The sequence below is a fragment of the Acartia tonsa genome, chromosome 2 (assembly GCF_053477335.1).
Source record: "Acartia tonsa isolate MP-2025a chromosome 2, ASM5347733v1, whole genome shotgun sequence".
NCBI lineage: Eukaryota > Metazoa > Arthropoda > Copepoda > Calanoida > Acartiidae > Acartia > Acartia tonsa.
Genome location: NC_137261.1, coordinates 55,490,694 through 55,779,051, shown reverse-complemented (window position 1 = coordinate 55,779,051; position 288,358 = coordinate 55,490,694). Strand labels below are relative to the sequence as shown.

Genomic DNA, 288,358 nt, shown 5'->3' with positions numbered 1-288,358 from the left:
TGGCCGCCACTATTTTTGGTACCATTTTTGAGCTCAGCACCCATTAAAACCTACCCCTAGACACATCATAAGCCCTATCTACTCATTCTACTCTTGGCCTCTCACAGCTGAGCTGCGGCCGTTACCCAGCTGCCATACGGATGGACCGCCACTATTTTTGGTAGCATTTTTGAGCTGAGCACCCATAAAAACCTACCCCTAGACACGTCATAAGCCCCATCTACTCATTCTACTCTTGACCGCTTGCATCTGAGCAGCAGCTGTTACCCAGCTGCCATATGTATTGGCCGCCACTATTTTTGGTACCATTTTTGAGCTCAGCACCCATAAAAACCTACCCCTAGACACGTCACAAGCCCTATCTACTTATTCTACTCTTGGCCGCTCGCAGCTGAGCAGCAGCTATTACTCAACTGCCACATGGATTGGCCATCACTATTTTTGGTATTATTTTTAAGCTCAGCACCCATAAAAACCTAACCCTGGACATGTCACATGACCTATGTACTCATTCTACTCTTGGCCTCTCTCAGCTGAGCTGCCGCCGTTACCCAGCTGCCACATGGATGGGCCGCCACTATTTTTGGTAGCATTTTTGAGCTCAGCACCCATAAAAACCTACCTTTAGATACCTCACAAGCCCTATCTACTCATTCTACTCTTGGCCGCTTGCAGCTGATCTGCAGCTGTTACCCAGCTGCCATATGGATTGGCCGTCACTATTTTTAGTAGTATTTTTGAGCTCAGTTCCCATAAAAACCTACCCCTAGACATGTCACAAGCCCTATCTACTTTTCATACTCTTGGCCGCTCCCAGCCGTTTTTAGCCGGTTCTAGCCGTTTAGCAGCTATTACTAGAAATTTAAAAAATGGTTATTGCTATCATTTAATATGAATTAAACCAAAACTATGTTTTAAAAAGTTAATTCCTACGTAAATAATGCTGAATTTGCCCTAAAAATAGGCCAAAAACGGCTAAACGGCTGAGCTGCAACCGCCAGCCGTTACTTTTCCAACTTTTTGTTCGATTTAGGGAAAATAGACCTACCAAGGATTACCCATGCAAAATTTCAGCTCAAAATTCGAATTCTAAGTGCCATTTGCTCACTGATTACGAGATGGTTGCATTAAACGCCCCCCCCCCCTTAGGCTTTATTTTTAAAAATGTATTGGGCATTTTATGAAAAAGGTGTTTTCTGAGATGGGCGTTTTTTGAGATAGGCGTTGAGATAGGCGTTGCTAATATGGACCTCATTTATTGGCCAGTGCATTCATCCAGTAGTGGATGGGTTAAAGGGGTTACATGGAGGGTATCGTTATTTTTGGCTAGCTTCGAGCATCACTTTATCAGAGTACGCGAAATCTGGTGCAACTTCGTATTAATTAGATATCAATTATTGCAATGAATGATGACGAATAAAGATATTATTTGAATGCAAACCAAATTAAACCTTTATTTTACCTTCTTACCTTTATTATTCTGCAATTCATTTGTCCTAATCTATTTAGTAAACAAGGATGAAATGAGAAGAGCTATAAAAGTGAAGCATACAAATTATCGATTATCGTACTATCGTACCCCTCGGGGCTAACAAAACTGATTTTAATCTTATAGTTTTTTATTTTAATATCAGCGGAAAGCTGTCTATAATACGATGCGATAAATAACTAATATCTGTCGGTCCTTCTGACTTATTAACCACTCTTTTTGCTCTTAGTAACTACAGGTCATAGGATATGATTTAAAGCTATTTTTCTTGAAGAAGGCTTTCACAAATGTTGATTTATTTTAAGTCGTTGCTTTACAAATACTGCGTGTAAAGAACCACCCTCAACATCACAAAAAATGGTTTTACATATTATGGCTCCCATGGGGCCTATACGAAATATTGAAGACCACTTTATCAAACAATTTGGGGTCGGAGATTCCGAATCTGGTGTCCATTTTGGTCTAGCTGACATCCTTCATGACGAAAAAAGGCGCCAAAGTTGACTGCCCTTTGAAAAATCCGCGAACAGCAATTTTTGCATCAAAAAAATTCATGTATATACTAGTGTAAATTTATTTACTAATATGAATTACTGCAAATAAATGCAATACCGGAAAATACGTATATAATAGAAATAATTATATAGTTATAAAAGTACACATTTATAAAAGAGTAGTAGTTTACTTCTATGCTCTTATAATAAATATTATATATGTATTCTTAACAATTTCAAACTTAACAGGGCGATTCTTATAAGGATAAGGTACAATTTAGGAAAGTAGCATCTCTATGAGGATTCTCAGAAATTCTATAGATAATTACATGACAAAGAAAAAAGTAAATACCCTAGCAGTTTGAGAGAGCACATGTCTGTAGAGAAGAGAGAGGGAGAATTACATGAAAAAGTACAAAGTACATACCTGAGCAGTTTGAGAGAGTTCATGTCTGTAGAAAAGAGAGAGGGAGAAGTACATGACAAAGTACAAAGTACATACCACAGCAGTTTGAGATAGTACATGAATGTAGAGAAGAGAGAGGGAGAAGTACATGCCAAAGTACAAAGTACATACCTTAGCAGTTTTAGAGAGTACATGTCTGTAGAGAAGAGATAGGGAGAAGTACATGATAATACAAAGTACATACCTTAGCAGTTTGAGAGGGTACATGTGACATGTCTGTAGAGAAGAGAGAGAGAGAGAGAGAGAAAAGTACATGACAAAGAACAAAGAGCCTACCTTAGCAGTTTGAGAGAGTACATGTCTGTAGAGAAGAGAGAGGGAGAAGTACATGACAAAGTACAAAATCAGGTTCGGGAACACAAGCTGAAACATAAACAAAATTAAATTTAAAGATAAGATGTAAAATAGCAGGGATCCTAGGGGATAAGATCGTGGCCGATGAATGGATACATAATGATGATAAACAAAATTACCTCTTCAGTAGATTTAAGTCATTGGTTGAGAATTTTGGCCACTTCTAGTTTGGAACAAACGAATGAAAATTATAAAAGATACAAAAAAGATACTGTGTAATAAAACTTTGGATATTAGTTTAATTTACAGTCCTATGTTCCCTGGAATTCTAAGCAGTCTTTCTTAACCCTATTCCAGGAGGGGGGTAGGGGGACGTACTTTAAATAATCTATTCCTATTAATTGTAAAAACTGGTCGGATTAATTGTTTTTTCAATTACCTTGTAAATACTTCCTTTCCATCTCATAAGAAGTTTCCAGAAAACTCCAAAGCCACCACTTGTTGCTACCTGAATTTAACAAGAAACAATTTTGACAATATCCATGAAAGCAAAGCTCTGAAGTGGTAGGTCAAACGAACATTAACACTTATAGAGTGTCAGAACTGAAAAAGAAGTATATAAGTATAAGTCTAAACAAAATTTAAAATAAAACAACTTAAATATTATTTAAGGATATGCCTAATTTTTTTGGACTTGATCATAAAGATGCTTCGCTTATAGTATTGTACAATTTTGTAATAGGATTCAGTAATCCAAAAATCAGATTTATAGGATAAAAAATTGTTGTTAAGAAGGTTTAAAAGTGACATGTTATAAATGGACCGATGGGCTTTCTGATAACGATTATAGAGTTACTATGCCGTTTAAATTGTAACTAACTGTTAAAGGAATCATCATGCCAATTTTGAAATTGATAGAACAATTTTAACATTTCTAAATTAATAAAAAACAAGGATGACAACATCCATAAGTAGCGAAGCATGAAAAGCATTGTATATGGGAATACGTACAAGTAGATTTAAAGTGTATTTATTAAAATCAAGAATATAGAAAGACAGGAAATTTAATTTTGATATCGATAACTGAAAATTTTTTGAAAATCGGACTATAAAAACTGAAGATATGGAGAAAATGTGAAAAATATAAAAATAGCCTAAAACCTGTTAAAAAGGCAGTCTGGTCTTCATGGCTGTTTTCTTTAAAAGACGGGAAATTTAATTTCGACATCTATAACTGAAAAAATTTTGAAAATCGGACCATAAACACTGAAGATATGGAGAAAAATGTGAAAAAATATAGAAATAGCCTAAAACCTGCTATAAAGGCAGTCTGGCCTTCATGGTTGTTTTCTTTAAACGACGGAAAATTTATTTCGATATCTGTAACTGAAAAAATTTTGAAAATCGGACCATAAACACTGAAGATATGGAGAAAAATGTAAAAATATAAAAATAGCCTAAAACCTGCTAAAAAGCGGTCCGACCGCCAAAGATGTGTTATGGTTAATTATGCTCCTTGATGATGGGAATGTTGTCAAAAAATTTCAGCATTCTATCTTTTATAGGAGCTGAGTAAATCCCATTTCCCATAGCGTTACGGACGGACTGACGGACGGACGGACGGACGGACAAAGTGAATTATAGAGTATCTTCGCTACTAAAAAGCTAACTGTGACAAAGATATGGAATAATTTTATATGGAATATTTTGTTACAAGAATAATTTCAATTATTTCATTTTAATTTTATTAATTTTCCAAACATAATTTTGTTTCAGGAATAATATAAATTATATTCGTTTTAATTTAAAATCTTCATTATAATTTTACAAATTTTCCTACTAAAATATATTTCAAGATAATTTGAAATGTTTATTTATTGTTAATTTGCTTATAAATGTTTTAAAAATCTCAACTAATTCAAAATCCATAGCTGCCTCCAACACAGGACAACCTCCCACCCCTTATCCCCCCCCCCTTACCTTAATTTGAAATAAATTAAGAATGAGGGAGGGTCAGTCTTTTGTTTGTTTGTTACATTAGGTTAGGTTAGGTCATATAACGGTCTACTGGGTGATGTGTAACTCCTAAGGGTTAGGTCACTGCAGGTATATGCCTCTCAGGGTCAAAGCACCTTATATGGATTAGACAAAAGGAAAAAAGTACTCGATTGGTACTTTGAGGATTAGAGTAAAACAATAGAGTGGGAAGGAGTTAAATAACTTTATGTCCCCACCCCGAATACCTGGTGTCGACTATCAATTGGGTCTTTGAAAATCAACCAATAGCGTCGAGAATATTAACACAGCCAAGCCGCTACAAAAGAGCAGAAAGTAATTTGATAGCAGACAAAAGAGGTCCCCAACAAAGGGATCTAGGTAGTTGTCTGGTTTTATATCTTTATTTATAGATTTATTGTTTGAGGGAAAGCACCACAATTTTGTTTCTTCGTTACCATGGCTTAAATTTTTTAAAAAAGAAGGATGACAACATCCATAAAAGCGAAGCACTAAAAAGGTAGGACAAACGGACACTAACACTTGTATATTGTCAGAACTGAATAATCAGAATATAAATGTATAAATGTCGAAGCAAAATTGTAAGTAAAATTGTTGAAAAACTGCTTGATACAGAATAATGTTTATGGACATACTTACATTTTTAGGACTTGATTATAGAGTTGCTTCGCTTATAATATTGTACTTTGTTGTCCCAGGAATCAGTATACCAAAAATCAGATAAATCGGATTATTAGATAACATAAAAATTTGTTGTTAAAAAAGTAAAAAAATAAACATGTTTAAAATGGACGTACGGACATTCTGGTAATGATTATAGAGTTCCTACGCTTTCTAAGTTGTACCTAACTACTACAGGAATCACCATGCAAAGTTTGAAATCAATAGGACAATTCTAACATGCCTAAATTAGCGAGAAAAAAAATATCCGTTACGGACGGACGGATGTACGGACGGACCGACCCTAATTATAGAAAAGCTTCGCTTTTAAAAATTGAATGTTACGTAAAGGTATGTTGATTCAATAAACACATGTGAGTTAAATAAACATTTGAAAAGTTGAAATAACCTAGAACTGATTTGATTTCTAGATAAAAATAATAATGGATATCAATATATATGGATAAATTGTTTTTAGAAAAAAATCATGTTTTATAATTATTTAGACTTGCAGTTATATGTTCATAAGGAAAAATGATAAAAAGATCTAAGTAATGCTAGAGTTTTGAAGAAAAAAAATAAAAATAAACAAAAAAAAAACATTTTTGACAGGGAAGAATGGGACATTGGACTGTAAATTACATTGATACCCAAGGTTTTATCATTGTGTTATCTTATTCTTTGTCCCAAAAACTTTGTAAACTTTGTGAAATGTACATAAATATGTCTTCCATTGTCCTATCCCTTAAAATCCCTGCATTTTAAAGGATTACTTTGCTAGCAAAATTATTGTTTCATCAAAACTAATTTTCCAGGAAACGAAGTATTTACAAGTATATAAGAACAAATATTAGTGAAAAACTAGTGTTGGGCCGGATACTTTTTTGGCCAGATACCGGATATCCGGATAGTTTCAATATCCTGTATTCGGATAGTTTCAATATCCGGTATCAGGCCGGATACTGAAAATGGCCGGTTATCCGGCCAAACTGGATAACCGGCCCAACCCTAATAAAAACAAGAATCACAACATCCCTAAATAGCTAAGCACAAACAATTATTGATAGACAAACAACACAATATATATCTAGAAAAAAACACAAAACAATTTAAATAAAATATGTATTTATCCTTTGTGTCATGACGATAAATCAAAATTTTGATGGTCATTGAATCAGAGAATCTACACAAAAAAACATCCATTTATCTTAAACAGCAGCCATGAAATTAACGTTCCCTTATTCAATGTCTTACAGACGGAATGACATTTTGAATGATAGGGTAGCTTTGCTACTCAAAACTAAGAAATATCAAAATATTAGATTTTCTAATAACATCTCCATCAAATATACATTATTTAATAACTTTCTCATAATTGATATAATATTACATGGATCTTACAATTATCATACACTGTTAAAAATAATTTTTTTATTTAGTATCAATTGATACTCTGGAGAGTATTGGAACTGTAAGTACGCTACAACTATATAATTAATTATAACACTATGTAATACTATATAACACAATAATTATTACTATACAGAACCCATACATTTTTTTAGTATCGATTGATACGCTCTAGAATACTGGAAAATACAGTACAGAAATGTTTATTAAAATAGTACTATTTGATAGACTCTAGTGTACTGGAAAATACGCTGTAGAAATGTTTTTTAATTTAGTACTATTTCATACACTGTGGCGTATCAGACAATACGCAAGATAATGGTTTATTAAAATAGTAATTATTCATACATTCTAGGGTACGAATCCGTACTGTAAAGAATAATTGAAACAGACACCATTGGTGCATACCTCTCATGGAAGTGTTTCTGCTTGGTCGTTTTAGACAAAGATGAAATGTTACTATTTATGCTCAGATTTATATTTTTGATTTTTGTAATTATGACTGACCATAGTTTTTATTTTTAAGGATCATGTTTAGTCCTAAACATCTTTAAAGTCATTTTTTTTTACTAAATTTACATTTAAATTAATGTTTTATTGCTCTGCTTGGTATGTTTGTTGATATAACAAAATGTATATGTACATATAATAATCATATATTATAAACTGATCTTTCATCCAAAGTAAAACAGTTTCATACGCTACAGAGTATCAAAAATTATGAGAGAGGGTATCAAAAATTGCAAAGGAGAGTATTAAAAACTTACTTCTACCGTATTGAATATTATTCCAAAGAGCGTATTGGATAATACTATACAGACAAATACATTATTTAGTACTACATGTTACTCCATAGAACACTAAGTATTGCTCAATACAGTATTGGAATCTTCCTTGTATTGTAATAAGGTTTTTTTCCTAGAACCTACGGATTGATACTATACATTAATGTGAAGAATATATAGTATTATCTGATGCTAAAAAAAAAAATATTTTTAACAGTGTATACTCTAATAAATTGAACTTGTAGCTGGCTAAAATAACGATACCACCCTTACCCACATACATAACCGTCCATGTTAGCAACCTGAGGTGAATTCTTTAAAAAAAACTATTTGGCTCACTGCCTCAATCGCAGTGAGGCAAAATTAACCACACATTATTTTTAGCGAGCCTCACTGATTTTTGTGAGGCAGTGAGCCAAAAAGATTTTTAAGAATTCACCTCTTAACGAAACTTTTTCCCCTGTCATAATATCCACGTATATTTTATATCCATTTTTGTCATAAATCAAGACAGACAAGAAATGTTGGGGGATTTGAGAAATGCATTAAAAATAAAAATATAACAAAGTAAAAGTACGCACGAGCCTCACACAATTCATCAAGCTGGTCAGGTATCTAAAGGGATAAGACAATGGCCCATAAATTTATGCACATCCCCAATGATGATAAACAAAATTATGTCTTCTTTATGTTTGTACACTATTCTTAATGAATTGTCTAATCAAAATTTATAGTTCCCAAAGTTGTTAAGCCAAAACATGATTATACAACTTTGGGGACTCGTGTAATAAACAGCATAATGTCCTCCTCCTCCCTGTAAGCTGGTACAGCTAAGCAAAGGAGTTGTTTCATGAAAAGTTTAAAGGTTTTCTTGCCATGTTTTTCTGGTATACTACAGGATACATTTATGTATGTCCGCTCCGGGTTCTCAGGAATAAGTCAATGGCCGATAAGTTAATGTGCATCTCCAATGATACAAAATTACTCCTCTATAGATTACAATCAGTGATTTAAACGTTTGGACACTTAACTTAATTAACCAACCAATTAAAATTTGATTGTTAAACCAACTATTTTGTTTAGGAACTAGTGTAATAAACCGCCCTATGTTCCCTCCCTTTCTTAAGTCCGCTACTACAAATATGTTGTTTCTGGGCAGGTTGTAAACTATTTGCATTGATGGGGAGGGGGCTGGCTTGGTTACGTCACCCCTTGCGAGATGTTTATGGATGTAAATTTGTCAGAATTTTTTTAACCAGTTAAGCTAAAACATATAGACAGACAGATAGACATCTTGTTACTTTTATATAAAGAACAAACGGCTTCGCCCCTAGCCTCTAGGGCTTTTTACCCCAAGAGGGTTGATCAAACCAATTTTTCGTATTTTAGATTTAAAAGAAAATGGAAGAAAAAAATTTCTTTTTTGGGGGGGTATTGTTCTTATTTGGTGGGGGTAGTGTCCCACCCCCCAAGAAAATAGTTATAAACCTTCCCGGGACCTATGAGAAGCTACCCTGTAAAGGAGGACCCGATCGGTTTAGCGGTTAGCGAGATCCTTCGCTACAAACAAACAGACAGACAGACAAACAAACATCGTTCTACTTTGTATTATAGATAGTAAGGAATTTGTAGAGGTTGTCACATAAATCAAAGGAAACCAAATTAACACAATTGATTCGGAAGGTGGATTTGATAGAAATGCAGAAAAATTGCAGTTATTAGAAACGAAGCTACTCTTTATCTTGGTTATGTCAGTCCATATGTCACTTAAAAAAAGTACTTGATTGATTTTAGACAACCAGCAGCTGAATCAGCCAGTCATAACGGCTAGTTCTTCTAAATTAATCGGAAAATTAAGAATCTGCAGTTAAACTGAGAAAAAAAATCTCTGAAAAAAAATTAAATGCAAATTCTCAATTTTGTTGTTTTGGTGTACTATAAATGTTGTAATGTACTATGAGTAATAAGAAGAATATTTAAACTGTATAGTTAAGTGTATCTTCAATATTGAATTGTCAAAAAAACTTTAAGAATTAAAATTAGAGGGAATTTTTCAAACTTTTTTTTAAATATTTTCCTTAGAGATCGAAATTTAAATTATGGATCATGTTAGAAATTAACAAAAACACCCCCAAATCGAGCCCCCTTTTTAAAAGTTATTTCAAAATAGGATGGGGGGGGGTGTGTTGCTGTGCTCGACTAGGTACTTTATGGAAAACCGCCGCTACACAACTAATGGTATATATATAATAAGAAGTTCTAATGTAGCGGAAGGACCTGTTGTAAGAATGGCTGCGCTCTCTCTAATAATAATAGCATTTAACCCAACCTAATTTTGTAATATTAATTTTGGTATTTTTAAAACTTTGTGTCAATAAATTTCTGAATATAATATCTGTGTTATTGGGAATAGAAGTGAAGCTTCTCTACAGAAAGAAACTAAGTAACGTCCGTCCATCGTGTTCGCAGCTAGCGCCTGTTACACCAGACTTGCCCAGAGATAAAATAAATGTTAAAACCCGCCGCCTGCTATAAATTAAGTTTATTGATACTAAAACTAACTCAGCGAGTTAGCGGGAATGATGCGCTAGTACCCAAAGTCAGTCAGAACCTGCTAAATTCATGCACATTCCCTTTAAGCCAGTACCCTTTATGTCTGAGACTCCTAAAAATTGAATATTTGATCCATTGTCCCCTCCCGTACTCCCCTAGACTTACCTCACTTGTGTATGTAACTGTCATTACACTGGTTAACTATATAGGTCACATTACATCAACAACGACATCTTTAAAACCTTCCATCTATCCGCGTCATTTTATTTTTGACTGTTTAAACTCTGCAAAATAATGATTAGAGTAAAACACTAGAGGGAGAAAGGGTTAAATAACTGTATCTCCCCATCACATCAACCTTGTGCAATCTTCTATTGGGTCATTAAAAATCAGGCAATGGTGTCGCTTAAATCAACACAGCCAAGTAGCAGGATATAATTTTGAAGCAGACGAAAATGGTCATTGAAAAATGAAGGGAGGTAGTTGTCTGTATATACATCAATACTATAGATCTTTTAAATAATCATTGGCCATCAGGAAAGTAGGGAACATTGGACTGTATCCAAAAGTTTATAAACTTGTTTATCAAAAACTTTTGTTTGTTTGGTTCAAACTAGAAAGCAGTGTCTAAACTTTTTAGCCAATTGTTTTATTTACAGAAGGTGTTATTTTCCTTAATATCGTTGGGGATAAAAAATAAATTTTTCTTCCATTGTTTTATCCCTTAATATCCTGATATGATAGCTGTAATCCCGATCAACTGATTATTAATTACCCATTTGTTCCCTAATTTTCGAAGTTGTACAACAGATAACCCAACTTTTGCTAAAGCTATTTTTAGTTACTCCGGTCAAAAATAAAGGCTTTTTATATTTACAAGGCGATTTATACATTATACATTCAAAATTTTAATTTTTTTTTAGGCTTGGTCTAACAAAACTGGTATAAATTTTAAGATTTTATTCAATGTTCGTGGAAAATTGTCTGTAATAAAATACAACACATGATTTTTTCAGTATGGCTGAGAGCCGGTTCTAATCCAGCGGAAATTAGTCGGTTTTGAAACCATACTGGAAAGAATATTCTCCAATTTTGATATCGACATTATTAAAGGACTAATTGAACTGCGTTCCATCACATACAAATTCTTCTCTGCATCTCTCTTTCTCTCTCTCTCTCTCTCTCTCTCTCTCTCTCTCTCTCTCTCTCTCTCTCTCTCTCTCTCTCTCTCTCTCTCTCATTTTTTTATTATCTAGGGTTACTTGGTTAGTTCTAAATACAACCAAAATTTTAAGTAAGAAGATATCATTTTAATGGTCAAGATATCTGGCATACAAAACAACATATAGAGAAGTACGGTTTTTTTGTCTGAAGCTTGATAATTCAATAACTTCCTATTTTATTTTATTTTTAGATTTAAGCCTTGTGGTGGTTTTCAACAATTTTTTTGCCCCTTATTACCTCTTAGAATACTAACACCTTAGATAGTATTAGTGCAGCCGCTAGATGACCAATTGTTCCAAAACTAAAATTCTATCATATATAAAAGGTTTGCCAAAAAAGGTTTTATTTTATTAATCAACATAAAAATACGGAATTTCTGGTACTTTTTATGGAGTTACTATCGTCTTACCTAACTGATTCACCTTGCTAAATTTGAAATCAATAGGACAATTCTGACATACCTAAATTAAATAATCATAGCTATCTATTACAGACATACGGACGGACTGATTCTAATCGTACAAAAAGATTCGATTTAAAAATAAATATCAATAGCAGAGGGCTTATTAATTTAAAATGGAACATTTAATTTTTAGTTAATACGCTAAAACACCGATTCTCCGAAAGTGTGGGAGGTTTAGCTCGCTCTGATGGGAGCATTGAGAGGTCATTCACTGATCAGCGTATCTATGTACATCCCACGTATATTGGAATGTTGAGGCCTTTGCACAACCCCTTGCAGTTCAAATTGCATTAATAATTAGCCTTTTATTATTCGTATATACGTTGTAATTAAAAAACGACAAACACATATGCACTTTTTAGAAGAAATTCTTATTTTTTATGCGTATTGAATGTTAGGTTAAGTTAATTAAAGGTAAAACGAGCCCAGCTTGTAAAGGACCCAGCATAGTTAGTTAGGCTAGAAATATTTTTTCTCTCTAAAATTAACAAGGATCAGGTGGGTACTTAAATACCAACCAAAAGCGTCGAAAATATAAACAAAGCCAAAAGAGCAGTAAACAATTTTCTAGCAGACGAAAAAGTTCCACACAACTTGGGCCAGGTAGTTGAGTGATACATCTATACATTTATTACGGAAATAAAAATTTAATTATTAGTATCAAATATATTACAACTGTATAATATAACTCTTTAGAATAGTGGAAAAATCCCCAATTCATCATATACTGACCTATAAAAAATATTCATAGTGACGTCAAAATAAATAAATTAATTTATTGGCGATATTCCTAAAGAGTTCCTAGTGATCACAAAAAAAACACCCCTTTATTTTTAGGTCGTTTTTTCGTAAAAGTTATCGTTTTAGTCTCTTACAATTATTTTATTATTTAGGTTATGTTGGGAAAACGGTATGGGGGGGGGAGGGGGGCAGGGGTTAAAAAAATTCAGAGAAAGCGAACACAGTAATAGTGTCTGACTGATTATGACGTAACAAAAAAAATTGCCAATGAGAGGCCACTATAAATTTTACAATTGGTCAATAAAGGCCTCTCATTGGCTATTTTTTTGTTACGTCATAATCAGTCAGACACTATTACTGTGTTCAGAGAAAGCACCAACTCATCAATTTATTTCATACAGTAATTTGAAGAAATACAGATTAAGCTCTTTCCCCTTAAATAAACTGAGTTATTACAAATCTAATATAGGAAACAAAAAAAATTAAATAAAAATAAAACAAATGTTAAAAATTTATTTTGAAAGACAAAATACATTATTATTTCATCATGATCGTATTTTGATTTCATGATCGTATTTTGATTTAAGTACAACTTCATTATAAACTAAATTTAATAATAAAAATAAATATATAATCTAATTTTATCATGATATGCTTTTTTAACATTATAGTCATAAATATAATAAATTTTAAATGGCAATTTTTTTCGAGTATTTTAAAATTTTTTAATTGTTTGTTATTTGAGGCTTTTAAACATTTTACAAAGTTAGAAATAAGTACATATTTAAATTTTGTGTCTAACCCTCTTATTTTTTTTTTTTTCCAAATAACAATCCTTAACAAATAGTTCACCTATATGTATAATATGTTAACCAAATACTTTTACTTGAAAAAAATAGTAATTAAATGAGGAGAATTGATAACCATAATGTTTTTTTTTGTTTACAAATTCTAAACATTTAAAGAATATTTTAGGAATTATTTTAGGTTTAATTGAAAAAGAAATATAAATGAAAATCTTTTAAGTCAAATCCTAGGTACATTGTTTTTAATATTAATGGTATTTTCCTCAAAGGCCTTGTTAAGCACAAATTCTTTACCCATCCCCCATTATTTAAACAGTTTTTGTTTGTTATGTCATTAATTTAGTGCAGGTAAGGTTAGGTTTTAAAAGTTGCTTGGAATTCTCGCAGGGTTAGGTCCCCCGCGCTGTAACCCCCCCCCCCCTTATTTAATACGTTTAAAACAATTTGAAAAGTGGGTGAGGGAAAGGGTGGTTTTAGTGCTGGACAGGAACTTTGAAGGAAAACACCATTTTATTTTTTAAATGATTTTTTCTCATGATAAATCTGATCCCGGCCTGGCAAAGTCAGACTGGCGGATAAAGTACAGGACAGTGTCCAGAGGAGCAAGGGAGTTGTTGAGCCACTGTCCTCCCTCGAAGAAGGTGCCATCAGACCCTCGCTTCCATACTCCTGGCCCTGCGGAGATAAAGGTTAGTTAAAGAGTAGCTACGAAATACAATAGATCATAAATTGATATGCATCCCCAATGATGATACACAAATTACTCCTTCTGTAGATTACAATTAGTTGAAACGTTTGGACACTCGACTTAATAATCAACCAATTAAAATCAATAAAAGTACCCAAAGTTGGTAAGCCAACGGTTAAGAAAACTTTATCATAAAACTTTGGGGACTAGTTTAATAAACATCCCAATATTCTCTAGTCCTTTTAGTTTTATAAAAATGTTCTTTCATCGTTGGCTTAAAAAATAGGGTTTTGCTATTCAATCTTGATTGAGTTGTACAAATCAGCAGTGTCCAAACTTTTCACCAATAATTTCAACATTGTTTATCATAATTGTGGGTGTACATTGATGTATCTTAAAACGTCTTATCCTTTGACATCCCATTACATACAATACAAAAAAAATGTCTTTTCTGAGATGGATCTTTAAAAGTACTGAATAAATAGGGCTATAATTTTGTAGGAACTTTGTCTTGGTCCTTACTTATCCTTTATTCTCTAATTTGATTTTTTAATGGGTATCCTTATACTAAAGTAAGAGGATGTCTGTGTGTTTGTGTGTTTGTACCGAAGGATATCGCTAACCGCTAAACCGATCGGGTTCTCCTTAACAGGATAGCTTCTCATAGGTCCCGGGAAGGTTTATAACTATTTTCTTGGGGGGTGGGACACCCCCAACCCCCCAAGAAATAAAAATCACCCCCCCCCCCCCCCCCCGATATATCTCTAGAATATGTATGTTAAACAATCCAAAAATCTTGAATGATAAAAGTTTAAAAATACCTTTTTTACTATGGGGTAGATAGACGTTTCTAGTAGTAGCGCCTTGTTCCAAAACTGGAGCCACCAAGATCTTGTCTCCGATCAAGAATTCGTCGCTGATCGTCTAAATTAATGCAATGTTTAGATTCTGGATTTTAGTAGCTGACATCAAACAATAGACAATGTTATCTTCATAGGTCCCATCCCTGCGGGTTTATTAAAAAGCCTTAATCTAACCTAATCTAAACTGAAACCCACTTCTCCACCCTTATTTATAGTTTTGAAGAATAAACCAAACTCATTTGTAGCCCATATCTCTACGGGCTATCAATTAATTGAACAAAAAGGAACACAGTGTAGGACCTAATTATTGGTTATAAAATGTACATATTTTAGTACGAAAAGACTGCTTTAAATAGTTGAATTAATCTATTATATGAATCTAACATATAATTCATTAATTTTTATATTACTTAACTTTCTCAGTGCGTTGTAGCTATAAAAATAATAAATAAATGTTTTATATATTTCTTTTTATCTTTTAAGAAAATATATCTTATTTTTCCTATAAAATATTTTTTAAACTTTAGCATAGCAATAGTTTTTAGTTTGTTTAAAATAATAATAAAACTCAAATCGTTTTTGCTATAAAAAAAAACAGATTAAAGTACGCCTTTTAAAGTAGAAAAAATGCATTTTAGTGAAAAAAAGACCTAAAAGGCCTATAGAATGACGGAAAGTAGATCATTATGGCTGACAAAAAGATTCAATCTCTGATTAAAAACTGCCAAGATACGTAACTCTATATAACTTAAGACACACAATGAGAAACTAAGGAAAACAATTTTAAGATAATCGTTTAAGAGCTCCTTTGGACCATACAAATGATGTAATGCACCATTAAATAAAACTTGTATAGGTGGAAAGGGATGAAAACATCCAAAAGTAGTGAATCACAAAAAAAAATTGGTTGTATATACGGACTAAGTAATTGGGCGTGATTCAGCAAATTAATTCAATTTGAAATTGCAGAAAGTTTGAGTGTTTATGTGGCGTAATGTTGGTGTAAAACTTGTTTTATACTGTAACTAAAGGGAAGTTGGGAAGGAGGGGGGGGGGGGGAGGGAGTAAGAAGTTGGTTGAGGGGAAATTTTTCTTAGAATTGATTGTCAGAACCCTGGTCACTTGTCCCTGAGTTTTAAAAGTGGCAATATTTAAATGTTTGTTGCATGACTAGAAGACCGACGGAACAAGTAAATCAGAGAATCAGTATAAGATATATTCACACAAAAAAAACAGCCTTATATTTTAATTAACAGTCGAGAAAATCACAGTTTAAAAATATGACCACGTACTAAATACTATGATTTTATAATTTTGTACAATTTAACAAAATTGCTGAATTGCATAAAACTCAATATTTTTTTTGTTAAAAAAATGCATTCTTAATAAATTTCACTTGAAAGAAAAAAACTTGTAAATAGAACATAAAAGATTTAATTTAATGTTCCTACTAAGATATTTCTAGATTTCAAATTTTTGTTTAAAAAGTACAAAAAAAAAGTTTGATAATATTTTATTTTTCCTTTTTATTAGAAGGATGAAATCAGAGGCATGCAGAAGGGGGGTGTATCCACCCCTTGGCAAAATCAAGTATGATGGATAAATCCCCTAGGTGACCCCCCCCTCCCCCAACACTCCTTTGACAAGAGACTACAACCCCTAAATACGGCAAAGAGGGTGTCAAGGTAAAAAAATGATACATATGTAAATTTATTGGGAGGTGTTATAAAAATACACCCTTCTCGCTGTCTGTAATTCACTCCCCTAAACCCCACTCGATTTTTGTTCAAGAGAGATGTCAAAATATTCGGGTGCACCCAAAATTACCCTGTGCACGCCAATGGAAGAAATAATCTTATAATAATCTTTTACGGGGGAGCGCATCTAGAAACCTGCTGAGATTCTCACAAATTTTTATTCTAATTTAATTCCAATTTAACTCCTATTTTTAATCAAAATTCTTTTTAATCAAAATTCTTTTTTCGCAATTTCTTTCTTTCCAAGTTTTCTTTGTTTTCACTTTTTTACTATAATAGTCACACGAAATGTCTATATGTCATGATTAGGTTCATGTTCCCATATCGGGCGCAGAATTTATCTATCTGTCTAATCGCTAGCCGGTCAACTCGTTGACCGGTCACGTACTAACATTGCTGTAAAGGTTGACATATGGAGGTTATGGAGAAGGAGTTGCAGGCAAAGCTGATGTGAAGGCGAGCTCGCAGATGGTAAAGCGGTGGAACCACGAGCGGATAACTTTCTGATCCGCATTTATTTGGCGGTTACCGGCCGGCGAAAGTGGTACCGACACCAACCACAGTCCAGCCCGAAGTAGGCTCAGCCACACCTGGGCCGCCAAGAGAAATCACCTAGTTTACCAAAATCCGCAATTATGTTTACCAGTAATAATAAAAACATATAATTATTATCGATATATTATGAAATATTAACATGTAATTTCAATATAATAATTAATTGTCTATGTGATTTACTCATAACAGGATTGAAGAGTTATTGAATAAAAGTTCTATTATTATTATTATTTATTATTATTATTATTATATAATGATCTTTAAGGACGTCTAATAAGGGGGTAAAGGCGTGATATTTACCCCTCCCCCCCCCCCCCCCAGAAAAAATAAAAAGCTTGGACGTCCTTGCCTACATGATATAAAGATTAACCCCCCCCCCCCCAAATGAAGACGCTTGGACGCCCTTGATGACCTTTCCACAAATAAAAGAAATTCAATTTCATAGTACGTACCATGTATATAAAACCTTCAGAATTTTATTTATCATTTTTAAAGAAAAGTCTCAGGAAATTTAGTTATTTAAAATGATATTTGTTGTTGAACCACAATCTTTGGGGGGGGCGGGGGGGGGGGGGTGGTAAGATTGCGCATTACCAGGAATAACAGGGATAACAATGGATCTAAAATTTATTTCTCGGCTGTCTTTGACTTTGGCTACTAGAACTGATGAAACTTTTCTTAATTTTGCAACTTTGGAAACTATGAAAATGATTTATTTTCAAAAATATCTCATCTCATAGATAGAGAAAACTCTAATGTGATATTTCTGTAACAAACAATCTATACATAAATCATCATATTTTAAATGGCTGTTATTTTTGGTTGGCATGACATGGGGTGTTTAATTCTAAGGGCAAAATAAACAACTCCCTTGTGATCTGTAATAAACCCTCTGGAAAAACCCAGTTCACGCCACTGATTTATCCTTCGAAAAAAATATAATAATTTTGTACCTGGGCAACTTCATCCTCTGGATCCAACATCCAGAGTGGCCGGATGACTGGAGCTGAGTTTTCCATAGCAACCTGGCTGAACATTATCAATTCAGGGTTCACAACTTCTTCCTAATAATTAAAATAATAATAACATAAATATCCAATATTTCTATGGCAACCCTAAATATTTAAACTCAGAGTTCCCAACTTCATCCTAATAATTACAATAATATAAACACAGAATATTTCCATGGCAACCCTGCTAAACATTATCAACTCAGGGTTCACAACTTTTTCTTAATAATATAATAATGTAAACACAGAATATTTATATGGCAACCATGCTAAATATTATAAATTTCACAATTTCAGGTTTCCCAACTTCTTCCTAAATATCATAATAATATAAACATAGAATATTTCCATGGCAACCCTGCTAATATTATAAACTCAGGCTTTCCAACTATTTTCTAATAATCATAACAATAAAAATATCCAACATCTTGGCAACCATGCCAAATATTGTAAACTCTGGGTTCACAACTTCTTCCTAATAAGTATAATAATAATAAAAACATATAATATTTCTATGGCAACTAAGCTAAACATTATTTATTATTTATACTTATTTTAACAAGGATGACAACATCCATAAAAGCGAAGCACTGAAACGGTAGCACAAACGGATATTAACACTTGTATAGTGTCAGAACTAAATAATCATAATATAAATGTATAAGAGTCAAAGCAAAATTGTAAGTAAATTTGTTGAAAAACTGCTATATTCAGGATAATGTTTATGGACATACTTACATTTTTTGGACTTGATTATAGAGTTGCTTCGCTTATTACATTACACTTTGTTGTCCCAGGAATCAATATACCAAAAATCAGATCAATCGGATGATTAGATCACATAAAAATTTGTTGTTAAAAAAGTAAAAAAATCAACATGTTTAAAATGGACGTACTGACATTTTGGTGATGATCATAGATTTGCTACACTTTCTAAATCGTACCTAAATATTAACGGAATCACAATGCAAAATTTGAAATCGATAGGACAATTCTAACATGCCTAAATTAACAAAAAAAGCTTTCCGTTACGTACGGACGGACCGACCCTAATTATAGAAAAGCTTCGCTTTGAAAAAGAATCTAAAAAGATGTTACCTTAATATATTTAAGATTTTGGGTGACTGTATGAATATGTTTGTTTCTGTATTGTGTTGGAGGGGTGGTGAAGTGAACCTAAAATTAAAAGAAATTTACATTTTTGTGATGATTACAAAAAGTAGTACTTTTACCCTCCCCCTTTGTACATTGGTATATATTTCTGTTTTAAGATTTAACCTAGTTTGCATATAAACCAACGACTACAAGCAAAATTTTACAATTGATTCTGGTTTATTTTCAAATGGAAAAGGATCTCTCTGTACAATGAACCGATTTGGTTCTCCTTCACAGGAAAGCTTTTTATAGGTCCTGGGAAGGTTTACACCTATTTTGGGGGTCGCTACCACCACCCTCAAAAGAGAAGTCACCCCTAGAAAAAAAAAAATTTCTCCCGAAAAACTAATAGATTGGACCAATAAGAACTCATTGTAGAAATTTTTCATCCATATTATTGGTCAGAACATGTACACAAAAGCTTTCACAAAATTATATCGTAACAAATGTATTGCATGTGATGCTTAATGAAACAAAAACCAGCGTCTGCTAGAAATTTCCCTTAAATTTTTTGACAGCTCATCTAGGGTAAAAAATCCATTAATCCTTACCTGGGGCATGAATGTTGCTAGCTGCCACCAACGGATAAATAATTCAGGATCCGGCACTTCTTCATTGCTGGAAGTTCTAAAACAAGGACGATGAAGTAAAATAGTAGTAAGCGCAAATTATTGCCAGGGATACAATCAATAACGGGAAGGATGACATAGATTTAACACAAATTGACAGAAAAGAAAAGTAACAGGATGTCTATAGATTAAGATCCCACAGTAAAGCTACTTAAAGGTCCCGAATTATTTTTTGGGGGAGGGTACATCCACCATCCCAAGAGAAATCACCTTTTGGATCGTCTTACCATTCCCCCCAATTCCCTAAAGTGCTTCTAGAAGCATCTAGAAGCGGAGCCGCGATTGATAGAAAAAACTATAATGTAAAAATAGAAAAGGAAAATCATCCTTAAGATTTTTTCTTTGATAAAAGCTGACATACGTCAAATATAAAAAAAACATTCAATGAGAAAACTATTTATGAACAACATTTATGTGGATCATGTACTTTGAAATATTAAACAAGATAAGTTTTCAGGAAAGCTGAGGCTTTTTGAAGTTAAAAAAAAAAGATATTTGTCCTTTTATTAACATATAGAAACCTCATAATATAAAACTTATTTTTCTAGATATTGAAAATCTGAAAAAAGAAGGCGAATTGACTAGAGATAGAAAAAAATCAGACTAAAAAAGCCAGATTAACCCAAGCATTAAAAAAATACCCACATAACAAACTTTTTGGAAATCCATTACTTGGAGGTCCCCAGGGCCATGCTAATGACGATAAAGCATTTTTTAATAAAAGGCATAGTTATCTATCTCATCTTATAGACAGCTTTACGCAGATATTGAAACGAAAAACTAAAAGATTAAAATCAATTTAATTGGCACTGAGGGGCCGAAAGTCCAGGCTAACAAAACTTGTGCAAATTTTTTTCTTTTTCTTTTATTTTTCATGGATACCTATCTATATTATGATTATCTTCATGATTTTTCAGTATGGCTGAGAACCGGTTCTAATACAGCGGATATTTATCGGTTTCGAAGCCATACTGAAAAAAAAAATTTTTATTTTTTTCTCCTTGCCAGATTTGATAGTACCTGGAAGTTTGAATGGTTCCATTCTTGGTAAAATCTCCTCCAACGGGACCAGCGCTCACAAATGGATAGCCAATAACTCCAAGATTAAGGATGTTTGGAATTATTGTCCTAAACAAGGTGACATTATTATTGTATCGATCTTTCAATCAAAGTATTTAAGACATTAGGAATCATTCAAGACAACAAATTTAATATTAGCTGACAAAGCCCAAAATGACTCAAAAATCAGCCATATGACGGCATAAAAATGAGGGAGATGAGAGGAGAAGAGGGAAAGATAACTCCTAAAAAAAAGATGGATAATCTCTTATTTTTATGACGTCATATTGTTGATTTTTGAGTCATTTTGGGCTTTGTCTATTAGCTTCATAAGATCGAGCAAGTTCTAGCAAATCTAATTTAATTATTTTTCTGTTTTTAACGCATAAACACATCCATTGATTGGTTGATTTTTTTCTCATTAAATACAACTAAGGTGCATTGTTTAGGGACCAAAATCTACGAAACGGCTACAGTTTTCATATTAGATTATAAATGACCAAGAAGAGACTATCGACTATTTAGCAACGAGATGCAATTTCCCCCTTAAAAACTAGCTCCATCAAAAATATTTTTAAAACTAAACAAATCAAATGGAGAATCCCACCACATCTTGGCAGGGATAAGGGATAGGAAACCTGGCCATTAATTAGGTCCCGGCCTAGATTCTGAAGGGATATTGCAACTATTACAAATTACTATCAAACTGGCGGACGCTCCCAAGTAGCTATAGCTCTAAACCAATAAGAATCGGCCTGTTTTTAACAACCAATCACCAATTGGCGAAAATTTTAAAAGCAGACAATTCTAGAAAAAATAATGATTTTGTCTGCTACTAAAAAATAAATATAAATGGTGTTAGATCACATTAGCTTAATTATTAAATCTGCTTAGAGTTAAACATTAAAAAAGGGCCATATAGAAAAAACAAAAATAACGGGATTATTTTTTGGAAAGGAGGTAGCTATGAATTTTCATTTGGTAGTTTATAAATTAGATGTTGTATTTTGAATTTTAAAAATCTAATACGGAATTGATACAACACTTTAACCCTAATATATGTACAATACACAATACAACACAGTACAAATATATCACTACTTAATAGTATCCAAAGAATACTTGATAGAATGTTACCCAAGTGCATATTAATTTATTTATTTTGAATTTTAATTAGCAATGAAATTTTCAAATAAAATTTTTACTCATTAATAAAAATGCAAATAATACAAACTAAAATCTGTCTGAGGGAAACCCAACGATAGCTTTCTGACAGTTCAAATTACCAAAGTAAAAGAGAAAAAAATTTTGGGAGAGAAAAAACTTCATTTTAACAAAAGCCATTAATATATAGGTTTATAAAAAGTTATGTTTTTTACTTTAAACTAGCTACCTGAATTTGATTCTATACTTTATCTACACACACACACACAGCTTTTTTATTAGCGTTTTATACGAAGCACTGCGCCATCCCAAAACTGGTTTATTAGGCTAGAAATAGGCCTAGGCTTGAAATAGGCCTGAAATAATATTTTCCTACGTTTCCCATCCCTTATCCCTGCATCTTGGGGCGAATTAAATAATTGTTATTTATCGTATTATAGACAGATTCCCCCGGATATTGAAATTAAACTTAATAAGATTAAAACCATTTTACCTGAGACTGTCCCAGTTGCTGGCGAGAGGAGTGAGATGTACAAAAGCTGGAGCCTTGGGACGCCTGGCAGATGCTCCGCTAACACCAACCACCTTGATTTCTACCATAACAACAGTTTTATAGCATACAGCATTTCAAAAACTGAAAACTTTATCCAAAGGAAGTCTAAGCTTTTTAATTCAGGCGTGGAATATAAAATCTAAATTGCGGAGTGCTGAAAATCTTTTAACACTTCCCAAATAGGAAATGTTATCCTATGGGTATTCAAAAAACAAGGATGACAACATCCATAAAAGCGAAGCACTAAAACGGTAGAACAAACGGACATTAACACTTGTCTAGTGTCTGAACTGTATAATCAGAATATAAAAGTATCGAAAGAGTCGAATCAAAATTGTAAGTAAATTTGTTGAAAAACTGCTTGATACAGGATAAAGTTTTGGACATACTTACATTTTTAGGACTTGATTATAGAGTTGCCTCGCTTATAGTATTGTTCTTTGATGTCCCAGGAATCAATATACCAAAATTGAGATAAAACGGATAATTAAATCACATAAAAACTTGTTGTTAAAAAAGAAAAATCAACATGATAAAAATAGACATACGGACATTCTGGTAATGATTATAAAGTTGCTACGCTTTCTAAATCGTACCTATTTACTACAGGAATCATCATGCAAAGTTTGAAATCGATAGGACAATTCTAACATGTCTAAATTAACGAATAAAAGCTATCTATCTCAGACGGACGGACGGACGGACCGACCCTAATTTACCTGATTGGTAAGTAAAAAGTGGTTTTAAACCATCGTTATTATGTTGCTGTATATATAAAAATAGAACCTGTCATAGCTACAGAAATAAGCAAATCTTTGTACAGATCAGGGTTGTATAAATCCGTCTACAAACAAAGAATAATAATGTTAAAATTGTTATTTATCGAATCATATGATAAAGAGCTTTCCCCGGATAGTAAAATAAAAAAAATAATGAGATTAATTCTAGTTTTGTTAGGCCCGGGGTAATAAAACTGGTATCAATATTAATTTTTTTATTTTATTATTCGTAGAAAATTGTTTATAATACGATACGATGCATGAATTTTCAGTATCGCTTGAAACCTGTTCTAATCCAGCGGATATTAATCAGTTTTGAAGCTTTACTGTAAATTAAATACTTTATTATATACTAACGGCTACGCCCCTAGAGGCCTCTAGGGGCACTTAAGGAGGATATTTTTTATGGGGAGGTAGGTCCCTACTTATTTTTAATTTTGGTTAAAAAAATTTTGGGGGGGAGATTTTTTATTTTTTGGGGGGTTGGGGGTATTCCACCCCCCCCCTACCCCCAAGAAAATAGTTATAAACCTTCCCGGGACCTATGAGAAGCTACCCTGTTAAGGAGAACCCGATCTGTTCAGCGGTTATCGAGATCCTTCGGTACAGACACACAAACACACACATAGACATCCTGTTACTTTAGTATAAGGATGTGATGATACGTTTTTAAATATGAAATTTTAATTTAAACACAGGCTATTTAATTTAATTGAATAAGGTAAATACAAAATATTCTACAAACACTTAAAATGTAAAAATATCAAATATGCAAATTTAAAATTTAGATTATTTGAAGGAAAATAAGATGTTAAAATTTTTTGGAAAATAAATACAAAAAATAAAAAATTTAAGCATAAAAAAGCAATATATAAATGCTTATCATAATAGACAATATATGTAAAAAGCAAAACTCAAAAATTCAAAGAGGATGCACAAACAACATTAAAAAACTATCCATAATTAACTCTTTGATTGCATGTTTTGACTAGAATTTTAAACTGTGTATGTTATTGAGTTGCGCATGTTTAAAGGCCAAGACATTCCCTTAGTTGTTGATATTAGTACCAGGTACTATTTTTAACGTCTCTAATATGACTCCAAATGGCCCAGACGAGAACATGGCACCCGCCGTTAGTAATTTAGACAATTTACCAATAATCTTGCAAGTTCTTTTGTAGATAAACTTATTGGTTTAAATGTTAGAACACTTCTAAGTTGGAACCAAACAAATAAGTTTAAGTTTTGGATACCAGTTTAATTTGCAGTCCAACTTCCAATCCCTCCCTTCCTGAAACACAGCATACCTGGAATTCAAAATAATGGGGGGTATGGAAGGCATTCCCAGTCTCGACAAAGAAGACCACGCTGGGCATCGCCTTCACCACCTCTCTCAGCTTGCCCTTCAGCCAGGACTTGGTGTTGTTGTTCGTGATGTCCAACAAAGCTGCAGCAGGTACATTCTAAATATATAGGATCTACTAAGAGATCTAAAGGGATAAGACAATGGCCAATAAACTAATTTACATCATCATTGATGATGCACAAAATTACCCCTTTTGTAGATCAAAATTAGTAGTTGAAATATTTAGACTTAACCAATCAAAATTCAATAACAGTCCCCAAAGTTATTGAGCCAACGAATAAAAAACTGTTATCATAAGATTTTGGGGACTAGTGTGATAAACAACCCAATGTCCTCTCCCGATTTACTATTTTTAATAAAAAAAATAGTATTTTGGGTATGTTTTTAACGCGTTTTATTATCATTGGAATAAAAACCAATAGTTAAATGACCTAATTTTTTTCTGATTTGATTTAGTTTTAACTGGGTTATAAAACAATAGTCCGTTTTATGTTCAAATAATATTTGAATATAAATTGAATTCAAAAAATCTTAAAAGAAATATACGTTTGCTGTTATGAAATATTTAGGGTTATTGGCATATTATAAAGAGGTCAATAGAACAAATGTAAAATAAAGAGAAAAAATATAAAGTTGGCTAAACATGTCCAAAGTAGCAAAAAAAGATGAAATATGAATTTATTGAATAGTTTGATAATATTTATAATTATTCCTACTAAATTCAAAACCTTTGGTAGAAGGCAATGGACGATAAATTAGCCTTGGAATCAATTTCAAATTGTGTTTTTATAGATGACAAATATATATCCTTTTATTTAAGAATCACATGATGTCTGTATGTCTGTCTTTAGCTTAATATCTCGATGATCGTTGGACCGAGATGATTCCCCTTTACAGTTAAGCCTCTTACCTGTCCTGTAACTATTAAGTGGAAAAAATCACCAATTCAAAAAAAAATAATATAAACTTTTTTTACTTTTACTTTTCAAAAACTAAAATAAATTGAAAGGGGAGGGTCGACTTACAGCCCCCTTTTCTTAGACGTAGCCCCTTAAACATTACTAGCGGCTACGCCGCTAGAGGCCTCCAACCATACCTCCCCCTAAAAAAATTAAAATTATGTTTAGGAGGGTAATTTTTTTCTAGGGGCGATTTCTCTTGGGAGGGTGGTGGTACCCTCTCCCCCAAAACCTTCACAGGACCCTCAAAAAGCGATCTGTAAAGAAGAACTATATCGTTTCAGCGGTAAGTTAGATCCTTCGGTACAAACAATTAAACAGACAGACAATAATCCCATCATTGTCCTTTCTGATAGAGAATCTTAACTCCAATGTTAATAAAAAACGTCTCGCGGTATGCATTTCTTTTCATTTCACATTAGAAAAGAATAAGTGAGCGTGATTAATTTATATTAAACTAGCGGCTTCGCCCCTAGCCTCTAGGGGCTTTGCCCCAAGAGGTGATAAAAAAAATTATTGCGAAAATCGTAAAGGACCATGGAAATCTCCTTCCAAAAAAAAAAAAAAAAAAAAAAAAATGGGGGGGGGGATTTTTTGGTTTTTGGGGGGGTTGGGGGTGTCCCACCCCCCGACAAAATAGCTTAAAACCACCACAGGACCAATAGGTAGATACCCTGAAGAGTAGAATCCGATCGGTTCAGTGGTTACCGAGATCTTAAGGGACAGACAGACAGACGGACAGACGGTCAGACGGACAGACGGTCAGACGGACAGACGGACAGACAATCAGACGGACAGACGGACAGACAGACATCGTTCTACTTTGTATTATAGACAAGAACAAGTATTCCATATGAAGCGCAACATCAAATTTTAAGAACAAAAACTTTAAATAAGAGAATTTCTGTATTACACAATCCTATCATCATCTATTATACAAAGTAGCTTGATGTCTGTCTGTCCGTCTGAAGCTTAAGATCTCGGTAACCACTGAACCGATCGGATTCTACTCTTCAGGGAATATACCTACTGGTCCTGTGGTGGTTTTAGGCTATTTTCTTGGGGGGTGGGACACCCCCTACCCCCCCAAAAAAAAAAATCCCCCCCCCATTCTTTTTTTTTAAGAATTTTGCGAATTCGTTATTTAATCGCAAAAATTTTTTCCTGCTGGGTAGGTGCGAAAATTTGCGATCCGTTCTGCTGGGTAAGTAATAGAAGATGTAATTATACCTCTTGTGGCAAAGCCCCTAGAGGCTAGGGGCGAAGCCGCTAGTATTATATAAAGTAGTAAGCGTTTTTTGTCTGTCCCGAAGGATCTCGCTAACCGCTGAACCGATATTGTTCTCCTTTACAGTGAAGCTCCTTATAGGTCCTGGTAAGGTTTTAAGCTATTTTTGTACTCTTTTGAAACTCAAATTTAAAAAGGGACGAGGTCGACTTTTCCCCCCTCCTACCTTAAGTGCACCTAGAGGCTTCTAGGTGCGTAGCCGCTAGTATTATACAAAGTAGTAAGCTTTTTTTGTCTGTAGCAAAGGAACTTTCTAACCGTTGAACCGATATGGTTCTCTTTTACATTGAAGCTTCTTATATGTCCAGGAAAGGTTTTTAATTATTTGGGGGAAGAGAGTCTCCTCCCAAAAATAAAAAGAACCTCACCCCCAAAATTTACTTCTTTTCATAAATTACTCCTTCCCCTACCTTAAATGTCCCTATAGGCTTCCAGTAGCCGCTAGTATTTTTAAAAGCGAAGCTTTTCTATAATTAGGGTCGGTCCGTCCGTCCGTCCGAGATAGATAGCTTTTATTCGTTAATTTAGGCATGTTAGAATTATCCTATCGATATCAAACTTTGCATGATGATTCCTGTAGTAGTTAGGTACGATTTAGAAAGCGTAGCAACTCTATAATAATTACCAGAATGCCCGTATGTCCATTTTAAACATGTTGATTTTTCTACTTTTTTAACAACAAATTTTTATGTGATTTAATTATCCGTTTGGTCTGATTTTTGGTATATTGATTCCTGGGACAACAAAAAACAATATTATAAGAGAAGCAACTCTATAATCAAGTCCTAAAAATGTAAGTATGTCCATAAACATTATCCTGTATCAAGCAGTTTTTCAACAAATTTACTTACTGTTTTGCTTCGACTCTTATACTTTAATATTCTGATTATTTAGTTTAGACACTATACAAATGTTAATGTCCGTTTGTCCTACTGTTTCAGTGCTTCGCTTTTATGGATGTTGTCATCCTTGTTTAAGATAACGATCGTAATGTACACTATTTAAATATTTGCTACATACAGACGGACTTATAGACGAACTTTAATCGTAGAGTAACTGCGGAACTAATAACATGATTATTTGGAAATAGAAAATTGACAATGCTGTTTCTGAGAAGCTTGATACTTTCTCCAGTCTTCATTGTTTTGGTTAGTTACCCATTCCAAACTTTTGTACTTGGGTCATCTTATAATAAAATAACAGAATCTCTTAGTGTAACCGCTGAACCGATATGGTTCTACTTTACAGTGTAGCTTCCTGGAAAGATTTATAACTATTTCGGGGGGGATATCTTAACCCTCCCAAATGAAATCACCCCTAGAAAAAGAATTGCCTTGGTGGAAATATACTTTTTGTTTTGTATTCAGTTAGGTCAGGAAGGTTAAGGCACTGCAGTATATGCCCCGCAGGGGCTAGTCACAGGGAAAAAAAAGTCAAATTAAAAATACCTACCTTATACCAAGTAAGAGCAGGTATATCTCTGGTAATATTCAGTTTTCTCTCCATCACAAACAATCCCTTCTCCACCCCCTCGTTGAAGCTGATGGAGTCTGTGCTGACGAAGGGTGTCAGGGTCAACACGAGGGTCAGCCCGTACCCGGACACAGTCTTCTCCAGATCTCTACAAAAGAAAAAGCAAAAATCAAGAAAGATAAATTAGCGAATTAATTGACTAATTTAAGTGAATTATTGTATTTTATATTTTTTATCACTCAACTACTAGTTATTTCTTTTAAACAAATAGAATTTTAAATATTATTTTTTATAATGTTTAGGTATTTGAGGCAAAAAAAACTTTTTAACATCTGTACCGATCTTTTATGTACTCTATCACAAGTATAAAACACTTCTTACATGTTAGAGTGGGCCCATTCAGCTCTGCTTTAATTTTTTGTTTCAAAAAGAAATGTTTACAAAATTAAAAATAAATCGGGGCGATTTCTCTAAGGAAGGTAGTGGTACCTTCCCCAGATATGGTTATTAACCTTTTTAGGACCTATGAGAAGATACACTGTAAAGGAGAAACATATCAGTTCAGCGGTTAGCGAGATCCTTTGATACTCACAGACAAATAGATATCCTGCTCCTTTTATATAAGAATACAATTTTAATTGAAGGTTTTAATAGTGCCTATTAAAATGTATACTGGCCTCCCATTTGTTATTTATAGTCTGTGTTTTAGCCTATCATTAGTCATTTGTATTGTAATGACGTCATTTTTGATAGGCACTATAAAGAGCTTCAATCAAAATCATATCCTTATATAAATGTAATAGGATCTCTGTCTGTCTGTGTGTACCGAAGGATCTCACTAACCGCTGAACTGAACAGAGTAACTTGTCATAATTTTAATTTACCTGAGTCTGTCAGAAAGCACCAGGTCTCCCATATTTTGTTGCCAGGAGGAGTCAATAAGAAGATAACCTCTGGGTTCCCCGCGGGACACCGGGGCTGATCTTCCTAAATTACAAATAAATGACAATTAATTGTGACATCGCCCCTCCAGGTGAGGGGGAAATTACCTCCCTTTTTGTTTTGTTTGTTTCAAAGAAATATTTTTTGGCCGGAGCATTTTTTTAGGAGGAGGGGGATGTCCAACTCCCCCTGGAAAATAGCATAAAACCACCACATAGGTATATTCCCTGCATGTATTGGTATGTTTGTAAAATAAAAACTTTTCCGTGCAAAAACTTACATATATTATACATATGTATATGAAATGTGCAATATTTTACTATGATATCAATTTACGAAATTTTAATGCTGTATTGTTTAAAAGTGAAAGTTTTAAGTGTTTTTTTTAAACTTTCTATGTTTTCATTTATTGCCTTCAATGACAAAATAAAACAACACATTTTTTTAGGAATCTAAAGAATTTCCCTTCCAGATTTTGGAAGGGAAATTATAAAACTGCAGTTTTCTATATAATTACCTATTGGTGATGTATATCTATTTATCTTATCAGGCTTATCCCTTAAGATCTCTGAAAAAAAACACAAAAATCTTATAAAACTTTACCTACAATCATTTTGATATAATTGGACACGTGTTCACTGTTTAATGGTTCTCCATTTTGAGGGGCAGGCAGCTGCCACAGAGGGAGTTTTAGTAATCTGTTCAGCTCCTAAAACAAAAATGCATGTTTGTAGATTTTATAACAACTTGAGGCTACGCCCCTTGCATTTAGGGGCTCTGTATTCAAAGGTGCAGGAAAATAAAATAGCTTAAAACTATCCCAAGATTGAAATATGAAAATAAAATAGCATAAAACCAAAACAAGACCTATGTGAAGCTTAACTAAAATAAACCAAACGGTTCAGTGGGTTATTAGATCTTAAGCTTTAGACCAAAAAAAACTTACTACTTTATATGATAGGCTATAAACTGCAATTTGTCATTACTTAGCATCATGAAACTATCTGTATATTATAATGAAAGTTATGTAAATATTTATGAAGATGAAGTCAGAAATACAGAACTCGAGTAAGGAAGATCTTTCACCTTTTTTGGGCCTTTACACTCGTTGCCTGTATCTTATGCAATATCTGGAGCTATTTGAAATGATATGTATTTATGGCGTTGCCAACTGTTAAACTACCTTCAAATCTGACTCCTTATGTCCATCCCAGAAAGATCTTGTTAACTGCTTCTCATACAAAGTCAACAAGTTTTCATTGGAGCATACTGTATAATTCAACTGTGGGTATCCTTCCCTAGATAATTATAAATATATGTTTATATAGTCACAACAAGTTTTCATAAGAGCATACTGTATAATTCAACTGTGGATATCCTTCCCTAGATAATTAAAAATATATTTTCATATAGTCACAACAAGTTTTCATTAGAGCATACTGTATAATTCAACTGTGGGTATCCTTCCCTAGATAATTATAAATATATTTATATAGTCACAACAAGTTTTCATTAGAGCATACTGTATAATTCAACTGTGGGTATTCTTCCCTAGATAATTATAAATATATTTTCATATAGACACAAGTTTTCATTAGAGCATAGTGTATAATTCAACTGTGGGTATTCTTCCCTAGATAATTATAAATATATTTTCATATAGACACAAGTTTTCATTAGAGCATACTGTATAATTCAACTGTGGGTATTCTTCCCTAGATAATTATAAATATATTTTCATATAGACACAAGTTTTCATTAGAGCATACTCTATAATTCAACTGTGGGTATCCTTCCCTAGATAATTATAAATATATTTTCATATAGACACAAGTTTTCATTAGAGCATACTGTATAATTCAACTGTGGGTATTCTTCCCTAGATAATTATAAATATATTTTCATATAGACACAAGTTTTCATTAGAGCATAGTGTATAATTCAACTGTGGGTATTCTTCCCTAGATAATTATAAATATATTTTCATATAGACACAAGTTTTCATTAGAGCATACTGTATAATTCAACTGTGGGTATCCTTCCCTAGATAATTATAAATATATTTTCATATAGATACAAGTTTTCATTAGAGCATACTGTATAATTCAACTGTGGGTATCCTTCCCTAGATAATTATAAATATATTTTCATATAGACACAAGTTTTCATTAGAGCATAGTGTATAATTCAACTGTGGGTATTCTTCCCTAGATAATTATAAATATATTTTCATATAGACACAAGTTTTCATTAGAGCATACTGTATAATTCAACTGTGGGTATTCTTCCCTAGATAATTATAAATATATTTTCATATAGACACAAGTTTTCATTAGAGCATAGTGTATAATTCAACTGTGGGTATCCTTCCCTAGATAATTATAAATATATTTTCATATAGACACAAGTTTTCATTAGAGCATACTGTATAATTCAACTGTGGGTATTCTTCCCTAGATAATTATAAATATATTTTCATATAGACACAAGTTTTCATTAGAGCATACTGTATAATTCAACTGTGGGTATTCTTCCCTAGATAATTATAAATATATTTTCATATAGACACAAGTTTTCATTAGAGCATAGTGTATAATTCAACTGTGGGTATTCTTCCCTAGATAATTATAAATATATTTTCATATAGACACAAGTTTTCATTAGAGCATAGTGTATAATTCAACTGTGGGTATTCTTCCCTAGATAATTATAAATATATTTTCATATAGACACAAGTTTTCATTAGAGCATACTGTATAATTCAACTGTGGGTATTCTTCCCTAGATAATTATAAATATATTTTCATATAGACACAAGTTTTCATTAGAGCATACTGTATAATTCAACTGTGGGTATCCTTCCCTAGATAATTATAAATATATTTTCATATAGACACAAGTTTTCATTAGAGCATAGTGTATAATTCAACTGTGGGTATTCTTCCCTAGATAATTATAAATATATTTTCATATAGACACAAGTTTTCATTAGAGCATACTGTATAATTCAACTGTGGGTATTCTTCCCTAGATAATTATAAATATATTTTCATATAGACACAAGTTTTCATTAGAGCATAGTGTATAATTCAACTGTGGGTATCCTTCCCTAGATAATTATAAATATATTTTCATATAGACACAAGTTTTCATTAGAGCATACTGTATAATTCAACTGTGGGTATCCTTCCCTAGATAATTATAAATATATTTTCATATAGACACAAGTTTTCATTAGAGCATAGTGTATAATTCAACTGTGGGTATCCTTCCCTAGATAATTATAAATATATTTTCATATAGACACAAGTTTTCATTAGAGCATAGTGTATAATTCAACTGTGGGTATTCTTCCCTAGATAATTATAAATATATTTTCATATAGACACAAGTTTTCATTAGAGCATACTGTATAATTCAACTGTGGGTATTCTTCCCTAGATAATTATAAATATATTTTCATATAGACACAAGTTTTCATTAGAGCATACTCTATAATTCAACTGTGGGTATCCTTCCCTAGATAATTATAAATATATTTTCATATAGACACAAGTTTTCATTAGAGCATACTGTATAATTCAACTGTGGGTATTCTTCCCTAGATAATTATAAATATATTTTCATATAGACACAAGTTTTCATTAGAGCATAGTGTATAATTCAACTGTGGGTATTCTTCCCTAGATAATTATAAATATATTTTCATATAGACACAAGTTTTCATTAGAGCATACTGTATAATTCAACTGTGGGTATCCTTCCCTAGATAATTATAAATATATTTTCATATAGATACAAGTTTTCATTAGAGCATACTGTATAATTCAACTGTGGGTATCCTTCCCTAGATAATTATAAATATATTTTCATATAGACACAAGTTTTCATTAGAGCATAGTGTATAATTCAACTGTGGGTATTCTTCCCTAGATAATTATAAATATATTTTCATATAGACACAAGTTTTCATTAGAGCATACTGTATAATTCAACTGTGGGTATTCTTCCCTAGATAATTATAAATATATTTTCATATAGACACAAGTTTTCATTAGAGCATAGTGTATAATTCAACTGTGGGTATCCTTCCCTAGATAATTATAAATATATTTTCATATAGACACAAGTTTTCATTAGAGCATACTGTATAATTCAACTGTGGGTATTCTTCCCTAGATAATTATAAATATATTTTCATATAGACACAAGTTTTCATTAGAGCATACTGTATAATTCAACTGTGGGTATTCTTCCCTAGATAATTATAAATATATTTTCATATAGACACAAGTTTTCATTAGAGCATAGTGTATAATTCAACTGTGGGTATTCTTCCCTAGATAATTATAAATATATTTTCATATAGACACAAGTTTTCATTAGAGCATAGTGTATAATTCAACTGTGGGTATTCTTCCCTAGATAATTATAAATATATTTTCATATAGACACAAGTTTTCATTAGAGCATACTGTATAATTCAACTGTGGGTATTCTTCCCTAGATAATTATAAATATATTTTCATATAGACACAAGTTTTCATTAGAGCATACTGTATAATTCAACTGTGGGTATCCTTCCCTAGATAATTATAAATATATTTTCATATAGACACAAGTTTTCATTAGAGCATAGTGTATAATTCAACTGTGGGTATTCTTCCCTAGATAATTATAAATATATTTTCATATAGACACAAGTTTTCATTAGAGCATACTGTATAATTCAACTGTGGGTATTCTTCCCTAGATAATTATAAATATATTTTCATATAGACACAAGTTTTCATTAGAGCATAGTGTATAATTCAACTGTGGGTATCCTTCCCTAGATAATTATAAATATATTTTCATATAGACACAAGTTTTCATTAGAGCATAGTGTATAATTCAACTGTGGGTATTCTTCCCTAGATAATTATAAATATATTTTCATATAGACACAAGTTTTCATTAGAGCATAGTGTATAATTCAACTGTGGGTATTCTTCCCTAGATAATTATAAATATATTTTCATATAGACACAAGTTTTCATTAGAGCATACTGTATAATTCAACTGTGGGTATTCTTCCCTAGATAATTATAAATATATTTTCATATAGACACAAGTTTTCATTAGAGCATACTGTATAATTCAACTGTGGGTATCCTTCCCTAGATAATTATAAATATATTTTCATATAGACACAAGTTTTCATTAGAGCATAGTGTATAATTCAACTGTGGGTATTCTTCCCTAGATAATTATAAATATATTTTCATATAGACACAAGTTTTCATTAGAGCATACTCTATAATTCAACTGTGGGTATCCTTCCCTAGATAATTATAAATATATTTTCATATAGACACAAGTTTTCATTAGAGCATACTGTATAATTCAACTGTGGGTATTCTTCCCTAGATAATTATAAATATATTTTCATATAGACACAAGTTTTCATTAGAGCATAGTGTATAATTCAACTGTGGGTATTCTTCCCTAGATAATTATAAATATATTTTCATATAGACACAAGTTTTCATTAGAGCATACTGTATAATTCAACTGTGGGTATCCTTCCCTAGATAATTATAAATATATTTTCATATAGACACAAGTTTTCATTAGAGCATACTGTATAATTCAACTGTGGGTATCCTTCCCTAGATAATTATAAATATATTTTCATATAGACACAAGTTTTCATTAGAGCATAGTGTATAATTCAACTGTGGGTATTCTTCCCTAGATAATTATAAATATATTTTCATATAGACACAAGTTTTCATTAGAGCATACTGTATAATTCAACTGTGGGTATTCTTCCCTAGATAATTATAAATATATTTTCATATAGACACAAGTTTTCATTAGAGCATAGTGTATAATTCAACTGTGGGTATCCTTCCCTAGATAATTATAAATATATTTATATAGTCACAACAAGTTTTCATTAGAGCATACTGTATAATTCAACTGTGGGTATTCTTCCCTAGATAATTATAAATATATTTTCATATAGACACAAGTTTTCATTAGAGCATAGTGTATAATTCAACTGTGGGTATTCTTCCCTAGATAATTATAAATATATTTTCATATAGACACAAGTTTTCATTAGAGCATACTGTATAATTCAACTGTGGGTATTCTTCCCTAGATAATTATAAATATATTTTCATATAGACACAAGTTTTCATTAGAGCATACTGTATAATTCAACTGTGGGTATCCTTCCCTAGATAATTATAAATATATTTTCATATAGACACAAGTTTTCATTAGAGCATAGTGTATAATTCAACTGTGGGTATTCTTCCCTAGATAATTATAAATATATTTTCATATAGACACAAGTTTTCATTAGAGCATACTCTATAATTCAACTGTGGGTATCCTTCCCTAGATAATTATAAATATATTTTCATATAGACACAAGTTTTCATTAGAGCATACTGTATAATTCAACTGTGGGTATTCTTCCCTAGATAATTATAAATATATTTTCATATAGACACAAGTTTTCATTAGAGCATAGTGTATAATTCAACTGTGGGTATTCTTCCCTAGATAATTATAAATATATTTTCATATAGACACAAGTTTTCATTAGAGCATACTGTATAATTCAACTGTGGGTATCCTTCCCTAGATAATTATAAATATATTTTCATATAGACACAAGTTTTCATTAGAGCATACTGTATAATTCAACTGTGGGTATCCTTCCCTAGATAATTATAAATATATTTTCATATAGACACAAGTTTTCATTAGAGCATAGTGTATAATTCAACTGTGGGTATTCTTCCCTAGATAATTATAAATATATTTTCATATAGACACAAGTTTTCATTAGAGCATACTGTATAATTCAACTGTGGGTATCCTTCCCTAGATAATTATAAATATATTTTCATATAGACACAAGTTTTCATTAGAGCATAGTGTATAATTCAACTGTGGGTATTCTTCCCTAGATAATTATAAATATATTTTCATATAGACACAAGTTTTCATTAGAGCATACTGTATAATTCAACTGTGGGTATTCTTCCCTAGATAATTATAAATATATTTTCATATAGACACAAGTTTTCATTAGAGCATACTGTATAATTCAACTGTGGGTATTCTTCCCTAGATTATTATAAATATATTTTCATATAGACACAAGTTTTCATTAGAGCATAGTGTATAATTCAACTGTGGGTATTCTTCCCTAGATAATTATAAATATATTTTCATATAGACACAAGTTTTCATTAGAGCATACTGTATAATTCAACTGTGGGTATTCTTCCCTAGATAATTATAAATATATTTTCATATAGACACAAGTTTTCATTAGAGCATAGTGTATAATTCAACTGTGGGTATTCTTCCCTAGATAATTATAAATATATTTTCATATAGACACAAGTTTTCATTAGAGCATACTGTATAATTCAACTGTGGGTATTCTTCCCTAGATAATTATAAATATATTTTCATATAGACACAAGTTTTCATTAGAGCATACTGTATAATTCAACTGTGGGTATTCTTCCCTAGATAATTATAAATATATTTTCATATAGACACAAGTTTTCATTAGAGCATACTGTATAATTCAACTGTGGGTATCCTTCCCTAGATAATTATAAATATATTTTCATATAGACACAAGTTTTCATTAGAGCATAGTGTATAATTCAACTGTGGGTATTCTTCCCTAGATAATTATAAATATATTTTCATATAGACACAAGTTTTCATTAGAGCATACTGTATAATTCAACTGTGGGTATTCTTCCCTAGATAATTATAAATATATTTTCATATAGACACAAGTTTTCATTAGAGCATAGTGTATAATTCAACTGTGGGTATTCTTCCCTAGATAATTATAAATATATTTTCATATAGACACAAGTTTTCATTAGAGCATACTGTATAATTCAACTGTGGGTATCCTTCCCTAGATAATTATAAATATATTTTCATATAGACACAAGTTTTCATTAGAGCATACTGTATAATTCAACTGTGGGTATCCTTCCCTAGATAATTATAAATATATTTTCATATAGACACAAGTTTTCATTAGAGCATAGTGTATAATTCAACTGTGGGTATTCTTCCCTAGATAATTATAAATATATTTTCATATAGACACAAGTTTTCATTAGAGCATACTGTATAATTCAACTGTGGGTATCCTTCCCTAGATAATTATAAATATATTTTCATATAGACACAAGTTTTCATTAGAGCATACTGTATAATTCAACTGTGGGTATCCTTCCCTAGATAATTATAAATATATTTTCATATAGACACAAGTTTTCATTAGAGCATAGTGTATAATTCAACTGTGGGTATTCTTCCCTAGATAATTATAAATATATTTTCATATAGACACAAGTTTTCATTAGAGCATACTGTATAATTCAACTGTGGGTATTCTTCCCTAGATAATTATGAATATATTTTCATATAGACACAAGTTTTCATTAGAGCATACTGTATAATTCAACTGTGGGTATTCTTCCCTAGATTATTATAAATATATTTTCATATAGACACAAGTTTTCATTAGAGCATAGTGTATAATTCAACTGTGGGTATTCTTCCCTAGATAATTATAAATATATTTTCATATAGACACAAGTTTTCATTAGAGCATACTGTATAATTCAACTGTGGGTATTCTTCCCTAGATAATTATAAATATATTTTCATATAGACACAAGTTTTCATTAGAGCATAGTGTATAATTCAACTGTGGGTATTCTTCCCTAGATAATTATAAATATATTTTCATATAGACACAAGTTTTCATTAGAGCATACTGTATAATTCAACTGTGGGTATCCTTCCCTAGATAATTATAAATATATTTTCATATAGACACAAGTTTTCATTAGAGCATACTGTATAATTCAACTGTGGGTATCCTTCCCTAGATAATTATAAATATATTTTCATATAGACACAAGTTTTCATTAGAGCATAGTGTATAATTCAACTGTGGGTATTCTTCCCTAGATAATTATAAATATATTTTCATATAGACACAAGTTTTCATTAGAGCATACTGTATAATTCAACTGTGGGTATCCTTCCCTAGATAATTATAAATATATTTTCATATAGACACAAGTTTTCATTAGAGCATACTGTATAATTCAACTGTGGGTATCCTTCCCTAGATAATTATAAATATATTTTCATATAGACACAAGTTTTCATTAGAGCATAGTGTATAATTCAACTGTGGGTATTCTTCCCTAGATAATTATAAATATATTTTCATATAGACACAAGTTTTCATTAGAGCATACTGTATAATTCAACTGTGGGTATTCTTCCCTAGATAATTATAAATATATTTTCATATAGACACAAGTTTTCATTAGAGCATACTGTATAATTCAACTGTGGGTATTCTTCCCTAGATTATTATAAATATATTTTCATATAGACACAAGTTTTCATTAGAGCATAGTGTATGATTCAACTGTGGGTATTCTTCCCTAGATAATTATAAATATATTTTCATATAGACACAAGTTTTCATTAGAGCATACTGTATAATTCAACTGTGGGTATTCTTCCCTAGATAATTATAAATATATTTTCATATAGACACAAGTTTTCATTAGAGCATAGTGTATAATTCAACTGTGGGTATTCTTCCCTAGATAATTATAAATATATTTTCATATAGACACAAGTTTTCATTAGAGCATACTGTATAATTCAACTGTGGGTATTCTTCCCTAGATAATTATAAATATATTTTCATATAGACACAAGTTTTCATTAGAGCATAGTGTATAATTCAACTGTGGGTATTCTTCCCTAGATAATTATAAATATATTTTCATATAGACACAAGTTTTCATTAGAGCATACTGTATAATTCAACTGTGGGTATTCTTCCCTAGATAATTATAAATATATTTTCATATAGACACAAGTTTTCATTAGAGCATAGTGTATAATTCAACTGTGGGTATTCTTCCCTAGATAATTATAAATATATTTTCATATAGACACAAGTTTTCATTAGAGCATACTGTATAATTCAACTGTGGGTATTCTTCCCTAGATAATTATAAATATATTTTCATATAGACACAAGTTTTCATTAGAGCATACTGTATAATTCAACTGTGGGTATCCTTCCCTAGATTATTATAAATATAAATATTATAAGGGATATGACAAGGAATACGTTATTTATCGCATCGTATTATAAACAGCTTTCCGCAGATGTAAAATGTACAAGTTTTTTCAGCCCCGAGATGTCGAAGGCACAGGGTTTTGTTGTCCTAGGAATCAGTATTCAAAAAATAATTTCAATCAAATAATTATATCACATAAACATTTGCTGTTAAAAACATTAAAAATCAATATATTTAAAATGGACGTATGTACATTCTTTAAACGATTATAGAGTTGTTTATAATACCCCACTACATCAGGAATCACCATGTAAAGTTTGAAATCGATAGGACTATTCTAACATGCCCAAAATAACGAAAAGAGCTTACCGTTACGGACGGACGGAATGACCCTAATTATAGAAAAGCTTTGCTTTCAAAAAGTCTTACTTGTGATAATAGTATGGAAACTCATCATAATGCGCTTTCAAACACAATCCAGACTCAGCACTCATGGAGACAGACAGGGGGGTCTCATCTGATACTTTTATAGATACACCCTATAATATATTTACTATTTAACAAGTTCAAACACCAAAAACCACTTTTACACAAAAAATGGAGGTGGTTTCCCTCCAAGTGCCCAGTGGAACAGAGAACATAACAGGATGGGGGGTGGGGGGAGTGAAGGGTTAATTTCATGTATGTTTCTTTATTGCTCTAGGTTAGGTATTTTTAGACATCTATAATACAACCGCAAAGACGGGGAAAGTCGCTTAAAAAAAATTCTGACGTAATAAAAATGGGGGATGAGGAGAGGAGGAGTGGGAAAGAAAACCCCCTAAAAAAGAGATGGATAATCCCTTATTTTTATGAAGTAACATTGAGCGACTTTCATCGTCTTCTCGTTGGATAAGCAATTAAAGAAGGGGTAAATCTGTGTATCATAATTGGGGATGTATATACATTGTGCATTAATTTATCGGCCATTGTCTTATCCTTAAAAATCCCTGATATTACCTGGCTGTTGATGAAGTATCTCTTGATGACATTGCCCCATTCTGTCTGATCTTCGTCTCCAGTTACAAATGGAGACAGCTCAACAGTAGACTTAACACGGTAATAATAGTGAGAATAACTGTTGGTTTGGGACTCCTGCGTTTGTCCTAGGACTGGTTTACCTTTTCCTATCCTTCCCTCCCCCCTTTAGAGGTTGGTTCTGTGCACCCTAGGCACTTTGAAGTTAGGCACTAAAAAAATCTTTGGTCAGCTTGTTTTTTTTCTTATTATTTTTATAAAGAACGTGTCCTAACTTTTTTGTAATAGCTAGTCGGTGCCTTTAGTAAGTAGTAGATGTAAAATGATCCATGGAATTTAGATCTGCAATGTGTTTTTTTTGTAGACCTTTTATCTTTGAAGTAATTTAGGTTTTTTTTAAATTAAGTTGGTTTTAAGGTTTTTTGGTAGGCAACAAAAAAAACAAATGCCATTATGAACAAAATTTGACACCTTACTTTTTTTTAATTCTGTTGAGTAATTATTGAAAAAATGTATTTTGTTGAACCCAGGAGAATCAAAACTTAATTACGAATGGGTTAAACAAAAATAACAAAAGTTAAGACACGTTCTTTTCTATTTAAGAGTAGCACAGCTAATCCATAAATAAATATAGTCCGTCTTAAGTCGGACTTATTAATAGAATTCCTAAAATAAACTATTCTTTTTTTTTGTTTGTTTTTCCTTTTTACAGTTGGGGAGTTGAATCCATTTTTATAGAAGCAGAAATACATTTCAATAATCGTATCGGCATCGATGATATCATCACCAAGAGAGGCAAAATTGGAATGGTAGATTACAAAAATCATATCGGCGTTAGTGATATCAATACCAACAAAGGGGTAAGTGGAATGGTAGATTACGTTTTTTAGAGAGTCAAAACCGTAATCATAGATCATATTTCTGCTTCTATAAAAATGGATTCAACTCCCCAACTGTTTTATTTGAAAATTTATTATTAACCTTTTCAAGTGGCCAGCTTTGATGAAGCCTTTCTCCACCCCCATACCAGTTACCCTCCAGGTCAGGGGCCCAACAATCCTGTGCAGTTGGAATGTTTATATAAAACAATTTTTTTTTGAAACGTCAACATAAAAAGTCGACACAATAAAAACTGTCCCGAATTTGTATTAATTTTGAGGAACACGACTCCTCCAGTGACGTCATATTTTTCTTTCCCGAAAAAGGGAAGGGGGGAAGAAAATCTCTTCAAAAGAGATGGGGAAAACCCCCTTTTCTCCCATCTCTTTTTTCTTCCCCCCTTCCCTTTTTTTTCTTTCCCCCTTCCCTTTTTCGGGAAAGAAAAATATGACGTAACTGGAGTCGTGTTCCTCAAAATTAATACAAATTCGGGACAGTTTTTAGTGTGTCTAAAAAGTCTAATCTCTGCATTGGAAAAAAAGATCTAATGAAGTTCACGGTAAAATATTCCTGGTGACGAAAATCTCCAAAAATCTATAAATTTCAAAGGCTCTAGCTGTCATACGGCTAAACGTACATGTACTGCCCACACATCGTGTTATCGGCATAAGAAGGCCAATAAATAATCTGGAATAGCCAAGTTCCAATCATGCACAGGGAAAGCTTCACTGAAGAAAAATGCGTAAAATAAGTCCTTATTTTCGCTTATTTATGTGCACTGCGAGAAAACTGTGCATTTTTTTTATTAATTGCTATACTATATTATTTGTAGGCCTTCTTTTGTCGATAAAAATTCTTTGCGAGCAGAATCTATTGGTTTGGAGATTTCTTCTGCATTCTGATTGGTTGATTCATTAAGTTGAGTGTCCAAACGTTCGCCACTAATTGTAATTTACAAAGGGGGGTAATTTTGTGTATCAACATTGGGGATGTACACCATTATGTATATGTTTACCCTTTTATATCCCTGAATATTCATTTAGAGTTTTATAAAAACATTCCTGTGGTGATATTTTATCATTGAGAGCTTGCCAGTGTAAGCTATAGCAGGTCAGGTCCTCCACTTCTTTACTCTCAAATCTATCACCAATTTTTCTTACATGATAATAAAAAAAAGTTTTCTCGTATTCATTCGAATCCGTTGGTTAAGAACTGGTTCTCATTCATACGAAAAAAAACTATGTCTAGCATCGTATTATATCCAGCTTTCTATATCCGCGGAAAGCTGTTTATAATACGATGCGAGAAATAACTATTAAGCATTTAAAGAAAGATCAAGGATGACAACATCAATAAGTAGCTAACACTCAAAAAAAATCATGGCTGGACAAATGGACAAATTGAATTATAGATGATGTTCAGTTGATATAAAAAAAAATGAAAAATTATTAGTTAAAACCCACTTTTGTTAGCACCAAGGGGCCAAAGGCCCGGACTAACACAACAGGTATTTTATTTTATGATCTTTATTTTATTATTCGTAAAAAAATTGCCTATAATACGATGGCATAGACGATATTTCAGTATAGCTGAGAACCTGTTGTAATCCAGCAGCTATTTAAAGCCAAACTGGAAATCTGATTATAACTTTAAAAATGTATATCTTATTGTAATAATAACTATGTAAATAATACACTAAAAGTGTACAAATTTTTGCAAAAAGTAAAAAAAGTAAAATGTTCTTATATTTGTATGTAATGTATGTAAGAAAAAGTGTTCCTCTTGATAATCAGTCTTGCTTTACCCTTCCATTCTGCACATCTCTCATTCTCCGTCTTAAATTAAATCATCATCATCACTACATTTAGTTTTTAAGGTTTTTACTTTTTATATTTATTTTTGCCAGTTTTAAAAGCAAAGTTTTCTATAATTAGGGTCGGTACGTCCGGAACGGATAGCTCTTTTCGTTAATTTAGGCATGTTAGAATTGTCCTATCGATTTCAAACTTTACATGGTGATTCCTGTAGTAGTTAGGTACAATTTAGAAAGCGTAGCAACTCTATGATCAATACCAGAATTTCCGTAAGTCCATTTTAAACATGTCGATTTTTAACTTTTTTAACAACAAATTTGTATGTGACATTATTATCCGATTGATCTGATTTTTAGAATACTGATTCCTAGGACAACAAAGTACAATGTTAGAAGCGAAGGATCTCTATAATCAAGTCCTAAAAATGTCAGTATGTGCTTTAACATTATCCTGTATTTCAGAGATTCGCTTTTATGGATGTTGTCATCCTTGTTTTCCTAAAGATTTTACCTTTTATATTTATTTTTTTCTATTTTTTGTGAAAATTTATATTACATTATTAACATATTTTTGTAGAACTTAGAACTAGAATCAGGGACAGGTAATCTTATTCGGTGGATAAAAAACTTTGGGTACTTTTGAATTTTTATTAGCTCCTAATTCAATTAGTGTCTAATATTTTCAACCAATATTTTTAATCTACTGTTAGGATAATTTTGTTTTTCATCATTTGAGATTTTTATCAATTTATCGCCCATTGTCTTGTTCCACAAGATCCTAGGCTTTCTCGGTGTAAATTATTATTGTGATTTAAAATGCTGGTCCGTCCGTCTGTCCCTAGTTACCTCGTTATGATGAACGCCAGGCAGACAATCATACGGGTGCAGATGGTAGGGAATATTGACCCCCAGATCTGTCCCTAGTTACCTCGTTATGATGAACGCCAGGCAGACAATCATATGGGTGCAGATGGTAGGGAATATTAACTCCCAGATCTGTCCCTAGTTACCTCATTATGATGAACGCCAGGCAGACAATCATACAGGTGCAGATGGTAGGGAATATTAACTCCAAGATCTGTCTCTAGTTACCTCATTATGATGAACGCCAGGCAGACAATCATACGGGTGCAGATGGTAGGGAATATTAACTCCCAGATCTGTCCCTAGTTACCTCATTATGATGAACGCCAGGCAGACAATCATACGGGTGCAGATGGTAGGGAATATTGACTCTCAGATCTGTCCCTAGTTACCTCGTTATGATGAACGCCAGGCAGACAATCATACGGGTGCAGATGGTAGGGAATATTGACTCTCAAATCTGTCCCTAGTTACCTCGTTATGATGAACGCCAGGCAGACAATCATACGGGTGTAGATGGTAGGGAATATTGACTCTCAGATCTGTCCCTAGTTACCTCGTTATGATGAACGCCAGGCAGACAATCATACGGGTGCAGATGGTAGGGAATATTAACTCCAAGATCTGTCTCTAGTTACCTCATTATGATGAACGCCAGGCAGACACTCATACGGGTGCAGATGGTAAGGAATATTGACCCCCAGATCTGTCTCTAGTTACCTCGTTATGATGAACGCCAGGCAGACAATCATACGGGTGCAGATGGTAGGGAATATTGACCCCCAGATCTGTCCCTAGTTACCTCGTTATGATGAACGCCAGGCAGACAATCATACGGGTGCAGATGGTAGGGAATATTGACTCCTAGATCAGCTGCAAGCCCTGAGTTGCCAGGTATATCAATAACTATGCGTCGCTCCTCCTCCAATAGCTTCATGTTGGAAAATAATTGCACCTGAAAAATAATATTTGTTTTGTTTTTGCCCAATTCAAAATTAGCCCACAAAATTTAAGTTAAGAAGAACTCCCAAAAAAACTTTAGATTTTTTGTCGTTTCTTCTTTCAATGGTTCAACGCGGCGCACTTAATTTTGAAAAACTGTTGATTTTTTGACATTTTGTACACAAAGATGTAATTAAGCTTTACTCCCACCAAAAAAATCAAGAGGGCTAAATACACCTTTCCCATCAAAATTTTAGAGAAGCTTCGTTACTTATAAATGTATTGATACTTGTTTGAATATAATTACCCCCCCCCCCTTTCCCGATCTTTTTAATATATTTTCCATAGACATATCCCTCTATCCATGAAAACATATCATATTTGGAACTAGAATTCAGATGAATAAAGATAATATCTATTCAAGAAATTAATAAGCAAAACTCGCATTTACAAGTTATAGCCAATTAAAGCAAAATAAAAGTTTTAAATATATTTTTTTTTTAATTTGACCTATAAATATCATCTACACGTGCATTAACCTATTTCTTAACTAATTGTTTTAATGAAAAAGTTTAATATATTCTTAATAGATTTAAAAAGGACTTTAATAATTATGTGTAAAGAGCAAACGTTTTTTTAGCAGGCTAAAAAATTAATTTTAAAAAAAGAACAGATAAACAGGTTGAGAAAGCGAACATTATCACAACCAATCAGTAATTTTGAGAAACTTAATATTCTAAATTCTGCGAGGGGCTCTAACCCTGCAGGTTCAAATCTCTACAGGTTAATAAACTTGCGGTATTGTAAAAAAGTAATCTAGGGAAAATGATGTAAACTTGATCAAATGTTAGGGACCTTTTTTGTCTGCTAGTTTATTGCTTTCAGATCTTTTGTAGCTACTATTAATATTTCCAACGTTGTTGGCTGATATTCAAAGACCCAATTGAAAGTCGGCACAGGGTCCACGGGGTGAGGATATAAATCTATTCAACCCCTTCCCTCTCCATTGTTTTACTTTAACCTACCAACTAGGGTTGGACCGAATACTTTTTTGTGCCGGATACCGGATATTGAAAATGGTCGGATATCAGGTATCCGGATGGTTTTAATATCCGGTACCCAGCTGGATATTGAGAATGGCCAGATATTCGGTCCAACCCTACTACTGACCTCTCCGACTTGTTGGCTGTATAGAATATGAGAAGTGACCACTATTCCAAAACAAATGGAGAAAAATATTAGCACAGCAATCTTGAGTCTTGTGTTGGCATCTGCTTTACCCTTCGCCATATCTCCAGCTAGAGTACCCTGCAAAAATATAAATCCTTATAATAAAGTAACAGGGTGTATATAGTATGTCTGTTTGTTTGTACCGAAGGATCTCACTAACCACTGAACCGATATGGTTCTCCTTTACAGGGTAGCTTTTCATAGGTCCTGGGAATGTTTATATCTGTTTAAGGAGAGGGTGACACCACCCTCCAAAAAGAAATCCCCCCTAGAAAAAAAATAATTATTTTTTCTTTTTAAATCTAAAAAAATTGTGTTATCGATTTTAAAAAAAACCTCCTAAGGTGCCCGAAATTATTTAGAAAAGTTATAAAATTCAGGTAAATCTATAATGTCTGTCTGTACGTCTCTCTATCCGTATTGACGCAGTTAGTTAACCGCAAGCCCAATAAGATTCTGCTGTTCTGGAAATATACCTATTGGTCATACCAAGGAATTACGTCGTTTTATTGGGTAATTGTAATACAATCATAGCTGATATTTATAGTAGCTTCGCTGCTATATTTATTAACTTATCTAACTTAAATGTGTGATAAAATTACAATGATTTTTAAAAGATAATTTACAATTAAATGTTAAATAATTTTTTTTTCTATGAATGTTTCTAACTCAAATAAATAAAGAAATAACTTTTTAAAAATTTTTTGCAGTAATTGTCCAAAACCTTTTAATAACAAGTGAGAAGCTACAACAGCAAAAAAAGAAAATTTTTATGATGACAAGAAATGTAAGGATTACCTTAATTTGATCTTTGAAATTTGCTACAGCTGAGGCAATTGAGGACCTAATAAAAAGTTTATAAATAATAATTTACAACAAAAAAAGTAGTAGGATGTCTCTTTGTATGTTTGTGTATACTAAATGATCTGGCTAACCACTAAAAAAATATAAAAGCGCTAGCTTGCAATTATTTTTGGTGAACAGCTTGTCTTAACATAGATTGAAAAGAAAACATTTTACGTGCCCCTTAAGGCCTCTAGGGGCGTAGCCAAAAGTCTTTGTATAAAAATAACATGATGTTTGTCTGTGTGTTCCAAAGGATCTTGCTAAACCGTGAAACCGATATGGTTTTCCTTTACAAAGAAGCTTCTCATAGGTCCAGAAGAGGTATATAACTATTTTGGGGAAGGATAGCACCTCCCTTCTTAAAGAAATTGCTCCTAGAAAAAAATAACAACCCCTTAAGAAAGATTTACAATTTAAACATAAATACAGACGTACAGTAAGATATATAAGTTTTCCGGAATTTTAATGTTAGGGGGAGATTTGAAATCTGCATCAAATTTTAAGGATTTTTTTATAAAATTCGTTTTTTGTATAATTCTTTATCTAAAAGCGGAAATGCATTTTAAGTTAATTAATTTTGACCAATAGGATAGGTGGATTTTAAACAACCTGCGCTCTAATTGGTTGAATGATGTACGCCATCCAATCAGAGCACAGATTTTTTAAATCCACCAATCACAGGTGCCAAAATTAATTAACTTAAATTGCATTTCCGCTTTTAGATAAAGAATTATAGAAAAAACAAATTTTATAAAAAATCCTCAAAATTTGATGCTGATGGAAAACTTATATATCTTAACGTACAGGTTAGCTTCTAGAGTGACTTTTCTTTTTATTAATTTTTATATACCTTGAGTATGTTCGTCTGAGCGAGGCAAATTTCTCATCCTCTCTAAAAAAAACATAAATTTTAAGCTTTTTAAAGTGCCTATAAAAAAATGACGCCATACTGGCCTACCATTAGTAAATTAAAGTGTAAACTGGTCTACACTTGGTATTTTAGTGTGTGTATTTGCTATCATTAGACATTTACAATGTATGACGTCCTTTTTTAAAAACACTATGAAGAGTTCCCATAAAATTAGATGAAGATATAGCCTATTTTCTTAAAAGTGTCTACACAAGCACATTTATTCAATTTTTAAAATAAACTGAAAATAAGGAGGGTTAGGTAGTCTTTTTTGTGTTACTGTTTTATCTTATGCCAAGGCCCAAGTTGTATTTGGTGCAAGGTGGCCCTGCATGGGTTAAGCATAAAGAAACAACCACCCCCCATCTGTTATGTATAATTTATCTTAAAAATAAGGGGTCTTCAAATACTTATGTCAAAAATACATCTCTGACACTGGCATTTACACATCCTTACTTTTTCATTTATATGTCATAAATACATCCAACACTGGCATTTATACATCCATAGAAATTTAACACAACATAATAAGAAAACAACACCTTTAAATATATTATTTGAGTTATAATATATTTGTCAGGTTAAAATAAAAAGCATTATAAAGATTTAAATTAAAATATTTGGAAAAAGTTATTTCCACATCCGGATTTACATTTAAATCAAAACATGAAATTTGAGTATCAAGTAATGGAGCTTCTACATTTGACAGCACTGTCACATAATCAGCCACTAGAAATTTGTGCGTTTTTTCCCTAGTTGTTTTTGTTGTCACAAAACTCGCCTCTGGCTCTGCCATAATAAAACAATAAACTAACAATTATCTAAATTATTTACTAAGTATATTTGCGATTACTTTTATTTAATGAAATCTTCCAATTTTTAACATGTACAAAACGGCCTGCTTAATTGCTTCAAGATCCATGTCAGATCTATATAGGAAATAAATGTCTATAAACGAGCTCAAGTTTTCCAAGGAATATTTGTTTAAAACTCATAGTGCTCCAATAATCCATAATAAACTCTCATTGCCAGAACGATAAGACCCATTATTTTACTTTATTAAAAATAAATTCCTTTTTTTAATTTCATGTTGCTATTTACCTTATATTAATGTATTTAATTTCTAATCATAAAAAAGAAAATTTAAATTTATAATATAATAAATTTAAGAAAACTCTGTTTTAAAAGAATTCGATTGTGGCGACACTTTGTGTGTTCAAATATTAAACTAAAATTGTAATCATCATCATTAACCCTTTGGTGATGGTAATGTAAAAAAAAATATAATTTAAAAAATCTTTTTAAAATCATTTAGATTATTAGATATTTACTTTCTTTTAGATAGTAATGCCGGGTGAGGAAAATAGATTTATTGAGAAATAGATATGCATATAGAAAACTAGCCAATAGGGAGATAATTATATCGAGCCAACTCTAGTAATATTATATACCAATAATTTGACCACCAACGCAAATGTATTGATGTTTTGTAGGGAGCATCTTGAGAAAAAGGGAAGTAAATAGGGGGAGAGTAACTGAAATAGGGTAATAGTTATTTCTCGTATCGTATTATAAACGGCTTTCCGCGGATCCTCCGGCACCTCGGGGCTAAAAAAACTAGTTTCAATCTTATGATTGTACATTTCTATATTCGAAGAAAGCTGGATATAATACGATACTAGACATGGTTTTTTCGTATGGATGAGAACCGGTTCCTATCCACCGGATTCGAATGAATACGAGAAAACGTTTTAAACCTATACATACTGTACAAAATCTAATTAAAGGGAGTGTGAACGTAAAAATTTCTCATCTGATTATCAAATCTTAACATTTTCTAAGCACCTTTCACTACACTGATCAACCAAAAACGTCCTATCAACCAAAATATCCAGGATTAATGCCTTGATTTTATGGTATTTTGGGAGGGAAAAAGGAAAAAACATGGAAAATCTCAACGTTTTTGTTTCTTATAGTGTTTGTAGGGATATTTAACTTGTCCCATATAGTTGAAACAATTTACTTACAATTAAGGATTTATTTTATGATATGAAATTGCCAAGTGTTTTAATAACGTAGTAATTAGGTAATAAAGATCTATTTTAAATTCGTATTATTGACAAAAAAGGTTGAATCTCAGAGGTTATTTAAATTAATAATATCCTTTTTTATTGTGTTGGACAATAAATAACCCACTTAGAAGAATTAGTTTACACTTTTATTAGACTGTTTATAAAGAAATATTGCACCTCTATTATTTTCATATTTGTAATTAAAGGTGGGCGAGAGATGGGCCAACTGAAGTTACTTGGATAATAATAAAAATACCTTATTCTAGCTTTGTAATTGTTTTGATATTAAATAAAAAATATTGCTTGGTTTAAAGCAAGGATTATGTTTAAAGTCAGCTTAACCGTTAGAAAAAAAGTGAGAACTACATCAAAAAGTTTTGTTTTAGCTATAGAAGGGAAAAAAGTCAATTAATAAATATTTATATAATAAATCTAGATGTATATTTGCCAGTGTTGGATGTATTTATGACATATAATTCAAAAAGTATGGATGTGTAAATGCCAGTGTTGGATGTATGGTATTATCCTCTTAGAAATTTTTTTTATCAATATTGAAAATTTGAGTACCCCCCCGGGCCCCCCCCCCCCTCCCGACAGCGAACTATGAACTCTGGCCGCAGCGCTCGGCTCCCTAGCCTGCCTAGCCGCAGCGCTCGGCTCTCTAGCCTGCCTAGCCGCAGCGCTTGGTCCCCTTGCCTAAAACCTAACCTAACCTAAAATAGTTGTTCGTCGGTAGTAGGGGGGGTACAAAATTGAAAAAAAATGAAAAAAAAATTTCTAAGAGGATAACGCCGAATGTATTTATGGCTGAGAAAATGGAAGGAAACTTTTTGCCAAAAATACATCAACTGTAAATTTGCTTGATGTGTAAGTGCTATAGCCCCGTGGGTTTCTGTGTACACTACAAACTTGGAGGGAAATAATTTTTTTTCTTTATAAACAATATAAATTAACGTGTTCATTATAAATAAAAATATTTTATTTATAACATTTGCATTCCGGAAAAATTTTACCCTTTTAATACAAGAATTATTTTTATTCATAGAATAAAAGTGAAGATGTGCTGATTGAATCAATGGATATATGATATACGTGGATATTATCATAGGGAACATTGTCGTTGATTAAGGTTGCTAATATAGACCTAATTCTTTGGTCAGATCGCTTATCTAGTAGGAGGGTAGGATTTAGAGTTAAGGGGATGAATAATTGGTATCGTTATTTTAGCAAGCTGCGAGCATCACTTTATCTGAGTACATTAAAATCTGGTGCAACATCCAAGTGATATTACATCGAATATAAAATCTAAGAATATGATTATTCTTTTCCTTTAATTTTTAAAAGTACATAAAATGATCATATTCATAATTTTAGTTTTAAATCAGATTATATTTAATTTTACTTTTTAAAAAAAGAGCGCAGGGGGAGGGGACATTGGACTGTAAATTATACAGGTACCCTAAGTTGTCACCTTACAAACTTTTCAATCAATAATTTTAAACTACAGAAGGGGTAATTTAGAATGTACATATATGAATTTATCGTTTACTGCCTTATCCCTTAAGATCAATGAGGAAAAAAATGTAATAATTTTGTAGATTTAGAGTTTTACGTTCCATGTGAAACAAAAATCTTAGGTTAAAGATTTAAAGGTTTCTATTAGTTTACAAATAATTAAAATGACTGAATTGTTCCAGTAAGGCTTCGAATCAAATGAATTTCCGTTGGATTAGAACCGGTTCTGAGCCACAAACTCCTATATCATATTGTGTTTTTCAGAGAAATTTCCACGAAAAATATAATTAATCTCTGCTTAATTGGTGGGGGCAAACACAACTTAAATTCTTAAACTATCTTATGTTACTTTCAGCGGAAAACTGTTTATAAAATATTACCTGTCGATCTCAAAATCCACTTCCGAACCAGCCTTGATGCTTCCTCCGGGACTTTCATCATGTGGATACCCTTTTATATCTGACAAAAACAATTATTTCAGTGAACATTGTATAAGGGAGGGATGGGACATTGGGCTGTTTATTACGCTAGTCTCCAAAGTTTTATAATAACGTTTTCTGGTACTTGCTTACATGTGGTAGACTGGAGCACCGAAAACCCCCCCCCCCCCCGCTTAGTTTTGACAAAAATCAAAAATAAGGGGGGGGTAGTTTTTTAATGTCTGGAAAACGGCAAGGAGGCAAAAAGCACCGCAAGGCAAAGAATTACCCCCCCCCCCTTAATTTTGAAGAAAATCAAAAATAAGGGGGGGGTAGTTTTTTCACTGTACAACACGCCAGAAAGTTGAGTGAGGTAAATCCAGTATACCAGAGGGGAAACCTTATTACGAGATATTCATGTTTTGGGGCGTAATTTCCTTATTTATTGACTTTGGCCAGTAAAAGGTTTTAATTTTGCGCAAAATTAAAACCTTTTACTGGCCAAAGTCAATAAATAAGGAAATTATGCCCCAAAACATGAATATCCCTGTAATAAGGTTTCCCCTCTGGTATACTGGATTTTCTTGATTTACCTCACTCAACTTTCTGGCGTGAAAAAACTACCCCCCCCTTATTTTTGATTTTCTTCAAAATTAAGGGGGGGGTTAATTCTTTGCCTTGCGGTGCTTTTTTCCTCCTTGCCGTTTTCCAGACATTAAAAAACTACCCCCCCCTTATTTTTGATTTTTGTCAAAACTAAGCGGGGGGGGGGTTTTCGGTGCTCCGGTCTTCACATGTAAGCAAGCACCCGTTTTCTTATTAAACTTTGGGGACTTTAAGTAAATTTTGATTGGTTGGTTCATTAATTCATTCAACTAACACTTGTAATCTACAGAAGGAGTAGTTTTGTGTATTATCATTGGATGATTTCCTTATTCCTGTAGATCACTGAAATTCTATGCTTTCTCTCAATATTCCTAGCAAGCACTGAATGAATACCCTGTCCCACACCTTTCTAAATACATTAAAAAAAGAAATTGCCTTGGAATCTACTTTTAAAGGGTTGGTCTTTCTAAAACACATTCTCTCGGTGTCCTAACCTATCCACTCATAATTTAAGCAACAGAAAGAGTAATTTTGTTTATCATAAATGAGCATATACATCGTTAATTTATCATTCATTGTCTTATCCCTGAAGAACTCTGGTAATAGTTATTAATGGCATCGTATTATAGACAGCTTTACGCAGGAATTAAAAGTAAAACTTAAAGAATTAAAACCAGTTTCGTTAGACCTGAGAGGCCGAAGGCGCGGGGAAACAAAACTGGTATTAAATCTATTGATTTGATTTTATTTTTCATGGAAAATTGTCGTCAATACGATACTGTTCGGTATGGCAGAGAACCAGTTCTAATCCAGCGGATATAAATCGGTTTCGAAGCCGTACTGGAAATAATTATTCTTCTACCTGGACTATCAACACTGAGATGATTAAGGTCAAGGTTATTCCTACCATCCTCATAACTTTCAACCTAAGAAAAAATATGTATATAGGTTACATAAAAGTAAGAGGGAAGGGGCGATTCGTCGTATTTTTAAAAGCGAAGCTTTTCTATAATTAGGGTCGGTCCGTCCGAACGTCCGTACGTCCGTAACGGATAGCTTTTTTCGTTAATTTAGGCATGTTAGAATTGTCCTATCGATTTCAAATTTTGCATGGTGATTCCTTTAGTAGTTAGGTACGATTTAGAAAGCGTAGCAACTCTATAATCATCACCAAAATGTCCGTACGTCCATTTTAAACATGTTGATTTTTTTGATTTTTTTAGCAAAACATTTTTATGTGATCTAATCATCCGATTGATCTGATTTTTGGTAAATTGATTCCTGGGACAACAAAGTATAATGTAATAAGTGAAGCAACTCTATAATCAAGTCCTAAAAATGTAAGTATGTCCATATCCTGAATCAAGCTGTTTTTCAACAAATTTACTTACAATTTTGCTTTGACTCTTACACATTTATATTCTGATTATTCAGTTCTGACACTATACAAGCATTAATGTCCGTTTGTCCTACCGTTTCTGTGCTTCGCTTTTATGGATGTTGTCATCCTTGTTAATATGGCTTTTGATAGGTTATTTTAGGTTAGGTTATATTGGGTTAAGTGATTGACCCACAGGGTTAGGCAATTGGCCCAGCAGGGTTAGAGCCCCCCGCAGGAGCTAGAAAATCTGAGAAAAGCTAATGTGAAAAAAACAAAGAATCGCCCTTTAAGGACCGTTGCAACGAAAGGGACTATACCCAAGTAAGAGTATGTCTCTCTGTAGCTTAGGAACTCGCTAACCACTGAACCGATTGTTCTCCTTTGCAGTGTAACTTAGTATAGGTCTAAGGAAGGATAATAACTATATAATTTTAACAAAATTTGAGGGGGTATAATATAATTTTTATATAGAATAATGAATCGCAATTACATGTAACTTGTTTGTAAACTTATCTGTAAAGTTTAATAATCCTAAAAGTTCTCAATATTTTAATTGCTATATAACTGTCTAAAAACTATTATAAACCTTAAAGATAATGGGGCAATGAATATTCTTATTTGATTTTAAAAATAGAGAGCAAAATATCCCTTTAAATATATAAATAAAATTATGTAATTAAAATCCATTTGTACAGTTGAAGAAAATCAATTATAAAGAAATGGTGAATAAATTAAAAATCCCAAAATGTACTAAATTAGAATTTATGAAGAATAATAATGGTTTTTAAGGAATGGCGGCCAATTTGAAGCTTTTAGCGGCGATTAGCTGCCATGTTGGCGGCTAAGGTTCAGAAAAGTGAATCCCAGCTACAACTGGAGCTTCTGACAGCTGCGAATTTGTTATACAGCTGAATTTGCGGCTTTCTAATGTATGTTTACTCGATGGCAGAACCCTGATTTAATTCAACTAATCAATACCACATTATAAATCATCTAATCAAAAGATTTTAAAATCATAAATTTTATTTTCAATAGAAATAATGTCAATGGTAATTAATACACCTTAAATTTTGAATTTTTTCTTTTATCTTTTTCACATTCAATTCTAACTTTGCTGAACCTATTGCCACCAGTAGTGGCTGCTTTAGTGATGACAGGCACAGAGATATAGGTATCAGTAATATCATTATACTGCAATGATTCCTGTCTATTATACACTAGAGATTCAGACAGGGGGATAAGTTTATCTTCCTCTGAGGCGGGAATGTCACCATTCTGAATGACACTTGCAGCTTCAACCACTGCGGCAGCAGCAGCAGTAGTGGTGGTGTCATTCTGATTCTCATTCTTTTCATTCTCGTTTTCATCACTTTTCACTTCATCTAGCGGAGGTCCTTTCTCAAACAGAGCAATTAGGTCCAAAGACATTCTTTAACAAACAAATTCAAGTATTAAAATTGGTGTTAAACCGCCTATAACTGGAGTAAATAATGAGTAACTAACTAACTATTGTATATGAAGTGCAACCAGAATATGATTATAAAAAAAACAAAAACTTGTTATTGCTTTAGCTTATCATGTTTGGGCAAATACTTTGGGAAAACTAAATGTATATATGTGTGTGTGTGTGTGTGTGTGTGTGTGTGTGTGTGTGTATGTGTGTGCTTGTAGAGGGAAGGAAGATAGAAAACTGGCGAGTGTCTCTACAAAACACAAAATACCCAAACTTATTTTAGCAAAATATTTTGTAACTTTACATTAAAATTTTAAAGTGTGGTTTTTTAAACTTTCTTTAAGAATTAAATGTTAATCAGCAAATGTTTAGCTAAAAGTTTAAATGGTTTTCTCGCAGTTTTGAATGATATACTAAAAACTAGCGTGCGCCGGAATGTACTCTGACCTAAGAATGGACCAAACCCATCTTTTTTCTATTATTTCAATGGCTGGCTAATTACAAAAAAAAGCCACAAATACTAAAAAATGACACCCTTACAAGTTTTTATCATATAAAGAATAAATATTTGTATAAAAACACAATTGTCAGCATTGATAAATAATTAAATGAATGACAATTGTTACCTAATTTACATAGTACAACTACAAAAAGTAAAAAATAAACTTGAAATATTACTAACACATAATATATATTAAACATACAAACACTATATGCATTAATTATCTATAAACTTGATTATAGGGTAACTACTCGGGGAAGGGGGGGGACATTGGGCTGTTTATTACACTAGTCCCCAAAGTTTTAAAATAACGTTTTCTTATTCGTTGGATTAATAATTTTAGGGACTTATTTTGAATTTTGATTGGATGTTTCATTAAGTTGTTTGTCTAAACGTTTCAAGCAATACAGAAGGGTTAACTTTGTATATCATAAATGGGGATATTACATCAATTTACCGACCATTGTCTTATCCCTTAAGATTCCTGGTAAGGACTGGATAGAAAAAAAATGTTAGTGTTTTATATTTTTTACAAATAACATTTTGTTTAGATGTTGACAGAATATTAAAACTTGGCGGTTTCCTTTATGATGCAAATGGGCCACTTTTTGTAGAAAAGTAATTCCATCATGAAGCATCATCGTATCGTATTATATCCAGTTTTCTACGAAATAAAAAATTTACATTCATAATATCATAAGATCTTTTTTAAATTGAAAGTTAGGGTTTGGGGGTTAATCTATAGATATCAGTTAAAGCACATCATTTTTTTAAAGAAAAACTATTCTACAATGTAATTTGCTGTAATAAACAAACATAAACAAAACTTTACAAAGTGCTTGATTTCCACATCTATCCCTTTAATAAACATTTTCACTCTCTCATCTCCCCACTTTACCGCCGTCGTCCCACCATCTATAATTATGACAGGGATCTTAAGGGATAAGACAATGGACGATAATTTGATGTACATTTCTAATTATGTTTAACAAAATTACACCTTTGGTAGATTAAAATTGTTGGTTGAAAAGTTTGGACACTACTAGTTTGGAACCAATCAATTAAAACTCAAGAAACCCAAAGTTTTTACCCAACGAATAAGATAAAACTTTGGGTACCAGTGTTATTTACAGTCCAATGTCCCCTTCCTTCCTGATAATTATACACACTTAGTTGCTATTCACTTTTTTCTATCAACTGAAAATTGATTGCCTATTTCTTCCCTAATTTCCGAAGTTGTACAGCAAATAACCCAAAAATGGCAAAACCTATTTTCAGCTACTCCGGTCAAAGGGAAAAGATATAATGATAAACGAGTTTAAAGCTTTTTTAGCTAGTAGCAAATATTGAGATGAATGAGGAAACTATGTACACAATCGGAAACTCGAATTCAGCTGACCCTATTTTCTATCTAAAGTACATTTTTAAAAGCGAAGCTTTGTACATTTAAGGTAGGTCCTACCGTTAGTATCATTAATTTGATTGGACATGTAAGAATCGTTCTATTGATTTTAAACTCTCTTATCAAATAAACAACATAGTATTTAATTTTAATATGATGCTTTGATTTTTTGCTACAATGTTCTAATGATTCCATACAACTAATTTTGGAATTTTGACTCCTAGAATGCTTAGTTAGAAAATTGTTACAAGAATAATTATTTCTCGCATCGTATTATAAACAGCTATCCTCCGCGGATATAAAATGTACGATTATAAGCTTAAAATCAGTTTTTAAACCCGAGATGCCGAAGACACGGGCTAAAAAACTGGCTTTAATCTTATGATTGTATGTTTTTATATTCGTAGAAAACTGGATATAATATGATGTTAATTATAGTTTTTTCTTATGGATGAGAACCGGTTCTTATCCAACGGATATTAATTGGTTTCGAATGAATACGAGAAAAGCATTTCTAGTATTCATTCGAATCCGGTGGATAGGAAACGGTTCTTATCCATACGAAAAAACTATGTCTAGCATCGTATTATAAACGGCTTTCTACGAATATAGAAATGTACAATCATAAGATTAAAACCAGTTTTTTTAGCCCGTGCCTTCGGCACCTCAGGGTTTTAATCTTATAATTGTACTTTCTATATCCGCGGAAAGCCGTTTATAATACGATACGAGAAATAACTATTCTTATATTAAAATCTAAAATAAATTCATATCAAGCATACTGATTTTTTTCTGAATTAATTTTGTTACAGACTTGGTAAGACTTATAAAATTGTAAAATATCTGTCACCATTTTTGTTAATGTTTTTTTTCTGAGGTTATGAATTGCTGAGCTTCATTTTTATGTAAGTTGTCATCCTTGTTAAAATCAAGCTGGTTACTTTGGCAAGAAACTTTCCTAATCATAGATATAAATACCACAAAACTGGTTGATATAGTACTTTTTAGTCGTGCAGCTACTCAATTAATTCAAATCTTTTACTCAAGTCTGTCCGTAAGATGTGTTAAAGGGGAAGTGATATTTTCTCGTCTACTATTACAGATATGAACTTTACATGGTCTATGATTATCCGCTCTATAACGTTCTTCTCTTTAGGGAATATAATTACTGGTCTTTAGTTGGTTTTAAGCTATTTTGTTGATGGTTGGGACACCCCACACCTCCCCAAAACAAAAGAAAAATTACTTTTTTTAAAAATGCATTGAAAGAATAGAAAATTTAAAAAGTGATAAAAAAAAATTGGATCATGGAAAGAAAACGAAGTTGTGGGTTTTCATCGTATTTTCACAGTAGCTTTTGATAGGTTATTTTAGGATAGATTAGGTTAAGTAAATGTTAATGAGTGCCCCGCAGGATTAGAAAATATCCCCCGCAAGGCTAGAGCACCCCACAGGGGCTAAAAAGAGGAGAAAAGATACTGTGAAAATACGATGAAACCCGCAACTTCGTTTTCTTTCCATGATCCGAAATATTTATTTTTTTAAAGTCAAATAAAATGAAAAAATGTATGGAATCTCCCCTGCATCTGTAGTGAAAAAAGCCACTAGAGGGTAGGAGCTAAGCCAACAGAATATAAAAACACTTAAACGTTCTTATATTGTATTATTCACAAAACGAGCCAACATTTCTTATATAATTAAATACAAAAATGCATTTTACACACAGCAAAACAAAAACTTGTAAATATTATAAACATAGAATTATCTTTGTGAGTATTTCCTCAGGGAGGGAGGGGACATCACATTAATAGTTATTTCTCGTATCGTATTATAAACGGCTTTCCGCGGATATAGAATGTACAATTATAAGATTAAAACTAGTTTTTTAAGCCCCGTGGTGCCGAATGCACCGGCTAAAAAAACTAATTTTAATCTTGTAATTGTACATTTCTATATTCGTAGAAAACTGAATATAATACGATGCTAGACATAGTTTTTTCGTATGGATGAGAACCGGTTCCTATCCACCGGATTCGAATGAATACGAGAAAAAAAATTATAATAACTTCTCATACAAATATTGACTTAAAACATTATTAATTTTTATTAAATAATGATTGGTTTATTCTAACTAGCATTGTTCTAACTTTTCAGTCAATAATTTAAACTATAAAATGTTGTATTTGTTCATTAGTGATGTATATCAATTTATCGTTCATTGTCTTATCCCTGACGATTCCTGTGGTTTCCTTAAGGCCTTTGAATGAAACTCTGAAGATATCATGTTTCTACACTTACATATAGATATATTTTCTTAAACCAATAGATTTATAACCCTAGGTGGTTAATCAGTTATCATCCAGAATAATCCGTCAAATTTTTAGCAGACAAGTTCTTTATTTGATTTTGGTCACATAAGATTCAACGAAATTATTTAACAAATAAATTCCCAAAACAAAGCTAACTTATTATACGGGTTAAATAAAAAGTAATGTTTATTTCAAACTAAATGTGTACACTTTTTTAACCATTAATGTAATCGGATTGTTCCCAAAATGTGTTTCTAGAGGATTGGAGATCTATACTCTTTATCGATTTTTATTTTAAAATCAAAGCTTTACTACATTTATACAAGAATGTTTGTTTGTGCAAATTTTAAAATTATATAATTACGTCCATAAAGTTAGTACGTCTATGTTGTAAATTCTTATTTTAAGCAATTTTAGCCAGGGATCTAAAGGGATAAGGCAATGGCCAGTAAATTAGTATACATCTCCAATAAGGATAACAAAATTGCCCCTTATGTAGATTATAATTAGTGCTTGAAACGTTTGGACACTCAACTTAATGATCCAACCAATCAAAGTCAATGAAGGCATCCAAAGTTGTTAAGTCATTTTGGGGACTATTGTGATAAACAGCCAAATGTCCCTCCCTCCCAGAATTATAACACAGATTTTGTACAATTTCTGAATGATACTCCAATTTATAAGATACAAACAGAACTGTCACTTATATGGATATTACCATCATTGTTGTAATACTTATTATATATCTTTTTTGATAAAATAAATATAATTACGGAAAAAATAATCTGTTATTAAAAGATGAAAAAATAAAAACAATACACATATTTTTAATTTGGATTTTTTAAATTTTAGGTTTTCCCTATTTCTAGGTATATGGACAGGAATATTAGGTAGATTGATACCTGATACACCTAGTTAAAGTACAAACAGCATAAGGATGATAATTATATTTCCAAAAACTAGAGCTCAGAGCAGTTCTAACGGTATACGTGTTTTTTTTCTCAATTCGTGTTTTATAGAAGAAGGCATTTTTTGCACATCCTTTAGGTACTCCATTTTGAAGATAGGTATACCTTCGTATTCCTAACATGACAGGACATGTAAAACATTTCAAACCTTAATTGGAAGCGGGTGGACGAAATTTGGTACAGTTGTAAAAGGGTCAGGGGTCCTAAGTTTTACCAATGTATTTTTAATTTTACTAATAAAAGCGAAGCATAATAAAATCATGGATGTATAAACGGAAAAGGTGATTGTTCAATGTTCAATGATCATGAAAAAGAGAGAAAAAAGAATAAAACAATTAGTAAAAAATCACAAAAGCTTTGTAATAACTAAATTATTCTCATGTAGAGTAAGCGACAAACCAACGGACACACAAAGTGAATTATAGAGTAGCTTTACTAAGGATTAGACTGATCATCTGAATTAATCCAAAATAATGGATAAATTATATATTATTACTTGGCTCTTACACTTGATTTTCATGTTCTCTAATAAAGTGAAACTTGCAGCGGGCTAAAATAACTATATCTCACTTCCACTTCCTTTACCTATTCCTTCTGACCAAATAAACAAGCTCAATGTTAGCGAGCAAAATTGGCGACATTTTTTTCCCTGTCATAATACCCAAGAATATTCTACATCCATTTTTTAGTAGCGAAGCTACTCTATAATTCGCTTTGTCCGTCCGTCAGTCCGTCAGTCCGTCAGTCCGTCAGTCCGTAACGCTATGGGGGAAATGGGATTTACTCAGCTCCTATACAAGATAGAATGCTGAAATTTTTTGACAACATTCCCACCATTAAGGAGCACAATTAACTATAAAACATCATTGGCGGCCGGACCGATTTTTAGCAGGTTTTAGGCTATTTTTATATTTTTCACATTTTTCTCCATATCTCCAGTGTTTATGGTCCGATTTTCAAAATTTTTTCAGTTAAAGATATCAAAATTAAATTTCCCGTCTTTTAAAGACACAACTAAAAAGGCCAGACTGCCTTTTTAGCAGGTTTTAGGCTATTTTTATATTTTTCACATTTTTCTCCATATCTTCAGTGTTTATGGTCCGATTTTCAAAATTTTTTCAGTTATAGATATCAAAATTAAATTTCCCGTCTTTTAGGAAAACAACCATGATGGCCGGACTGCCTTTTTAGCAGGTTTTAGGCTGTTTTTTTTTGTATTTTTAACATTTTTCTCCATATCTTCAGTGTTTATAGTCCGATTTTCAAAAATTTTTCAGTTATGGATATCAAAATTAAATTTCCTGTCTTTTAAAGAAAATAACCATGACGGCCAAACTGCCTTTTTGGCAGGTTTTAGGCTATTTTTTATATATTTTACACTTTTTTCCATATCTTCAGTATATATGGTCCGATTTTCCCAATTTTTTAAGTTAAGGATTTAAAAAATAATTTTTTGTCGTTTTAAGTAAACAACCATGGTGGCCAGACTGCCTTTTATCAGGTTTTTGGCTATTTTTATATGTTTTACATATTTCCCCATATCTTTGTCTATTTTGATCCAATTTTCAAACTTTTATGGGATATCAGTATCAAAATAATTTTTCCCATTGTTATGAGCATCTTTAATATAATTTACTTTGACCATCATCATCATACAAAATAAAACAAGGTTTCATGTTTATTTTATCCAATAAATCTATTCTTGATTTTAGTAAAAACCTTTTAAATCTACCTGTACGTATTCCCATCTACGATTTTTTGTGCTTCGCTACTTATGGATGTTGTCATCCTTGTTTTTTAATTAAATATATTGATCAAAAACAAGAATGAAAACAACCATCGCATTGGTAACAATGCTAAGAGATTATGACGAACGTTTTAATTACCCCAAAAAAAGCAGTATAAACAAAGTAAAAAAAAGGGATAATCTTTACAAGTAATTAAATATATTTACCCAATATATTTACTTACAGACAGACGGACAAAGTAAGTTAAAGAGTAACTTTTATGGTTATAAGTAGGGCTTGGCAGCCTCGCGTTATCCGCATGTAAGCCTCAGAGAAATAAACTTTTTACTATTTTAAAACAGACTAGAAGTCACAAAAGTCCAAAATATGGCAATCCCTCTTTTCAAAAAAAATTAAGCATTCAAATTTGAGGCTTAGTCGCGGCTTATGCTCGCCGAGTCCTGGAGAAAATATCTTTTATTTGCTGAATATTGGCAAAAGGACCCCTCCTTGTTCTATCTTCAATGTTGGACACATCCCCCCAGGATATTTGCCTACTAGTGCCACGACTTGACAGGCTACTTCTGGTAATATTGTTTCATTAAATTTCTTGTAATTTAGGATTTTATCTGTGAAAAACGACGTAATTAAATCTTATGGGTCAAATAGACAAATCAACAAAAATAGAACAGTCTTTTATTTGACTTTAATTATGATAGTTCTAATTTTGCATAAACAATAAAAAAAATCTTTTTAATTGGTATAGTTAAGATTTACATTGAATTCATCTAATTGTGATTTTTGGTGATTTCCATTAAAGTGCATGTCGAGCACTTAACTCCCTCCCCATTAATTTTAGAAATTAATTGATTGGAGAGGTTAGTTCTTTTACCTCTTGAGGCTCTTACTCTACAGGACCTATACCTGCGGTGCCCTTACCTTGTACACAATATAACCTAACCTAATCACCTTTACTAAAATACAAACACACACAAAAACAACCTCTCCCCACTTCTCCTTACTTTTAATTTATCAAAATAAGGGGTGGGGTACTATGTGTGACAAGGCACTTTCAAGGAAACCGCCTTTTCATTGTTCAGTGTGCTGTACAGTGTACAACTCAATAAAAATTCAGGAAAACTTGACCTATTAATACCTTTACAGAAAGAATATCTTGTTCAGGCGTTTTCTCTCCAAGTGCCTAATAGAACACGTCCTCCCTTCCCCCCTTTATTTTAAAATAAATTGAAAAAGGGAAGGTTTTTTTGTTTGTCATTTAAAAAAAACATTTTCCACTTAATTACAATTTATTTCAAAATATAAGGAGGGGAGGGGGTTCAGTGCTCGATATGCACTTTGGGGGAAAGCATCTATTTACATAAAACAGAGATTTTCAATTGAATTTAAAAATAAAGAAAACAATTTCCTTGAGTGCGCCAGAGGTGACAGAGAATCCATCTCTCCCCTTAACGGAGTCCTGACCCCGTCCTGGCGGTTTGGGGTCACCTCGCGCGGGATAAATCCATTTTTCTTGGTGGCCCGGGGCGGGTGATGGCTTCTCGCCCATTCGCGTTCTTTCGAAATTTCGTTTATTATCAAATTTTCGTCGTCTTTCGGGCTGTCAAAAGTATCGTTTGACCGCTGCTGTGTTAGCTGCGTGTCTGTCAGATTTTCAGGATCTGCAGACATACTTTACAAGCCACAACAAAGCAAAGTTCACATACTAATTAAGACAGAAGCGTGTGCTCCTGTTTACAATGTTTTGTTGTAACTAACTCAACTTTATTCATTAACCCTCACAAAAAAATGCGTCTTGCATATATTCGTTAAGTAAATAAAAATTATACAAATTTTCTATACTTTTTTGTTGTGTAAATTAATATCTAAACTCCTGCTTAACAAAGCATATAGATAAAACTTTTTTAAAAATAAAGTTAAAATATATGTTTAGCTAACGGTCACCCTGAAAGATTTTTTGGCAAAAGAAATGTAAGCATAATGACTTTCCGTATAGTTGTGTGTATGTATTGTTTTAGAGCAAGGAGGAAGGGAACAATGAGTTGTTTATTACACTAGCCCCCAAAGTTTTAAAATAGCGTTTTATTATTATTAGTTGACTTTAAAAGTTTGAGTATTTTAATGGAATTTTGATTAGGTGGTTCATTTAGTTCAGTGTCAACCACTACTTATAATCTACATAAGGGGTAATTTTTGTGTATTATCATAGGGGCTGTACATCAATTCATCGGGCATTGTCTTATCCCTTTAGATCCCTGGTTTTAGAGGCAGTAGCGAGACAAAACACAGCTTTTCTACACAATAACATTTTTTAAAGCGACGCCTTTTTAAAATTAGGGTAGGTCCGTCCGTCCGGATAGCTTTTATTGTTAACTTGGGAATTATCGATTTCGAATATGGCATGAACATTTCTGTAACATACGTGTCCAATTTAGAAAGCGAAGTAACTCTATAAATATTACCACAAAGTATGTCCATTTAAACAAATGCATTTTTAAGAACAATTTTTTATATTATATTATTATCCTTTTTTCATGATTTTTGGAATACTTATTCCTAGAACAATTAGGTACAATTTTTATAAACAAAGTATTTCTATAATAAAGTCTTGAAATGTGAAGCATAATGAATTTATTTTGTGATAGTTTTTTTACGGAATTTTTGTAAAATATTAATTGCGTTGTCAATGTTTGTATGTCTAATCGTCTGATTAGTTTAGCTTCGCTTTTATGTATGTTGTAATCCTTGTTTTACATATTTTTTCTTTAGGGAAAAAAATATTTAGATTGTGCACAATAAATATTGCATCATGTCTTTACCTTTATTTGGATTACATGATTCTAGTTTTGTTGTTCTACTATATTTTGTTAACTAGCGGCTTCGTTCCTAGCCTCTAGAGGCTTTGCCTCACGAGGTTTAATAAAGAGGTGTTATTTAGCTTTAAAAAGAAAAAGTAAAAAAAATTTGGGGGTAAGGAAATTTTTTTTGGGGAGGGGATATTTTTCATTTTTTGGAGGGGTTAGGGGTGTCCCATCCCCCAAGAAAATAACTTAAAATCATCCCAGGACCAGTAGGTATATTCCCTAAAGAGTAGAGCCCAATCGGTTCAGTGGTTACTGAGATCTTAAGCTTCAGACTGACAGACAGACATCGTACTACTTTGTTTTACAGATTATAAAATTATCTACACTACATTTTAATGCATCTGTCTGTATGTATGCATGTCAAATTTTAAAGTAAAAGAATAGAGGGGACACGAGTTATATGCAACTCTTTCAACATTGTGGGGACCCTGTCCCGATTTTGTATTGGGTCTTTGGAATCAGCTAATAGCGGCACAAAAAAAAACAGAGCAAGATTCATACTAAATAACAGAAAGCAATTTGGAGACTTAAATGGTCTCCACAACTTGGGCCAGGTAGTTATTCATGGAAGTTAAGTTTTGGGCATATTTAAGGCAAGAAGAAATAATCAAAAATAATTACATCATTGAATAATAGTCCTAGATACTCTTGTCTGTCTGCACAAATAGATTTAGTTTACTGCTGGACCAATACGACTCTCCTTCACAGGAAAGGTTTTATCAATTGGAGGAAATATGCCTCCACCCTTTATAGAGAAATAGCCCGTAAAAATGTTTACACCTCCATAAACTTTTTTACTTTTTCTTTTTAAATATAAATTTAAGATCCTGTTCTTACCTCCCTACCCACCCCCCCCCCTCTCTCAATTTAGTATTCCGAGGCCTCTAGAGGCGTATCCACTTGTAACCAATAAGAAAAATAATAAATAATGATATTTGTCAAATTCTTAAAAATCATTGAATTTCATAAATCTAACCTAGTTTCATCTTTTGACGGATTCTTTTATCTATTTTCTATAAATGAATAGGTATTATTTAGAGTTTCAATCATTAATTAGACAACGACTTCTGAGTTACTTATAATCCCTACAGCGATTGACTTTGTCTCTTTAATCTAATTCTTTGTCAATTAGAAAATTGTAGTTTTAGCATCGTTTTAGTAGTAATTTTAAAATCTTGAGAGAATATCTGATGCTTTCCCTAAGAGTGCACATCGAGTATTAAAATCCCACTCCCTTAATTTTTTTTGTAAAAACTTACTTTTCCCTATGCATAGGCTCTGTCTCTGCTGGGCTCTACATTACCCAATATAATCTAACCTAATCAGACTCAAAATAATATACAAACTAACGAAAAACTAAACTCCCAACCTTTTGTTTTAATAAGGGAGGAAAGGGGGATTCGAACACACTGGCACATTTAAATTAGGTTCCTCAAAAATTCTTCAACAAAATAAGTTCTAAATTACTACTATCAAAAATCTCTTTCATGAATAAATCACGTGAAATCATTATAGATTTGTGGAATAAGAGAAAAAGTTGAATAAGTTGCCTAATTAATTTAATTAGTAAGTAGAACTATAGTCTATTCAGAATTGTATTTTGATAGGAATAGTAATAAATGTAAAAAGTCTAGATCCACAATCTCTTTAATTGGCCAAAAGGAAAACAGAGAAGTTTAAAACCGACCAAATTATTGATTATAAAGTGTAAACATTTTTGAGAGAAAGAGCAAAAAATTTCATCGCTCATGTGACCAAATATAAACAAAAGTCTTTAAAAGCAAGGAATTCTATCTTAGAATTGAAAGTAAATGTGCGTGACTAATCATCTAGGGTAATAAATCTATTGGAATAATAAACATCTAGAGAAATAAATCTATTACAATAATTATCTAGGGTAACAAATATATTACAATAACTATCTAGGGTAATAAACCTATCTGAATTATAATCATCTGAGGTAATAAACCTTTAGGAATTATAATTATCTAGGGTAATAAATATATTACAATAACTATCTAGGGTAATAAACCTATTGGAATTAAAAAAATATCTGGGGGAATAAATCTATTGGAATATAAATAATCTAGGGTAATAAATATATTAAATTAAACATCTAGGGTAATATATATATTAGAATAATAATCATCTAGGGTAATAAATATATTAAATTAAACATCTAGGGTAATAAATCTATTGGAATAATAATCATCATGAGTAATAAATATATCAAATTAAACAATAGGGTAAAAATTCTATTATAATAATCATCTAGGGTAATAAATCTATTGGAATAATAATTATCTAGGGTAATAAGTCTATTGATGTAAGAATCATTTGCCATCCAGATTAAAATTGGATCTAACTAGTCTTAAGTCTTAGGGGATAAGACAATCCCTATACTAAAGTAACAGGATGTTTGTCTGTGTGTCTGTGTGTTTGTACCAAAGGATCTCGCTAATCGCTGAACCAATCGGGTTCTCCTTAACAGGGTAGCTTCTCATAAGTCCCGGGAAGGTTTATAACTATTTTCTTGGGGGGTGGGACAACCCGGGGTCAACCCCCCCAAAAATTAAAAATATCCCCCCCCCAAAAAAAAAAAATTTCCACCCCCAAAATATTTTTTAAATTTTCTTTTAAAATCTAAAACAAGAAATTGGGTTATCAAATTCGACTCCCCCCTCCTCAAGTGCCCCTAGAGGCCTCTAGGGGCGTAGCCGCTAGTGAAAGATAAATCAATTACTATCCACAACTTAAAGTGGTTGTAAAATTTTGTAAAGAGCATCCAGTATACAACTTACTTAGTCAGTTGGTCTATCGATCATGCTAGAAAAGACATATATTTTTTTTTATTTTAAAGTTTCGTGATTTTCTATGTTTATTCTTTCCCTTTCTTTTCTTATTCTTAACCTTCATGCTTTTGCTCCATAACACACTTTATCTGTTTGTCCGTCCATCCATAATTTTTGTGCTGCTTATTGATGTTGTCTTTTTTTCGTCTTAATTTCTATCTTTTATCGATTTTCTTTCGACTTTCTTACTTTTAGATAAAATACATACATATATTTATTTAACATATTTTATATAAATCGATGTATTATTACTTGGAGGTAGCACCAGATTTTCATGTACTCTAGTAGGCTGATAATCACAGCTGGCTAAAATAACGATACCCCCCATTATACCCAGTCCCCTCCTTCTACTACTGGATGAACGAAATTACCAATAAATTAGGTTCATATTTTTGAAAGCTAAATTGAGGACAAATTTCCCCTCTGTCAATATATCCACGTATTCTTTATCCATTATTATATAAAATACTTATATGTAAATATAAAACTTTTTATATTAATTATGAATCTTTGGTATTGACATATTTCCTTAATGATAATATTAATAATAATTAACATACATTTACAATAATAAATTAAACATCAGAAATAAGATTTTATGAATAATTATTAAGATTGAATAAAAAAAAACAAGGATATCAACATTAAAAAGCGAAGATGGGCAATGAATATTAACATATATTAGGTAGCTTTTCCATCGGTTTGGAAGCCATACTGGTTATTTATCGCATCGTTTTATTGACAGCTTTATGCAGATATTAAAAAAGATAACAGAAAATATAAGAATAAAACCATTTTGTTAGCCCTAAGGAGCCAAAGTCCTAGGCTAATAAATCTGGTAAATTGTCTGTAATGCGATGCTCTATATATGATTTTCCAGTTTTCCTGAGAACTGGTTCTAATCCAGCGGATATTAACCGGTTTGGAAGCCATACTGGAAATATAAGTTAAAGACTTACCTTGACAACATTAAATCTATTTTTCTTTTTTGGTTTAGCTCCGGGTATATCTAAATATATTTTCTCTTTCTCAGTAACTTTGTCAGCAATTATTTTTGGAGGAGAGGTCGTCTTTGTCTCTTTGTGAGTTTCCTTCTTCTCGTTTTGGCACACATAATCAGTCTAAATCATTTATACAATTAATTAGGAAATCAAAACTTTTTAATGAAAATCAATTAACTTTAAAGGGATAAGACAATGGCCAATAAATTTATCTTGGGTCGAGATGGATCAATAGCTTTTAAAACAATAAATTTATGTACGTCCCCAATGATGATACACAAAACTACCCAATCTGTATATTACAACAAGTGGTTCAAATGTTTGGACACTCAAATTAATGAACCAACCAATCAAAATTGTTAAGCGAACGAATAAGAAAACGTTATTACATAACTTTGGGGACTGGTGTAATAAACAGCCCATTGTCCATTCTCTCTCTGCAATGATCTACTAAATGTATATTTAACTTATACATTTTTATGTTTGAAAATATTTGAAATCTGTCAATTCAAAATAAGATGGGGTAAATTTTTATTTTTTTAAAGCGAAGCTTTTCTATAATTAGGGTCGGTCCGTCCGAATTTTTGATAAATCAGTGGACAACGAACATACCCCATTTTTGGAGAGGCTGTACTACAGCCAAAGAGAGAGGGGACAATGGGCTGTTTATTACACTGGTCCCTAGAGGCTTCATTAATAGTTTTCTTATTCGTTGGCTTAAAAACTTTGGGGACTATAGTGAATTTTGATAGATTATTTTAATAAGTTGAGGGTTCAAACGTTTCAACCACTAATTTTTTTACGTTGCAACCAATAATTGTAATCTACAGGAGGGGTAATTTTGTGTATCATCATTGAGGATACATATCAATTTATCGGCCATTGTCTTATCCCTTTAGATCCCTGTGACACAGCATTCATAGACCATGACAACTAGGTGGGAATATACACAAAAATATAACATCTATTCTATAAGACAACTGAGAAATTTTAAATTTGTGAAGTCACTAAGATGGACCGGACAGAAAGACAGACTTCAAGGCATATATCTTATCGCTTGTAAAAAGTCAATGCTATTGTACTTACTTGATTATTATTTGAAGCTTCAATATCTTGATTCTCCTCCTCAGGTGGACTTATTTCAATTTTGATGGCTTCGGCCAGCTTCTTTAAACCTGGACTGGCCTGCTTGTTGCCAGCAACAGCCATGTACGGCCGCTGTACTTTCTGTGTCTGATCCGGCAGGGTAAGAAACATTTTAGTAGATTTATTCACTTGGAATCGTCTATTTTGAACAGGAGTCTTCATTTTTATAGATTCTGACAATTGTATGCTTCTTTCTATAGATTTACCAGTAGAAGAAGATAATGAATTGGATTTATGGGATATAAAGCTTGGGCTGGATTTAGGACTGCTCGAGTCTTCTGAGCTGCTGTTGTCAATTAAGCTGGATGTTGAACTGTGGCTGCCAGAGCTGTTGGAGCTGGCTCCAGAGGAGCTTCGTGCCTCCGAGTCCACCTTGTAGCTGATGGATTTCAGTGGAAGGCTGTTGTCATTGTCGTCCGAGATCATGTTTATATCACTACAAAACATGATTAGAAATTTTACATGCATAAACTTTTCTTGGTAAAATGAAAATATTTAAAAGGGGTTTATTTTCGTAGATTTATTGTTGGTTTCAATTAAAAGGGTTTTAGTCAAGCAAAAAAAAAACATCCCTACCCATCAAATTATTTTAAAATTAATTGTAGTAGTAAAAGGGATGGTACAGGAAGTTTTTTGCTCTAGGTTAGGTTAGAATCTGTTATTTAATCTATTTCAAAATATAGGGGGGTGGTGGTTCTGTGCTCGAATACAATATCGTACATTTTATATCCGCGGAAAGCTGTTTATAACGATGCGAGAAATAACTATTATTACATTCCTATTAGTATACAGTTTTAATAATTTCAAATTATATTCCTTGTCGAATGGCTATACTTTCTAACAACTTCACAAATAGTCACTCTACGTCCGCCACCCGGCGACGAGGCTCTACTGTTTGCCCTGCTGATGCCCGGACTCGCTAGCCTGCTACCGGCCTGACTGACCGACCGCTCGTTAATCACCCGACAATCACTTGGATAGTTTCCATTGGTAGATACATTAAGGTCACTGGCATGCTTGCGCATGGGAAAGTTTTCTTGACTGGTTATCGCCGAACCTGGCTGCAACAATTGTACACCGTTGCGTCGGAACTTCATTTTTCACTTTTATTTTATCACTTTAGTAAAACAATTTAGAACATTTTATTCTATCATTCAATAACAACAATAACTAATAATAACTAGTAAGAACAAACAAAAGTTATAATGTATAACATTAACAAAGATTGTATAACTGAGATTAAATTTAAGGGGTTTGAGGGATAAGAACTAGTTAGAAACCCAATTATTCTTGTTCATTGAATAACAATTTACGTGTAGATAGTTTTCAATAACTTTAGCAGGGTGTCCGAAAATATTTATCCACAATTATTGATTAATAAGACAAATAAAGGTATAAAATACTGATATAATTATGATACAATAATTTTTTTTTTTAAAGACTAATTCATTAACAGTTTTGTATTTTTGTACATGTAACATAGGATTTTTCTTGAGTTATACAATTTTTCTTTTAAGTTTATGTACTAAAATGTATAAAAGTGAAAAAGATATTTTTTTTAAACAATATTTATTAAACATTTAGAATTAATGCCTGTATTTCAGAAGATATTTAAAATTTATGTATGATTTCGGTCAAATAAGTCTCTGTAATCTATTTTTCAAGTAAATTTTTGGTACACCCTGCACAGTGAGGAATAATTGTTTAATAGTTAACGGGAAGGGAGAGGACATTGGAACGTAAATAACAATGCTGACCCGCACCAAAGTTTTTTAATTTAAAAACTTTGGGTACTTTTATTAAATCTCGATTGGGTTGTACATAATATCGTTTCCATCAATAAATTTTCGTTGCATAAAGGGGTAACTTTATTTATCATAATTTATCTTTCATTGTCTTATCCCTTAAGATCCGTGATAATAAATGATTTAACCACGCGCGCGTTCAGTGAATCTTCATGTAAAGATATCAATTACTTAGAATGATAACTGTATAATGAAGGGTTTAGATTGTCAATGTACATTATTACGTTTCTGTTTAGTATCGCAGTTACTCTATAATTAAAAGATGTCGTAGTTCATGTACCATGGCATTAATATATTGAGTTAATTGCTAAAAATATTAATATTTATAAATAAAATACAAACAAATACAATTGAAATCTTTATTAAGTGTACAGTTGAAAATACGTTAAGCAGTCTAGCTACAACTCTAGTATTTGTATTATATTATACACTTTTTAATTGTACTGAACATTTTCATTTCGTATTTTTTAAAGATTTTTTTAAAAATTTTCCTAATTGATTGATACATGAAATAAAAACTAGAAAATTTTACTTTTGTACTATCGACATTATATTAGATGTAGTAATTATGGATGTATATATATGGATAATATATAAGGCAATGGACGATAATGCAACACCAAAAATTATAATAAACAAAATAACTCCTTTTGTAGACCAAAAGTATTGTTGGAAATTTTTTTACACCGTAGGTTTGCAGAACCCAATTAAGATTTAATATAAATATTTAAAGCTTTTAAACCAAAAATGAAAGGAATATGTTTATAAAACTTTGGGTACTAGTAATATGCACAGTCCGATGCCCCCTCCCTCCCTGGGTATAAGCAAATAGTTGATAAATTGATTTAAATGTATATGGGATTGGTTTAAAACCATTTGCCTTAAGCTATTTTTAATAACTATGGCAAGCCTTAAACAATACGAATAAGGTATAACCAACAAGCGAAATAAATCTAAAATAATAACTGGGGGGCAAATGGAGATTTCGTCAATTTTACGATGTGTCGCCCCCAAACGACAGCTGAAAAATACGTATAGGTTCCGTGATTTTTTTAGAATTAATTTCGTTATTGGTATAAGTTGTTTGAACAATATTTAATTTTGATGTATCTAAATGGTTAACTCTTAAACTAAATATGAATTTTACATATTTATTCAGACATTACAAACTGTTTCAATTGCATGTTTGCTCTCTTCAGATGTCAAAGTAAAACTAAAGTTAAAAATAAAATTTAAAGGATTTTTATAAATATTTTGAAAGATTTTTTTCAACATGATAACTTTTTAATTTAATATTATAAGGCTATTTGTAGGGTGACTTCACTCAAAGCACCTTGTTGAGCACTGATTACAACCCCCCCCCCCCCCTCCCCCAGTGAGTAATGGTTTAATGCTAGGAAGGGAGGGGACATTAGACATTGTACCGTCCCCCAAAATAGCTACAAACCTTCCCAGGACCTATGAGAAGCTACACTGTAAAGGAAAACCATATCGGTTTAGTGGTTAGTGAGATCCTTCAGTACAGACAGACAGACAGACATCCTGTTACTTTTAATTAAGGATACACTTTTTATCTATTTTGCAATTTTTAAAATGTTATTGATACCAAAGTAAAAACTAAACTAATGTTTAAAAGACATTGACTTTATGTATTTTGAGGGGTGCATTTGTCAACTTTTGAGGGGTAGGAAAGGAAAGTAATAAAGTATATGATTTTCGGGCATTTTCCCTTAAATTGCCCAGTTGAGAACAAATATCCCCCATAGAGACAATGGGCTGTTTATTAGACTAGTTCCCAAAGTTGTATAATAATGTTTTCTTAATCGTTGGTTAACTTTGTAATCTTAGTGAATTTTGATTGGTTGATTTATTATGTTGAGTGTTGAAACTTTTTAACTACTAATTTTAATATACAGAAGGAGTAATTTTGTGTATAATTATTGGGGATTTACATCAATTTATCGACCATTGTCTTATCCCTTTAGATCCTTGGATATTTCAGAGTTCAGGTTAGGTTATATAGGGTACTTGGTAGCCCTGCGGGGTTAGGTTACTGCAGGGGTTAGTCATAGGGGGAAAAATCTACCACTCCCACTTATTATTTTTTTAAGGTGAAGGGGGATTCAGTGCTCGACAGTCTCTTTGATGGAAAGCACTAATATTTGCATACAATAAGATATTTCAGTGCATTGTGTAAAGGACATGGAAAGCCGTAATATATAATTACTAGCGCGGCTACTATATGACTAGGGTATGGCCGACCGTCCGTACGTCCGGGCAGACCAACATACGCCCATGTTATTATGTTTGTGTTGTTATCATATCAATATCCTATTACATAAAAATGTAAGATTTTTTTGTCTATCGCGTAAGATTTCGATAACTACTACCGAACCGATTGAGTTCTCCCCTTCAGGGAACATTCACTTAGATCCCTGGATGGATTTAGAATGTTTTACCTTTAGATTATTCTTAGTATGGTTTAAGGCTATTTTTTGTCCTTAGCTTTTTCTCAAAATACAAAGCCCCTAGATGCTAAGGGTGTAGCCCCTAGTATGCTATACAGTCGTCATAAAAAAAAAGGCAAAAAAGTTTCTTTAAAACAGCATGTCGAATATATTTCTGACGATATTAAACAGTATATTGTCATGAATGTAGAAAAAGTGTGGCTTTTTATTTTGTAAAATGATTTTAGCTTCACATTAATGCACTACAAATGGACATGATCATCCTAGTTATAAGTTGTATATTAAGTAGGGTAGACTTGGTAATCCCTGTTTTTAATGGGGGGGGGGGGGTGAGTTTTGAGTTTTTTTTATCGTGCAGTGTGTTCTATGAAGCTTTGGTTAACTCCCTCTGTAGTGACAGACACTCTGTAGTCTGAGATTGTACGCAAGTTTCGAAAGTACAAGGGCAAATATCCACTCTAATACTGCTTTAAAAAATTGGATAAAATTTTGTTTTAAAAATCTCTTTGTTTTGTACATTTTATAAAACATACCTTTTACAAAACTCGAGAAAAACCACTGTGTACAGAATATTTACTGTACAAAATTAGACCCTGAATTTGCCTGTAATCCACTCTGTCTGTTTGTATTTAAGTAAGTAATATTTTATGGATGGAATTTTAATACTAGAAAACTTATTTTCTCTGTTACAGATTTTTGCGCTTTCCACTAAACTGCCTAGTTCAGCACATAAATACCCCCCCCGCCCCCCATTATTCTTTAAAAATTGAAAATTAGTAATTAGTATCTAACCCCTGAGAAGAGCCAAAACACTGCGGTGCCTATACCGACAGGGCTAAACATACACAATAACCTAACCCAACAATAAACAAATAAATGAAACACTATAACCAATATTTTAAAGTAAGGGTCTAGGAGTTTTTGTGCACAGCTAAGCACTTTGAGGAAAATTACCCAGATTTCTTTACCGTTTACTGTAAAATGTCAATTTTTGTTTTGATGGAATTTTTTCAAAACTATTTTGAACCACTTTACCCTTTTGCATCATAAATGACTAATTCCATCAAAATAAAATTCTACATTGTCTTGTCAATCATTAAATTATGCCTGCTTATGTAAGTGTATGGCTAAAAATGATGACATCATCCATAAAGGCGAAGCTCTCTAACGGTAGGACAAACGAACGTTAACACTTGTAGAGTATTAGAACTTAATAGTATAAATGTATAAGTCTAAAATAAATTGTAAATAAGTTTGTTGCAAAACTGCTTTAATACAGGATACTGTATAAGGACATACTTACATTTTCAGGACTTGATTATAGAGAAGCTTTGCTTTTAACATTGTACTTGTTGTAATAAGAATTAGTATTCCAAAAATCAGATTATAGAATATATCATATCACATTTTTGTTAAGAAGGTTAAAAAGCAACATGTTTTAAATGGTAACGATTATAGAGTTGCTACGCTTCCTAAAACGTACCTGAATGAATAGGATAATTATATTAGATTTTTGTTAAAAAGGTTAAAAAGCAACGTATTTTAAATTGTAACGATTATAGTGTTGCTACGCTTCCTAAACAGTGCCTAACTGTTTTAGGAATCATCATGCAAAGTTTAAAATCGATAGAACAATTATAACATGTCTAAATTGACGAAAAGAGCTAACCGTTCGGGTCGTAAGAAAGGACCGACCCTAATTACAGAAAAGCTTCGCTTTAAAAAAACTTAATATATACAAAATGAGATATTTTGATTACAATATCTATAAGGGTGCATAAATTCATTATTTAGGTTTTTTATAAGTTTAGTAGGTCAAGTACAAGCCTAGGCAGTGTATTTTTTAACTAGTAAACTTAAGTTGTGTGTTACAAAATAATGAAGCTCTCTATAGTGCCTATAAAATGGGATCTTGGACAAAGTAGCTTCGGACAAAGTAGCTTCAGACAAAGTAGCTTCGGACAAAGTAGCTTCAGGACAAAGTAGCTTCAGGACAAAGTAGCTTCAGGATAAAGTAGCTTCCGGACAAAGTAGCTTCCTAAGGAAAGTAGCCTCCACTGTTAATAAAGATCATGGCCGCAGCGCTCGGCCCCCTGGCCTGCCTAGCCGCGGGCGCTCGGCCCCCTATCCTATAACCTTAGCCTAACCTAACCAAAAATTGTAAAAACATTATTAAAAATTGTAAAAACAGTATTAAAAATTGTAAAAATCTATCAACCACTTTTTGCAAAATCCTCGAAATTCTAAACCAACTATGTATTATCAGTTGATGATATTTTTCTTAAATAAATGTTCTGAGGCTAACATAGGTTAGGTTAGGTTATAGTCTAGGAATCCGAGCGCCCGCGGCTAGGCAGGCCAGGGGGCCGAGCGCTGCAGCCATATTGGAGACTATTTTTCTTAGGAAGCTACTTTTCTTAAGTAAATGTCCTGAAGCTACTTTGTCCTAAAGCTACTTTGTCCTGAAGCTACTTTGTCCCAAGCTACTTTGTCTGAAGCTACTTTGTCCAAGATCCATAAAATGACGTTATAAAATAAAAGCAATGTAGGCCATTACGGCGACATTTTTATAGACACTAAAAATCTTTCTTAAATCAGACCTTTTGTAGGGTTAGATCAATTGTAAATTAGACCCTTTTTTAGAAACGCCTCCAAATTAATATCTTTAACTTCTTTATTTACTTGTGGATGCGTCCTTAGCCTCTAGGGGCTTTACTCGTAACTACAGCATTATTTTATCAATAAAAAAGTAAATATTTTTGTTGGGGAATTTTTTTCTTAAAATAATTTCTTAGAGGGTGACATAAACCACCTATAAATAATTTAAATTTGCCCTGAACCAATACTACTCTATCCTTAAAATTATGTAACCATCAGCTAAGCTGTTCTCAAGATTTTAACTATCAAACATACTTACAAACAGACAAATACTTTTACAAATACATTTTAGGAATCCAAATGCTTTATAACCAACGTCAATTTATGTTTATTTCAAATTAAACTTTAATTTTTACTTACCATATATATCAAGGAATTTTATTTTAAACGAACAATATACATCTATATGATTAAAGTAGTGAAAATTCTAGGGATAAGAATATTGATGGTAAATTTCTTTTCACTTCACCCCAAATAATAGTAGAAAAAATTAACTTTTTTATAAATTAAAATCATTAATTTAAAAGTTCATACCAACCTTCAAGATTTAATGAATTCTCAAAAGCTTGAAGCGCAGGAAGTGTCAAGTGTGACGTCATAAAAATAGTCTATTATCCATGTCTTTTTTGGGGTTTCCTTTCCCACCTTTCCTCTCATCCCTCCTTTTAAGACATGTTTTTTTTATGATGTAACGCATGACACTTTATATTGCTTATAAAAGCTTTTTATTCAGCGAATGAGATAACGTCTTAATAAAACTTTGGAGACCATTCACATATCAGTGTACCTTTCCTCCGGGGAAAATCATGAATGCCACTAACCTTTTCTTCAAAGTTGATTCCTGTATTTAGTTCTGGCAAGGAGCTAGATCTGCGTCTGAAATAGAAAAAATATCTTAGGGAGTGAGGGGATATTGTTATAGTACCTTAAGTTTTATACACATTTCATATCATTAGTTGACTTGAAATCATTGCATACTTTTTTATTATTTTCAAAGTCCAGAATTAAAGGGATAAAAATTACGTCGTGGATTTCAAAGAAAGTAAAACAAATTTTTAATGATTTTTGTGCTTATAATTTTTAGAGAGTCTATATTTTGAGAGATACATAAGTTTTGGAAGAAAGCTTACTATATACCTTAGTATCATTACTAAAAGCTGCTAAAAGTCTAAATTCACCCTCAAATAGAGAACTCAAATGGTTCAGTGGTTAACAAACAAAATAAACCTTTAGTAATTATTAAAATAGGACAGGGAAAACAGATACAATAATACAAGTGGACAAAAATACCCCTTTTCAACCTTTTATTGTGCATATTTCTAGTAGTGTTGTACTGTCAATTGAAGTGCTATTGTCCAATTTATTTCATTAATTGCTCTAAATATGCAAATAATAATATAAGGTTATTTTCTAAATTGCCTAAAAAAATTACGTACATCATTTACATAAGAAGTTTTATGCGTATTTAATTCATCATTTTACTAAATTAATTTACGATTTACAATAATGACAAAGACTACCAATAAAATTGTAAATGCGAAATATCAAATAGGGATAAATATTTTGAGTCTTATCTATTGCAATGCCAAATACCTATCAGTATCAAGATTTCTTAGTCAAAATTATTTTAAAAAATTAAAAATCAAATTATCTCAAATGTAGTGGTAGCTTTCTAGACATACCTTGTCATATTAAAAATCTTCAAATCTGATTAATTAAAATGAATATTATGACTATTATGCTTAAATCAACAATTATTGCTATTCCATTTGGCACACAAAACAGGGATAAGAAGCTGACATTCCCCATGTTTGGAAAATCTGTTAAAAATTTAAATAACCTGTTAAAGAAATTGTTGTACATTTGAGGACCATCCACAACATCAAAATTAAAAGAGGTTGGAAATCTAATAAATAAATGAGAATTAATTAGATTTGTTTAATGAATATTGTATTAAGTTAAAAAAGAAAATTTATAAAAGATGTTTAAAAATTGTGCATTTGCTTTTTTAAATGAGAGTTAAATTCAATGGGTTTTTATTTCACATTAGGATTCTTTTTAAAAGATCAGGGAGAAAGGAAATATTGGACTTTCAAATATACTTGTCACCCCACTCCCCCTACATAAACAAATTTAGAAGTATCCCAAAATTTTTGAGATTATAGTGATTTTTATCCTTCCTATCCATATTTTTTAATCACCCATCCCCCCTAAAAAAAGCTTTGTAGATTTAGCTGGACCCAAAAGGTTCTATCATTTGGTTTGCTTAAAAACTTTTTTTATACAATCATCAACCAGTGTCTTATCCCTTAAGATCCCTGTGTAAAAATAGTTATTAATTCTAACCTGAGTGCGTGTTGTATAGGCATATTAGTCCTCACACACACCCCTTGTTTTCTCAGCGCTCTACAAAATAAACATTACAATCATTTTAATGTTATTTACTTATCCATATAGCCCTGAGTTTTGAGAAAGTTAGTTATGGGCAGGGGGAATTTTAGCAATGGCGTTTTCCAGGGAGGGATTGGATTGTAAATTGTACTATTTTTCACAATCTAGATTTCTCAGCGCTCTACAAAATAAACATAACAAATATTTCATCGTTATTTACTTATCCATAATGCCCTGAGTTATAAGAGGTTGAGCAAAGTATATACAGGGAGAATTTTCGCAATTGTGTTTTTAAGGGAGCGTGGAGATATTGGCTTGAAAATTGTGCTATTTTTCACAAAATTGTTTTCTTAAAACTCTACAAAATAAACATAATTTTATTGTTATTTACTTATTTATATATTCCTGAGTTATAAGAGGTTGAGCAAAGTATATACAGGTACAATTTTAGCAAGGGCTTTTTCGGGGAGGTATGAGATATTGGACTGTTATTTAAAGTTTTACAACATGTTCTCTGAACCGTTGGGTTAAAACTTGATTAATAAAAACAAACTATACATGTCAATAATTTTAAATTATAAGGTAATTTTGTTTTTAATCAATAATTTAGAGTGTAGAGCTAAAATATGTGTATTGTCTTATTTTTTAAAATCCCTCATAAAACCATATACTAATTGTACATGAGAGAAAGTTTTAGTGCTGTTAAAATAATTTGCGGTTCAAAAAAATAATTCAAATTCATTTCAGTGGCGTGCATAGCAATTAATAAAGTTAGTGTTGAACCTTGAGGGGTCGTTTAATAGGAAGGCAGTTTTTTTAAAATTCCGCTACAGGTGGGGGGGGGGGGGTGGATTGACACTCCCCTTCCGCACGGCATTGATTCTTCAGCTTACCTGTTTGGGGATTTGGGACTTTTATCTTGAATAAGTTTAGTTTGAGCAGTGGTGTCCCTTCCAGTTTCTTCTTCACTCTCAGAACTATCATACGAGTGTCGGATTTCAACACTTCTTTATAAAATAATAATCATTTAAAATTGTAATTAATATTTAAATATTTAATATTTCCAGTATGGCTTCGAAACCGATTAACGTCCGCTGGATTACAAAACGGTTCTCAGCCATACTAAAAAATCTTGTATAGCATCGTATTACAGATAATTTTCTACAAGTATTAAAAATATCATAAAATTTACACCAGTTTTGTTAGCCAGGGACTTCTGCCCCTGGGGTATAACAAAACTGATTTTAATCTTATATATTTTTGCATTTTAATATCTGCATATAAATAGCTGTCTATAATACGATCCGATAAATAACTATTATTGCATCATATTATAGACAATTACAGGATCAATTACTGTTTGATTGATTCGAGAGGCCAAAAGGTCAGGCCATTGAAACTGGAATTATATCTGTATTATTAACAAATTGTCTGTAATACGATACGATACATGTTTTTTTTTCAATATAGCTTAAACCCAATTCAAATCCAGCAGTAATTAATCAAATAAGAACAATACTGGTTTTACATTTGTTCAAAGTAAGGGTTTTCTTTGCTTGACAAGTCATTTTCTGAGAAACCCCAAAAAATGAAAATCTTACCTATGACCATTGTTAGGATGACCGCTAGACCTATCCAGTTTCAATAAACTTTTACTGCTTGATCCATGCGTCTCCGATACTTGAAAATGAAGAGAAAAAAAAATTTTATGAAAATTAACTTAATTAAAATTTGCATAAATCTCCGGAATAAAACAATGGACAATAAATTAATATACATCCCCAATGATGATACACAAAATTATATCTTCTGTAGATAAAAATTAGTGGTTGAAACGTTTGAACACTCAACTTAATAAACCAACCAGTCAAAATTCATTGAAGTCAAGTTGTTGAGCAACGAATAGGAAAGCGTTATTATAAAACTTTGGGGATTAGTATAATAAAAAGCTAAATGTCCACTCTATCTCTCTCTCTCTCTGATAAACCTCCATTAAATAGATTAAAATTGAAACAATGATACCATTACTAGATAAAGCAACGCTTAGATTTAGAGGGTACCCCTTTACTCCACCCACCTTTGGGACATCTCTTAAAATTTCAGAAATTATTAGAAAATTATTAATTGTCTAAAAATACAATAAATAAAATTACCAAAATTAAGTTGAGATCTGCTAGGAACCTCAACCACAATATCTCTGTCAGCAAACGATATTGATCTGTACAGCCCACCCCCCTTCTCTGAGGACCTAGAATACAGATTATAAAACATGGATATTGATCTGTACAGACCACCCCCTTTCTCTGAGGACCTGGAATACAGATAATAAAATATGGATATTGACCTGTACAGACCACCCTTTTTCTCTGAGGACCTATAATACATATAATAAAACATGGATATTGAACTGTACAGACCACTGCATTCTCTGAGGACCTATAATCCATATAATAAAATATGGATATTTACCTGTACAGACCACTGCATTCTCTGAGGACCTGGAATACATATAATAAAACATGGATATTGAACTGTACAGACCACCCCCTTCTCTGAGGACCTAGAATACAGATAATAAAACATGGATATTGAACTGTACAGACCACTTCATTCTCTGAGGACCTGGAATTCATATAATAAAACATGGATATTGAACTGTACAGACCACTTCATTCTCTGAAACCTGGAATACATATAATAAAACATGGATATTGAACTGTACAGACCACTGCATTCTCTGAGGACCTATAATTCATATAATAAAACATGGATATTGAACTGTACAGACCATCCCCTTCTCTGAGGACCTAGAATTCATACAACCCTTGTAACAGAGGAAAGTATGGGAAATTCTTCTGATCCAATGACTGAGGCTGTTGGCAACAACAATATGACGTCTGGCTGGCAAACTGCTAGCAGACCAGGTAGACCGAGGCTCCTCAACTCTAGTAGATCAACCAAAATTTGCACATGGAACGTACAAACAATGTACAAGGCAGGAAGAGTAGAAAACATTATTAGAGAAATGACGAAGTACAAGATTGATGTTCTAGGCATCACTGAATCACGATGGACTGGAAGTGGTGACTTCAAACATCTCTCAGGCATGAGAATACTATATTCTGGCCAACAAGATGAGGCACTAGGTCACCACCAGGGAGTAGCACTTATCCTAACAGCTGATGCCTCCAAGGCTCTGATAAGTTGGCTACCACATGGCCCAAGAATAATGGAAGCTTATTTTAAAACCTCTAACAAGAGGATAAATCTGCGGCTAATATTAGTCTATGCCCCAACTAAGGATAAAGATGATGATGTCAAGAACAACTTCTATGACCAACTTGACAAAGTTTACAGGGATGGTCAAAAAGAGAAGGACATTACCATGCTCATCGGTGATCTCAATGCCAAAGTTGGTGATAACAATGAAAACATGGAGGAAGTAATGGGTAGACATTGACTTGGTTCCATGAATGATAATGGAGACAGACTTGTAAGTTTTTGTACAGAGCATAAGTTGGTGATAGGTGGAACCCTTTTCCCTCACAAGAACATTCATACAGTCACGTGGAAATTACCAGATCAAGCTACTTTAAACCAGATTGATCATATATGCATCTCCAAGAAGTTCAGAAGATCCCTTCTTGATGTAAAAGTACAAAGAGGTGCAGATGTAAGCTCGGATCATTTTCTACTCTCTTCCACTGTTAAGCTAAAACTTAAAAGGCAACAATCAGCCCAAAACCCAAGGATTAAATACAACATAAGTGCTCTTCAAGATCAAGACAAGCTAAATACCTTTAAGCTTAACCTTCATAATCGTTTCGAGGCCTTAACACCCACTGAAGATAATACTGTTGAAGAATCTTGGGAAGAAATTAAAACTGTCTATAATGAAGTCAGTAAAGAATATCTAGGTTTCAAGAAAAATGAAAAGCAACCATGGATTTCTCAAAATACCATCAACCTTATGAATGAAAGGCAAGAGTTGAGAAAGAAAGTCCTTGATACAGAAAATGAGACTGACAAAGCTTCTTACAATAGACTTAGCAAGGCCATAAAAAAGAGCGCTCAAAGAGATAAAAGATCCTACACTGAAGAACTTGCAACAAAAGCTGAGAATGCTGCAAGACAAAATAGGATGAAAGAGGTCTATGATATCACCAGAAAACTGACTGGTAAATTCAACAAATCTAGTTCACACATCAGAGACAAACAAGGTAATCTGTTAAAAACTGATGAAGATAATCTGAACAGATGGGCTGAACATTTCAATGATATCCTAAATGTACCCTCTTCTGAAGAAGAAGTTGACATCCCACCTTCTGAAGATACACTTGATATTCTTACTGAGCCCCCTAGCCTGCAAGAAATCAAGGAAGCGTTAAAGACTCTCAAGAATAACAAAGCTGCTGGTTCTGACAATATTCCTGCTGAAGTATTAAAAGCTGACATAGAACTCTCAGCCAAGTCCTTTTTACCCCTCATACACAAAATCTGGAATAATGAGATTTGTCCCGAGGACTGGAAAAATGGTCACATCACCATTTTACCCAAAAAAGGAGATTTGACTCAGTGTGGAAATCATAGAGGAATCATGCTTTTATCAGTTCCAGGCAAAATTCTAAGCAGAATTATTCTAAGCAGGATCAAAACTAAAGTTGATGAAAAGCTTAGACCAAATCAAGCTGGTTTTAGATCAAATAGATCAACAATTGATCAAATTACAACACTTAGAATAATAATAGAACAATCTAAGGAATGGAACTCTCAGCTTTTTGTAAACTTTATAGATTACAAAAAAGCATTTGACTTGCTGGACAGAACATCACTTTGGAAGATCTTGAGACACTATGGCATCCCAATCAAGATCATCAACATTATCAAATCTATGTACGAAGATGGTGGTGGTAAAGTGATGTTCAAGGGGAAACTGTCTGATCTGTTTGTTATTAAAACTGGGGTCAGACAAGGATGTCTCCTTTCCCCTTTTCTCTTTCTCCTTGCTATAGACTGGATCATGAGACAGTGTGAAGCAAGAGATGGTATTCAGTGGACTGTTACTGATCATCTTAATGATCTGGACTATGCAGATGATATTGGTTTACTCTCTACAACCAGACATCAAATGCAGAGAAAGACGAATAGGATTGCAGAAACTTCTAAGAAAATTGGATTAAATATAAATGTTCCCAAAACTAAAATCCTTAGAATAAATGCCACATCTCAAGAACCCATAAAGATTGGCGACATTAATTTGGAAGATGTTAGCACATTTGAATACTTAGGCAGTAAAATTGATGAATATGGTGGAACAAATGCAGATGTTAAGGCTAGAATATGTAAAGCTAGATCAGCTTTTGCTTGCCTAAACAATATCTGGAACTCAAGAACCATCCCTGTTCGCACAAAGTTAAGACTTTTTAACTCCAATGTCATGTCTGTTCTGCTTTATGGAGCTGAAACATGGTTTCTAAATAAAACCCATGAGACTAAGCTCCAGACTTTCATCAACAAATGCCTGAGAAGGATTCATAAAATCTTCTGGCCTAACATCATATCAAATAAAGATTTGCTTTTGAGAAGTGACATGAAAGATATAAGATCAGTGATAAAGCAAAGAAAATGGAGATGGTTAGGACATACCCAAAAAAAAAGTCCCGAAGATATTACTAGGCAGGCCTTACACTTTAATCCCCACCAGGGGAAAAGGAAACCAGGGAGGCCAAGGAACACCTGGAGGAGAGAGTTGGAGAAAGAGATGCTTGATTTGAAGATGAAATGGAGTGATGCTGTAGACTTAGCTAAGGAAAAGAAGAATTGGAGAGACCTTGACGTAGCCTATGCCCATCATAGGGCTACCCAAGGCATAAGAATAAGAATTGATCTGTACAGACCACCCCCTTCTCTGAGGACCTAGAATTCAGATAATAAAACATGGATATTGAACTGTACAGACCACCCCCTTCTCTGAGGACCAGGAATACAGATAATAAAACATGGATATTGAACTGTACAGACCACCCCCTTCTCTGAGGACCTAGAATTCAGATAATAAAACATGGATATTGAACTGTACAGACCACCCCCCTTCATTGAGGACCTAGAATACAGATAATAAAACATGGATATTGATCTGTACAGACCACCCTCTTTCTTAGAGGACCTGCAAAGATCAAAAAAGAACAATAAAGATATTTATATTTAGCGAAAAGAATGAGTATAGAGCAATTGGTTATGATAAAATTAGTTATACATCAACTCCCTCCCCCCCCCCCCATCAACTCATCCTATCCTGTTTATAGAAATTTTCCTAGGTCCCTAGCCTTCTGACAAGGTAAACTAATCCAAAGGAAATTGGAGTGGATGACACCGAACTTGCTTTACCAGGATGTAAGGTATCCAAAACTATCCAATTTGGTTTTGATATCTCTCATGGTTTTTGAGATGGTTAAGGATGGGATCATATACCCCCCCAAAACCCCTCTATCAAGGTTAAATAAATCTTCCTGATCCCCCTCGCAACAAGATAAACTAATAGAGAAAAAAATGCTTACTTTGATCCAAAGGCATTTGGAGTGGATGGCACCGAAGTTGATTTGCCAGGATGTAAGGTATCAAGAGATCAAGGCATTTGGAGTGGAAAGTACCAAATTTGATTTGCCAGGATGTGAGGTATCCAAAATTATCTCTTATGGTATCTTGGTTAGCAGTGAGTCACATACCCCCCATCCCCAAAACCCCCCTTTCAGGGTTAAAGAAATCTTTCTGATCCCCCTCGCAACAAGATTAACTAATAGAGAAAAAAATTATTGCTTACTTTGATCCAAAGGCATTTGGAGTGGATGGCACCGAACTTGGTTTACCAGGATGTAAGGTATCCAAAACTATCCAATTTGGTTTTGATATCTCTCATGTTTTTTTTTAAATAGTTACGGATGGGATCATATACCCCCCCAAACCCCCCTATCAAGGTTAAATAAATCTTCCTGATCCACCTCGCAACAACATTAACTAATAGAGAGAAAAATGATTGCTTACTTTGATCCAAAGGCATTTGGAGTGGATGGCACTGAAGTTGATTTGCCAGGATGTAAGGTATCTAGAGATCCCTGACCAATTGTGGCCCCATTCAACAATATTCTGTTATGCTTTAGACTCTAAAAAATTTTAATTTGATTATTCTAGAAACCATTTCATATACAATCCATATTTTTGTAAAAGAAACAAACAGAGTGTCTGTCTATCCTTTATTGCATTAGATCTTGCGACTGGACCGACATGGAACTCATACCCCCCCCCCCCCATTTTCTAATTTTATATAACTTGTTCTTTTTAAAACTAAAATTAAATATTGAGGTTCGACTCCGAACACAGTAAAAGTGTCTGACTGATTATGACGTAACAAAAAAAATTAGCCACTGCGAATTTTACCATTGGTCAATAATGGCCTCTCATTGGCTAATTTTTTTTGTTACGTCATAATCAGTCAGACACTTTTACTGTGTTCTTCGACTCCCCTTCCCCATAATCCTCCCTCAAATGCCCCTAGAGGCCTCTAGGTGGTGTAGCCATTAGCAATTAATGTCACAAATTCATAAATCTATCACAAATTGTCAAAATATTTACTTTTATCTGGTAAAAAAATTAGATATTCACCCCATTTTTTATTATGCTACTTTCAGTTGAAGACGTGGTAAAATGGTTCTTCAGAGCTGGTTTTCTTGTCAGCTGCAGCTGTTGCTCTGAATTGCTCAGCTGTTTTGATACTTCCTGTAATAAATTTAGTATATCTAGATCCCTAATATGGCCATATCATTAGATTGTACTCTTTCTGATAGCTTTTTACTGTGCCTCTAAAAAGAGTCGTCATACTGGTCTACCATTGGTCAATAAAAATATATACTGGCCTGCAATTGGTTATTTAGTCTGTGTATTGTCCTATCATTGGCCTATTGTATGACGTCTTTTTTATATCATAAAGAGCTTCAGTTAGACAGATTAATGTTTCTGACAGGGAATCTAGGGTAATAAATCTATTGTTCCTGTTCTTGTATATCCTCTTCCTCCTCGCTGAAGTCCCATTCCATAGAACTTGTCTCATCTCTCTCCTTTCTAAAAGATTTGTTTATTTTAGTAGCTAACCTTCTCTATAAACTACTTTGTCCATCTGTCCGACAGTCTATCCGTCGGTCTGTCTGTTGAGATGAACAAGTCCCATTCCATATAACTTGTCTCATCCCTCTCCTTTCTAAATGTAAGTTTTTTTTCATTTTTTGATCTATCAAATTCATGATTTTAGTAGCAAACCTTCTCTATAATCTTCTTTGTCCATCTGTCCGACAGTCTATTAGCCAGTCTGTCCGTAGAACTTGTCTCATCTCTTTTTTTTTCATTTTTGATCCATCAAGTTTATTACTTTATTAGCAAACCTTCTCTATAATCTTCTTTGCCCATCTGTCCGACAGTCTATCCGTCGGTCTGTCCGTTGAGATGAACAAGTCCCATTCAATGGAAGTTGTCTCAGCTTTCTCCATTCTAAATCTAAGCTTCTTTATTACATGAAATTAACAAAACTACTCTATGATTCACTTTATCTGTACATCTGTTAGACCCTCCCTCCCCCCCCCCCCCCCCCACGATTTTAGTTAAGGGGGTGTCAAAAATTGTCAGAGGGCTGGCAAAATCATCTGCACGCCACTATTCAACGTAATAAACCAACCAACCAAAAAAATTAATTAAAGTCCCCAAAGTTGTTAAGCAAATTTATAAGAAAACATTATCATAAAACTTTGGGGACTATTGGTATAACAGCCCAATCCCCCCCCCCCCTGGAAAAGGATATTAACAAAAATAAAACACACTAGAAAAAACAGAACATTATTATTTATGGAAATTATCAGGTAGGAAGGGAATTAAATTAGGAAACATAACATATGTTGTCTTTTGAAGCATAAACGATATAAAACGGACTGAGAAAGTAGTATACTGTATTCTCTTGTAAAAAGAGGATCTTCAAAAATAATAAGAAGTCTAACAGAAATAGCAGCCAAAAAAAGCAAATTTCCCGCAAAGCATTACAGACAGACGGACAGGCAAAGTAAAGTATACAGTAGCTTCGCTTACAAGTAAACATATGTCACTCTCAGGGATCTAAAGGGATAAGACAATTTGCTGCACACAATTTTATAATACACAAATTTACCCATTCAGAAGATTATAATTGGTGGTTGAAAGTTTTGGTCACTAAACTTAATGAAACAACCAATTATAATTCAATAACAGTTTTCAAACTTTGGGGACTAGTGTAATAAACAGCCCATTGGCCCCTCCTTTTCTGTTTCACTCTGGTGAAGCTAGCTGGCTACCTTCTACGCCGGTCAGATAATTCTGAATTAAACTTGATTTTTCTTTGTTTTCTGTTTGAATGACTGTTGGCTTGGCGCGCCATGTCAACAAATGCGCGAGACTGATTAATTGAAACAGCAAAATTTGATACAATGTATATAAAACTCTAGATTCTCAAGCAAATCATTAACCCAATAGGAAAAAAGTGAAAGAACAATCAAACTATATTTTTGGTTTTGGAATGAACACATTTTTTAAAGAAAATGCGGTTTTTTTCATTTCATCCTTATATAAGTCAGCAGTAATTAATTTGACAGTTAGAAATTTCTTTTAATTTTAGACAGATTATTGTGTGTGACTGAGTATCTAGTGTAATACATCTATTAATGATAACCTTATCACAAAGTTTGGACAGATAATTAAAAGGAAAAAAATGTCATCAGCAAATATAGTTTTTAGTAGCGAAGCTACTCCATAATTCACTTTGTGTGTCTGTCCGTCAGTCCTTGATGCTCTACTGGAAATGATATTTTCTAAGCTGCTTAATAAGATAAACTGCTATGCTGATATCTCATATAAAGACCATCTTTTTCAAAGTGCATTCAGTTTACAATTTACTTAGATCTTCAGTCTGTTGGTCATTTCTTTTAAAGGTATCTCATCCTATTGTTGCATTTGCTCTATAGCTTCTTTGTCCGTTTGTCATTCTATATTTTTTGTGCTTTTTCACTAATAAATGTTTCGTCCTTGTTTTTTTTATAAGGTAATAATGTTTTTATCTCTTTGATATTTCTTAATTTCTTTATGATTTTTGCATGGGCGATGAATAAAAAAAATGTTTATGCACATAATTATAATAATATTTTTACTTTTTACTTTCTTTTTTTAAATAGAAAAGAAAAGGGATACCAACCTGAAGCTTCCAAATAAATCAACGGCTAGAGATTTAAATGGAGGGGGGGAGGGTATTTCTTAAGGATGGAAGAAACGCTCCCCCTCCCTTTATTTTGGATGTATACACTAATTTAAAATTATTTTCTTTTTAGCGAGCTACTCTATCACTAACTTTGTTTGTTCGTCAGTCCGTATCGTCACGGCGAAATGTTTGAGGTTTCGTGATTTCTATAATATTATTCATGATATATGACCACTCTGTTCATATGCTTTTAAAATCAATTTGTCCGAATTCATATCAATGATTTTTCTCTGCTTCGGTACTATGTCACGCTTGTTTATAATAAAAACTTAAAAATTATTATCCTATTAATTAACACTAGCGGCTTCGCCCCTAGCCTCTAGGGGCATTGACCCAAGAGGTGATCAAAAAATTTTTTTGGCGAAATTCGTAAAAGTACCATAAAATCTTCAGCAAAAAAAAGAAATAAAAATGGGTGTGTCCCAACCCCCATGAAAATACCCTAAAACCACCACAAGACCAGTAGGTATATTCCCTGAAGAGTAGAATCCAATCGGTTCAGTGGTTACCGAGATCTTAAGGGACGGACAGACAGACGGACTGACAGAAATCATTCTACTTTGTATTATAGATAGAAAGGTTTCTCATTTAGCTGTTGAACGAATACAGGTACCGTAGATCCTTAGGAAATATTTTTCCAGTAATGCTTTGAAACCGATTGCTATCTGCTGTACTAGAACCGGTTCTCAGTCATACTAAAAAATCATGAATAACAAAGTATTGTAGACAGTTTTCCACGAATATCAAAATTAAAGTCATAAAATTAATACCAGTTTTTCTCGGGTCTAACAAAACTGATTTAAATCTTAACATTTTCATTTTAATATCCACGGAAAGCTGTCTATAATACGATATGATAATAACTATAGCAAAAACTATTAACATAACGCAAACCCAGGTTTATCAATACACAGAAGAATTTCATATTTGAGTTGAAGAGAGGATTCAAAATTCAATCTTTACCAACAATAGTTTAAATTTCATTTCTTACATAAAACTTATTTTTCATTGCGAACTACATGAAAATTTGGACTCTATATTTGTTGAAGATGATTTTTTTAAACCGATGCTTTTCTATAATTAGAGTCGGACCTTCCGTCAGTGAAGGAAAGCTCTTATCGTTAATTTAGGCATGTTAAAATTGTCCTACCGATTTCAAACTTTGTATACTTATTCCTTTAATAGCAGTTATAAAACTCTTTCATCGATATCAGAAATTTCATAAGTTTATTTTAAACAGGCAGATTTTTTTACTTTTTATAAAAAATAATTTTGAATATCATAATTGTCCTATTCTTCCTATATTTGGAATACTGATTCCATGAGCAAGTAGGTAAAATATTCTAAGCAAATCATCTCTAAAATCAAGGCTTAAAATTGTAAGTATGTCATTAAACAATATCCTGTATTATTAGGAATTTTGCAACAAATTTCAAAACAAGAAAGGCCTTTTATTTACTTTTTTTCTTTGTCCATTATTAATTTTGTGCTCTGCAACTTAAGGATATTACCATCCTTGTCATTAACCATATAATTGAGGATGTACATCAATTTATCGGCCATTGTCTTATCCCTTTAGTCATGTAAGAACTTTTCAAAGTCTGCTTGATGATTTCTGAAATATAATGATTCTATAAAAAGCTTCATTGTAAAGTAGGACTTTAATATGAAAATTTTCTACACACAGACAGACAGACCTGTTACTTATATATAATGATGAATTCAACTTACTGAAGTTTCTTTAAAGAATTGAACAGAGTCTGTTTTCTCAGATCAGTCATTTTTACATTTTACACATAAAAATCTTAATTTTGTCAAAAATTAAAATTTTTTAAAGCATATATTTTCATGGTGCTTTCCCTCAAATTGTTTTTTTTAAACAACTTAGCCTCACCCTTTATGCCTATATTTTGGTGCAATTCTGGACCAAATCTTGCCTAATTGCTATGCATGATTATATGACTAAACAACCACCCCTTTTGATTGCACGACTCTTGTCTGGAAGTTAAAACTGTGCATTGTAATGAGTTCCACCTGTTTTAGCCAGGCATTCCCTCTAATCTTCTTAGTTGTTTTGTGCACCTGAAATAGCAGCAGTAGGAACTAATTTTGACGTCTTTGGTTATGAAGTAGGGTTTGACGTGGTGGTTCGAACCTATCACAACGAGCGGTTGCGCTACAGTCGCGGGTTAAGTTATTTAACATTAAATGTTTTGTTTATGTCTAACATCACATATTAATATTTATTTTCTTCATTTACATAACAGATTAAATCATGCACTAATTCTTTTTTAAAAGATTTCCTTTTTATAACAATGATTTATTTCAATGATAAATTTTAATCTATGACTGTCAAGCTTAATTAATTTTAAAAATCTAGTGTCAAATTTCAGTTGGAATTGCATAGAATAAGAAATATTGCATGTAGCGAAGTTTACTTCTTTTATTTTTGTAACTTTTACATAATGAACTAACTCTTAAATAATGGACTAGCGGCTGCGTCTTTGTTTTGATAGAGGAGAGAGGGTTAAAACAATATCCTAAATCAACACTAAGACCTTAATTTAAAGATTTAAAGGCATAAACTATGAGGGGCATCTTTAATTGGTTTATTTTTGCACTTTACTACTTATGGATGTTGCCATCATTGTTTACTATAAACTGTATATACAATATACAACACCAGCGGATTCGCCCCTAGCCTCTAGGGGCTTTGGCCCAAGTGGTAATTTAAAAAAAAAATATAAATAAGTATATCTGGTGCTGCTATTTATTTGGAAATAGTTTTTACAAGAAAAAATTTTTTTTAGGGAGGAGGGAATTTTCATTTTTTGGAGGGTTAGGGGTGTCCCCCCCCCCCCCCCAAGAAAATATCTTAAAACCACCAAAGGACCAATATGTATAAACCCTGAAGATTAGAATCCGATCGGTTCAGTAGTTACCGAGATCTTAAGGGACAGGCGGACAGACATCATTCTACTTTGTATTATACTAGCGGCTTTGACCAAAGAGGTGATCAAAAATAAAATTTTGCGAAATTCGTAAAAGGACCAAGGAAATCTTCAGCAAAAAAAAATGAGAGGGATTTTTTTGTTTTTGGGGGGGTTAAGGGTGTCCCACCCCCCCCCCCCCCCAAGAAAATAGCCTAAAACCACCACAGGACCAGTAGGTATATTCCCTAAAGAGTAGAATCCAATCGGTTCAGTGGTTACCGAGATCTTAACGGACAGACGGACAGACATCATTCTACTTTGTATTATAAATGTATGGAATATAGTTCAAGCTAATGGTGTCCCTTTTCTTACATACAAAAGAAAATAAAACGACATAAAAATGTTAAAAGAATATAAAAGTATGTCAAATGATGACAGGCAAATTTATTGTCCGATTTTGTACATATTAAATTATGTACATTTTTGTTATCCTTACATTTCACATATAAATTAAACAGTCTTATTTACTAAAATGTACAAATCAACGTGATTTTATAAGATCAAACTTTTAAAAGCAGAATTTTGGTGGCTATTTTCTTTGTACTTTAAAACTTGCGTACAATTGCCGACTTCTGTATATTTGTCACCGTGTCAATTGATGAAATAAATTCTCCGCACTTTGTTTTCTTTTCCTGGGTAATTGGATATTTTATAACATAAATTATTTCATAGATAATGGATTTATTATTACTTGGATCTTACACCAAATTTTTATGTTCTAAAATAAAGTAAACTCTTTAACGGGATAAAATAACGATCTCCCCCATCCCTCCTCCATTACCACAACCCCAACCCTCCCAAAGGATAAACAGCCCAACCAAAAAAGGGAGGGGAAATTGCAAACTAAATTGACGAAAAATTTTTCTTGTCATAATATCCACGTATATTCTACATCCATTTTTATAGATAATGTAAAAATAGTTATTTCTCGCATCGTATTATAAACGGCTTTCCGCGGATATAGAATGTACAATTATAAGATTAAAACCAGTTTTTTAGCCCCTAGGTGCCGTAGGCACGGGCTAAAAAAACTGGTTTTAATCTTATGATTGTACATTTTTATATTCGTAGAAAGCTGGATATAATACGATGCTAGACATAGTTTTTTCGTATGGATGAGAACCGGTTCCTATCCACCGGATTCGAATGAATACGAGAAAAGAATTTCCTAGAAGTTTCTTTATTCAAAATTGAAAGGGGATTAGATATATTTTATTATAGTTATAAAGAATTTACAGAGAAATAAAGTCAATAAGTTACATATAGTACTTTTTTATTTTACATAGAGAAAGCACAAAAACTATGGATAATCGGACAAAGTTAGTTATGGGTCAGATATTCAGATATGTTTAAAAAGAGAAAATATTTGAGAAATCATCGTTAAAAAAACGAAACCTTTATAAGTTATGAGAATCTAAGTCTTTTGAAGTATTACTTATAGACCGACGTACCAAGTAAAGTGTATACTGGATGGTCACTAGAATAGAAAATTAGCACCAAATTTCAGCTAACTGTCTAAAACGGCATTTCAAATAGAGTTACGGACAGACCGACGGATAGATGGACAAAATTATTCGCTGGTAAAAAAAAAGGGGAATGGAAGGCTTGCCCAATATATTTTAATTTTTTATTGAAAAAAAGACATATATTAGAAATTATTGTTTTCCTTTGTTTTAAGTTTGATAAAATGGAAGGTATTGGTGTTTTGCAAAAAAAAAGAATTTTCCAAAATGCCTTCGAATCCAATTAATTTCTGTTGGACTCAAGCCTGTTCTATTTCCTACTGAAAATTCATATATCCCATTGTGTTAAAGAAAGTTTTTAAATTATAGAATTAGTTTCTGTTTTATTGCCCCAGCCTTCGGCGCCTCAGAGAATAAAATAGAAAATTATACAATATTTTTATTTTACTATCAACGGGAAAATGTCTATAACACGATGCAAAAAAAATCTAACTATGAATGAATAACTGTGGAGTATCACTTCCAAACTAGAGCACTTGATTGGAAATACAAACAATTTGACAGCAAAGTATCATAAGAACAAGTATGTCAACATCCAAAAAAGTGAATCATAAAATAGCATGCATTAAAAAACGACACTAACATATAAAGTATCAATGCTTTCACTATTATAGAAACTTATGGCTTCGCCCATAGCATCTCGGGTTCTGAAAACCCCTTAATGCTCAGATTTAGAAAAAAAATAGCTTCAAACAATCCTAGGTCCAATGTGATGCTTCCCTAAAATGAAAAACTTACTCCTTTCAGTGGGTAGATATTTACGGTCAAAAAAAACCTTACTACTTTATAAAGGATACGTTTTTGTTTAAACTTTAAAACCAACAAAACCTATGTTTATTTCTTGTAAAGAAACATACACCATTTAACCAATCGATTTTTAAAAATTAAATGACAATTTCAACATGCAGTCAATAATTTACCGAAAGAAATATCCATCCAGCCATACAGACAGACTTACAGGCTGACCATAAATAAAGAGAAGCTTTGCTTATAAAAACTATCTTGTCTTATCTTTCAAATAATTAATTAGGCGCTACTTAATTTTTTATTGAATGAAAACAATTATTATGACTTATGCAGTTATGTGCATTTCAACACTTAGTTTTTTTTATCTTTTTACTAGCAGGTACGCCCCTATTATCTAAGGGCTCTTTATTTAGAGGGACAGAGAGGGGACGGAAAAATAGCTTAAAACCATCCCAAGACTTGAATCTGAAAATAAAATAGCTTAAAACCATTACAGTACGTTAGGTGAAAATTACCTAAAATAAATAATCCAATCACTACAGTAGATATTTTAAGATTCGGACTAAAGTCCTTCACTACTTTACATAATAAGATATATGCTTGCTTTATAGAAGCTTCGCCCCTACCTTAACTTTTAGTTTTTAAGCAAAGAATCAGATTACAAATGAATGCCTTTTGGGGGGAAAATAAAATTGTTGTTTTTGAGGACAACGGAAAGTGTCATGTGTGACGTTATAAAGATACGTCTACTATCCATTTTTTTAAGGGTATCCTTTCCCACTTATCCTGTCATCTAATCCAAATAACTGCCTGTTTCCAGAGTTGGGGATCTTTTTTGTCTGCTAGTGTATTGCTTTTGTAACGACTTAACTGTGTTAATAATTCTCACGCTATTGACTGATATTCGCAGACCCAATTGAAAGTCGACAGGGGGTTCACGCGGTGAGGACATACAGTTATTTAAACCCTTGCCATCTCTTTTTTTACTTTGATTTTTAATGTTCAAAAGTTGCGAGAATTATGCTTAACATGAATAACATCTCCATTAATTAGACATTCAAGTTAATTTTGTAATACATAATTTTTCTAAATTTATTACCCTACATTTTCATTCAGCTTTGAAATACTATGATGATTTGGTATAATATTAAAAATGAAAATTCTCTATAATCAAGTCTTAAATGTAACTATGTCCAAAGTAAGCATTTTTATTTCATTTTGAAAGAAAGGTAATAAGACAATAGAGGTAGTGTCTGATTGAGCCAATAGGAGAATCCCATCGGAACCTACATTAAATCTCATTGGTTGAAATTGTGTACACATTTCATTACGAACGCATGTTTTTTTTATTTCATACATAGATAAAAGTCAGCTGTAAACAATATCATTTCTTAGTACAAAGCTTTACTTAATCAAACTTAAATGCTCAAAAATTTCGTCATAAATGAGAAAGCTTCAAACAGAGGTGGATTCTTAAAACAAAAATTAGGCTCGCTACTCGCTGGTGAGGCAAAATTATTTTTGTGAAAAATTCTCAAAAATCGCATAAAAAATCTACAAAAATTAAATAAAATCATAAAAGTTTTATTAACATATGATTTTGTTTTTTTTTATAGATTTTTAATACTTTTGGATGATTTTTCACATAAAAAATTTTGCCTCACCATCAAATAGCGAGTCTATCTTTTTAAAGAATCCACCTCAGCTTGAGTCAAAAGTAAACAATACTATCGTCTGCTAATACTGTTCCTTTTAAGATTTGACGAAAAATCGGGTCAGAAGCGTAATCTAGATATAGTATGTCTATTCATTTTGAATACATTTATACGGAATTTCTGTTCATATTTCTAAACTAGAGTTGGCTCGATATAATTATCTCCCTATTGGCTAGTTTTCTATATGCATATCTATTTCTCAATAAATCTATTTTCCTCACCCGGCATTACTATCTAAAAGAAAGTAAATATTTAATAATTTAAATGATTAAGATTTTTTAAATTATATTTTTTTCTTTACATTACCATCACCAAAGGGTTAATGATGATAATTACAATTTTAGTTTAATATTTGAACACACAAAATGTCGCCACAATCAAATTCTTTTAAAACAGAGTTTTCTTAAATTTATTATATGATAAATTTAAATTTTCTTTTTTATGATTAGAAATTAAATACATCAATATAAGGTAAATAGCAACATGAAATGAAAAAAATGAATTTATTTTTAATAAAGTAAAATAATGGGTCTTATCGTTCTGATCAATGAGAGTTTATTATGGATTATTGGAGCACTATGAGTTTTAAACATATATTCCTTGGAAAACTTGAGCTCGTTTATAGACATTTATTTCCTATATAGATCTGACATGGATCTTGAAACAATTAAGCAGGCCGTTTTGTACATGTTAAAAATTGGAAGATTTCATTAAATAAAAGTTATCGCAAATATACTTAGTAAATAATGCAATGTTGAAAAGTAAATGTGTTGTTACTCTAAATTTGTTAGTATTCGCATGTCTGTCTGTCTGATTTGTTGAACTTTGCTTTAAGACTGTTTTTATCCTTGGTTTATTAGACAATTTAGATCTAAAACAAAGTTAAAAATTAGTAAATATATTTTCAACAATTTATACATATTACATAATACACATTTGACATATATGTAAATATAATAATAACATTTTCTCAAGTTTTTATTCATAAACAATTAAACATCAAATATAAAATTGGTAAAAAAAATAACACACGAAATTACTATCATATAATATAAGGTTATTTTTTTTGTTTTGTTTTGTTAGATTATCCAAAGTTTAGAAATACAATATGTGGAATACAACAAAATTTTAGTTTTAACCACTTAGCACTGTTCAAGAGCGGTCAGAACGTTGATGGGGGTTGCAGGTGTCAAAAGATTCACAGTTCCACTCTTGCCCTTGGCTTTCTTAGCTGCCACCAGCGCGTCCTTGATAGCAAAGAATACAGTCTGGCCAGAGAAGAAAGGAGGCTCTCCAATACCCTTGGAGGAGTACAGGACACCATCCAGCTCCTTGTTTCCTCGCAGCAGAGTCACATCAAATTCTGGGGGACAGTCAGCAATGCTTGGGATAGCATACTCGTCCAGACCACGTGTTACAAGCCTGCCCTGGCTGTCAAATACTGTGTCCTCCATGGTGAGATACCCATAGCCCTGGATAAACGCTGCCTCAATCTGGGCACAGTCAATAGCTTTGTTCAGAGACTCTCCAATGTCATAGACAATGTTTGCCTTGAGAAGGGAATGCTGACCAGTCAAAAGATCCACCTCTACCATAGCAAATGAAGCACCGCAAGTGTAATACCACCATCTTCTTCCCTTTCCAGTGCTGGGATCAAAAGTGTACCTGTCCGCAGGCAGCTGGAAGTGTCCGGTTGTGAACAGATTTGTACCTGTGACAAATGCCATGCCAACCAACATTTCCCAGGGAGCCTCAGGTTGAGCTTTCTTGTACGGTGCCAGCTTTTCCATCATTTGAAAACAAGCATCATTGACAGCGTTACCTGCCAGATCAGCACCTGTACTGCCACCTGTAGGAATAGGGTTGGGCAACACACGATTCTGGTTGCCATCAACCTTGATCCTTGACACGTCAATGCCCAGGATATGGGCAGCAATTTGCGCACACTTTGTGTGCAGACCTTGACCCATCTCAATACCATTTACATGGAGAAGAACAGATCCATCCATGTAGATGTTGAGGAGTGCAGCACCTTTGCCAAACATACCAGGGAATCCAATGCCATACTTGTTGGGGATGAGAGCAATACCCCTCTTCTTGACAGTGTTCTTGTTGTTAAAATCTTCAACCTCTTGCTTCACCTTGTAGTAATCAATTTGCTGGAGAACCTCTTCTAAGCAAAGGTCCATGGTGACATCACTCGGTTCCATGGTATGCTCATAATGGGAGACATAACCTTCCTTTTGGAGATTGTTCTTTCTGAACTCCATCTGATCATATCCTAGCTCAGCACAAGCATCGAAGATCATGTTTTCAGTGATAGTAACAGCAGGAGGAGCTCCATATGCCCTGAAAGCTGTATTACTTGGAGTGTTGGTCTTGTATGCCTCTCCAGATACTTTGAAATTGGGGAAGTCATATCCACTGTCCATGTGGGCAAGTGCTGTTGATGTAATATCAGGAGAAGCATCAGAATTCCACCCAGCATTCTTCTGAACATCAACAACGGCAGCCTGGATCTTCCCATCAGTGATACCAAGCTTGTAGGTTGATCCAAACTCACCTCTCTGTCCCATAATACGGATGTCTTCATCTCTTGTCATCTTGCTTCTGACAGGTTTGCCCAACTTTTTGGCAGCTACTGCAACAGCTGCAACATAGGGAATGAGTCTGCCATACTTGCCACCATAGCTGCAACCAACTCTGCGAGTGTGGCACATAACCTTGTGGAAAGAAAGTCCAAGAACCTGAGCAACGGAATGTTGGGCCATCAATTGTGCTGGTGATGGAAGGTAAACTTCAATTTCATCATGTTCACCGGTTGGCACAACCATAGCAGATGAACTTTCCTCATAGAAATGCTCTTGGCGAGTTGTCTTGATAGTTCCAGTGATGACATGCTGACAAGTTCTAAGAGCAGCTTCAGCATCTCCTTTCTCAAAACATTTAACTTGTCCTTCACCTGTCATAATTGTTTGTGCAGCAACACCTTCCTCCAAAGTGACAATAGGTTTCAATTCTTCACACTCAACCTTGACAAGGGCAGCTGCCTTACGAGCAACATGCTCATTAACTGCAACAACACCACCAATCAGTTGACCCTCATGTTCAATAAGCTTCTCAACAAAAACAATTTCATCCTCAAGGCCATTGATTTTAAATTGATTGCCTCCCTGTCTGACATCCTTGAATGAAACAAAATCAACAACACCATCAACTTTCAGGGCAGACTCGGCATCAATGCTGACAAGGTTTCCATGAGCAATAGTGCTGGTGACAGGAGCAAAGAATAACTCATTTGCATATGCAGGAAGATCTTCAGTAAAGATAGCTTGTCCGGTAGTACACTGATATCCCTGAAGAGTTGGAATAGGTCTGCCAAGTGGTGTGGGTGTCTCAATCTTTTCTGAAACATGCTCCCTATATTGGGTAGATTCAGCAAACCTCCTGGTGCCAATTCTTGCTTTGATACAATCCAATTTATCATCCTCACTTAGACCAGCCATGCCTGCAATGTTATGGCAAAGTTTTGCAATAAGACCAGCTTGAAGTTTGTCAGTTGTTAGCTCCTTGAGTTTATCAGCCAGACCAGCATTGTCAAGCTCAGATCCTTTGACAAGTCCTGAGGCTGTATGAAGCACCTTAACTTTGCCTGAGTTACCAGCACACAGTTCCATAGAGTCAATAACCTTTCCATCACATTGCAACAAAACAGAAGCAAAGTTAAGGTTGGTGCCATTAGCTTGACGGTCACCGACAGTCTCATGCAGGAAGACTTCACCATTCTTAACATTGGGAATGCTTACACACTTGATGGAGGAATATCTAATATCACCTTCTCCAAGAACTTTCTTGAGAGGAACAGTGACATCTGAGCCAAACAACTTTTTAAGCTTACATTGTGCACTCTCTTGGATGCTGACTGTGGCATCTAGAGCAGCCATGATTGATTTGACCTCATTGCAGTCAGTAAGAGCATCACCAATAGCTCTTGCATTTCTGTACTGCAGAGTTTTGACTCCTGCAAGAGCCCTGCAAACCTCAGTCATAACCAGAACATTAGAGTTATCAGTGTTCTGATGAAGCTTCTTGATCAAAGCAGTAATGGTTGTATTAGCAGGGAAGTCAATACTACCCTTCATCTGCTTCTTAGAGTTTTCAGCTCTTGAAAGATCAAACACATATGTGCAGTCATTGAGTTCTGTGGTAGTAGGAATACCATACACCAGAATTCCATTTGGTTCCCTCATTTGCATTGGCTTCAACCATGAGAAGGAGGGCAGGATGGACCACTTGCAGCTGGGGGACACAAAGGTTACAGGTTCAAGGACATCCTGTTTAAGATCAGGCAGACCAGCTTCAAATTTCTCTCTCTCATCGGAAGGCCTCTCAGTGTACTGCTTGAACGCCTGGAAGATGGCTCTGTAACCGTTGCACCTGCTCAGGTTGCCGATCAAGCTGACCTCGATATCTTTCATGGTGGGCTGAGGGTTGTTCAGCAGCAAGCCCAGCATGGAAACAACAAAACCTAAGATTAAAGTAAAATTCAGTAGTATTGGAATTTTGGAAGGTAAGAATTTAAAAAGGATAATCATCAATATATTAAATCAATGTACTTATATTTTCAAAATCATAAAAAATTATATTATTGGTAGAAAATATTAAAACTTTTACCTGGCGAATCATAACCGCATTGAACAGCATGAGTATCAACCATAAGCTTCTGAATAGGATGCATGTTATCAGTGTTGCCTAAAAATAACAGCATTAGTTCTAATGAAAACTGTTGCCTGTCTGAATTAACTGCAATATGCACAAAATTTTATATAGATAGACAGACACACATATATCCTACTAGCCTTATAATTATAACAATAGAAAGATTGCCATTCTACTCTATAACTTACAAAGCTTTGCATTTTTATTTAAATTATTATTGGGGCCAAAAACAAGTGCATCCCATTACCTTTCACAGTCAGGACATTCAGACAAAGCTCTTGCAGACAAAGGTTGGTTGTTAGTTGGGATTTTACCATAAGAAGTTGTACCTTCTTTATTATAAACCTAACCTAAGGGGAATTAATCAGATAAACTAATTAATGGCATATTTACCACAAGAAGAGAGGGGACAATGGACAGTTTATTACACTAGTCCCCAAAGCTTTATAATAACGTTTACATATTTGTTGGATTAACAACTAAGGGGACCTTTACTGAATTATGATTGGTTGGTTTATTAAGTTGAGTGTCCAAACGTTTCAACCACTAACTTTAATCTCTCAAAGTGATAATTTTGTGAGTCATCATTGGTGATGTACATCAATTTATCGGCCATTGTCTTATCCCTTTAGATCACTGCATATTTACCTATCCCCTCAACAGTGGTAACATTTCTGTAGTGGCAGGATGCCAGGGGCGTGGTACAGGATGACACAGTCCTGTGGGAGTACACCTGCCCCTCCCGGTCCCACTCAGTCAGGATCACTGTGCACGCACCAGAACAACCATACTCGCAGCTTCGTTTTGTTCCCTACAACATAAATATTATTTTCAAGACTGCTTTTTAAGATTAGGGATCTGAAGTGATAAGATAATGTCTGAGAAATTTATTTTCATCCCCTATGTTAATACGCAAAATTACCCATTCTTTAGATAAAAAATTAGTGGTTGAAATGTTTGGACACTCAATTTAATGAACCTACCAATCCAAATTCACGAAAAGTCCCCAAAGTTGTTAAGCCAACAAATAAGAAAATGTTATCATAAAACTTTAGAGACTAGTGAAATTAACAACCCATTTGCCTTTCTCTTTCTCTCTTTCTCTGATTTAAGATAGATTGCTGTTCTTTATTATTTGCCAATGATCATCCAGTATACAACTTGCTTACTCCGTCAATCTGTCTTTCGGTCATGCTACAAAGAAATTTATATATTTGGATGTAAAGGTTTTGTGATTTTCTGTATTTATCATTATCTTTTTTTTCTTTTCCTATTCCTCTTTTATCGAGCAATAAACATCTGATCTATGGCCTAATTTGTCGCTTCGTTTCTAATATGTTGTCATGAACAAAGTAGAACGATGTTTGTTTGTCTGTCTGTTTGTTTGTAGCGAAGGATCTCGCTAACCGCTGAACCGATCGGGTTCTTCTTTACAGGGTAGCTTCTCATTGGTCCTGGGAAGGTTTTTAACTATTTTCTAGTGGGTTGGGACACCCCTTACCCCCCCCCCAAAAAAAAAAATATCCCCCCAAAAACATTTTTTTTCTTTTTAAAACTAAATTTGTGGGGTCGACTAACCCCCCACCCACAAAAAAAAAATCCCCTCCCTAAATTTTAATTTTCTTTAAAATCTAAAACACAAAAAAATTGTTTGATCAAACCACTTTGGGCAAAGCCCCTAGAGGCTAGGGGCGAAGCCGCTAGTTGTACAAACTTTAATATAATGCCTACTTAAAAATCATAACTTGTTTTCAAAGAAATAATTACTTTGATTTTTTATAATTAATGACTTTTTTTCACAGAAAATCTTGTTACATAATACATTAAAATGCTAATTCAGACTAAAAATTAAAAGTTATTAGAATTACGTTTTACAATTCTAATTAATCTATAATTCATTTCAAAATGACAAAAATTGAGTTATAAAAACATATAAAAAGTGTTTTTATTCTAATGAAAGGATTAGAAAATTATACTTTATAGATATTTTAAAAATATCTTTGAACAAGGATAATAACATTCTTAAGTAGCAAAGCACAAAAAATAAATTAATATAGAAGAGGACAAAGTAAATTATAGAGCAAATTATCAGTGGTCATAAAAAGAAAAAAAAAGAAAAAAGCGATATAAGAATAATATAAAATCACGAAACCTTCTTCGAATATGAATATTTATTATTATATGTCTTTTGTAGCATGAACAACAGAACAAGCCCTTTTAACTCCACAGGCAGAGCATAGGCCGCTGACAATTTGTCAGTGTTTCTGTAACAATGTGGCTTTTTTATGGATATGGGATAGGGTTGTCAGCCCTAAGCCCTATTATTGTGGTGTAAAGCGTCCATTTGCCCATCAGACAACCAACCCTTTGATTGCACGACCTTTGTCTGAGAAGTCCTAACTGTGCTCGGTAGTGAGTTGCGCCTGTTTTGGGCCAAGGCATTCCCCCTACTCTAACTATTTATGTCGCGCACCTGACATAGCAGCAGTAGGAACCATTTTTAACGTCTTTAGTTATGACGCGGTGTCGGACCTAGATTCGAAACTATCACCTTCCCGACGACGAGCGGATGCGCTACATGTTGAGCCACGGTCGCGGGTAGCATGGCCGGCGGACTAAATATGTTGTATACTAGATACTCTTGAAAAGAGTAATCTTCAGAAGAAAAAAAATCACCAATCTTACTTAAATAACAGCCTAAAAATCACTTTATTCCAAAGCTTTACGGATTGACGGATGAACGAACATACAAAGTTAATTATTGACTAGCTTCGCTACTAAAATAAAAAAAATGGTGTATTTCTATTTGTGCTACTTAAAAAAACATAATTTAGAATTTTTCTAAAACAAACATTTCTATTTATGCTACTTAAAACACCATAATTTAGAATTTTTCTTAAATAAACATTTTTAAAGAAGAAATATTTTGTCAACTCATGAAAACCAAATGCACCACATCACGCCTCAGGGCCGGATTAAGGAATCAGTAAAATTAGGTTTTTAAAACTGTATTGATATGCCAAAGAAGTGCATTCACGTGTAACTGGCGAGGTTTCAATAGCATCATAACCTAGGACGATAAAATTTATATGTATATGTACTGCTGCCATTTTATGCATAGTTACGACTTTCAGACAAAGGTCGTTTAATCAAAATTTGGTTATGTGTAAAAATTTAGTTGTGACTTGTTCCAGGCCGAGATTTTAACCCACAACCTACCCAACGACAAGCAGATACACAAAAAAATTGTTTAGTGTATTTTAAAATTTCTTTTATTATACAAAATAGTATTTTGTCTAATGCTTAAGATAAAAACTTCTGACTAAATTAAGTTCTCCTTTTTGGAGGAAACTTCACATAGGTTGCAGACTGCTTTAAGGTTATTTTTCTACCATTTTGAATAAAGGGCACCTTAATGATTTGCTTCTGTTTGTTAAATATAATATTAATTTTTTTAAGCCCATATTATTGTTCCTATATTCTTAAGCAAGTAAACAGATCAACTAAAAATTGATTTCCCATTTGTTCCCTAATTTCCGAAGTTGTACGACCGATATCCTGTGGTAGACGGCATCATACGGACAAGCCTTTCCTAGAGTATACCACGCTCTGGGATTCCCGGCAAATGCAGATGTTAAAACTCCACCCATCAACTTTAGATATGCTATCAACAGATGGTCATTTTGATAAGCGGTCACCCAACCCATTGTTATGGAATACAATGGCCACCTGGGCATGGGGAGGGGATTACCCCCCTCCCCCTTTCCGCAGCCGGACCTGCCCTTTTCTCTGCCATCACCTGCCTACCCCAATGAGGCAGCCTTCCCTCCTACCTTTGCGCCTGTGGACACAGCCCCAGCTCAAAGGAACCCCTCACCAGCTACCCCTCATAATCTATTATTATACTTCTATTTGCTATATAAACTTGTATATCTATTGTAATGAATCAGTTCAAAATATATCCTTTAATCAGTAACTCCTTGTAGTTATTTATTGGTGGAATCTTTAAGGCTAGGGGCTCGTTTGAATCGAACTCGCTCAGTAGGGTTGAACTGCTTCACCCCTACCACAATCCCAACTATTGCAAAAGCTATTTTCAGCAACTTCGGTCAACGGGAAAGGCGAAGTTTGGGAAAGCGATTTATGCATTCAAAATTTAAAATTTTTCTAATTTTTTTTTTTGGAAGTTTGGAAGTTTGAAGCAAAATCGGAAACTAAGATTCAGCTGACCAATAAACAATACAACTGAAGTACCAACAAGCCTAAGCACTTCACAAGTTCAGCTTAAAGACAAACATAATAACTATATAACTCCAAATTTATATATATAATAATTTAATATCATTATATTTCAATAACAACAAAAAAAGTTATTTTATGTTTGTGCATCTCTAGGAAGGCTCTTAGACATCCTGTTATTTTATAAAGGGTGTGCCAAAAAAATGCGGACATTTTTAAAATTGAAATTGCGCGGCTTGTGTTAATAGTAGAAAATTCTTATGCATATCGTTAGAACCGTTATGAACTCTAGTTTTTGGAAATATAAGAACGGATCCTGTGCTACGTATAGTTAGGGAGCTACGTGGTGAAATGTTCCTATTGCCTTAATACTTGAATTGCGAGTAAACCAGAAAATTAAAAAAAATATTGAAACAAAAATAAACCTATTTTTAAAGCTTTTTAAATATTTGTATTTATTTGTCATACAAATCTTCTAATTGAATATGAAAAAATCTACGAATATTTGTACTGAAATCATTCTTTTACAATGGATCCTTCAACAAGGTATCAAATAAAAGTTGAGATTGAAACTTTTATGAATAAGTACCCTGGAGCAAGCATAAGAGAGGTTAGACAATTTTTGAAAAGTGGATCTGCATCCCAGGTATGGAATAATCTTACAAGACAAACAAGATCTTCATTCCTGGTGAGAAATTACACTAAATGCCAAGAAACAGGTTCGTCGTTAAAGCATAGAGGATTTAATGGGCGGAAGAAAACACCAGAGAGTGTACAGAAAAGAGTGAAAAAAATGTTATTGAATAAAAAAACACCTGGATTAAGAAAAGTTGTTGCCACTACAGGTGTTTGTGTTTCTACTGCTAGAAATATTCTAAAATCATCAAAGGCTAAACCGTACCACAAATATAGAACACAAAAAATAAATGATGCCCAAAAAAGAACAGAGGGTTAAGTTTTCTAAATATTTACTTCAACGTTTTGGTTTTTGTCCCAGAATTGGAGGGAGGTGGCACCGCTTAATTTACTCGCAAGTTAAGTTTTAAGGCAATAGGAACATTTCACAACGTAGCTCCCTAACTATACGTAGCACAGGATTCGTTCTTATATTTTCAAAAACTAGAGTTCATAACGGTTCTAACGATATGCATAAGAATTTTCTACTATTAACACAAGCCGCGCAATTTCAATTTTAAAAATTCCGCATTTTTTTGCACACCCTTTATAATGGAAGAAAAATAAAAATCTGTCATTTTGTAAAGCATTTTTTGTGCTTTTTTATTTTTCATTATTCATTATGTTTTGCCCATTAGATGCTATAATTACTCCATGACTGGATGATTTACTTTAATGACAGATAAATTATGGGTACAACAAAATGATAAGTACCATAAATACTTTGGGTACCAGAACTTACAGTCCAAGTCCAATGTAAGTGTACCCGGAAAAACCAATATTTTTTCCAATTGGAACGTAAAAAGTCTCATATTTTGTCCAATCCTTTCAGAAAAGTAACAGATTGTCTGTTTGTAAATTTGTTTGTATGTACCAAAAGATAACGCTCACCGCTGGACCGATATGACTCATTTAATAGTAAAGCTTCTTATCTTCATCAACAATTAATCAACACCTTTGAAGCTTTTTATGGTGACTATGTACTGGCCTACTAGTGGTCAATTAATATATATTGGCCTGCCATTGGTAATTTAGTGTGTATTGGCCTATCATTGGTCATTTGTATTGCATGACGTCATTTTTAAAGGCACTATAAAGGGCATCAGCACCTTTTAAACAAGAATGAAAATATTAAAAACATACCTTTAGTGTGGCCACATTTCTGATAAAATCCACCAAAGGATAGGTTGGCCCACATCCCTCTGTTCCAACCTTCTTCCCTATATACAAAGATTAAAAGTTAATGTTTTTTCGTAGGTTACAAGGTTTTTAGTAAGTTTATTTTATTCTGCTACATTTCCAAAGGAAATTAATTACAATTGAAATTGCTGAAAATTTGGATATTTAAGTGGCATAATTTTGACGTAAAACTGGTTTTGTTCTGTAACTTAATGGAAGTGGAAAGGAAAAGGGGAAAAGAAGGAAGTGAGGTTTGGGAAAATTTTCTTAGAATTGTTTGTCAGAATCCTGGTCCCGTGTCCCTGAATTTTAGAAACATACTTTTTTCCAATTCCAATGCTAACTTCAATGCTGCGATTCTTATTCACATAATTACCCTTTTTTTATATTGGGTCATTTAGAAAAAAAAACCTAGGAAGAAATATCCAAAGAAACCCCGCGACCGTGGCTCAACATGCAGCGCATCCGCTCGTCGTCGGGAATCTAGGTCCGACACCGCGTCATAACTAAAAACGTTAAAAATTGTTCCCACTGCTACTATGTCAGATGCGCGACGTAAATAGTTAGAGTGGGGGGAATGCCTTGGCCCAAAACAGGCGCAACTCGTTACCATGCACAGTTGGGATTTCTCAGACAAAGGTAGTGCATCTCAGAGAGTTGCATAGAGAAAATAATAAAAGAGAGAAATCGAGGTATTTGAAGGACTAAAATAGGCAGTGGGCCTAGAGGCCTATATTGAGCAATTGCCGCGCTGAATTTTTAATGTTATTCCACCACTTTTCAAAATGGGAATATCTTAAAATTAAATATAATTTCAAGACAATTATAGTTGCTGTTTGAAGCATAAATCTAATTTTTAAGGGATGATATAGAAATATTTTGAATTATCATCCATTCTGATGAAACCTAATGAAAGAATATAAAATTATCACTATTAATTTTTCATGACTTTGCTACTGACTTTAATCATAACACTCATTATCAGCTTATAAGATTTATATTGCAGTCTATCTAACTTATATTTTTTGATAAATAAACGTTTTTACAAATTTAATATGAACATTTGATTGTAAATTATAATAATCAGTTTTTCAGTGCCATCTAGCTTTGGATATAGAACTAGAATATCAAAGCGTTCATCAATTTTTATTTTGCCTGTATTTTTCTTGTTTTGGATTTTTGTCACTAAAGGGCCAAACCCTGAGGGGTAAATAACATCACTTGAAAATGTTAAAAATATTCAGTTATGAAATTTTTTATTTAATATTTAGCCTTAGTTTTAATGTATGTCTTTGAAGTAGACAACTAGTGAACCTGGTGGCTGAGAGCTAAACTATTAATTTTTTATTAGTAAACATTTAAAAGTTTTATCATGTTAATTAGATTTAAATATTACATTTAGGCTAATTTGAAAAAAAATAAATTTTTGATCATAAAAGGTGAACCCTCCTATTTTTAAACTAGGCGAAACATACTTTTCTGCTGCACTGCAGACCGTCCGCGGCTGTTTGTTTTTTAAGATTCTAAATCAAATTGTATTTTAAATATTTTCTTTAATTTTTTTAAAAACATAATAAATTACAGAAAAATAATAATAAATAATAAGATAAAATTTTTTTTATTTTTTTTTACGTATATAGAATAGGTTATAATTAAGATGCAAAAAGCCGCGGACGGTTTAGATAAATAGCAGACAAATTATTTTAGTATGGGGGAAGTAATATTTTACAATGAAATTGGGGTGAGTATTCATCCTCTTATCCTTTTTCCTTATGGAGAGTTGGTTGTCTGATGGGTGAATGGACGCTTTACACTGCAATCATAAGCAGAGTATGTTTCAAGGTGCGTTGAGAAGAGGTCTAGTACCCGAAGCGACACCTAGCCCCCTAGAGTCTTATCTCTTAAATATCTAAAGAAAGAAAAAGACAGCCATTACATGCAACAATAACAGCAAAACGGGTGTCAAATGGCGGCTTATTGTCACTGATATAGAATGAATTAATTATGATCAAGGTTAACAATAATAGTAATATAATATTATAGAAGCCAAAAAAAAACATAGCTATTTTGTTATTAAAAAAGTATTTATTTTTAATTGAAAATAACATAATACTTTAACTTTAAAAGGTGTAACTTCTAGTTCTTTAAGACTTTGATAGGTATAATCAATAAAAAGCAGATTTATACTGAAATTTATTTAGAATTTTAAATAAGTTAAATATTAAATACGTTGCTACTCTATATTTGTTAATATTTGTTTGTCTAATCGTCTGATATGTTGAGATTCGAGTTTCTGGATGTTGCCATCCTTGTTAACTTATCGTGTAAGCTCTCTTCTTGTAAAACAAAGATGACAACATCCATGACAGCGAAGCTTTGAAACGATAGGACAAACTAACTTGAACTCTTGTAGAGTGTCAGAACTGAATAAGCCGAATATAAATAACATATAGGTCGAAACAAAATTGTAAGTAAATTTATTGCAAAATTGCAAAATTACAGGATACTGTTTAAGGACATACTTACATTTTTTGGACTTGATTAAAGAGATGCTTTGCTAGTAACATTGTAAATGGTAAATGGTAGCTCCGCAGAGTTGGGGACAATCGTAATGGTTAAGCATAATGGAAAAAATTTTCCCCCTCTACCCCATTTATTTTCAATTTATTTTAAAATAATGGGGGTAGGGATAATAGTCGACAAGTAATTTAACAGAAAGCACAAATTATTTTCTTTCTTGAAAATAATGGAATCTTGTTTTTCTTAAGATGAACTATCCCTTGCCCCTGAGAATGTTTTCAAGTTTGCGGTGCAGACTGTCTAAATAAATGATAACAAATTTCTAAAAATGGATATAAAAATATACTAGATATTATGACAGGGGGAAAAATTGTCATCAATTTAGGTTGCTAACATGGAACTCTTTTATTGGTCAATTCGTTCATCCAGCAGGAGTGGAGGGGACGAGAGTTATCGTTGTTTTAGCCCACTGCAAACATTTATTAGCAAATATGAAAATCTGGTGTAACATCCAAGTAATAATATATCCATTATAGCTCAGTAGGTTCACACAAAGTGCCGGTTCAAAACTTATATCCCAACCTTTCTTACTTTTCTATTAAATTAAAAATGAGGGGAGGTAGTTTTTTCCTCTTTCCACCCCGCAAAGGGCCCTAATCCTGCGGGGCTAAATATAAGCAAATGTAACCTAACCTAACCTGACCCTCTATCCTCTCACCTCCCCTCTCCAATTATATTCAAATATTTTTTTAATAAGAGGGGTTACCAGTGCTCACCAGGGCACTTTGAGTGAAAGTACTTATTGTACTCTGAAAAAACATTAATTATCAATAATTTTTATCATTGTACTATGATAAAAATAAATCTATTTGTAACTTATTATTGTAAAGTATAGTTATGTAAGATTTAATTATAGTTATGTTTTTTATTTTAGCAGCTACGCCTTTTAGAAGTTTCTAGTGAAACAAAAACAGTAGACCTTCCATTTAAATTTAGTTTTTCCAAAGAAATAAAATATCTTGAGGGGAATAATTTTTTTATTGGGGTAATTTCTGGTGTGTGGGTGTTAGGTAATCTCCCCCAAAATTGCTATAAAAAAAAACAACTCTGGGATGTATAGGGAGCAGTTATCGAGATTTAATTAAACAGACAGACTTTGTTCTACTTTGTATTAAAAATGTAACGCTAATCAAATAGTGATAAGATGAATGTGTTGACATAACAACATCACAAAAGTTTAACAGGCAATGATCAGGGATCTAAAGGTATAAGACAATGGCCGATAAATAAATGTACATCCTCTATGATGATACACAAAATTACCCCTTCTGTAGATTACAATAAGTGGTTGAAACGTTTGGACACTCATTTTAATGAACCAACCAATCAAAATTCAATGAAAGTCCCCAAAGTTGTAACTCAAACGAATAAAAAAACGTTATTATACATAAAACTTTGGGTACTAGTGTATTAAGCAGCTCAATGTCCCCTCCCTCCCTAGGCAAGGATAGAACAAACAGAATATTGACATTTCAAATATTTGCTATCTATAGATTTATTGGCATAGATGGTCAATCAGACAAAAAAATACATCCAATTAAAAAGATGTTGGTTTATATTAGATCCTAATATAATTGAACTAGCAGCTGCGCCCCTGCCATCTAGGGCAGAAAATAGCCTAAAACCATCCAAATACTGAGATCTAAAATTAAAAAAAAAAACTAGCCTGCCCCATCCCGGGACCTACAAGAAGCTTTCATAAAATGGATAACTCAATCGGATCAGTCGAAATCTTAAGCTATAGACAAAAAAAACTTACTACTTTATATTTCAGGATATATAATTGAATCGCAAAATTTTCCAAAGGCAAAGATTTATCCTAAGAAATTAAACTATTCAAAGACTAATTTTTATGTAAATGAAATAAAAAAAACTGCCATTTTGTAACTAAATGTGTACACTTTCTAATCAATAATGTGACCAAATTGTACCTACACTGTTTCCCTATTGGTACACAGAAATGAGTTGGAATTTAGACATCTTACATTGATTTTGCTATCTTTAAACTAAAGAATTTAAAATTATTATACATATATTCAAAAGTACAAAGTCATAAATTCATAAAATTAATAGTTATTTAATTAAATACAACATTTCATAATTATGATTTTATTGCGTCGTATCAAAGACAGTTTTCCGCGGATAGTAAGATAAACAAAATATTGTATTGTTCTTGGCAAGGTTTTTCGGCCCTTCAGGGCCAACAAAACCTGGATCAATTTCATAATCATCATTTCTTTTTCTTATACTACGATACGATACATGATAATTTAGTATGGCTCAGAACCGGTTTTAATCCAGCGGAAATGAATCGTAATAAAAGCTCCATAAAGACACATTGAAAAACTTATTAAAACAGTTTAACAACAATATATCATTTACAATAGCTTAGCTTTCAAACTAAAAAAACAAGAATGACAACATTCATAAAAGCAAATTGATGTACTTCCGCAATGATAATACACTAATTGCCCTGTATTTAGATTACACTTAGTGGTTGAAATGTTTGGACAATTGAACCAAACAATAAAAATGCAATAAAAGTCCTCACGTTTGTGAAGCTATCGAATAAGAAAACGTTATTGTAAGACTGTAAGAACTAGTGTAATAAACAGCCCAATGTACCCTCCCTCCCTGACAAAAATTAGAGGAAACCTAATATGGACATACTCACAATTTAAGACTTGATAACAGATAGGTTTTGCTTATACCAATGTGCCTTTTCGTCCTAGAAATCAATGTTCTAAAAATCAAGTTTTTAATGAATCTTAAAATTATCTGGTAATGTGTATAAAGCTACAACACTTCTTAAATTGGATTAAAGAAACCAATAAAGTTTGAAATCAACAGAACAATTCTAACAAGTCTAAATAAATTATGGGTGGAAGGACTAACCCTTTGAAGAATACCTACAAACAGATAAGGTAGAAAGAAAAGAATGGGAGAAAACTAACAGATTCACACACACACATACACACACACACGCACACACACACTAGCACACACACACAAACAAACACACACAATTTATCTTCCTATTTTCTATTCTTGGATTTCCTTGCTTGGCTCAATAAGTTAAGCCAAAGTAGCGGTAAAATAGCACAATTATATCAGTGATCTAAAGGAATAAGACAATGGCGGGTAAATTGATATGCATCCCAAATGATAATACACAAATTTACCCCTTCTGTAGATTACAATTAGTGGTTAAAACGTTAGGACACTCAACTAAATGAACCAACCAACCAAAATCCAATAAAAGTACCCAAAGTTGTTGAGCCAACGAATAAAATAGCGTTCTTGTAAAACTTTGGGAACTAGCGTAATAAACAGCCCAATGTCCCCTCCCTCCCTATAATTATATTGTACTTCTAGTTCAAGCCCATTAAACCTTTCTTTTCACAAAACACTTCAATTTCTAAGCAATTATAATATCAGTAGTTTTTCAAAGCGAAGCTTTTCTAAAATTAGGGTCGGTCCGTCCGTACGTCCTCCGTAACGGATAGCTTTTTTCGTTGATTTAGGCATGTTAGAATTGTCCTATCGATTTCAAATTTTGCATGGTGATTCCTGCAGTAGTTAGGTACGATTTAGAAATCGTAGCAACTCTATAACCATTACCAGAATGCCCGTACGTCCATTTTAAACATGTTGATTTTTCTACTTTTTTAACAACTAATTTTTTGTGATCTAATTATCCGTTTGATCTGATTTTTGGTATATAGCAACTCTATAATTATTACCAAAATGTCCGTACGTCCATTTTAAACATGTTGATTTTTTTACTTTTTTAACAACTAATTTTTATGTAATCTAATTATCCATCTATTGATTAACGACAAACAAAAATAGATTATTTATTGAAAAAATTAAATTACCATTAATAAAGATGACAATCTGCGCGGGGTTTGTCAACGCCATTCTCTTCTAAATTCCACAACTCTATATATCAATAAATAAGAAATATATTTGTAAGGTGTTAATACTAGCACGATACTTAACTAACTGAGATACTAAGTATAGTAATAATTGTGTGTACTCTGTAGTATTGTATAGTAGTGGCATGTTATTGTATACTCATATAGAGAAAACATTGCAAGGTGTCCATTCCAAACTGCGAATTTTTGGAAGGTAAACAAATTAACCTATTGGGGGCTAGGTGACGCTTAGGGTACACCATGGGGTTCTCTCCGCGCCACTTTGAACATACTCAGCGTGTGAATTGCAATGTAACGCGCTTAATCGCCTAAGGTATTAAGTAAAGTAACACCCAATAGACAACTATTTATTTGATTGCATGACCTTTGCCTGGAAGTCCTAACTGTGCATGGTAATAAGTTGCGCCTGTTTTAGGTCAAGGCATTCCCCATACTTAAACTATCAATATCGCTAAAATTCCCTTTTTTTATCCCTTTTTTAGCCAAAACGAAGCCAAATTTATTAACCATCTCTTTGATTGCACGACCTTTGTCTGGAAGTCCTAACTGTGCATGGTAATAAGTTGCGCCTGTTCTAGGTCAAGGCATTCCCCATACTTAAACTATCAATATCGCTAAAAATTCCCTTTTTTTATCCCTTTTTTAGCCAAAACGAAGCCAAATTTATTAACCATCTCTTTGATTGCACGACCTTTGTCTGGAAGTCCTAACTGTGCATGGTAATGATTTGCACCTGTTTTGGGCTAAGGCATTTCCTCTACTCTTACTATTATTATCGCTAAAATTCCCTATTTTTATCCCTCTTTAAATGGTTAAACTAAATTTATATTTTTAAATTGCATATATTACAAAAAGACTATTTTCAAGTCTTGATATTTTTAAAAATACGTGGTAGAAAATTGAATTTATTTTAAATATTTGCTATATAAATGTAGTTTGACCCATTAACTAGGTAAAAATATGCGGTTCACTAAGTTAAGTTTAAATGCATTTCGTGAAACTACCCCTTTGGCAAACAATATATGAAATTAGATTGTAAGGGTGAAGAAGATATCTATAGATAAAAGCTGTACACAATAATGGATAAATTATTAATTGGATGTTACACCAGATTTTCTTGTTCTCTAACAAAATGCAACTCGCAGCAACTAAAATAATGATACCCTCTATCATCAACCCCTTTTACTAAATCCCCTGAATTAACGAACTGACCACTAAATGACTTACAGGTTAACACAACCTAAATGGACGACAATTTTTCTGCTGTCATAATATCCACTTATGTTCTATATCCATTTAAACAATATGGCAATTTTAGATAAGTAAGTAAATATAACCTCATGTTTTAGAATGATAAATTTTATTTTAAAACAAAATAAATTAAAACATTTTTTTTGTCGGTTTAATTGAACATTACATTACAATACTTTACTTTTCTAAAACTTTTCTAAAAAAAATATTGTACCGACATGTAAATGGCAATAGTCTAGTTGTCATCAATGGTTTTTATAGAATCAAAACTAAAACTTAGAAATATTCAGTCAAAAGGCAAAAAAATCACATTCTCAGATGTTTGCTATAGTAACACTTAAAGTAAAATAGGGGTCCAAAAATATTAGGAATGTTTTCGTTACTTACCCCTTAAGTGCCTATCCAGCAATGATGACCCCCCCCCCCCCCCTTATTTGAAAATATATTTAGAATAAGGTGGGGGATGTGTTATTATTTCCTAAACAAAAAACCTTCCTCTCCCCCTTACCTTTAAATTTTTTTAAAAAAATAACGAGGGGGTGGGAGTTCAGTGCTTGACAAGGTACTTTCAGGGAAAAGAAAATTGTGATGTTTTCTAAATATGTGTATAAGGTTAAGTCATTCCGTGTGAGTTCAAAATATACGAGTAAACAAAGTTTTCATCCAAAATTTCATCATTTTAATTGACTAATGTCGAATTTTGATTTATAGTTTGGATTATACGCTTAAAGCCTTTTTTTAGAAGCTACTCTTTAATTTGAAGTGTCCGTCTGCATGTCTTTCTAATTTACTTTAGATAGACGGCTGAATTTTGTTATAAGATTCTCTATACTCAGTTTAAATTTTCGTTTGTGATTTTATTATTATTTTTCCTCTCCTTTTCTTTTGTGGGACAAGTGAATATCCGCATTCTAATGTACTTTGTCCGTTTGGCCATCCATATTTTTTTTGGTGGCTTGCAGTTTTAGCAGCTCATTATCATTATCATTATTTATTACTTTAGTCCCCAAAGTTATAATAATGTTTTCTTATTCGTTGACTTAACAATTTTGGGTATTTTTACTGAAATTTGATTGGTTGTTTATTAAATTGAGTTTTCAAACGTTTCAACCACTAATTTTAACCTATATAAGTGGTAATTTTGTATGTCCTTATGTAATCTATTGATCGGCAATTGTTTTATCTCTTTAGATCCCTGCGTGTTATTGCAGTTGAAGTTTCAGCCACGTAAGTAATATGATTTGATTCGTTCTTAATATCCTTATACTAAAGTAGCAGGATGTTTGTCTGTTTATTTGTCTGTGTGTCTGTACCGAAGAATCTCGCTAACCACTGAACCTATTGGGTTCTCCTTAACAGGGTAGATTCTCATAAGTCCCAGGAAGGTTTATAACTATTTTGGGGGAGGGTACCACCACCCAAAACGAAATTTTTTTACATACTCGATTTTAGAAAGAGAGTTTAACGCCAACATAAACGTCAAACGCAAGATAGACATTTTTTAAATATAAAAAAAAACATTAAAAGTGCCACTAGAGGCCTCTAGGGGCGTAGCCGCTAGTCAAATAATAATATTTCTGCTTTAGTTGTTTCAAATGAACTGGGTTAAGGCCTCCCAATCACTGCACTGCACTTGTTTGAAAAGCGCGCAAAAAGAAAAATTAATTATCTTGTCCCATTTATTGATCTACAGGGATGAAGGAATATGGTAAAATAATCTGGAACAATTTTCTTAGAAATACATTTATCAGCTACCTTATACAGATGTGGTGGGATCATTCCATTACTTCCTTACCTCGTAAGAGCAGAGGTGGGTTCTTAAAAAACCTTACCCCACTGAACTTTGGAACACTCAATTGCTCCCTTGTTTTCCCATTTTTTTGGAACATCAAATGGGGGAAATGCAAATGTCATTCTTAAAAAAAAATTTTATTGAAAAAAATAGTGGGCCAAAATAATGTTCCAAAAGACCGAGTGGGGTAGTCACAATTAAATTTGGAATATTTTTTTTTTTATTTCAGAGATTTTTCAAAGAAGTTGTATCAACTTTTTTGCTTTTTATTTAAGATAGCTAGCCGGTTCTTTCAGTAAGTAGTAGATGTAAAATTTTTCATAGAATTCAGATATGCAATCGTTTTTTTTGTAGACCTCTTATTTTTTAAGTAATTTAAGTTTTTTAAAAAAATAATTAAGTCAGTTTTAAGGTATTACAACGCAACAAAATAAAAGAAGAAAATGGCCAGTATGAACAAAAATAGTAAGATCTTTAATTTGACACCTTACTTTTAAAATTCTGTTGAGTAATTATTGAAAAAATCTATTTTTTTAACCTCGGTTTAATGAAAACTTTAGACCTAAATATTTTCTCAAACAGACATAAAAAACATGGGTTCATATATACTTTTAGAATCAGAAAAATATTACGAATCTATTCTAAGCAAAATTGAAAAAGTTTTATAAAACTATTATAAAAAAAATAAGTTTATTTTAAGAATCATAATTTTCGGCTTTAAAGGGTTAGCTTGAACCAAACCTGAACTAAACCTAAACAAAAGACAATGCAATGTAGCAGATATTTTTTAAACACAAGAAACAATAATGTATTTTTAACTGCATTGTTTTGAAGTTCATAAACAGACTGATGCATATTTGTTCATAATTTTTCATTCTTTACATGTTCTTTAATATCACTATATTTATTGTATTATCTATTGTATATATTGTATGAACGTTCTCCTTTTTTTCTGGCAATTCTATAGGTTAATTTTATAGATTAAGCTTCCCGATTCATCAATTTTTGCGATTTGTGATTGGCTAGTTTAGTAGTTACAATTCTTAAAATAAACTTTTTATTTTTTCTATTTTTTATTACAATTTTTTAAAACTTTTTCAATTTCGCTTAGAATGGATTCATATTATTTTTCTCATTCTAATGGTATATATGAACCCATATTTTTTATGTCTGTATGAGAAAATATTTAGGTTTAATGTTTTAATTAAACCGAGGTTAAAAAAATAGATTTTTTCAACAATTACTCAACAGAATTTTAAAAGTAAGGTGTCAAATTAAAGATCTTACTATTTTTGTTCATACTGGCTATTTTCTTCTTTTATTTTGTTGCGTTTTAGTACCTTAAAACCGACTTAATTATTTTTTTTAAAAACTTAAATTACTTAAAAAATAAGAGGTCTACAAAAAAACCGATTGCATATCTGAATTCTATGAAAAATTTTACATCTACTACTTACTGAAAGAACCGGCTAGCTATCTTAAATAAAAAGCAAAAAAGTTGATACAACTTCTTTTCAAATATTTAAATTAAGCATAAATTAACCTAAAAAATCTTCCAAATTTCAAAATAGTGTTCTAATGGGGATATTTTATCCCCACTCAAAAAATCATTTTTGAACATTATAATCAGTGGGGTAAAAGTTTTTTAAGAATCAATATTACCAAATTTTTTTATTTTTCCCACTGATTATAATGTTCCAAAGTGATTTTAGTGGGGTAAAATTTTTTTAAGAACCCACCTCAGGATTCTCCTTCGGTTTTTAAATGGTCATCTAGAGAATTCAGAGCACCATCCACTTTTAATGAAATGCGATACTCTAACACCCAAGGACATTAGGTTAATCCAACTGACAACCAACCCTTTGATTACACGACCTTTTTCTAAGAAGTTCTAACTTTGCGCCTGTTTATGGGCCAAGTAATTTTCCCTACTCTTACTATTTATATCGTGCACCTTACATAGCAGCAGTAGGAACAATTTTACCGTCTTTAGTTACGACACAGTGTCGTCCCAAGATTCGAACCTATCACCTACCCGACTATGAGCGGATGCTCTACTTGTTGAGCCATGGTCGCGGGTCAAAGTTATTTTCCATTGCCCTATGTCTTTATTCCTGTATCTACTAATCTCTAATTTTTTTAACTTCCTTCTTTGAACCTATAAAAATCCCACTTTGAAAATGGTGTTTATCATAAATTACAGAAAAACAAAGATAGCAAAATTATGATTTTTGATGTTATTTTATAATGTAATTACCTAGCGGCTACGCCCCCGAGATGCCTCTAGGGGCACTTGAGGAGGTGGGAATTGAAATGGATAACCAAATAAGCCAAATAATAAGAAACTGTTATTGTAAACAGCCCATTGACCCCTCTCCCCCTCGCTGAAAATAATGCTTATTTTACATAAATATTTGTTGTTTTTAAGGAAACCTTACACCTAGATATTTTCAATTTGATTTTTAAAAGTGAAGCTTTTCTATAATTAGGCATGTTAGAACTGTCCTATCGATTTCAAACTTTGCATGGTGATTCCTCTAGTAGTTAGTTACGATTTAAAAAGCGTAGCAACTCTATAATCACCACCAAAATGACCGTACGTCCATTTTAAACATAATTATTTTTTTACTTTTTTTAACAACTAATTTTTATGTGATCTAATTATCCGATTTATCTGATTTTTAGTATACTGATTTCTGGTACAATAAAGTACAATATTTTAAGCGAAGCAACTCTATAATTAAGTCCTAAAAATGTAAGTATGTCCAAGTCCATAAACATTATTCTGTATCATGCAGTTTTTCAACAAATTTTTTTGCATCGACTCTTATACATTCATATTCTGGGCACCATCCCAGTTGAGGAGTGAGATTCTACCCCATACGAAAAAATAAACCCCCCCCCCCCCGCCATCTGTCAAAATAAACCCCCCCCCCCCGGCATCATTTGATTTTGTACCCCATCTTAAATTTTGGTCCCTGTAATTTTCAATGTTTAAAACAAAGCTTGGTGGTAATAAACTATGAGTTATAGGGGTAAAATATTACATATGGGGTAAGTATATAAAATATGGGGAACAAAAATCACACATGGAGGTCCAAAAATTAATATGGGGTCATTTTTTCATGATGGGGTAGCTTCAAGTGCTTATATCTTGAGAACCGTAAGAGATAGAGGCCTAGTTGCTTGACTGTGGTAACTCAGATTTACATAAGAAAGCCATTTATGCACATGGGGTGTCAAAATTTGAGATGGGGTATTTTTTTCATGATGGGGTGTCAAAATTTGATATGGGGTAATTTTTTCATGATGGGGTAGGTTTGAGTGCTTATATCTGGTGAACCGTAAGAGATAGAGGCCTAGTTGCTTGACTGTGATAACTCAGATTTAAATAAGGAAGCCATTTATGCACATGGGGGACCAAAATATGATATGGGGTATTTTTTTCATGATGGGGGTAGTTTCAAGTGCTTATATCTTGAGAACCGTAAGAGATAGAGGCCTAGTTGCTTGACCGTGGTAACTCAGATTTACACAAGGAAGCCATTTATGCACATGGGGGACCAAAACATGATATGGGGTATTTTTTTCATGATGGGGGTAGTTTCAAGTGCTTATATCTTGAGAACCGTAAGAGATAGAGGCCTAGTTGCTTGACTGTGGTAACTCAGATTTACATAAGGAAGCCATTTGTGCACATGGGGGACCAAAACATGATATGGGGTATTTTTTTCATGATGGGGGTAGTTTCAAGTGCTTATATCTGGAGAACCGTAAGAGATAGAGGCCTAGTTGCTTGACTGTGGTAACTCAGATTTACATAAAAAAGCCATTTATGCACATGGGGGACCAAAATATGATATGGGGTATTTTTTTCATGATGGGGGTAGTTTCAAGTGCTTATATCTGGAGAACTGTAAGAGATAGAGGCCTAGTTGCTTGACTGTGGTAACTTAGATTTACATAAGGAAGCCATTTATTCACATGGGGGACCAAAATATGATATGGGGTATTTTTTTCATGATGGGGGTAGTTTCAAGTGCTTATATCTTGAGAACCGTAAGAGATAGAGGCCTAGTTGCTTGACTGTGGTAACTCAGATTTACATAAGGAAGCCATTTATGCACATGGGTGACCAAAATTTGATATGGGGTATTTTTTTCATGATGGGGGTACTTACAAGTGCTTATATCTGGAGAACCGTAAGAGATAGAGGCCTAGTTGCTTGACTGTGGTAACTCAGATTAAAGTAAGGAAGCCATTTATGCACATGGGGGTACATAAATTAATATGGGGGTCATTTTTCTATGATGGTGGGTAAAAATTGAATATAGGGGCCAATTTTTTATGATGGGGTTGGGGGTTGAAATTAGGTTAGGTTAGGTGAAGTTAGGTTAGGTTAGGTTAGGTTAGGTTAATATGGGTTAGGTTAGGTTAAGATGGGTTAGGTTAGGTTAAAATGGGTTAGGTTAGGTTAAGTTTGTTAGGTTAGGTTAAGATGGGTTAGGTTAGATTAAAATGGGTTAGATTAGGTTTAGTTGGTTCATGTTAGTTTAAAATTGGTTAAGTTAGGTTAGTTTAAGATTGAGTAGCCCTGCAGAGTTAGGGTCTCCTGCATAGGTTAGGTAATATTGAGGAGCCCTGCAAGGTTAGGGCCCCCGGGGGGGCCTAACCTTGCAGGGCTCCTCAATATTACCTAACCTAACTTAACCTAATTCCCTCTCCACCATAACAAATGGCCCCTATATTCAATTTTTACCCACCATCATGAAAAAAAACAACCCTATCAAATTTTGGTACCCTATGTTCATGAAGGGATTAGGAAATATTGAGTAGCCTTGCAGAGTTAGGGTCTCCTGCACAGGTTAGGTAATATTGAGGAGCCCTGCAAGGTTAGGGCCCCCAGGGGGCCCTAACCTTGCAGGGCTCCTCAATATTACCTAACCTAACTTAACCTAATTCCCTCTCCACCATAACAAATGGCCCCTATTTTCAATTTTTACCCACCATCATGAAAAAAGAAACCCCCAACAAATTTTAGTACCCTATGTTCATTAATGGCTTCCTTATGTAAATCTGAGTTACCACAGTCAAGCAACTAGGCCTCTATCTCTTACCGTTCTCCAGATATAAGCACTTGAAACTACACCCATCATGAAAAAATACCCCATATCAAATTTTGGTCCCCCATGTACATAAATGGCTTCCTTAAGTAAATCTGAGTTACCACAGTCAAGCAACTAGGCCTCTATCTCTTACGGTTCTCCAGATATAAGCACTTGAAATTACCCCCATCATGAAAAAAATACCCCATATGATATTTTGGTCCCCCATGTTCATAAATGGCTTCCTTATGTAAATCTGAGTTACCACAGTCAAGCAACTAGGCCTCTATCTCTTACGGTTCTCCAGATATAAGCACTTGAAACTACCCCCATCATGAAAAAAATACCCCATATCATATTTTGGTCCCCCATGTGCACAAATGGTTTCCTTATGTAAATCTGAGTTACCACAGTCAAGCAACTAGGCCTCTATCTCTTATGGTTCTCCAGATATAAGCACTTGAAACTACCCCCATCATGAAAAAAATACCCCATATCATATTTTGGTCCCCCATGTGCATAAATGGCTTCCTTAAGTAAATCTGAGTTACCACAGTCAAGCAACTAGGCCTCTATCTCTTACGGTTCTCCAGATATAAGCACTTGAAACTACCCCCATCATGAAAAAAATACCCCATATCATATTTTGGTCCCCCATGTGCATAAATGGCTTCCTTATGTATATCTGAGTTACCACAGTCAAGCAACTAGGCCTCTATCTCTTACGGTTCTCCAGATATAAGCACTTGAAACTACCCCCATCATGAAAAAAATACCCCATATCATGTTTTGGTCCCCCATGTGCATAAATGGCTTCCTTATGTAAATCTGAGTTACCACAGTCAAGCAACTAGGCCTCTATCTCTTACAGTTCTCCAGATATAAGCACTTGAAACTACCCCCATCATGAAAAAATGACCCCATATTAATTTTTTGATCACCATGTGTGAGTTTTAACCCCTTGCTTCAATTTTAATATCATATCATTGGTTGCTACCCCATCTGTATTTTTCAACCAATCATCATGTTTGTTGACATCCAGAAAAATCTATATTATGTAGTTCAATAATCTGCCACTAGATGTTCCTATTTCAAACAAGCTATTGTTTTTTTTCTTCAATGGAGCCAAATTTTTATCTTAAAATATTAGGTAAAGTAAAGTATTAGAATATGTTGGTGATTTAGTATAAAAAAAGTCTTAAAAGAGAAATAAAAAAAATAAATAGAGGCATTTTCAAATTTTATTCAAAATATAGGAAAATATAGAAGAGTGAAAGGCATAGCTTCACTACAGTGGAGTATGGTAGCTTATGCTACCCTAATATAAATTCTTTCGCGCGAGGCTCACCTCGCAAACCCCTCCAGACTCTCCCCTCCCCCCTACCCAGATTTTATTTCCCCTTCTGCCAATCATTCCCCCATCTGTCAAATCAGACCCCACCTTACAATCCTGGCCCCATGTTCCTATTTAGACCCCATCCTTCATTTTTGTCCCCTGTTCAATAATTTATCCCTTCTCTGACATTATTTTGTTTCTCTTGGAGAGGTACAAAATATGAAGATGGGGATAAATTAACATGATGGGGACAAAATCATAAGATGGGGTAAAAAGTTCATGATGCCGGGGGGGGGGGTTTAATTTGATAGATGGCGGGGGGGGGGGGTTTATTTTTTCAGATGGGGTAGAATCTCACTCCTCAACTGGGAACTTGCCCATATTCTGATTATTCAGTTCTGACACTATACAAGTGTTAAGGTCTGTTTGTTCTACCGTTTCAGCGCTTCGCTTTTCTGGATGTTGTCATCCTTGTTTCACAAAAAAATTCTATAGTAGCTTTAGTTTTGATAATTTTTCAGATTAGATGTGCAATTTGTAAAAGCGAAGCTTTTCTATAATTAGGATCGGTCCGTCCGTCCGCGCGTTTCGGTTAGCTCTTGTCGTTGATTTAAACAGGTTAGAATTATCATATCGATTTCAAAAATTGCATGATTATTCCCAAAACAGTTAGGAACGAATTAGAAAGCGCAGCAACTCTATAATTGTTACCAGATCAATTTAAAACATGCTGATTTTTTATTTTTTTATGTAAACAAATTTTTGTATGTTAAAATTATCCGATCCATCTGATTTTTGGTATACAGATTCCTATTACAACAAGATACAACAATGTTATAAGAGAAGCATCTCTATAATAAAGTCTTAAAAATGTTTGTATGTTGTATTTAAGCAGTATGTTGTATTTAAGCAGTTTTGCAATAAATTTACTTACAATTTGTTTAGATTTATGCATTAATATTATACTTATTCAGTTATGACACTTTTTATGGGTGTTGTCATCCTTATTAGAAAGTAATCTTTTTGGTAAACAATTTACTTCCTTTATCTTTATACTATAGAATTTATAAAAAGGAAATTAAAGGTTAATTTTTATTATATGTATATAGTAATTCATAAAAAAAAGATAAAATTAATTCATAATTTAAACATTTTGAACTTTATGAGCAGAACATGAATTATGAATTAAAACATATGTATTAAGCAGACATTACCCTAAATATAGAAAATCTTCCCTTTTTCACAAGTTTAAAATCGATATGACAATTCTAACAATTAACAATAAGATCTTACTTCTATCTTGCTTCTACAAAGGGATTATATAATAAATTGTTATTTTATGGTAGAAGTTATTTATCGCGCATCGTATTATAGACAGCATTCCGCGGATTATACCAGTTTTGTTAGCCCTTGAGGGACCGAAGGCGCGGGCTAACAAAATTGGTTTTATTTCTATGATTTTATTTTCAATATTCGTTGAAAATTTATGTAATACCATACAACACATAATTTTTCAGTTAGGCTGAGAACCGGTTCTAATCCAAGTGGATATTTATCGGTTTCGAAGCCATACTGGAAACTACTATTCTTTGCTTGATTACTCTATGGTTGTGTGTGAGTGTTTTCTCCGTGAAAAGTGGAATGTTTCTGGGAGGGAGGGGACATTGGGCTGTTTATTGCACTAGTACCCAAAGTTTTATAATAAAGTTTTCTTATTCGTTGACTTAACAACTTTGGGAACTTTTATAGAATTTTGATTGGTTGATTCATATTGTTGAGTGTTCAATATCTTTAATTGCTAATTGAATCTACAGAAGTCGTAAATTTGTGTATCATCATTAGGGATGTACATAAATTTATCGGCTATTGTCTTATCCCTTTAGATTCCTGGGAATGTTTCCTAATTTATCATTCTTTGCTTCGGAAAACATTGTACTGAGATCAGTTTTTAATTTTGATGGTTTTTTTGGATAGTACATATTAAGGCGTATTTTTTTGAGCATAGCGTTTTTTTGATTAGGAAATAGTCCTGTAGCAAAGGATCTTGCTTACTACTGAACCGATATGGTTCTTTTTTACCACGAAGCTTTGTATAGGTCCTTAGATTGTTTTATGGTATTTTATTTTTATAAATAAGTCTAGGTATCGTTCTAGGCTATTTTCTGTCCTTCCTTATCCCTTCGAATAAAGAGCCCCTAAAGGCTTCTAGGGGGCGAAGCCGCTAGGAATTTTCATTGAGAATTCTTATATAATGTTTTATATCAAATTATCTATATCTTAATTTAGCTGTTCCTTTAGCACAACTTTTATTTAAAAACTGTTGTACTCTGTACACGATGAACTTGCAGCTCTATGAAAGGATTATCCTGCGTAATTTTTATATAAAAACTAATTTTGAAGTAATTTTCTATATCCAGGCAATATATTATATATTCCAGGGATAAGACAATGGGCGATTAATTGAGGTGCATCCCCAATGGTTGTACACAAAATTATCCCTTCTGTAGATTACAATTAGTGGTTAAAACGTTTGGAGAATCAACTAAATGTATCTACTAATAAAATTTAATAAAATCCCCCAAAGTTGTTAAGCCAACAAATAAGAAAACGTTACTATCAAACTTAAGGGACTAGTGTAAAAAACAGCCCAATGTCCCATCCCTCCCTACAAAAATATCTTCTGTAGATTAGGATTAATGACAGAAAAGTTTGGATAATGCTAGTATGTACTAAACCAAACAAGACTAATTAAAAGTACCCGACGTTTTTAAACCTACGAATTAAAGAACATGCTAAAACTTAAAGTACCAGTATTATTTACAGTCCAATTTACCTTCTCTCCTTGACTAAACCCATATAAACAGTTTTCTCGTTTTTATTCGAATCCGGTGGATAGGAACCGGTTCTTATCCATACGAAAAAACTATGTCTAGCATCGTATTATATCCAGCTTTCTACGAATATAAAAATGTACAATCATAAGATTAAAACCAGTTTTTTAGGGCTAAAAAAAACTAGTTTTAATCTTATAATTGTGCATTCTATATCCGCGGAAAGCCGTTTATAATACGATGCGAGAAATAACTATTAACTTGAAAAAAGATCATAGAAAAAGGAAATTTAAGTCAGTAGTCAGACATATTGGACAGACAGACAGGCATACATACACCAAAACACTTTTTTTTCTTTTGATATAAAACGTAGCTTTGTCATCAAAATACATTCATTAAAACTTTCAGTGATTGTTTTAATCTGTAATGGTACCCAAAGTTTTATAAACACGTTATTATATTCGTTAGCATAAAACTTTGGGTACCTTGATTAAATTAGTACAAACTTACAGTGTAAAAATTTTGGACCAAAATTATTAAACTTCAGAAGGGGCAATTTTTGTCAATCATCATTTTGGGATGTATATTAATTTAAAGACCATTGTCTTATCCCTTAAATTTTGTAAATGCAGTGTCAAGCTGCCTTAACATGACTCAGCTTTTTTGCCACCACAATCATGACAACCCTGAAATAAAAGTTTTATGTGCGGGTCGACGCTATTTGCGGAGATCTAAAAGGGATAAGACAATAGCCGATAAATAGATGTACATCCCCAACGACGAAATACAAAATTACCCTTTCTGGAGATTACAATTTGTGGTTGGAAAGTTTAGACACTGAACTAAATAAATCAACCAAATAATATTCAATACAAGTCCCCAAAGTTGTAAAGCCAACTAATATGGAAACGTTATAATAACACTTTGGGGACTAGTGTAATAAACAGCCCATTTTCTTCTCCCTCCCTGGAATATTTGGAATATACTAAAGTAATAAGATATCTTTCTGTCTGTATCTTTGTTTTTATGTCCACTAATATCTCGTAAACTGCTTAACCAAGCGTTACATAATTACTAATTTAGTTTGGTACCCATAATGACTTTAAGACATAACTCAAAACAAATCCCCCCTACCGCACATGTGATTTATTGAGTGGCGTTTTTGACACCCCCCCCCCCCCCTCCATAACCTCCAGATCTTTTATAATTAACCTGGGTGTTAAAAATTTAAAAATGAAATTACCCTCAAAGATTGAAAATGTAAAATTATATTTGTGAAAAGAACATGATTGCAAATTATGCCAATTTATTCAAATTACCTACAATGTGAATGTGAAGTTGAAGGAAAATTACAATTTACTAAAGTGAAAAATAAGGGTTAGTATGAAATATCTAATTTAATTTGTTTGTCACACTGCACTGTATATGTATATGTCTAAAATCCTATAGTGCAGTTTAACCCATAAATGATGAACCCCTTTCCGCACCTTCATTGGGGCGTTAAACGCCCTCCCCCATCTTTCAGCAAGCCACAGCAGCCGCATAATTTAAAACTTTTCGCATCAGCTGCTATTTGGTCTACAAGCTGTAAAATCATTACGACAAAATATAGGCGTTACATACATACAGACAGCCAGACATAATGACAGTTCCTGAGCTTAAATAATGCATATATCATAAATAGTTTAATTGTTTGTTTAGAAGTATCTTGAAAAGATTATGTAAAATCATTGATGCTTTCCCAAAATGTGCCTAGCGAGCAGAGTAAACCCCTCCTTTCCTTTTTTGTTAAACAGGTTGAAGATGAGAAAGGTTTTTCACACTAAATCCTGTGGGAGGGGAGGGGACTATACCTAACCCTCTAGAGCTACCATCCCAATATAACCTAACCTACAATATAGGGAAAATACCTCTTATCTTCCCAGCAGTGCTAACAAAAGACTGTACACAGACATAATATTAAGTTCAATTTACAAGATTTAATTTTGAATTTATTTTCTTTTAAACATTCTAAAATAATTTTCATTTCAATGTTTACTCCCTCTGTGCAGATCATCATTCATATTTCATATTAACAGAAGCACAAAAATCATGGATGGACAAACGGCCAAAATTAGTTATAAAGCATAAGTTCAGTTAGTAAAAAAGAAGAAGTTGCATAATAGAAAATCAAGAAACCTTAACTTATTAATCAAGTAAGTTGCATACTCTGAGCTGGATCTTTAAATCATTTCAATGGTGCGCCGAATTTCAGCCAATCACAGCGCGGCATTTCATAATATTCTGTGCTCTCATTGGTGGAAAGTTGTCAGCAGTCTATCTGAAATAGCAGCCCATAATTCACTTGTCCCCCATACATTGAAGGCTAGTCGGATTAATTTATAGAGTAGTTTCGTTACTTAAATGGCTTGCAAGAACGAAGTGAGGTTAAAAACTGAAAAGACAGTCCTTATAATTCAGCGTTACCAGAAAAGGTACGTACTTTTTGTCTTACAATAGAATTGCACAATTGTTTTCTACATTATACTTGATCGAATATTCATTTGAGCGAGAGATATCCTTAAAAAAGCTAAAAATTAATATTGCTTTATAAAAAATGAGCATGATAGAATAGCCAAAAGAAATTAAAACTATTTAATTAGAACATGGATAAGTTTTAAATTATCTAAAACGATTATGCATTCATTACTGTAGTAAAATACTAGTGGTAACGCCCCCTAGAGGCCTCTAGGAGCACTCAGAATGTTTTTTTCAATCTATGTTAAGAACAACTGTTTCCCAAAAAAAATATTTTTTTGGCCACTAGTAAACCTTCCCAGGACCTATGAAAGGCTGCCCTGTAAAGGAGAACCATATCGGTTCAGCAGTTAGCGAGATCCTTTGGTACACACAGACAGAGATCCTGTTACTTTTATATATGGATTATACTGTAATATAATACATTTTCATTAAAAATATTTTAATTTAAAATTAAAGATTATGGATCGCAATTTTGTAATCCTATTATATAAAGTAATAAGCGTTTTTTGTCTGTCCTGAAGGATCTCGCTAACCGCTGAACCAATATTGTTCTCCTTTACAGTTGAGCTTCTTATAGGTCCTGGGAAGGTTTTAAACTATTTTTGGAGACAGGGTGTCTTCACCCTCCCCCCCCCCCCCGAAAAATATTTGTTAACTCCCTTGAAACACAAATTTATAATGTAATGAGGTCGACTTTCCCCCCTCCTCTCCAGTGCCCCTAGAGGCTTCTAGGGGCGTAGCCGCTAGTATTGCACATAAGAGAATAGATTTCCAAATTATTCTGTCAATATAGTGATAATAGGGCAAAATTTATAATTTCTTCCTTCTTCGCCCACTAAAGAGAAATTTCAAGATTTGGAATATATATTCCCGTATCGCTTCGAAACCGACTAATGTCTGGTGGATTAGAACCGGTTCTCAGCCATACTAAAAAACTATGTCTAGCATCGTTTCATATCCAGTTTTCTACAAATATAAAAAATGAGATTTTAAAAAAATTTTATATACGCGGAAAGCTTATGTAAGCAATGCGAGAAATAGCTATTCCAGCATGATCAATATTACGTAAATAAGATAAATAACTATTCTTGAATTAGTTGAAATAAACTAAGATTAATTGATTAACTTAATTTTGAATATATACTCTAATAAATAAGAATAAATAACATTTTCTTTTTTAAAGGAAAGATTTTATACATTTTGGGTAAGTAGGTCCGTCCATTTTTAACCATAGATTTTATCATTAATTCAGGCATGTTATAATTGTCTTCTTGATTTTAAACTTTGTCATGATGACTTCTGTAACAAGGTAAATTTAGAAATCGTAACAACTCTATAATCAAAACCTGAAATATCGTATGGCCATACACCCAGGGATCTAAAGGGGTAACACTAATGCTGATAAATTGATGTACATCCCCAATAATGATACACAAAATTACCTCTTCTGTAGATTAAAATTAGTGGTTGAAACGTTTTAACGCTAATCTAACAAACCAACCAATCAATAGTCCAAAAAGTTGTTAATCCAACGAATATGAAAGCGTTATTTTAAAACTTTGGTGACTAGTACAACAAACAGCCCATTGTCTCCCCTCTTTTTCCGCCATAAAAAAAAATTTTTGTGTACATATCTATAATACAAAATAGAACGATGTCTGTCTGTCCGTCCGTCTGTCTGTCCGTCCGTCCGTCCCTTAAGATCTCGGTAACCACTGAACCGATCGGATTCTACTCTTCAGGGAATATACCTACTGGTCCTGTGGTGGTTTTAGGCTATTTTCTTGGGGGTTGGGACACCCCCACCCCCCCCTATATTTTTTCTTTCTTTTTATTTTTTTTTTGGAGGGGATTTCCTTGGTACTTTACGTATTTCGTCCAAATTTTTTTTATCACCTCTTGGGGCAAAGCCACTAGAGGCTAGGGGCGAAGCTGCTAGTATCCTATAATATAAAGTAGTAAGATATTATTATCTGAATCTTAAGATCTTCGAATTGCTGGTGTGAATGGGCTGTACTCTTCAGGAAAGCTTTATAAATGTCTCAGGATGGTTTAAGGCTATTTTCCTGAACTCTCAAACCCCACCGATGGAGACTAGGGGCGATAAAACTAGTGTACACATTTATGTAACTTTATTTGGTCTAAAAATTATGTTTTTGATTTGTAGTATGAATAATTATATGAATATATATCATAATTAGTGTTTATACCTATCAAAAACACTTTTCTGGTGTTACTAAAGTTTTGAGTTATGGTAGAAAAAACTATAAATTGATAAATAATGTAAAAAAATCAAGATACTCTAAGTTATAAGATAATTGACGATAAATTTATGTACATCTTAAATGATGCTGAACAAAATTAAAATTAGCCTTACTTTAGAATAAAATTATTGGTTTATAGGGTTGGGCCGGATATCCGGTCATTTTCAATATCCGGCCGGATATCCGGCAATATAATCTTTTATATTTTACAACAAAAATCTCTGTTTTTTTAAATTTTAAATGGCTGTAATTTTCTTATTATTGAAGATAGAAGAACAATTTTTTCTGAATATGTTTATCTTTATGTAAATTTTATATTAGAAATCTCAAAACATAAATTTTGGCGGTGGCAGCAGTACTTGGCAGCTGCCAGCCGCAAACCGACGGTTTGCAGGTAAACGGCAACGGATTTTATGAAATTGTAATATGTCATGAAGATATATAAAAAAGCCTAAGTTTAAAATTTGAAATCTTCAAGTAAAAATTTGCGGTCACAGGAACCGTTTAAAGATTTCTGGAGACCTGGAGGTTCAGGACTTGCAGGATTATACCTGGAACCTGATATCAACTTGAACACCTATATTACATATGAGGATGTACGACTATAGGATATTTTAGTATTAGATAACATGAAATGCTTTGTTTAAGTAAAAAAATATTTTTACTTTTTACCTGAATGACCTTACCAGATTTGCTGGCATCCTGTGCCCGCCAGGAAGGAGGTATTAAAAAAATTTCAACTCTCAGTTATGTGTCATACCCATATTTCGAAAGTCACTTAGTTATAGCCCTCTACCTTTTATACACAGAAAATGGGATAGAAAAAAACAGAGTGGGGGGGGGGCAGACATTCAACGCCACATCCCCGCCCATCCTCCAACCGTTAGGGGTTGATATTACAGATTGAGGGAAGTAATAGTTCATTAGATTTATTTGCTAAGAAGAAAGATCATTTAATACTTACTTAATTTTTAAGTTTTAATCTTAATTTTATCCTATTATACAAAGTAGTAAGCTTTTTTTGTCTGTAGCGAAGGATCTCGCTAACCGCTGAACTGATATGTTCTCCTTTAGAGTGAAGCTTCTTATAGGTCCCAGGGTGGTTTTAGGCTGTTTCATTTTTATAAAAAAAAGTCGTTGTAAGGTTTTTAATTATTTTTCTGCGCTTTCATGTCCCTTCTAATATCCCTAGATACTAGGGACGCAGCCGCTAGTATAATGTAAAACACGAGTTTATGAAGAAATTTTTTTTGTGGGTATAGTCCTCTTTGTGGCCCTTAAGGAGCGATTATTCGTATTTTCACAGTAGCTTTCCTCCTATTTCTAGCCCCTTGCGGGGGACTCTAACCTTGCGGGGCCAATTGCATAACCCTGCGGGGCAATCACCTAACCAAATATAACCTAACCTAACCTAAAATAACCTATTAAAAGCAATTTTAAAAATACAACGAATCGCCCCTTAAGGTGCGTTGCCACAAAAGGGACTATATCCTTTTTGGATACTTTAATATGTAGTAATTTGGCCGTTTATCCGGCCGGATATCCGGTAATTTGGCCGGATAACCGGATATCCGGCGTTTGCCGGATATCCGGCCGGTTACCGGATATCCGGCATTTGAAATCAGCCGGATATCCGGTATCCGGCCAAAAAAATATCCGGCCCAACCAACTTTAAAAGTTTGGACACAACTAGCATTGTTATAAAAACTGATTAAGATTTAATTATAGTAAAGAAGTTTTTAGCCAACGAATGCAGGGAGGAAGTGGACATTGGACTGTTTATTACACTAGTCCCCAAAGTCCATAATAACGTTTTCTTGTTCGTTAGCTTAACAACCTTGCGGATTTTTATTGAATTTTGATTGTTCATGTAGTTGATTGTCCAAATGTTTCAAACACTAATTGTTATATACAGAAGGGGTAATTTTGTGTGTATCATGATAGGGGATGTACATCAAACTATCGGTCATTGTCTTATCCCTGCAACAAATGGGTGAACGTTTTTATAAAACATTGGATACTAGGTTCAACAAATAAATTTGAGAAAAGAATAATATTTATTTACAAAATATATATATGAAAATTTTCAAGTACAATATATCATAAATTTTAATCGCGCAGTCTTCTGAGTGCAATGCAATATGTAGTTGTTTTTAGTTCCCTGGGAAAATAGGGATAGATGTCACAGCTTTTGGCCTACCTATTGACATCATAGTAAAGGGAAGAAAAAAAGAAAGGGGAAAGAAAACTCTTTAAAAATGGGATATAGAGTGTTTCCTGACGTCAATAGAATAGGTACGCCAAAAGCAGTGACATCTATCCCCATTTGCTAGGGCACTATAGACAGATACATGCACAATTACAAGGGTTGATACCCCTGTCTTCTGGTGACAATAGTGTTTCTGATGGTGGCCAGGGTGTAGAGGAATATGGAGACGACCACGAGACACCCGCACACAAACATCGACATACTGGGGTCGTTGTAGTAGTCAACCACGATGCCCGCCGATGGAGGACCTTAATAATTTATTTTCTCGTATTCATTCTAATCCGGTGGATAGGAACCGGTTCTCATCCATACGAAAAAACTATGTCTAGCATTCTACATATCCAGCTTTCTACGAATATAGAAATGTACAATCATAAGATTAAAACCAGTTTTTTTAGCCGGTGCCTCCGGCTCCTCGGGGCTAAAAAAACTAGTTTTAATCTTATAATTGTACATTCTATATCCGCGGAAAGCCGTTTATAATACGGTGCGAGAAATAACTATTCCAGTATCGCTTTGAAACCGATTAATATCAGGTGGATTAAAAACCGGTGTGGGCCATACTGAAAAATTATGTATATCCTTGTATTACAAGCAATTTTCCACGAATATTAAATAAAAGCATCAAAATTAATTCCAGTTTTGTTAGCCCGGGCCTTTGGACCCTCGGGGCTTTAATCTTAAAATTTTCCATTTTATATTTGTGGAAAGCTGTCAATAATACGATGCGATAAATAAGTATTACAATCCAAAGTAGCGCAGTTATAAAAAAGATGCTTAAGACTTCAATTTTATTCCGAAAGTGCTCTAAATTTTCTGGCGGTTTCCTTAAAGCAAAATCGAGCAAAATCCCCTCCTCCCCTTATTTTGATGATAAGGGTGACGGGTGTAGTTTTTTCTTTGTTTGTTTATTACTTTAGCTTAGGTTAAGTTAGGTTTTGTACTGAGATAGTTCGCAAGGTCTAGATATAGAGAGGAAAAAAATTAACCCTCCCCTCCCCCTCTTATTTTAAAAATAAGGAGGAGCGGAGGGGCTGTGCTGGAAATGCACTTTGAGGGAAAAACTGGTCCCCAAAGTTTTGTAATAACCTTTCTTCTTCATTGGCTTAACAACTTTGATTCATTAAGTTGAGTGTTCAAACGTTTGAACCACTAATTTAAACATACAGGAAGTGTAATTTTGTGTATTGTCATTGGGGATGTACATCAATTTATCGATCATTGTCTTATCCCCTTAGATCCCTGATTAACATTACCTAAAAGAACAGCTAGACCTCTGGCGGCTGATAGGAACCCAAAAGTCTGGTTAAAAGCTTTTACACCCAACAATCTGTAATAATTAGTATTAGTAGCAAGGCTACTCTTTAATTAGGATATGTCTGGTCATACGTCCTTTCGTATGCCACTCTTATTAAGGGTAAGGTTTCGTGATTGATGTATTTAAATTTAATTCTCTTATTTTTTTCTCTTATTCATTGGAAACCGATTAATATCCGGTGGATAAGAACTTGTTCTCATTCATATGAAAAAAAAACTTAGTCTAGCATCGTATTATATCTAGTTTTCTACGAATATAAAAATGTACAATCATAAGATTAAAACTTATTCAATCTTATAATTGTACATTTTATATCCGCAGATAGCTGTTTATAACATGTTTATAAGATGCTAGAAAAAAAAAACTATTCTTAATTTAACCAACTTCCTGCTTATTTAAAATAACAATTTACTGTTCTATTTTTATTCATGTTATTGATAAATTTGAATGCAATGCTGCGCTACCTTTGGACATAATTAAATATATGGTTTTTAAAAACAAGGACAATTATTTTCAATAGTAGATAAGCTGTTTAAAATATACAGATGAATAATGGAAAGAAAAACTGTGAAAAGAGAGAAAAAGGGATACAAAATACATCTGTCTAAAAAATTTAATAAATATACATTTACCGAAGAGAGTGCGCCTTTTTTTAGGACTACATTCTTATATCTTTTATTGAAGGGTCAGTACCCTAGTTAAAACCCTGGCATTACCGACAGACAAACTGACAGATGGACAGATAAACAGACACGAGCACTTGATAGAGTAGGCTCTATACTAAAAGTGGCACTAAAAAAATGACGCCATACGATGAAATAACCAATGAGAGGCGAGTATCAATTTTACCATTGCATAGGTCAATTGCAATGTGTACTGGCCTCCCATTGGACAACTTTATTTTATGGCGTCATTTTTTTTGGTGCCATTTTGCGCTGTCTCGTAGGTTCTATACTAAAAAAATTACCTGACAAGAAGGGGTCCTATGGATCCAACTACACAACCTAAACATCGCATTTATCTATTAAGCATCGTATTATAGACAGCTTTCCGTGGATATCATATGAAAAATTTTAGGATCAAAACCAGTTTTGGCCCGAGCAATCAAAACTGGTATTATTTTTATGGTTTTTATTAAGGAAAATTGTCTGTAATAAGTTGTTATACATGGTTTTTTAGTATGGATAAGAACCGGTTTTAAATCTAGCGGATATACATCGGTTCCTAAGCCATTCTGGAAAAAGCAAACCTAAACACATTTTTTAACATTTTCAGACTCGGTTATATAGATGCTTATATAGATTGTCTCTAAATGTCCTAGGAAACAACATTCCAAAAATCAATTGAACAGAATACGATATTAACACAGAGATATTGCTAGTTCAAAACTAATATAATATTTGAAGACGTTGGACTCAAATTTCACACATGGTCAATTATTTCTAGATTTCCGTATATTTTGAGACGGGGGCAATTGTTCTATAGAAAGGGGTTAAGGATAATAAACTTTAACTGTATTATTACTGGATATTAACCTATCGTTCTGATATATTAAATCCCTACATTATATTTCAAGCCTAGCGTTCCATTTTATTGTGACCCAAAAAAAAAAAGAATAAATAATAATTTGATGGAATACCTTTACTTCTTGATAAATCACGAAACCTTATACAATCTTTTTTATTTTCAAAATTTTTTTTTAGTTACTAGCGGCTGCGTGCACCCCAAGCATCTAGGGGCTATATATATTCAAAGGCATATGGAAGGGCAAAAATAGCCTAAAACCACCTCAGGACCTTTAAGAAGCGTCACTGTAAAGGAGAACCATATCAGTTCAGTAGTTAGCGAGATCCTTCGCTACAGATAGAAAAAAGCTTACTACTTTATATAAAACTAGTGGCTACGCCCCCTAGAAGCCTCTAGGGGCACTGGCACTGGTAGGAGGAGGAAAAGTCGACCTCATCCCATTTTAGATTTGAGTTTCAAAAGAGTTAAACAAATACTTTTTTGGGGTTCAAAAATAGTTTAAAACCTTCCCAGGACCTTTAAGAAGCTTCACTGTAAAGGAGAACATTATCGGTTCAGCGGTTAGCGAGATCCACACACCCCACCCACCCCACAACCCTCACTTTCCAAAAGAGAGCAATAGAGATTTGTTGTTTCAGCATATCTTCTCTATAATTCATATGTCTGCCTCAGATCTGGTCTGCCTTAATAATTCAAAATAATTTAAAGAAGTGGACCTTTGTCTGTAGGCCTTAGTACTTTAATAAAAAAATTTCTCGTCTAGCATCGTATTATATTTAGTTTTCTACGAAAATATCCGCATAAAGCCGTTAATAATACGATGAAAGAAAAAACTATTATAAGAATTTATCTTAGGAGTGGACATGTTTGTCCTTTTTCTGTAAGATCTCATGTTACATGAATGATAAGTTGACCCTTCCCCTACCCATGAGTACAAACAACAAATGGAACAAGGTTGACTAGATCCAAAATCGTTGATATAGAAATACATTCAACAAAAATATTTGTATATAGTTATACTGTATTGTAGTTTGAGTTATTTAATCTAGAAGGTAATTTTGTGTATCATACAACATCCATAAAAGTGAGCACTAGAAACGGTAGGACAAACGGATATTAATTAACACTTAAATAGTGTCAGAAGAGTCGAAGCAAAATTGTAAGTAAATTTGTTGAAAAACATGCCTAAATTACCAAAAAAAGCTATCCGTTTTTGTCGGACGGACGGACTGACCCTAATGTATTTAAAATGTATTATCAATTATGGCCCAGGATATAATCCCCCTCCCCCCCCCCAAAAAAAAAAACCCAATGGAAGGGCATCGTGTTATATTACATGTAAAACTTGAAAGAGATTTAACTAGATTTCTTAAACACAGAAAAAAACAAACTCACTATATATTTTTCCACGGATATTAAAATAAAAATCCAATGACTGTTTTCTACAAATATAGAAATGTACATACAATCATAAGATTTAAAAATAATAAAAATAACCTTACGATGCTATATATAATTTAACATGCGATTTTTGGACAGCTTTCCACAGATTTTTAAAGCAATTTAATAACAAACCGGAAAGAAAATCTAAGTATGTTACATAATAATCATTAAGAATCCGAACAATTTTTTTGATGGACTATTGATGCATCCTTGCATAAAAGATGTTCCGGTTTGTTATTAGCTTAAATTTCTTTTTAAAAAGTATTGAAAACAAAACAAAAAACAAAATTATAAGTGAATATTATAGAGTTGCTATGCTTTCTAAATTGTACAATAGAACAATACTAACATGCCTAAATTCTAAAAAATCTATCTGTTCCAGATGTACAGACGGACGGACGTGCAACCAATTCCAATTATAGAAAAGAAAATTATGATAAGAGATATCAGTAAAGGACGGAGCGGCCTTGATTATAGAAAAGCTTCGCTTTTAAAAATTGGTCCTTAGAAACACATTCTTACAAAGGTATATCTAACATTGTCTCACATAAAAGTTAATTTTAAAAGCAAAGCTTTTCTATAATTAGGGTCCGTCCGTCCATACGTCCGTCCGTCCGTCCGTAACGGATACCTTTTTTCGTTAATTTAGGCATGTTAGAATTGTCCTATCGATTTCAAACTTTGCATGGTGATTCCTGCAGTAATTAGGTAAGATTTAGAAAGCGTAGCAACTCTATAATCAATTTTGCATCGACTCTTATACATTTAAAATCTGATTATTCAATTTTGACACTATACAAGTGTTAATGTCCGTTTGTCCTACCAGTTCAGCGCTTCGCTTTTATGGATGTTGTCATCCTTGTTGTTTCTATAAATGCTCATATTTAAACTTCCTATTGTATAGGATTATGGGGGGTGGGGTGTGTTCCCCCCATATTCAATTGAATATGATTTACTTTACAAGGCATAGGAAAAAAAACAAGCCGTTCTTATTTTCTCTGCTCCCTTCCTGAACTACAAATGAATTCTTAAGAGCAACTTTTTTTATGGGGGGGGGGGGAGGGAGATTAGAATATATAATTAGTTTTCTTCGGCACCTCGGGGCTTAAAAACTGGTTTTAATCTTATAATTGTACATTCTATATCCGCGGAAAGCCGTTTATAATACAATGAAAGAAATAACAATTATTGTCCATGTTTTACCTTTTACCTTTATTTTGTCAGAAAATAGTAGTAAATCATATTTAATTGGATATGGGGGGGGGGGCAACTCTGTTTAACTTTAGCCAAATAAAGGAAATCGGAGGGTTTATCAACAAGGATGACAACATCCATAAAAGCGAATCAGTAGTACAAACAAACAGTAACACTTGTAGATTGTCAGAACTGAATAATCAGAATATAAATGTATAAGTATAAACAGAATTATAAGTTAATATTATAAAGTTGTTCCACTTTCTTAATCTATCGGTTCTAGATGTACAGACGGACGGACGTGAAACCAACCCCAATTATAGAAAAGCTTTGTTTTTTACAGCAGTAGATATAATTAACACCCCTTCCCATAAATCTTTACAATAGGAACTTGATGTTTAAATATGAGCAGTTTTAAAAGTTAAAAGAAACAAAATTTAACTTTCACTTTTAATTAAGAAGCTTTATGAAATATACATGGATATATTGAGAAAGAAAATTTGTAGTTAATTTAGCTTGCTAACATAGAACTCGTTTATTGTTCATTAGTTCATCTAGTAGAAGGGGAGTGGGTAGATTGGGGGGTGGGGGGTATGGTTATTTTAGCCAGCTATGAGTTTCACTTTATCAGAATACATGAAAATATGATGCAGCATCCAAGTAATAATATTTCCGTTGTAGTAGCGCCTCTAAAATGGAATGGACACACACAAATAATCTATGATTCATACCCAGGAATCTGAGGGGATTAGAAAATGGACTTTGCATTGATGTACATCACCAAAAATTATAAATAAAAATCTATACAATATAAAACATTGGTTGAAAAGATTGGGCACTACAAGTTCGGACCCTACCAATCACAATTCAATTTTTTTAACCCACGAGTAAAAAAACTTTTAAATAAAACTTTGAGTACTTGTGTCATTAATTATCAAATGTCCTTAACAGTGCAGTGGTCCTTTTTTGGGATAGTATCGACTTTAAAATGGATTTATAATTACTTGGACATTACATCAGATTTTCATGTTACAGATTCGGATAATTCTTAAAGACTTTATTTTGTTTAGAAATACAGGACAGAATGACAAAGTGAGTTATAATGTAGTTGCTTGTAAGTCAAAATTCTTCGCAAGAAATAAAGGAATCCTATCACCTAGGGACTGATGAAAGGACGATGGTCAAAGAGAGTTATAGAATAGCTTTGCTATTACAATCTAAACTAAACTTTTCAGAAAATTTTACATATTACAAAAAAAATAGTTTGTATCATTTATATTTAATACTACAACTCCCTGTCTAAGTTATGATCAAAATGTTGAGGGTTGGTCAGGGATCTTAAGGGATAAGACAATGAACAATAAATAATATCCCAAGGACGTCCAAGGGGGGGGGGGTAAAAGGTTGATTACCCCCCCCCCTCAAAAAAATAACCTCCCATTAAAAAAAATTTACCCCCCCCCCAAAAAAAAAATAAGCTTGGATGCCCCTGGTACATCCCCAGTAATGATAAACAAAATTACCCCATATGTAGATTAGGATTATTGGTTGAAAAGTGTGGACACTGATAGTCTTAAACCAACCAATGAAAATACAATAAAAGTACCCAAAGTTTTGCGCCAACCAATAAAATAAAGTAATTCTAAAACTTCTAATCATCTGATTGATCTGATTTTTGGTATTTTGATTCCTGATTTTGATTAATGAAAAAAGCTATCCATCTCAGACGTACGGACGGTCGGACGTACGGTCCAACCCTAATTATAGAAAAGCTTCGCTTTTAAAAATTTAAACTTATAAAATCATTAGATTAATTTAATATCCCTCCCATATTTCTTTACTAATACAACAACAGGAAGTTGAGGTTTTGATATGAGCAAGGGGTCCAACCTTACTTTTTATAAAGCAGGGCTTTTCTATAATTAGGGTCGGTAGGTCTGTCCTGTTAACATTATTCTGTATTTAACAGTTTTACAAAAAAATAACGTATAATTTTGTCAAAAATAATCCAAAAATATTATGCTTAATTTGTTCTGACACTCTACAAAAGTTAATATCAGTCATTCCATTTTAGAGCTTCGCTTTTATGGATGTTGTTATCCTTGTAATTTTCTCAAAGTAGATAGTGTAAAAAGTAATGATAAATTGTAGGGGGGGGGGGGGGGGGGAGCAGTATTTTTAATTATCCTATTATATAAAGTAGTAAGCGTTTTTGTCTGTTCCGAAGGATCTCGCTAACCGCTGAACCGGTATTGTTCTCTTTTACAGTAAAGCTTCTTACAGGTCCTGGGAAGGTTTTAAACTTCCCCCCCCAAAATATTCTTTTTTTAATCTTTCAAAACTTAATATTAAAATGGGATGAGGTCGACTTTTCCCCCTCCTACCTTAAGTACCCCTAGAGGCTTCTAGGGGCGTAACCGCTAGTATATACAACCGCATGTAAAACTACAAAAACATGTGTTAGGTGTGATTGGGAGAAGGTTGGAACTTGCCCTGATTAGTTCTGCTAACAAAATATCACGTAGGTTTTTGGGGTTGTTGATGATGTCCCCCCCCCCCCCCCCCCACACAAGAAAATAGCCTATAACCACCACAGGACCAGTAGGTATATTCCCTGAAGAGTAGAATCCAGCAGTTACAAAGATCTTAAGGGACAGACAGACATACATCATTCTACTTTGTATTGTAGATTGTGGGGGAGGAAAACTTTTACTTTTATTTATTATCCCTTCATTCTTCTGGGTTAGACTTAGGAGTTGACTTTCCAAACTTTCGAAGCTACTCTATATTTTGAAATGTCCTTCTGTCTTTCTATTTTTGGTGTTTATGGTCGGAATATCAAAATAAGCATAATTTAAATGTACAAGTGTACATCTAAATCACATTAAATGACCCGTGTATGCATGTCATTCCCCCCCCCCCCCCAAATAGACGTCATATTGTGATGACAGTAGTTCGAAATCTCGGATTTTTTAAAACTTGTTTTGTTCCCCCCCCTTATTTTTGTGCATTAACTGGTGTTTATACAAATGCGCCAATTTCAAATCCCCTACCTAAAATTTTTGTATAATATTTTTTATTAAAACTCAAATTAAAAAGTAGAAAGGCAGTTGACTTATCCCCCTCCCACTTTAATAATACCTAAAGGCTTCTAGGGGGCGTTGCCCCTAGTCTATCTTAAAATAAAAGCTATATCTTGCATTATTTTTTTCAATTAGGTGTTTGAACACGAATTGCATATAGTAAAAATATTTTTCTTTTTTAATTGTTATCCTAATAAGATAAAAGTTATACTTAAAAATTGTTTTAATAGTTATCATTATATTTTGCATTTTTAAAAAAACACTAAAATTGACCAAAATATGCGTATATATTTTGTACTCACTTGCGTAATTTATATTTCAGATTTTATTTACCCGTCATCCATATTGTAATTTGATAATTATAACATGACCTCCCCTCCCCTCCCCCATCCTTTCATGCAACAATGGAACAAGGTTGACTAGATCCAAAATCATTGATATAAATACATACAACAAGAATATTTGTGTATTGTAGTTTAAGTTATTTAATCTAGAGAGTGACATATTCATAGAAGGTAATTTTGTGTATCATTGTTGAGGATGTACATCAATTTATTGGCCATTGTCTTATCTCTTAAGAACCCTGATTTTTCTTAATGTTGATTGCAAGATATTTTGACTTTTAGACTGACCTAACCTAGTTATAGAGTAGCTGTGCCACTAAAAAAGGGGAAAACAATTAGTGAGCAAAACTTAAAAGGATTTTGTTTTTTGTAACTAAAATTTGTTCCACAATTCTATAATGTATAACTCCTAACATTCGTCTATAAAAAGGTTACTATTAAAGATTTATGTCGGATTTTTTTACGAAGATTTTCATCAAATATACTTTTCAAAGTTCAAAGAGATAGGGGACAATGGGATGTTTATTACACTAATCCCAAAAGTTTTATAATATTTTCTTATTTGATGGCTTAACAACTTTGGGGACTTTAATGGTTTGTTCATTAAGTTGAGCATCAAAATATTTCAACCACTATCAATCTTTGGGGATGTAAATAAATTTATCGCTCATTGTCTTATCCCTTATGGTTTGCCTTAAACTATACGGGGACCTATATGAAGCTTACCTAAGATGGATAACTTAATTTTAAGGAAGCTGTTTAATAATTAACTGGCTAAACCTAATTATAGAGGAGCTTCGCTTCTATGAACTATATAAATGTATCATTTTAGATTTTATTGGCCTTGTTTTACCTTTTTTATTATTTTTTCAGAGAATGGTAGTAAACTGTAAAGTAAATCATATTCAATCGAATATGGGGGGGGGGGGGGGGGTAAAATCCCTGTGAACACCGCACCCCTTATAATCCTTTACAATAGGAAGTTTAAATATGAGCATTTAATAAAATAGGTTCTTTCATTATTTTAACTTTTTAAGTGTTAAAACCTAAAAGTCTAATTAGATATATTTTGCAAATTGTATACCTAAATACAAAGTACTAAGCTTTTTTTGTTTGTAGCGAAGGATCTCGCTAGCCACTGAATCGATATGGTTCTCCTTAGCCTTAGCATGGATTTAGGCTATTTTGTTTTTACAAATAAGTCTAATTATGGTTTTAAGCTATTATTATTTTTTACCCTTCCATTTCCCTTCGAATGAAATGCCCCTAGATGCTAGGGGCGCAGCCGCTAGTTTACTAAAAAGCTCAACAGTTAGCAAGATCCCGAACAGACAAAAAACTCTTACTACTTTATATAAATAAACGGCAATTATTATTTGCTAAATCAAATTCCGGAAAACTAAAACAGAAAAATAGGTTGCGTGAATATTTTAAACAATATTTATGAGAACGTTCCCAATTAAATTTTCAAAATTTTATTATTTTTCTACGGCCAGCGAACGTTGAGTTATATTCCCTTTTTCAATTATATTAAACGTCCGAATTTAATTGAACGGCTAGATATCGGTCAGAAATAACATATTAGGCTTAAATTTCAACTTCCTGTGCGAAGGGTTATATTAACCCTTTCATTTTTGAATTTTACGGATTTTCTCAAGACGATTCTGGGGTGCATAGGGGAATATTAATCTTGAATATATATTTATTCAACTAGCGATGTCTCTGTATTAACACCATTAGTTTACTTGTTTCTAAAAAGTCATCATGCTTAAATGAACATTCTGACTTTTAGTACTGCTTATTAGGCTATAAAAGTTTTCCGGAATTTTAATAAATATAATAGATTTGAAATCTGCATAAAATTTTAAGGAATTTTTATAAAATTCGTTTTTTGTATAATTCTTTATCTATAAGCGCAAATACAAATTAAGTTAAATAATTTTGACATCTGTGATTGGTGGATTGAAAACTATCTGCGCTCTGATTGGAGAAGCTTAAGTGACGTACATCATTCAACCAATTAGAGCGCAGGTAGTTTCCAATCCACCTATCCTATTGGTCAAAATTTATTAACTAAAATTGGATTTGCGCTTTTAAATAATGAATTATATAAAAAACGAATTTTATAAAAAATCCTTAAAATTTTATGCAGATTTCAAATCTATTATATTTATTAAAATTCCGGAAAACTTTTATAGCCTACTGCTTATATAGTTTCTATGCTTTCTAAGTTGTACAGCATAGGCGTCCAAGGGGGGGGGGGGGGGTAATGGGCCATTTGGCACCCCCAAACGATTTTGGGGGGGGTATTTACCCCCCCCAAACCATTTTGGGGGGGGTAATTACTGATTACTAATTTACTGATAGTTTATTTTAGGATAGGTTATATTGGTTTAGGTAATTGCCCCACATGGTTAAGCAATTGGCCCCCCGCAGGGGCTAGAAATAGGAGAGAAGCTTGTGTGAAAAAAACGAAGAAACGCCCCTTAAAGAGCATTGCCACAAAAGGGACTATACCCCAATATAGTCCAACCAGTTTAAACAGTTCTTAACCATGATAACAAAAAATTTAATAGTTTGATCATGTTTTATTTGCTTGGGCCTTTATAAGGGCTAAAACCATCCCGGGGATCTATGATGTAATTGTAAAGCACTGAAGATTCCATAAAATAGATACCTAACTAAATTAAATATTTCATTAAATAATGAAAAAGAATTTCTATAGGCGATTTCTTTTGGGAGGATGTCATGGTGTCTCAAAACTAGTTATAAAACTTACCAGGACCTATAAGACGCTTCACTTTAAAGTATAATCATATTGGTTCATTGGTTAGTGAGTTAATTATTGTATTTTTATGTTCTAAAGAATGAGATACTACTATATATTTGAATAGTAGTGGCGCCCTTAGCATCTACGAACTCGTGTTTTCTAAAGGGTAAAAAGGGAGGAGAAAAATAACCTAAAACCACTCAAAGGATTGACCTATAATAGTGTGGAACCATCATGGGATCTATGTGAAGCTTTCCTAAAAAGGAGAACTCAGTATTAAAAGTAATGAAATCTGAAGCTATAATCAAATAAACCTTACTTACTACTTTATGTTATAGGATAGTACTTATTAACTTAATAGATTAGGTAGGTGCTTTTTTTACATAATTAAATTACCCCCCCCAAAAATTTTACCCCCGGGGTAAATTAGTTTGGGGGGGGTAATTACCCCCCCCCCAACAGATTTGGGGGGAGTATTTACCCCCCCCCAACAGACTTTAGGGGGGGTAATTACCCCCCCCAATCAAATTTTACCCGAATTTTTAAAAAATTTCGGCGCGCTTCGCGCGCCATTTTATCCCCCCCCCTAAAATTTTTTACCCCCACCTAAAAAAAAAGCTTGGACGCCCCTGTTGTACAGGGATAAGTTTTAAATCAATAGGATAATTCTAACATGCCCAATGGACCTCAATTATAGAAAAGCTTTGCTGTGAAGTGCTTTTACCTGTACAGATACCATAGAAGAAAAAGGTTGACAACATGTAACTGTATTTTGTCACCCTTAAAAATAAGACATAATTAGAATTCAGAGATCTAAAGGGATAAGACAATGGCCGATAAATTTATGTAAATCCTCAATGATTATACACAAATTACCCCTTCTGTAGATTACAATTAGTGTATTTGTCTGTGTGTATGTCTGTACCGAAAGTACTTACTAACCCCAGGACAGGTTGCCAAAATCTTACCATGTAAGCATGAAAGCTGGAGGATATGACATAGTTATGGCTACTAGGACAATACTTAGAGGATGTAGAGTGTCTAAATCTTACCATGTAAGCATGAAAGCTGGAGGATATGACATAGTTATGGCTACTAGGACAATACTTAGAGGATGCAGAGTGTCAAAATCTTACCATGTAAGCATGAAAGCTGGAGGACATGACTTAGTTATGGCTACTAGGACAATACTTAGAGGATGTAGAGTGTCAAAATCTTACCATGTAAGCATGAAAGCTGGAGGACATGACATAGTTATGGCTACTAGGACAATACTTAGAGGATGCAAGTTGTCAAAATCACACATCCAGCCACCTGAAAGAAAATTCAATATTTTTTTCTTATTTTCATTGTTTGAGCATTAAATAAATTAACCAAAATAAAAAAGTTAACCAAAATTGTAGTGATTATAATGAAATTTGTGAGGGATTGTTTTTTTTATCACCCTTAATACTATCTATCTATCTATCTGTATACCTGCTAATCGACCAAGCATATTGCCATTTCCAACCCCAGAAATAAGAAAGGATATCTATCTATCTATCTATCTATATATCTATCTATCTGTCTATCTGTCTATCTGTCTATCTATCTATTTATCTGTGTACCTGCTAATCGACCAAGCATATTGCAAATTCCAACCCCAGAAATAAGAAAGGCTATCTATTTATTTATCTATCTATCTATCTATCTGTATACCTGCTAAACGACCAAGCATATTGCTAATTCCACCCCCAGAAATAAGAAAGGCGGCATCTGATGAAGAAATGTTATTCGACTAAAAAATAAAATCTGTTAGATATTTTTTTAATTTTATTCAATTAGATGTCCACAAAGCATTTGATAGATATTTTGAAGAAAACTAATTTTTCATCACCTCGAAAGAGTTCTTACACACAAATTTAGTAAGTTAATATTATATGCTTTTTTGTGTCATAATATATGAAGATAAAATCAATTTTTGTAACTTCAAAATTTGAAGAAAAACTTCCAACTATAGGTATTAAAATGACATATAAAATTTCCTAATTCAAAAAAACTGAAGAAGCAAAAAAATAAATTACTAAGTTTTGCAAAAGATTTGATAAAATTGTTACAATCTAATGCCATCCTGCTGATTAAATCAAAAATGCATCAAAAATTTTCTAAATTTCCTAATCATAGAAAAATAAAATAATTCTTTAGGAAAAAATTATTTGAAATTATAAAAAGGCAATAAACTTTTTTTCCAGTTTAAATACTTTATTTTTTATTCCAAAATCCATAAAAATCTTAAAAAATCACTCAGATAATACAGACAAACAAACATTATCAAATTTGAAGTAACAACTCATGTTGTGTTAGAAAAAAGCCCAAAATCATCATTATAGAGTTGTTATATACATTGTACCTAACAATTAAAGGAATCATCATATCATATCAAGTTTAAAATCGATAGGACAATTCTAGCATAACCAAATTAAGTTTTTTTTTTTTTAAATGTAAAGAAGCTTTTATAGCCCCTATAAAAGAATTTAAAAAATGACCAATGATAGGCTATTGCTGCACAGACTAAATTACCAATGGCAGGCCAGTTAACATTTTAATTGACTAGTGGTAGGCCAGTATGACGTCATTTTTAAAGGCTTCAATTGTAAACCACAGATTTAGGTGTTGGTACAATTAACAGAAATGTAGGAAAGTTTCTATATTGTACCTAACTCTTACAGGAATCATCATATTAAAGGAACCCTGCAAGAAATACCCCGCCCTAACTGCTGAAAGCCTGCCACGAGTAGACCAAATATCCAAAATTTGAAGCATTCAGCTTCAATAACAAAAAAGTTACAGACATTTCAAAATGATTATTTTAGTACAATGAAAATTTTGAAAGATTTTGAATGCTTATGATTGAAAATTCAATATTAAATTATGTCGCCTGGAAGCGAAATTAATAGCTTATCTTTGTCAGAAATTTAGACTGCCAGTAACTGATTACATTTTTTCAATAAAAACACCCTTTTTTATAGTCAAAATATCTTTTAAAAATTCGGTTTAAATTGCGTTTGAAAGCGTAAAATCATAGTGGGAAAAAATTTAACTAATGTAAGTAATACAGATGCTCAGCTGTCATTAATTGTTCAGTGGACTTAGCGCGAACTCAGACTTCTGATTGGCTGGAAATCCTAAAGGGTGGCATTCTCATGCTACAGTACTCTCAATACAACGCAATTAAACTGAATTTATTTTAATGATTTTGATTATAAAGAAGAGTGTTTTTATAGTAAAAATGTTATCAGTTACTGGCATCCTAAGTTTCTGCAAAGAATAAGCTTATAATTTTCTTTCTAGGCGACGTATTTTAATAATGAAAATTCTATTATTAGCAAAATATGATTTTGAAATGTCTATAACTTTTTTTGTTTTTGAAGCTGGAGGCTTCAAATTTTGGGTATTGGGTCTACTCGTGGCAGTATTTCAGCAGTTAAAGCGGTATATTTCTTGCATGGTTCCTTTAACCTGAGCTAGAGGTGGTAGGTATGAGAAAGGAATGTATATGCTGAGAAATGCAAATACATTGTACCTAACTATTACAGGAATCATCATATTAACCTGAGCTAGAGGTGGTAGGTATGAGAAAGGAATGTATATGCTGAGAAATGCAAATACATTGTACCTAACTATTACAGGAATCATCATATTAACCTGAGCTAGAGGTGGTAGGTATGAGAAAGGAATGTATATGCTGAGAAATGCAAATATATTGTACCTAACTACCACAGGAATCATCATATTAACCTGAGCTAGAGGTGGTAGTTATGAGAAAGGAATGTATATGCTGAGAAATGCAAGGAAATCCGCCAATTCAACTAACAGAAATGATGAAAAGTTTATATATTGTACCTAACTATTGCAGGAATCATCATATTAACCTGAGCTAGAGGTGGTAGGTATGAGAAAGGAATGTATATGCTGAGAAATGCAAAGAAATCCGCCAATACAACCAACATAAATGTTGGGAAGTTTCGGTGCTCCATCAGAATTGGATTTATGAATCTGTATCTGGCTCTCAACTAAAAATATAGGTTTAATTATTTATCGCATAGTATTATAGTCAGCCTTCTGCGGATATTAAAAAGAAAAAAATAAGGATTTAAACCAGTTTTGCTAGCCTCGAGGTGCTGAAGGCACGGGCCAACAAAATTGGTATAAATTTTATATTTTTTATCTTATTATTCGTTCAAAATTGTCTGTAATACGATGCTATACATGATTTTTCAATATGGCCGAGAACCAGTTCAAATCCTGCGGATAATAATCAGTTTCAAAGCCATAATGGAAAAAAATGTTAGTTTTTCTGGAGGAAATAAAATCATTTAGAAAATTTGTAATCATTATATAATTTAGCAAATGGATCTGCGTCTGTCAGTTTACGAAGGATCTCGTTAACCACTGACCCGATATGGTTCTCCTTTTTAGTGTAGCTTCTCACGGTTTGTAGTTATATTGTGTGAGAGTATTACAACTCCCCCGCCCCCTCAAGTGCCACTAGATGCCTCTTAGCGGGCACTAGATTTGAATTACCCCTAATCACGTGGTTCACAAATGTATGATTTTTTTCCATAAGATGAATAAATCATTTAAACATTAAAATTGAAAGCATCATAAATTGTAACTAACCTTTTCTCCAGTTGTCTCCTCCCTAACTCTAATAGTTTTCACTTTATTTTCCTGAAAATAAAATATAATAGTTATTTCTTTCATCGTATTATAAACGGCTTTCCGCGGATATAGAATGTACAATTATAAGATTAAAACCAGTTTTTTAGCCCCGAGGTGCCGAAGGGACGGACTAAAAAAACTGGTTTTAATCTTATGATTGTACATTTTTATATTCGTAGAAAGCCGTTTATAATACGATGCTAGACATAGTTTTTTCGTATGGATGAGAACCGGTTCCTATCCACCGGATTCGAATGAATACGAGAAATTAAATTCTGGCCTTCGCAGATTTTCATTTTTTGGAGCAGCTGCAAGTTTGTCTAAATAACTATTTTACGGCAGCGAAATTTTAAAATGCTGGCAGCTAGTTTGCTTCTATTTAACTTTAGGAATTCAGCTGCCCGTTCAATAAATTTTATATGGCTGTAAATTATAGCGGCTAGCAGAAGATTTGTTTCGCAAAAAAAAGGCTGCTGCTGAACCCCGATTAAACGAGATTTATGTGCAGTTGTATTCGTTAAAACATCAATTGACCTCTAGATTTACCTCTGTCAGCGAGATTTCATCTACAGACAGACAAACACACATCTTTTTACTTTTATACAAAATAAATATCTACTTACGTTGTTCAATAAATTTTTCTTTTGCGCGTTTATTAGATTAATTTCTCAACAAAAAAGGGAAAAGTGATTATAAAATATTTTTAAAAGCAAAGCAAAGTTCGTTGTTCGTTTCACCGTCCGTCCGTAGCTGATTGTCCTATTTATTTTCAAACTTTGCTTTCGATGATTTCTGTAGCAGTTCAGTCAATTTAGAAAGCGTAGCAGCTATATATAATCACTAGCAACTACGCCCCTAGAGGCCTTTAGCGGCACTTGAGGAGGGGGTAGTCGATTTTAATATGCCAATTTCTTATTTTTTTTTTGGGGGGGGGAGGCAGGTGCCTGCCCCCCCCCCCCATCATTTTAAATTTTAGTTTTAAAAAATTAAAAAAATTTGGAGGGGGGTATTTTTCATTTTTTTTGGGGGTTGGGGGTGTCCCACCCCCCAAGAAAATAGTTATAAACCTTCCCGGGACCTATGAGAAGCTACCCTGTTAAGGAGAACCCGTTTGGTTCAGCGGTTAGCGAGATCCTTTGGTACAGACACACAGCCACACAGACAAACAAACAAACATCCTGTTACTTTAGGATAAGGATTACTAATAAGAGTATCCTATCTATTTTTTGGAAAGGGGATTACTAGGACTACAAAACATAAAATTATAGTCAATGCATTTCTGTACTCAAGGCCAAAATATATGTAAGGCTATGTAGATTATCCTGTATTTATCATATTCTAATTGGATGTACGTACAATGTACATTAATCTATCCGAAATTGTCTTATCCCTTAAGATCCCGATTCCCTATATCACTCTAGTTTTGTTATTAGAGTAAAAAACTAGAGGGAGAAAGGGTTAAATAACTGTATCCCTCCATTGCAACCACTTTGCGCAACCTTTCTATTGGGTCATTGAAAATCAACCAATGGTGTTGCTTATATTAACACAGCCAAGTAGCAGAAACTAATTTACAAGCAGACAAAAAAGGTCTTTGAAAAATAAAGGGAGGTAGTTGTCTGTATATACATCTATACTATAGATCTGTTGTTATTGTTAATGTTCGTTTGTGAGATTTTTCATTTTGCTTTTAAGGATGTTGTCATCCTTATAAGAACTGGAAATTTTCCATTCTTATAAATAGACCTGTAATTGATTTATCTATTTTCATTCTGTATTTAATCAAAACCTAGAGATGTTACACATAAAAGTAGTTCAATTTTTATGCATTTCTTTAATGCTATCTTTTCTAATAATCCTTATACTAAATTAACAGGATGTCTGTGAGTTTGTGTGTCTGTGTGTTTGTACCGAAGGATCTCGCTAACCGCTTAACCTTAACAGGGTAGCTTTTCGTAGGTCCCGGGAAGGTATATAACTATTTACTTGGGGGATATGACACCCAAAACCCCCCAAAAAAAATGGAAAATCCCCCCCCAAATTTTTTTTTACTTTTTCTTTTAAAATCTAAAATAAGAAATTGGATTATTAAACTTGACTCTTTCCGTGAGTCCCAAAGGATCTCGCTAACCGCTGAACCGATACGGTTCTCCCCGGTACAGTGTAGCTTCTAATAGGTCCTGAGAAGGTTTATAACTATTTTGGGGGAGAGTACCACCAAACTCCCAAGAGAAAAATATATATAATCGGTCTTTTAGATATTTTTTGGTAAACGTTGATCCTAAAATAGATTGAAACGAAAACATTTTACGTTCCGCTAGAGGCCTCTAGGGGCGTAGCCGTTAATCAAATTTTAATGTAATAAAGATGTATATTTGTATTAAAACGGTATAAATTTGTTATTATAGTCAAAATGACATCAGGTATTACAGGTTCTAAACTACTGAAGAAATAAGTACAATTTTATGTATTTTGATTTATAGACTTACCAGAAACAAAGATGACGTCATCAATAAAGAGCGAAGCACAGAATTAAACCTCAGTTCATAATCAATGCAATGCCAGAGGTATTTAGTCTCACAAAAAATATAGTCGTTTATCTTCTATAGGAGCGGAGCAAATAACATTTCGCCTGTGACGGACATACAAATTTTAGAATAGTTACTTATTGATCATAAGGATAAGCTCAAAAAAAGCAGGCTTTTAATTGACGTACAGACAGACAAAGTGACTTAAAGAATAGCTTCGCTACTATAATAAAAAGAGTACAAAAAGTATATTAACTAGTATAACAACATCCACAAAAGCGAAGCTCTGAAACGGTAGGACAAACGAACATTATTACATCTAGAGTGTAAGAACTAAATAATCAGAATATAAATGTATAACATTCGAAACAAAATTGTAAGTAAATTTGTATAAAAACTGCTTAAATACAGGATAATGTTAAAGGACATACTTATATGTTTAGTACTTTAATATATTGCTCCGCTTATAGCATTGTACTTTGTTGTCATAGGAATCAGTATTCCAAAAATCAGAACAGATCATAATATCACATAAATATTTGTTGTTAAAAAAGTTAAAAATCAACATGTTTAAAATGTACGTACGAACATTCTGGCAAAGATTATAGAGCTGCGCTTTCTAAATCGTACCTAACTACTACAGGAATCACCATGTAAAGTTTACTATTGATAGGACAATTCTAACATGCATAAATTAACGAAAAAAAATATATCCATTCCAGGCGGACGGACGGACGGACGGATCGACCCTAATTATAGAAAAGCTTCGCTTTTAAAATTGGGGGAAATTTTTTAGACAAAAAAATCAATTATAGAAAGGAATGTGTGTGAATAGAATCATAGCAGGCACAACAATTTTAAAAGGGGGTGCGCGAAGCGCGCAAATATTTGGGTTATTTCACTCATATTGCATATTTTATACAAGACATATTTTGATGCTTATTTAAGGTTAGGTTAGGCAAAGTTATATAGTTAGAAGAGCCCTGCAGGGTTGGAGTAATACACTTTGAATAAAAATAAGTTTTTTTCTTTTAAAACCAAATTAGGTTTGACTCGATAAGTACAAAATTAAGGGGGTTTCGGGCATATTGTATTAGCAATTTATTTTTTTATTTTTAAGATGATAGCGTTAACTAGGGTAGGGGGTTGTAACTAATGACATGTTTCTGAAATAGTAAGGTAGTAATCTAGTCCCTCTAGGGTATTTTGTCCAGAGTTATATCTACACTACCCCCCATCCGTACGCCCATAAATGGAATAGATTTGCAATTATTGATTGGAAGATTTTGTGTGTGATTGGTAGCAGGGAGGGAGAGGACATTGGGCTGTCTATTACATTAGTCTCCAAAGTTTTATAATATCTATTTCTTAACAACTTTGGGGACATATATCAAATTTTGATTGGTTAGTTGGTTCATTAAGTTGAGTGTCAGAACGTTTCAAACACTATTTGTAATCTACAGAAGGGGTAACTTTGTGTTTCATAATTGTGGATGTAAATCAATTTATCGGCTATTGCCCTATCCCTTTAGATCCCTGGATTAGTAAAGATGGGGTTATTCACCTTTATTAAAGTACACATTTATTTTATATTATGGAAAAATATACAACTTTTTTTTTGTAAATAGACAAATAATATAAATAAAGTCCAATTAATAGCTGTTTTTTTCCTAAGACAGAAAATGGCCTCCAAATATCTTGCCTGGGTAGAGCTAGGGCTAGAAAACCTACATAATCCACAAAATATTCACATATACTTGATACATATCTTACCTGGGTAGATCTAGGGATAGGAAACATACATAATCCACAAAATATTCACATAAAGCATAAACTTGATACAAATCATACCTGGGTAGATCTAGGGCTAGGAAACATACATAATCCACAAAATATACACATAAAGTATAAACTTGATACAAATCATACCTGAGTAGATCTAGGGCTAGGAAACCTACATAATCCACAAAATATACACATAAAGTATAAACTTGATACAAATCTTACCTGGGTAGATCTAGGGCTAGAAAACATACATAATCCACAGAATATACACATAAAGTATAAACTTGATACAAATCATACCTGGGTAGATCTAGGGCAAGGAAACCTACATAATCCACAAAATATTTACATATACTTGATACAAATCTTACCTGGGTAGATCTAGGGCTAGGAAACATACATAATCCACAGAATATACACATAAAGTATAAAATTGATACATATCTTACCTGGGTAGATCTAGGGCTAGGAAACATACATAATCCATAGAATATTTTTAAAAAGTATAAACTTGATATAAATCTTACTTGGGTAGATCTAGGGCTTCAAAACATACATAATCCACAGAATATACACATAAAACATAAACTTGATACAAATCTTACCTGGGTAGATCTAGGGCTAGGAATCATACATAATCCACAGAATATACACATAAAGCATAAACTTGATACAAATCTTACATGGGTAGATCTAGGGCTAGGAAATATACAAAATACACAAACAATATCCATAAAGCAAAAACTTTATACAAATCTTACCTGGGTATAACTAGGGCTAGAAAAAATCCATAATCCACAAAATATACTATTAAAGTATAAACTTGATACAAATCTTACCTGGGTAGATCTAGGGCTAGGAAACATACATAATCCACAGAATATACACATAAAACATAAACTTGACAGGAATCTCATCACCCATCTCCATCCATGACTAAAATATTTTTAAAATCATTAAAGTCAAAAGATTTTAACTTTTCATTCATTTAATTTTGTAAAATTATTACCTATTTCATTTTATGAATTTCTCATAACTTTATTTGTTTTTTAATAATAATTCTAAAAGTACTGGTATATTTTAATATCCTATGTCATTTCTGGGTGCTTTCCCTCAAAGTGCCCAAAAAGCACAGGAACCCATCTCTTTTCCCTAGTATTTAAATAAGGGTGGTTTTTTTATTATGTCAAACCCTTTTTTTTTGGGGGGGGGGACCTTTCTCAAACCTAACATAATCTGACTCAAAGTAAAATACAAGTCTCCAACAAAACCACACCACTTCCTACCACTTATTCTAAATTTATTTAGAAATATATGGAGTGGGGAGGGGATCAATGTTTGGCAAAAGAAATTGAGGGAATCTGACCATTAATTATTACATTTACTCATTTACTACATTTGCTTTTCATAATTAAAGGAAACCTGTCTAGAATTTCTTCTGTGATGGGTGCCATCAAAAATGTTCCTACTCCACTTCCACACAAACAGATAGCTAAAATAACATCAATATGATTATTTCTAAAATAATCCATGGACAAAACTCATGTCTTGCATTTGACTTAAGACAGTTGTTATAAGGTTATCTAATTATACATAGTAAGATTTTCATTAAAGCAGAAACTATTGCGTTCTTTTTTAAAAAAAAACATCAATTAGATCCCAGTATGGTTTTAGTCTATATTATTTTTATATATAAAAGTTGATAGTGGGAAGGGGGGGAGGGGGGGTGGTGGCGAACCAGCCAATAAGCACAGAAGAATTTAAGCATTTCATTTCCTTAGTTTATTTCTGAGGGGTTTTAACAAAATACTAGTGGGAAATCATAATTTAAAATACCTTTATATATCTTTCTTTAATTTTCCTAATTATTACTAATTAAATTTTTTTTGCACTGACAGACACACATAACAACATTTATACTTTTTAAAAACATAACAATTACCCATAGCCAATGATCTTCGTTTGCTGAAGAATGGTGCAGAGCCAGTAACACTTGGTAGATACATCATTCCAAACCCAGCACCAGAAATCACACTGTACCCAACCAGTACTGACCCCAAACTAGAAAATTGATAGGATAGAATTTTCCAAAGTTTATGAGGCTAGTCTTACATAGAAATACAGGAAAAAATAAGACTTAGGAAACCCTAAAAATATTTCTTATCATGAAAATGCATCAAGATCATATTAATATTATAAAAAAAGTTATTAAGGAAAATATAATGTCCATAATCTAGTTCCAAATCTAGCTCAAAGCATACCTATTTCAGATAGTTAGACTCCTATGATACAAACTATAGATTAACTAGTTCCAAAGCTGGCTCCAAGCATACCTATTCCAGATAGTAAGGCTCCTCTGATACAAACTATAGATTACCTAGTTCCAAATCTAGCTCCAAACATATCTATTCCAGATAGTAAGGCTCCTCTGATACAAACTATAGATTACATAGTTCCAAATCTAGCTCCAAACATATCTATTCCAGATAGTAAGGCTCCTCTGATACAAACTATAGATTACCTAGTTCCAAATCTAGCTCCAAACATATCTATTCCAGATAGTAAGGCTCCTCTGATACAAACTATAGATTACATAGTTCCAAATCTAGCTCCAAACACACCTATTCCAGATAACAAGGCTCCTATGATACAAACTATAGATTACCTAGTTACAAAGATTGCTCCAAGCATACCTATTCCAGATAGTAAGGCTCCTATGATACAAACTATAGATTACCTAGTTACAGCTATTTCCAATCATACCTATTCTAGATAGTAAGTATGATACAAACTATAGATTACCTAGTTTCAAAGCTAGCTCTAAATTCCAGATAGTAAGGCTCCTCTGATACAAACTATAGATTACCTAGTTCCAAAGCTGGCTCCAAGCATACCTATTCCAGATAGTAGGTCTCGTATTATACAAACTATAAATTACCTAGTTCCAAAGCTTACTCCAAGCATACCTATTCCAGATAGTAATGCTCCTATGAAACAAACTATAGATTACCTAGTTCTAAAGCTTGCTCCAAGCATACCTATTCCAAATAACAAGGCTCCTATGATACAAAATATAGATTACCTAGTTCCAAAGCTAGCTCCAAGCATACCTATTCCAAATACTAAGGCTCATATGATTCAAACTATAGATTACCTAGTTCTAAAGCTAGCTCCGAGCATACCTATTCCAGATACTAAGGCTCCTATGATACAAACTATAGATTACCTAGTTTCACAGCTGGCTCCAAGCATACCTATTCTAGATAGTTAGACTTCTATGATATAAACTATAGATTACCTAGTTCCAAAGCTATCTCCAAGCATACCTATTCCAAATACTAAGGCTCATATGATTTAAACTATAGATTACCTAGTTCTAAAGCTAGCTCCAAGCATACCTATTCCAGATATTAAGGCTCCTATAATACAAACTATAGATTACCTAGTTTCAAAGCTAGCTCTAAATTCCAGATAGTAAGGCTTCTATAATATAGACTATAGATTACCTAGTTCCAAAGCTTGCTCCAAGCATACCTATTCCAGATAATAAGGCTCCTATTATACACACTGGCCTGTGCAGTAATTTTCACATAATCATAGATTTACAATTTTAGAAGTGCAATTTTCTTTAAACTTAAATAGTATAAAGTCTTTAACTTTATTTAAACGGTATAGTTTTTGCATTTTACAAAAAAAAGTAGCTACAAAGATAGCTATAACACTCAAAACCTTACTTAATCTAACCAAGGGGTCTTAAGGAATAAGACAATGGATGATAAATTGTTGTAATTATAATTTGAGTTATCCTTTCTGTATATTAAATTTATTGGTGGAAAAATTTGGGCACTGCTTGTTTCAAATAACCAACAAATTAGACCAGTATGATTTATTATCCCTTTCCTACCTAAATTTAACTTAACTCACTCATCAAAATTCCTATTGCCAAACTGAAAATTCTTGAATATAGCTACTTTGGATATAAGCAACCTTGTGGTGGATGATTGAAATGATTATGTGAGATGATGATTAAATATTTTCCTGTTTCCCCATTCATTTATTAATCTGCTCACAAATGGTCCTGAGAGGCAATACACACCAACCTAGAAAAAAGTTTCAATGACTTATCGGTGCTTTCCTTTAAAGAGACACGCAAGCACAGAAACCTCGCCCCCTTATTTTAAAAATAGAAGGTTTTTTTTTATTTTTTTTTTTATGCTAATTCCCTTTGTGTTACCATGTACCAAATATAACCTAACCCCCCCCCCCCCCTATTAACACACGAAAATATTTTTTCTTTATCCCCTTCCTATTTTCCATTGGGGGGAGCCCGTCCATCCCATGAGGCTTAAAATCTTGCAAAACGCTGGTCCGATTTTTAGTGTGCCCCATCAGGCTAGGGGTTAGGTAAAGTCACTATTTCTTAATTATGTGCATTAAGACAACCAACCCTTTGAATTCACAATCATTGTTTGTTAAAGAGTTAAAATAGTAGTTCTTTGAGTATGTCTATTGTTCAATGCATGTACACTTCCTGATAGTATCATTAGCACCACGAACCCATTAATGACAACAAAAGAAACCTGTTTGCTTTGAAAAGTCAATGATTATGATTTAGATGATTTAACTTTTAGATATGATTTTGTCAAATTTCCTGTTGCCCCATTCTGTCACCATTCTGCCAATTAAAGGTCCAGATAAAGAGTATATACCAACCTATATTAGAGCATACATAAAGTGTGTTGAAAAAAAATTGCTCACTATTTGAACCGTCCTACCTAATGACATGAAATCTTGGAGATAGACCCCATAATGTTAAGAGCTTTTGAAGAGGCATGTATACTATAGACCTTTCTATAAACATCTTAACCAGGTTTCTAACTCTATTATGTATCAAACATGGGATTGTTGAAAACAACTTTTAGCTTCTTTAGTTATATCGCGGTTTGGGCCGAGAATCAAACCAATCACCTACCCAACAATGCAATGGTCATGTGCATCTTCTTGAAAAGATTAACAAACCTGCAGACTGCCAGAAAAGGCAATTTCTGCCTTGTTTGATCCTAACTCTGTCACCATGGAATTCTGCAGAATACCTACAATAGAAACAGCGTATAGTGTTTAATAAAAAAAGACGTCATACATTACAAATGACAGGCCAGTATAAATTGTAATTGACCAATGAAAATTGTATACTGGCCTCTCATTGGTCACTTGTATTGTATGACGCCATTTTTTATCGGACACTATACACTGTTTTCCTACAATATTGTGTTAATATTTTTCAATAAAAGTCCCCAAAGTTTTTTTATATAACTTTAGGAACCAGTATAATTTACAGTCCAATGTCGCCTACATTCCTGCAGAAAACATTAATCAATTTAAAATTGATCAACATGATGTGAGAGTTTTTGCATCGGGAAAATAAGGTTTTAAAGGGATACAGTTATCTTTATTTTATCTTATATTAAATAAGTGTCCTATGATTAGTATACCTGTAGTATATCCAACCCTGTGAGTGTCCTATGATTAATATATCTGTAGTATATCCAACTCTGTGAGTGTCCTATGATTAGTATACTTGTAGTATATCCAACTCTGTGAGTGTCCTATGATTAGTATACCTGTAGTATATCCAACTCTGTGAGTGTCCTATGATTAGTATACTTGTAGTATATCCAACTCTGTGAGTGTCCTATGATTAGTATACCTGTAGTATATCCAACCTTGTGAGTGTCCTATGATTAGTATACTTGTAGTATATCCAACTCTTTGAGTGTCCTATGATTAGTATACCTGTAGTATATCCAACTCTGTGAGTGTCCTATGATTAGTATACTTGTAGTATATCCAACTCTGTGAGTGTCCTATGATTAGTATACCTGTAGTATATCCAACTCTGTGAGTGTCCTATGATTAGTATACTTGTAGTATATCCAACTCTGTGAGTGTCCTATGATTAGTATACTTGTAGTATATCCAACTCTGTGAGTGTCCTATGATTAGTATACCTGTAGTATATCCAACTCTGTGAGTGTCCTATGATTAGTATACTTGTAGTATATCCAACTCTGTGAGTGTCCTATGATTAGTATACCTGTAGTATATCCAACCTTGTGAGTGTCCTATGATTAGTATACTTGTAGTATATCCAACTCTGTGAGTGTCCTATGATTAGTATACCTGTAGTATATCCAACTCTGTGAGTGTCCTATGATTAGTATACTTGTAGTATATCCAACTCTGTGAGTGTCCTATGATTAGTATACCTGTAGTATATCCAACTCTGTGAGTGTCCTATGATTAGTATACTTGTAGTATATCCAACTCTGTGAGTGTCCTATGATTAGTATACCTGTAGTATATCCAACTCTGTGAGAGTCCTATGATTAGTATACCTGTAGTATATCCAATCCTGTGAGTGTCCCATGATTAGTATACCTGTAGTATATCCAACTCTGTGAGTGTCCTATGATTAGTATACCTGTAGTATATCCAACCCTGTGAGTGTCCTATGATTAGTATACCTGTAGTATATCCAATCCTGTGAGTGTCCCATGATTAGTATACCTGTTGTATTTCTAACTCTGAGAGTGTCCTATGATTAGTATACCTGTAGTATATCCAACTCTGTGAGTGTCCTATGATTAGTATACCTGTAGTATATCCAACCCTGTGAGTGTCCCATGATTAGTATACCTGTTGTATTTCTAACTCTGAGAGTGTCCTATGATTAGTATACCTGTAGTATATCCAACTCTGTGAGTGTCCTATGATTAGTATACCTGTAGTATATCCAACCCTGTGAGTGTCCTATGATTAGTATACCTGTAGTATATCCAACTCTGTGAGTGTCCTATGATTAGTATACCTGTAGTATATCCAACCCTGTGAGTGTCCTATGATTAGTATACTTGTAGTATATCCAACTCTGTGAGTGTCCTATGATTAGTATACCTGTAGTATATCCAACTCTGTGAGTGTCCTATGATTAGTATACTTGTAGTATATCCAACTCTGTGAGTGTCCTATGATTAGTATACCTGTAGTATATCCAACCCTGTGAGTGTCCTATGATTAGTATACCTGTAGTATATCCAACTCTGTGAGTGTCCTATGATTAGTATACCTGTAGTATATCCAACCCCATCAAGAAGAGCTATAGAAAGAAATGATGCAATTACCACCAACCATCCTTTCAAACTTTCCTGTACACATAAACAAAACTTTAAACATACAAGATTGCCTCAGTGACAGCAATGTGGAGCCGAATTTTTTAGACACTAATAGAGTCAGAGATGAGTAATTGCCGTTTTTTTTGACCGGCAAAGACCCGGCTCTAGATCCAGCCAAAACAAGGAAGACAACATCCACTAAAGTGAAGCTCTGAAACGATAGGACAAACAAACATTAACACTTGCAGAGTGTCATAACTAAATAAGCAGAATATGAATTAGTATAAGTAAATTTGTTGCAAAACTCCTTAATTAAAGGATAACGTTTAGGAACATCATTACATTTTTAGGACTTACTTATAGAGATGCTTTGCTTATAATATTGTACCTTATTGTAATAGGAATCAGTATTTTGAATCAGATAAATAAGATTATATTATTACATTTGGTCAAAAATGCTCAAAAACAACATGTTTTAAATAGACGTAAGGGCATTCTGGTAACAAATATATAGTTGCTACGCTTTCTAAATTGTACCTAACTAATACAAAAATTGGGATGGGAGACCAGGTACGTGCACGCCGTCCATCCTGCACCGTGCATCAATGACCCTGGGAGCTACACCAGAAGAGTCCTACTGTGCTGGAAAGGTCCCAGGGTAGATGCCAGACTGAATTCTGGTCACTTCCCCCAGTCTAGGGGGTTTGGGTGGGGCTAACAATCCTTCCCTAGAAAAAACCTGACCCGCACAAAGTAATGACCAATTTAACTTTGGGCTCGGGAACGAATACAAAAATTACCATACCAAATTAAAATCGATAGGACAATTCTAACATGCCTAAATTAACGTTAAGAGCTGTCCGTTACGGAAGTACGTACGGACCGACCCTAATTATAGGAAAGCTTTGCTTTAAAAAAAGACTGCTCCCAAAAACTGTCTCCACATCACTGATCAAGGACTCTTTTTTCATTTTAAAACTTTGAGTGTTATATATTTGCAAGTTTATCTACAAAGTTTTAAAAATCTAGTTAAAGAAAATTGCTGAAATCTCATACAGATAATTGATCCACCTATGTTTAAAATATACATATGTACTTTAATTTTAATTTTTTTCGTATTAATTAATATCCGGTGGATTAGAACCGGTTCTCATTCATACGAAAAAAAACTATGTCTAGCGTCGTATTATATCCAGTTTTCCGCGGATATAAATTGTCCAATAACAAGATTAAAAACAGTTTTTTTAGCCTCCGGCATCCACGGAAATCTGTTTATAATACGATGCAAGAAATAACTATTAATGGTTTTGCTTACTATTTTTCTATGATACGGTAATCAATATATTTTTCGAGAAATAAAAAACAATGAAATATCTGAAAGAATGGAATTTTAGAAAATTTTTGTTTCCTGAATTTCTTCTTCGACTTCCTCATTTTCTTCAACCTGGAACAAAATTGTAGCTTTTTATATGACATCATACTGGCCATTATTCAATTGAAGCTTTTTATAGTTCCTATAAAAAATGACGTCAAACTGGCCATTGGTCAATCAAAATATATACTGGCCTGACATTAATGATTTAGTCTGTGCATAGGCCTACCGTTGGTCATTTGTATAGTATGACGTCATTTTTATGGAACTGTACCTAACGACCTTTAAAAAGTTATTAATTGTCTTTTATTCTTATTTTTAATTCTGTCTAAGGTTGCCTACAGGGATGTAAAGGGATAAGACAATGGTCAATTAATTGATATACATCCACGTCGATGATAATAGTTATTTCTCGTATTGTATTATAAACGGCTTTCCGCGGATATAGAATGTACAATTATATAGAATGTACTCCGGCACCTCGGGGCTAAAAAAACTAGTTTTAATCTTATGATTGTACATTTCTATATTCGTAGAAAACTGGATATAATACGATGCTAGACATAGTTTTTTCGTATGGATGAGAACCGGTTCCTATCCACCGGATTCGAATGAATACGAGAAACAAAATTATTCATCTCTAGTTTACATACATCATTTTATCGTTTATTTTCTTATTGATTATATCAAATAAATGAAAAAAATGTACATTTAGATCTGAAATTTATAGATAAAATTTATATTAATTATCAATATTAGAGAATTATTAAATTAACTTTTTTTCATTGTATTAATTATCAGGGATCTGAAGGGATTAGACAATGGACGATATATTTATGTACATCCATAATGATGTTCACAATTAATGAGTGAAATCACTCAACTTGTTGAACCAACCAATCAAAATTCAATAAAAGACCCCAAAGTTGTTAAGCTAACAAATAAGAAAACGTTATTATAAAACCTTGGAGACTAGTGTAATAAACAGCCCAATGTCCTCTCCCTCCCTGATTGATTATCCTTTGATTGATCGGATAACTTTAATGACTTTATATTAAGGATGAGTTGAAATATGCAAGAATGACTACAAGAGGCGTGCAGAATGTAGGGTGTATCCATCCCCCCCCCCCACCCGGAAAAATAAAATCAAGAGGGTTAGATACAACAAGTTACAAGCGTATGCAACACTCTATAATTCGAAAACAAATACTTAAACTAAAATTAACTGTGAACGTTTCACCCCCTCCCCACATCTTCTTTAACCCTTAACAGTCGGGCCCATTGAGCACCTTAATCTCAGTTCCTATTAGAGCTAGAGGGCTATTTTTTTTTTGTTGAAGTCCGCTGTTTGATAATGAATTTCCGACCTTAAGTAAGTTAAAGTCAATTTTCGCTTCCTTCACCCTTTTATTTAACAACCTTTGTTTTTAGGTCCTTTTTTGCTTAAAAATTTCAAACAGCTGTAATTTTCTTATTTTTGAAGCAAAAAAAAAAAGTTTTTCCTCAGAAAATGTTTATCTTTATGTCAATTTTATATAAGAAATATCAAAATATAAATTTCAAAGGCCGCAGCTGTACTTGGCAGCTGCAGTCGGCGGTCGGCGGGAAAACGGCGGCGGATCTTTATGAAATTGTAAGATGATATGTAGACATGTAAGAAAAGCTAATGTTTAAGATTTGAAGTCTCTAAGAAAAAAATTGCGGCCACAGGAGCCTTTTAAAGATTTCTGTAGACCTAGCGGATCAGGAACTGCAGGATCATATCTGGAACCTGAAATTGACTTGAACACCTGTATTTAATATTATGAGGTACTTCTAGAGAATATTTTAGTATTTTGGTAAGATAAAATACTTTGTTTAAGTCTAAAAAATATTTATGCTCTTTATCTGGATGACCCTGCCAGGTTCGATGGCATCCTGTGCCCGCCAGGATGGAGATATTCAAAAAATTCCAACTCAGTTATGTATCATACCCATACTTAAAAAGTCATGCAGTTTGGGCTCTTTATCTTTAACACACAGAAAATGAGATAAAAAAATTCGGAGGGGGGGGGGGGGGGTGGGCGTTCAACGCTAAGGGTTAAAAGTCCAGTAGATTCCTCTAGGGGCATTTCTGGTAGATTAATATAAAATAATTATGATTTCCATTATTGCTTTGAAACCGATTAATATCTGCTAGATTAGAACCAGTTCTCAGCCATACTGAAAAATCCTGTATAATATTGTATTATAAACAGTTTTCCACGAATGTTAAAATAAAAATCATTAAATTAATACCAATTTTGTTAGTCCCGTCCTTCGGCTCCTTGGGGCTAACAAAAATTGTTTTAATCTTAAATATCTTATTTTAATATCCGCGGAAAGCTGTTTATAAAACAATGAGATAAATAACTATTACCTCCTGGTGTATTGTAGTAAGAATTTTCTCTTCCTCTCCTTAAAAAATAATAGTTTATTATAAAGGTAAAACAAAAAAAGGCTCGACCTGCAGTCTACTGTTTTTTTAAGGGCCCGGCTGGTTAACAAATTGGTTGGTTTGACTACAGCAGCTGATTGGATATATTATTACTTAGATCTTACCGATTTCATTTTCTTAAAAAAGTGAAACACGCAGCGGGCTAATTAACGATTCCCCCTCCCTTCTTACTGGATGAACAAAGTGACCTTATAAATGAGGTAGATACTAGATATTAGCAACCTATATTTATGTATTCTATATTTATTATTCTTAGACCTGTAAATTGTACTAGTAAATACCAAAAGTTTTACATTCGTTGGCTTAAATCTTGAATGAGTTGCATATATTAAAACTTTTCAGTGTCTAAACTTTTCTGCCAATAAGTTTGATCTTTAATGGTTAATCTTGTATATTGCAGGGTCTTATTCTTTAAACCTCACTGAGGCAGAATTGTGTTTTAAATGATTTATTCATCTTACTAGAAAAAATCATAAATAAATTATAATTATGATAATATTATATAATATACATATATGCCGAGCTGGATCTTTAAATCATTTTAGTGGTCAGCCAGATCGGGTCGGCTCACCTCGATCTGGCTCACAACTAAATGATTTAAAGATCCAGCTCCGATCTTTTTCCATTTATTAAATTTTTTTTCCTAATGATTAAAAATGATTTAGTATAAGTGTGACTAAATTATTACGCAAAACAAATAACGCATCCAAGCCCCCATAAGTACGCAACCAAAACTAATTTATTTTATGATTTTTATTAATTCCAGTCATTAGTAAGCAGCTACGCCCCTAGATTTCTTAATGGGCAATTACAAGAGGGGGAACTTCTACCCTCCATTTTTAAAATTAAGTCAAAATTTATTTGGGAGGTGAGGGGGGTTGTAATTATTTTCCATGACAAATTATCTTGGAGGAATTAGTCTGTCTGGAAAGCTTTGCTATTATAAATGCTGTCATCCTTGTTTATTTGATTCTTAAGGTGATTGTTTATAATAATGTAAATGCCTTTTGAACTATTGCACTAATCTCCATGCCGAATAGTTGCATATAAATAAAATATGTATAATATCAACTTCATAAGTAAATAATCCTGAAATAACTGGTATAGTACATCTATACGTGGAATTTTTTTCTGTTTTTGACTCATAATTCTCATGGAGGAAGGGGACTTTGGGGTGTTTATTACACTAGTCCCCAAAGTTTTATAATAACGTTTTCGTATTGGTTGGCTTAACAACTTTGGGGACTTGGGGATCGGTTAGCTCATTAAGTTGAGTGTTCAAACGTTTCAACCTCTAAACTCAATATACAGAAGTGGTAATTATGGTCAGACAGCTGCGGATTAGTATAAAAATAGCGGCTAGAATGAACAGCAGCTTGACAGCGAATTGTATATTTTCTGTAGCATCCGTTTGCGGATTTGTTTTGGCGGCTGGCTTGTCGATAAAAAAAACCAGCGGATGCCGAATTTTGCCAGGTAGGGAGGGGATATGTACTGTTAATTACACATATACCCATAGATTTTAAACCACGTTATCTTATTCGTTAGCACAAAAACTTGTACCTAGTGTTCCAAATCTATAAGAAATAATTTTTATACTTATACTGAAGGATTGTTTTATCGATTATCATATCATTGGGGATGTATATCAATTGATCGTCCATTGTCTTATCTCTTAATATCCCCAATGATTATACACAAAATTATCCCTTCTGTAGATTCAATAAAAGTCCGTAAAGTTGTTGAGCCAACGACTAAGAAAACAAAATTATAAAACTTTGGGTACTGGTGTAAGTAAGAGCCCACTGTGCCCTCCCTCTCTGCTAATAACTAGTGAGAACTAATTAACATAAACAAGCATACAGATATATGTAAATTGTAAACAAATTATTGAAAAGTGTGAATGCATTTATAACACGCAACAAGTTTCTATGCAACTTAGGCACTTATTCGTGCTTTAAAAAGGAAAATTACAAGATATGATGGAATTTTTTGTAATTATGTCATAAAATAATCGATAATTGAAAAGTTGGATCCAAAGGTTTATGGCTAGCTGAAAAAAAACCTTATTTTTGGATACCTTTTATTTTACTACCCCCACCCCCCATTTTTAACTTTAGATGAAAAAATGTAATAATATTATCTATAGGGTGGGGGGTAATTTCTTTTTATAGGAGCGATTTCTCTTGGTAGGGTGGTGGAACACTCCCCCAAAATAGTTATATACCTTCCCGGGACCTATGAGAAGAACCTGATTGGTTCAGCTGTTAGAGAGATCCTTCGGCACAAACAAGCATCTGTTTACTTTATTATAAGGATTATTAGGCTTTGGAGAAGTTATTCAAACTTTGGATAAGTATTTTCTATAGTTATAGTTTCATTTTAGCTTAGCAACAAACGCATTCACATGCTTACATCATCACTAGATCATGGAATATTTTTGTGTGGAAAAAATATCTTTTTAGATAGTACCTTTTAAATTGTTTGGTTAATAAATTGAAAAAAAAGTTGGGGCCCAACTCTGCTGGGATTTCCAGTACCAAATATAACCCAACCTAAAGTAATAAAAAACAAAACTTTGTCTGAATTAAAGTTACATTTAGGGATCTAAAGGGATAAGACAGAAGGACGGTTAATTGCCTAATTATGCTTGACAAAATTACCACTTCTGTCATTTAAAATTATTAAGGAACACAGCTAGTTGGTAACAAACAATAACAAATGAAAACAAAGCACAAAAGTTATAGGTCAACGAATGAGAGAACGCGTTAACTTTAAGTCTCAGTTGAATTTACAGGCCTATGTCCCATTTCTTTCTGTTTACAATAATAATATAAATCAAATTTAACAATTCGAACATATTTTTGCAAAATCCGAATTAACCCTTTAGGTCGGGGAGGGGGGTTGGCCGTTGAACGTCCCTTATCCATCAGGTTTTTATCTCATTTTCTGTGTGTGAAAGATATAGGGCTATAACTGAGTGGCTTTTAATATGGGTATGACACATACGATTAATGTCGCCGACCGTTAAGGGTTAAATACGATTTTGCAGATTAGTTGCAATTTGTACTTTAAAAGGCCAAGAGTCAAGATAATAGAAAGAGTAAAATTTGCCATGATGATTTAGACTTTGTTATAAATTTTCAAAATTGGAAAGAAGGGAGACGAAGAGCATGCACTGGTATGTTGTACAATCAGCGGCGTGCGACACCCTAGCAAAAAATAAGGGGTAGGATCAGGGGCGTCCAAGCTTTTTTTTGGGGGGGGGGGTTAAATTTTTTTAAGGGGGGATAATTTGCTTTTGGGGGGGGGGGTAAAATGGCGCGCGAAGCGCGCCGCAGATATTTTTACCCCCCACAAAATTTTTACCCCCCCCGTTAAATCTGTAGGCAGGGGTAAATTTTGTTTACCCCCCCCCCCCTTGGACGTCTATGGGTAGGATAAACCTTTCTGTAAAAGGATTTACATCCCCCTACTACAACCAAGGGGAGTGTCGAGCAAAAAACGCAACACCCCCTTTAAATTTAAGGGGGATGAAAAAAAATTGTGCGCTTACCAATTCAGGGACACTTATTTAACGTTTAAGTGAGTTGGTGGACACCTAGAGGGGTGAATCAACCCTCCTAAAATTAAAAATACACCCTTCTTCTTGTCTGTAATACAACCCTTTGGAGCTCACCCCCCCCCCCCTAGATTTTGGTTTAAGGGGTTGATAAAATTAATGTTAAAACAGCGGCGGGGCAATGTTCAACATAATTTTGTTTGTTAAATGCTAAGTTTAAGTCAAACCATCAAAAATTACATATTTGGTTGTATGTATATCAATTACATTGGTTATTTTCTGCAGCAGCTTATTTTGCCTAATAAAAAATGACATCATACAATACAAATGACTAATGATAGGCCAGTATACAATACATTTTACTAATGGTCAATAAAAATGTATACTGGCCTATTATTGGTCATTTGTATTGTATGACGTCATTTTATATCAGAAACTATAAGCTACTTCTTGGTTTCTCTAAAAACCCCCAATTATGACACAACTAATTTACCCCTTTTGTTACCTAGAATAGTTTAGACACTACTAATTTGTACCAACTAATCGAGATTTAATAATATTTCCCTAATTTATAAAAATCAACGAATGAAAGTAAGTAATGATATTACAAAACTCTTGTATCATTATAATTTTTTAGGCCATTGTCCCAGGAATCTAAAGGGATAGACAATGGCAAATAAATTGATGTACATCCCTAATGATGACACACAAAATTACCCCTTCTGTAGATTAAAATTAATGGTTGAAACGTTTGAAGTGTTATTATAAAACTTTGATGACTAGTATAATGAACAGCCGATTGTGCCCTCTCTCTCTGCCAATGTCCCCTTCCTCCCTGAATAAAAAGAAATGCCGAAAGATACTACCTGCGGATAAGGATCTAGCTCCTGTGAGTACCATTTTCTTCTTTATTTTATTTTGTTATTGCGATTAAAATTAATTTATAAAATTTTCAACATTCTTTTTAAATCTTCATTTCTACAAAACAATAAAGGTTCGTCAAAAACTAGGATGACAACATTCATAAGTAATAAATGAAGAAAGTCGCATAAATTAGAATTAATATAAAATTTAATAAAATCGCTTAATATTTAGAGATTTGAACATAAATTACGTGATATTTTGTTCTAAAATGGACATATTTCCATTTTAAGAATTGATTATAAAGATGCTTCGCTTATAACATTATACCTAAAGGCCCCTGGAATCTATATTCCAATACAGGAATAAGGTATAACAACAAGCCAAATAAAAAATCTCAAATAATGTTTGGGGGGCAGATGTAAGGTCGTAAAATCTTACTGGGATTGATTAAAGAGGTGCTACGCTACTGTATTCATAATGTCAAGTTTGAAATTGGTTGGAGAAGTTTAAAATCCCCAATTTTAAAAACAAGAGGTATCTGGCATGTACCGACTATAAATGTGACAAAACTTCGCTTTTAATAATTTAAATCACTATACATTATACATGCATGATGCATACATATATTATAATGAACTATCTCACTAAAAATCAACAAAAACAAAACGTTATCTCAAATCTGTGAAAATGTACTAATTTAATTTTGTTTTCAGATCTTATTAATATTTATTTTTTTCCGCTTCCCTCCCCCCCCCCTTGAGTGTGGTAGTTTAGGCTTATTAAGACATATGCTCCCAGAACATATATTTGATATAATAGATTTAGTACTTCTAGATACATAATCAATAAATCAGCCAATTGCAGGAACAATCCGCCAATATTATTGCTGATAAAGACACAGAAGGTTTTTATTCAATTCTTCCATATGAAATAAGATATGTATTCTTTTATATGTCAAAAAAAACATATATAATTTTATATGTCAAAAAGTTGCTTGTAATAACAAAGGTCCTGGGTAAAACCTGGCTTTAATTTCATGATTTTTATTTCAATATTCGTGGAAAATTTCTGTAATTCAATGCTATACATATTTGTCAGTCTGGCTGAGAACCGGTTCTAATCCACCGGATACTAATAGTTTTCGAAGCCTCACTGAAATAAATATTAACATAGTTCTTTGTCTGCTAGTAATTCTACTTCAAGATGGACGGATTTCTGTCTAATTGGGCATCTAGGATAATAAACATTTTTTTGAGCATATATTAGATATGTACAAGAATCACATGATACTATTTTGTCAAATTGTCTGGCATATAAAACGCACAACAGCTTGTACTTTATCGTCGTCACTTTTTAAAAAGGAAGCTTTTATATAAAAAGGGCCGGTCCGTCCGTAAAGGATAACTTATATTGTTAATTTAAGCATGTTAGAATTGTCTTATCGATTACAAACTTAACATAAAGATTATTGTAAAATTTTATTTTAAAAGCGTAGGAACTCTATAATCCTTAACGGAACAACTTGTCCATTAAGCTATAAAAATTGGAAAGAATTTTAATGAATATAATAGATTTGAAATCTGCATATTTTAAGGATTTTTTTATAAAATTCGTTTTTTGTATAATTCTTTATCTATAAGCGTAAATATAAATCAAGTTAAATAATTTTGACATCTGTGATTGGTGGATTGAAAACTATCTGCGCCCTGATTGGAGAAGCTTAAGTGACGTACATCATTAAACCAATTAGAGCGCAGGTAGTTTCCAATCCACCTATCCTATTGGTCAAAATTTACTAACTTAAATTGGATTTGCGCTTTTAAATAATGAATTATATAAAAAATCCTTAAAATTTTATGCAGATTTCAAATCTATTATATTCATTAAAATTCTTTCCAATTTTTATAGCTTGTTGTCCATTGTCATATTAAAAGCAAAATATCTCTAAATATTAAATGCATTGTTCTATATTCATTAATGTTCTTTGGTCTGTATTATTTATTAAAATTCCCTTTTATTGTTAATCCTTGTTTTAAAATCATAATGATATTTGTTTACAAGGACTTTTTGTTTTATTATGTTTATTGGGTAATTTCCCTTCTATATATTGACTCCGATTTATTTAGGATTATTAAAAGCGATCCTTTTTATAATTAGGGTCGGTCCGTACGTCCGGAACGGATAGCTTTTTTCGTTAATTTAGGTATGTTAGAACTATCGATTTCAAACTTTGCATGGTGATTCCTGTTGTAGTTAGGTACGATTTAGAAAGCGTAGCAACTCTATAATGAATTATCTTTACTAGAATGTCCGTACGTCAATTTTGAACATGTTGATTTTTATCTTTTTTAACAACAAATTTTTATGTGATATAATAATCCGATTGATCTGATTTTTTGAATACTGATTCATAAAACGACAATGTAAAATTTTATAAGCGAAGCATCTCTACAATGAAGTACTAGACATGTAACTATGTCATTAACATTATCCTGTATTTAAGCAGTTTTTTTTAAATTTACTTACAATTTGGTTCCGACTGTTAAAATTACATTCATAAATAATCTGACAGTGCAGTGTTAATATTCGTTTGACCTTCCGTTTCAAATCTTCGCTTTTATGGATGTTGTCATCCTTGTTTTTAATCATTGCCAAAGAGGGAGTGAACATTGGAATGTAAATTTTACTGGTTTCAAAGTTTTGTTAATACGATCTAAAACATGTTGGCTTAATAACTTTGGGGACTTTGATATTCATATGATATTATAAAATAGCTGTCAAACGTGTAAACAAAATGATTTGGGAGATTATTTGAGATGTACATCAATCTATCGTCCATTATCTTATCCTTAGATACATGATAATATTATTAGTTTGCAAATGACTTTTTTACATAGATCTATTAGAAAATTGCTAAAAATTCATATAGACAGACACAAACACATCCTACTATTTTGGCAGTGGGACTCCAAGTCATAAAGATATTCAAGTAATTTTCAATTTATATATTTAATAACAATGTCTCAACCATGACACTTTGGTTGAGCTTGACTTCCGAATGAGCGGGAAGTTCACGAGATCAGTTGGCGAACATACAAACCCCCAATACCAGGAACCATCAAGTTTCAACAGCAGGTTTGAATATAGATTTATTGATGAAATTATTTCAAAAGACCTGAAATTACAAGATCAATTAATAAACAGAATAAAATATTATTCGTTATCTTAAAACTTTGAGCACTAAAAAAAATCTTTTTCTTTTCTTATGGTTAAAGAATCTTTGGAAACTTTGGCTTTTAAAGGAAAATTATTTGGTTTAATAAATCATTGTTAAATGCAACAATAAGGCACATAAAAATTACTAAAACATATATTAATCATAATTAAGTTTCATGCTTAGCTGGCTAAAGCCTTTTTTTAAAACTACATATAATCGTCCTATACACCATACTTCTTAATCAAATTAACAAATTCTACCTGAAGCTCTTATGGTTTCAAATCCCTGATATACTAGGGTAGTTCACACTCAATGAGACCAATGATAGGCCCAATTTTGTTCTCCGAAATCTTCACACACACATGTCTCATTCAAAAGTGAAAAAACGTGGGCGCATATAAACAATCCATGCTGCGTCACTTTATGAAGGGAAAGTCAAAAAAGACGACATTTGCGCTTAATTCTAGGATTAATGATAAGGAATTTATTTTGAGCTTGATAAACACAAAGCTTCCTCGAAAAGAGGTTAAGACACACCCCCCGTTTGAAAGTCAAATTAACTTCCTTAACGAGATTCAAGGTTTTTTTCGCGCTGAGCATTAGCAACATTTCTCACTAAACTCAACTCACCATAATCACATGAGAATGGCCACATCCCGAAAACATGACAATTTTGCTCCTAACTAAATGAAACCCCGTGAAATGCATACACAATATTATACTCCTCACTAGGACTCATAATACCTCACATTTTAGGATAGAAGGATGGGGATTGGTTTGTACCATACAACATTCCATGCACATGACAATCACAAGATCACATACACAAATCCTAAAATGGATAATCCTATTAATCATGATGTTGTAAATATAACAACTTATACTAAATAATAATCATTTCATAATCAATAGGTAATAAATCATTATTAATAAATCAATAAGTACCTACGAAATCAGGTCGAAATGTAAACAATAATGGTAAAATAAAACGAAATAAATCTTAGACAAGAAAATTAAGATTTATAGGTACTTAAAACTAAATTTGTTAAGCATCAAAAAGAGTAGTAAGAAAAAATGTTTCAAAATCCTTGGGCAGAAAGTTTTTCAAACTTAATGAATAAGAACTGTAATATCTTAATCAACAATAAAACTTTTTAATACTTAAAGAATAGCAAAATAATAATATTATTTTTGTTAGAATTTTCATCAAAATTATGAAAAAAAATACCAATTTTTCTTTGTAAAAGAAATATGAAACTTTAAATATGAATTTTCAATCATTCCTTGATCTGAATAAAAATGTTTTACTTGATTGAATTTCATATATAATTCAAAAAAATCTGCTAAAAAATACTTGATTTTTTTCTTAGAATAAATATCGAATCACGCAACCTCGACACATTTATTCCTTTTTGGTAAACTTTTCAGGTAAGTTTTATAATGAATTGTACTTTTGAAAAGAAATTAAACTCAATAAAATTAAATTTGAGCATATGAAATAGAATAAAAATTAATCGCATTTCGCTTGATTCTTATTTTAGGCATAAAAATAGGCATATGAAAAATGTGGCTATTTTACTAAAAAAAATCTCAATTTCCATAAAATAAGAATCAATTATTAATCATAATTTTTAATAACCGCTTTTATTTTAATATCTGCGATAAAAATGAAGGAAAGGTTAATTTAAAATATGCATAGTTTATCTTAAATTAATTCTGTGATATTCATATAAATAATAATCAATATTTTAATAATATCATACATCGTGTTCATTATTATAAATGCTTATCTCATAGAAAATAGAGTTTATATTTAAACATGAACGAAAATATATGTACCTAGGAAATAATTGCTATAAAATACTTTCTCAAGGTTTAAAATTGTCCGAAGTCGCTAGGTACATATATTACTACGAATCTCTGCTCTCGGAATGAAGAAAAATCTTTACGCGTGGATTATTAGGAATCCTTGCCTCCGGAGTGAAAGAAAAAACTTTATTTGCTTACAAATTAAAACAAATATCTTGATTTTTTGCGATAATCTTTTTAAAATAATAATAAGAAATATTTTAAACATTATCATAATAATTATACATGTTGTGTTCTTTACTTTAATGCATTATCTCATACGAGAATCTGAGAAATAACATTTTTTTAAGCAAACGTGAACCATGAAAAAAATACCTCGAAAAATAATTCTTAAAAAATCTATTTTTCTCAATCTAAAAAAAATCTGCAATCTGCAAAATCATTTGGTAGTTAATACACACAAACTTTTGCTTTTCAAAATCATACTTAAAGAAACAAAATCTTTTAAAATCTGCTTTAAGAGTCTAAACAATTTTGTAGAATTTTTGTGCTTAAATATGAACAATAAAATTAGTTGAATAATGAATACTTATTCTTTGCAGAACCTTTTTAGGTTCCCTTCACAAGCTTAATATATAACTTGTAATATTTTTTCTTTAAAGATCATTTTCACATAAATAGTTTATGTTGTAGATTAGATATGTGTGGTTTGAAATTTTTCAATGACTTTCTGGCGGCAACACCCGCCATATTTCCACCCGCCATTTGCAGGCCTCTTACCCTGTGTCGGGCGGCAAGGTTGGCAGCAGCCAAGTCGATTCTTGATCCATGACAGCACCAGGGCAAGTAATAAAAGTGTGACTGTCATAAAATTTAGAATCATCTACCGGCTTTTGTCCGGCCGGAACCGAAACTCCCGTCGGCTCTTGTCCGGCCAGAACCGAATTTCTTATTGGCTCTTGCCCAGCTGGAACCAAAACTCTGATCGGCTCTTGTCCAGCCGGAACCGAAACTCCCGTCGGCTTTTGTCCGGCTGGAACCGAATCATTCAGCGGCTCAATACCCGCCGTAACAATATTCTCAACGGCTACAGTATCGTTACCAATATCATCAGGAATAACTGCAGCACAACTAACATCATTATCAATATTAGCCACGGCAACACCCGCCATAGCCATGTTGTCAACGGCTGCGGCACTAGCAGAACCAAAAAGTTCATCAGCAGCGTTACAAGCAGAACCAACAGGTTCAATAATAGCAGCTACAGCAGATCCAACCGGTTCATTATCAACAGCTACGGCAGTACCAACCAGCTCATTATCAACAGCTACGGTAGTACCAACCGGTTCATTATCAACAGCTACGGCAGCTTTAAACGCAGATTTCTGCTGACCAGCTCCATAGTCAGCACTTGTACAGATAAAACCACTACCAAAAATGGTTCGCCACAACATAGACTGGCCCACTTTCTGGTAGGTTGATGGAAACACGTCAGGATGTGTATTTCCAATGATGATATCTAAGCCTCCACTAATATATGTAAATCTTTCTGGCGGCATCTTAAATATTTCGGCGGCGGTTTCCGGATGGACCGAGCGCATCTCGTTGCCACCTCCGAGGTTAGGCATAACAGCTGCCTCAAATTCTCTCAAGTTACCATCCCTGTCCTTCAGATAGAACACCACATTGCGGCAGGATGATTCTCTACCGTCCGCAACAGAAATGTTTGTATATCTGCCGGTAGATTTCAGCTTCAACTTGTGGGACATCTTCTCAGATATAAGTGGTAGACTCGAACCCGAATCAAACATGACGGCGGCATGGCAGGCGCCGCCGCCAGGTGCTACAACTGGAACTATTTGCAGCAGGAAGGTACAGGTGCTAGGCGCAGAACTTGATTTGTAGACTGTATTCACACTAGCACTAGCCTCATGCAACATACGACTATGATAACCGTCGCAATTATTGGTGCCACAGACACCAAGCTTATCCGATTTATTACAATTGTCAGCAGTATGACCATCACACAAGCAGAGTTCACACAACTTATTCTGCTGGACAACTTTTTTTCGGTCAACAACATCCATCTTCTTAAATGTGGGACAACGGAAAATAGGATGTTTATCCTCGCAATTTTCAACAGGACATGCACTGTTCCACTTGGAAGCCTTGTCCTTTCCAGCCTTTCCATTCTCATTGTCACTGCGGCCAGACACTTGCGCGGCGGCAGCTCTATCACGATTTCTCTTGCCGGCGCCATTGTCATAGGACATATCACCGGCCAACATGGCACCCCTGGTCCTCTCCAGCAGTTCTACAATCTTCTGGATGTTTGGTTGGTTCATGCTACCTAGCTCCATCATAATTTTGTCTCTTAAATTTTCAGGGCACTTGTCTTTAAAAATATGAATAAGAGTTAGGTGATTGTAATCCTTAGCTGCAGAACCAACGATGGCTTCTACCTCCTGCATCATGCTCTTGAAGGTAGCAATTGCGCTAACCACGTCCACAGGTTTATCCACAGGTTTCATCTTGTTCAACTTAGTTAAAATCCTCATGAACCGGCGAGTGTTTGATAAAAACATCTGATCAAGAAACGCCCATTGTTCATTATGATCTCTAATCGCTGACACTTGCTTGCGTAGTTCCGGGTTGGTTATCACCTTCTCCATACACAACATCAGACTTAACCTCTGGTCAGCAAATCCATAACCAGAGCATAGATCCTTAAAGACCTGTTTAAAGTTTGGGTAATCCGTGTCAGTACCGTCGAACGACGGCAACAAACTGTTGTCCCAGCGCCCATACTGCGGGTTGGAACTCCGAATATCCACGGCAGACATACTTCTGGAGAGCATGGCAGGTGTCCCACTCTCATCCAGATTAGATGAACGACGTTCCATCTCTCTAAGCCTTCGGTACATATCACGTACTTCTTGGCGCAACTCCACGGAAATTTTAAGCACTCCCATGTCCATCTTCACCTTCTCAATGACGTCGAGGTTCCTGGCGACAGTGCTTGACCTCGCGTCGTCTGAATCATTGTCAAGCCAGTACAGAATTTTTGTACACTGCTCCAACGACGCATAAACTTTATCTGCAACAGTTTTCTGCTCACTAGCTTCATCCAAATCACGCTTGAACTCGCGCAGCTCACTAGTATCCACGGCAGGTTTTAGACTTTTTATTAGGTCAGATTGGTCCTTGACCTCACTAAAAATGTCACGAATTGATTTTAAATTCACATTTTCACATGAACTAAAACTTTGGCAGGCTTTTAGATTTTCATAAAACACTTTTATCTGTTCGTCAAACACCTCTAGCCTTTCATTGCCAATAGCAATAGCTCGCTCAATTTTCTGCTTTTTAGTGAGCACCATATTGATTCACTAGGTAATTATTTCACAGAAAAATTGTCAATGGTTCTTTGAAATTCGCTTGTGCAGCTCCTTCAAACTCCATTCATTTGAAATTGCTTGTGCAGCTCTTTCTTTTTTGCATCAATAATCTAGATGCTATTGATCTCTTGATGAATGCTAACGCCTATTCATCAGATATTTTGAAATTGTCTCAACCATGACACTTTGGTTGAGCTTGACTTCCGAATGAGCGGGAAGTTCACGAGATCAGTTGGCGAACATACAAACCCCCAATACCAGGAACCATCAAGTTTCAACAGCAGGTTTGAATATAGATTTATTGATGAAATTATTTCAAAAGACCTGAAATTACAAGATCAATTAATAAACAGAATAAAATATTATTCGTTATCTTAAAACTTTGAGCACTAAAAAAAATCTTTTTCTTTTCTTATGGTTAAAGAATCTTTGGAAACTTTGGCTTTTAAAGGAAAATTATTTGGTTTAATAAATCATTGTTAAATGCAACAATAAGGCACATAAAAATTACTAAAACATATATTAATCATAATTAAGTTTCATGCTTAGCTGGCTAAAGCCTTTTTTTAAAACTACATATAATCGTCCTATACACCATACTTCTTAATCAAATTAACAAATTCTACCTGAAGCTCTTATGGTTTCAAATCCCTGATATACTAGGGTAGTTCACACTCAATGAGACCAATGATAGGCCCAATTTTGTTCTCCGAAATCTTCACACACACATGTCTCATTCAAAAGTGAAAAAACGTGGGCGCATATAAACAATCCATGCTGCGTCACTTTATGAAGGGAAAGTCAAAAAAGACGACATTTGCGCTTAATTCTAGGATTAATGATAAGGAATTTATTTTGAGCTTGATAAACACAAAGCTTCCTCGAAAAGAGGTTAAGACAAACAATTTTAGAAATTACAAATGTAAATAAATGCCCAAGAGAGTGTAATAATTCAAAATTAGTAAAGCATTAAATTCAATAAGTAATGTTACAGAATTGCATGCAATTTCTATTCTAATATCCACTAAAAATGCTAGAATGTAACAAGATTAGTTACCATAAAAACTTATGACTTTTTAAATTGAGAAAAAGGAATACTGATTAAAACTATGAACTTTTTCTAACAAGCAAAAGTTAATACCTACTATGTATATTTTTTATTTCTAAAATATTATAATAGATATTTATCGCATCGTATTGTAGACAGCTTTTTACGGATATTAAAATGAAAAATTATATTTGTGATGAATTTTATGATTTTTATAATTTTGTAAATAAAAAATTGTGTCTAAAACGTTGCTATACAAGAATTTTCAGTATGGCTGAGAACCGGTTTCAATCCCACGGATATTAATCGGTTTAAAAGTCGTACTGAAAAAATGTTTACATAATTATAAGGGAGGCAGGGAACAAAGAACTGTAAATTACATAGGTAACAAAGTCATATAATTATTAGGATTGGCAATCCGTATCCGAATCTGGGATCCGCCCAATTTTGGAATCCGAATCCGGAATCCGTTTTTTGATAGCGGATTCGGATTTTGAATTGGTAGGCTAAAAATTAGTGTATTGAGTTTTTTCTTTTAACTTCCCCTTTTTGAAGGCAAAGATTATCATCATTATATATAAAATCTTACTTATGTTTAAATATCGCAAAGTAAAAGATTTAAAAAAAGTAAGATATAGAAACTAGGGTTGGCAATCCGAATCCGGAATCCGCCCAAATCCGCAAGGAATCCGCCACTTTTTTAGACGGATTCTTTTAAGAATCCGGAATCCAAATCCGGCCCAAAAATTCAACGGATTGCTTTCACTAACAGAAACACACTGAGAAACATTAATGAGAACATTAGGAGGTCCAAAGGACCAACAAATAACGAAAAATATATATTTTTTAAATTATTGGTGGAAAAGGCAAAAACTATATGCCTTTGTTTTAAAAAGGCATAAAAAGACATTTTTTAAAGATCTAAACATAATGAAGGGTGAGAAAGTTATAATGAACGGCAAATATCAAATGTTTGGTGTGATTTTTAATATTTAAATTTAATACTAAATTACTACTTTAAAATGTAAATACAATTAAAAATTTCATTAACATTTAAAATTGAAAAGTTTAAATAGAATAAAAGTTAATCTTAAAGAGCTGAGATAAAGAGAATTTAGGATATGTAAGAAAAAATAAAATATCTAAGGAACCCCAAGGCCAAAAGCCATCCAGTAAAGAACACCAAACGCCAGACTGAAATGGAAGGCAAGTGCAATTTTAGCCATCCAATTAATTTTCGGCCAGACGCCGGTCAATCTGGCAACAACAGCCTCCTCCAAGTCATCCCCGAAGGCCTTGAAGGAGAAGTGCTTCTCCACTCGTTCCTTGCCCTGCCTGCCCACTTTGTCCAAATGCTTCAGGTTCTCCAGCACCCCCTGCATGGCACGACTGAAGTCGTAGGAGTTGGAGTCCCTGAGCCAGCCAGTGTAGCCATCCGCAACAGTTTCTGTTGGGCCCCCACTGTTGACTGCTATGACTGGTGTCTCACAGTACATTGCCTCCAGAGGGACAATGCCGAAGTGCTCGTTGTGGGGAGTGTAGATCAGGGTCAGGGCGTTTCTGAGCAGCCATAGCTTTTCTTGGTCACTTGGTGACCTCAGAAATTCAACCTGGAAAAAATCAAATTAATAGTCATATAAACAATACAACAACAAGAAAAGAAAAAATCAAAAAATCTTTACTCTACAGTTAAGCTTTTTTATGAGTTTAGAAGTTTTAGTTGGTAATTTATTTGGGCGGGTGTCTCAGCCAATTCAAATCAAATATAGTGGATTTACTGACTCAACTTTAGAATAAGGCCCCCTAAATATAAAGTAGCTTTGCTACCAAAACTACCTGATCACTAATTCCCAACTTATGAACCAGAGTTTCTAGCTCATCAAAGTGTTGAACATTTTCCTGCACCCTGTTGTCCCATCCCCCCGCCATGACCAGGGTGACCTTGCTCCTGCTGGCCTCCTCCAGCTCGGAGTACGCCTTGATGGCCAGGGCAAGATTCTTCTTTCGTTCGTACCTTAACATTGGATAATGTGATCACATGGTCTATAAAATAATAAATATAGAAAGTCTCTATGATCTCAGGAGAGAGGAGACATTTAGCTATTTATTACACTAAACCCCAAATTTTTATAATAACGTTTTCTTATGCGTTGGCCTAACAACTTTGGGGACTTTTACTGAATTTTGATAGGTTGGTTTATGAAATTGAAAGTTTTAATCAATAATTTTAATCTACAGAAGCCGTAAGTTTGTGTATATCATCATACATCGCATATCAATTTTTCGGCTATTGTCTTATCCTGTAAGGTCTATAAATAAATATGGATAGTCTAGATTTTCTATCCCCAATTACTAATAGGAACAGTGAATTTACGAGTTTGGGCATTAGATATTTCAATCAGATCTACAATAAGGTCTTTTTAATTATCAAACAAATAAGTAGTTATGAATTTTATGAAATAAGTCTAATGATTTGAGGGCGAGGCTAAGTTTCTTTAACACCCCCCCCCCCCCCCCCCCTATTACCAGTGTTTCAGAGCCGAAGCAGCAACATTTTTGGTGGAGCCGGATCCGGAGCCGTATTTTTCGTTAAAAACGGCTCCGGATTAGCTAAAAATGATTTTTTTAAGTAATATTATAATTTCGCAACGGTCCATTTCCATAAAATAAACTGAAAAACTATTGTTACTTAACAAATAGACACACATCCTTCTACTTTTATATAGCTTTAATCAAATAAAAGCAAAATATTTTATATTATTTATTTTATTTTATCAAATTCAATAATGAAAAAAAAATTTATAGGTATATTAATTTTAAGGTAGGAGCTGGAGCCGCATCAAAATTATACGGCTCCGACACCCTGCCTATTACTATCAAGAATCTAGAGGCGCAGCTTTTATTTTAAATAAATCATTTTTGAAGTTTAAACAGTTTTAAACTGCTCCAAGGAAAATTGATGGCGCAATTTACACCCACCTGTTTATTGAGAGAAAGAATGTCTTTGGTTTAGCCTTGATAGCATCCGGTTTGACAGCTCGGGTTGTGTCAAAATAGTTGGTATTCAGTGATGGATATAATATTCGCGGATTCTGCTTAGTCAAACTTCGGAATGTTTTAAAGAAAACCTTAAAATGAAATAATACGGTGTTAATGTTATAGTATAGCACAGAACCCTCCTTTACTTTATTTTAAAATAAATTAACAAGGGGGAGGGGAAGAGTTAGTTTTTCGTTTGTACGGTTTGAGCCTCCACTAACCCCCACTCCAGGACTAGACATAAGAAAAAACTCCCCCCTCCCCTAATTTTCTATTTTATTTAAAAGGGAAAGTACTAAAATCAATCAGGTAAAGCATAAAAAGGCTTTCTTGGAACATTTAACGTATTTTTAATTATATCTTAGTACAAAAATGTGATTTTTTTTGGAGCAATGCAAATTATTTTCATTATAAATAATATCCCCGGCAACAAAAGATACTTATTTTAAATATTTTTACAAAAGAAGTTAAAAACTTAAAATATATTCCGCAAGAGTTGATCTATTGAAATACATTTGATTATTATGAATTCAATTCTTTTTAAAAACATTCAATAATCTTATTCAAATCCAATTCTTATTATGTTAAAGAAAGAGCCAGCAGCATTCCTTTTAATTTATTAATTAGTATATTGATTCTCGTTTTTAGTAGCGAAGCTACTATATAATTTATTTTGCATAACTGTCCTTTCATCAGTCAGTAAAGCTATGGGAAAAGTGTAATTTCCTCAGCTGCTATTTATGATAGATGATATTTTTTGCTAAAGATACCTCTTAGCAATAAACAGCTAGCATACAACTTACTTAGTCCGTCGGTATGTCGTTAATGCTACAAAAAAAATATTTATTTGAAAGGTTTCGTGATTTTCTAATATATCATCTCTTTTTCTTTCTTATGACCAATGAACATCTGATCTTTAATCAACTTTGTCAATTTGTCCATCTATTGTGTTTGTCATGTTTTTAACCTTGTTTAATATACAAAAGCGCAAAATAATACAAATAAAAAATTTCCACAGCTAAATTTTTTACATTATAATGTTTCTTTTGTAATGTCTGTATATTCGCACTTTTTTTATTGCAGAGTAAATGCAACGATTAAGAATTAAATAAAAAACAATCAAAAAGTATAAAAAGTAGTTATTATTATCTGACGAATGAATACCTAGTTATTTATTTCTTTTTAAAAATTTCTAAAAGGGGGAGGTCATTTTCTAGTAAATTCCGTAAAGGTGTGTGTGTTATAAGGCCTAAAAATAGTAGTAGAACGATAAGGTGCTCTATATATTTGTATTCCCTATTGAATAGAACAATAGGGAGCACCTTATCGTTCTACTACTATTTTTAGGCCTTATAACACACACACCTTTACACACTTTTACGGAATTTACTAGAAAATGACCTCCCCCTTTTTCATAGATTCCATAAAACATAGTACACTTCTATAAACATTCTTAAAGAAAGCGGTTGATGTTACTAAATGATGATCGTTAAGATTTTTATTCATATCTATAATACAAAGTAGAATGATGTCTGTCCGTCCGTCCGTCTGAATCTTAAGATCTCGGTAACCACTGAACTGATTGGATTCTACTCTTCAGGGTATATACCTACTGGTCCTGTGGTGGTTTTAGGTGGGACACCCCTAAAAACCAAAAATTCCCCCCCCCCCCCATTTTTTTTTTGTAGATGATTTCCCTGGTCCTTTTATTTTGCAGAAAATTTCCTTGGTCCTTGTTTTTTGCAGAAGATTTCCCTGGTCCTTTTTTATGCAGAAGATTTCCTTGGCCCTTTTTTTTTGCAGAAGATTTCCCTGGTCCTTTTACGAATTTCAACTTAATTTTTTTTTGATCACCTCTTGGGGCAAAGCCCCTAGAGGCTAGGGGCGAAGCCGCTAGTTACATATAAATTCATAAAGCTATAAATTTTAAACTGTCTAGGATGTCAGCTTTTTAAATATTTTTAATCTACAGAATATTTATTTCTCGCATCGTAAATGAATGGCTTTCCGCGGATATAGAATGTACAATTAGAAGATTAAAACTAGTTTTTTTTAGCCCCGAGGTGCCGAAGGCACCGGCTAAAAAGGCTGGTTTTAATCTTATGATTGTACATTTTTATATTTGTAGAAAGCTGGATATTATACGATGCTAGACATAGTTTTTTCGTATGGATGAGAACCGGTTCCTATCCACCGGATTCGAATGAATACGAGAAAACTTATTTTGTTCATCATTATTTGAAACAGGTTTTTACCAGGGGGGTTGTAAATCCTTTAGAGGATGAAAAAAGGGGAAGGTAGTTATTTCTGATATCCTATTTTGATCCCTCTCGACTTTTTATGATAGAACATGATGTTGATTTATCGTCCATTATCTTATCCCTTAAGATACGTGTTATCTATTGAGCAAATGATAGAATTGTACCTGTTTAGTAAAACCCGAATTAACAAATATGATATCAGCCAGACCTGTTGAGAATTCTTCCAACCAATCCAAAGGATATCTGTACAAACCCTAAAATTAAATAAAAGTAATAATAACAAGGATGACAACATCCATAAAAGCGAAGCACTGAAACGGTAGGACAAACGGACATTAACACTTGTATAGTGTTTCTTAATTATCATAATATAAATTTATAAGAGTCAAAGAAAAATTGTAAGTAAATTTGTTGTAAAACTGCTTGATACAGGATAATTTTTATGGACATACTTACATTTTTAGGACTTGATTATAGAGTTGCTTCGCCTTTTACATTATACTTTGTTGTTCCAGGAATCAATATACCAAAAATCAGATCAATCCGATGATTTGATCACATAAAAATTTGTTGTTAAAAAAGTAAAAAAATCAACATGTTTAAAATGGACGTACGGACATTTTGGTAATAATTATAGAGTTGCTATGCTTTCTAAATCGTACCTAACTACTAAAGGAATCACCATACAAAATTTGAAATCGATAGGACAATTCTAACATGCCTAAATTAACGGAAAAAGCTATCCGTTACGGACGTACGGACGGACCGACCCTAATTATAGAAAAGCTTCGCTTTTAAAAATAGAGGGTGCTTTCACACAAAGTACATGTTAAGCACTAATAACTTCTCATCCCTTAAAAATTGAAAAACGGGAGGGGAGAGGGGGGAGTTTTCTATCCCCTGCGGGGGGCCCGAACTCTATGAAACTATATCTGGGTGTCCTAACCCTGAAGGGCTATTCAGTATCAAATACAACCAAATAAACTAACAAAGGAAAAACCATATTTTCAACTTTTTTTTACAGTAAAATTAAAACAAAGATAAAGACGGTCCCAAATTATTGATAAGCTATGCCACTAACAACATTTATGAATATTAATTTGTAGAAGTGTTTTTGTCTTTAGCTACTGACAATTAGTTTTTCAAAAATAGGTATAATCAGATTCTATTGGAAAATCATAAATTAAGATAGGATAAAGTATTCTAGTTTTAATTGAAATAAAAATATGATCTATTAGTGCAAAAATGTTATATCAAAAGTTATGGGCCTATATAAATGGCACACTTATCTTTCATTAAGTTTTCTTATTAGTAGCAAAGCTACTCTACAATTAATTTTTTTTTCTATCCGTCTGTCCAACTATGCTTGATTTAATGAGCTTTTCTGCATTTGGATATTGCCATCCTTGTTCCAATTTAATTACCTTTAACCCAGAACGTCCTTGACTGAGTAGCAGATCAGGAAAATGGCAGTAGAACAATGTGGGGTAGTTAAACATACACAATAATAACAGTGGGGTTGATACCTACAAAATATAAATATTAGAACAATGTGGGGTAGTTAAACATACACAATAATAACAGTGGGGTTGATACCTACAAAATATAAATATTAGAACTATGAAGGGTAGTTAACCATACATAATAATAACAGTGGAGTTGATACCTACAAAATATAAATATTAGAACAATGTGGGGTAGTTAAACATACACAATAATAACAGTGGGGTTGATACCTACAAAATATAAATATTAGAACTATGAAGGGTAGTTAACCATACATAATAATAACAGTGGAGTTGATACCTACAAAATATAAATATTAGAACAATGTGGGGTAGTTAAACATACACAATAATAACAGTGGGGTTGATACCTACAAAATATAAATATTAGAACTATGAAGGGTAGTTAACCATACATAATAATAACAGTGGAGTTGATACCTACAAAATATAAATATTAGAACAATGTGGGGTAGTTAAACATACACAATAATAACAGTGGGGTTGATACCTACAAAATATAAATATTAGAACTATGAAGGGTAGTTAACCATACATAATAATAACAGTGGAGTTGATACCTACAAAATATAAATATTAGAACAATGTGGGGTAGTTAAACATACACAATAATAACAGTGGGGTTGATACCTACAAAATATAAATATTAGAACTATGAAGGGTAGTTAACCATACATAATAATAACAGTGGAGTTGATACCTACAAAATATAAATATTAGAACAATGTGGGGTAGTTAAACATACACAATAATAACAGTGGGGTTGATACCTACAAAATATAAATATTAGAACTATGAAGGGTAGTTAACCATACATAATAATAACAGTGGAGTTGATACCTACAAAATATAAATATTAGAACAATGTGGGGTAGTTAAACATACACAATAATAACAGTGGGGTTGATACCTACAAAATATAAATATTAGAACTATGAAGGGTAGTTAACCATACATAATAATAACAGTGGAGTTGATACCTACAAAATATAAATATTAGAACAATGTGGGGTAGTTAAACATACACAATAATAACAGTGGGGTTGATACCTACAAAATATAAATATTAGAACTATGAAGGGTAGTTAACCATACATAATAATAACAGTGGAGTTGATACCTACAAAATATAAATATTAGAACAATGTGGGGTAGTTAAACATACACAATAATAACAGTGGGGTTGATACCTACAAAATATAAATATTAGAACTATGAAGGGTAGTTAACCATACATAATAATAACAGTGGAGTTGATACCTACAAAATATAAATATTAGAACAATGTGGGGTAGTTAAACATACACAATAATAACAGTGGGGTTGATACCTACAAAATATAAATATTAGAACTATGAAGGGTAGTTAACCATACATAATAATAACAGTGGAGTTGATACCTACAAAATATAAATATTAGAACAATGTGGGGTAGTTAAACATACACAATAATAACAGTGGGGTTGATACCTACAAAATATAAATATTAGAACTATGAAGGGTAGTTAACCATACATAATAATAACAGTGGAGTTGATACCTACAAAATATAAATATTAGAACAATGTGGGGTAGTTAAACATACACAATAATAACAGTGGGGTTGATACCTACAAAATATAAATATTAGAACTATGTGGGGTAGTTAAACATACACAATAATAACAGTGGGGTCTAAACTGACCGAGCTAAATTTGCTTGATTCACTTCACTAAGAGATTTTTCATATAAAAATGTCTTCCCCGGCGGCTGCCGGAAAAAATGTTGAGCTTTGAGATTTGGAGAAACAGTTGAGGCGGAATATATAACCCTCCTGTATATGTATAACCAGGATAATTATAATTAAGATAATATTTGTGAAAGAGATATGTCTAAATTATAATTAATTTAAATTTGTATACCTAACCTAACACGACTAACACATATAACATAACCACAGGATATATGTATTCCTGACTAACAACCTTAACCCTAATATTACAGAGCATTGCATTTGTAGCAATAAAAAGATTGTCCGGTTCAATAAATATATAAAAAAAAATAAGTTTTAAAAAAAGTTGAAGAAAAAAAAAAGTTGAAAAAAACAAACAAAAAAAGGCACACAAAAAAAAAGAAAAAAAAAAAAAAAGATGCCAAAAAATAGTACCAAAAAGTAAACAAATAAAAGATTACCTAACCAAAAAAAAAAAAAGAACGGACACCCAAACTCTGTAATATTTTGTAATTTAAATTGTGATTATTTTTATATATTCTCTCTTACACACTCGCGAGGGTGCCCCGTACCTATCACATCTCGGTAGGGTAGGGGAGAGAGGTGAATATATTGTATGTTTATGTTGGGATTGTTCTGCTAGTGGATCAAGGAAATATTAGCTGTGTCAAATTTTATACAAACAATAAGATGCCGCCGAAAAAGAAGGAAACTGTATGTTTGCAGTGTAAGGAAAAAGTTACTGAGAAACAATACTCTGTGCAATGCTCCATTTGTGACAGATGGATACATAAAGACTGCGGCCTTGATGACGATGAATTCAAGTTGATTGAAAAAATATCCAGCAAGACAGGCAGCCATTTCTGGTCCTGTGAAGGTTGCTCATTGGGACTCTCTAAACTTCACAAAATTGTTGCTGAAAATGGGCGTGAAATTGCAACATTGAAAACTAATGTTACTGATCTTCAAACAGAAAATACAAAACAAAACACTGATATCCAATCTAACAAGGACAATATCGCGTTAGTTAAAGCTGATGTTGAAAAGATGAAAGAAAGTTCATCTGCCGTTCAAAGCCAGACTGTTTTTGACGAACTTGAACAAAGAGAAGCCAAGAAACTTAACCTTGTAATTTTTTCCCTAGATGAACAAGATTCTGAACTACGGCCGCTAGAAAGAAAACAATTGGACACAGAAACAGTTACTAAAATCTTTCAGGATCTAGGATGCCAGATAGATGCTGAGAAGGACATCAAGTTCATAAGTAGAGTAGGTGAATATGTCTCAAATAAATCTCGCCCACTGACTGTTGGATTTAAAGCTGAGGATAAGAAAGACAAGATCCTAAAATCTGCCTGGAAGCTTGCTAAAAGCAGATACAAACATATTTCAATATCTCCAGATCTTACAAAAATGCAAGTTGAGAAAGAAAAAGAGCTTATTGGCAAGGCCAAGGACCTGAACTCAAAACTGACACCTGAAGAAGCAAAAAACTTTCTCTGGAAACTGGTAGGGAAAAAAGGCCAACGACAGATAAAAAAAATCTGGAAAAAAACAGAAAACAACCTGAACCAAAACAGACAAAGAATAGGAAGTGTGAGAAGGAGCAGGGAGGAGATGGAGGCGGACGACCTGCAGGACAACAACCTGGCAGAGGAATCCAGGATTCCAAACAAAAGACGTTGTTAAATGTTTTATATTTAAATGCTAGAAGCATTACAAGTAAATTGAATGACCTTACTTTACTTGCAAGTGAAAAAAAACCTGAACTAATTTTAATATGTGAATCGTGGTGCAATGATAACATTTCAAATTCAATTTTAACAATACCTGACTACTACTTAGAACCTAGTTTAAGACTTGACCGTTGTGACACACAATATGGTATTGGTGGAGGCTTATTGGTTTATGTGAAAAATGGATTTTCAGTTTTACCTATCGACAAAACTTCAGATTTTAATCAATACTGTAGCTTCAAGATTTTAAATAGTGACAACTCCACCAGTATTTTAGTTACTCTATTATATAGATCGCCAAATAGTGCTGTACAAAACAATGAACTTTTATGTGATATGATTGATAATTTACCTGTGAATGAACCACACATCATAGTTGGAGACTTTAATATGCCAGAAATTGACTGGCTAAGCTACAGCAGTCCAAGCAAATATCAACGTTTTCTTGATATTCTTGCTGATAAATCTTTGGACCAGATGGTGGACTTTCCTACCCATATTAGAGGTAATATGCTAGATTTGGTATTAACAAATTGTCCTGACCGTGTTGTTAATATTGAAAATGTTGGAAACTTGGCTAATAGTGATCACTGTATATTAAGTATTGATATACTGTGTGATGTAAACTTTGACAACAGTAATGATTTTATTTATGACTGGAGTAATATGAACTATAATGCATTTAAAGAGTATGTGATAAGCTGTGATCTTGAAAACACTATTAATGGCATGAATGTTGAAGAAAGTTGGAATGTGATTAAAAATACTTTAAACCTTGCAATAACAAATTTTGTTCCTACTAAAAAACGCTGTGAAAATAATAAACCTATCTGGATGAATAGGACTATAGTGAAACTTTGTCGTCAAAAAAGGAGGAGATTTGCCATTCTCTGTAAAAATAGAACTGATGAAAATCTTAGAATCTATAAAAAAGTGGAAAAACAATGTAAACGTGCAGTGAGAAATAGCAAGAGAAAATTTGAAAAAAAACTTGCTAAGGACACAAACCCTAAACCTTTTAATGCTTATCTACGTTCTAAAACAAAAGTTAGAAATAAAGTTGGCCCACTTGTTAAGAATGGAAGAATTGTTACAGACAGTAAAGAAATGGCGCAGATTTTTAATGACTATTTTGCCACAGTGTTTGTAAGTGATAATGATAATATACCTGAAACATTAACAAATGTTGATGGTCCATCTTTAGAAAACATTACAGTGACTAAAAAAGATGTGATTGAGAAGATTGATGCTTTAAAAAAGACTAATTCATGCGGCCCTGATGGTATTACAAGTCATATACTGAAATCTTTTAAAACTGAATTAGCTGGAACATTAGCTAAATTGTTCAACAAATCTCTTGCCTCTGGAGAAGTGCCAACCGACTGGAATCGTGGCAATGTTACCCCTTTATTTAAAAAAGGTAGTAAAGGTAAACCAGAAAACCACAGACCAATTATGTTAACTAGTATACCATGTAAAATGCTAGAATCGCTGATTAAAGACAAACTTGTTGAACATTTAGACAGCAACAACCTCATTAAATCATCACAGCATGGCTTCTCTAAAGGTAAATCTTGTACCACAAATTTATTAGCATTTCTTGAGGTTGTAATGAAAAACATTGAAGCAAATATTCCTATGGATATTGTCTATCTAGATTTCTCTAAAGCTTTCGACAAAGTTTCTATCAATAAGCTTATATTAAAGTTAGAAGCTATGAACATCAAGGGCAACCTGTTGGCCTGGATAAAAAGCTGGTTAAGAGGCAGAAAACAGCGTGTAGTATTGAATGGTCAGGAATCTACCTGGATAGATGTCATCTCTGGAGTCCCACAGGGTTCAGTTTTGGGCCCGTTATTGTTCCTCATTTATATAAATGATCTGGATGTTGCTGCGCCACTAGTTCAGGTCCTGAGCAAATTTGCTGATGATACAAAACTTGGACATCCTGTTTCTAATACAGCAGATAAAATAGTTCTTCAGCAACAATTAGATTCTGTTTTTAAATGGTCACAGGACTGGAGTATGCAATTTAATGTTGATAAATGCAAAGTCATGCATGTTGGAGCAAGAAACCATAACTTTGATTACTTTATGGATGGAAAAGCATTGAAAAAAGTTGAATTTGAGAAAGATGTTGGTGTCAGAATTAATAAAAACCTCAAACCTAGCCTGCAATGTAAAGAGTCCTCCAGAATTGCTTTAGCTATGCTTAATCAGCTTACTCGTGCGTTCCACTATAGAGACAGATTTACCTTTCTGAACCTGTACAAAAGATATGTTAGAGTACACCTTGAATTTGCTTCACCAGCTTGGAATCCTTGGCAAAGTGGAGATATTGAAGTTCTTGAAAAAGTGCAAAGGAAGGCTGTTTCTATGATATCTGGCCTAAAAGGAGAAACCTACGAAGCTAAGTTGAAAGAAATAAATCTGATGTCACTAGAAACTAGAAGGACAAGAGCAGACCTGATCCAAACATTTAAAATACTAAATGGATTAGATTCAGTTAATGCTGACACTTGGTTTACAAGAGTTGAGCAGGGAAGGCCAGCTACAAGAAACACTAATAGTGAAAATTCATTACAGATTGATTTCAAACGTACAGAAATTACCAAAAACTTTTTTAGTACCAGAGCAGCAAAGTCTTGGAATTCACTTCCAAATAATGTGAAAACTGCAGTGAATTTGAACATTTTTAAGAAAAGACTAGATATTTATTTGAACAGATGATTCTGTAAACCTCTGACAATGGTCCTACCTGGACTCTACAGAGTACTACAACAATAAAACAATAAATACCTACAAAATATAAATATTAGAACTATGTGGGGTAGTTAAACATACACAATAATAACAGTGGGGTTGATACCTACAAAATATAAATATTAGAACTATGTGGGATAGTTAAACATACACAATAATAACAGTGGGGTTGATACCTACAAAATATAAATATTAGAACTATGTGGGGTAGTTAAACATACACAATAATAACAGTGGGGTTGATACCTACAAAATATAAATATTAGAACTATGTGGGGTAGTTAAACATACACAATAATAACAGTGGGGTTGATACCTACAAAATATAAATATTAGAACTATGAAGGATAGTTAAACATACACAATAATAACAGTGGGGTTGATACCTACAAAATATAAATATTAGAACTATGAAGGATAGTTAAACAATAACATACACAATAATAACAGTGGGGTTGATACCTACAAAATATAAATATTAGAACTATGTGGGATAGTTAAACATACACAATAATAACAGTGGGGTTGATACCTACAAAATATAAATATTAGAACAATGTGGGGTAGTTAAACATACACAATAATAACAGTGTGGTTGATACCTATAAAATATAAATATTAGAACTATGTGGGGTAGTTAAACATACACAATAATAACAGTGGGGTTGATACCTACAAAATATAAATATCAGAACAATGTGGGGTAGTTAAACATACACAATAATAACAGTGGGGTTGATACCTACAAAATATAAATATTAGAACTATGTGGGATAGTTAAACATACACAATAATAACAGTGGAGTTGATACCTACAAAATATAAATATCAGAACAATGTGGGGTAGTTAAACATACACAATAATAACAGTGGGGTTGATACCTATAAAATATAAATATTAGAACAATGTGGGGTAGTTAAACATACACAATAATAACAGTGGGGTTGATACCTACAAAATATAAATATCAGAACAATGTGGGGTAGATACCTATAAAATATAAATATTAGAACAATGTGGGGTAGTTAAACATACACAATAATAACAGTGGGGTTGATACCTACAAAATATAAATATTAGAACTATGTGGGATAGTTAAACATACACAATAATAACAGTGGGGTTGATACCTATAAAATATAAATATTAGAACAATGTGGGGTAGTTAAACATACACAATAATAACAGTGGGGTTGATACCTACAAAATATAAATATCAGAACAATGTGGGGTAGTTAAACATACACAATAATAACAGTGGGGTTGATACCTACAAAATATGAATATTAGAACATCGTTCCCTCTGATATATCTTAGATCTTTTATTTTAATAACCGCGGAAAGCTGTCTATAATACAATGAGAAAATAACTTATATCCTACCTGATCTAAGAATACAATATCACAGTTGAAGTACAGCATCATTTTAATAATAATATAATGTAATTTTTTTTTCATTTTAATATCCGCGGAAAGCTGTCTATAATACGATGGGATAAATAACTCACATCCTACCTGATCTAAAAATACAATATCACAGTTGAAGTACAGCATCATTTTAATAGTAATGTAATGTAATTTTCCATTTTAATATCCGTAGAAAGCTGTCTACAATACGATGCGATAACTAACTATTATTTTACCTGATCTAAGAATACAATATCACAGTTGAAGTACAGCATCATTTTAATAGTATAGTAATGTAATTTTCCATTTTAATATCCGCGGAAAGCTGTCTATAATACGATGCGAAAAATAACTATAATTCTACCTGATCTAAGAATACAATATCACAGTTGAAGTACAGCATCATTTTAATAGTTATGTACAGCATTCGTATGGATGCACACAGAGCTTGGCATCGACCAAATATGGACCTAAAAAAGTATAACATAATGAGGTATGTGTGATGGTTTCCCCTTAAGGTGTCTAGTGAGTCGAGCAAAGCATGCCCCCCCCCCTTCCATCCTTGTTTCTAAATGATATAAAAATAACTGGGAGGAGGATTTTTGTTAAATTTTGGGTTAGGTTATATTAAGTATAGAGTAGACCTGCAGGGTTCGCAGGTATAGGCCCTGAAGGCTTAGAATCACCGCAGTGGTCCGGCACAAAGAACCCTAATTTTATTCAATTGTTTTTAGTGTACTAGCGGATGCGCCTCTGGCAAATAATATAGGGAGTAAATAGCCTAAAACCATCCAGAGACCTATATGATGCTTTCCTAAAAGGAGCTCTCAATTTGTTCATGAATTGCTGAGATCTTAATGTACTAACAAACAATTTTTTTATAAAATAGGACTAGTTGCCTCGCCCCATATCCTCTAGGGAAGAGCGTGGAAGGGCAGGAAAGAAGCCTAAAACCACCCCTGGATGTTTATAAAGCTTCTCTACAAAGTCAGATCGGCATTTTCCGAGATCTTAGGCAGACTAATAGTATATAATCAAATACCTGGGTAGCCAGTCTCCGGCAGAAATAACATTAATTTGACCATCCCTGGTCTCCTCAAATGCATGTCTTGGGTCGTGATGAGCTGTTAAAATAGTCACCTAAAAATTTACATTAAACAGAAAATGAAATGAAATTATAGAACACATCAAAGTAGAGAAGCACAAAATTCATAGACGGACAGAATCACCCAGCTCCCCCCCCCCCCCCTTGTCATCCTTAATTTCAATTTAATTTAAAATAAGAAGAGCGGGTTACGTGTGCTCACTAAAACGATTTGATTGAAACCAACGACTAATCTGAAGTCGTGATACTGTATAATATACTAGGGCACTTAAAGAAATTTTAAAAGAAAAGTTAAATTTTGTTTTGAGGGATAATTTTTTTAGGGCTTATTTTTCTTTGCAGGATGGAGATACTCTCCCCCAAAACAGTTTAAACCCTTCCCTGTAAAGGAGAACCGTATAGGTTCAGCGGATAACGAGATCCTTAGCTACAGAGAGAAAAAAGCTTACTACAGTACTTTATATAATAGGATAGTTTACCTGAAACCCTCGTTTCTGGAGTGCCAATGCCGCGTCCACCACAAGTCTCTCTGCCCCTCCTATACCCAGGTCGGGGTGCAAAAATATTATTTTTGCCATTTCTCTTGCAATTTTATAGAAGGAAAGCAGTCAGGATTTATGCCATTTTGTATCTGAAAATTGAGACAAAAGCATCAAAGTATCATGTCAACTTGGTTGGTAGGTAAACAAAATTCAAGGTAGAAATTCAGATTTTAAAAACAGTGGCGTGCAAAGGGATATTGTCAGGATGGTGTGATCCTCCCTAAATTCGATTTAATGGATGATTGACACCCCCCTATCTTTAAAAATATCAAGTATTTGATGTTGACTTAAAAATTGGGTTGGGCCGGATATCCGGTCATTTACAATATCCGGCCGGATACCGGATATTAAAACTATCCGGTTACATGTATCCGGCTGATTTTTTAAGCCGGATATCCGGTTATCCGGTAAATTGCCGGATATCGTACGTTGGCCAGATATCCAACCGGAACCAGATATCCGGCATTAGAAATCAGCCGGATATCCGGTATCCGGCCCAACCCTACTTAAATAGAAAATATTTGAAATATATTCTGTTTAATACTGAATCATCTGTCCCTTCCTCTTCTTCTCACCGCCAAGCTCGAAATGTTTGGTTCTCTTGATGGATCTCTAAATACAGAAAATTACATTTAAAATTAGAAATATACAGGAATAAGAACTTAGGTTTTTTTCTGGGGGGGGGGGGGGGTTGTTTTAAAAAGGGGTTATTCAATTATCCTTAAATGAAATTAACAGATCAAGCAAATGAACAAAACAAATATTTCCAGAAGGATTTTCTCCCCCAAAAATCATAGCTTTTCAATAACTAGAATTTAAGAAAATCGGATTAAATCCTGAAATGTCAATGGGCGATGAATTAATGTAGAAACAAAATTATCCCTTTTGTAGTTTCAAATTATTGGTGGAAAACATTGGACATCTATAGTCATGAGCATCCATCAAGTTCAAATAAAAGTACCCAAAGTTGTTAGGTAAGCTAAGTCAACAAATGGGGAGAACGTGTTAAACTATTACCTGGTTCTTCCATTTGCAAGAGGTGCACTCCATCTTCAAGACCAGCTTCTTTGTGGTCTTAGCCTTACGCCTAAACACAATGAAATGTTACTCTGTTTTAAATAATTCAAAATACCTATTTGATTTTGAACTTATAATGAGACATACTGATGTTTTGGTCAAGACTATAACAATATTACATAACAATCGGTAATGACTAACAACTCAACTGAATTAACGATCAGAGCTATCCGTTATGAACGGTCAAACAGACCTAACATGTAATACTTATTTATCGCATCGTATTATAAACAGCTTTCCACGGATATAAAATGTACACTTATAAGATTAAAACCTTTTATTTTTAGCCCCGAGATGCCGAAGGCACGGGTCAAAAAAATGGTTTTGATCTTAAGATTGTACATTTAATATTCGTAGAAAATTAGATATAATACGATACTAGACATAGTTTTATTCGTATGGATGATAACTGGTTCTAATCCACCGGATATTAATCGGTTTCGAATAAATACGAGAAACAAACTTCATTTTTAGATAATACCTGAGAATGGGCTTAGACTGACCGCCGAAACCAGCCTGCTTGGCGTCGTATCTCCTCCTACCCTGGGCCATCTTGGACTCTGCGGACTTTTTGTACTGGGTCACCTGCACAAATTTTCATTTTTAGTAAGTACCAAGGTAACAAAAATTAGTTTTTGATAGGGTTGGCAATCCGGATCCGGAATCCGCCCAATTTTTGGCCAATTTTGGAATCCGAATCCGGAATCCGTTTTTTAATAGCGGATTCCGGCTTCTTATTTGGTAGACTAAAATTAGCGTCTTAAGTTTTTTCTTTCAACTCCTCCTCTTTAAAGGCAAAGATTGTCATTATTATATATACCTAATATCTTTTAAAATCTGGTTCGATTCTCGGAAGTGAATTATAGAGAACACCAAGGACATATGTAGCACTTAATTTTTTTAAAAAATTTAAAATCCTTTTAAAATATTGCTAGAATCCGGAATTTGCCACTTTTTTTGACAGATTCTCTAAGAATCCGGAATCCAAATCCGGCCCGAAAATTCGACGGATTGCCATCACTAGATTTTGAAAAATATGAGGGGAGGGTGGTATAATTGAAACAAGGTATTGTAGCCCTGCTGGGTTAGGGTGCCGCAGGTACAGGCCCCGCTGGGGTTAAGCCTACACAAAAACTATTTCCCCCCCCCCCATTATCCAAGAGGGGGGGGGGAGATCTGTGATCGCTAGGAACTTTGAGGGAAAGCACCAAAATTAAGGGTTAAGATAATGGACGAAAATTGATGTACACCCATAATTAAGATAAACATAATTAACCCTTCTAGAGACAAATATTGTTGGTGGAAAAGGTTTATCTACCCAAATTATAAGTTTCTAATGTTTTTCAAGCTAACCAATGAACTATCGTTTTTATAAAACTTTGGGTACCAGTATAAACCAGTCAAATGCCCTCTCCCTCCCTGCCAGCATGATGGCTGTTTTTTACCTTCATTTTCTGGTGTTTGTTGCACCTGGCACAGTAAGTGTTTCTAGCCTTGGGGACGTTCACCATTTTGATACTGAAATTTACAATAGTAGGCAATTGTGGTAAAATTTCTGTATAAAAACATAAATAAATATAATTTAGCATAAACAACATATACCTACCTATAATATAGATAATATTTAACAAATGCAACATTTTAACTGGTAAATGAATTTTATTTATCAAATTTATCAAAGATGATTTCTAATTTAAAAGCATAGTAACAAAATTTTATCTTTAGTTTCATTATGCAAAATTTAAACAGGTGAAGTATACATAAGAAAAGTCAGGGATCTAGAGGGATAAGACAATGGATGATACATTACCAATGATGATAAATAAACTACCCCTTCTGCAGATTAAAATAATTGAAAATAACGTTTGGACATTACTTGTTCGGAACCAACCAATCAAAATTCAATAAGTATCAAAATATTTGAAGCCAACATATGTACACGCTGGCTGCAAAACATCAGGTACAATTTAATTTACAGTCCAATGTCCCCTCCCTCTCTGAAGGAAATTACAATTTTAAAGAAATATTTTAACTTTAATCTTTTGCAATATTAACATTTTGTTGTGACTATTTTTATTACATTAAGATCCAGAGAGTGTAACTTTTCTTCCTTTATAACGTTTAGATATATCTTTCTCGACCTCTGCCTTGATATCAGCGACACTGGCCTTTAGGTCCTTCATTTGTTGGATGGTCTTGTCTTGCTCAGCCGAGGCTTCTTCGGCCTTCACCTTGAGTTCATCTATGCTACGTCGCACCTAGGAGAGTAAATATGATATTTAAAAAACGATGATTATACAAGGATAACAACATCCACAAAAGAGAAGCACTAAAATGAGACAGTAGGAAAACGAGCAAGAATACTTGGAAAGTATCAACACTTAATAAAAAGAATATCTCCTAAACAATATAATTGAATGCAATTTGTTACAAAAATGCTTAAATATGGGATACTGTTTTAGGTCTTTAAAACCGTATTATTACTTTTCACAAAAATAGTGAATAGGCTAATTTAGTAGGTACCTATATTGTGTAACATTGTTTTTATAAAAGTCAATAATAAAATTTTTTTAATAAACACACGGACTTCTGGTTATGTTTAGGTACCAAGTTGCTATACTTTTTTAATTGTACCTAATTTTTACAAGAATCACCATGCAAAGTTTAAAATCCCCTCTCCTTCGAAAAATAAAACAATATTTGAACTTACCTGATCTTGTAACCTAAGCTTCTGTTTGAAAGAATCCGCCAGTCTCTCAGCATAAGAAGGACTATCTCGAATAGTTTGCAGTTGCTGAATCTTTGATTCTGTCAGCCTGCTGATTACACCCTCAACAGAACTGGCGTATTTCTTTAGCACATTAGGATCCTCAGTTTTGTTTCCGCCTGCTGATACAAAATCATATCTGTCACTGTTTGCCTCGACCAGTCGTTGTGTAAGAAAAGCTGCGAGTTCTTCCATTTCATCGATGATGAGGGTACGAGTCCGCCGGTTATCCAGCAGTGATAATGCTTCCTGATCCCTGGTACAAAATACTTTTTTACATTTTTTATTTCCTTTCATATTTACCTAACAAAGACAATTATGCTTTAGAAAACTGGAAGTTGATAAAATAAAGACAAACTTTATAATAATTTAAAGATTCCATACAAAAACTGCCCTGGGACTTTCCCTGAAAGTGTCTGTCGAACACTAAATCCGTTCTATTATTTTAAAATAAATGGGTAGTATTTTTCCTTCGCCTTAACCCTACGGGGCCTATACATGTGCTGCCCTTACCATGCGGGGCTACTCAATACCCAATATAATCAATGAAAAGTTTTTAAAAAGTATTCTTTCCTTGCAACCCCGCCAGAAATGCCTCCATCCTCTACAACAATAGCACTAGTGTCAATATCATCCAACTCCAGTACAACACCATCCCCACCATCATCGCCAAAATCAATTTCCGCCCCGCTGTCGCCAAAATCAATTCCTTCGCCGTCCGCGCCACTGTCGCCAAAGTCTATTTCGCCGCCGCCATCGCCGAAATCTATTTCCCCGCCGTCATCGCCAAAGTCAATTTCTCCAGCGTCGTCTCCAAAGTCTATTTGATCCCCGCCAGACTTGTCATCTTCCTCCTCCTAGGGAAGCAATAATGAATTAACAAGAATGTTAAATCCATAAAAGCGAAGCTCAGAAATAGTAGGACAAACGAACATTATCACTTGTAGGGTGTCAGAACTGAATCAGCAGAACATAAATGAATAAGTCTAAACCAAATTGTAAGTAAATTTGTTGTAAAACTGCTTAAATAAGGATACTGCATAAAGCACATACTCATATTTCTAGTTTCAAGTTAGTGAATGAAAGAGGATGATATAAAACATTGAGTACCATGATAATTTACATTCCAATGTCCCCTCCCTCTGTGTTGTTAATGAAATAACTGACCTGGAAATCCATGACAGGTTGCTCAATGCTGACAGGTTTCTCTCCATATTTCCATTCATAAGTAGTTACATTGCCATGTTCTATCAGGAACTTCAAATTTTCTACAACCTAAAAAAGATAAAAGTGATGGTAACTAATATAAAGTTTATTTTCATTATACTAAGCAAGGATCAGTGACCGCTGAACTAATATTGTTACCCTTTACAATGTAGCTTTACTTTTTGATATCTAAAAGTTGAAACAATAATATTACAATCTTTACACCAAAGTTACAGAATGTCTGTTTGTGCCGGAGGATCTTGATAACCGCTGAACCCCTATGGTTCTTCTTTACAATGTAGCTTCTTCTGGATCTGGGAAGGTTACACTATTTTTGGGGAAAGTACTACCACCACCCTCCATAGAGAAATCCCCCCCTCCCTCAAATCCCCCCTCCCTAGGCCTCAAGGGGCGTGGCCCCTAGTACTAAATAAAGGTATGAATTTAGAAATTTACCTTAATTTCCACGCCTTCATCAGAATTAGCTCGTACAACAGACTGGTACAGCTCCACGGCCTCCTTAAGATCACCCAAATCTGCGCTGATCTCATCATAAACCTCTGGCAGGTGCTTGGCTAGGGATATAATCTCTGATTTTATCTTTTCTCCTGGGATTCCAATATCTTTGCATTGTTTCCTAAAATAGAGCAAATTGTACACAAAGTTTTTAGACCCTCCAGAGAGAGAGAGAGAGAGAGAGAGAGAGAGAGAGAGAGAGAGAGAGAGAGAGAGAGAGAGAGAGAGAGAGAGAGGGAACAATGGGCTGTTTATTACGCTAATCCCAAAAATCCTATACTCAAGTTTTCTTATTCGTTGCCTTCACAACTTTGGGGACCTTGGTGAATTTAAGTGATTAGTTGATACAATAAGATGAGTGTTCAAACGTTTCTACCACAAATTTTAATCTACACAAGGGTTAATTTTGTGTATCATCATTGAGGATGTACCTCAGTTCATCGGCCATTGTCTTATCCTTTGGATCACTTGTCCCTCCCTGCATGTCCCCCCAAAAAATACCAATATGACCTTCAATAATATAAACGGAACGGAAGGACGCTTGATTATTGAGAATAATGGCGGTTTCCCTTATTTTTCATTTTGACTGCATTAATTTTTTTTGGAAAAACATATTAACTTTAAAATTTTAGGTTAGCTTAGGCTAAGAACCTAGAGGATATAATAAGATCCAAGTTGTAGATCCCCGATGGGCAGACTTAGAAATTAATGGAGGGGTTGCATTGGGTGGCCAACAAAAAGGTTGAGTGAAAGCACCAAAATAATAAAGATACCTACCTAAATAATCTTTCTAGCTCCACAACCCTTTTCCTGGCTGTCTCCTGTTTCTTGATACACTCAGCTTCAGTCGACTCCAGCTTTTGTTTGTGCTTCTTTAGACCAGGTATTTCATATACTACATTCTTAAATATAACAATTTTTTTTATATAAAGAAAACTTGAAGCCAACTAAACCTAACATTCTAAAAAAGGGCTTCGTGGCTCGGTTGTAACGCACTGAGTTACGGTGGTGAGGGTAAGAGTTCGAGTCCCCAAGTGTAATTCGAATTATCCAGTCACAATACTTTTCACACAACTTCCTCTTGTGTGTGTGTGTAATAAGGAATAGTAGTTTGGATAATCAAAAGTCACGTACATAATATCAGTCCAACCCTTATTCCAAGCTCCTCTCAGAGTTCATTATGGTGACTTATGCAATGTTGGTACCTGAATAAGATACTGAGCAACTTCAGCCAGGTAGACACTGTCCTGACCATAATCATACACAACTGCTTGCCAATCCTTCATCCGCTGAGACCCATACGAGCCAAAGAAGGTTTTAGAATCTTTTTCTGTTTCCTTAACATAAAAAATAACATTGTAATATGATAACAATTTGATTAACAATATTACAAATAAACAGTTTTACTTATTTTCATGGATAAGGCAAAGGACAATAAATTGACGTACATACCCAGTAACAAAGTTACCCCTTTTGTAGATGAAAATTATTGGTTAAAAAGTATGGACATTGGGCGCTTCTAGTTTAAACCAACCAATCAATTTATATAAATTAAAATTTTGAAGCCAACGAATGAGAGAGCTTGTTCAGAAAACTTTGGGTACTAATGTAATTTATAGTCCAATGACCCATCCATCCCTCAGTTTTTATAAGAAAGAATTACCTTTAGAATGTCAACAATCTTGAGACATGTGAAATAGTTGATATTTGTTGTGGAGAGCAGCTGTTTGATGTCCGGGTGTTCCGGCATGTCCAGGAGGGCTGCCCGGATCTTTGTCCGGATTTTCTGCACTTTCTCCGGCCAATCACGGTTACATATTCTTCGACTGAACAAAAAAATATGATATGATAATTCCTGTAACAAGAAGGAATAATGTAGGTAGGTATAAAACATAGCAGCTCTACTATACCTAACAATGTCAGTATATTTTTTAGTAGCGAAGGTACTCTATAATTTGAAATGTCCGTCTGTATGTCTGAAACGTTTTGGGGGAAACGTGATTTACTCGGCTCATATAAAAGATAGACAGCTGAAATTTTTAGAGATTATATAAGTTATCATTCTTCAAATTTTCACCAAGTTTCATTGAGATATGTCAATTAATTAGGGTGCTAGATCGATTCCTAGTTTTTATGTGTTCAAGCTTTTTTTCAACTCCTAGTCCAGATAGATGGCTTAAATTTTTAGGGATTAAATAAGTTTACATTTTACATAATTCCACAAAGTTTCATTAAGATTTACTTATTGGTTGTGGTGCTAGATCGATTCCTAGATTTACACATTATAAATCATGAAAGGTTTCGTGATTTTAAATAAAATTTTATTTTGTATTTAAATACTCTTTAGTTCATTCTGGATGTTCTTCCATGATTTTTGAGCTTCGCTACTTATGGATGTTGTCATCCTTGTTTTCATGATGACTTTATAACTTTTTAAAAAGTCTTAAAATGTAAATGTGTCCTGTAAAGTAAATTTTGCATTTTACTAGAAAGGGGGGAATAGGTTGCGCTAAAAATCCGTTAAACTACTATGTAAAGAATTTTGCCAAAGCTATTTTGCCCGTCGCAATTTCGAGTTTTGCTTTAATAGATGTTGTCCTTCTTGTTCTGAAAAGCTGAAATGTAAGGGGGGGGGGGGGGGAGTTTGTACACTTATAGGAAATGAAATTCAGTATCAAAGTTTGGGAGGGTCGTGTGGGCTTGTTTTTAAAGTTATCAACCTAATTCTTTTTGTAGGCTCTCTTATATGACTGGATATATAATCTTAAAGAAGCTGACCTTATCAACCAGTCTAAAAGTTTCTTGGTAGAAATATCTATTGGAATGTCCTGTTCATTCATTCTATCTGAAAATATTTGTATAAATATCACTCTAATCATTCCAATATTGTACATGAGAAAAAAATATTACATTTCAAATCACAGTCACAAAGTTACTTTGGGTCAAATGCAGTTTACAGTAATATGTTCCTGGTAACGCTTATCTCCAAAAATCTATGAACGGCTTCTAAAGATCAAATGGTGTAATTGCTAGATTATACTCGCACAAAATTTTAACCGACAAAAGAAGTCCTACAAATAATCTGGAATATTCATTAATCAATAATGCACAGTTATCTCGCAGTGTACATAAATGCGCAAAAAAATTACGCATTTTTCGTCAGTTAAGCTTTCTCTGTGCATCATTGAATCTTGACTATTCCAGATTATTTGTAGGCCTTATTTTGCTGCTTAAAACGGTTTGCGGGTATGACATGTTACTGTACGTTTAGCCGCTTAGCTGCTAGCAGCCTTTAAAATTCATAGATTTTTGGTGATAATCGTTACCAGGAATAAGTTATCGTACACTGCACTTGACCTGTTACTTTAATAGCACCAGAAGAAAGGAATGAAGGGGGGGGGGGGCTAATTCAAGATCCCGTAAAGCAAAGTATCTATCTAGAACATGCTTCTTTAAGATAACAATTCATATACAACAGATTCTTATAAACAGAAAACTTTTAATCTGTTTGGGTAATTTTATTCTTATTTTTTTAAGCGAAATAAAAAAAATAGCTTCTATGATGAGCCTATTCCAAACACATTATTTTATTTTACGGGATCCTAATTTTACTATCAATACTATTATTTTACATAACTGAGAATACAATGTGAGTGGTTTATAAATGCTCCGTTTTACAGGGAGAAGGGACCAGGTTGCTGGCAAACAATTCTTCTAATCCACTTCCATTTGGTTACAATCTAAAACCATTTTAACCAGAATGGGAGGGAAAAATGAACAATAAATTACACTGTAAATCTAGAGTTTTTCAACCGTAATATCTTATTTATAGGCTCGTTGGGATGTTTAATTGTCTTATACCTGTAGTAGATCCATGGTTTATAAAAATTTTAGAATTTACCTACATTGCGAATTCTGGCTTATGCATGACATACAGGGATTTTATGGAATAAGGCAATGGAAATTAAATTTGTTTACGTCACCAATAACAAAAATATGCCACTTTTATAGATAAAAATTATTTGTTGAACGTTTGCACCCTAAAAAATTCTCTAAAAGTACCAGAATTTTTTAAATTTTCGAATGAGATAACATGGTTATAAAACTATAGGCACTAGTATAATTTACTGTCCAATGTCCTTGCCCTCCCCGGGGATAACATAGATCTAAAAGATAACTAATTCATTATCAACAATACTTTCTAGCCTCTTCCATAACTTTATTTAACCTATCTTCATCAATATCGTTCTGCCATTTGCCGTCCTGTTTCAAATATGATCCTATAATCAATCCCGTGGCACTGGAATACTCTGCCATATTTTCAGGAGTGACTCCACTGCCAATTAGAACTGGTATATCATCTTGCACAGCTGTTTGCACGTCAGCTAGATCTTTAGGAGAGGCAGGATCACCTTGGTAAAAAAAAAATATGTGGTCTTAATTCTATGGGAGATAATTGGATCATAGTATATAAATGAATCTAATGCTACCGTCAACTTTTAAAAGCAAACCAACTCATAAATTCAATTTGTCTGGGGAAATGATATTTTCTCAGCTGATTATTAAGATAGATTACTGCTCATTTCTTGTTAAAATACTTCCTCTCTTTTGACCACTGCATATTTACTCTACAACTCACTTTGTTCGTTTTTTTCAGCTTATACCAATAACGATATTAATTCGGAAAAAATCACGAAACTTATACGTATTTTTCAGCTGTCGTTAGGGTGCAAGACATCGTAAAATTGACGACCTGTCCATTTGCCCCCCAAATATTATTTAGAATTATTTTGCTTGTTGGTTATACCTTATTCCTGCGTTTTTTCATTCATTTTTTTGAGCTTAGCTACATATTTAATATTAATGTTGTCATCCTTGTTTATGTGCTTTGTCTTTAAATTGGATAATTTTAGAAGATTAAGAGTTAAGTTGACCGCCATATTTTCCTGTAGCTGACCCAGTAACAATGACCCCATCAACTTTAAAGAACTTGGCAGCTGCAGCTGTCTCGGCAATGCTAACGTCAGCTGTCACAGCGTGTGCTGAATGTTTCTTCTTTATATCAGCAAAAACAGCTATATGGGAGGCGGATATTTGATGACGATATCCAGGGCGACCACTCCAAAACCAAATAAATATAGTATTTTTATAGTATATTTTTTTAATCCATATAGTATATATAGTATATTTTTTCTTACTCATATAGTATGATATAGTATCGGACTTTGTTTTATTTAGTAATACATCCTTATACTAAAGTAACAGGATGTCTGTGTGTCTGTGTGTGTGTCTGTACCGAAGGATCTCGCTAACCGCTGAACCGATCGGGTTCTCCTTAACAGGGTAGCTTCTCATAAGTCCCGGGAAGGTTTATAACTATTTTGGGGGAGGGTACCACCACCCTCCCAAGAGAAATGACAAAAAAATCATAAAAATTTCAAATTTAGAGGAGACTTCAACGTCAAATAAGGTGGTATCGTACATAAAAAATTAACTTTAGCAAACAACAACATTTAAAGTGCCACTAGAGGCCTCTAGGGGCGTAGCCGCTAGTAGTATATAAATCTCTTTGATTATTAGGCTAGGTATTAATATGAGTCTATAGGTCATTAGGGATAAAAGTTTACTTTTGGGGTAGAAATTCACGTATATTTAATCATTTTTTGGATAGGTCTCCAGGTTCAGGTGCTGCAGGCTAGCTGGAAGGTGGTTTCTGAACAAGTAAAAAAAATTTAAATTTCTGTTTGAAGAGTTAGAGATCAACTTATTAAACAAAATATGTATCTTTATGTTATTAACATATCTGAAGAAAAAAATTAAAATTAGACTCCAATTTATGGTCCTGCAGGCCTCCAGGTTCACTCTGGACAGGTGAAAAATTCAAATTTCTTATTAGAATAGTTAGAGGTCAACTTATAAAACAGAAAATGCATCTTTTTGGATGTTATTAATATAACTGAAGAAAAAATTAAAATCGACGTTCTGGTTCTGCAGGCCTCCAGGTCCACTCTGGACAGATAAAATTCAAAGGGGGGAGGCGGATGTGCCACTTTTTGAAACCAAAAGTAAAACGTGGATGATCTCAGCGCATAAAAGAGTTATAACTCTAAGATTCGGCACAGCAGTTGCTTTTATGGTGAGCAATATTGAACTGTGAAGAAACGGCGGCGGAACCACCGCTCTCGCCGAAAACCGCCATTTCCCGCCGATTTTTTTTCCGTTTTTTCACCAAATTAGACAGTTCTCAATCATCGTAGATAAACTTTTTTTCTAATAAAAATTTCCCTTATATTTTCAGTGATGTCATGTCAATATTTAAAAAAAAAATTGCAAAAAGTGTAAAATCTTACAAGTGTCAAGTAAAATATAAGCAAAATTATTATAAAAAAAAGTTTATCTCAGATGATTGAAAATTGTCTATTATGGCGAGAAAAGGCAAAACAAAATTCGGCGGGAAACGGCGGTTTTTGGCGGGAGTGGCGGTTCCGCCGCCATTTCTTAACAGTTCCATATTGTTCACCACAAAAGCAACTGCTGTGCAGAATTTAAGAGCTATAACTCTTTTATGGGCCGAGATCATGCACGTTTTACTTTTGGTTTCAAAAAGTGGCACATCCCCCTCCCCCCTTTCTTGTTTGAAGAGTTAAAGGTCAACGTATAAAACAAAGTATGCATCATTTTGGATATTTTTTTTACACATTTGAAGAAAAAAATGACATTTAGCCTCCAGGTTTAAGTGCTGGAGTCCCTCAGGTGGACTCTGGGAAGGTAAAAATCAAACTTCTGATTTGAACAGTTAATGGAATATTTGATAAACAAAATGAGCTTATATTTGAATGTTATTTATATATTTTAAGGAAAAAATAAAATTAGCCTCCAGGTTTAGGTGCTTCAGGCCTCCAGGAGGACTTAGCTTAGGTTAGGTTTTAGGCTAGGGAGCCGAGCGCTGCGGCTAGGCAGGCAAGGGGGCCGAGCGCTGCGGCTAGGCAGCCTAGGGAGCCGAGCGCTGCGGCTAGGCAGGCAAGGGAGCCGAGCGCTGCGGCTAGGCAGCCTAGGGAGCCGAGCGCTGCGGCCAGAGATCATAGTTCGCTGTCGGAGGGGGGGGGGGGGGGGGGGGGTGGAAGAACTCAAATTTTCAAAATTGAAAAAAAAATTTCTAAAAGGATAATACCGGTTAGTTTATTAAACAACATAAGCATCTTTTTTAGATAATATTTATGTGTTTTAAAGAAAAAATGACAATCGACCTCCAGGCTAGGTTAAGGTGCTGCAGGCCCCAGCTAGATGGACTCTGGACAGGTAAAATATTATGTTAATATATAATAATATGTTATTATTATCCAAATAAATGCATATTCTGTTATATAAATTGACCTCTAACTCTTCATATAAGAAATTTGATTGTTTACCTGTCCAGAGTGGTCCTGGAGGCCTGCAAGACCTGAACTTGAAGACCGATTTATATATTTTCTTCATATATGTTAATAAGATCAAAAAATACATATTCTGTTTTAAAAGTTGACCTCTAACTCTTAAAATAAAAATTTTATTTTTTACCTGTCCAGAGTGAACCTTGAGGCCTGCAGGACCTGACCCTGGAGGCTAATTTTCATTTTTTCTTCAGATGTTAATAACATCCTAAAAGGTGCATATTTTGTTTAAGATAAATTGATCTCTAAATCTTCAAACAAAATTTTTAAATTTTTTTACCTGTCCAGAAACCACCTTCCAGCCTGCAGCACCTGAACCTGGAAACCTATCCAAAAAAATAATAAATCAAAGAGAACTAATACCCAAAAGTAAACTTTTATCCCAACTAACCTATAGTCTCACAATAAGACCTAGCTTAATAATCACGGAGTAGGCGAAAGTGGCAAAACTTTTCGCTCCCTTAAGTTAATTCTATGAAAAATAACTGATATTTAAAACATAATCACAAACAATAATATATTTTCAGGATTTTCTCAATTACTGTAGAGCTTTATGCATTTTTGTCATATCACAATATTTTTTAATGGGTTATTTTAGGTTAAGTTGGGTAAGTCAAAGGTTAACGATTTCCCCTCAGAGATAAAGCCCCCCGCAGGGGCTAGAAATAGGAGAAAACCTACTATGAAAATAAGACAAAACGCTCCTTCAGAGGCGTTGTCTCAAAACTGACAATATTCGTTTTTGTTATTTAAATTTAATATCATATAGTATATATAGTAAATTTTGGTCAAATAAAGGTAATATTATATAGTATATATAGTATTTTTTTGTCATATAGTATGATATAGTATCCAAACTCATCCTATATAGTATAAATAGTATATATAGTATGCAGTGGTCGCCCTGGATATCTAACCAGAAGAATATATTTTTTAATTCATTGTAAAATATTTTCAAAATGTAAAGCCATGTAATTACTTACTAAAGGGTGTTCTAAAATTAAAGTAGCTCTTATGAAGGTTTATAATAGTATAGTTCCTGTATTTAACCACAAAACGACAACTTAACATCTGCTTTAAATCAAATATGTTGTCATGTCCAGTTGTGGATGTTGTCATCCTTTATTAGATATTTCTTCTTTTGTTTATGTTAAAACTTGCTATATTCAAATAACTCTAATAAACCTAATTTAAAAGTCGTCGTCCATAATATATTTTCTTATTCCTGAGTAGAGGACCCGCACACGCATCTATCCATCCCTCATCAGCCACATGACTGTATACAAATCCCTCCACTCTTACAAACTGCAAGTTGGCAGCTAACGCGACTGCTAAGGCTGACCTATTGCAGAGGAATAAATGATAAGTAAGAAATATACTTTTTTAGATACCTCATTTTTTCAGGGATTTAGGTTTCAGTTAATTATGAACAAAAAAAACTTTTATTGTGACTTCGAATCCAAGTATTTTCCACTGGAATATAATCGGTTCTACGTCAAAATGACAAATCGCGCATTTTTTTCATATTATAATGAATTTTACACGAATAAAAATATTAAATCATAAAATTACCTAACCCCTTGAAGGATTCCTAAAAAGATGCCTATGACCATTAAACATCTACTCTATGGCTTATTTTGACCATAAATATGTCCTTAATGCAACATAGCGGATTTAATTAGATAATGTGAAAAAATATATTTTCTTTGCTTCTACTACAAGTATATGAAATAGTATTTCTAAATTTTAAAAGAAAATTCCAATGATTTTTGTGCATTTACTTTATAATCTATTTTTCTTGATGTTTTCACATATCTCGGTGTTTGTTGAAGATGGGTGTCGTCATCCTTTCTATTTATCCTTTCCTGTTAGCAGCTGCCAGAACTTGTACACCCACAGGTATACCACGTGGCAGGATGCTTCTCACTTTGCTGGCCAGCACAGACATACATGCTGTTGTCTCGGGACCTCATCATTTAGATATGGTTAATATTCTTGTTTAAATAATGCTTAATTTAATATAAATAGACTGTTTAAAGGGGGGGGGGGGGGGGAGATTTAAGATATACCTTGATATACGAGAATTTGAAAAAAATTACCTACTAAAGTCCAACCGCAGGGTTAGTTATAAGGGGAAATTTTTTTGTTTCCAAATTGCCTTATTCGGCGAGAAATGCAATTCAATTTTTTTTGCGGTGGCGGAAAACGGCGGTAAACAGCGGTACCTGCCAACGTTTTTTTCAAAGATACCAAAACTTTGGGTAATTAGTGACACAACCAAAAAGATTTTACCCAATTAACTCTAAAACTAAGGGAGTAGCACCCAACATGAAATTGCTGTTATTTCGTGTTACGAGTAACCACACCCCCCCCTTTAAACCTTCATATATTTTAAAAGGCAAAATCAATTTAAAATTAATAAATCAATCTCTAGGCGAGGAACAGAAAAGTCTGTAAAATAGTCTAAAATACACTAAAAACCATATTTAAAGCTCTCATGAGGCATAAAAAATAAAACCTATTCAAACAAACTCTTTCTAAGATCTTCATCTTAAGTAAAAAAATCCAACTACTCTTAATTATTTCTTATGATAATTTTAGAAAATAATTTTAATAAAAATATTCAACCAATCCCTTGATCCTTTTCCAGGCAGTAGGGAGTATCATGCATGTTTTCAATAATCACTCCATGAACATTGTGCTTTTTAAACAGCTGGGCTTCGTGTTCAACTTTCTCCATGATAAGTTTCATTCCTCCGGCTACGGCACCGGGTGTTCCTAAATAAATAATTGAAAACTAAGTCAATTTGATAATAAATAGTATTGTTGTTTTTCCCATTGTTTAGCACAGAAATCTCCTACCCTATGTAATCCCACTCCTGGGAGTCCAAACTCTGCGGGGGGCTACCCATTATGACCCAATATAACCTAACCTAAAGTAGGTAATAAATAACGAAACAATCCTCCCCTTATATTTAAGCGCCCGCAGCACAAGAATATAAACAAATTTAGGAAAAAGTTCTCACCTGGTAATGCTGGCACATGTATCATTCCAATAACATTACAACAAGACTTTTCAAACATTTTTAACCGCATTGTTTTCCTGTAATCCTGATATGAAAGTAAAAGGGTCAGTGTATATAATATGCCAACATATTCTAGCTTCGAGTAATCAAAACTTCTAGGCCATATACCGGTCGACTATCAAGATAATTCATCTGTTCCTCATTTTAGTAGTTTAAATAACATAAAATAATTTTTTTATTTTATTTATAATGATAATGGTTGTCAAACGGCGATTAAAGGCTTTATATATTTAATTGGACTGCAGTTCAGAGGACAAGTTACTTAGGGATAAAATCATTCTTATATACCTAGTAATTTTTTCCCCCAAGTTCTTTTATTTTTGTAAGATAGGCCTCCAGGTGGTCTCTAGACAGGAAATAAAATAAAAATTTCTTCTCTGATGAGTCAGTTTTAATAAGTCATCATAAGCACGTATCTTTTAAGATATAGGTACGTAGGTATATAATTATTTACATATTTGAAGAAAAACTTTCAATCGGACTCCAGGTTCAGATGCCTGACACGTTATATTTTTACTAGCGGCTTCGCCCCTGTATTTTCTGTATTTTATAACTTTTTATAACTCTTTTTAACATTTTATAACTCTTTATAACTTGTTATAACTGTTTATAGTTATTTATATTAATTTATATTTTCAAAACCATTCGAATTTTTTCTCTTTTTTCACGTTTTTAACAATTTCTTTGCCATTAGCCTTTTTGGGGCTTCGCCTCTACAGGAGAAGGAAGGTTTCACAATCTTTTTGAATTTGAAAAAACAAAGTTTAAAAGAAGAAAAAAAAATTAAAAAGAAGATAAAAAATTAAAAATATAAAAAAGTATAAAAATATATAAAAATATATAAAAAGATATAAAAAATTTAAAACATATACCTATAAAATTATACCCAAAAAAACTTAAAAAACATTAAAATTAGAAAAAAATACGAAAAATTTTTTTTAGGGGGAAATTTTCATTTTTGGGGGGGTTTGGGGTTTCCCACCCCCCAAGAAAATAGCTTAAAACCACCACAGGACCGATAGTTATATACCCTGAAAAGTAGATTCCAATCGGTTCAGTGGTTAACGAGATCTTAAGCTTCAGACGGACGGACAGACAGACATCAAGCTACTTTGTATTATAGATAGAAATTCAATGATGCAATATCTTTTTCAACACTTGATGATATAAAAAGATAGCCTCTGACATAATTTCGGCATTAACTATAAACTTTAAGATTGTCATTGAATTTTTTGCTTAATGCCATGATGTAATTATGTATGTTTTACTGTGGTTTAGAACTTATTATTAGGTTACTATTTCAAATTTTAAAAACTTCCTTAATTATTTGTAGTTGAAATTGTATTTTTAATCATAACAATGGAATTAAAAATGAAATATGTATTTTTGCCTCTACGTGTAGAAAATTACAAGCAGACAAAACAAAGTTGCCAAGATTTAATTTATTTACAATACCAAATTATAAGAAAATCCCAAAATGACGGACAAAAGTAGTAAAAAGCTCAATTATTGCTTAAAATAATTTTAACAGCATTAATATTTAAATAAAACGTCTATAGTAGGTGAAAATAATTGTACTAAGTAGATTTTAATAATATTTATGGCATATAAAATATTAAGTTGGCAACTTAATATTGCGCGCAGCTGCCGCGTCACATTATTTACTTTCTATAGGTAATTTTGGACAACACGACCAAAAATTTATTTTTATATTTGTATTTACAGTATTTTATAAACCATCACATGAAGATGACAAAATATGAAGTTTTATACTAAAAACAGTTAAAAATATACTTTTTTATGTTACATAGTTAACTTTTATGGCCTTTTTTCTTAACCTAAATAGTTTTTAAGTTTTGTTTTACTACAAGCCTGGCCACATGGCGGCATATTCTTTATTATTCTCTGTTCTTGCATCATTTTCCAATTTTAGGTGTCAAAAAATGAAAATCAACCATATATGGTTTATACTAGTGCCAGCATCTATGCTAACATTAGAGCAGCAGAAAATGTTTTTTGATTATGGACGGTCCGGCTTGTCTTTAAACACAAATAACAATCTCCGTGTGCATTTGAATCCTAACTTCAAAGAATGAGGGCTACATACACATACCTAACTCGAGACCTGAGGAATTCAGTGGTAAGTGAGCACAGCCACGCTTGTAGTGTTTACTGATGCTGGAGGTAATGTCACTGTGCTGGTCACTGCTGATGTAGAGACTGGGGGATGCTATCAGAGAATTGGCATCAGAATTTGGGGTGCGCTGAAAATTAATGAAATTGAAATACTGTCATTGATCATTTCAATGTTCATTCTAAGGTAAAATTACAATTATATAAACACAGAGAGGGGTAAGTTTTAAATTAGGAGGAGGATTTTTTTAAATAAGAATTAAAAAAGTTTGATAGAGGTAAATTTTTAGCTAGGGCGATTTTCTTGTGAAGGTAGAGTAAACCTGTCCTGGAATTTTACTGAAAAGGAAAACCATATCGGTCTACCTAGCGGTTTTCGAAATCTTGAGCTACAATTAGAAACACACAAGACAGACATCCTGTTACTTTTATATAAGAATACATGTTTTTTAGGCCTGGACTACTCAGCATATCATCAAGTAACCAAATCTCTTCAGACCCACTGCATCACAATCAATATGAAAGGTTCATCTACCCGGCTTACTCCTTCTTCATAGAATAAACTCAGCTGTGTGCGAATCCTACCAATCTATGATTATCCAAAGGACTCTCACTTCCAGTTCTGTGTGCATCTGAGTTCTAACTTCAGAGAATGAGGGCTACCAACAACACTACGCCTCCGCATTCATCATCATGATGTAACTTCTTTGTAGTGTTCTTACATCACAAAGAACTAGAGGCTAAACTAAAAAGGGGAAAAAAAGTGTTTGTCAATTACTTTGTAACCTATAGCAATTTTTTTAAAAATGATTTCAGAGAAGTTAAAAAATGGCTGGAGACGAGGATAAGGAAAATTCTGCCGAAGTTGTAGGTTCGAATCACTCTCAAGTTTCTAGTATTGTTTTTCTTTTACCTGTTGATATTCCTAGCACTAGTAATAGTTTCTTTTGAACTCTTGAACATGTCCATTGTCTATGTTAGACAACTAACTCTTTAATTGAACTACCTTTGTCCATAAGTCAGGGGTGTATATTCTGCACAAGATTCATTTTTTTCCCCCTGCTGAATTTTTATTTTATTTTTTCCCCTCTTTGTTTTAACATAAACATAAAACATAAACATATTTATTTGGGCATAAAAATTAAACATAGTCATAAAATCAAAAAAAAATACAAAACACAATTGGTAACCACGAATAGATCACTAAGAATCTGTCTACTTTGCCCAGAATAATTCCCCTCTTTGTTTTTTTTCAAACAAGGAAGGGTAAAAAATGGAAAAAATATTTTAGAACTTCTTCCATCCCACACATTATTTTAGGTTTTTCACCAAGGAGGGGAGAAAAATGGGGAAAAATAGTATCATTTCTTAGTTTTTTCATTTTTTTCCCCCAAACAACATATTTTTTATTTTATTTTTTACCCCCCCCCCCCCCCCCCCTTTAGCAGGGTCAATTTTGCAGAATATCCACCCCTGCCAATAAACGAATTCTTTTTGTGCCTTTTTCTCTCATGTAAAAATGTTAAGGCTCTAAATATTTCTCATTAAACTTTCCTTTTAGCAGATGCTTAACATGTATAGTGTATAGTTTGTCAAGTTAATTCTGGATATGTTGAGTGCATAATTATTCATTGTGTGTAAAGTTGAACTCTCCCAAGATTAAACCAACTTTGCAAGCTTGCTTAAAGCATTTAAACCAGGTTGTTCCCTTGCTTCTCATCTACAGATATGCAAATAATACTCTGGGTCAAGGAGACGGGATTGTCAGCTTTAATATTATGAGATTTTTTTTTGTTTGGGAGTGGGGGGGGGGGGATCCTATGTTATATAAATATTAATGACTATAGGATGATAAAACAATGTAATGTAATCAGGGTTTCGGAGCCGGAGCCGTATTTTTCGTTAAAAACGGCTCCGGCTCCAGATTAGCTAAAAATGATTTTTTAAAGTAATATTATAATTTGGCAACGGTATATTTCCATATAATAAACTGAAAAACTATTGTTACTTAACAAATTGACACACACCCTTCTACTTTTATATAGCTTTAATCAAATAAAGCAAAATATTTTATATTATTTATTTTACTTTATCAAATTCAATAATGACCAAAAAATGATATATTAATTCTAAGGTAGGAGCCGGAGCCGCATCAAAATTATACGGCTCCGACACCCTGAATGTAATACATAGCATTCCAGTAAGAGCATCTTTTACGAATTATCTCCAATCTTCCTCTATTTTATTTTGCACAATATTCTTCACATAAATGACTGTTTCTAAATTCAAGGCTGCACAATCACATCCCTGCTCGCACTTCACTGTAGTTTAACTCTAATGCAAGGGCGTCCAAGATTTTCATTGGGAGGGAGGGGGGGTTAAACTTCAACATTTTGGGGTAGGAGGGAAATCTTTATATCATCTTTTTTATGGAGGGGTAATCATAACTCCCCCCCCCCCCCCATTGGACGTCCTTGATCTAATGGATGTAGAATATAAGTGGATATTATGACAGAGGAAAATTGTCAATTTAGCTCGCAAACATGGAACTTTATTATTGTTATTATTGGTCAGTTTGTTCATCCAGTATGAATAGATGGGAGGGATGGGGTAATGGTTGTTGAAGGGAGGGATCGTTATTTTAGCTCTTTGCAAGTTTCCCTTTATTAGAGAACATGAAAGTCTGGTGCAAGATCCAAGTACCAATATATCCATTTCAACTCTACAGCTTTAATTATTTAGAATTCTTTGTTTTAAAGTTAAAGGATAAATTAAACAAGGACAAACATGTCCATAAGTAGTGCAGCATTGTAAGATAAATTGTTTTAATGTAAAAGAGCTGTCAAAGTAATATAATGTAGGACTAAAAAACTTTATATTACTAAAAAACACGAAACCTTGTAGGTAAACTATTATTTCTAGTATGTGACGACATACTGACTTATTCTGGTTATAGAGTAGCTGCGCTATCCATTAATAATAGTTTTAAACGGTATCTTTATTTTAAAGGTGAGGGAGGAGAAAAGATCTCAAAGAGTGAACTCAAGAGGAGACTTAAGGCCGAGAAGAAAGCGGCTGAAAAGGTTTGTTTATCTGCTGTTTTTTTTTACCTCATAAGTTCATATTATTTGTAGCGAAGCCACTCTTTAATTCACTTGTCCACCACTAAAGTTGTTAGTTTCTTGGCTGCTATCTAAGACAGAAGGATGCATTTTTCGGAGATAATCCCCTGTACGTACATGAGATTATTCATTATTTAAATTAATACAATTGGTCCTTCCGTCTGCTTGTCCATTCATAACTAGTGCTTCGCTACTTTATGGATGATATCATCATTTATAAAGAAAATGAGCCACTTTATACGCACTATGTACTAACTTGGTAACTTAACAACGACACAATAACTTTATTCAAAGTAGGAAATTAAATTTTCTTCTTTTTTTGGATGGGAATGTGACAATGTTTCACTCCTAGCCATAAAAAACGGCTGAGCAGTTAGCCGTTACTTTTAAACTTTTTGTTAATTTAAGGAAAATACACCTTCGTAGGATTTAGGATTACTCATACCAGGCTTCATAAAGAAATTCGGTTTCTAAAGGCCATCCAAAATAAGATATGGGGGAGGGAAGGTGATAAACAAGTTATTTTGTGTAAAAGCGATGTATGTTCAATTAAAAATAATTCTAGGCAGAGAAAGAGAAAAATAAGCCAGCCCCCACGGAATCAGACAAAGCAAAGAAAGTGAACGAAGAAGAAATTAGTCCAAATGAATATTTTAAATTGAGGTATTTAATGTTTTCTTCACGTTTAAAATATTATTATTAAAATATGAATCATCTTTTATTGTATGTTTGTCAGTTAAGATATCTCTTGAACTGATAAATGGGCTTAATGCAATTTTTTAAAAATCTTTTACTGTCCACCCTACCCTTCTAAGATTCCCCCCCCCCCCCCCCCCCAAGTAAGCAAGTATAATATACGCCTTACATGTCTTACTAAAGCTTAATTTATAAAAATAATGTCATTTACTCATTTGTTGGCTTAAAGAATTCTAACTTTTTCAAACCTTGATTAGGTAGTTTAAACTAGCAGTGTCTTCATTTTTAAACTAATAATTTGAATCTATACAAAAGGGATGATTATTTTACCATAATGGGAAGGTATGCAATGTCCATTGATCTATCCCTCTCAAAGCTTAACTCATTGTGTACCTATTAAGGTCTGGAGCAGTTGAGGAGCTGAAAACAAGTGGTTCTCATCCATATCCCCATAAGTTCCATGTCAGCATCAGTCTGGCGAATTATATTGAAAAATATCAACATTTAAAGGTAATAAATAACCTAAAAGATGATAAAATTGGCCCAGGGCCAATAAAACAGGTAACTTTAGTAATAGTACCTAGTGACACGTGGCCGGTCTACACACACACGTACGGTAGCAGTACACTCTCATTTTTAATAGCTATACTGAAAATAGATTGTACAAATCAAACTCTAAAGCCTTAACTACTTTATGACATTTATATATCTGTAATGATAACAAGATTGATTGTTAAGTTATATATTTTCATAGACATGGAAAACTGACATGTTATTATTATTAATGATCAATATTTACAATATATAAAACTTTGGTTCTCGGTAAGGCAGAACTCGTACCTCTCCATCCTGGAACAATAAGAAATCATTAGGAGGGAGTGATTTCTTCTCAAAAGAAATAGATTTAGTACCCTAGATGTATAATAATAAGACACAATAATCTGTCAAACATGAAAGAAAATTCTAGAAGCTTTTTTTTCATTTATTCACATAGGATTCAATCCCATATTACGAGCAACGAATTGTGTACACTTTATAATTAATAATGTGGTCGAATTGTCCCTTCATCGTGTTTCATTTCTCACATTATCTATTTATACATTGCCACTCTACAAATGAAATATTATTTAATCAATAATTTTAGGACAGTGAGACCTTGACAGATGTTGAGGTGACAATTGCTGGCAGAATTCATGCCATCAGGTATATCATATGATACTGGTACCCAAAGTTTTATGAACATTTCTCATTTGTTGGCTTAAAAACTGGTTACTTGACTGGTTGGTTCAAACTTTTCAACCAGTTATTTTAATCCACATGAAAGATTGTTTTTTTTTATCAACATTGGAAATGTACATGAATTTATTGCTCATTGTCTTATCTCTTAATATATCTGAGTTTAAGACATTGATTTAATTGTGTCTTAGAAGAGTAAGTTAGGTTCGTGGTTTTGATCGTCTTTATCTTCCTAACTTTTTTTAGGCTAGGCTAATTATAATATATATCAGTTTAGGTATACTAGGTAATTTTAATGACAAACAACCCTTCGATTGCAACACCTTTTGTCATGAAGTCTTAATATTTTACATTTGTACATGTATATTGCCTAAAGATTAATACTTATTTTGGGATATTCCATATTATTAACAAATATCAAGGTACCATAATATTTAACACCGATATTAAAACCTTATTAACTTTTTATTTTTAATTTTAGAGAATCTGGTGCTAAGCTGATTTTCTATGACTTGCGTGGAGAGGGAGTTAAATTACAGGTATTTTATTATTTCAAAATCAGAGGCGATCAATTTTGAACAAAAATAAAAACTTCAATATTTATTACCTACAATTATGTTAATAAGCAATTAAGCATTCATTTTACTTTTAGAAATAGATCTTTTTTAAAAATTGGAATTTTTTTTATTGAGAAGGGTATCTCTTGGGAGGAGTGTGGATGTACGCTCATCCAAAATAGTTACCTATGGAATATAAGATGCTTCAATGCAGGGGTGTATATTCTACATGGGATCCCCTGCTCAGGGGGGGGAAAAAAAAATAAAAAATAAGTGGTTGGAGGGAAAAAAAATGAAAAAATTAAGAAAACTGAAAACATTTTTTCCATTTCCCCCCCTCCTTGGTGAAAAAAACTTTTAAAAATGTGTGGTAGGAGGGATAAAATAAATAAAATATAGAGTTTTAAAATATTTTACCATTTTCCCCCTACTTGGTGAGAAAAAAACTAGGGGGGGAAGAAAAATAAAAAATTTTGTAGCAGGGGAAAAAAATAAATCTTGTGCAGAATATACACCCCTGCTTCAATGTTAAAGAAAACCATCGCTCAAGTGGTAAGCTTGATACAGATACATAGACGGACAGACATTGTGTTATTTTTATACTAGAATTCAAATATTCTTATACCTAAAACCGGTTTTTGCACTTTTCTGACGATGATAAACTTTGTTTTATATAGGTTATGGCCACAGCCAACGCGTACAAGTCTGAGGGTCAGTTCGGCGAGGATATCGCCAAGATCAGGAGAGGTGACATTGTGGGTGTCACAGGTAACCCAGGCAGAACCAAGAAGGGAGAGCTGTCCATCATCCCGAAGGAGGTGCAACTGTTGGCCCCCTGCCTACATATGTTGCCCCATCTACATTATGGAATTAAGGAATATATTTTCAACATATTAAAAATCATCAAAGTCGACTACGAAATATAAAAACACTTATAGCTCTTCTATAAAAAAAAAAACCAAAAAGCTAGGCTCCTTGTTTATCTGATTCTGCAAAATAGCTAAAAACCTGATTAGGTCCTACTCTTACACTTGTTTCAATCAAAATTTGAGACCAGTCTAATGGCTAGGTATAGAAATGTAACCAAAGTTTTCAATAGTGCTCCGATTTTTTGGCTTAAATCTTTATGGACTTTATTTTAATTTTAAACTATAAATTTGATTTTGTTAGACCTAATTGGGGTTGAATATCACTTTTTCGTCCATTGTCTTATCACTTAAGATCAATGAAAATATAGAAAAGAAAGTACATATATTCACAGAAACTTTACTGTAATAATAGGTTTTATAAATACATAGAACTTGAATCATTTATTTACAAGTTGTTTGTAAGATATTCTTCATGGTATCCAAGAAAAATTTTCTTCAGATGTACCTACATAAAATAAAACACTTTATTTATTTTGATGATTTGAAAATGACTGAGAATTCTAAAGTTTTCCATATGAAATAATATGACATTATTTGTTTCTACTATTTGCTACGTCTATAGCCTCTAGTGACATCTTTAATGTCAGTGACTTTGGTTCGCCCTAATATTCTTGTGGCTTACTTAGGAAGAGAGGGGTGTTAAACTCCTATCCCCCACCCTACCCCATTTATTTTTGGGGCTTTATTTCAAATATTTACAAGGGAGTTTATGTATACAGACAAACATCCCATTACTACATATAGAACAGTTAAACAAAAATAGTGTTTAAATCTTGCAAATATGTGTTAGCGGTCTTCCCCATATTTTGTGAAAACTGTTGCAAAAACATTATCTCCAGAGAGAAACAGAAAGAGATATGATTAAGTTTTATGTCTGGAGATAATTTTGGGTTAATGGATTGGTAAAATATCCAAATAAATTCTTGAGGATTAGTTATATTTATCATTATTTCTATGCAGGTATCTAAAGGGATAAGACAATGGCCGATAAATTGATTTACATCCCCAATGATGAGACACAAAATTATCCCTTCTGTAGCTAGTGTAATTAACAGCACATTGTCCCCTCTCTCTGATTTCTATAATAAGCAGAGAGGGATAGGACAAAAATTGTTATTATACTAGTATCAAAGTTATATTAAGACGTTATTTTATTCAAAACATATTTTAATCTAGATTTTGTTAAAACTTGCTTTGTCTAAACTTACCCACAAAATAATCTACAGAAGGGTTAGTTTTGTTTATTATCATTGGGGATATATATATCAATTTAGATGTCTCTGGTACTTAAAATTTCCCCATCCCCTTCTTCGAAAACCCTGAAAAAAAAGTGGGGGGGGGGGGGAAATGTGGTGACTCGTGCCACGACATACCAGTGATTTTATTTTGAGTACCAAAAGTTGGGGTAATTAGTGACCCAGCCCAAAAGATTTTACCCAATTATCCCTAAAACTAAGGGAGTAGCACCCAAAATAAAATTGCTGGTATGTCGTGGCACGAGTCACGACATTTTCACCTCCCCCCCCCCCCTTTAAATAACCCATTTTTGACTGCATTGCCTATTACTTTAACCCTGGTTGGTTTTCACACAATCTAGGGCTCTAGTTCTAGATTCAAGTTTTACAAACTCTTTTCTTGTCGTAATTTAGTGCCTAGTTTATGCAGGGATCTTAAGGGATAAGACAATTGACGATGAATATTGACGCACATCTCCATGAAGTTTGATGAACTAAATAACCCCTTTATAGATGAAAAGTAGTTTTGACCCTTCTAATATAATTTGGAACCAACCAACCAAAATTAAAAACAAGTATAAGTTTTAGAGCCAACGAATAAGCTAACGTGGTTACCTATTTCATTTACAGCCCAATATCCCCTCCCTGCCTTCCTGATATTTTATGACAATATGAGCTGCAAAGCATCATATCAAAAGATAATTTAGGTTTTGTTCTAGGAAAGTTTTTTTCTCACACAAATGAAAATATGATACATTAAATGCTTCTTTAAAAATTTTTTCTCTAGAGTTTTCTCAGCAGGGAGTAGGGGGACATTGGTGTGTTTATTACGCTTGTATCCAAGTTTAATAATGTTTAATTTTTCGTTGGATTTACAACTTTGATTGAATTTTAATTGGTTGGTTCATTAAGTTGAATGTCAAAACCTATCAAACGTCAATTGTAATGTTCAGTAGGGGTAATTTTGTGTATCATCATCAATTGTAATATCAATCCATAGGACATTGGCTTATCTCTTCAGATCCCTGCGTCCTTAGCCATAATCTTTTCTAAACTTTGGGCCGCTAAATTGTCTTGGGTCATTCACTTTTATCTCTTGTTTGGGAACCTAAGCCGTCCCTAGCCTTTTCTTTTATCTTTTTTTCTACTATGGCAATCGAACCGTTTCGTGATATTCTCTCTCTTTTTTTCTCTTTCTCTAATAACTCACTTTGTATGTTTTTCTTCCTTTTTGTGCTTACTTATGGATGTTGTAATTCAATATTTTTGAGCTTTTTGAATGCATAATAGTCCTCGTTTTTACATATTCTGATTATGTTTTTCTTCTGTAATGTTATAATAAAAATCTACCCCCACCCCACAATAATATGCCTCCCCCTATTTGTAGGGCTAAAATGGCAGGTGGGTAACTTAGGGGGGTTTTGTTGGTCCCTAGATAGGGCCTAGCTATAATTCTAATTCTACAAGGGCTATTTTCTTCTGTCCAGCCCCCCCTACACTCTATTTTTTCAAAGTGTAGGTCAACACAACCTAAGTCATGGGCAACTCTGTGTGCAATGAGTTGCTTAGAATTATAGCTAATACTAAATAAAATCTTATGGGGCAATGATGTGTAAGTCTAATTATAGTAATAGGTAATAACCATCAACTCTTATGTTGAATAGAAGGCAATAAACAATCTACCTAGCACTTGTAGTGTTAAGGCAATACTCAATCTATTTAATAATCAATCTACTTAATACATTTAATATTAAGGCAATGTTCAATCTACTTAATACTTGAAGTATTAAGGCAATATTCAATCTACTTTATATTAGTAATATTAAGGCAATGTTAATCAATCTACTTAATACATATAATATTAAGGCAATATTCAATCTACTTAATACTTATAGTATTAAGGCAATATTCAATCTACTTAATATTAGTAATATTAAGGCAATGTTCAGTCTACTTAACACTTTTAGTATTAAGGCAATATTCTGTCTACTTAATACTGGTAGTATTAAGGCAATGGTAATTTTGTATTAATGTTCACTATTGTTATCCTATCCACAATGGAAAGACTAAGACCCTATTTATTATTTTCAATTTTATTTTATTCACTAAGGCAGATTCTTTTAGACAATGTTTAATATTCAAAAGCCTGGCCCTTACTGTCTTTTAATGTTTTTATTGTTTGATCCTATCTGTCTGTGGAAGATTAAGCTTCAATGTATGATAATTTCAGCATTTATTTAAAAGTATTGATATAAGAATATAACAATTACATACAGCAACATATTTAAACTTAAAAATTTAGCCTAAATTATGCAGTATGTAGACAGTGCTAGGAATGTCTGATCTTTATGAAAGTTAGGCCTAGTGTTAGGCATGTCTGATCTTTATAAAGGTTAGGCCTATACTGTGTACTGGCATTCTTTTCATGGCAAGATCCTGCTTCTCTCTCCAACCCACTCTACTTAACCCCCCCCCCACTCTCTCTTTTGTCTTGCACACAAGTTTAGCCTGACTGCATAATATAGGATAAACTTTGCAAAATATATAAAAAATATTTTTGCATAGAATTATTCTATTACTACTAAACATTTAAAGATTTACTTTATTTAGAATATATTAGTATGAAATTATTTATCATATTTACCCCTCACATACAGCATGATATTTTAGCAAGGTAAGAGGTGGTTATACAAAATAACATGTTAAAACTTTTTTGCACACTACATAGAAAATAATGTGTAACAGTAATAAAATATGAAAATATATAAAAACATCAGGACAAAGAAACCAGATATAGACAGAGATACTTGGATCTTATTATTAATGCTGATGTGCGCAAAAAGTTCCAGGTAATTTGAAAAACAATCATTACAATTATTCGTTTCATTAATCTTTAGGTAATAATACAAAGTATCAGTTTAGATAGTTATAAACAGTTTTTTTCTTTGTTCAATTTCAACAACTAGCGGCTGTACCCCTAGCTGAGTTAAAAATAGCTTAAAACAATCCCTAAACTTAAAGGGGTAGTTTCACGAAATGCATTTGAACTTAATTTAGTGAACCGCATACTTTTTGCTAGTTAATGGGTTTAACTATATTTTTATGGCATATATTTGAAAGAGTTTCAATTATCTACCACGTAGTTTTGAAAATATCAAGAATTGAAAATTGTCTTTTTATGATATATGCAAGTCTTGATATTTTCAAAACTACGTGGTAGAAAATTGAAATTCTTTCAAATATATGCCATATAAATACCTATAGTTTAATCCATTAACTAGCAAAAAATATGCGGTTCACTAAATTAAGTTCAAATGCATTTCGTGAAACTACCCCTTTACAAATAAATTATCCTTAAAAACTTCCCAGGATCGATGTGAAGCTTTTCTATAACAGTGAACTCAATGATTTCAGTAGTTAGCAAGATCTTAACAGACAAATAAACAAAAAAAACTTTGCTACTATATACTAAATAGCGGCTGTGCCGCTAGCATACAAGTATATTCAATGGGGAAAGTTGTTGTTAATGCTATCATTAGCATGGGTAAGCTAGTAGGGAGAATAACAATAACCTAAAACAAACTTTACTACTTTAAAAAAATGGTAAAAAACAAACTATTTTAAGGTGCGTGCTCAAATCATCTCCTACATGCGCCGTTTCTTCGACGAGATGGGCTTCCTGGAGATAGAGACGCCGATGATGAACATGATTCCCGGTGGCGCCACGGCCAAGCCCTTCATGACCCACCACAACGACCTGAACATGGACCTGTACATGCGCGTGGCCCCGGAGTTGTATCACAAGATGCTTGTCGTCGGTGGCATTGATAGGGAGGAGAAATTATCTAAAATTAAATAGGGCATTGTAGTTCATAGATTACTCTATCTTAGAAACATCCTTGAAAGTTAAAAATTCATATATAGCTTAATATTAATAGTTGAAAAATTGTCACGAGTTTTGTATTTAAAAAAAAAATAGGTACAAGTTTATTTTTATAATAATTTCATTTGAAATAGAAAACAGACAAAATAATTAACAAATTGAGTGAAAGGGAACTATGCACGAACGAGAGCAAGTGATTCTAAGCACCTTCCAGCATTGATCCATAGTATTTTTTTTAGTGAATAGACTAGGTTTATGTTTAATATTTGGGTAATCGACTAAAAAGTTAGGTTTCACCATGGTTTTACATGAAAAAAACTTTGAAATGTTAAGCATCTTTTTCGTGCAATTCCATCAAATGTTTTGATGAGTTCAAACTGTTGTTTAAAAGCTTTCACACAAAAGTATATTATTTTGATTAAAAATGTATATTTAGAAAAAAGGTTGGTAGCTAATATAATTTTAAACAGTTTAATTAATGTACTTTTTTCATATAAAACCATGGTGAAACCTAACTTATTAGTCGATAACCCAAATATTAAACATAAACCTAGTATATTTACTAAAAAAAAAACACTATTGATCAATGCTGGAAGGTGCTTAGAATCACTTGCTCTTGTTCGTTGATAGTCCCCTTTAGGTGTTTTGATAGTCAGTCACAAGATTTTGTAATATATTCCAATTTAGCCTTCAAATATCTTTACTTTTTACCCGAATGGTTCTAAAAATTAATTCTGGTTCCCTATGTATTAAGTTGGTAAATTAGCCATTTTAGAATTTCTTCCAATCTGCAGAGTGTACGAAATTGGCAAACAGTTTAGAAATGAAGGCATTGACATGACCCACAACCCAGAGTTCACAACCTGCGAGTTTTATATGGCATATGCGGACTACCATGATCTTATTGAGATCACAGAGAAACTTATTTCAGGTACTTTTTTGTTTTGTTTTATATAATACTTTAAAAGAAATTCATGTAACAAAACAAGGATGACAACATCTATAAAAGCGAGGCCCTGAAACTCTGGGACAAACGAACATTAACACTTGTCGAGTGTCAGAACTGAAGAAGCATAATATAAATGTATTAGTCTAAACATAAAAGTAAGTAAATTTGTTGCAAAACTGCTTAAATATAGCAGGGTTTCGGATCCGCATTGATTGTATGCGGATCCGGATCCTCAAAATTTGGTCAGTGCGGATCCGGATCCGGATCCTTGACAATAAAAATGAAATTTTAATTAAGTCAAAAATACTTTTAATTTTCAAGTCTGAACCTAAACCTTAAAGATTGGCTCTCATCAAGAGAATGTCTGAGATTTTATATAAAGGGGGGGGGGGTTTAATGCAACCATCTCGTAATCAATGTATAAATGGCACTTAGAATTCGAATTTCGATATAAAATTTTGCATGAGTAATCCTTGGTAGGTCTATTTTCCCTAAATCGAACAAAAAGTTGGAAAAGTAACGGCTAACGGCTGGCAGCTCAGCCGCTTAGTAATTTGTTGGCTTTTTTCTATGGAAATAAATCACGAAACCTCTCTCCACATAATGCTCTATTCCGATCCAAAAAGTTTTTAAACGATTCTAGCCGGTAGTTGCTGGTACTAGAAATCTAAAAAAAATATTTTTTGTATCATTTCACATGATTTAAAGCAAAAATATGTTTTAAAATGTTGATTTATACGTAATTTTTGACAGATTTGCCCTAAAAATAGCAAAAAACGGCTAAACGGCTAAGCCGTTAGCTGTTACTTTTTCAACTTTTTGTTCGATTTAGGGAAAATAGACCTACCAAGGATTACTCATGCAAAATTTCAGATCGAAATTCGAATTCTAAGTGCCATTTATACATTGATTACGAGATGGTTGCATTAAACCCCCCCCCCCCCCCCCTTTAGGTAGATTTTTGCATTTTTTCCGCATTTTTTTGAGTCCAAGGATCCGTTTCCGGATCCGCATTTTTTTGCGGATCCGGATCCTTGGACTCAAAAATATGCGGATCCGGATCCGAAACCCTGAAATATAGGATACTGATTGAGGATATACTTACATTTTTAGGGCTTGATTTTAGAGATGCTTCGCTTTTAATAGAAAAGCTTCTCTGTAAAGGAGAGTAAATTTGGTTTAGCATCAAGGAAGATCCTTCGTAACACCCTTAACAGACATCCTTTTATTTTTTACCAGGATTGAACAGTATTAAATATTCCTATTTCCAGGAATGGTTAAGGCCATTTTCGGGACCTACCTGGTGACTTACCATCCTGATGGTCCAGAGGGAGAGGCTCAAACCATTGATTTTACACCTCCCTTCAAGAGATTAAGGTAGAAATTCTCTTTACTTAAACTTCAATGAATTATCACAAGTAACTGCACCCCTAGAATTTAGAGGAGGCAGGATATTGATATAGCTTAAATCCATCCCATGACTAATTAAAAAAAAAACTTATGTAAAGTTTGTGTAAAATGTATGACACAATAGCTTTAGAGGTTAATGAGATCTTTATGAACATGCAAAGACCTAACTACTTTATATGTTTTTGCCTAACCCTGCGGGGCTCACCAAACCCTGCCTTATACCAACCTACCTAAAAGAAGTATTACTGTAGTTTACTAAAAAGGAAGGTAGGATGGATTCACCAATTACAATTGAAAGAATATTGCCTAAATATCAAAACCAGTAGTTGGAAAATGAAAAATGAAATATTTTGGTGTAGATTAGATTGCCCAATTTATTTTTGCATTCTGCTGAATAAATCAATTTAAAATTGTGGAGTAAAAATAAAATAAAAAGTTTTTAAAATTGAAAGAGACCTTCATATTGATGTTTATCTACTGCACTGCATGTAAACAAATGCAATGTTCCTAGATGTCATTGGTTGGAACAACTCAACCTTGTAGTAGACCTTGCAGTCAGGGATGGAGGGGACATTGGACTGAAAATAACACTGGTAAACATAGTATCATTTATCTTAATGGTTGGCTTAAAAACTATGGGTTCTTTATTGAATTGTGATTGGTTGATGTCAAAAATTTTGAACCATTAGTTAAATGTGCAATTTTGTTTTCATTTAGGATATACATTAATTTATTATATATTTTCTTATCCCTTAAGATCCCTTTGGTGTAGTGCATTTCTTTTTATCTTTATCAATGGAGAAGTTAGGGTTTGGCAGAAAGATTTAGATACACTTACTGAATATATGCATATTGTTTACAGGGTGGCAACCCCAAACTTTTTCGATTGGAAAAAAACACAGGTATTTTATAAATAACCCAAACTTTATTTTTACAAATAAAACACGGTGATTTAGAGTTTTTGTGAGTTATTTGGTGTTTTTTTTTAATATCGATACATAATCTTTTTATAAAAGTATGTGTGTGTCGTCCGTTTTTACCAAATAAGCATTATTTTTAAACTTCCTATGGTAAAATTGCAGCTTGCATTCAGAGACAAGACAATGGCCGATAAATCTATGTACAACCCCAATAATGAACCACAAACTTATACCTTCATAAGATTACAATTAGTGGTTAAAAAGTTTGGAAACTCAAGTTACTTAACCAATCAGAATTCAGTTGAGTCCCCAAAGTTATTATAAAACTTTGGGAACTAGTGTAATGAACATACCAATGCCCCCTCCCTCCCTGGTTTGCATTATATTTGCTAAAAGTTATCTCATCAATCAACATTGAGATACAGATTTATTGCAGAAAAGGTTTCTATTAATACTTAATATTTCAAATATTATTTTACTGTACAAGGATGATAACGTTTAAAACAAAGAAAGTGCCGTTGCTTATAATATAAGTGTATGAATAAGATCTGGTAAAAAAATGTTTAATTGATTAGGCATGTTCTTAAAATTTGATTTATATTAAGGTTGTGTTATCTTTTTCCCTTTTAAATTTTTGAGGAGGGAACATCATACTGTACCTAAATTAAACTTATCCAAATTTTTACAATCTTATTCGTTAGCACAAAAACGTACGGTATTTTTATTTGATTTTGATTGCTTGGTTAAAAATTATTAATGCCCAAACTTTTCAATAAATTTAATCTACAGAAGGGGTAATTTTGTTTAACATAATCGGGGACATATCAATTTATCGTCCATTGTCCTGTCCCCTATGATTCCTGGCAAATATATTAAGACTTAATAAATCAGAATAAAATGTTATGTAAGCTAAAGGACCCATAAAAATGACATGACAATAATTTTGCTGCTAAATGGTAAAAAACTGTGCACTGAAATAAATGTGAGTGGCTCCCCCTCCCCCCGATCTGTAAGGGTTAAGCACCAGCGAAATAGTCATCCTGATGTTTTTATGAAAACTGGATAGCCATGTAAGTTGCATGTATCCAAATAACATAATTTTCAAGTCTTGATATTTTTTAAGCTACCTGGTAGAAAATTTAAATTCTTTTAAATACATGTCCTATAGATGTAGTTTAAACTATTGAACATGAAAATATATAAAGTTCACAAAATTCAAGTTTAATTCAAGTTGACTAAATAACCTTTTTATCTCTTCTATATATTTATCCTTCATCCATGCAATCTGTTAATGGATGCAAGAAATCTTCATCATTCACATTTTGCAGATTAACACTTTGCAAATGTGTGTGGGTGTGTATTTCACAATGGCGGCGGCTAGGTAAAGTTCCTACAAAGGATTAGGCTGTGTTTTTTGTAATCTTATTGAAAGGAATGTTTTAGGCTACTTTATTTTTGTCTATTTACGTCGCCCTTAGCCTCTAGGGCTATTAGCTTAAAACCAACCCAGGATTTTTATCATCTTACCTCTAATAAAAAGCAATTTTCCATAATCTTTAGTTGCAGACCCCTACCCATTTTCAATTTTAGTTATAAAAAGGCATTTTGAAAAGTTTTTGGGGGGAGTTAAATTTCAATTGACTTTTAGTATTTAAATAATTGAAAAATAGCTTAAATACTTAAATACTGATTTAATCATTATTGCTCAGTAACTTTTTTATAAATAAACACAGGGCTAAACCTGATAACCAACAAATACCTTTAAATTGAAAGTTACTACAGGATAAAAAGATTAGTCTATGTATGTATGAATGCATATAAATAAGAGTAAAAGAGGGCGAAGTGGTTAAATAACTGTATGTCCCCAACCGGAGGACCCTGTGCCATCTTTCACTTCGGTCTTAACCAATAGCGTTGAGAATATTAACACAGCCAAGTCGCTTCAAAAGAGCAGACAGCAATTTGATAGCAGCCAAAAAAGGTCCCCAACGGGGGGATCCAGGTAGTTGTCTGGTCATACATCTATATTTATAGATTTATTGTATTAAACCTGATTAGTTTAAAACTTGTCTGTCTATTGTTAAGGATGATAATTTGCATAAAGGTAATTTCCAAGTGGAAACTTAGTTTAAGCTTCAGGTCTTTTACAGGGAGGGAGGGGACATTACACTGGTACAAAATGGTTTATAATCACGTTCTATTATAAGTTGGCTCAAAAAAATGTGTTTACTTTTATTGAATTTTGGATGTATTGGCTCCGAATAAGTAGTGTCCAAACTTTTCAACCAATGATATTAATATACGAAAGGGGTAATTTTGATTATCATCATTAGGGATGTATATCAAAATATCGTTTTTTGTCTTATCCGTTAAGATCCTTGAATTTTTAGCCTATTTTCTTTTATAAGAACAAGATAGAAAGATACAAAAGAAAGGGGGGGGGGCGAAAGTGACACTTTTTGAAGAAACGGCGGCGCAACCGCCGAAAACCACCGAGAAAAGGCAAAAAAAATTTCGGCGGGAAACGGCGGTTTTCGGCGGTTGCGCCGCCGTTTCTTAAAGCAACTGCCATGCAAAATCTCAGACCTGTAACTCTTTTTTTAGTTGAGTTCCTTTGTTGACTTTTAGTTTTGGTTTCAAAAAGTGTCACTTTCGCCCCCCCCCCCCCCCTTTGGAGAGATAAAATAAAAAGATAAATTTTAAAAATGATTGAGTTTTAATAAAATCATAAAGGTGCGAAAACCTAAGCCACTATTAAGATCAAATCAGAATGATAATTCCAGTGTGGCTTTGGAACCGGTTAATATCCGCTGGATTAGAACCGGATATCAGAAACCAGTTTGCAACGAGTATTAAAATAAAATTATTATATTAATGCCAGTTTTGGTAGCCCGGTCCTAGGTCGTCTGCGGAAAGCTTTCTATAACATGTGATGCGATAAATAACTACCTATTCTGCTTAAACAGAACCTAATGTTAAAGCTTTTGGAATTTATATTGCTAGAGATTTATCTTTAAACGTTATGTTAACTGACAAACTTGTTCTAAGTGTTAAAAAACTTCTTTAATGAAAAAAAACCTGAAGGCTTGGAAAGGAAGAATTAGAACGGATGCACTCAAGGATCTTAAGGGATAAGACAATAGACGATAAATTCTAACACATCCCCATTGATAATACACATAACTACCACTTCTGTAGATTGAAATAATGGATTGTAAAGTTTATACACTAATAGCTTGGAACCAATCAATCAAAATAAAAAATAAGTATCCAAAGTATTTAATGGTTATTAACTTTGGGTACCATAGTAATTTTCAGTTTCATGTCCCCTTCCTCCCTGGGATGCACTGCACATCTCTGCCAGTTAATTGAATCTTCTTCACAGATCAAACAAAATATAAAAATAAATTTTGCATCATTTTTAACTTAATAATTATTATTAGCCCAATTTGTCCAAAAAAAAGAAAAGAAACGTACTTTTAGCTTGATTATAAAATTGCAAACCAAGGGAATAAATAAGTATAAAAAGAATTTTCAGGGGTTAAAATAGCAGATTAGATGGCATTTTTAGACAACTAACCCTTTGAGTACAAAACCTTTGTTTGGACATTTTATTTAGACTGTGTATGGGTTAGGCATCCTTCGTATTAATAATCTTACAATTTAAAAATTTTAAGAATTCTTTAGTTTATATAAGAATTCAGCCAAGATTCGAACCCGTTACCTTTCCGATTATTAGCATATCCATTCGTGCTAGTGTACAATGAGGGAGGTAACTGTCGCAGAATTCCGTAAATGTGTGAGTTTTAAGAATTTAAAATAGAAGTAAGAACCCAAAAATTTGGCATGGCAGTTGTTTTAATGGGGTATAACGTGGATATGGACTTTATTGTACTATATTAGAGCAACTACCATACACAATTTTAGAGTTTTACTCCTATTTTTAAGTCTTAACACTCACACATTTACGGAATTCTGCGAAAGCTACCTTCCCCTTTTAAATACCTAATAGTAAATGGTTTTTGTCTTTTTTGTTATTTTTTTCTTGATCTGTATCCATGTTCTGCTCATTTGCTTAGAAATAATTTCCAAGTAAATCTGTGGATGGAGAGAGCGAAGGTGTTTAGTTTAAAATAAAAGTTTTGACGACCTGCGCCTAAACTAAACTTTAATTGGAAAAGTTTCTGGTAAATGTGAGAGTAGTTCTAGTGGGTGTTGTGCTCTTAAATTTTACCAAAGATACCGTCCACAAAACTTTTAAGGAATTGTTGGATTTCCAGTAAACAATTTGAATAACAAGTAGGACAACACCCTTAAGTAGCGAAGTACATGTGTATTACAATATTTATTTAGTAAATTATCAACAACAAAAAATTATAAGACAGGCTTGCAAACCAAATTTTGGACTGGATGCTTTATAGAAATTTTCTCTTAAACATTCTGCGTTAAATCTTATATACAGGGCGACCACTGCATACTATATATACTATTTATACTATATAGGATGAATTTAGATACTATATCATACTATATGACCAAAATTTACTATATATACTATATAATATTACCTTTTTTTTACCAAAATTTACTATATATATACTATATGAATATGATATTACATTTATAAAACAAAAAACGAATATTGTCAGTTTTGTGACAACGCCTCTTAAGGAGCGTTTTGTCTTATTTTCACATAAGGTTTTCTCATATTTCTAGCCCCTGCGGGGGGCTCTAGCCCTGCGTGGCAATCATTAAACTTTATCTTACCTAATCTAACATAATATAACCTATCAAAAGATACTCTGATAGGACAAAAATGAACAAAGCTCTACAGTAAGAAAGAGATGAAGAAAATCCCTGAAAATATATTACTGTTTGCAGGGTTTCGGATCCGGATCCGCAAGGATCCGCATATTTTCGAGTCCAAGGATCTTGATCCGCAAAAAAATGCTGATCCGGATCCGGATCCTTGGACTCAAAAAAATGCGGAAAAAATGGAAAAATCTACTTAAATTTATATAAAATCTCAGACATTCTCTTGATGAGAGCCAATCTTTAAGGTTTAGGGTCAGACTTGAAAATTAAAAGTATTTTTGACTTCGAATTAAAGAAAAAATATTTTTTGAAAAGTTTGGTGATTTCATTTTTATTGCCATGGATCCGCATCCGCACTGACCAAATTTGGAGGATCCGGATCCGCAAAAAATCAATGCGGATCCGAAACCCTGACTGTTTGTGATATCTAATGATTTAAATATCAGTTATTTTTCATAGAATTAACTTAAGGGGGAGGGGAAGTTTTGCCACTTTCGCTTACTCTGTGATTATTAGGCTAGGTAATAATGTGAAACTAGGTTATTTGGGATAAAAGTTTACTTTTGGGTAGTAGTTCACTTATATTTAATCATTATTTGGATAGGTCTCCAGTTTAAGGTGCTGCAGGTTGGAAGGTGGTTTCTGGACAGGTAAATCAAATTTTAAATTTTTGTTTGAAGATTTAGAGATCAACTTATTAAACAAAATATGCATCTTTTGGAATGTTATTAACATATCTGATTAAAATTGGCCTCAAGTTTAAAAAGTTGGAGGTCAACTTATAAAAAAGAATATATATCTTTTTGGATGTTAGTAACAATTTTGAAGAAAATATTAAAATTGACCTCCAAGTTCAGGTCCACTTTGGACTGGTAAAAATTCAAATTTCTTGTTTGAAGAGAATATGCTTTATGGGTGTTATTAACATATCTGAAGAAAAATTTTAAATTGGCCTCCAGGGTCAAGTCCTGCAGGACTCCAGGTCCACTCTGTACAGGTATAAAACAAATTTCTTATTTTAGGATTTATAGGTCAACTTATAAAACAGAATATGTATCTTTTTGGATGTTCTTAACAATTTTGAAGAAAATAATCGACCTCCAAGTTCCGGGGTTCAGCAGTCCTCCAGGTCCACTCTGGACAGGTAAACACTCAAATTTCCTATATGAATAGTTAGAGGTCAATTTATATAACAGATTATGCATTTCTTTGGAGAATATTAGCAAATCGGGCTACAAGTTAAGGTTCACCCAGGACAGGTAAAAGATTCAATTTCTTATTTGAAGAGTTAGAGGTTAACTTATTAAAAAGAATGTGCCTCTATTTGAATGTTATTAACATCTGAAGAAAAAATTAAAATCGGCTATTAAGTTCAGGTCCTGTAGGTCTTCAGGTCTTCTCTGGACAGAGTCTACATGGAGGCCTGCAGCACCTGAACCTGGAGGGTAATTGTATTTTTTTTCAGATATGTAAATAACGTCTAAAAAGATGCTTTTGGTGTTTTATTAACTAATCTCTAACCTTATAAATAAGAAATTTAGATTTTTACCTGTCCAGAGTCCACCTAGAGGCCTGTAGCACCTTAACCTGGAGGTCGATTGTCATTTTTTCTTTATACTCATAAAAAGCATCTAAAAAGATGCTTATGTTTTTTAATAAAATAACCTCTAGCTCCTTGAATTTAAAATTTTGATTTTATAACTGTCCAGAGTCCACCTGGATTCCTGCAGCACTTAAACCTGGAGGCCAATTATAAGCTCATTTTGTTTAACAAATATACCATTAACTGTTCAAATAAGAAGTTTGATTTTTACCTGTCCAGAGTCCACCTTAGGGTCTGCAGCACCTGAACCTGGAGGCTAAATGTCATTTTTTCTTCAAATATGTAAAAAAAAAAATTTAAAAGATGCATACTTTGTTTTATAAGTTGACCTCTAACTCTTCAAATAAGAAATTTGAATTTTATCTGTCCAGAGTGGACCTGGAGGCCTGCAGGACCAGAACTTGGAGGCCGATTTTAATTTTTTCTTCAGATATGATAATAGCATCCAACAAGATGCATATTCTGTTTTTTAAGTTGACCTTTAACTCTTCAAATAAAAAAAATTTATCTATAACCTGTCCAGAGTGGACCTGGAGGCCTGAAAGACCAGAACTTGGAGGCCTATTTTAATTTTTTTCTTTAGATATGTTAATAACATCCAAAAAGATACATATTTTTTTTAATAAGTTGATCTCTAACTCTTCAAACAAAAATTTTAATTTTTTTACTTGTCCAGAAACCACCTTCCAGCCAGCCTGCAGCACCTGAACCTGGAGGTATAAATATATGTGAAAAATATAAATATATGTGAAATACTATCTACCCAAAAGTAAACTTTTATCCCAAATAACCTATAGTCTCACATTAATACCTAGCCTAATAATCTCAGAGTAAGCGTAAGTGGCAAAACTCCACCCCCCCACCTTATATGGAAAATTTCTTTGAAAACAGCTTTGCTTTGAGTTATTATTGATGATGTATATAAATATTACTAGATAATTCAAAGTCCGATACTATAGCATACTATATAAGTAAAAAAAATATACTATATATACTATGTGGATAAAAAAAATATACTATAAATATACTATATTTTTATTGTTTTGGAGTGGTCGCCCTGTATATAGAAGCCGAGATAATGTTGTAAAGACAGACGGAAGGCCAAAAATAGTTTTAGATTAGCCCCGTTACTAATAAGTAGGCCAGTGTATTAAATCATAACTTTATCTAAGATGTGAGACTTCAAACAATTTAAAATCAAAGCTGTCATAATGAACTTTTGAGATAATTTATACCTAGCTTGTATTACAAATGTTTGTAGAATATAACTATCCTAATCTTCTGATTTTGCTGTAAAGACTCCTTGGATGATTAGTCACCTGACATTAAGTGAGCTTATCATCTATTTATATTGACATTGTCGTCCTAGTTTCATTATTTAAATCATTAAAGTTAACATTTATCTAGAATGTTCCCTGACCTGGAGAAAATCTTGGGGCAGAAGCTTCCCTCCCCTGATCAACTTCATACTGATGAAGCTAGAGCTGTTCTTGACTCTATTTGTGTAGCTAAAGGTATGTGTTTTATCCTACCTGCGACTCTGTTGCTCAACACGTAGCGCATCTGCTCATCGTCGGGGAAGTGAAATGTTCGAATCTTGGCCCGACACCGCGTCATAACTAAAGATGTTAAAAATGGTTCGTTCTGCTGCTATGTCAAGTGCACGACATAATACAATTTGGAATGGCTTGGCCCATTTACAGGTGCTACTCATTACCATGCATGCACTGCACAGTTAGAACTTCTCAGACAAAGATCTTGTAATCAAAGGGTTGGTTGTTGGATGTTACTTAACCTAATATCCACCAGTAGGTGTTAAGAGTATTGCATCCCATGGGTTCTCTAGATGTTCACTTGAAATCAAAGGAGAATCCCGCACTAAATATGTAATATGTAATAATAGGTGTTCTATCCAGCAAGGACCTAAGGGTTAAGATTATGGAAAATAATTGTACAGCCCTTTTGTACTATGGTGGTAACTTTAATTTGTATCAATCAATCAAGATTTTATAATAATTTTACTTAAATGTTATTTAAGTTCGTGCAAGCAAGCAAAGTAACTTACGACCTTTTTCAAAACTAATGTTGATTCCAGGTATTGATTGTCCACCTCCCAGAACAGCCGCCAGGTTGCTGGACAAACTGGTTGGAGAATTCCTGGAGGAACAATGTATCAACCCAACTTTCATCACAGAGCACCCACAGGTTTGACAGTACAAAATTTTGTGCGGGTCGTAAGAAAACGGATGGAACACTTTTGGTCACTTAAATGCCTGGCGCGAAACAGACTCATTACCATGCACAGTTAGGACTTTCAGATGAAGGTCGTGCAATTAAAAAACTGGTATTAATTCTATGATTTTTATTTTAATATTCATTGAAAATTGTCTGTAGTACGATGTTATACATGATTTTTTAGTATGGCTGCGAACCGGTTCAAATCCAGCGGATATTAATCGGATACGATTAAGCCTTACTGTAAAAATATTTTCTATAAAATAAAAATGTTTAAGGTGATGTCTCCGCTGGCTAAGTGGCATAGATCAGAGAAGGGATTAACAGAGAGGTAACAACATTTCTCTTTCTTTTTACACTCTTTTCAAGATTTAAAATATTTTCATATAAAACAAGGGCGACAAAATCCATACAAGTAAAGCTCAATAAATTGAATATTGAAGCAAATGAACAAATATAGAAATACTTATGATTGTTTTAAGATAGGTTAGGGTCAGTAAACTTAAAAACATCCCCCCTTGTATAGATAGCACCCCGTAATAATATATTTAGTCAAAACTAAGAATAATTTGATTTATCTGTATTAGATGTCTTTTGTAGAATAATTTGCATTTGGTTTTATAAATCATATGTGTATTGGTGCTTTCTCATAAAGTTTATGTGGAGCACTTAAACACCCCCCCCCCTTCCATTTAGATTTAGAATATATTGAATTAGGAGGGGGAGTATTTTCTTTGCCTAACCCCCTGCTGAATCTATACCTATAGTGCTCTAAACTAGGGTTGGGCCGGATCCTTTTTTGGCCGGATACCGGATATCCGGCTGATTTCTAATGCCGGATATCCGGTTCCAATCGGATATATGGCCAACGTTCGATATCCGGCAATTTATCGGATAACCGGACATCCGGCGTCAAAAATCAGCCGGATATCATGTAACCGGACAGTTTTAATATCCGGTATCCGGCCGGATATTGAAAATGACCGGATATCCGGCCCAACCCTACTCTAAACCTGCGGGGCTACCCAGTACCTACCCAATATAACCTAACCTGATCTAGATTAAATAAAACAAACTATCAACTAATTTCAAATTAAGGGTGGGAGGGGTGAGGTAGAATTTCGATGCTTAACAAGGTTTTATTAGGGAAAACGCCTGTGTTTTGGAATAAATATTAGAATACTTGGAATTGTATAATTTCTGCATTTAAATTCTAAAATAGATTTGATAGTATATTTGAAATAGTTTTCTCAAGAGATTTCCAGACAATTTGGGGACAGTCAGGGAGGGAGGGTACATTAGACAGTAAAATATACTGGTTCTACATTCCTTTTATATAAAGTAGTAAGCGTTTTTTGTATGTAGCGAAGGATCTCAATGACCGCTAAACCGATATGGTTCTCCTTTACAATGAAGCTTCTTATAGGTACAGTGGAGGTTTTTAAGTATTTTGGGGTAGGCTATCTCCGACATTAATTGCCCCTAGAGGCTTCTTTTATTAAATCTTGATTGGATAGTACAAAGGGGGGGGGGGCGAAAGTGACACTTTTTGAAACCAAAACTAAAAGTCAACAAAGGAACTCAACTAAAAAAAGAGTTACAGGTCTGAGATTTTGCATGGCAGTTGCTTTATATGGGTAAAATATGGAACTGTGAAGAAACGGCGGCGCAACCGCCGAAAACCGCCGTTTCCCGCCGAAATTTTTTTTGTCTTTTCTCGGCGGTTTTCGGCGGTTGCGACGCCGTTTCTTCACAGTTCCATATTGTACCCCTATATAGCAACTGCCATGCAAAATGTCAGACCTGTAACTCTTTTTTTAGTTGAGTTCCTTTGACTTTTAGTTTTGGTTTCAAAAATTGTCACTTTCGCCCCCCCCCCCCCCTTTGAAGTGTTAAGACTTTCTTACCAACAAATTTGATCTCTATAAGAAGGGGTATTTTTGTTTAACGTCATTGGGGGGTGAACATAAATATTTTGTGCATTCTCATGTCCCTGTAGAAATAGATTCCTGATTATACTGGGTGCAGTAGTACACTTTTCAATAAAGTTTTAGTTTTACAATTTAGTTTATAAAACACTAATTTCCTGCATGGTGTAATAGTTATTTTTCGCATTGTATTATAGACAGCATTTAGCGGATATTAAAATAAGAATAAGAAAACTGGTTTAATTTTAAATTTTCTTTTTTAAATTGTCTAATTTTGTGTTGTAGTTGATTTTTCAGCATGGCTGAGAACCGATTCAAATCCAGGGGATATTAATCGAATTTACGTTTTGTTGACTACCTCGGTAAAACCCTAGAAGATTTTTCTAAGTTGAACGGGTTGACTTTTCTTGGATATTCTTTACCTTTACTACTTTTTCTTATTTTTCAGCCAGTCAAAATAGAATGAAAATATATTTCTTTCTTTGAAATATCTCTTCGGATATTGTATCAATGCATTTTGCTTCTAAAAATACATGCCTTATGAATTTATATTTTGATTTCCAACAACCAAAATTCCAATAATAATATGAATTAATATTGTTGTCCTCCTATGCTAGACAAAGAGAGCTCTAGTTCTATTCTAGTATAATCATGGATAGAGGGATATAGTAATAATGATTTGCAGCGTTGCGGAGCCAGGAGCCGCCATATTTTGCTGGAGCCGTTCTTTTCTTTAAAAAACAGCTCCGGCTCCTATAACTCTAATCCTGCGGGGCTATCTTGTATCCAATCTGACCTAACGAACTTCTCAGCCCCTCCCGACATTATTTTTTATGTCAATATAGAATTGGATGGAGGGAGGGGGGCTGTCAACAGTTTTTGCTTACTTTATTTTTTCATTAACCTATCCCTAAATATAGTTAGACCAATGTTTGCTTTTCAAATGAAAAATTTCAAGAGTAGAGATGGATAGACAGGTCCTGCTTTGCAAGAGGACTTATGCTCTGCAAAACAAAGTTGAAATATGCTTTAGTAGCTGATCCCCTTTCCTCATTTCCTCACCCCCCTCCCCTTAAAACATTTTTAGGGAGGAATCTTTAGAAAACACAATTCAATTACCTCTGTATTTAAAATGCAAGCGCCCCTAGCATCTAGGGACTTTTTTCGAATGTAGTTGTTTAGAGTAAATAAAAATAGTAAACAGTAACTAGACCTATGTTAAGCTTCTATAATATTGATAAATCAATCTGTCCAACGGTTTGCAATATCTTAATGGACAAACAAAAGAAACTACACATATAATATGATATTTCAAGTCTTTATCTTTGTGTTGGGTTTTATGCAATTGGGAATTACATGATGTAGAAGTTTAAATAATGTATTCAATTGAAAGTGTAAGATGTTAGGATAGCGGTGTTTTCCCTTTAAGTGCGTGTCGAGCACTAGCCCCCTCCCCTCTTATTTCTTAAATAAATGGACAATAGGGGAGGATAGTTTTTATGCCTAACCTTACAGGGTAACCTAATAACCTAAACTATCCTAAAGTAATGAATAAACAAACGAAACACTTCCTTTTCTTATTTTCAATTTATTTTTAAAATAGGGGGGCCGGGGGGGATCCAGTGATCAGCAGGCACTTAAAGGTAAACCGCCGGATAGACTTGAATCTATTGAACCAAGAGACAGTTTATTCTCATTTTAATATTTGTCTGCATTTTACACAATGATTTTAAATTAGTTTTAACTTTTAGGTAAAATAAATTAAGAATAATTGAACGTTCTTATTTAAATTCTCATTACAGTAGTGTGTTTTGTTAAAATATCTTGTGGTTGCTGCTTACCATATAGTAGCTCTATAATCTATGTAGAAGGGAAGGGGCAGAAAAGAGCCAAAGCTATCATAAGAATTAAATAAATGGCCTAAAACCATTCCGGACCTATATGAAGCTTTCCTAAATATATATTTAAATCAGTTCAGTGATAAATGAGATCTTTACTGAGAAAAGCAATTTTTTTATTTTATACAGAAAGAAGTCTTCTCGGTACCTACCAATATTACTCACTTATTTCACTTGGGCCATATTTCTTACCAGATGATTTTGCCACTTTTGAAAGATTTTTTTGACCTATCCTTGCGGGGAGCCCTAACCCTGCAAGGCCTATACCTGTTCAGAGCTACCCAGTACCTAATATAACTTATCCTAACCTTACCTAAAGTAATGAAAAAAACTAAAAAGGGGGGGGGGGGCGAAAGTGACACTTTGAAACCAAAACTAAATGTCAAAGGAACTCAACTAAAAAAGAGTTACAGGTCTGACATTTTGCATGGCAGTTGCTTTATATGGGTACAATATGGAACTTTGAAGAAACGGCGGCGCAACCGCCGAGAAAAGGCAAAAAAAATTCGGCAGGAAACGGCGGTTTTCGGCGGTTGCGCCGCCGTTTCTTCACAGTTCCATATTGTACCCCTATAAAGCAACTGCCATGCAAAATCTCAGACCTTTAACTCTTTTTTTTAGTTGAGTTCCTTTGTTGACTTTTAGTTTTGGTTTCAAAAAGTGTCACTTTCGCCCCCCCCCCCCTTATTTTAAATAAGGTGGATGGGTTCTGTGCTGCTCGACTAGGCACTCTTAGGGAAACCGCCATAACTGTCTTAAATGTGAATATGATAATGATATTTATAAAGTTTTATTTGTGTTTAGATTTGAATTGTTTGTGATGAAGAAGGAAGTTTGCAATGCTTACACAGAGTTGAATGATCCTATGGTTCAGAGATCCAGGTTGGAAATTCTTTTCTAAAAAGTAGTAAGGTTTAAAGATTCCGATTACTACTTGATTGATTGATTGATTGATTAGCCATAGTTTCTTAGGGTTTGGACCTAAGTAGTCATGGAGTAGGTTGAGACACTTTTGTATAGCCACTAGGGCTATCAAGCTCAACGTTCAAGCACATTCAGACTGGCCAGAGTGTACGTTTTGTACGTAACGTATCAAATCTGAGTACGTTCTGGACGTTATTTTGAGATGTGTACGTAACGTATTTTATATTTTTGTACGTTTTACGTGTTTTTAAGAATAAGTATCAAATATTAGTAGAAAAGCGATTTTGTATGTTTTGTACGAAAATTTTTGCAAAAACAATAGGTGTATTATATCAAATAAATTCAATAATATCTTCAATTTTCATAGAACAAAAATATGTAGGTAAATTATGCATATATGTTATTAGAACTTACAGTTTAAATTTATGGATTTGAAATATATGTCCTTTAGATTTAGTTTAAACTATTGAACAGAAAGAGATATGCAGTTGACTAAATTCAAGTTTAAATGCATTTCATGCAACTACACCTTTAATAGATTTTACGATAATTTTTTTCAAATTCTTTATATACCTACTTGGGTAAATTTTCCGAGATATCATATGGTGCTCAGTTTAGGATTAATAAGTCTTATTTTTTGGTATCTTCAGTTTTTAAAGAATAAGAATCAAATATAAGTATAAAAGTTAGTGATGAGAATCCGGATCCGGAATCCGGAATCCGCCCAATTTTCGGCCAATTTTGGAATCTGAATCCGTATCCGGAATCCGTTTTTTATAGCGGATTCCGGATTCTAAATTGGTAGGCTAAAATTACCGTCTTGAATTTTTCTTACAACTCCCTCTTTTTGAAGGCAATGATCACCCCCCCCCCCCAACACACCACCTCCCCCCCCCCACCCCCCCCCATTTCTTCCCACATAAACCACGAAGTTTATATACCAGCTGATAACACAGAGCTCTCATTGTCAGGCCAGCTATCACGTGATGAGCTATTCAATTTCTACATTACAAATTTTTAATAATTACTAATGTGATGTAAATGTTTTAGTTATGCTGGAAGTCAACACTTTAAACAAATCAAGGCTTCAACCAAGTAACATAGTGATAAATTGACGAAAAAAGCTATCCCTCTGTGACGGACGGCCTTTTAAAATACTGCTAGAATCCGGAATCCGAATCCGGAATCCGCCAAAAATAAGAATCCGTCACTTTTTTTGACGGATTCCTTCAGAATCCGGAATCCGAATCCGGCCCAAAAATTCGACGGATTCCCATCCCTAATAAAAGTATTTGTATATTTATTTGTATTTGTACAAAAAGTATTACAAAAATAGTATATTATCTATAATACAAAGTAGAATGATGTCTGTCCGTCTGTATATCAGAAGCTTAATATCTCAGTAACCACTGAACCTATTGGGCTCTACTCTTCATGGAATATACCTAATAGTCCTGTGATGGTTTTTTGCTATTTTCTTTGGGGGAGGGACACCGAAAGCTTTTTACTTTCTACTAGGATTAGAGGCTTCGCCCCTAGCCTCTAGAGGCTTCGTCCCCTCTTTTATAGAATCGTTTGTTGGAAATTTGTCCAAAAAAAAATATAAAAAATGATTGTGATTATTTTTTTCATTTAGTTCATTTAGATTGTATTAGTTCCACTAAATTTCATTGAGATTTGCTTATTGGTTGGGGGGCTGAATTTATTCCTAGATTTTCACGTTAATATATATTTTTAAAAGGTTTTGTGATTTATTTAAATAAGTTAAATGCTTATTTTTTACGACACAACTCTATAGTTTATATAGTTCCCAGATTTCCATCCATAACTTTTGAGCTTCGCTACTTAAGGATGTTGTCATCCTTGTTTTTTACTTTTTATTTTTAAATAAAAAAAATGGGTTTTTGAATTCAACTCCCCCCCCCCCCCTAAACAAGTTCCTCTAGAGGCCTCTAAGGGTGTAGTCGTTGGTCCTTATAATAGGATATACTTTGTACATAATAACAGGATCTCTGTTTGTTTGTACCAAAGGATCTCGCTAACCACGGAACCGATATGGTTCTCCTTAACAGAATAGCTTCTCATAGGTTTTTGGAAGTTTTATAACTATTTTGGGGAAGAGTATCACCATCCACCCTCCCAAGAGAAATTGACTTTAGAAAAAAAACTACCTCCTCCCCCCAAAAATGAATTTTAATTGCTCACTGATTTTAAGTTAATTTTTTTCCAGATGTCTATAAATAACTTTTGAGCTTCGCTACTTATGTATGTTGTCATCCATTTTTTTTTATTGAATTTAACTCTCCCCTCCTCAAGTGCCCCTAGAGGCCTTTAGGAGCGTAGACGCTAGTTCTTTTGAATAGAGTAATAGGATATCTTGTGTCTGTCAGTTCGCTATGGTTCTCCTTTACAGGTAGCCGCTAGTAGACTTAAATGTATTGATAATAGGTAACTAGAAAATTATTTAACTTATTTTTATTAGGTATGTACGTTTTTCTACGTTTTTTACTTTTTTTATGTACGTAACGTATTTTTTTGTGTACGTTATGTACGTTTTTTATTTTTAAAATTGGCTGGCCAGTCTGCACATTATGACTTGACCCGCTACTCATTATTACCTCACCCTCGCCGAGTATGGCAGGTGTCCCAAATTAAGTCACCGTAATGAATGAGGAGCTTGGTATAAGGGAAGTACTGATATTATGTACGTGACTATTGAGTATCCAAACTTACCTAATAATCCCCTTCTTATACAACCAGGGGAAGTTGTGTGATTATTGTGGAAGAGAAATTCGAGTCAACACATGGAGAATTGAACTCGAACTCTCACCACCGTAGCACAGTGTGTTACCGCTGAGCCACGACGCCCCTTATCCGTTTACTACTAAACAAATTGTGTTCTCCATTTTATGAAAGCTTGTTATAGATCCCTGGATGGTTTTCCTTATAAGTAAAAGAATCACTGTGTGTCTGTCTGTATTAAAGGATCTCGCTAATAGCTGAACCGATACGGTTTACCTTTACAGTGTAGCTTCTCATAGGTCCTTGACAGGTTTATAACCCTTTTGAAGCAGGAAAACAAACCCTCCAAAGAAAAATCGCAAAAAAAAACATTCTACGAAACTAGCGCCGCCCAGCGGCCTTTTAGATAATTTTGGTAAACAGCTGATCTTAACAAAGAGGCCTCTAGGGGCGTAGTTTCAAGTCTTTGATAAGTAACAGGATGTGTGTATGTGTGTGTAATCCTATGGTTATATCACTATCGGTGTCAGTAAGAAATAGCAAATGAAAGGTCAATTTTAAAGTCTGTTTTATAGCGCGATGTTGTCCAGACTCTAACCCGATACTTCCCTGACAGCAAGCAGAGATGGGTTTTTGAAATATGAATGCCGCGTTTTTTCAATTCGCGAAATTTAGACAGAGTATAGGTACAGCTATTTATTTAATTATTTCGCTTTTGTTGGTACGGCCTTTGTAGAAAAAAAAAAAAATTATCAACAATCCATTTTTTGCTGCATATTAATTAATGCATCTTTTTAGAGCTGTATTAGACATTATACAAATGGCTAAAACAATAATTTTAAAATTTTGAATTCTTAAGTTGTATACTATGTTGAAATTCTATCGTCTTCGTTCAATCAATCAATGTCGAAAAAAACGCGGCATTCATCTTTCAAAAACCCATCTCAGGCACGCTTTTATTTGCCATAATGCCGCGGGTTTTCTTTTTACTCTGAAAAGTTGAGGATAAAAGTAATAATAAACACTTTTAAATATTCTCTTTTCATAAATTCTTTTAGAATTAAGATATGACAAAGACGCACGCATTTCATAATTCTAAAAAATCTATTCTTCATTGTAATTCAAATCACGTAGAAATTGTTCAAAAATATATTTATTACCCTAGATGGAGAATCAAACACAATTGTTCGCCCAAATTCATAGTTGAAATTTTAAATAAAAATTGTCCTAAAGAACCTCATTGTGTACTCCTAACCAATAAAGTGGCCGGATTATTCCTGTACCGAGTTACTTTTGGTCCAATTAAGAAACTCCATATCTAGACCTTTGATATTTATTTATTTCAAATAATTCTTTTGTTCAAAATATTTTTGATTTTTTGTGATTAAAATCAAACAAAAGATATTTCTCCTCTTTAATTCTTTTCAAAAGTCTTAATTTATTGCTAGTTACCAGAGCAACAATGAAAACAAGGATGACAATATTCTATTAATATCCGGTTGAACGGACAAAGTTATTTAGGTATAAAATTTGAAGAAGGGCACATAAAACTTCAATAAAGATATCTTATAATGGCTGGTCAATCCCCCACAAACACTCCCCCCCACCCTAAAAAAAACTTAGGTATCTTATCAATGATTTTCCTGTTAAAGGTTCGAGCAGCAGGCCAAAGACAAAGCCAGCGGTGACGATGAAGCTATGTTCTTGGACGAAAACTTCTGTACAGCTCTGGAGTATGGTCTACCACCCACTGGAGGCTGGGGTATGGGTATTGACAGGTATGATTATTCCTCTGTACAGCCCTGGAGTATGGTCTACCCCCCACTGGAGGCTGGGGTATGGGTATTGACAGGTATGATTATACTTCTGTACAGCCCTGGAGTATGGTCTACCCTCCACTGGAGGCTGGGGTATGGGTATTGACAGGTATGATTATTCCTCTGTACAGCCCTGGAGTATGGTCTACCCCCCACTGGAGGTTGGGGTATGGGTATTGACAGGTACGATTATACTTCTGTACAGCCCTGGAGTATGGTCTACCCCCCACTGGCGGTTGGGGTATGGGTATTGACAGGTATGATTATACTTTTGTACAGCCCTGGAGTATGGTCTACCCCCCACTGGAGGTTGGGGTATGGGTATTGACAGGTACGATTATACTTCTGTACAGCTCTGGAGTATGGTCTACCCCCCACTGGAGGCTGGGGTATTGGTATTGACAGGTATGATTATTCCTCTGTACAGCCCTGGAGTATGGTCTTCCCCCCACTGGAGGTTGGGGTATGGGTATTGACAGGTACGATTATTCCTCTGTACAGCTCTGGAGTATGGTCTACCCCCCACTGGAGGCTGGGGTATGGGTATTGACAGGAGGCTGGGATGTGTATATGTAATAGGCAGGAAAGATTAAACTTTTTGGTTTAACCGTCTTACTGCCTAACAAAAAAAGAAGCCTGTTTAACTTCTGAGACATTCACTAATGTTATGTTTTTTTTAGAATGTCCATGTTCTTGACTGACAGCAACAACATCAAGGAGGTTCTCTTCTTCCCCGCCATGAAACCAGAGGACAACAAACCAAAAGACGAGGCCGCCGCCAAGGAGGGGGGAGCTGCTGGCGCCCCGGAAAAGTAGAAACCAAGATCAACAAATCATCAAATTGAATGAGAAAAACCTGTACTTTGACTCATTGTTGTTAAACAAAATATGTTTATGTTTAGTTTTTTTTAAATTATAGCCACCTAATTCGGACTGTTATACATTTTTGTGCTTGAGCACTGTAGCCCCCCTCCCTCCCCATTTTCAAGTTTACTTTGAAATTACGGGAGGGGGGTTGTGATTTATCAGTGCTCCACATGATGCCATGTAAGAAAGCGCCTACTTTTCTTATTTTTATACATATATGTTCTATTTATTTTTATTTCTAACCAGCTAAAATGTTGCAGTTTTGATGCAATTATAAAAAGCTGAACCCTTATTTAGAATTCTCTGTTTGTGTTAAGATAGATAATTGTTAATTTTGTTTACTTCTTCTCTCTCTGCAGTCAAATAAAGTTTTCTCTCTCCAGCTGAAATACCATGCTTTTTGTTTAGTAGCGAAGCTACTCTATAATTAACTTTGTCTGTACGTCCGTTAGTCAGTAACGCTATGGGGGAAACGTGATTTTCTCGGCTCCTATAAGAGATAGACAGCTGAAAATTTTAGTGAAGAATACCATGACATATGCTCATTCAATCTATACATTGTTATGTTCGTCTGTCTATTAATGGGGGTGCTAGATCGATTTCTAGATGTTTACCTTTTTTGTAATTTTCTCAATTCCTGTTCAAGATAAACCGCTGGAATTTTAAGGGATTAAATAAATTCATACTCTACGTATTTTCATTAAGTTTTAATAAGATGCCTCTATTGGTTGGGGTGCTAGATCGATTCCTATTTTTTTATATTTTTTCGATCCCTATACAAGATAGACAGCTGAAATTTTTAGGGATGAAATAAGTTTAAATTTTACATATTTCCATCAAGTTTTATTACTACACCCTGAATGGTTGGGGTGCTAGATCGATTCCTAGTTTTTCAAGTTTTTGTAATTTTAACATCTCCTGTTCAAGATAAATGGGTAGAAGAATTTTTAGTGATTAAGGGGGGGGGGCGTAATGACATTCGTAATCCGTGAGCAAAATGGTCTAGATATTTAGCTAGACCCTTCAAACTTGGTATATAAGCCTAGTCCTATAGGTATTACATCTAAATGGCAAAAAAATCCAAAAAATTTTATTTTAAGGTTAGGTTAGGTAAGAAAAACCCTACGCAAATGGGGTTTTTAGGCTTTTTTGGTCTATTTTGATGTGGAAACTTACCTTAAATTGTTTTTTCTTAGGGTTTTAACTTAAATACACTGTATCTATTCATATGGACATTATTTAAGATGATTCAGCAAGTCGGGGACCGACCCCAGGGGGCTAGGTGGGTGGCCCACAGGGGTAAAGTGCATTTTTCCCAATACATATGTTGTGAAACATCTAATTATAGGTTTTTTAGGTCAAGAAACTCAAATTCAGAGCAAATATAAGCATTAGACTAATCTGAAGCTAGACCCATCGGGCTAGGTTGGTGGCCTGCAGGGGTTAAGTGCATTTTTTCCAATATATATCTTGTTATATATCAAAATATAGGTTTTTTAGGTCAAGAAACTCAAATTCTGAGCGAAAATTAATATTAGACTAACCTGAAGCTAACCCCCCCGGGCTAGGTTGGTTTTCTGCTGGGCTTAAGAGCATTTACCTAACCTAACCTAGAAACTGACTTATATTTTTACATGTTTTTTCTTGAATAAACTTTGTCTATTAATGCGGACTTTATTTAAGATAATCCAGCAAGTCGGGAACCGACCCTAGGGGGCTAGGTGGGTGGCCCGCAGGGGTTAAGTGCATTTTTCCCAATATATATGCTGTGATACATCAAATTATAAGTTTTTTAGGTCATTTAACTCAAATTCAGAGCTAGAATTAGCATAAGACTAATCTGAAGCTAGCCCCAGCGGGCTAGGGCGGTGGCCCGTAGGGGTTAAATGCATTATTTTCCAATATACATCTTATTATATATCAAAATATAGGTTTTTAAGGCCCAGAAACTTAAATTCAGAGCTAAAATTAGCATAAGACTTACCTGAAGCTAACCCCTGTGGGCTAGGTAGATCTTCTGCAGGGCTTAAGTGCATTTTACCTAACCTAACCTAGAAACTTACTTATTTTTTGTTTTTTTTTCCTTCAATGAACTGTGTCTATGAATGAGGACATTATTTTAGATGATCCAGCAAGTTGGGGACCTCCTTGGGTCAGCCTCCTGTATGAAGAATCTTTTAAATGATGGCTTTAGGACTTAACACTGTGTATCTATGTAAAAACCTAGCCCGCCTGGGTCAGTCCCCGACTTGCTGGATCCTCTTAAATAATGTTCTTATGAACAGTTTATTCAATTAAAAAACCTTCAAAAAAGTAAGATTCTAGGTTAGGTTTGGTAAAATGCATTTAAGCCTTGCAGGCAACCCACCTAGCCCGCAGGGGCTAGCTTCAGATTAGTCTGATTCTATTATTAGCTCTAAATTTGAATTTCTGGACCTAAAAAACCTATAATTTTATGTATGACAGCACATACTTTTTGAAAATGCACTTAATCCTGGCGGGCCACCCACCTAGCCTGCTGTGCTGGGGTCGGTCGCTGACTTGCTTGATTATCTTAAATAATGTTCTCATAAATAGACACAGTTTATTCCAGAAAAAAAACCTAAAAAAACAAGTAAGGTTCCAGGTTAGGTTAGGTAAAATGCACTTAAGACTTGCAGGCAACCCACCTAGCCCGCTGGGGCTAGCTTCAGATTAGTCTGATACTTTTAATAGCTGTAAATTTGAGTTTCTTGACCTAAAAAACCTATAATTTGATGTATGATAACACATACTTTATCTAAAAAAATGCATTTAACCCCTGCGGGCCACCCACCTAGCCCGCTGGGGTCGGTCTTCGACTTGCTGGATCATCTGAAATAAGATCCTCATTATTTTATTTGAGAAACAAAACCTAAAAAAATAATATTAAATGTAAGTTTCTATGTTAGGTTAGGTAAAATGCACTTAAGCCCTGTGGGCAACCCAACTAGCCCGCTGGAGTTAGCTTCAGATTATTCTAATGCTTATTTTAGCTCTGAATTTGAGTTCTTGACTTTAAAAACCTATATTTTGATATATCACAAGATGTATTTTGGAAAATAATGCACTTAACCCCTGCAGGCCACCCACCTAGCCCGCTGGGGGTAGCTTCAGATTAGTCGTTCCCCGACTTTCTGGATCATTTTAAATAAAGTCCTCATTAATAGACCCAGTTTATACAAGAAAAAAACCTGTAAAAATTTATGTAAGTTTCTAGGTTAGGTTAGGTAAATGCTCTTAAGCCCTGCAGAAAACCAACCTAGCCCGGGGGGGTTAGCTTCAGGTTAGTCTAATGCTAATTTTCGCTCAGAATTTGAGTTTCTTGACCTAGAAAACCTATATTTTGATATATTACAAGATTTATATTGGAAAAAATGCACTTAACCCCTGCGGGCCACCAACCTAGCGTGCTGGGGTCGGTTCCCGACTTGCTGGATTATCTTAAATAAAGTCATCATTAAAAGACAAAGTTTATTAAAAAAAAAAAAACAAGTAAAATTATAAGTAAGTTACTAGGTTAGGTTAGGTAAATGCTCTTAAGCCCTGCAGAAAACCAACCTAGCTCGGGGTGGGGGGGGGGTTAGCTTCAGGTTAGTCTAATGCTAATTTTCGCTCAGATTTTGAGTTTCTTGACCTAAAGAACCTATATTTTGATATATAACAAGATATATATTGGAAAAAATGCACTTAACCCCTGCGGGCCACCAACCTAGCCCGCAGGGGCTAGCTTCAGATTAGTCTAATGCTTATTTTCGCTCAAAATTTGAGTTTCTTGACCTAAAGAACCTATATTTTGATATATAACAACATATGTATTGGGAAAAAGGCACTTAACCCCTGCGGGCCACCCACCTAGCCATCTGGGGTCGGTCCCCGACTTGCTGAATCATCTTAAATAATGTCCATATGAATAGATACAGTGTATTTAAGTTAAAACCCTAAGAAAAAACAATTTAAGGTAAGTTTCCACATCAAAATAGACCAAAAAAAGCCTAAAAACCCCATTTCCGCAGGGTTTTTCTTACCTAACCTAACCTTAAAATAAAATATTTTGGATTTTTTTGCCATTTAGATGTAATACCTATAGGACTAGGCTTATATACCAAGTTTGAAGGGTCTAGCTAAATTTTTAGACCATTTTGCTCACGGATTACGAATAGATGTCATTACGCCCCCCCCCCCCCCCCCTTAAGTCAACATTCTACATAATTTGACCAAGTTTTATAAAGACTTACTATTGGTTATGGTGCGAAATCGAATTTTAGATTTTAGCGTTTTCTTATTAGCTTAATGCTTCAAAAAAGACAAACTCTATAGATCATTTATCAGATGTCTATTCATAATTTTTGAGCTTCGCTACTTATGGATGTTTTCATCCTTGTTTTTTATGTAGGGGATGCGGTTATACGAGTTTAAAGGCTAAGTTAGGCTTATATTAGGTTATCCACAATGTTTTGGAAAAATGGCCTTAATCACAGGCTTAAAATTTTTTGGTACTTTTCCAAAAATCTGTATCTTTTGGTTCATTCAATCAGTGTCCAAACTTTTCAACCATTAACTTAAAATGCAGGTAGCGTTACAGGGGTTAAACATGATTTTATTGGCTAATGTCTTTTCCCTCAAGAGCTTAAATCATATGTAGTGCTCGGCAGCCGTCGTTTTCGCAGCCTCAACAGTAATGAAGTCAACCGCATTTAAGCTGAAAAAAATCTTGGACAAGCTTCAGCTGCCCAGGCCTAGCTATTCTAACAATCATTTCTACGAAAAAAATCGCGAAACCTTTTAAAGTAAGTTAGAGGTATACGTTGTTTTTTTATGTAACTGAAGAGGGGTGGGTAAGAAGAGGGTTTTGGGTAAATTTAGAATTGTTTGTCAGAATCACATTTCCTTTTCCCTGCAGCTGCCAAAATCGTTGAGTCTCCCAATGATGGTTGACATAAGTTTTTAGACTTTATTGTAGGAATGTATACATGAACATACGGACTTTTTGGTTCAGATATTAGACTTGCATCGCTTTCTAAATGACACCGACCTATTTCAGGAACTTTTAATCAAACTTTGATATTGATAGAATGATTCTAACATGTCTATATTCATATTATATATGTCTATTTAGGGCCATTCAACAACTTTCTGAAAATTTGTCTAACTTATCATCTAACTTAATGTTCTCTTATTTTGTATTACTTCTTTGAATTACAGTATGAATAACGCATGTATGCATAAAAATTACATTCAGACAGAATAGAATAAAATATAACATAACTTGTGTATTTCATAACAGGGATTGAGGAAATTAAAAGGGGGGGGGGGGGGGGGGCGAAAGTGACACTTTTTGAAACCAAAACTAAAAGTCAACAAAGGAACTCAACTAAAAAAAGAGTTACAGGTCTGAGATTTTGCATGGCAGTTGCTTTATAGGGGTAAAATATGGAACTGTGAAGAAACGGCGGCGCAACCGCCGAAAACCGTCGTTTCCCGCCGAAATTTGTTTTGCCTTTTCTCGGCGGTTGCGACGCCGTTTCTTCACAGTTCCATGTTGTACCCCTATAAAGCAACTGCCATGCAAAATGTCAGACCTGTAACTCTTTTTTTTAGTTGAGTTTCTTTGACTTTTAGTTTTGGTTTCAAAAAGTGTCACTTTCGCCCCCCCCCCCCCCCCCCCTTTAAATTGTACCGGTACCAGCGTTGTGGAGCCGCCATATTTTACCGGAGCTGGAGCCGTTATTTTCATTAAAAAACGGCTACAGGTTAGCTAAAAAGAGAGATTTTTTATAATTTGGTAACTGTTTAGTCGTGTTCAAATGCCCCTTTTAAGTTTTTCAAGTCCATTGTAAAAAAATGAACTTTTAAAACCCTCAAAAGTCAAAAATAGTCTTTCCAAAAAAAATTATGTTGAGTTTTTCTTGATTTTAGATCGGAGCAGTCATTTTCACAGGCGGCTCCGCGGAGCCGCACCAAAATCAAACGGCTCCGCAACGCTGACTGGTACCCAACGTTTTATAAACAAGCGCTCTCATTCATATGCACAAAAACATTTGTTGCTATATTGAATTTATTTGTTTTTTTTCCCCATAAAGCAATGTTCAAACTTTTCAATCAATAATCTTAATCTATAAAATAGGAATTCGGACTAGAGATTAACATCATTTTATCCTCTTGTCTTATCCCTTAAGATCCCTGAAATTAAACTATGGCTCACAATAGAGTTGTATTTTATTTGTGTATGTAAACAAGAATAGTATTATCCTTGACAGCGAAGCAAATGAAAATGAATGCAACATGCTAAACTAGAAGCTGAGCCATTGGCATCTCTGAAATATTTGGATCTACTGCAGTTCACGGTAAAATATTGCTGGTAACGAATATTGTCAAAAATCTATGAATTTTAAAGGCTGGTAGCTGCCAAACGGCTGAACGTACAGATCATACCCGCACGCCATTTCAAGCGTTATAAGAAGGCCTATAAATAATCTGGAATAGCCAAGATCCAATGATGCACAGGGAAAGCCTCACTGAAGAAAAAACGCGTAAAAAGGCCTTTTTCGCGCATTTCTCTGCACTGCAAGATAATTATGCATAAATGATTTATGGCTATTCCAGACAATTATGCCGCTTAAAACAGTGTGCGGGCATGATCTGTACGTTCAGCTGTTTGGCAGCTAGCAGTCTTTAAAATTCATAGATTTTTGGCAATATTCGTTACCAGCAATATTTTACCGTGAACTGCAGTAGATCCAAGTATTTTTTAGAGGGATGAAGACGGGGAAAATAAAAGCCTTAAATTATTTTGTGATTTTAAAATAAATATCCTAAAACCATGTCGTGAACTATGGTTCAGACACTAATAGATTATACGGAGAAAATTCCATGCATTATCACAAAATATTTGTTTTAATTAGTGATATTGACTTACAGACTAAAGTTGTAACTTGTAGAAAAGCTTCACTTTGAGTAAAATATTCCCTGCATGCTCACAATCTCGAGGGACCTATCAACTTTCAGTCTTTTATTCTCTTTAAGTAGCGCAGCTAATATAAAACTAAGGTTAGTCCGTCTGTCTTACATGCTCGCAATCTCCAGAGACCTATCAACTTTCAGTCTTTTATTCTTTTCAAGTAATGTAGCTTCTATATAACTATGGTATGTCCTCTGTATACATGCTTGCAGTGACCTATCATCTTTTATTCCATCAAAAGCTGATTTTAAAATTCTTGAAAAAAACTTTTTTTTATATTGCCTAAGCTTCGCTTCAATATTGTCATCCTTGTTCAATTTCAGCATTTGAGAAAACCAACAATGAACCAAATCTAAATGGTTGCTCTTTTCTTTTCAAATGTGGAGCAATTAAACCATGGCTTTGCAATGTAATTCCACAATTTATATCATTCTTTAAATGACAATAAATTCAGCCTCTTGTGTGTTTGTTACGAGGAAATTCCCTAGAATAATGAGAGAAAGGGTTTCATTATCGTAAAATTCTTTGTTTAACTGTTTTTTTTTTGGGGGGGGGGGAGGGGGTTGTAAAATAATAACCGACTTCCACACCTAGACACACATCTTAAGTGGATATTACCTCATACGGGCGAAGATGCTGTCCATGACATGAAATGCCATGGTCCAACAACCCAGGATAACCAAGGGGAACCAAATGTCTCCTTTTCTGTCCAAACACCTGGTTAAGTAACACCCATCAGACAACCAACCCTTAGATTGAACGACCTTTGTCTGAGAAGTCCTAACTGTGCATGGTAATGAGTTGCGCCTGTTTTGGGTCAAGGCATTCCCTCTACTCTAACTATTAATGTCGCGCACCTGACACAGTAGCAGTAGGAACCATTTTAACGTCTTTAGTTATGACGCGGTGTCAAGCCGAGATTCGAACCTATCACCTCCCCGACGACAAGCGAGTGCGCTACGTGTTGAGCCACGGTCGCGGATTAAGTGGATACAGTAAAAAAATCTATTTTGTAAAAGTTTTATTAAAAATTACTTTTTGGAAAGTCAGAAATTGAATTTTAAATATGAAATGGATAAAGTTATCTACACCAGGGTGAAGTGCAGTACAGTGGCGTGTGGAGTGAGGGTGTTGTACAGTGGTGTCCACGCCCCCATAATCAAATTAAATAATATCAGGAATAACTACCCCTAAAGATATAATTCAAACCTAATTTAAAATTTTAAAAGTAATGATTAATAATTAATAGACAGCTCTCCACGGATATTAAAAAGAAAAATTAACATTAAAACTGATATAAATATTATGATTTTTATTTCAGTCTGCTCCGACTCCACAACGCTGGAATCAACACAAGAATTTTGAATTCTTTGTTACACAGCAGCTTAGTTATCCAAGTGTTACGAACGGACGGATATTGCTATTGTCTCAACCATGACACTTTGGTTGAGTGTGACTTCCGAATTAGCGGGAAGTTCTCGAGATCTGTTGGCGAACATACAAACCCCCAATACCAGGAACCATCAAGTTTCAACAGCAGGTTTGATTATAGATTTATTGATGAAATTATTTCAAAGTCCTGAAATTACAAAATCAATTAATTCATAATTCCAGTTATTTATAACCACGTAATATTAATTGCTTTTTAAAAATCATTTTTCTCTACGGTTAAGAATCTTTGGAAACTTTGGCTTTAAAGGAAAATTATTTGGTTTAATAAATCATTGTTAAATGCAAAAATAAAAGCACATAAAAAATTACTAAAACATAATATTAATCATAATTAAGTTTCATGCTTAGCTGGCTAAAGCCTTTTAAACTAAATATAATCGTCCTATACACCATTCTTCTTAATAAAATTAACAAATTCTACCTGAAGTTCTTATGGTTTCAAATCCTTGGTATACTAGGGTTGTTCACGCACTATGAGACCAATGATAGGCCCAATTTTGTTCTCCGAAATCTTCACACACTCATGTCTCATTCAAAAGTAAGAAACGTGGCGCATCAAAATATAAACAATCCATGCCGCGTCTCTTTATGAAAGGAAAGTCAAACAAGACGACATTTGCGCTTAATTTGGGATAATGATAAGGAATTAATTTCGATCTTGATAAACACCAAGCTTCCTCGAAAAGAGGTTAAGACACACCCCCCGTTTGAAAGTCAAATTAACTTCCTTAACGAGATTCAAGGTTTTTTGCGCTGAGCACTAGCAACATTTCTCACTAAACTCAACTCACCATAATCACATGAGAATGGCCACATTCCGAAAAATATGACAATTTTTGCTCCTAACTAAATGAAACCCCGTGAAATGTATACACAATATTATACTCCTCACTAGGACTCATAATACCTCACATTTTAGGATAGAAGGATGGGGATTGGTTTGTACCATACAATATTCCAGGCACATGACACTCACAAGATCACATACACAAATCCTAAAATGGATAATCCTATTAATCATGATGTTGTAAATATAACAACTTATACTAATTAATAATCATTTCATAATCAATAGGTAATAAATCATTATTAAAAAATCAATAAGTACCTACGAAATCAGGTTGAAATGTAAACAAATAATGGCAAAATATAAAACGAAATAAATCTTAGGCAAGAAAATTAAGATTTATAGGTACTTAAAACTAAATTTGTTAAGCATCAAAAAGAGTAGTAAGAAAAAATATTTCAAAATCCTTGGGCAGAAAGTTTTTCAAACTTAATGAATAAGAACTGTACTATCTTAATCAACAATAAAACTTTTCAATACTTAAATAATAGCAAAATAATAATAATAACTTCGTTAGAATTTTCATCGAAATTATGAAAAAAATACCAATTTTTCTTTGTAAAAAAATATGAGACTTTAAATATGAATTTTCAATCATTCCTTGATCTGAATAAAAATGTTTTACTTGATTGAAATTCGTATATAATTTTTTTAAAAAATCTGCTAAAAAAAATACTTGATTTTTTTCTTAGAATAAATATCGAATCACGCAACCTCGACACATTTATTCTTTTTTTGGTAAACTTTTCAGGTAAGTTTTATAATGAATTGTACTTTTGAAAAGAAATTAAACTCAATAAAATTAAATTTGAGCATATGAAATAGAATAAAAATTAATCGCATTTCGGTTGATTCTTATTTTAGGCATAAAATAGGCATATGAAAATGTGGCTTTTTACTAAAAAAAATGTTCTCAATTTTCATAAAATAAGAATCAATTATTAATCATAATTTTTAATAACCGCTTTTATTTTAATATCTGCGATAAAAATGAAGGAAAGGTTAATTTAAAATATGCATAGTTTATCTTAAATTAATTCTGTGATATTCATATAAATGATAATCAATATTTTAATAATATCATACATCGTGTTCATTATTATAAATGCTTATCTCATAGAAAATAGAGTTTACATTTTTAAACATGAACGAAAATATATGTACCTAGGAAATAATTGCTATAAAATACTTTCTCAAGGTTTAAAATTGTCCGAAGTCGCTAGGTACATATATTACTACGAATCTCTGCTCTCGGAATGAAGAAAAAATCTTTACGCGTGGATTATTAGGAGTCCTTGCCTCCGGAGTGAAAGAAAAACCTTTATTTGCTTACAAATTAAAACAAATATCTTGATTTTTTGCGATAATCTTTTTAAAATAATAATAAGAAATATTTTAAACATTATCATAATAATTTTACATGTTGTGTTCTTTACTTTAATGCATTATCTCATATGAGAATCTGAGAAATAACATTTTTTTAAGCAAACGTGAACCATGAAAAAAAAATACCTCGAAAAATAATTTTAAAAAATCTATTTTTCTCAATCTAAAAAAATCTGCAAAAATCATTTGGTAGTTAATACACACAACTTTTGCTTTTCGAAGTCATACCTAAAGAAACAAAATCTTTTAAAATCTGCTTTAAAAGTCTAAACAATTTTTTAGAATTTTTGTGCTTAAATATGAACCATAAAATTAGTTGAATAATGAATACTTATTCTTTACAGAACCCTTTTAGGTTCCCTTCACAAGCTTAATATATAACATGTATTATTTTTTCTTTAAAAGATCATTTTCACACATAAATAGTTTATGTTGTAAATTAGATTTGTGGGGTTGGTAGACTTTCAATAACTTTCTGCGGCAACACCCGCCATATTGCAGGCCCTTTACCCTGTGTCGGGCGGCCAGCTTGGCAGCAGCCAGGTCGATTCTTGATTCACAACAACACCAACCTCATTATCAGAACCGGCTGCAACACAACCAACAGCGTCAACTGCAGAAATAACAGGTTTCTCAATAACAGCATCACAAGCAGAACCAACAGGTTCATCATTAACAGCTACGGCATTACTCGCCCTAGCAGTGTTGTCAACGGCTGTGGCAGTATCTTTAACATCAGAATTGACTGCAATACAAACAACAGCATCAACTGCAGAAATAACAGGTTTCTCAATAACAGCATCACAAGCAGAACCAACAGGTTCATCATTAACAGCTACGGCAGACCCAACCGGTTCATTATCAACAGCTACGGCAGTACCAACCGGCTCATTATCAACAGCTACGGCAGTACCAACCGGTTCATTATCAACAGCTATGGCAGTACCAACCGGTTCATTATCAACAGCTACGGCAGTACCAACCGGTTCATTATCAACAGCTACGGCAGTACCAACCGGCTCATTATCAACAGCTACAGCAGTACCAACCGGCTCATTATCAACAGCTACGGCAGTACCAACCGGTTCATTATCAACAGCTACGGCAGTACCAACCGGTTCATTATCAACAGCTACGGCAGTACCAACCGGCTCATTATCAACAGCTACGGCAGTACCAACCGGTTCTTTTTCAACAGCTACGGCAGTACCAACCGGCTCATTATCAACAGCTACGGCAGTACCAACCGGTTCATTATCAACAGCTACGGCAGTACCAACCGGCTCATTATCGACAGCTACGGCAGAACCAACCGGCCACGCACTCTCATCAACAGCTACGGCAGCTTTATACGCAGATTTCTGCTGACCAGCTCCATAGTCAGCACTTGTACAGATAAAACCACTACCAAAAATGGTTCGCCACAACATAGACTGGCCCACTTTCTGGTAGGTTGATGGAAACACGTCAGGATGTGTATTTCCAATGATGATATCTAAGCCTCCACTAATATATGTAAATCTTTCTGGCGGCATCTTAAATATTTCGGCGGCGGTTTCCGGATGGACCGAGCGCATCTCGTTGCCACCTCCGAGGTTAGGCATAACAGCTGCCTCAAATTCTCTCAACTTACCATCCCTGTCCTTCAGATAGAACACCACATTGCGGCAGGATGATTCACTACCGTCAGCAACAGAAATGTTTGTATATCTGCCGGTAGATTTCAGCTTCAACTTGTGGGACATCTTCTCAGATATAAGTGGTAGATTCGCACCAGAATCAAACATGACGGCGGCATGGCAGGCGCCGCCGCCAGGTGCTACAACTGGAACTATTTGCAGCAGGAAGGTACATGTGCTAGGCGCAGAACTTGATTTGTAGACTGTATTCACACTAGCACTAGCCTCATGCAACATACGACTATGATAACCGTCGCAATTATTGGTGCCACAGACACCAAGCTTATCCGATTTATTACAATTGTCAGCAGCATGACCATCACACAGGCAGAGTTCACACAACTTATTCTGCTGGACAACTTTTTTTCGGTCAACAACATCCATCTTCCTAAACGTGTGGCAACGGAAAACCGGGTGTTTCTCCTTGCAGCTTTCCACAGGACATGTACTGTTCCACTTGGAAGCCTTGTCCTTTCCAGACTTTCCATTCTTATTGTCGCTGCGGCCAGACACTTGCGCGGCGGCAGCTCTGTCACGATTTATCTTGCCGGCGCTAGTGTCATAGGACATATCACCGGCCAACATTGCTCCCCTGGTCCTCTCCAGCAGTTCTACAATCTTCTGGATGTTTGGTTGGTTCATGCTACCTAGCTCCATCATAATTTTCTCTCTCAGACTTTCAGGGCACTTGTCTTTGAAAATATGAATAAGAGTTAGGTGGTTGTAATCCTTAGCTGCAGAACCAACGATGGCTTCTACTTCCTGCATCATGCTCTTGAAGGTAGCAATTGCACTAACCACGTCCACAGGTTTATCCACAGGTTTCATCTTGTTCAGCTTAGTTAAAATCTTCATGAACCGGCGAGTGTTTGATAAAAACATCTGATCGAGAAACGACCATTGTTCATTATGATCTCTAATCGCTGACACTTGCTTGCGTAGTTCCGGGTTGGTTATCACCTTCTCCATACACAACATCAGACTTAACCTCTGGTCAGCAAATCCGTAACCAGAGCATAGATCCTTAAAGACCTGTTTAAAGTTTGAGTAATCCGTGTCAGTACCGTCGAAAGACGGCAGCAAACTGTTGTCCCAGCGCCCATACTGCGGGTTGGAACTCCGAATGTCCACGGCAGACATACTTCTGGAGAGAATGGCAGGTGTCCCACTCTCATCCAAGTTAGATGAACGACGTTCCATCTCTCTAAGCCTTCAGTACATATCACGTACTTCTTGGCGCAACTCCATGGAAATTTTAAGCACTCCCATGTCCATCTTCACCTTCTCAATGACGTCGAGGTTCCTGGCGACAGTGCTTGACCTCGCGTCGTCTGAATCATTGTCAAGCCAGTACAGAATTTTTGTACACTGCTCCAACGACGCATAAACTTTATCTGCAACAGTTTTCTGCTCACTAGCTTCATCCAAATCACGCTTGAACTCGCGCAGCTCACTAGTCTCCACGGCAGGTTTTAGACTTTTTATTAGGTCAGATTGGTCCTTGACCTCACTAAAAATGTCACAAATTGATTTTAAATTCACATTTTCACATGAACTAAAACTTTGGCAGGCTTTTAGATTGTCATAAAACACTTTTAACTGTTCGTCAAACACCTCTAGCCTTTCACTGCCAATAGCGATAGCTCGCTCAATTTTCTGCTTTTTGGTTAGTGGCATATTGATTCACTAGGTACTTATTTCATAGAAAAATTGTCAATGTTTTTTGCATCAATACACTATATGCTATTGATCTATTGAAGAATGCTAACGCCTATTCTTCAGATACTTTGAAATTGCTTGTGCAGCTCCTTCAAACATCAGAACGATTTGAAATTGCTTGTGCAGCTCCTTCAACTCCAGTATTTTGAAATTGCTTGTGCAGCTCTTTCTAACTTCATTCATTTGAAATTCGCTTGTGCAGCTCCTTCAAACTCCAGTCATTTGAAATTGCTTGTGCAGCTCCTCCAAACTTCAACACTATGAAATTGTCTCAACCATGACACTTTGGTTGAGTGTGACTTCCGAATTAGCGGGAAGTTCTCGAGATCTGTTGGCGAACATACAAACCCCCAATACCAGGAACCATCAAGTTTCAACAGCAGGTTTGATTATAGATTTATTGATGAAATTATTTCAAAGTCCTGAAATTACAAAATCAATTAATTCATAATTCCAGTTATTTATAACCACGTAATCTTAATTGCTTTTTAAAAATCATTTTTCTCTACGGTTAAGAATCTTTGGAAACTTTGGCTTTAAAGGAAAATTATTTGGTTTAATAAATCATTGTTAAATGCAAAAATAAAAGCACATAAAAAATTACTAAAACATAATATTAATCATAATTAAGTTTCATGCTTAGCTGGCTAAAGCCTTTTAAACTAAATATAATCGTCCTATACACCATTCTTCTTAATAAAATTAACAAATTCTACCTGAAGTTCTTATGGTTTCAAATCCTTGGTATACTAGGGTTGTTCACGCACTATGAGACCAATGATAGGCCCAATTTTGTTCTCCGAAATCTTCACACACTCATGTCTCATTCAAAAGTAAGAAACGTGGCGCATCAAAATATAAACAATCCATGCCGCGTCTCTTTATGAATGGAAAGTCAAACAAGACGACATTTGCGCTTAATTTGGGATAATGATAAGGAATTAATTTCGATCTTGATAAACACCAAGCTTCCTCGAAAAGAGGTTAAGACAGCTATAGATTTACTTCTCTACAAAAAAAAAGATAAAAAGGCACATTTCCCATTAAATGAAAAGGATAGTATAGAGTTTCAATTCAATTATAGCTGGGAGGGAGGAGACATTGGATTGTTTATTACACAAGTCTCCAAAGTTTTATAATAACGTTTTCTTATTTGATGTCTTGTCAACTTTGAGAAATTTTTATTTGATTTTGATTGATTAGTTTGTTTAGTTGAGTGTCTAAACGTTTTAACCAATAATTGTAATTGTGTGTTTCATTGGGGATGTACATCTACATATCGGCCAATGTCTTATCCCTTTAAATCCCTAAATTTTAATTGATTTTCAAAATCAAATCTTTGGGCAACAAAAAAAAATTTTAGGAATAAATAATGATTCAATAGGAGGAGAACTAAAAAAGCAAATTATTTTCTTTTGGCTATAAAGCACGCTTTGTTCTTTGTATAATAAATATATATATGTAGATGGCTAAGAGAGCACTCAATGGCTAATGTAGGAAATTACTCAAGGCTAAACACTAATGATTCACAAATAGATTTTTTACCCTAGACGGCCAATCTGACAAAAAAGACTTTTGTTTGAGTTAGTCCTCAACTAGGAGCTACGTCCCTAGAGGCCTCTAGGGGACTTGAGGTGGTGAGGGGTTGAATTCGACCCCTCATTTTTTTGGTTTAAAAAAGAAAAAGAAAATTTTTCCCATAAATTAGTTTTAAACCTTACTATGACCTATGAGAAGCTATATTTTAAAGGAGAACCTTGGTTCAGCGGTTAGCGAGATCATTCAGTACTGACATAAAGAGATCTCTTTACTTTTATATCCTCAAAGATTCGATACAATATTACCAGCTACAAAATTTTTGGACAATTTAGATTTCTAAAAATCTAGCTTTGTTCTAAAATATTCAACAATTCAAAGTTGACTTCTAATTTGGATCATATACAAAAATGACTGCCCTTTCATACCACAGTATGTACACTTCTTAACATATAATGTGGTTGGATTGGGATCTTGGACAAAGTAGCCTCAGACAAAGTAGCCTCCTTGCGCTCGAGCCCCTAGCCTATAACCTAACCTAAACATTGTAAAAACAATATTAAAAATTGTAAAAACAATATTAAAAATTGTAAAAACAATATTAAAAATTGTGAAAACAATATTTAATATTGTAAAATCAATATTTAAAATTGTAAAATCAGTATTAAAAATTGTAAAAATCTACCAACTATTTTTTGTAAAATCCACAAAATTCTAAACCACCTATGTATATATTTTCCTTAGGAGGCTACTTTTCTTAAGTAAATGTCCCGAGGCTAAATTGTCCTAAAGGCTACTTTGTCCGGAGGCTAGTTTTTCTGAGGCTACTTTGTCCAAGTTATGTTGGATTGTTCCTATTGGCCTATTTGGGGAATTATGGATCGAGACATTCTATATCCATTGTTTCACAAGAAATACATATGTTACAGGGAATTTTTACCGTAGATTATCTATTATAAAAAGTAGCTTGAAGTCTGTCCGTCTGTCTGTCCGTCCGTCCCTTAAGATCTCGGTAACTACTAAGCCGATCGGATTCTACTTTTCAGGGTCTATACGTATTGGTCCTGTGGTGGTATTAAGCTATTTTCTTTAGGGATGGGACACCCCCAACCTCCCAAAAAAAAATCCCCCCCTTCCATTTTTTTTGTTTATGGGGAAGTTAGTTCACATAAACTACGGGCAACACCAGTAGTACTTAATTTTATTTTTTTAATTACCTTTTTGGGCAAAGCCCCTAGAGGCTAGGGGCGAAGCCGCTAGTAAGAAGATAAACTGGTAAGTCCGCATAAAAGAAATTTAGGGATAAGACGACGGACGATCCATTCATATATGTACATCCCTATTTATGATAACAAAAATACCCCGTTTAAATATTCCTTAGTGCATTAGTAGGGTTTGGAGTAAGATTATAAAAAGTACCCAAAATTTTAAATCCAATAAATGTTAAAAGGTTTTATTACTAGTAGGTAATTAATAATATTTATGCATGTTTAAACAAACTTTTTTTATAATTCCTTCAACATTGGGCCCACATCCTCTGCGTTTTATAATATAAGTAACAGGATGTGTGTTTGTTTGTGTGTACCGAAGGATCTCCTTTACATGATAGCTTCTCATAGATCCCGGGAGGATTAATAACTATTTTGGGGGAGGGTACCACCACCCTCCCAAGAGAAATTACAAAAGAAATTTTTTTAGAAAGGTATTGTAGAAAGCAACATAGATATGTATCGTATTACTTTAAAAAAACATTTAAGTGCTACTAGAGGCCTCTAGGGGCGTAACCGCTTGTCCTTAATATTTTAATAAGATTCTTTGTTTAAATTAACGCAAATATGATAAAGAAAACTCGTTTATATTTTTGGTATATTATAATTTGAATTTATGCACTTTAGACCTAATAATGGTATTTGACAGCATACTATATATATATACTTTATCTAAACATCTTCATATAGATCCTTTGTTTTAGACAATTGCATCCAACCTCCATGACAGCAGGGGCCGTGATTAAGCGAATTGATTCCATTTAAAATTGCTGAAAATTTGGATATTTTAGTGGCATAAATACGGTAAAAAGATATTTTCTGAAACGAAATTTTATTGGCAAAAAAGATTGTTGAAAAAAAAGCAAATATGTTTGTAGACCATGTAATAAAATAAATATTGGATCTGATATAGAAAACTAGATCTACTTCTGTCATCATAAACTTTTTAGGAGCTAAGCTACTCTAGAATTAGAAATGTCCGTCTGTATGTTTGTCTGAAAATTTTTGGAAGAAAAAGTTATTTTCGCTGCTCTTATTTTAGATAGACGTCTGAAGAAAGTCTCTATACTAATGAGCATTAGGGCAATGGAAAATGTCATGAGTGACGTCAGAAAAATACGTCTTAAAGGGAAGGACGAGATAAGAAGTAAGAAAGGAATCCCCGTAAAAAAATATGATGGACAATAGACATATTATTATGATGTCACACATGACACTTTCCTCTTTAATTGAGCATTGAGTAACATTTTATTTGGTTTGCTGGTCGGTCTGACGGTCATACTACAAAAGATACATATACATACTTTTTTCTATCTAGCATTTGCCCCATAACTCACTTGTCCGTATTTCCATCCATGAATTAATCTTATGAATGTTGTCATTCTTGTTCTCTTCCCCATCATATTTACCAAACTTTGAAAATACATTTATTTTAGGAGTAGAGTTACTCTTCAATTTACGTACCTATCTCAATCTGTTTTCTTTCTAAATCATATTTTACTAAACTAAGGAGCGACATTACTCTAAAAGTCATTGCTCTGTATGTTTTTATGTTTTTTTTCAAATTTCGGATTAGTTATTATTGCATCGTATTATAAACAGGATATAAAACTGTACATTAAAACCATTTTTTTTTAGCCCCGAGATGCCGAAGGCACAGAGACTAAAAACTAGTTTCAATCATATGATTTTACATTTTTATATTCGTATAACACTGGATATAATATAATGCTAAATATAATTTTTCAGTATGGCGAAGAACCGGTTCTAATCCACCGGATATTAAGCGGTTTCGAAGCGATTCTGTTAAACATTTTCCAATATTTTAAATTTGTATTTTTGGGGCCGCAAGATTTCTTTACTACAAGGCTACTTTGTAATGTTTGTTTCGACAGGGAGAGGTAATGACTGTAAATCTTACTTGTCTCCATAGTTTTATATACACGTTTTATCATTCGTTGGCTAAAAAAACTCGCCAAACATTTTAAACTAACCATATACTTTTTGAAAGAATCAGCCGTTTGTCCATCCGTATTTTTTTGAGGGGATTTGCTACTTATGGATGGTGTCATACTTGTTGATATTACACAGCAACCAAATATTGTAAGTGTTGAAATCTATTTAAAAAAATAAGGATGACAACATCCATAAAAGCAAAGCTCTGAAATGGCAGGACAAACTAACAATATCTCTTAAAGAGTGACAAAACTTAATCAGCAAAACATTAAATTTGTGAGTCTAAATAAAATTGAAATTAAATTTGTTGCAAAATTGTGTAAATACACACTTTCTTTTTTATGATTTAAATATAGAGATTCTTCGCCCATAATATTAGACATTGTCGTCATAAAAATCATAATTCCAAAAATCAGATGAATAGAGTGATGCTATCATAAAAGAAGTAAAAAATCAGCATGATTTCAAAAGTACATTATTGTAACGATTATAGAGTGGCTAAAATCACGCATAGTATCGAGTTACAGACAATTTTCCATGAATATTAAAATAAAAATCATGCAATTGATACCTAAAAGTTTTGTTATCTAACAAAACTGGTAGTAAGCTTATAATTTTCATTTTAATATCCACGGAATGCTGTCTAAAATACGAGGCGATAAATAAAATGACTATAATAATTGAATTAGATGGCTGCATTAAGAAATGTTTTTGTTTTAGAATTCGATGTGGCCTCTATCTTCAGTTCCAATTTCGGTTTAACCAGGGATCTAAAGGGATAAGACAATAGACGATAAATTGATAAACCCTTTTAAATATCAAAATAATCAGTAGCAATGTTTTGACAATGAATATTTTCAATACCCATTCTTTAATCCAATCGAAAGAAAAATCCTAATTATAAAACTTTGGTTATCAGTCAAATTTACGGTCCAATGATTAGAGTAAAACTCTAGAGGGAGAAAGGGTTAAATGTATGTATCTCCCCATTGCAACCGCCTTGTGTAACCTTTTTATTGTGTCATTGAAAATCAACCAATGGTGTCGCTTATATTAACACAGCCAAGAAGCAGAAAATAATTCAGAAGCAGACGAAAGAGGTCTTTGAAAAAGGAAGGGAGGTAGTTGTCTGTATAAACATCTATACTATAGATCTGTTGTCCAATGTCACCTCACTCCCTGAGTTCCACTTACTAGGTTAAACTTCAAAGAACAGTATATTTGTTTAATGTAAAGGTACTTGCTTGCTTACACACCTCACTCTAAAAAAAAAATTCATAGAAAGTCTACTAGGAAGTGACGAAAATTAAAAAATTTAGATTCTTTTACAAATAAATCTTTAAAAACAATAGTTTTCCATTTCTCCTTTTAAAAGCAATGCTTTTCTATAACTAGGGTCGGTCCGCCCGTTCCTATTCTTATGATTTTTGTAATACTGATTCCTATTACAACATAATACAATGTTATAAGCGAAGCATCTCTATAATCAAGTCCTAAAAATGTCAATATGTCCTTAAACTTTATCATGTATTTAAGCAGTTTTGCAACAAATTTACTTTTTATAGACTTATGCATTAATATTCTGCTTATTTAGTTCTGACACTTTACAATCGTTCTATATTTGACTTTGGGTTTTGATAAGAAGTAAAACCTTGCCAATATATCCTATAATCCTATTGCTATGGTGTAATTTGCAGACAACCAACTCTTCGGTTACGGGACTATAGACTACTCTAATCTATCAACTTTCCACTAAAAATCATTTTTTACTCTGTCTTCTACTTCTTAACTTGCAAGCAATTAAAGCTAATATCTGGATAAACACACAGCCTTGAAACAAAATCAAGAATTTTATGGAATTCAGTTTGATAAAAAAAGGTTGGTGTCATAATAGCTTCTTGGTTATTGATTGATTAGCCATAGTTTCTTAGGGTTTGGACCTAAGTCTTTATATAATTGGTTGAGACACTTTTGTAAAGTCACTCGGGCCAGCTCAAGAAGACGAAGAAAGTCGCTTAAAAAAATTCTGACGTCATAAAAATTAGGGATGAGGAGAGGAGGAGTGTGAAAAAAAACCCTGAAAAAAGAGATGGATAATCCCTCATTTTTATGACGTCACATTGAGCGACTTTCAGCGTCTTCCAGCTCAAACTCCACGCTTAAGTACATTAAGACTTGAATCTTTGTTTTCATGACTTTTAGCTACTCTTAACCATTTAGCTATTTTTTTGAATAATTTTTTACAGTGTGATCTAGTACTTTACATAAGAGAAGCAAAGCAAGGCCAAAATCTAAAATTAAATTTTCCCTTAAGAAAAAACTATTTTCAATCATCTTTGGAATTACAAATTCAATAAAAATTTGGTTTCTAGAATAGCTTAACCTCTGAGCGATCTGCTAGAGATAGAGTATAAATGTTTTTTAATGTTGTGCTTGTAATTGTTTTAGGAATCACCATACAAAGTTTGAAATTGATTGAATAATTCTATCAAACCTAAACCAATTATCTAAGTTTATGTTACGGACAGACAGGCCGACCATAATTTTATAAAAGATTTGCTTTTGAAAACCATTGTAGAATGATTTATTGTTTAATTTATTTTCTTGAATATATTTGGTTTATATCCAAACCCCAACAAAATATAATTACAACAGCAATAAATAAGACAAATATAATCCAAGAATTACAAACTTTACCTATGAAAATAAGATCCAAGACAACGTTAAAACTATATTAATTCTGGTTTTATCAACCGGGTGTTTTCAAGTATTTATCCTGCATTTTTCGTAAATCAATAGCTAGCTATACCTACAAATCTTGCATTTTTAGGTGAACCATATAGGTCCAGTGGGGAAGGAAAAGGAAGCTTTTTATAGTGCCTATAAACAATGACGTCATACTGGCCTACCATTGGCCAATTAAATTGTATACTGTACTACTATTGGTATTTTAGTCTGTGTATTGGCCTATCATTGGTCATTTGTTATATGACGTTATTTTTATAGGCACTATAATCAGGTTCATATCTTTCGGAAAACAACAAAAATAGACATACCCACCGACATACTATTACTTTTATATACGGATTGTCATCATTTTCGTTGGGCATTATTTATGAGAGATGTTGAGCTTTGCTTCTTTTAAAGTTTTCATCCTTGTTTCTTCGACAAGGGGTATCATATTAAAGTAAAAAATAGAGGGGACACGAGCTATATGTAGTTCGGTTCACGGGGTGGGGACCCTGTGCTGACTTTCAATTGGGTCAATATCAGAAAATAGCGTTGGAAATATTAATACAGCCACAAAAGAGCAGAAATTAATTTACCAGAAGACAAAAAAGGTCCCCATCACTAGAACCAGGTAGTTGTCTGGATTATACATCTATACTTATACATTTATTGGTTTGACAACTTTTCTCTGTAAACGAACACAACATTTTTATGGAGAAAACTTCTTTTTCAGAGCGAAGCTTTTCAATAATTAGGGTCCGTACGTACAAAAAAAACTTTTTACGGCTAATTTAGGCCTGTAAGAATATTCCTAACGATTTAAAACTTGAGATGAAACTTTTTTTAGGAACATTTTTCAATCTTATTTTTTTTAATAATGATTTCTAGGTAAATTATGCGAAGCGTCTCTATAATCATGTCTTAAAATGAAGGTATAATCCTCTTTGGATTTTTTTTCTCCAAATTTGTAAATTTTTATAGTCCACCCCCCCCCCCCTTCCCTGTTGTTGTAGAACTAAAATTAAGGGGACAGCTTAATTTTAATTCGTTTAAAGACTCTGGAATAGCTACAGGACTAATAAAAATGAGCATCAAGAATGAAAATGTGCATGATTACGACTAAATAAAGAACTAAGTAGAGATTAAAATGATACATATATTTACATAAAATAACATGAAACAACAAATAAGAGCATTAAAGTGATCGCGAATTTAATTTTTCAAAATGTATTTTCGTTTACCTTTTCGTATTTTAAAGTAATTTTCAAAGTATAATGCCTTAAAAGTTCAACTAAGTTAGAAAAAAATCAGTTTAAAATGCAAAGAGTATTTCCACATGAAAATAATGTTAAAATCTGTGCAAGAATTAAATTATGAAATAATAAGCTATTTCTTCGCTCACAGATAAAAACAAAAAAAACAATACTTAGGAAATATTTTTATAATACATCTCTAATAATATTTGTCTTCGAACTTTCTTTAAAATGTAATGAAAAAGTTTGGTTTATTTTATTAAATTATTGACCGAATTTCGGTATGCTTGAGCTGGTATAAAGACAATAGAAAAAGTGTTTAAATCTATAGAAAGAATGATATTTAAGAATTAAATTGTTTAAAAAGTAAAAATGTATTATATTTGCTATATACTTCAGCAAAAAATTCAATCATTTTATTAAAGTTTTTCCATAAAAACAAACATTATTTTTTTTGTTCCAATGAAAAGTTATTGTAATTTGTCACACACACACACACACACACACACACATACCTTACCTATCTTGCCACACACACGCACACACACACTATCGTAGTATAACACACACACACACTTAACGCACCACCCACGAACCCACTTGCTACATAAATAACCAGGGAATTAGAGGCATAAGACAATGGCCGATAAATTAATGGATATTTTCAATGAAAATATACACAAAATTACCCACACCCCTCCTTAACCAAACTTTAGATTAAAAAAATTTCCCAAACATTCGGACAATTGGGCGTTCAAATAGGACCTAGTGGTAGTTAGAATCAGTTGAGAACAAAATCCCAGCCGTTCCTTCTTGCCAGATATCGCCATTTTAAGATTTTTAGTAAAATTGCACTAAATATCCAAATACAAACTTAAATCTTCTTTAAATTTTTTAGTATAATTTCAGTGTGACAGTCCCAAAACAGAGTATCTTTGCTCCTGTGGCCAAACTGACTGCCTGGTGTCTCTAACAGAGAGTGCCTTTATGTGTTAACACAAGTAGGGATTCGAACCCCTTCCCAAAACTAACCAAAGTGGAATAGCTGTGTATTACAGCATTAGGTTAGTATTTTCACCACTAACAGATGGAAGGCAAGGCCAATTCTAACCAGAAACCCGATCATTCACCCACAGGCCCCAGTGAAGCACCTTGGAGGTCTACTTGTTTTCTGAGGTGTTGTTCACCTGCACCTATGGATTGGGCAGGTTGAGACTTAATGGTGCCCTCAGACTCCCATGAACCCTGCCATTTGGGCCAAGCTCAGAGTGATGTCACACACCTGGCTTGTGCCCTGTCCATGAGATGCTTCCCTGCCAATCACAGATCAGCACAGCTGCCATGGAAGAATAGCTGCAGGTGGTGGGACGCATACCTTTGCTTAAGATGCAAGTTAGCACTACCCTGATCTTGATCCTCCAGGAGATCATGGTATGGTGCATCTTGAACTATGCCCTGAGCCTGGGAGGGTTCTTTCTGACGGAGTTGGGGACACCATTACTGTTTGACAAACCTGAGCTGATGGTATGGATCAATAGGGAGAGTAGCCATGGTCGCCCCCCATTCACATTAAGCAATGCATGAGTTAGGGACACAGTTACTGTTTGAAACTATCCATGGTGGAATAGCTGTATATTACATTATTGGGTTCAGCTCCTTGTTAAAGTTTTACCTGGGGTCCCCTGCACTGGAAAATTAGGCCTGGTCTTGACCACCATCTCTCTCCTGGGGGGCCGTTTGATGCAGTCACACCTCCTGGAGGCACATTGAACACCATGGGGGTGTACAACTAAGAATAGCCCCTGTTCAGTTTTACCTTTTGAGGGGCCCAGGCCCCTATCTTGATGGGAATGGCCAAGAACTTCACGCTACCCATATCCTGGTCATCAGTCAGCTCTGAACAGGTGCTCCTTGACCTCGTGAAAGTCAATGGGGACAAGGGCTGTGGCCCCGTGAAAGCTGCCCTGGCCAGACAGTTGATTTTACAGCTAGAGGACTTCTTGTCTTTAGCAGCTGTTTGTGGGAGGGGCTCTGGGCCTTCCCCAGGCTTGGCAGGGCTATGACCACTTGCTTAATGTGAGTGGGGGCGACCATGGCTACTCTCCCTATTGATCCATACCATCAGCTCGGGTTTGTCAAACAGTTATGGTGTCCCCAACTCCCTCAGAAAGAACCCTCCCAGGCTCTGGGCATAGTTCAAGATGCACACTACCATGATCTCCTGGAGGATCAAAATCAGAATAGGGCTAACTTGCATCTTGAGTGAAGGTATGCGGCCCACCACCTGCAGCTATCCTTCCATGGCGGCTGTGCTGATCTATGATTGGCAGGGGAGTAACTCACAGCCCATTTTAGTTGCCAGGTGTGTGACATTATTCTAAGATTTGCCCAAATGGCAGGGTTAATGGGAGCCTGTGGGCACCATTAGGTCTCAACCTACCCAATCCATGGGTGCAGGTAAACACCCCACTAAACATGTGGTGCAGACCTCCAAGGTGCTCCACTGGGGCCTGTGGGTGAATGATCGGGTTTCTGGTTAGGATAGGCACTGCCTTCCACCTGTCAGTGGTGAAAATACTGACCTAATGCTGTAATACACAGCTATTCCACTTTGGTTAGTTTTGGGAATGGGTTCGAATCCCTACTTGTGTTAACACATAAAGGCACTCTCTGTTAGGGACTCCAGGCAGTAAGATTAGCCACAGGAGCAAAGATTCTCTGTTATTGAGCTGTCTCACTAAAATTATACTAAAAAATTTAAAGAAGATTTAAGTTTGTATTTGGATATTTAGTGAAATTTTACTAAAAATCTTAAAATGGCGATATCTGGCAAGAAGGAACGGCTGGGATTTTGTTCTCAACTGATTCTAACTACCACTAGGTCCTATTTGAACGCCCAATTGTCCGAATGTTTGGGAAATTTTTTTAATCTAAAGTTCGGTTAAGGAGGGGTGTGTATACCCATTTTGTAACAATATTTGGTGGTTTAAACATTTGGACACTCAAAGTAATAAACCAACCAATTAAAATTCTATGAAAGTCCCCAAAGTTAATTAGCCAACTAACAAAATGTCATTAACTTTGGGAACTAATGTAATAAAAAGCCAAATATCCATTTCCTCCCTGCATACAATTACGTACAGAAGGGTTGTACAGAAGGGTAGTTTTAACCCATTAGTGCCGAGCGCCACTTTTATGGACCGATCGAGCTGAAAATCTCAGGGAAGCTTTATAATGGTAAAAACGGAATTCCAATTTTTTTGTTTTGCTCTAGTGGCGTGCACAGGAAAGTTGCAATAAAACCCGGTTCGGCGCGAGTAAAAAAACCTTGCGGCATTAATAACCGTTTTTGGCGTTTTTTGGTGCTTTCCCCCGGCATTAAAGCCCGTTTGCGACCTAAATACCCGGTTATTTGGCCCAAAAAATTAAAAATGTAATTTTTGAACGCCCAAAGTGAGATGAACACTTTTTAAAACTACGATACGATCCGTAATTGAAAACTACATAACCTCATGTAATTGATAGAGCTACAACTAACATACAAAACAATTTATATCACATTTAAGATTTTGGCTATAGGTACCACCCCTTTTTGGTTAATAAACCCGGTTTTTGTTGTTGTTGTAAAAAAGATCTATTAGTAAAACCGGGTAATGAAAATTTCAGACTTTCCCCCCATATGCCGAGCCGGGTCTATATAGAACGTAAAAAAACGATAAAAAAATCATATAAAAAATAATAATTTGAATAAAACAAATTCACAAATAAATGTAAATGCCAATAAACTTTAAATTTCACGAGAAAAATCACTAACTTTACTTCATAAACAAAAAAGTTAGGAGGGGTATTTTAAAATCACCTTGTTTTTCTTGGTTTTCAAATTTTGTTGAGCTATACCGGCAAACGGAAGTAAGCAAATCTGCCTGCTCCAGGGGGAAATGAAAACCAGGGTAGTAGAGGGGGGATTCATACTGAGAATGATGCAATCCTAAAACTGAGAACCGGTTTTTTTCGGCATTTTCTGGAACCGGGCGTTAAAAGCCGGTTCGTCACTAATGGGTTAAATGAAAAGATTTAACAATATCCTAATTTATAAAGTTGTAAGCTTTTTTTATCTGTAGAGAAGGGACCGCTGAAACGATATGGTTCACTTTTACAGTGAAGCTTCTTATAGTTTTTGGGAAAGGTTTTAGGCTATTTTATTTTTATTAAAAAAGTCGTTTGTTGGTTTGAAGCTATTTTTCTGCCCTTTTATAGAAAAATATAAATTTATATTTGGTTTCTTTTTATACATTAAATAATATTTATTTAACAACTAACCCCCCAGGTAATAATCTGAATGTGTGAGAAAGAAAAACAGAGAGAGAGAGAGAGAGAGAGAGAGAGAGAGAGAGAGAGAGAGAGAGAGAGAGAGAGAGAGAGAGAGAGAGAGAGAGAGAGAGAGAGAGAGAGAGAGAGAGAGAGAGAGAGAGAGAGAGAGAGAGAGAGAGAGAGAGAGAGAGAGAGAGAGAGAGAGAGAGAGAGAGAGAGAGAGAGAGAGAGAGAGAGAGAGAGAGAGAGAGAGAGAGAGAGAGAGAGAGAGAGAGAGAGAGAGAGAGAGAGGGGTTATACTCAACAAATGCCTATCTTAGAAAACGCTTATAATAAAAACTTTGGTTCATGGAAAGGATACAAATACAACAAAACCTGCAAACTTGTTTCCTTTCCATGACCTAAAACTTATAAATTATTTTGTGTTTTAAAGCTTATTTTGAATATCTACTATAAGTAGCCCTCTTTCTGTTTAAGTTAATAAATTATATTTAAGTAATACACACATCCTAAATATAAATTGTTAAAATAATGTAACAGGATGTCTGTATGTTTGTCTGTTCTAAAGGATCTTGCTAACAGCTGAACCAGTATGGTTCTCCTTTACAGGGTAGCTCGTCATAAGTTCTTGAAATGTTTATAACTATTTTGGAGGAGAATACCACCACCCTCCAAAACGATTTATACATTATACATTAAAAATTTTAATTTTTAAAATTTAAATTTTTTATGGAAGTTTGAAGCTTTTTTAGCAAGTAGTAATTATTGAGATAGGATGAGGATGCTATGTTACAATCGACAACTATAAATCAGCTGACCTTATATCCATATTTGGTAATATCTTTTTGATTATCCGTAAAAATCGTTTAATCTCCCCGTAAAAAGAAATTATAAACCTTTTTGGTTAGTTTGATATGTATGTAACAAAAGAATTTATTCTACTCTAAATTTGCAAGTAAACCTTAACAAAAAGATTGTTATTTGTCGATTTTGATAGGTTTTAAGATATGTATAATAAAACACAAAATACATCAATGTTTTCAAGGGAATAAATTCGTTTTTTTAAAGTTTGATTTATTTTAAAATGGGAAGTAATTAAGACTTAATTCTCAAAATAGTACTCTTAAAAAACATTAATCAGTGACATATATCAACTTTTTCCCAGCTTCGTGAACACTTTAAATATAGTAAATAAAATATAGGTAGAAATTATCCAGATAACACAGCTATATTCGAACAGTGTTGAACTGAAATAATTAAGTTTATAAATGAATGAAAATAACATAAAATAAACTTAAAATCAATATAAATATCAAATAATTATCCTTACTTTTTAAGCTGGCTAATCCAGGGATAAAACAAGAACTGTACTTGGCACTTTTCACCAGTGTTAACTTGTTATCACTAAAATATACTGGTTAGACATAAAACATTGAATATGGGAATAAAACTTTAATACTTAATCTATGGAAATTAGCAAAGAACTGCAATCATAGATAAAAAAAACTCAATAAAACATGACTAAATACTATGCACAGAACTGCAATAGGTCATGGATATATATTGATAAAATAATAAAATGTTCCCATAAACAATAAATATTAAATAAGAATAAATAAAATGATAAAATATTAAACTAAAATGCTTAAAAATAGATGTTGAGTGATTGAAATGACCAAATACACTAAAGAAATTTGCCCTGACCTATGCTTATATAGCCAGTAACTTCTTTGTTTACATTTAAGAACAGGTTTTGTTGTACACATGTACTTCAAGTTATAAAAATGATTTACTTTACAATATATCATAAGTGTCATAATTTAAATAAGCTAAGAACAGCTTAAGCAATTCAAGTTAAGAACAACTTGTTATGTCAGAATACATCTGCTTATTTTAATCATAAAGAACAATGATTAAATAACACTTATTATACATGATCATAAAGTAAATTTGAAAGACTGACCTAACTTTGCAAATCTCAATCAATAATATGATTAATTAAATAAAATTAAGAAACAGTATCTAGCTTATATCAATGCATTAGATTTATAATAATTTGATCCTTAAAAATAGACATCAAGTGGAATAATTAAGAAAAATAAAAAATAAAACAGTAAATATCAGCAACTTAGAAAAGTTTTCAAAAATTATACAAATAACAAAATTAAATAAATCATGAGATCCTGAATGGCATTTGATTTGTTGAATCTTGATTACTGATCATGTTGTAGAACACATCTATAATTAAACTGCTAACATCTAGATTAGAATTAGTACCAACAAAATTCAAAATAATATAAGAATATTCTATCAATACTATAGGTATTTGCCATATAAAGACATATACATGTGATTTAAAACTGGCTTAGAATAATAGGTTTCAATCAATGAGATTGTTATCTTAGACTTGTAGCAATAAATAATAATTTTGCAGACTTGATTAGTTAGCTACTACAACTACTAACCTTAAATAAAAAATAAGGTGGTGGTTTATCAGTAGGCTGTGGAATATCCAAAAATATAATCATTTGATTGGATATCAAGCTCAAAGTGTTTGATATACAAATTACCTGAAACTTCTTTGATGCATAAAGGACATGTAAAAACAATGATGAATCATCAATAATGTCATTAGTGTTATCACTATCATGACAATTACTCTCATCAATAACTACATTTTCAAATGTAGAAAAAATAAGATTAGTATATGCATTCATATCCATACAAGCAACAGCCTTACCATCCTGAATTTCACCTTCAGGTTGACTTACAGCAGCCTGTTTGGTGCTTAGATCAGGAATGGCAATACTGGATAGATTATCAATACAGTTAGCATTTTCCTTAGAAATCAATGAAATATCAGAAAAAGTATTCTTTTCATCTACAGAAGACACATCACAGTCTGTAGGAATAGAATAATTGGTAGCATAACCTTCAGATGTCTTAATAGTACTATTCTCTATACTATTGTTTTCTGAGACAAGAGAATCTACAGTACAATCAATAATATCAATAACATCGTTTTTACTAAGAAAGGAATGTTGTCCAAGAATTTTGGAATGAGATTCAAGATTGCTTGCTCGTATCTCTGAATCAAATTCTTGTATATATCTAGATTGTCTGTATATCTTTGTAAACTCAAAATACTCATCTTTCAAAACCTGAATATCTGTATACAGACATTCAAATTCATCATCTAATTCTGTCTCTAGGGCAATGTATTTAAGGGCATTAACAAATCTTGTAAGCTTTGAACAATGCAGTAGAGTATTTATATATTTTCCCACAATTGATTCCCTAAACTTGAATTTCATAAAGACTAAGTCAGGATTTAAGAATCTTGTGGAATTATTTACCATATTAATCAATGTTCTAATTCTACGAAGCAATTGAGATTTGTCTGTAAAATATAATTTAACTAGATCTTTTTCTTTCTCATTCAGACAATCATTCTCATGCAAATAAAAACACCAGTCTGGTGATGAAACATTAGTAGACATTTTGAATACTAATATAATATAATAATACTAAATTTAAAGCTCAGAAATATGATATGAAGTCTCATTAAAAATATAAATATATGAAAATAAAATCTCAAAATATGTCTTTACAAAGAAGCAACCATGCTAATGGGTTCAAGATGCAAAAATGTAGTCTAGCTTTAACCATTATCAAAAAAATCAACAGTACAATTCAAACACAAATCTTGGCGACAGCCAATCTTAAAAATTCAATGTTGTAGAACTAAAATTAAGGGGACAGCTTAATTTTAATTCGTTTAAAGACTCTGGAATAGCTACAGGACTAATAAAAATGAGCATCAAGAATGAAAATGTGCATGATTACGACTAAATAAAGAACTAAGTAGAGATTTAAAATGATACATATATTTACATAAAATAACATGAAACAACAAATAAGAGCATTAAATATAGTAAATAAAATATAGGTAGAAATTATCCAGATAACACAGCTATATTCGAACAGTGTTGAACTGAAATAATTAAGTTTATAAATGAATGAAAATAACATAAAATAAACTTAAAATCAATATAAATATCAAATAATTATCCTTACTTTTTAAGCTGGCTAATCCAGGGATAAAACAAGAACTGTACTTGGCACTTTTCACCAGTGTTAACTTGTTATCACTAAAATATACTGGTTAGACATAAAACATTGAATATGGGAATAAAACTTTAATACTTAATCTATGGAAATTAGCAAAGAACTGCAATCATAGATAAAAAAAACTCAATAAAACATGACTAAATACTATGCACAGAACTGCAATAGGTCATGGATATATATTGATAAAATAATAAAATGTTCCCATAAACAATAAATATTTAATAAGAATAAATAAAATGATTAAATATTAAACTAAAATGCTTAAAAATAGATGTTGAGTGATTGAAATGACCAAATACACTAAAGAAATTTGCCCTGACCTATGCTTATATAGCCAGTAACTTCTTTGTTTACATTTAAGAACAGGTTTTGTTGTACACATGTACAACGATTTTTAATCAAATAATCAAATAAAAGAGACTTATTATACCAAAAAATAATGAAAGAATTAATAAAAAATGTTAAATAAGCTAAAATTAGATATAAAACGATAAAAATTAGATAAAGAAATAAAATAAAACTTACCATACTCTTTGCATCTTCATGATTTTTAAGCTCTTTGTAACAATTTAGAAATTTTGAGCATTATAAAATAGAATTTAAAATACGACAATTTTATGTTTTGCAATTGCAAATTTTTCTACAACACCTGTATACAAATTATTGACCTTGGTTACAGCGCTCGGCCCCCTAAGCTTGCTTAGCCCCAGCGCTCGGCCCCCTAGCCTGCTTAGCCGCGGGCGCTCGGGCCACCGGCCATATAACCTAACCAAAAAATGTAAATTAGCATAAAGTATCTTATAATCAAGTAATTTTGGAATATATTTACACGGAGTATTCATTTAGGCCTTAACTTATAGAATTTAGTGTTTTTTGTTGAATATTTGATGAATTGTCACTGTTCGTTTGTCTATCTGATTGTTTTATGGATGTTTTCATCGTTGTTTTCGGTCACTGTGGGCTAGAATTGAATCAAGACAAAAGTAAGTGCCGAGCCCTGGGACCTATGTATGCTGAAAATAGACATAAAACCATGATGGTTCCAGGTAAAACCAAAATATTTCAGCGGGGGCTTTTTTAGAAAATTAGATTTGAAAATTTCAAGTTCAATTTTCACCCCCTAGGAGTTGCCGCATAATCATGACAAGAAAATCAAATATTATTTATTTTTAATTTTGAACAACTTTGCTTTTATAAAGTTCTTCATAAAACCACTCCTGAAGGGAGTTAATAAATGGCCATTTTTATCACTTGCTTTGTAAAGGTCACGAAAATTCAGCCTAAAATAAATCATATATAGAGAGGTTTTAAGAAGGACTTCATAAAAGCAAAGTTGTTCAAAATTTATGTTTTATGTCTATTTTCACTATACATAGGTTCGGGCTCGGCACTTACTTTTGTCTTGATTCAATCCTAGCCCACAGTGCGGTACAAATAAGTTTTATTATATAGTGGCTGAAAACTAAAAGTTAGTTAAAAGTTCATGTACAGAACAAATAGTATTCGGGTAGACAAAATAATCTGGGTTTTTGGGGCAGGGATCTAAAGGGATAAGACAATGAACAATAAATTTTACATCCCTTTATGATTGTAAAAAAAGGAATACTTCAACAGATTAAATTTATTGGTTGAAAAAATTTGACACTGCTAGTTAGGAATGTACTAACCAAAGTTTTTGATCCAACGGATAAGATAAATGGGTTTTAAAACTTTAGCTACCAGTGTAATTTACAGTCCAATTTTTCCCCCACCTTCATTTTAGAAATCGTTGTCAAATTGCAAGGGTTTTGTCCTTTAAGATCCTTCAAATAAGGTCCTGGGATGTTTTTTCTACCCCCTCCCTGCTCCTTGAAAAAAAGAATCGCAGAGGGAGTTTTGAAAAATCATCAGAGGATTAGAAAATTTCGGCACGCTTCGCACACACCTGTCAAACTGCTCTGTCAAAAAACGATTATAGAAATGCAATGCTTTCTAAACCTTACATAACTGTTAACGGAATCATCATGCAAAGTTTCAAATCGATAGGACTATTTTAACATGTCTAAATTAACGAAAAAGCTGACGTACGGACGGACCGACTATAGTTATGTAAAAGCTTCGCTTCTAAAATATTGGACGTCCTAGCAATACGTATACTTGCATAAATATCACTGAACAACTGGGTTACTTTACTAAATTAGCCTTCACACCATGGCTTTCATAAATATTAACTTTTTAAATAAATTTTATAGAACAACTCTAAAATTAGATACTAGGACAAACGGACAATAACTCTTCTAGAGTGTGAGAACTGTTGAGCAAAACATTATTTTTAAGCCTAAACAAAATTGTATATACAATATACATATGTTGCAAAATTACTTAAATACAGGAAACAGAAAAAGATATTCTTCGCTTTTAATACTGTACCTTGTTGACCTAGAAATCATTATTTCAAAATTCAGATTAATAGGATAATTATATCATATAAAAATTTTAAAAATCGGCATGCTTTAAATGAACGTACGGAAATTCTGGTAACTGCTTTGTCACATATATTGTATAGTCTTATTTAAAACTGAATTAATGATATTCATCTAAAACTTTTTATAATATGACAAAATTTAATTGAAAAGACCATGTTCTAAACATCTCAATAAAAAGACACTACAACATTTCACAGAATAACAAGGCTAAACATATCCATATCATAACTCAAACATTATTTTGATGCATAAGAAGATGGCCGTTTTTTATTCCAAATAACATCCATTTAGCATCAGGGAATACACCCAGAGATCGTAGGGATAATTCAATGGACCAATGATAATAAACTAAAAAATCCTTTTAGTAGAATAAAATTATTAGTTATAAAGTTTAAACAATACTACTTTGAAAACAACCAATCAAAGCCAACGAATAGGAAAACTTGGTTAGAAAACTTTTGATACCATTGCAATTTATAATTTTTATTGCACGTCTGATGAATTTAATTTGAAAAAATTACTTTTTTTATTGTTTAAAGCAGACATTAAACATATATTTATGTAAAATACTTGGTCTGACAGACAGACCTAATAAATTGAGTAGCTGCTCTACAAAAGCGACGATATATACCAAGGCTCGACAGCTGCGCGTCAGCCGCGAATAAGCCTTAGTAAAATCGTCATATTATACCTTTCAAATTCAGCTAGATGTCTAAACCTGTTTCTAAACAGACAATCATTTCATAATTCTATTTTTCGCACACAGGCGGGCTTAAATTTGAGGCTAATGCGCGTCTGCCGAGCCCTGAAATATATACAGACTTTCTTGGTATAAAAAGCTGAAATGAAATTACCGCATACATCTTTTTATGAATATGATATTCTGAGATAAAAATAGAGGACATATATTTATCATTTTACTCAAATAATGTATTATCCTAAAATATACTTATAATAAAGTAACAGGATGTCTATCTGTTTGTTTGTCTGTGTGTTTGTATGTTTGTACCGAGGATCTAGCTGACCGCTTGACCGATATGGTTTTCCTTTACATTGTAGCTTATCATAGGTCAATGGAAGTTTTATAGCTATTTTGAGGAAAGGAAAAACCACCCTCCCAAGAGAAATATTTTAAATTTACTTTCCTTTCCCTTTCTTTGGATGGTTTTAGGCTATCCTTTTGCTTCCTTATCTCTACTTATGGTGCGCTACTAGATGCCAGAGAGCATCCGTCAGGGAGGGATAGACATAGACTGTTAATTACACTAGTCCCCAAAGTTTTATAATAACCTTCTATTTCGTTGACTCAACCACTTTTGGGGCTTTAATTGATTTTTGATTGGTTTGTTCATTAAGTTGAGTGTCCAAATGTTTCAACCACGTAATCATAATCTTCAAAAGGGATAATTTTGTGTATCATAATTGGAGATGTACATAAATTTATCATCCAATGCATTGTCTTATTCCTTTAGATCCGTGTGCAGCAGCTAGTGTAATAAAAAGTAAAAGGACTTAATTGTTAGTCCGTAAAGAACCAGCTAACCATTTAACAGATTGAGTTATCTATTTTCGGGAAACTTCACATAAGTCAAGAATGGTTTTAGGTTAGTCTATTTTTTGATTTAAGTCCTTGGATGATTTAAGACTCATAGACGTCCAAGCTTTTTATTTTGGGGGAGGTAAAAAATTTCTAAGGGGGGGGGGGGTAATTTGCTCTTGGGGGGGGGGGTAAAATGGCGCGCGAAGCACGCCGCAAATTTTTTTATCCCCCCAAAATTTTTTCCTTAGGGGTAAAATTTGCTTGGGGGGGGGGGGTAATTACCCCTCCTGAAATCTGTTGGCAGGGGTAAATTTTGTTTACCCCCCCCCAAAAAATTTACCCCCGGGGTAAAATGTTTGGGGGGGGGGGGGAAATTTGAATTTTATTAAATATATAGTATTAAAAATGCACGCAAAGCGCGCAAAAATTTTTTTGTTAGAGATTTTTTATTTTGGGGGGGGTAAAATGAAAATAATTTTGAGGGGGGTAATCGCCCCATTACCCCCACCCCCCTTGGACGTCTATGTTAAGACTATTTCACTAAAATTATATTTAAGATTTTTACTATTCCCTATACATTTCAAAATTCTATCACGTTTCTACCATCAAACCTAAATTCGCAAAAATATAAAATTTTGTTATCATAATTCAATTTTTTCAGTGTTTTCTTTTCCTATCTGTAAAGAGATTAAAACTTTTATTTTGCATAAAAGAAAAGACTTTGCAAAAAAATGAGAAATTTTAGAATATTTTTAGTAGAGTAGCTACTCTACAATTTGTTGTACCTTCTTATGTTGTAAAAAAGGCCTTTAGTACTCCTGAGATAACAACATTTATTCTAAACATAGCCGAAAACCATCCCAGTAGCTGTGTAGGTCCTTCATAAAATGGAGAACACGATAGGTACAGTATATATCGAAATCTTAACCAAACAAACAAAAACCTTAAAAAATTTTCCAGTTTTTTTTATGTACTATATGTTTCATTTGCTACCGATTTCCAACTTTCCAGTTCTTTTTAGGAGCGAATATAATCTACAATCTACCTTGGCTCTATGGCTGTCCGTCCGTCAGTTTGTAACGCTATGGGGGACAATGTTATTTTATTAGCTGCTATTCAAGATAAACAGCTTAATTTTTTTCTCGTATTTATTCGAATCCGGCGGATAGGAACCGGTTCTCATCCATACGAAAAGACTATGTCTAGCATCGTATTATATCCAGTTTTCTACGAATATAGAAATGTACAATCATAAGATTAAAACCAGTTTTTTTAGCCCGTGCCTTCGGCATCTCGGGGCTAAAAAAACTAGTTTTAATCTTATAATTGTACATTCTATTTCCGCGGAAAGCCGTTTATAATACGATGAAAGAAATAACTATTATAGATTCCTTGTGCTAATGACCATCCAATATATAATTCACTTGGTCCGTTGGTCTGTCAGAAATGCTGCAAAAAATCCATTAAACTCACTTTGTCCGTTTGTTAATCTTAGATTTTTCTTTACTACTCATTGATGTTGTCATCCTTGTTGATCGTGTTTTAATGCTGTTTAGAGACTACAATTGTAAATAATAATAATGATAGAACTCGATGCTTTCCCTAGAAGTGCATAGCAACCCCGCCCCCTACTTTTAAAAAATGTAAATAATGGGGGGAGGGGGGAATTTTTTATGCCTTACCCTGCAGGTCTACCTTAGCTGTACTCAATATGACGAAGATGATTAAAGTCCCTCCACAGATTATAACGTCATTCATACGATAGAATAGCCAATGAGAGGCCAGTATACACTGTAATTGACCAATGGTAAAATTTATGTATGTCGTCATAATCTGTGGAGGGACTTTAATCATCTTCCGATGTAACCTAACCTAATATAAAAAAAAGCTTTCACCCCCTTATTTTCAATTTATTTTGAAATAAGGGGGTTGAGGGGTTTTCTGAGCTCGAACAGGCATTTTGAGAGAATCCACCTAAAACTCTTCCCTATTATATAAAGTAGAAGCGTTTTTTGTATGTCCCGAAGGATCTCGCTAACCACTGAACCGATATTGTTCTTCTTTAAAGTGAAGTTTCTTATAAGTCCAGGGAAGGTTTTAAACTATTTTAGAGGAGTGTTTTTAACCCCCTCCCCAAATATTTTTTTACTCTTTTGAAACTCAAATTTAAAATTGGATGATGTCAACTTTTTCCACTTCAACCTTGAGTGCCCCTAGAGGCTTCTAGGGGGCGTATCCGCTAGTGTAATAAAAAATAGCTTTTAGAACCCATTCAGAAAAACAATGAGACTTTAAAATACATCTGGTGAGCTGTGTTTCAGTTTGCCATTTCTTTCAAGTTTCCAACATTTCAGAGATATTAAGGGATAAGACAATGGTAGATAAATTGTTGTACATCCCTAATTATGATAAACATTATTACAACTATGCATACTGTTATTATTGATGAAAAAGTTTAAGCACTTCTAGTTTAAAACAACCAATCAAGATTCATTAAATGTACCCAAAGTTTAAAGCCAATCAATGTAAAAGTTGAATTTGAAATTTTGGGTATCAGGTTAATTTACAGTCCAATGTCCCCTACAATCCTGGCAACAATTACATTTGGCAAGGTGCACTAACACAAACACTCACACACAGACACACACACAAACACTACACACCACCTTTTAAATACACAAATGCACAATGAACCAACTAATAGGGTTAATTATAGATTGACCGCACTTTTAATAAGTTTGATTCCAACACTCTTATTCATTTTTTACAATTTTAAATAGCGCAAAAAGTCTACAATTATTTGCGAAATATCTCTATATGTAGGATTTGGTTAATGTTCGTTTGTCTGACCGTCTGATCTGAGATTTGTCTACTGCACATGGTCTGTCTAATATGCACCTACCAACTAGAGCTCTCCACTCCTCCTTAGAAAGTGAAACAGTCTAAAGATTTGTCTACTAAATATGGTCTGTCTAATATGCACCTACCAACTAGAGCTCTCTACTCCTCCCTAGAAAGTGAAGCAGTCTAAAGATTCGTCTACAGAACATGGTCTGTCTAATATGCACCTACCAACTAGAGCTCCCAACTCCTCCCTAGAAAGTGAAACAGTCTAAAGATTGGTCTACTAAATATGGTCTGTCTAATATGCACCTACCAACTAGAGCTCTCCATTGCTACCTGAAAAGTGAAACAGTCTAAAGATTTGTCTACTGAACATGGTCTGTCTAATATACACCTACCAACTCTAGCTCCCTTCTCCTCCCTAGAAAGTGAAACAGTGTATAGATTGGTCTACTGCACATTGTCTGTCTAATATGAACCAACTAATATGCACCTACCAACTAGAGCTCCCCACTCCTCCCTAGAAAGTGAAACAGTGTAAAGATTTGTCTACTGAACATGGTCTGTCTAATATACACCTACTATCTAGAGCTCCCCACTCCTCCCTAGAAAGTGAAACAGTCTAAAGATTGGTCTACTGAACATGGACTGTCTAATATACACCTACCAACTAGAGAACCTCACTCCTCCCTAAAAAGTGGAGCAGTCTAAAGATTGGTCTACTGAACATGGTCTGTCTAATATGCACCTACTAACTCTAGCTCCCCACTCCTCTCTGGAAAGTGAAACAGTCTAAAGATTGGTCTACTGAACATGGTCTGTCTAATATGCACCTACCAACTAGAGCTCTCCACTCCTCCCTAGAAAGTGAAACAGTCTAAAGATTGGTCTACTGAACATGGTCTGTCTAATATGCACCTACCAACTAGAGCTCCCAACTCCTCCCTGAAAAGTGAAAAAGTCTAAAGATTGGTCTACTAATATGCACCTTCCAACTCCAGCTCCCCACTCCTCCCTAGAAAGTGAAACAGGCTAAAGATTTGTCTAGTAAATATGGTCTGTCTAATATGCACCAACTATCTAGAGCTCCCAACTCCTCCCTAGAAAGTGAAACAGTCTAAAGATTTGTCTACTAGATATGGTCTGTCTAATATGCACCTACCAACTAGAGCTCCCCACTCCTCCCTAGAAAGTGAAACAGTCTAAAGAATGGTCTACTGCACATGGTCTGTCTAATATGCACCTACCAACTAGAGCTCCCCACTCCTCCCTAGAAAGAGAAACAGTCTAAAGATATGTCTACTAAATATGGTCTGTCTAATATGCACCTACCAACTAGAGCTCCCCACTCCTCCCTGAAAAGTGAAACAGTCTAAAGATTTGTCTACTAAATATGGCCTGTCTAATATGCACCTACCAACTAGAGCTCCCCACTCCTCCCTGAAAAGTGAATCAGTCTAAAGATTTGTCTACTGAATATGGTCTGTCTAATATGCACCTACCAACTAGAGCTCCCCACTCCTCCCTGAAAAGTGAATCAGTCTAAAGATTTGTCTACTGAACATTGTCTGTCTAATATGCACCAACTATCTAGAGCTCCCCACTCCTCCCTAGAAAGTGAAACAGTCTAAAGATTTGTCTACTAAATATGTTCTGTCTAATATGCACCAACCAACTAGACCTCCCCACTCCACCCTGCAAAGTGAATCAGTCTAAAGATTTGTCTACTGAACATGGTCTGTCTAATATGCACCAACTATCTAGAGCTCCCCACTCCACCCTGAAAAGTGAAACAGTCTAAAGATTTGTCTACTGAACATGGTCTGTCTAATATGCACCTACCAACTAGAGCTCCCCACTCCTCCCTAGAGAGTGAAACAGTCTAAAGATTTGTCTACTAAATATGGTCTGTCTAATATGCACCTACAAACTCTAGCTCCCTTCTCCTCCCTCGGAAGTCAAACAGTCTAAAGATTTGTCTACTGAACATGGTCTGTCTAATATGCACCTACCAACTAGAGCTCCCCACTCCTCCCTAGAAAGTGAAACAATCTAAAGATTTGTCTACTGAACATGGTCTGTCTAATATGCACCTACCAACTAGAGCTCCCCACTCCTCCCTAGAAAGTGAAACAGTCTAAAGATCTGTCTACTGCACATGGTCTGTCTAATATGCACCTACCAACTAGAGCTCCCCACTCTACCCTAGAAAGTGAAACAGTCTAAAGATTTGTCTACTGCACATGGTCTGTCTAATATGCACCTACCAACTAGAGCTCCCCACTCCTCCCTAGAGAGTGAAACAGTCTAAAGATTTGTCTACTAAATATGGTCTGTCTAATATGCACCTACAAACTCTAGCTCCCTTCTCCTCCCTCGGAAGTCAAACAGTCTAAAGATTTGTCTACTGAACATGGTCTGTCTAATATGCACCTACCAACTAGAGCTCCCCACTCCTCCCTAGAAAGTGAAACAGTCTAAAGATTTGTCTACTGAACATGGTCTGTCTAATATGCACCTACCAACTAGAGCTCCCCACTCCTCCCTAGAAAGTGAAACAGTCTAAAGATCTGTCTACTGCACATGGTCTGTCTAATATGCACCTACCAACTAGAGCTCCCCACTCCTCCCTAGAAAGTGGAACAGTCTAAAGATTTGTCTACTGAACATGGTCTGTCTAATATGCACCTACAAACGTAGCTCCCCACTCTACCCTAGAAA

The 288,358-nt window shown here is 33.6% G+C and overlaps 9 protein-coding genes and 1 long non-coding RNA gene across 21 annotated transcripts in view; 1 reads left to right on the top strand and 9 right to left on the bottom strand.

The window, feature by feature from the left end:
- The window catches only part of LOC145312191 (bestrophin-4-like), a 49,346-nt gene extending 38,893 nt beyond the window's left edge, over positions 1-10,453 (bottom strand). Inside the window, exons 1-3 of the mRNA XM_080151387.1 lie at positions 10,333-10,453; positions 3,183-3,251; positions 2,726-2,812 (exon numbers count right to left, since the gene is read on the bottom strand). Of these exons, the coding sequence (XP_080007513.1) occupies positions 2,726-2,812; positions 3,183-3,251; positions 10,333-10,356 (180 nt within the window). The 5' untranslated portion in view covers positions 10,357-10,453. The remainder of the gene's footprint in view (positions 1-2,725; positions 2,813-3,182; positions 3,252-10,332) is intronic.
- A 2,641-nt stretch (positions 10,454-13,094) lies between these two features.
- LOC145312190 (alpha-galactosidase MYORG) lies at positions 13,095-91,994 on the bottom strand. 6 transcript variants are annotated; one of them, XM_080151382.1, is made up of 35 exons: positions 89,228-89,325; positions 87,909-87,974; positions 87,519-87,636; positions 86,901-87,019; positions 82,013-82,107; positions 81,461-81,539; positions 80,753-80,866; positions 79,815-79,874; positions 79,309-79,374; positions 78,290-78,344; positions 53,777-53,840; positions 52,270-52,348; positions 48,243-48,284; positions 47,345-47,390; positions 46,487-46,624; positions 45,177-45,329; positions 43,479-43,532; positions 42,764-42,839; positions 41,800-41,882; positions 40,801-40,890; positions 40,231-40,340; positions 30,825-30,939; positions 30,245-30,350; positions 29,584-29,686; positions 28,679-28,847; positions 24,921-25,076; positions 23,621-23,678; positions 22,775-22,874; positions 21,079-21,186; positions 19,981-20,056; positions 19,373-19,450; positions 18,218-18,328; positions 14,911-15,013; positions 13,887-14,076; positions 13,095-13,672 (listed from the first exon to the last, which is right to left on the bottom strand). In XM_080151382.1, exons 1-34 carry the CDS (start codon positions 89,308-89,310, stop codon positions 13,934-13,936), a joined length of 3,216 nt encoding a protein of 1,071 aa, XP_080007508.1. In that variant the 5' UTR covers positions 89,311-89,325; the 3' UTR covers positions 13,095-13,672; positions 13,887-13,933. The 6 variants fall into 6 exon arrangements, with proteins under 6 accessions (XP_080007508.1, XP_080007510.1, XP_080007507.1 ...); XM_080151384.1 differs by lacking the exon at positions 89,228-89,325 and adding an exon at positions 91,915-91,994 and having other exon boundaries at positions 13,095-14,076; XM_080151381.1 differs by having other exon boundaries at positions 13,095-14,076.
- A 6,049-nt stretch (positions 91,995-98,043) lies between these two features.
- LOC145312189 (xanthine dehydrogenase/oxidase-like) lies at positions 98,044-114,633 on the bottom strand. The gene is made up of 5 exons (XM_080151380.1): positions 114,432-114,633; positions 107,938-108,014; positions 102,529-102,691; positions 101,836-101,913; positions 98,044-101,689 (listed from the first exon to the last, which is right to left on the bottom strand). Exons 1-5 carry the CDS (start codon positions 114,472-114,474, stop codon positions 98,304-98,306), a joined length of 3,747 nt encoding a protein of 1,248 aa, XP_080007506.1. The 5' UTR covers positions 114,475-114,633; the 3' UTR covers positions 98,044-98,303.
- An 18,995-nt stretch (positions 114,634-133,628) lies between these two features.
- LOC145312204 (monocarboxylate transporter 13-like) lies at positions 133,629-170,114 on the bottom strand. 4 transcript variants are annotated; one of them, XM_080151414.1, is made up of 19 exons: positions 170,001-170,114; positions 165,495-165,532; positions 163,136-163,168; positions 161,679-161,760; positions 159,572-159,645; positions 159,208-159,265; positions 158,087-158,128; positions 157,635-157,662; positions 156,495-156,613; positions 155,975-156,044; positions 155,392-155,488; positions 150,198-150,248; positions 149,450-149,590; positions 147,237-147,315; positions 146,759-146,852; positions 146,263-146,318; positions 136,145-136,181; positions 135,116-135,189; positions 133,629-134,107 (listed from the first exon to the last, which is right to left on the bottom strand). In XM_080151414.1, the coding sequence occupies exons 1-19, from the start codon at positions 170,032-170,034 to the stop codon at positions 133,950-133,952; spliced, it is 1,365 nt and encodes a 454-aa protein (XP_080007540.1). In that variant the 5' UTR covers positions 170,035-170,114; the 3' UTR covers positions 133,629-133,949. The 4 variants fall into 4 exon arrangements, with proteins under 4 accessions (XP_080007540.1, XP_080007541.1, XP_080007539.1 ...); XM_080151415.1 differs by lacking the exon at positions 159,208-159,265 and adding an exon at positions 158,595-158,652; XM_080151413.1 differs by lacking the exon at positions 157,635-157,662 and having other exon boundaries at positions 158,059-158,128.
- Positions 170,115-178,707: 8,593 nt separating this feature from the next.
- Alg2 (alpha-1,3/1,6-mannosyltransferase Alg2) lies at positions 178,708-195,635 on the bottom strand. Of its 2 annotated transcripts, XM_080151417.1 has the most exons (9): positions 195,498-195,635; positions 194,956-195,053; positions 194,278-194,383; positions 186,195-186,296; positions 184,935-185,024; positions 182,450-182,598; positions 181,307-181,484; positions 180,241-181,080; positions 178,708-179,900 (listed from the first exon to the last, which is right to left on the bottom strand). In XM_080151417.1, exons 1-8 carry the CDS (start codon positions 195,594-195,596, stop codon positions 180,613-180,615), a joined length of 1,290 nt encoding a protein of 429 aa, XP_080007543.1. In that variant the 5' UTR covers positions 195,597-195,635; the 3' UTR covers positions 178,708-179,900; positions 180,241-180,612. The 2 variants fall into 2 exon arrangements, with proteins under 2 accessions (XP_080007543.1, XP_080007544.1); XM_080151418.1 differs by lacking the exons at positions 194,278-194,383; positions 194,956-195,053; positions 195,498-195,635 and adding an exon at positions 193,890-193,987.
- Positions 187,978-247,930, top strand: LysRS (Lysyl-tRNA synthetase). The gene is made up of 18 exons (XM_080151409.1): positions 187,978-188,015; positions 214,593-214,646; positions 216,785-216,858; positions 217,463-217,560; positions 217,995-218,103; positions 218,738-218,796; positions 219,311-219,368; positions 220,064-220,263; positions 224,330-224,399; positions 225,176-225,381; positions 226,228-226,364; positions 227,654-227,759; positions 236,538-236,644; positions 237,226-237,335; positions 237,644-237,696; positions 241,996-242,073; positions 246,510-246,635; positions 247,355-247,930. The coding sequence occupies exons 2-18, from the start codon at positions 214,604-214,606 to the stop codon at positions 247,488-247,490; spliced, it is 1,770 nt and encodes a 589-aa protein (XP_080007535.1). The 5' UTR covers positions 187,978-188,015; positions 214,593-214,603; the 3' UTR covers positions 247,491-247,930.
- LOC145312207 (large ribosomal subunit protein eL42-like) lies at positions 195,642-198,464 on the bottom strand. Of its 2 annotated transcripts, XM_080151421.1 has the most exons (5): positions 198,083-198,464; positions 197,119-197,222; positions 196,578-196,647; positions 196,067-196,172; positions 195,642-195,846 (listed from the first exon to the last, which is right to left on the bottom strand). In XM_080151421.1, exons 1-4 carry the CDS (start codon positions 198,275-198,277, stop codon positions 196,098-196,100), a joined length of 444 nt encoding a protein of 147 aa, XP_080007547.1. In that variant the 5' UTR covers positions 198,278-198,464; the 3' UTR covers positions 195,642-195,846; positions 196,067-196,097. The 2 variants fall into 2 exon arrangements, with proteins under 2 accessions (XP_080007547.1, XP_080007546.1); XM_080151420.1 differs by having other exon boundaries at positions 195,642-196,172.
- On the bottom strand, positions 198,156-203,992 carry LOC145312202 (CDK5 regulatory subunit-associated protein 3). Of its 2 annotated transcripts, none has more exons than XM_080151410.1 (9): positions 203,905-203,992; positions 202,790-202,952; positions 202,332-202,463; positions 201,904-202,028; positions 201,067-201,247; positions 200,572-200,679; positions 199,980-200,261; positions 199,348-199,662; positions 198,156-198,895 (listed from the first exon to the last, which is right to left on the bottom strand). In XM_080151410.1, the coding sequence occupies exons 1-9, from the start codon at positions 203,964-203,966 to the stop codon at positions 198,719-198,721; spliced, it is 1,545 nt and encodes a 514-aa protein (XP_080007536.1). In that variant the 5' UTR covers positions 203,967-203,992; the 3' UTR covers positions 198,156-198,718. The 2 variants fall into 2 exon arrangements, with proteins under 2 accessions (XP_080007536.1, XP_080007537.1); XM_080151411.1 differs by having other exon boundaries at positions 199,980-200,258.
- On the bottom strand, positions 203,971-211,933 carry LOC145312624 (uncharacterized protein F13E9.13, mitochondrial). The gene is made up of 6 exons (XM_080151885.1): positions 211,583-211,933; positions 211,193-211,334; positions 210,424-210,526; positions 209,783-209,900; positions 206,052-206,234; positions 203,971-205,562 (listed from the first exon to the last, which is right to left on the bottom strand). Exons 1-6 carry the CDS (start codon positions 211,650-211,652, stop codon positions 205,315-205,317), a joined length of 864 nt encoding a protein of 287 aa, XP_080008011.1. The 5' UTR covers positions 211,653-211,933; the 3' UTR covers positions 203,971-205,314.
- Positions 247,931-278,528: 30,598 nt separating the features above from the next.
- On the bottom strand, positions 278,529-278,839 carry LOC145312874 (uncharacterized). The gene is made up of 2 exons (XR_013877157.1): positions 278,735-278,839; positions 278,529-278,651 (listed from the first exon to the last, which is right to left on the bottom strand). It is a non-coding gene; the product is annotated as an uncharacterized LOC145312874 (long non-coding RNA).
- Between the last annotated feature and the right edge of the window lie 9,519 nt (positions 278,840-288,358).

Coding starts and splice junctions, on each gene's coding strand:
- LysRS (XM_080151409.1), top strand. CDS start 214,604: ATGGCTGGAGACGAGGATAAGGAAAATTCTGCCGAAGTTGTAG. Junction 218,797..219,310: donor GGCAGAATTCATGCCATCAG/GTATATCATATG, acceptor TTTTAATTTTAG/AGAATCTGGTGCTAAGCTGA. Junction 237,336..237,643: donor TCATCACAGAGCACCCACAG/GTTTGACAGTAC, acceptor AAAATGTTTAAG/GTGATGTCTCCGCTGGCTAA.
- LOC145312190 (XM_080151381.1), bottom strand. CDS start 89,310: ATGGCGCGCCAAGCCAACAGTCATTCAAACAGAAAACAAAGAAAAATC. Junction 80,867..81,460: donor CATCCTAACAATGGTCATAG/GTAAGATTTTCA, acceptor TATTTTATAAAG/AAGTGTTGAAATCCGACACT. Junction 14,077..14,910: donor TCTACCCCATAGTAAAAAAG/GTATTTTTAAAC, acceptor TTATCTCCGCAG/GGCCAGGAGTATGGAAGCGA.
- LOC145312624 (XM_080151885.1), bottom strand. CDS start 211,652: ATGCGGTTAAAAATGTTTGAAAAGTCTTGTTGTAATGTTATTGGAATG. Junction 210,527..211,192: donor TACTGCCTGGAAAAGGATCA/AGGGATTGGTTG, acceptor ATCTAAATGATG/AGGTCCCGAGACAACAGCAT. Junction 209,901..210,423: donor AAGTTCTGGCAGCTGCTAAC/AGGAAAGGATAA, acceptor TTCCTCTGCAAT/AGGTCAGCCTTAGCAGTCGC.
- LOC145312189 (XM_080151380.1), bottom strand. CDS start 114,474: ATGGCGTTGACAAACCCCGCGCAGATTGTCATCTTTATTAATG. Junction 101,914..102,528: donor TACCACTGTTGAGGGGATAG/GTAAATATGCAG, acceptor TGTTATTTTTAG/GCAACACTGATAACATGCAT. Junction 101,690..101,835: donor ATGCGGTTATGATTCGCCAG/GTAAAAGTTTTA, acceptor CTTTAATCTTAG/GTTTTGTTGTTTCCATGCTG.
- LOC145312204 (XM_080151413.1), bottom strand. CDS start 170,034: ATGGTACTCACAGGAGCTAGATCCTTATCCGCAG. Junction 146,319..146,758: donor CCAGCTTTCATGCTTACATG/GTAAGATTTTGA, acceptor CTTATTTTTAAG/GGTGACAAAATACAGTTACA. Junction 135,190..136,144: donor ATAGGACCCCTTCTTGTCAG/GTAATTTTTTTA, acceptor TAATTATTACAG/ATTGTTGGGTGTAAAAGCTT.
- LOC145312207 (XM_080151420.1), bottom strand. CDS start 198,277: ATGTTGCATTTGTTAAATATTATCTATATTATAGGTAGGTATATGTTG. Junction 197,223..198,082: donor ACAAACACCAGAAAATGAAG/GTAAAAAACAGC, acceptor AAATTTGTGCAG/GTGACCCAGTACAAAAAGTC. Junction 196,173..196,577: donor CTTGCAAATGGAAGAACCAG/GTAATAGTTTAA, acceptor TTCTGTATTTAG/AGATCCATCAAGAGAACCAA.
- Alg2 (XM_080151417.1), bottom strand. CDS start 195,596: ATGGCAAAAATAATATTTTTGCACCCCGACCTGGGTATAGGAGGGGCA. Junction 186,297..194,277: donor ATATTGTATTCTTAGATCAG/GTAGAATTATAG, acceptor TATATTTTGTAG/GTATCAACCCCACTGTTATT. Junction 185,025..186,194: donor AAGGACGTTCTGGGTTAAAG/GTAATTAAATTG, acceptor ATTTAATTTTAG/GGTTTGTACAGATATCCTTT.
- LOC145312202 (XM_080151410.1), bottom strand. CDS start 203,966: ATGAATGAACAGGACATTCCAATAGATATTTCTACCAAGAAACTTTTA. Junction 202,464..202,789: donor AGATTGTTGACATTCTAAAG/GTAATTCTTTCT, acceptor TTTTATGTTAAG/GAAACAGAAAAAGATTCTAA. Junction 198,896..199,347: donor AGCTTAGGTTACAAGATCAG/GTAAGTTCAAAT, acceptor TTACTCTCCTAG/GTGCGACGTAGCATAGATGA.